We start from the raw sequence: 288,358 nt of genomic DNA, 5'->3' as shown, positions 1-288,358 counted from the left end.
GACATAGTAAGAATAATATGTTGTTTATTTCACAAAGTTGTGATAATAGATAAATGAAATACAGATTCCCCTTCACCCCAAATCATCCACAGTATGTGGCATACTATACAGAATATCTGGAAATTATTGTTATTCCATTGTCAGGGTTCCAAATATGATACCAGAAAACATGACTCCTTAGCAGAAGTAGAAATGTCACTCCTTGGCCTTCTCTTGCCTTTGTCCTCAAAGGTCAAAAAAATAACTTTGCCTACTTTCTCACCTTATAGTTTCCTATGAAGAGGATCCTGCCCCAAACCAGCAGTATGCAGAGATGTAGAGATTTATTCACATCGGAGCATGCTATTTTTGTCCAATCATATCTGTATATTTGTACATTCTTAATTGAACTTCAGCATAAAAATTGTTTTCCCTCAGTTTTGGGCCTTCATCTTAGTGTCTCTTGCTAATCTGGTTTAAGGGGAGTCAATCATGAATCTTGTGATGGATAAGAAAAAGATACTCTACATTTCCTCTGCATACCAAATGTCAGGGACTGATCTGGTATCAAACCTGCCAACATGAGGAGGTATGTTCTTGAAATTTCTCCCATCAATCTTATGTGTGTCACTTCTCCATATTGGTTGAACCAGATAGACTTCTTGGTTCTTTTCCTGTTAAATGCTAAGTATACATAGCATTTTTAAAAGAGTTATTTCTTTTTATTGCAAAGTCAGATATACAGAGAGGAAGATTTTTCATCCGGTTCATTCCCCAAGCAGCTGCAATGGCCAGAGTTGCACCAATCTGAAGCCAGGTGTCAGGAGCTTCTTCTGGGTCTCACACGCAGGTGCGGGGTCCCAAGGCTTTGGACTATTTTCCCAGGCCACAAGCAGGCAGCTGGAAGGGAAATGGGGTTGATGGGATTAGAACCAACACCCAAATCAGATCCTGGTGCATGCAAGGTGAGAACTTTCGTCTCTAGGCTATCTCGCCAGGCCCTACACATCACATTATTAGGAGTCAGTAGGGAAGAGGACTCTGTTCTACATAAATAAGAGATCACACCTAATCCACGGCGAAATCTTTAAATGTATTAATTTACTAATACCTTACTAAAAAATCCAAATTTCATCTTCAAGATTATAGCTGAGAGCTTCATTTCCTTCACTATAAGAAAAGTACTGCTCAGAATTAAATTTAAATTTCTTACCTTAAGTCTCCTATTTTCTCGTGCATACTTGAATAGCAAAAAGTTGGTAAAACGTGCTCAATATTCACCTATTATTTGTGAGAAGATAGTTCCTGAGGCAATCTTCTTATGAATAATAAGTACAAACTTCACACTTGCCATGGCAACTGACAATTCTATAGTTTAAAAAAAGATCATATGAGGGCCCAGCATGATAGCGTAGTGGTTAAGGTCCTTGCCTTGTATGCGCTGGGATCCCATATGGGAACCAGTTCTAATCCTAGTGGCCCTGCTTCCCATCCAACTCCCTGCCTGTGGCCTGGGAAAGCAGTCTAGAGGACGGCCCAAAGCCTTGTGACCCTGCACCCCTGTGGGAGGCCTTGCACCCCTGTGGGAGACCTGGAGGAAGTTCCTGGTTCCCAGCATTGGATTGGCTCAGCTCCAGCCGTTGCAGTTACTTGGGGAGTGAATCATCGGGCGGAAGATCTTCCTCTCTCTCTCCTCCCTGTATATCTGACTTTCCAATAAAAATAAATAAATCTTTTTTTAAAAAGGATCATATGAGATATCCAATGAACTGATGAAGACTTTCATGAGCATAACAGAGGTGTTTCACTTCTAAAGTTATGGGTGTTTAGAATCTATTTATAAGGAAAAGAGATTGTGTAACAGATTTGCAAATCAAAACCTGCTTTCAAGCTTAAATTATCATTTCTAAACTAAGTAGCTGAAAAATGAGACTATTAGTTAACACGGGTACATACATTATTCAAATGACATAGCTAACATTTTAAGCTTAAAATAAATGAAAATCAAATGTCTAATTGATATTCATTTATTCTTGTCACCACACAACCAGAACAGTGCAAGCTCGCTTTGTGTGGTATCATTCACATAAATGTTCCAACATCATTTAAAAAAATAAAACAATGCATAATATTAATTTTGTTTGTTTTCATTTTCCAGGACATGTCTGATAAATATTACTGAATGTGTTAAGTCTCAATTTGCTACTTTTATTGTAAATTCTGATGAAGGGAGTTAGCATGGCACTTAATAAAATCCATCAGATGATTGATTTCTAAAGTTAATATGATATTTATCTAGTAAAATGGAGTTACTTGAAAACATTCATAATATCTCTGATTGCTTACCAATCCCAATCCCTTGTGCAACATTAAAAAGCACAGCACTACTGAACTGCTAATCTCCATTTGTCTCTGTTGACATACTTACATTTATGAGGTTTAAACTGTAACTGAACTGAGAAGTAAGAAAAAAAGGAACATTAAAGGAAAACACTTTTTGTTCATCATCAAAAGTACATTTCCATATGAAAATATATTGTGGATAGTGTGAATGAGCTTTGTTATAAGACATGACAACGAGGAATAAAAGGAAACTAGAATGATGCCTGTGTTGGTGGACTGGAATCATGTTATCTGTGTCACATTTAGATTTAGAAATAGTTCAACAAAAGCATAAATACAGCTATGCACATAAGCACAGATTCGTTTCCATACAGGCATTTCCTAACCCTATCAACTGAAAGAACCTTGTGCCAATAATGAGAATGCTTAGCTTTTAAACATTAATTTACCATTGTCATCTTACAGTAAGAAGGAACCAAGGTTTTTGAAGCAATTGTGGATTCCAGAAATGAGATAAGCAAGGTACTAGTATGTTCTGGAGGGTAGGCTTTGTGGTGAAGTGAGTTATGCCGCCACTTTGATGCTTAATTCCATATCAGAGTGGTGGGTCTGTGTCCCAGCTCCTTCATTTTCAACTCAGTTTCCTGTTAATTACCTGGAATGACTTGGTTTCCTGCCATCTGTACGGGGAGACACATGTTCCTGGCTCTTGGTTTTGGCTTTGCCCAACCTTGGGATTGCAGGCATTTGGGCAGATAAACAGAGAATGGAAGATCTCATTCTCTGTTACTTTACCTTCAAATAAATAAATATATGTCTTCAGAAAAAATTCCTGAAATATCTTGTGATACAAGAAAAATAATACTAAAAAGTAAATAACACAGGCATAGCACGTTACCCTAATGGCTAAATCTTTACCTTGCAACCACTCGGATCCTGGCTTGTATCCTGGGTGCTTCACTTCCCATCCAGCTCCCTGCTTGCAGCCTGGGAAAGCAATAGAGGACGGCCCAAAGCCTTGGGGTCCTACACCGCTTGGAAAACACAGAAGAAGCTCCTGGCTCCTGGCTTCAGATTGGCTTAGCTCCAGCCATTGTGGTCATGTTGTTAGTTAACCAGCAGATGGAAGATCTTTCTGTATGTCTCTCCTTGTCTCTGTAAGTCTGAGTTTCCAATGGGGATAATTAAAGCTTTAAACAACAACAACAATAATGCAAAGAATAACTTGAAGAAATTAAACAGCCAAATCTTGGAAAATTTGAACAAGAAAGTAACACATATTAAATTTTAACATATTGTGCATCATGATATAAGTGATTAAATAAATAGAGGAGAAGGAATAGCTTTTGTTATAGTCAAATTTTAACTAATAAATACAGAAGGAATGATGAAAATAGAAAAATCAGTATTAGGAAAACACCATAGGAATAAACAAATTGTATATTGTAATAAATTAACAAATAAATAATAAATAAACAAATATAATAAATAAACAAATGGTTGCTAAAATTAAATATGAGGAAATATAGAACATTTGCATTGCTTCAAGACATCTTCTTATAAGACACTCATTAACCGTGAAAGAAAAGTAATTCCACAATGGATAAATCCAGAAGATATATCCTTGACCAAGTAATCAAAGTTAAAATTTTAACATAGATATCATGTACTAAGACATATCAATATACTATGCCTCTAGATATGCTGCTTTGAGAAGGTCACAATAATACTTTCCTTTTTTTTTTTTTTGCCAGAAATGCATAACTTGAACTTAATCAAGAAGAAGCGTCAGACAAACTCATATTAACTGACATTCTACAAAACAATTGTTTCACACTTTTCAAAATGTCAAGGTCTTAAAAGACAAACAAATACAGAGGAATGAATTAGATTTGCAGAAACTAACAAAGTATAATAAAATAAAACTAAGTCTGAATTCTGGGTTGTTTGCTGCATCACTAGCTGTATCAATTGCTGTAACCTCTTTCCCAAACATCTAGCCAACTGGGGTTTTTCCACTGTCCCATAGGTCTATATTCAAAGTGGCTTCAGTGTGGCTATAGTACATAGCTCCTGACATCTCCCCCTTTTTTCTATGTATCAACAAAAGCGGCGAAAAGAGAAAGTTTCGTAAGGCAAGATAAGTACTGCCTGTCTTAGGCTAATTCTGAGGGACCCTCAACTCTTACCCATCTCTGGGCAGCCCTGCCAGTCATCCAGGTTGGCGGGGTATCAGAAAGGTGCCCGTCATTGGCTAAAAGCTTATCCAGCAAAGGCTGTGCCTCATTATATTAGACGAGCCTCTTTGAAGACTGGAGCCACACAGTATGACGTGGCGGGGGTGGGGGTTATCACTTGGGGAATCCCGCCCGGGGCATGCGGGGTCCCTGTCTTAGGTTGATTGCCAGTCCTGTCAGATCTTACCCGTCTCTGGTCACCTATTAACACATCATGCTCAACCAAACTTGAGCGCTAGGATTTTCCACAGTCAGTACCATCATGGCTTGTCAAATGACGACTTGCTCCCAGGCCTGCTGTTTGTGCATGCGGTACAGGAAGAGCACTGTGACTACTAGCGCAGCAACCATCGAGGTTTCTAAGGCCATAATCCTGCTCCATTCCTTGAACATGCAAGCTGCCAGTTTAATGCCATTTAGAATAACTTCTCCTGACACGGGTGGAACTCGGGTCTCATTTACTTTAATTATACTGGTGGCTAACTGACTGGTGAAATTTAGGAAGTTGCTAGACCATTGTCCCTGGAGATATTGATTGACTTTTATCACTCTGGCCAAAACATTGTGGACTTTTACTGGGGTGACACATATATCATGGTATATTGGGGAGCAGCTGGCTAGTGAGATTTAGAAAGATATACTTAACAATGTACAAGTATTGTTAAAAATACTAACATTCAAGAATCTCATAGTGCTAAGATGTTACATGTATACAAGACAGTTTTATCAGGAACCGGAGACCCTAACTGCCTATTATCCCATCTGGCTCCTACATTTCCAAACAGAGAAATGTTACTGAAAAATATAAAAACCCTCAGTAGAAATCAATAAACTGACAGCTTGATCAGACCTACTGTCTTGCTGTCCATTCTTTGTGTCTCTTGTCCAGTCATTCTCTCCTAGGTGGTTGCGACCCCCATTGACTGTCCTGCTGGATGGGACAGCAGCTCAGCCTGACACAGTTGTTCCCCACTCATGGCACTCATTGATGGTTACTGCAGCCTAACTTGACCGACCCACAACCATTCTGGCTCTCACTGTTGTCTTGGCCTGACCCAGACTTATCCTCTAGTTTTACCACTCAGTCAGTGGGTAGCATTCTATGTTATTTAGCCCAGCCCAAGACTCCCACATGGGCAGGTGTCTTAGCCTGGCCCAGACATATCCTCTAGTTTTACCACTCTGTCTCAGCTCCTTTGCCTACCTACAAGTGTAGTGGTCCAGTCCATGGAAGACCGAAGAAGTCATTCCTTCCCTGTCAAGCATGCCCTAAGCAGCTTCCACTCAAATATATTCCCAGGGCCCCTTTCCCAGGCAATCTACAGCCTCCTGCCTGGGTGCTAGGATGGCATGTTCTGGACAGTCATTCTCTGTCTTAGAAAGAAAGAGAGAAAGAAAGAGAGAAAGAAAGAAAGAAAGAAAGAAAGAAAGAAAGAAAGAAAGAAAGAAAGAAAGAAAGAAAGAAAGAAAGAAAGAAAGAAAGAAAGAATATAGGTAACTATGTTAGCATACTAGTATAGTTAACAAATTTGGCATTAACCAGGCCCAGAGAACCTACTAGCTTTTGGATGCTTTTCTCTGAACAGTGTAACACTTGTGTAGGTACATGGCAACCTAGGCAGTTGCCTACAACTGGGAAACAATCATTTATTATTGGTCGTAGAACTAGTAGTGTGTCTAATGCTTTCAGAGATTGAATTTGAAGTCACCTTATACTCACAAGAATAATACAAATTTGATAACTTAAATAAAAAGAAATGACTTCTTGAAGATAAAAAATGCCAAAACTCACACAGAAAGAAATGGACGATCTGAATAGGTTTGTGTCTGTTAAATAATAATGAGTACTTTCTACCCCAGAAAGCATTTTTCCCTGATTAGTTCACTGGTGAATCCTATGAAATATTTATGAATCATATGAAATGAATTCTCTACAATCACTTTCAGAAAAGAGAATAAGAGGGAATGCTTCCTAACTCGTTTGAAGAAGCCAGCATCAATTTAATATGAAAACAAAGACATCACAAGAAATCTATAGAACCATATCTCTTTAAAACATGCATGTAAAAATCCTGAACAAAAATTAGCAAATAAAATCCAACAATGAATGGAAAGAATTATTCTGGAATTTAATTTTAAGTGTGAACTTGCCTACTGTAAGGCATATGTAGAAACCTGAAAACCCATTATCTTGAATGTGTCTAAGCAGCATTTTGAAAAGAGACTAATATGAGCAGACAAGATGATAAAGACCCACCTTTAATGTTGATGAACACCAACAATTAGTTGGGAATCTGAAAACAGTAAATAAAGAAGGCAAGTTGTTTCTCTTTCTTTGAGAGCTGAAACTTGTTTATCTGCCATAAACTCTGGGTTGAATGGCCTTTGGATTCCAGAACTTATGCTAGTGTGGGTTTTGCTGGTACTCAGGCTTTTAGCTTTGAACGTTATATCTTTGATTTTACTGGCATGAAGCCCTTCTGACTTGGATGAAGCCACACTGCCATCATTTCAGGGTTTCTAGTGTGCGTTCAGCCTATCAGGGAATGTCTTGGTCAGCATGATGGCATGAACTAATTCCACTGATGAATTTCCTTCTGTTTAGCTATGCATATATCCTATTGATTTCATTTCTTTACAGAATACTAATAATTACACATCACAGTCAGGTGGGATTTACCTAAAGTGTGCAAAGTTGGCTCAACATTTGAATATCAGTCAATGTAACCCACCACTTCAACATGCTAAACAAAAAGTGTTAAATATCAACATATACAGAAAAAAATCTTTGACAACAAAAGTTCTTGATAAAAACTCAATAAATAGAAAACAGAGAGGGATTTATCCAACTTAATAAAGGACATCAACAAAACTTATTTCTAGGGTGCTGGTTGTGCCTAGTGGGTTAAAGGTCAGTTAGGACACCATTGTTCTATACCATATTTCTGAGATAGGTGCAAGTATTTGGAGTAAAACCTCAGATGGGAACTTTGGCCCTGCATGTGTTCTCTGAATCAGAGATAAAGTAATAAAATTGTTTTCTTTAAACCTACTGTAACTGGTTGTTTGGTATAGTAGTTAAGATCTCACTTGGACACAATCATCTCATATAGGAGGACCTGTGTTTGTGTCCTATGCTTCCAATTCCGTATTGCTTCTAGTGAGCACCATGGGAAGCAACAGAAAGAGTTCAATTATGTGGTTCCTTACCACCCATGATGGAGACCCAGACTGAATGCCAAGCTCATGGCTCCAACCTGGCTCAGCATCAGCCACTACAGGCATTTAGGAAGTGAACCAGTAGATAGAAGATGTCTTTCTGTCTCACGGTCTCTCCCTGGTTTCCAATGGAATATTTAAAAAAAATTGATAACATACTCAATGAAGGGAAACAGATCAAGAACAAGAGAAGGATGCATATATTTGAAAAGAAGAAATAAAAATGTCACTGTTCACATGTAACATAACTATGTAGAAATGCTTTTTTAAGATTTATTTATTCATTTATTATTGAAAGGCATATTTACAGAGAGAAGGAGATGTAGAAAGATCTGCTATCCACTGGTTCACTTCCCCAGTAGCCGCAACAACTGAAACTGAGCTCATGCAAAGCCAACAGCTAGGAGCTTCTTTCAGTTATACTGTGTGGGTGCAGGAACCCAAGGCTTTTGGCCATCCCCCACTGCTTTCCTAGGCTACAAGCAGAGAGCTTGTTAGGAAATGAAACAGCAGGGACATGAACTGGCACATTTATGGGATGCCGGCACATGCAAGGCAAGAAGTTAGCCATTGAGTCATCATGCTGGCCGTGTAGAAACTCTTAAACTATCAATAAAGTAAATCTCTCAAACTCATAAGCAATTATAGCAAGATTTCAAGATACAATGTAATTGTATAAAATTCAACTATTTTTCTATGCAGCATCAGTAAACAAGTGGAATATGTAATGAAAACACATTATTATTTACATTGGTATCCCCTAAAATGGTAAACTTGGGATAAATCAAGCAAAATATATACAATGTCTGTTTGGGTAAAACTACAAACTTGGATTAAAGCTATCAAAGAACTAGATAAATGTAGACATATTTCATTTCCACACATAGCAGGCATGATATCATCAAGTTGCTAATTCTTCCAAAAGCAAATTATTTTTTGGCAAAAAGACTGATTTTAAAATTTTTGTGGGGAATCAAAGGATCCCTAACTGCCAACTCCTTATTGGAGAAGAGTGAAGAGAAAGAACTGACATTTGCCTTACCTCAGACATTGTAAAGCTACGCTAGTCAAGGCACTGCAGTGTGCATATTGTCTGAAAAGATACATAATTTGATTAGAACATTGAACATAGAAACAGACTCATTTAAAGATAGTCAACCGATCTCCAACATATGAGCAAAGAGAATAAACTGAAATAAAGAGAATCCTGGGTTGATGTTTCAGCATACCAGACTAAACTGCCACCTAAGATACAAGCATCCATATGGGCATCAGTTCATGTCCCAGATGATCCAATGTTGATCTATTTCCCCGCTAATAGTCTGGAACAAGCTATGGCGATACTCCAAGTGTTTGGGACCCTGCCACCCGCATAAGAGATAGCTGAATCTACTGGCCACTGGCTACAGCCTGGTTCAGCACTGGCTGCCGCGACCACCTGGGGAGACAATCAGTAGAAGGAAGAACTCTATCTCTCTGTCTCCCCCACATCTCTGTAATTTTGCCTCCCAAATAAATACATAGTTTATAAAAATAAACCCAAAATTAATTAATTAAGATAAGCTTTTCAGCAACCGGTGCTGTGGCATAAGAAGTTAAGCCATTGCCTGCTGTGTTGGCATCCGATATAGTCACTGGTTGGAGACCTGCTGCTCCCTTCTGATCTAGTTCCCTGCTAAAGCCCCTGAGAAAGCTGTGGACACCAGTCCAGGTGCTTGCACACTTGGACCTACTTGGGAGACCTTTCAGACTCCTTACTTCAGCCTCGCTTTTTGGGGCCATTTGGGAAGTGAACCAGTAGATGGAAGATCTCCCTTTCTGCTATCTCTCCATCTCTCTGCATTACTGTACTTTTCAAATAAACAAACACATATTTTTTAAAAAAGTATAATTTTTCCAATAATTACTGTAAGAATAGCTGGACACCTAACTTCCAAATGGAAAAAAAAGGAATCTAAACAAAAACCTTTAAGCTTTTCCCATAGATTAACACAAATTGGATTATAGATCTTAAGGTAATACACAAAACTATAAAATTCCTAAGAGACAACAATAAGTAAAACTTACATGAGCTTGACTATGTTGATAACTTTTGATACAACTAGGGCACACTTAGGAAGAAAAAAGAACTGATAAGCTAGACTTATTATAATTTAAAAAATATATGCTCTTTGGAGTCAAGATAAAGAGAATCAATGGACTTGGAGAGAATAATAGATAAAAGACTTACCTAAACTCATAAACACTAAAAGTTAACTGACAAGAAAATGAAAAACCCCATTTAAAATGGGCAAAAATCTTCAACAGACCCCCTAACCAAAGAAGAACCACAGATAGCAAGAAAATACACAAAAGGTTGTTCAATTATTAGGTTGAAAACTGGAAATATAATATTACAATATAATTACAAATCTAGAGATGATGATGCCAGTTCAGAAACCCATATTTTGTATTTGAAGACAATTTGATCCTGGGTTCTGGTTCCTTTCTCCAACCTGCTAATGGACACCATAGCAGGCAATAAGTGATGACTCAAGAGACCAGGTTTCTGCCCTCAATTCTGGATCCTGGCTGCTAGCCCCTTCAGCCCAAGCTTCACCATTGTGGGCATTTAGGAACTGAAATAGTCAGTGGGGGCTCTTAATCTCCTTGCTCAATTTCTGTCTCTCCACCTTTCAAATTACTGGCAAAAATAGCAAAGTAAATAAAAAAGAAAGGATGTCAAATAGAAATGAAACAGATGAATGACCAATGCATTGTAATCAGGAAAATATACACTGAAAACTCAGATATCATTTCACATCCCCAAGTAAAAACAAAATTGTGGTTTTTTCCCCAAAGATTTATTTTCACTGGAAAGGCAGTTTTACACAGAGAAGGAGAGACAGAGAGAATGATTTTCTATCTGCTGATTCACTCCCTAAATGCCCACAATGGTGAGAACTGAGATGATCTACAACCAGGAGCGAGGAGTTTATCCGGGGTCTCACACATGAGTGCAGGGTGTACAGCCCTTGAGTCATCCTCCACTGCTCCTGCAGGTCACAATCAGGGAACTAGATGGGAAGTGGAACAGCCAGAACATGAACTGATACCCAGATGGAATGTCAGCACTTGGAGGTGGAGGATTAGCCAGTTGAGTTATTGCACTGGCTCCCCAGAAAAAGGTTTTTAAAAGCCAGAACTTAACAATATTTGGTGTGGATGCTGAGAGAGGCAAAATTTCTATACAATGATGAAATGACAAATTGTCACAACTTCTTCAGAGAATAATTTCATTCATAACTTGCAAAAGTAAGATGGAAATAAACAAGCCTAGAAAAACAATGTATCAGAGCAAAAAAGTGTAGACATAAGATATTTTTATAGCATTGTAACATAATGTTCATCAGAAGATGAGTAAGCATATATTGATGTGTCATTCAAAGAACACTATACAATCAAATAAATGGACTACAATTACATGCGCTTTCTTGCACACATCTTAAGACCATAGAGTTAGTGAAAAAAGAACTTAGTAACTGAATGGTATTTAAAGTGTGATAATTGTTAAGCAAAGATAGAACAGGGTATGTTGTTTGTGGAAACCCAGTTTTGAGTAGAGTACAAGAACTTCAAAAAGAATAACTAAATTGGGCCAAGCGTGGTAGCCTAGTGGGTGAAGTCCCCCTCCTACATGTGCTGGGATACCATATGAGCGCCGGTTTGTATGCCGGCTGCTCCAGTTCCCATCCAGCTCCCTGTTTGTGGCCTGGGAATGCAGTCGAGGACAGCTGTATCTGCGTGAGAGATCAGGTAGAAGCTCCTAGCTCCTGGCACCTGGCCTCAGATTGGCTTAGCTCTGGCCATTGTGGTCACCTGGGGAGTGAATCATAGGATAGATGATCTTTCTCTCCGTCTCCCCTCCTCTCGGTAAATCTGCTTTCCAATAAAAATAAATAAATCTTAAAGAACAGAATAACTGGGTTAGGTAAATATACCCAGCACAGCTTTGAAATTCCATACAGTTTTATCTCATTTTGTAGTTAAAAGTAAGTAGAACAAGAGTTACATTTTATGCAATAGTCATTTAAATTTTCCATGTGTTTGAAATAGTTCTTAATTATGAAAAAAAATGTTAAATTAAATAAAAAATCTGATCGCCATGCAACCTGTCATTGGCAGAACAAGCTCTCCACATTTCGTAGCATGATTATGTAACATTTATAATGATCTAATGATTCCAACTGAAGGAAATAAAAATAGAAACTGAAGTTAGCACACAAATTTATAGGAAAAATACATAACCATGAATCTCCCAAACCATGGAAATGAAAGGACACTCTAAGGCATCATTTGTCAGTATTCAAAGTGCGATAAAACCTGACAGAAATTGAGTATGCTGAACACAAGATTTTATTTGGTCCTCCTATTCCAACTAGTTATTAGACAAAAATTTCACTCAGGAAGTGAAAAGACAAATTACGCAAAGATGCTGTGTGAAGGTGTCTGAACCATTATTGCAAATAAAGGGCTAGCCCTTCATCCTCAATTGAGAAGCTAAAAATCACACCTAGGTGACAGTCTGAATTAACATGCAATGGTCCTGTACCTTGTAATGGATTTTTGAAGTTCTCTGCAGAAAAGGCAATGACAGGTGGGGTAATTTGTCACTAGACCATCCATGGACTGAACAGCCCAAAAGGAAAAGGAAGAGTCAGTAATACTCCAACGAGAACTGCAATCAAGAAAAAGTCTTAAACTGTTTGATTCATTGCCCAATTTCTCTTATTCTTAAGCTATTATCCTTTTGCATAGATTGGTTTTTAAATATTCACAGCTTATAAAAGCTTTACAAATCCTTATGTGAATGTAAAGCTGCAAAGGCAGTGATGCTCTTAAATGTTATTGTCTCACCCAGCACACTCTCATGCTCCACAAAGTCAGACTTCAAAAGGAATAATACAAGTTTTTTTTTTTTTTCATTTTAGCGTAATTTCATTCAAGTTAGATTTGTTTCTACATTTTTAAAAAAGATTTATTTATTTTTATTGGAAAGTCAGATATACAGAGAGGAGAGACAGAAAGTTCTTCTGTCCACTAATTCACTCCCCAAGTAGCCGCAATGACAGGATCTGCGACAATTCAAAATCAGGAGCCAAGAGCTTCTTCTGGGTCTCCCACGCAGGTGCAGGGTCCCAAGGCTGTGGGCTGTCCTCGACTGCTTTTCCATGCCAAAGGCAGGGAGCTGGATGGGAAGTGGAGCAGCCAGGATTAGAACCAGCAACCATATGGGATCCTGGCAGGTGCAATGCAAGGACTTTAGCCACTAGGCTACCACATCGGCTCCATTAGATATTCTTAATAAATGATTTTTCATGCCAATAAAATGTAATATCTAGATTTTTAAAGTAACTTAACATTTTTTATTCGGGTATTTGGAAAGCATTTGAGGACAACCCAAGGCCTTGGGACCATGCACCCCCACAGGAGACCTGGAGGAGGCTCCTGGCTCCTGGCTTCAGATTTGCTCCTCTCCGGCCATTGTGGCCACTTGGGGAGTGAATCAATGGATGGAAGATCTTCTTCTCTGTATATCTGACTTTCCAATAAAAATAAATAAATGTTTAGAAATAAAGATTACCTTCAAGATAAATACTTTAGTTAAGTTTTTTAAAGTTTTATTTTATTTGAAAGAGTTACAGAGGGAGGGAGGGACATAGATCCTTGATCTGCTGGTTTATCCTCAAATGGCTGCAACAGCCAGGGTGGGGCCAGACTGAAGCCAGGAGGCAAGAGCTTCTTCTGGGTCTCCAACTCGGGTGCATGACTTAAGGATTCCCATTACTCCCAGGCACATTACCAAGGAGTTGGATCAAAATGGAACGAGCTGGGTCTCCAACCAGCAGCCCTATGTGATACCGGTGTTGCAGGTGGTGGCTTTATCCTCTACAGCACCTCTACACTAATTTTCAGATCCATTTTTGTATTTTTTTTTATCTTCACCTATGAATAAGCAGATTTTTGCAATGGGAAAATGGATAATATTGCAGACAACAAATAATGAACTACTTATTTAATTTTCTCAGTGACCGATTTGTTGGAATTTCTAATACAAGCTTAAAATATGAAAAAATGTGTATGTAAAAAAAAAATTCACAGGACAAGTGTTGGTTGGAGTCCCAACTCCTCTTGTAGTCTAGCTTCCTTATTGCACACAGCCTGAGAGATAGTAGATGCTGAACCGTGTGCGCAGGTCCCTCCCATCTACATGGCACACAAGAGTTCCAGCCTCCTGGTTCAACCTGTCCCAGCTCTTGCTATTGCAGATATTTAGGGAAGTGAACCAGTGGCTGGAGGATTTCTCTCTCGGTCCCTTCCTTCCAAATAAAATGAAACTAATTTTTAAAAATTTATGAGATGTCCTTATGCTTAAAATAATACAGCAGCTCTAGGATGGTATCATATGTTGATTATTGTCTTACTCCTTAATATTGATGTTTTGAATACTTGCGTCCTTTTTCATTTGCTTTTGCCCCTCACAACCTTGAATGATGAAGCAGTATAGTTATCCTGAAACTTTCTACATCATGCTGTCTTCTGATTCGGTTACATTCTTTAAGGAAAACAAACAAAACAAAACTTCATTGGTGCTGTCATTTTCTTTTCTTATCGTTGGTATCAGCAGGTGTTCCGTGGAAGCTCAGAGAGCAGGACAGAAATGCGCGTATTTTTCATATTTCACTAGTATGGAAACTGAGGCTTAGAAAGGTAGAGGGGCTTGACCAAAATCAAAACGGAAATCCCAAACCTCATGACTAGCATTGTCTACTTGACCATGCCCATGCTAGGATTTCGATATGTCTAAATTTTTTGAACAGCTTGCTATGGACACTGCAAAATTTTCAAGTTCCCATAATGAAATGTGGTTTAGAGAGGGTGAAAATGAATTGATTGGATATAATATAATAAAATACCCATTTGGGGTTAGTAATAACATTCTGTACAAGAAAACTAGTGGAGGAATTCCCAACTGATACCTGGTTTCAAAAAATTGCTAAAAAGGGTAATATTCATTTCCTATAGTATTCAAGTCCCTTGAGATCCATTTATACTTAATGAAATCTAGGAACAGAAATGAATATTGCTTCCTAACATGTGTATGTTGGAGGCAGCTACCTTGCTGCCTGCCAGGGGACCTTGGGATGGCCACGCCTCAAGCCTGGGAACACACAGTAGCTACCACGTACACGTGGGGAGCTGCTCCCAGATTTGCCGGAACCTCGATGGCTACCCCTTTTCTGGGTGAGTCCCGGGGGTCTGTGTAGCGAGTCTGGGCCTCCCCTACTGCTTGCCATGTGGCTTGAGCTGGGGGGAGGAGCCAGGAAGGGTGGGACTGGGGCCCAAGGACTTGAACCTCCGGCAGGCAGCTACCTTGCTGCCTGTCGGGGGGGCCTTGGGATGGCCACGCCTCAAGCCTGGGAACACACAGTAGCTACCACGTACACGTGGGGAGCTGCTCCAGGCTCCGCCTGCTGGCCACCCGGGCAGAGAGTTTTTGACTTTTGGTTCATTGACCTGCTGCCTGGGAGGCTCCCTCCTGAACCCACAGTGCTGGGGGCGTGAAGCACTGTGCTTGCTAGTAACCTGGTCTCTGAACACCTCAAAGTCTCTTTGGGGATCCCTTCAATCAAAATGGAGGAAACAGAATGCTGGCAATGAGGAAATCCCAAATGAACTTGAGGCTTGCACCTAATGGTCCTCAGAGCAACCACAGGCAGGTGCATGATTTACGGCTAGGAACAGGCCCAATTGGGAGGTAAGGGGACACCACAACTGGGATGAGGCTCCCACCAAGGAGTGTATGTGCTGGAATGGGGGCTGCGTTCTATCTAGGAAACAGTTGTAGTCACCCGAGGCACTAGTGTGGGCTGGGATTGGATGCACCAGGCCGGTTCAGATCCCAATACCATCTGGTGTTATGGAGAACCAGGGTAGATGTGGGACTGACTAGGCTGGGTCTCACTCCTCTTCTGAGCCATGTGTGAGCTGTACGTGGGTATGGACGAGCCATGGCTGGGCTGAAACATCCAACAACAAGAACCAGAATGGGGTGAAAGCCAGCCAGGAAAAACCACTGTTCCTGCTAGGACAGGAGGTGAACTGAGTAGGGTTGGCTCAAGAACCCCCTGGTATGCGCAAAATCTGGCATTGGGAGGGCTTCTGATGGAGGATCCTGGGCAACTCCTCTGGCAGGACACAGTCCCTGCAGGTAAGCGCAAGAAGCATGATAGGAAACAGCCCAGAATAGGCCATGGAAAGTTTCCCACTGGCATACATTCAGCATGGGTCAGGAGCAGACCAGGCTGAATCAGTTCATGTCAACCACTGGCAAATCCGATCGCCAGACCAGAGTGTGGGATGGGCCGGGTTTGGTTGCGACAAAACCAGTACACATTATGGAATGCCAGGGCGTGGTTGCCTGTACTGGATATGAATGCAGCACCCATCCAGCACACATGAGATCCAGGAAGGAAGGGGCAGAGCTGGCGGGGGGATTAAGGGGCTGGCCCCTCGCCGGTCAGCTACTCCCACTGGAGAGTGTTGGCTGGGATAGAGACAGACCCGACTAAGCAAGGCTGTAACACCTGTGCGCTGCATGTGGACTAGATCAGGGCCACAGCATCAGCTGGCAGAAGCTGGCACTGGGGACTAATTCTGTCTAGTCAAATCACAGGACCACCTAAAGAGTGCATAAACCGGGACAGAGAGACCTGGGAGGGAAAAGTGGGTTCCCCCTTCCTGGATCACTATTCCCGTGGGAGGGCATGAAAACTAGGACGGGGGCTGGGATGGCTAGATAGAGAGGCACTCAACAACATCTGTGAGGGCTGGATGGTTGAGTTGGTTAGATAGAACTAAGCTTTAATACCCATTGACAAGTACCAGAGCCAAATGGGATGGGGGACAGACTGGTCTTCTGCTACACATACTGGCAAACCAGAGTAGGGGGCGGGCTTGGTGGGGGTTATTGTGGGTCGCCCCGACTAGGCTGCAGCTCCCACTGGTTGATGTAAGGGCCGAACCAGACTGGACTGCAACACCCATTGTTTCCAGTGCAACTCGGGACTGAAAACAGAACCAACACAGCAATTGCAACCACCAGCTGATCGAGGTGATGGACTGTGCCGGGCCCTGTGCTTGCTAGAACATACAAAAAACTAATCTGGGAATACCTCAAAGTATCTTTGGAGATCTCCCCAATCGAACTGCTGGACTCAGAACTCTAACCAAGAAAACACAGAAGACAGAACGGGACAGTCATTCATCTCAGGTATATGTTGGCAGCAGATTATGGGGCAAACGGAGACTTTATGATGGACCATGTCAATCAGTGGATGACCTCATCGAGCGAAACTGGCAGCGATTCATAACTGGAGAGCTATTAACACCACTTGGGCACATATCTCAGAGCATGCCCCACATCCGGGACTTGGTGTGGGCGGGAAACCGGGTGGGGCTTCTCCCTCAATGTCCCCCTTTACCTCAGATGCATGATGGAAACAATATGGACATAATGGCATTACCCACTTTCCTATCCCCCTGAACCTTTTTTTCTTTTTTTTTCTTTTTCTTTTTTTTTTCTTTTCTTTTCTTCTTTTTCCTTTAACTGTAATTAACTATGTAAAGATTGTCAACAACAATACAATAAAAAGAAAAAAAATTATAAAAAAAAAGTGTATGTTGAAGCATTTTCTGTTCAGCAGGATTATATAACAGATGCCTTTCTTGTGGCTCTATGTCAACTAAGAAAAAGCAAATTCAGTTGTAATTTTGGTTAGTTAAGCCAGGTATGCTTGCCTGGATCTTCTTTGCCCGATCTCCTGAGATCCCTTTTCACATAACTCCTCTTAGTTCAGTGTAGTCTAGTAGCTTGGGCATACAGTTCAGTTTATTGTGGCACAGCAAGCTTCCAATAGAATCTTGCCAGTGCAGTTCACACAGTGGGTAGGCATATGTGTTCTGCATATTTGAAAAGGCATTTCTTCTTTGCCAGTGCAAAGGGTTTTTTTTTTTATTTTGAATTCATTTAAAGCCTCAAATGAGGTTACAAAGGTAAATGTCACAGAAGAAAAGTTAACAATGACAGTCACGGTTTTTAAAAAAACCACTTAGCAAGGAACTTTGCTGTTCTGTACTCTATGTATGCCTCCTGCTTTCAGGAAAGTGACTTAGAATAGCAGAATCTGATTACTTTTTATTTCTATTTTTACTGTTTATCAATAAAATGCATGAAGGATGTAAAATAACCCCCCATTTCATACTTTGCATATGTTGCATTTCTAAATTTTCCATCACTGTGTAATTCACACACCAGTGAAATGTTTTTCTAAAAATTATAGACATTTTTCCAAATAAGCGAAAGTATGACCTGCTTTTTTATTAAAAATTCAAATAATTGTAAAATATGCAAATTAGAATCAGCCCTATCACTGGAAGATGTCAACTGAGAACAATGCCTTCAGAATATTTCCTTATACACATGTCTAAATGTTTAGTTGCTTTAAAACAATATATACTTCAGTAGTAAAAGTTTTGCATATAAACATCTACACATTGCTGTATTTCCTTACCTGAGGGAGGCTGAAGAGACACCTTTTAATATGTATTGTCAGATGACCATGTGAAAATTTGAGCCAAAAAACGATTGAACCCTTTGAACAATTAAGATATCATCAGTTTATGATGGTTTTCCTGCTTCACAATAAAAACAAAAGAAGAAAATGTTTTTAACATTCTAATTAATAAAATGAACCCAAGAAGTGAGAGAATCAACAGTAGCAGTGTCCTTACTCAAATTTTTTTCTTTACAAGGCACTTTATAGGCACTGTTTGGACTCTTAAAGAACCATGGTCTTTCTACTTCCCACTTGCTGAATTCTTTATTTAGTGGAGGGTCAAGCTTATGATAACAAAATAAACTGAATGTTTGTAAAACTAAAAAGATGGAAGAAAAAAATGAGAAAGGGAGGTAGGTGTGTTGGCTGGAAGAATAGGGTCGGAGGTATCACCACAGTCATAAATATGCAATATAAGAAATTATTCCTTTTTGCATGAATAAGCATTTTCTTTAAATAATTTTAAAACAAGAAAGGAGCTAACCACAATTTGTTACCTACTTATAATAAAGCATTCGCTATGCTAAGTGCTTAATACAAGGTATTTCATTCCATCTTAAGTAACAACCATAGGAAACAGGAATATACTATTATATCTAGATTACCAATGGGGAAGTCAGGTTCCTGTAGGCAGGTTACATTGATCTCATACATCGTTAATTGATTTTGGTCCTAGGATGCGAAGGCAGATTTGTCTGACACTTTTGTTTATTGGTCAATCAAGTCTGAGATTCTGTGCCAGATTTCCAACTATTTTCCATGGTTTGACAACACCTAACTCAGCAACACCTATGCAAGGTACATCGGATCAGATATCTGGAAGAACTATCTTGTTCAATTTTTAAACGCTTTAAACAATTTTGTATCTCTACTTCTGAATAAAAAATGGACTCTGAATAAAACTGTTAAGTATATTTTTTTAAGATTTTATTTTTATTAGAAAGGCAGGTTTAGAGCGAAGGAGAGACAGAGAGAAAGATCTTCCACCCACTGGTACACTCCCCAAGTGGCCACAATGGCCAAAGCTGAGCCCATCCAAAGCTGGGAGCCAGGACCCAAAGCTCTACACCATTCTCTGGTGCTTTCCGAGGCCACAAGCAGAAAGCTAGATGCGAAGTGGAGCATTCAGGACATAAATGAGCATCTATATGGGATACCAGCGCATGCAAGGCAAGAACTTAGCCATTAGGTTATTGTACTGGGTCCACCAAAACTGTTAAATACACCTTGACACTAGAATGCTAGACTTTATACAATTGTCTAGACCTACAATGTCAGGATATACTTAAATAGTGTAATGATGGACTTGTGACTGTTGTTAAGGGACTAAACTATTGTTACACTTTAGGGGAAAACAGTGGGGGAAAGGGGATGCGGGAGGGTGCAAGGGGAAATCCGTGAACCTAAGGAACTATATCATGAGAACCAAATAATTTTTTAAAAATTGAAAAGAAATAGAATACTATTTTGTAACACTGCTATGTATTTCTCAATGCAAGAGTTACTCAAATTCTATAAAACTCAAAAAAAATTAAAATAAAACTTTTCAAATATGCTTAGGGAAAAGATTTTTCATTTGCATACTTTCACTTACATTTACAAAGAAACTTTAACTTACTAATGAGCTTGTACCTTGAGAAGTAAATGGCACAGAAAAAATTAAACAGAGAAAATGAGAGCTAAGAAAGCAATGGAATACATCAGGGAACACGTACTTAGGAACAATAGTGACAACTCCGAATGCATAACTTACATCCCACACACCCACATGGAAGGCAAAATCTTGAGTAAAGACTTAGTTGTCAATTACAATATCTGTTCTCACATTTGGTGTTAATGAAGCTGGAGCCGAAGAACAGGATGCGCATGTTTTTTGCTAGTGATACATGGGCGACTTGACTTGCTCCGGTTTTTAAATTCCTTTTGCTGACTACATATTTAGATTTTTCATTTAGATTTTAGTTATTATTTTTAAGTGACAATTGTCCACATCTACTCATTCCAGTATCATGTTAAAGTATTTTCCTATAAAACATATAAATGTTGAATGAAACATTTATTCCAAATCTGAGATGAGATATACCTTGCATTATGTGGAAGTCAGCAAGGTTATGTGTCTGCAACATCATAACCCCTCACAACCTGTGGAGAACATGCAGAAACGACTGTTTGCCATGACATTATCAGAACATAAGTAAACTAAAAATGATTCTGTGAGATTTTGTGCCACACTAAAGTGGCACTGAAAATTCTCAAATTTGAATTCAATAGATTATCAAACTTCCTATCTCTCTTTAATTCCCAATTTCCTAGTTTCCTTCAATATCTGGACATGCTTTTAAAGTGTATGCAGTGTCATAATTTTATGAAAGCCACAGGATGCAAATATTGCATTTTATTTCACATCATCAATATAAAAATTTAAAAATTCAAGTCAGAAAATAAGAAAATGGGGTGGATTTGTATTGCAGGGGTTTACTCAATGCTCAGGACTCACATCCCACATCAGAGCATTGGTTTGAGTCCCAGCACCTCCACCCTCAAGTCAATTTCCTACTGTTATATTCCAGGAGACACAAGATGCAGACCCAAGTGATTGAGCCACCAATACTCATGAGACATATGGAGTTCTGGTTCCTGACTTTTGCCTGACCAAACCCTAGCTGGTGCAAGTGCACCAGCAGGTGGAAGATCTCTCTGCTTTGTCTGTTTCTCTCTGCTGCTCTGCCTTCCAAGGTAATGAAATTCAGAAATACTAAAGAAAATATTAAAAGAAAAGGAAAGAAAGAAAAGAAGGAATGCAGAAAGAGAGAAGAAACTTGCAAAATCCTAGATGGTTTTGCTTTTGTTGTTTGTTTGTTTTCTTTCTGCTTCCGTTCATAAGTAAATACCCAAAGATAAAATTACAGCAATAGGGGCCCAGCACGGTGGCATAACGGCTAAAGTCCTTGCCTTGAAACATGCCAGGATCCCATAAGGGGCGCCGGTTCTGATAATCCCAGCAGCCCCACTTCCCATCTAGCTCCCTGCTTGTGGTCTAGGAAAGCAGTCAAAGATGGCCCAAATCTTTGGGTCCCTGCTAAGGACTGGCTCAGCTCCAGATATTGCAGCTGCTGGGGAAATGAATCATCGGACAGAAGATCTTCCTCTCTGTCTCTTCTCCTCCCTGTATATCTGCCTTTCCAATAAAAATAAATAAATCTTTTTTAAAAATTACAGCAATGGAAGTGATGCTGACATTCCCAACTAATCTGATAGATACTTGAAAAGCAAATTTTCATCCTTATAGCTCTGTGTGCTTTGTCCACACCTTGACTAAAGGTATCTCCTACAACTCAGACATTAGTGCATCCAGAGTGTTTTTCTTCTATTTGAGACCCAGCTGAAAGTGCGCAGCACATTTGCAAACTCATATAATACACACACACATACACAAACACACAGATAAGAAATCGCCTTCTCACAGAAAACTTCTAGAATCAACCCAATGCCTCCATTCTGTGTATTCAAAACACTAATCTCAACAGAGACACTTCCTATATAAAATCAATTATTTCAATCCCCTAAAGGAAATCTATGCAAATAAACGAATATTTGAACAATATACAATATGACATTATTTTTTACCTAAGGATTGGCACTTGTTCACATTATAAAAAAACATTATGACTTTATTATATCAGGTGAATTACAGTAAAATAAATGCCACAGATAAATCTGTTCAATGCAGTCTGCATTGGCCAGAAAGCATCCTTCAACTCTCTTCAATGTATTGGGAACGTGACCTTCCCCAGCTCTTAAGTGCTGCCTTTGAAGAAGACATGCCTCAGAAGCACAAATTCTGTCATTAGAAGGACATTCAAGAAGAAGGCAGCCTGAACTCTTGTAGCAGACCGTATTCACTAGCACTCTGAACCTGAAAGCTCTGGCAACTCAATTTAGACCATTTTTATTTATTTATCATTTAGGGAAAGAAAGAATAGACGGCCTTTGGGCTATTCTCCAATTACCCCAGTGGTAATGCAACTATGCATCGCTGTTGGGTAAAGGATGCACTGCCTGTTCTGCTTTCCACTTGGCGTTTTTGACAGTAGCATAGGTCTTCTCCCACAGAAATGCAGACCTGGAGGCATTTTCAAGACGAGCAGAAAGAAGCTTCTTAATATTCTCTCTACAACTGGATCCAACTGTCCTAATACCCTGGACATGAGGGCATACAGATTGGAAGCTGCTATTTACACAAAAAGCTATATAAAAATCCTACTGCATGACTGAAATGTAGAATGGAAAAATCACAGAAAAGCTACACACAAAATGATATGGTCGTTCCAGAGCATGGAAACTCTATCTGGCATTAATCTTCCAAACATGCTAAGTTTCAAAAAGGCAGAGGAGCAGAGGGGGAGGGGAGTTCAGGGGTGAATAGGTTGGGGAAGGGAGGAAGACTCAGTGTTCACCCCTCTGGGAGTAGCTATCATCTCTTGCAGAAAAGGAAAAAATATTCGAAATAACCTAAAATATACATTCAATGTTTTACGTATTTTAGAAAACATCATGTCAACGTATGGTCTAGGTAGGGAGCTATTAAAGAAAGGAGACTTTCAGGACTCTCTACGTGAGCAATGAACTGCAGGAACCCCAGCCCCTGTTCTTGCGAATTTAGGACATATACTTTCTCATGATGTACCTGGGCATCCTCCAATATACACAAGGTGTCATGACAGCCAGGTGTATGCTAAGCAACAGATAGGCACCATGAGACCTTCCCAGGTATCACCAGGTGCGCTGAACCTCACACTCACATATTCAATTAGGGCAGAATCCAGTACCCCATGAAAGAGGCAACCTGAACTTCGACAGGCACTGAAACAGACAGAAGCAGCAGTATCAGCCTGTTCCCCTTTCCTTTCATGAAAAGAATCTTCTCAAGCTCATTGCTAAATGTGTATTGTCTCTTTAATCCTCCTCTGTCTTGCATTTTACCTATATGTCTCCCTAGAATGAATTTCTCAAACTAAGTCACAGAATAAATCCAACTGGAGATACACACTCTTCATCCCCACGATGAAAGTTCCCATGCTACATGCATGTTAACGAAGAGAGTCAACAACAGTGTTTACGTAGCATGAAGCACTGCCCTAAATGTTTTTCGAGTATTAGACTCTCTTAATCCTCACAACAGCCTCATGAAGTAACTACCCTTATCATCGCTATTTGTGGGTAAGAACACTGAGAGGTGGGGTAAAGTCCCCCAAAACCACAGGGCTAGGGTTAGAGCTGCATTCGTAACCAGGCATCCTAGTCCTAGACTTCCTGCTGTTAATTCTCACATGATACAATCCCTTTCGGCTTCAGAAAATAATAATTTTTTTTCATTCAAATCATCAGCTGCTCAATCATTTGTTCCATCTCCAAATTTCTTCACTAGATTTATTTTAAAGATAAGCATATCTGATGCTTGCAATGAAAGAATCTTGACTGAGTTTGAACTGTAATACTGCAACAAGGTGGAGGAATCCACTATGGCGGGAGGGCCCGGGGAGGGGTTGGGGGAATCCCAGAGCCTAGAGACTGTGTCACATAATGCAATGTAATTAATGAAAAAAAAAGAAAGAAAGAAAACACATCAGGCTAGGCAAAAAAATAAAAAAAAGATAGGCATATCTGAATTATTGCTGTCTCTGGGAGTATTTTAATTCATTACTCTGTTTGTTCTTTATTTGTACTGAGCATTGACAGAGAAAGAAAGGGGAAATTCCTCTTGCTGTTCCACTCCCTAGATGCTGTGTGGCAAGCTGAAGCCACATGAGTGAACTCAAGTACTTGGGTATCATCTACTGCCTCCCAGGGTGTGCATTAAAGGAAGCCACATCATAAACAGAGACTCAAATCAAGCCATAGGATATGGGATGAGGCATCCTAAGAAGCAGCTTCAGCAACTGCTCCATAATGCCTACCCAGCACTGTACCAAGATGACTTTTTAAATAGAACATACTGTAAAAATCCCAGATAAATGCAAACAAATTTTGGGACAATATTTGATGTATTAATTAGCTATGCCAAAGCAGTTTTTATCACAACAAAAAGCATGTTTCAATGGCTTAGAGATTCTTTTATTTTTTAACTTAGTTGTTCATTTCTAATGTTGAGAGTTTATGATCTTTCCAGTTGATGTTACAGATGAAAAAAAAAATCTCAGAGTAGAGAAATGAATAGATGCTGTGATTCCAAAAGCAGGAAGAAAACTTAGCATTTCTTTTTGTATAGCAATTTAAGGAAAAATTCATATCAAACCCCAAGCACATGACTAGCTAAAGCAGGCAATCTGTTGTCTGGGTTAGAGTTTGCAGGAAAAAGCGTAAGTACAACCAATAAGCATATTATTGCTGACTCCAGGGATGGTCCCATACGCTCTAATTGGTGTCACTCTGTACTAATCAATACGCTAACAAGTACCTAATAGGCACTCCTGCAAATCCTGGGGAAAGAACTCACACCACCAAAAGCAAGGTATCCCTGAATATTCATACCCAAGTGCAAATGTTAATTCATGCAGTGCTTGCGTTAAACTGCTCTAATTATCTACTGAAGGAATCTATTAAAGTCTTGCTGTCAATCCTGCAGATTGGGTTCAGCAAAGTGAAACTGAATTGCGTGCCTTTCAGCTAATTACGAAATTTTGCCTGACATGTTCAAAGAATGGTCAAAAAAAAAAAATACGGACAGTATATGGACCTCCAGGCACTTTGCACTTTGCTGGTTGGCTTCTTGTCAGTCAAGAAAATACAGGGCACAGAAGCACAGCCCAGGAGATCCACCTCCTTTACTTAGGTTTGTTTCCGTCTCAAAAAATGGGAAATCTCTGGCAGTGTGTGCTTGGATTTACACTGTATAGCTTGAAACAATAATCGATAACTTTCAGACATTTTGAAATGGTCCTCAGAGGCTATGTTTAGAGTTGGAAAAGCAAGGTTTATAAAAGACTTTTCCTTTTGTAGGATTTTTTTCTTTTGTAGGATTCAGCCCTGCTGTCTTCTATACTACCTTTATCTTCAAAGTCTCTCCAGATTCCATCCACCTGCTAGCACATCAACTGTCGGTCTTGCTCAGGTTACCGTCATCTCTTGCCTGTGGTACTTCAATAGAATTGAAATTTGTGTCTGCTTCCCAATATGCCCTCCTTTAGTCTTATGCCTCCTCCACATTCAGGAGCTATAACACAAAGTTGACATAATCATGCCAAAATGCAAATTCCATGTGAAAATAAACTGATCACATAAGGATAAATACTGTACAATCCCACTTAAATGAGGTTTCTAAAGTTTTCAAACTCATCTCCAGTAGAATGGTGACAGCTGGGGAATGGGAAGCAGTTCAATGCACAAAGTGTTCTGCTTTGCAAGAAGAAAAAGTACTGGAGGCAATGGTGCAAACGTAATTGACACTATTGAACTACATACTAAAAAAGACTGAGACAGTAACACAGAAAAATTTTTCAAAAAACCATGTCAGATCTTATCTTTTCCTCTACTGAAACCCCTCCAAAGACTTCACATGTTTCCAGCACAATGTCTGTCCTCTGTCATGTCCTGCAGGGCAGAGCCTACAAGGGACTATGGCAGCTTCCTCAAATATGTGGCAGACCTCACTTCAGGACTCTCTCCTCACTCATTCAGTCCAAGCCAAGTGTCTTATCCACCGTTTGCTGAGTTCACCAAGCACCCATGATCCTGAAGCAGACCGCCCTCCAGAGACCAGCACCATCCATTGCTCTGTGTCACCTGTTAAGGATGACGTGACCCAGACTGTCTAAAGTCATACTTATAATTGGGTATTCTTCTCACTATTTGCTTTGCTTGCTCACATTTATCATCACTTGACCAATATTCTTCTCCTGGTACATCTCCTCCAATCAAAAATATATACCTCAAAAGATCAACAACATTTCATACCTGTTACAGTAACTGGAACATTGTAGATGCTCAATAAATTATTACTGAAATAATGATTGCATGAATAGAATACAATGCTTACAGAAATATCAGTTACGAAGGATTTTTAAAAGTTCATAGAAAATATGTTACAAAAAACTGTAGATTTCAAAAATACTTTGTATAAAAATAAGCTTATCTGTTAATTTGTTTTCCATAAGTCATTTTTAAGTCCTCTGATAGAAAAAGAATTAACTCTCATTATAGTTTTATCTTAATTCCTGACTTGAAATCCATAGGATGTTCAATGTAATTCAATACCATTTTTGCTAAAGCAGAAACATTATTCTAGAGACTAGGACATAAGGTAATATATGGAGTTTAAAATGTACTTTTCTCTAGATTTAGATATATTTTTTCATTCTTTTGAGATCATGATACTCAAAGGATATCACGTAATATGAGCAGGATTGCTTAGCAAAGGCATCCTAGAGCCTAGGTATTTTATGGTCTCACTTCTGCAAGTGAATTACACACTGTAAAACAGTCATAAATTACAAGTTGATTGCACACACATACACACACACAGTAAAATCCATGTATTGTCTAAAGTAACTTAATAACCTTAGCCTCCAATCTTGACTACTGATATGAATTGGTGCCAAGAGGCATGTAAGGATGAAGGAAAAAGCAATAGGAGAATAAATAAAAAAGAAAAGCATAGTTAAGAAAACTGAAACAAAAGGTAGGAACAAAATAACACTAAATCTGTAGCTAGGGAGATAAATCAAGGCCTCTTTAAATTGTAATGAAAAAATGCAGAAATACAATATTAGCAGTTAAATAAGGTCACCCTTAAGAGAATATTTGTAGCATATTTCCAACCTAGTGCAGGAGTAAAATTCATGAATAATATTAAAGGTATTGACATGATCCACTGTTCTCCTGAATAGTGTTTGCCTAATGTAATAAGATCTGGATTGCTTGAGCAAAATACAAATTTGGGGTTATAAGATTTAAACTTGCCTGCCCATGTTATTAAAAAGAACTTTTATGAATATTATAATTTAAATAAATATTATCATCTCATTCCACTTATGCTACAGATTAATCTGATTAGATTAACTCACAATATGATTTTCCTTAGCATGTACATTCGTATTAGACTTATCTTTCCCCATATGTTTTGGTATAGTTTCCCTTAAAATAAGCTCTTAAAATTTAAATTTAACTTAAAACAATTCCAACCTTCCTCTGAAAACTAGCCTGTGATGAAATGCTACTTTTCTTCTAAAAAAATGCCCTTTAATAAAATAAAATCTAATTAAAAATCATTCCTCTCTAAAGTTCTTCGAAAGTCACGTCTTAAAATTGTGATTCGCTCTCATTCCCTTCCAGCTCTTAAGAATGGACAGAAACACATTTGCAAAGGCAAAAAGAAATTCTTAAGATTTTCTTTCTTGCTTGCCTTATTTCACCTATCTTTCTGTCAGTGCAAACAATTAGGTAAAAATTGCATCAGGAAAAAAATGAGGAAAGAAACTCTTACATTCATATTGAACCCTTTCAGCAGTTGTGTTTCTCACAAATTCTGTTTTAGGAAACTGTATATTTATAACCTGGACCTTATCTGTAGAGAGCTAGTCCTGGGAGTAATTTCAATGTTATTATGAGAAGGCTTGATTAACTCTTTATCATCATCATCATTAACAGCTTTGCTCAATTAAGAAAAATGTTAGAGAAGGGTCAGGTTTTTACGACATACGCCCTCTTCCCCAAAATGCAGAGTCATATAAAGGGACTATAAAAATTGCATGGAAAATAGAATCAAAAGATATTTTTGCAAATTTAAAAAAAAATTCATGCATAGTTTTTAAAATAATGCTCATTTGCTATGCACTTTCTAAGAGCCTTTCGTGTGGGGCTTAGCTCTGCCTAGTTCCACTCCACTGTGATACAAGACATGTCCTCTGGCCCCTTTGCTTGCCTCCATGATGTCTTGCTTTGTTTTTGTCATTTTCTAAAAAGAATTTTTTAACTATCTGAAAAATAAAGCAGTCCTTATGAGATTCCCCAAATCACCAGATGATTGTTAGTCATATAAATTTGATATACTTCAGCTCTTTTTCTCCATCAAAGAGGAAAGTGTATAAGCTATTGAAATGGTAGTGGAATCAGAATGGTTTCATATTCCTTTTAAGCCAAGTGGATGAGGAAGGGCATGTAAACAAAACACATTATGTGCTCTTTGCTCCAGGTTCATATATTTGATTCAGTAAATAGTTTGAGTCTATTGGATACAATGTGTTGTGAGCTATGAAAGATAAGGAGACAAATTACCCTTTTCATGAGACTTTAAAAAATCTCAGAATTTACATTTTAGTTATATATACCACCTTATGTTACAAAATAGATACATACCACAGGTGAGTAATGTAGAGTGACAAATAAGTTAGAGCTATGTGAAAGCAATCTATTAGATATTTAGTCTGCCTAAAAGAAAACTTAGGGTAATTGCCCCCAAATTACAAATGCCTTGCCCTCTGTTCCTATCCTCTGCAATATGACCACCTCCTTTCTTCCAAACGTAAAATTAATTTTACTTACTCCTATAAATTTACACTAAGCTTGAATCTTGCTTTGGCAACAGGGAGCAGCAGGAGAGTCTGCACCAGTTCTGAAATTAGTCTCCCAAGCTGTTGATCGCTGTTGTCTGGCTTTGAACTTTCCAAGAGAGTATGAACAAGCCCGGCCAGCAAAGCTAAACTGTGAGATTTGTGTGGCCCAATCATCTTGATCACCCCAGCCAGCAACCAGTGTACAGTCAGACATGGGTGAGCTGATCCTACCACAGGAAGCCCTGATGTGTCAGACTTCTACAGGTGTGTGAGTGAGCATGGTGTCATCACAGTCCAATCCAGACTAGCGGACATAGGATGCACAGACTCATAATAACCTTATTCTTTTGAGTTCCAGAACCTGGTTTATTCTACAATATTTTTGTGGTGATAAATATATAGGATGGTAAATAAAACATTTGCAAATGAATGGAACACCATGGCCTTTTCTGGTATTCGTATATGCTTACATCTGTACATGTGAGCTTATTTATATTTTAACATTAAAAACAGAATAAATAAAATGTCAGGAAAAGAAATGTAGTAAAGAAAATCCTGCTTGTTGAACTTGGAGTGCATTTCACTAACTGAAATAAGATTGGCACAGAAAGACATACACTTTATGATATTATTTACATATAGAATCTAAAGTTTATCTCACTTCTAGAAGCAAATACTAGAATAGTGACTGTCAGGTCTGGGTATTGGAAGAAGTAAGATGTTTATCAAAGGGTATCAGATTTTAGTAATGAGTAAGACCAATTTTACAGCACAGGGGAAAACAAAGAAATGTAGCTCTATTAAAAACATGGAATTGTTTTTGCTTGGTTATCTGATGTGATCCAGGCAACAGAAAAAGTGCCTGGCACAAATTAGGTGCTCAAAAAATTGTTTAAAAAATACATGTATTTAGATAAATACTCATTTCAATGAGTAGGCATTTAAATGGATTCTAAAAAAAATCATAGAGTCATGGAACAAATCTGATGTACTGACATCCCAGATACTTTGTAAGGAGCTCTTAAACAGGAGTGTAAACAGCGAAAGTAGAAGGGTAAATCAACCTAGCCCTGCTAAATGGAAAAATTGCTTCCAAAATTTGTGTTGTCATGGTAGAATTTATCTTTCCATCTCAAAACATCAATGAAAATGTGACAGATTTTTCTAATTGTAGATCTTCACAGTCTAATGATGGAAATAAACTCATCAAGACAAAGGATCAGGAGAAAGATGTTTCAAGGAAGGGAAGAAGCAAATACAAAGACCCCTGAGACAGAAGAATGTGGGAAGTCCAGGAATTCGAAACAGTTGAATAGGAATCTAGAAAAATTTCAGAGGGGAAGTAAGGCAAGGCAAGAAATAAATGGGAACTAATTCAGAAAGGACCCTATTACCATGATCAATTTTCTGGTTCATTTTTTTAAAGATTTATTTATTTTTTTATTACAAAGTCAGATATACAGAGAGGAGAGACAGAGAGGAAGATCTTCCGTCCAATGATTTACTCCCCAAGTGACCGCAACAGCCGGTGCTTTGTTGATCCGAGGCTGGGAACCTGGAACCTCTTCCAGGTCTCCCACGCCAGTGCAGGGTCCCAAATCTTTGGGCCGTCCTCGACTGCTTTCCCAGGCCACAAGCAGGGAGCTGGATGGGAAGTGGAGCTGCCAGGATTAGAACCGGCGCCCATATGGGATCCCGGGGCGTTCAAGGTGAGGAGTTTAGCTGCTAGGCCACGCTCCCGGGCCCTTCTGGTTCATTGTTAAGCTATGAAAATCCACTGAAGAATTTAAGGTAGCAATATACTTAGAATAATACTTCTATTATTGCTTGGTTCATTCAACCAGGGTTGTTGAATGGAGAAGAGCAAAAATACTGTCAAAGGGAACATTCAACATCTACGTTGGTCACAGCAAGAACTGGTGTGAAGAAATCTCCAAAGCTGTGCAGCAGCACTGCAAATGTGTGTAAATGGATGGAGTGTGTATTTTCAAAAGCTAATATGAGGAAGTAAAGGAATCATGAATAAATTCTGACACTGAGAACTGAGGTTGGAATTGTCAATTATGATAGGAGGAAGGCAGGCTAGAGAGAAGATGGTATGTTCACTTTTTGACACGCTATGTTGGAGACCGTTTGAATTCTAACTTTAAGACGTACAAAGATAAGCCATCAATTTACCTAGCAGTTTGTCTAGTTCAGTATTGTGCCTGACCAACAACGGTAATTGCTCAATAATTCATTTGTGAGTGAATGAACTAAGGCAGTTCAGAAGAGAGCTCTGGGGTAGAATATAGAGGAAGGAATACTTTACACTGTGGGAATGAATTAGATTGCTAACTCTGTTTAAAATGTTTGCAGGCAATGCTGATCTGATCCTTAATAAGACTATTTCAGATGTTAAAAGTAAGCATTTGAAAGTTTTTATAGCACATTCTATGACGAATTTATGACTTTTTAGCATAGTATAAGAAAATAATATTCAAATTTGTATTTTTTGCCTTGTAATCTTTTGTTGTTGATGGTGTTGTTATTACTAAAAACAGTCATGGTGTTTTCTTCTTGCTTTTTTTTCCCTTTTATACAAGTTCGGGCTTGTGAAAGTTTGGGTATATTAAAAACAAGCAACAGGGGCCGACACCAAGGCATAGAACTTTAAACCTCTGTCTGCAGCACCAGCATCCCATATGGGTTCCAATCCAAGGCCCAGTTACTCCACTTTCAAATCCTGCTCCTTGCTAATGTCCCTGGGAAAAAACAAAAGAAAACAGAGGATGACCCAGACACTTGGGCCCCTACATTCAAGTGGGAAACCCAGAATAGTCTCTGACTCCTGGCTTTGGACCAGCACAGCTCCAGCAGTTGTGGCCATTTGGGAACCAGTGGGTGGATGGAAGATTCTTTCTCCCTCTTTCTCTCTCCCTCCCACTCTCTATTGTAACTCTGCCTTTCAAATAAAAATAAGTAAATCTTTTTAAAAACCCACATAAATCCAGAAACATGATTATGAGCAGTTTAAGCACTGAATTTGATCATTTGAGGAAAATGTTTATGAATCTCATTTTAGAGGCATTCTCACTTCCATGTTTTCTTCTGTGCTTTCCAAATCTAATTTTTCCAAGATATTAGTAAACAGAATTGTTTCATGAATTTTGTAAGTGTATTTAATCGGGTTGCAAAGTTATTTCTATAGCCTGGATAAAAGGTGTGTTTCTTTCATCTGAGTTAGGTAGCAGGAGCTATGTATGAGGCAAAATTGTAAGATGGTTCCCTGTTGATAGTCTCACATATCACTTGATAGTAAGACCTATGGCTTTCCTCTAGCCAATGTGGTATGACAAGAGTAATTGAATGTCATTTTTTATTAACAGCAATGACATATAGAAATTAGAAAGATGATACAGATCTTCTTGAAGAGTCACTCTCATAATAACACTGAAAAAGAAAATTACCGTTAGTCTTAAAGCTTTAAAAATAAAAGAACAATGAAGGTCTACCGATTTGCAGGAGACAAGAAAGTGGATCCTACTCCAGTTTAGCCCTCAGATGGGACCTCAGATTCAGTAACAACTTGTGTATAATCTGATTAGAATCCATGCAGAGAACTTGGAAAACCTGACCCAGAGAGAATGTGACACAATAAAGCTCATTTCTTCAAGCTGTTAAATTTGTGTTAAGCTGTCATCTACCATAGAAAACTAATATAATCAGGTGGTGGTTGATTAGATCAAGTTGAAGATGAATTGAGGGAAATGCTGCGTGGAGAAATGGTGATATTATTTCTACCATAAAAGGTGATAGGAAAAGAAAACTTTGGGGAGAATAAAATGTTTTGGAATAGAGTGAACTTAGGGCACTAAAACTAATAAAATACCTGAGTAACTTTGAATCTTTTAAAATTTATTTTTTATTTACATGAGGGGCAGAGAGAGGAGACAGAGAGTAAAATTCTGTCCATGGGTCCCTCTCCCAATGCCCACAGCAGCTGTGCCTGGCTCACACTAAAGCCAGGATTCAGAAACTCAGTCTGGGTCACCCACTTGAGCCATCACCTGCAGCCTTCAGGATGCACCATAGCATGGAACAAAAAATATGAAGCAGAGATAGACTCCAAGTCAGGAAGTCCAATATAGGGTGTGGAAACTCCAAGTAATGGCTTACTAGATCAAACATCTGTCCTTAATTATCCTTAAAGGAAAAGAGAAGAGGTATAGTTTATTATCAAATATACACACCACTTATTGTGAAACAAAATGCTATATAACAGAATAACATGGAGAGGCTGGAAAGAAAAGACATGAAGGAACAAAGAAATTATTTTTTAAAATCTTGGGAATAACAGGAACAATTTCATGAAGAAGAAAATTAGAAAGTAAGTCTAATAATATGTCAGAAAGAATAACAACTATGAAAGTTCAACATATTTTATAAGAAAATGAAAAATGATTATGCAGATATTTTGAAAGTGTAGTTTCAATAGAGTATAAACTGTCAAAATCATTATAAGGAATCGGGAGGGGGAATGTGTGATATAAACATTTAAATATTGATTCCAGAGAAATATTAAAAAAAACCTTGGAAATGTAAAAACCATTCGATGAAATTTGGATGAAAAGATCATAAGGTCAAGGGATGACTTTCAATCTGTTAGAAAAGAGATACAATAGAAAGATAATAGTAATGATAGTGGAGACAGAACTGATGAAGGCATTATTCCTAGGGCTCAAGTGGAAGTGCTAGCCATAGCAATATACAGCTTTTACTTTCTGACAGAGGAACACATAAAGAGAATACAAAAAAATATGTTCATACTTTCTAAATTCCCGACCTAGAAGGGAAGTTGTTCACTTCAAAATGAGAGGCAAAAATGGGACCAGGTACTGGAAGTGAGTGAAGGCTTGGAATGCCTCTTGTACAGACTGTTAGAGGATCAATAAGAGATTAATGAAAGGATTAAAAATCAATTAAAGTCAGGAAGCATGGATTGCTAATAGGCCAAGTCTGCAGAATTTTGCTAGAAATCTGTCGCTGATGCTGGGTGACAGCAGATTGGTGGCATGTAGAAAGCACAGCCTGTGCCACTAAGGATGAGACCTGCACAAGCTACTTATTCAAAAAGGATAGCCAGGAGACGGAGATTTGAACAACAGATGGCAAATGTACTTTCAGCCAGCCATGAAATCAGTGCAATTCTAAAATCTAACCATTAGAAAACAGAAAATACATGAACATGCTTTAATCACAGCCTCTTATAGCGCTGCCATTAATAGTAGACTGCATTAGACAAGTCCTTTTTAGTTCCAATTCCTCATATATTTCATTTTAAAATATGAGTAAGGAAGCATCATTTTTAACTGCTTTTAACAGATGCAGCATGGTATACCAGGAATTAGTATGTAGAGCTTTGCATCCTGACTCTGTAATTTACTAGTTGTGGTAAGAAAATGATTTCATCTCCCCATGCTTTAGGTTCTGCATTCCATCTGGAATAATAATCTCTAACTCCCAGTGTGAATGTGATAATTAAATGAGATAATTTATTTGACAATGCTTTCACCATGGCATTTATTCTGAGTATCTACATAGTGTTATTTAAATTTTTTAGAAAAAAAAACACTATAATTTTAAAAATTATTAAACCGTGTCCCAGAAGAAGCCAATAAAGAACATTAGAGGCACAGATGCTTGGCTCAACAGGTTAAGACACAACTTGCACTGCCAAAAACCCATATCAGTTCAAGTCCTGGCTGCCCCATTTCCATTCCAGCTCCATGCTGATGTACCTGGAGTAGCAGCAGAAGCTGGCCCAAGTACGTCCTTGCACAGGGCAAATGAGTCCCAGATGCAAATCCTGGCTTCTTGGCTTCAGCCTGGCCCAATCCTAGCCATTGTGGCCAGTTGGGGAATGAACAAGTCAATGAAAAATCAATCTCTCTTTGTCTCTAACTCTTTGTCTCTCCCTTTCCCCCACACTCTCCTTTCTCTTTCTTTTTGTCTCTTCCAATTTTTACTCTCTGCCTTTCAAATGAATGTATAAATCTTTTTTTTAAAGAGTATTGGAAAATAGAAAAGTTTAAAAAAAGAACTGTCAAAAATTCCTCATTTAAACCTTAATGACTTGATGCACAAATAGTTTATAGCCAGAAAAAAGAGATTTGAGACCACAAGTTCAATGCTTGTATTTTAAAGATGAGAATATTGAGGCCCAGAGACTCCAGCCATCTTTTCTAAGGGCACATAGCTAAATTTCAATAGCAAAAAAAAGCTAGAAATAAACGATTCTATCTCCAAGGATTTTCCATTCTCTAAATTAGAGAAGAACATTGCAATATTAGCAAACAACACTTACTGGATCTACAAACATACAAGCTACAAACTACCTTGGATGCAAAATCATTTGTTGTAACTCCACAACCATAAAGAAGCCAATCAAAAGTATACATTGAGATTCTCAAATAGACAGCTATTCTAAATAAAATGAGGGAAAAAAACCTTACATCTATGCCCATAACATAAAAGTGTACAAAAATAATTTCCTCCAGTAGTACGTTTTGCAAAAACTAATTTTTTTGCAGGAGAAAAACATCAACTTTTCAACTATCCCTTATACCAAGGAAACAGTGATAGCTGTAAATAGCCCACTTAAAGTAAATTCTAAAACATTCATTCCCCAGGGCCTTTGTGCCTCATCAGCAGGACCACATGATGTAAACTGGTCCCTTGAAAATTTCAGGAACAAACATTTTTGCAGATTGTTAATGGCCTCAAGCTTATCCCACCAACTCCACACTTAGTGGGCAATAGGGCAAGATCTTGACTCATTTTGAGATGATCAAGGAAAAGTGAAACAAGGAAGAGATAATGAAGTGACCTCAAAATAAAATTCCCATGAGATCCATGTGAATTTTAATTTGAAGATAATAATTTAGCAAGCAATAACTGCCATGTATTCTCTTGTAATGATTCAGACATTAGCCCTCTCCCTCACCCAAACCTTGTTCACACAGCTTAAAATAAGGAAAATTGTAGAAAGAACTCTGCCATCTTTTTTTTTTTTGAAGCAACAAAAGGCTGAGGACTGTTTGAGAAGTATGGCAAGTATTATTCTGGTCATAAGTCCACAGTTTGCCCTGCCTCACAAAGTATGTCTTCACTGTGTGTGCATTTGCAGATATGCTGAAGAAAAAGAGAGAACTGGGGTCAATGGGACAGAATTTCACATAATTTAATAAGCACTTCTTATCTCTGTACTATGTGCCAGGTATTTTAGGTCTTTGATTATTCGGGAATAAGCAAGAACGAGGCTCTACCATTCAGAATTTTCTAGTCTTGTGGGAGGCAAACATATAAACAGGTAATTTCAAGATGTTCTAGGAAAAACATAATGAGGATACTCTATGTAGCACACAAGCAAAGCAGAATGGGCAGCACATGGCCTCATCTCTGGCTCAGGCTTCCTGAAGAAGATGAATAATACGCTGGAGAGGATGTGTAAAGAGTGAGCAAGGTGGTGAAAGATGAGAAAGCATCCGGGGAAGAAGAAAGACCTAAGACATTAAACTGTATGGTGTGTGCTAGGACATACGAGCTGTTAGGTACTGTTAAATAATAAAGTTGAAAGCAAAGGGTAGGAAGAGCTAAGGATTGTAAGCAGGAACAGTTGAGGATTAAGGAGTGTTTAAGGGTATTTGGCACTGTGTTTAAGATGCAGCTTTGGAGACCTCCAAAGCTACATCTCTGACTATCTTTTTAGACCTTCATTTCCTTTGTCCCGTTTTCTAGCTTCCCTTCTCATACTTGAGTAATTTCTGCCTGATCTCACATTCCCTGTATAGAGATGGTCAGAGCCGTGGAAAGAAACCGTGATTGTAAACATGCGTTGTTGTTATAATATCATTTCTTTTTCACATATTCTAATTCCTTCCAAAAATAAAATTGCCATGAACAGGTTAGGACTTCTTGTCATTGAGTAGATATGAACAGGCTTTTCTAAATCATTGCTGATGTGCTACTCAGTAGATTAAATGCAAGCAAGGCTCCTTTCACTCCAACAATTCTCTGTTGTCCCCATTGTTCTCATAAAGCAGAGGTCCTCTGCTTATTAGGACCTGTGTTTGTCACTCTGTGTCTTGAGAAGCCTTCTCTATTGCGAAAGGTTATAGGATTCTTTCTGCATTCATTAATATCAAGCCCGAGGCTGTGCAGGCTCACTGCGGAAATTAAATTAGGTAGATTCATGAGATCTCAGGTCTTGTACGCTGTTTGCTGTTTCTTTAACCGTGCTTGAAATGAAAGGAGATATTTTTTATGCTGTTTAATTAAAGTGTTAAAGAAGTGGCAGTCTCCCCCACAGGCAAAACTCTTTCTGCAAATTCAGAGTATTTAGTGGCATTATCAGTTAAGAAACCTTCAGCTTCAATTAACAGAAACTTGACAAAAACTGGCTTAAAACTTTACTGCACATAAAGTCCAGAGGGAGAGCTCATCTGCGGTTAATTCTGCAGGTCAGCCGTGTCACTAAGGACTCAGTCGCTAATGTGCCGTTGCCAGCATGTCAGTTATCCATCCCTCATGGTTGTAACAGAGCCAGGCATCTTTTATAAATAGGACCGTATTTAGCATAGAAGAGGGACTTCCTTCCTGTGCGTTCCCTTTAACCCACGAGGATATCTTTTCCAAGAGCATAACAGCAGAACTCCTCCAACTTCTGTTCATCAGGACTGGATCATATACCCATGCGAGGCAGTCACTCTCAAGAGATGTATGGCACCAGACTTGAGACTTACCCTACCTCAGATCAGGACTCACTCCCTAGGGCAAAGCAGGAGCCCACTTCTGAAAACACAGCTCTGTGGAGACTTGTGACAAAACATGAGCTATAACAGCAAGTCAGGAGAAGGGAGAAACAGATTCCAGCATCATAGCACAGTGAGCTAAACTGCAGCCTACAATGCTGGCATCCCATATCAGTGAATCAATTCAGGTCCAATCAAGCTGCCTGTTAATGTGTCTGGGAAGGCAGCAGACGATGGCCCAAGTATTTGGGCCCCTGCTACCTACACAGCAGACTGGGATATATCTCCCAGCTCCTGCCAGCATCTGGAAGATACCTCTATCTCTCTCTGTGCCTTTCAGATACATCTGTTTTTCAAAAGAGAGAGAGAGAGAGAGAGAGAGAAACAAATGGCTGTTGAGGTTGCAACCAAATGGACCTTACTAAAATCCTAGTAAATACTGAAGAATACAATCCTTTGCATAATGAGCCTGCACCTATGCACCCCTGAGAATGAATGCCTTCGTATATGGTGTTTCTGAAAAACTTTGATGATTTCGCCCTAGCTCTGGCCCTGCTTGTGGACATTGCAGTAGATCAATAAATGCATTTATTTCATCTTAAGGTGTGTTATAAAATGTTATGTTCATAATAGCTCAGCTTATTATTGAAATTCTGACATTAGCAATTTATTAATTTGTTTAGAGTTATACCTTCTCTCTGTGATTTACAAGGGGTCTTGAAAAAGTTCACCAAAAATGTATGCTATAAAAAGCTAGACATAGATTTAATTTCTTACACAAAAAACTTGTTTTTAAAGTATATGTTGCCACAGATTTTTGAAGCATGTTCACACTTTTGTGCATTCAAATCCCCAATGAGAGAATTCATTATAGTAGCATATTCTTTCCTCATAATGGAAGATTCATTCTAGTACCAAAATACTAGGTGACTGTAGATGATGTCTGTTTTAGACTCAAGATACTTGAAAAAATTTCTCTGAGATCTCAATGAGAGAATATAACATGGAAAACACTTGGCAAAGTTTGGGAATAAATTCTGCATTTCAGCAAAGTGTCTTCAGATCACAATAATATTTCTATTAGCTTTGGTGGGTCATATTGTTAGAAAGGCATTTGGTAGGAAGATAGAATAAACCATCACATAATCTAGTGTTAAAATGACAAACATTTGCTGACCCTCTGTAGTCCTGATGCATCAGCTGGGTGATTCTGCTGACTGAGGCAGGCTGAGCTGATAAACGCTGGGCTCACTCTGTGTGTCTTCTCCAGGAGCCTTATGGTCAAAGTTATCTCATATAATGGGTCCTACAACACTCACCACCTAACAGATGAGTTCTGATTTCCCTGCATCAATTTTTCAGGAATTATGAACAAGAGATGAGCATCAAATTGAAAGGGCTTTTCAATGTCCTGCTTGTTATATGTTTGCTTATTTTCCTTTGGCCAAAGTAAATCATGGTATCAGACCCAGAACAAGTGCAGGGAGTCACTAATAAGGTACCAGTAGAAACTGTACGTGTGTAACATTATAAGGGTCCTTGTCTAAGTGCCCCGTAAGGTACCCGCAGGAATACAGAAATTATGCTGAGGTAAGTTCTTGACATAGATAAGCCAGAGGGAAACTGTTTTTTTTATTTATTATTTTTAATTCATTAATTACATTGTATTATGTGACACAGTTTCATAGGTACTTGGATTCTCCCCACCCCTCCCCAAACCCTCCCCCCATGGTGGATTCCTCCACCTTGTTGCATAACCACAGTTCAAGGGGAAACTGTTATGCAAAAAAAAAAAATGTGGGTCACTAACAGAAGTTTAAAAAACAAAAAGCAAAGCAAAAACAAAAACAATCCAAAAAGCTGTCACAATGGTATCTACTGTTGCTGTCCATCGAACTACTGGAAGGGACACCTGGACCATCCAAGCAGTTCTTCTTCTCTCTATGGATCTCCATTTGTCCAAGTGTAAGTATCAGCTTACTTAAATTACAGAACCAACCACCTTTATACCAGTTCCCTGCTCAGAAAGCAAAGCTCTGTACTTTGGCTTCTTTACATATTTGGCAGACAGAGAGGAGAGCTCAGTAAAGATAATATGAAAACTTGATCTTCTGAGTATTTCTATTTCTCACTAAAAATTAATACATTAGCATTCTGATTGATATACTTTAGTATTGTATGATGCTTTAATAGTACCAAAGACTTTCTTTACAAAATAAATCACAAATATTTTCCTATCATACTGTGACATGAAATAATGTTTGAGGAAAACTATTTATATTCATCACTACTTCTCTATATCCTGTTATTTATGGTGTTCATACAGAAGCATATATTGCCATAGTAGATATTGCCATAGTAGATATTGCTTATAATTTTAAAACTATATCTTAATGCTTTTTTATTACTTCTTTTTATTAATTTGAAAGGCAGAGGAATTGAGAAACACACAGAGAGTAAGTTCCCATCCACTTTACACTCCCCAAAAATCCACAGTAGCCAGGCCTGGGCTTGGTAGACACCAGGTGCTGGGAAGTCAATTGAGGACTTTCACAGGGGTGCAAAAGCCTCAAATAGCCTGGTTGGTGCTGCCTGCCAGAATGTGCAGCATCAAGAAGATAAAAGTAACAGCAGAGCCAAGACTCGAACATGGCACTCTGGTATGGGTTGTGACCATCTCAGGCATTTTCTTGATAGATGCTCCAAAGGTAGATTCCTAAGAACATTGCTTTTTCATTACAAACAGTTTCTTTCCATTATCAGCAATCATTGGCAAGTGCATTTTATTTTACACCCTTAAAATTATTCTGAAAAGAGATCTGTGGATTTGATAAGACTGGCGAAAGGATAATGGCTTTAAATAGATTAAAGCTCTAAGTTCTCATATGCCAGACTCACCTAGTCCAGTCTAATAAAAGACACTTACATAACTGTTATTATTATTGAAGTTACAAAGCCAAGTAAAAACCCAAGGAGAGGGGACTCTTTGCACTGGACTGTAATTTACATGCGCTACCATATTTTATGTTGAACTGAAAATACTGGAGGTGGTCATTAAAGTGATATTGTTGACCTGGGCGATCTCTAAATGCATTCAACTTTACATTTTATAATTTTATGACTCAGTCGTCCTCCTTAAATCCTTGCACAAAGGACTTCCACAGTTCTATACAAAAACTCATATTTAGCTTTTTATAGTTGGTTTGTGAACTACCACTCAGAAGCTCACCAACTTTTTTTGTCCTACCTCCCTTACTTCCAAGCTTAGAATGTTATATATCTTTTTTTAATATTTATTTATTTTTATTGGAAAGGCAGATATACAGAGAGGAAGATCTTCTGTCCACTGGTTCATTCCCCAAGTAGCAGCGACGGCTGGAGCCAGGCCAATCCGAAGTTAGGAGTCAGGAGCTTGCTCCAGATCTCCCATGCAAGGGCAGAGTCCCAAGGCCTTGGTCCCTCCTCTAATGCTTTCCCAGGCCACAAACAGGGAGCTGGATGGGAAGTGGAGCAGCTGCATACAAAGTGGCACTCATATGGCATCCAGGAGCATGCAAGGCAAGGATTTAGCCACTAAGCTTACTGTGCCCGGCCCAAGAATGTTTTATATATCGCTAAGTAGATGAAAAAGTAGAAGGAAGAATAACTTTTCATGGCACATCAAAAATCTGAAATTCAAATACAGATGCCGTAAATTATGCCTTATAGTAGCACTGACACATCAACTCAATGAGGTACTATCTACAGCTGCTTTACCGCTGCACTGTCACAGTTGGATGGTTGTGAGATCCAGTATATGGCCTGTAGACCCTGGATTATCTGCTGTCTGACCTTTTGGGAGGAAAGGTTGCCAATCCCTGATCAGGAGGAAAAAAAAGTGAGTTATCTAATGCTTTGCTTCTCCATTCCTTTTATTGTCTGCTGCTTTTACGGCATGTTTCCACCTAAATTTACTCAGACCTAAAATAAGTTCCTGTCCTTTCTACCTCTGCTGCTGTGTGGAGAGGTTTGACTACGTGTTCCACTTCACAAGTTGTGTGTCAGGGAAATCGTGCATATAATTCACACTTTAAGTGAGTTAATTATTTAAGTGCTCAATCTTTTAGTCGGTCTATCAGGCAGCATTGCAATGAGGACATGAATAAACATGAGGCCATTTCATTCTCCTCCCCCCATCATTCATTAGAAACATTTGAGAGCCTCATTACTTAGGAGCTTAAGCAGCCTTCATAGTAGGCTGATAAGATGCCAGACGCTACTGTCCCAGCTACATGAGTATCACCTAAATGAAAGGAATGAAATGCCTATCAGCTCAGTAGAAATTAACTGTGACTCAGCCTCTCAATGCTTTTCTCTAGCTCTTGAGGAAAATCTAATTCCATCGCTGTGATTTATTTAAATTGCTGGAAAAAAATGGTTAAGCGAATAAAGCACTTGGATGCAGAAAATGATGTGTCACTTGCATACCATGGAGTGCTTTCTATTCTACTGTCAGGAAATGAAAAAGGAATAAGAAAAAAAGGGCTGGTCTTTGAAAGAATTTTAAATCAGAACACTGCACGTGCTTCAACCCTCTCCTGATTAAGCCTGGGGTAATTTTTTCTATCTTATGGCATTAAGCTGCAAAAACTACCCTTGTGCTTTATGTTTATTGTGCAAAATGTTGTCCCCTTTAAACAGCTACAGCGTAAGTGCCTCTTGAATAACTTGCACTGAAAGGCACACCATAGACCACCATTCTTATCTGCCTGCTGGGTTTCCCTCTATTCAGATAATGCATACCTTACAGCAGTGTGGTGGGCAATGACCTTAGGAAAAGTCCCTTGGGCCCAGAAACATTGGGTGGCATTTTATGATCGTTTGTTTTTATGGCGTCTTGCAGTTTTTCTTGATCGCATCTGGTCCTGTTCATCTGAGGCTTATTAAAAAGACCATTGTATTTCATTAAAGGGAAAATCACTTGAGGAGGGTAATGAGGAAGGGGTTTTATGTTTCCATTTTTAAATAAAATGCCAAGATCTGTGAATTAAATGAGTGCTTTGTGAGTGATTGTAGTTTTCACACTTACTGTTAATGTTGCAAATCTCTAGAGTTGAGCCTATGTACCCAGTGCCAGTGTGGCATCTGCTTGTGAAGGTGGAACAGATTAATTTGTAGGCTCCGGATAGCTGCTTCGAGTTCCAAGGGCTGAGAGTGTAAGCCTGGTGAAGAGAAATGTTTGTTTCGGAAGGGAGGAAAAGGACAGCAGATTGGGGCAATGTGAACAGAAAAGCATTATGGAGACTTGTGTTACTGCTTCAATTAAAGTCTGCCTACCTCCTACAAAATAGTAGCACTTGGCAATGAAGTCCTTCCAATGGAAAATAATGAGTTTTTTCATCAAAAAGTAATACTTTGTAAAGGAAACCTTCAAAGCATAATGAAGGAGCCTGTGAAAAGTGCCAGAAAAATGGCAGCCTAAATGTCACCTTTGAGTGCTACTTAAGTTTATTTGTGGCAAAGGATATTTGCTGGCAAGATTTGAAGGGTTACTAAAACCTCAAATTATTTTTTTCTTTGTAGTAGTAGTTTTGCTGCTTTCTTTACTATCTATTTTTGGTGATGTTCTTCTTGCATTCATCTGCTGGTGCATTTTATTAAAAACACTAAAATACTTACATTCACATAAAAACTTCAAAAGGCATCTTTTGTGAGCATCAATCACAGCCTGGATTAGAATAGAATGATTTAAGTTCCAATATAAAATTTTAGACACATGGTCACTCAGTATGGTAGAATATTTGAAATCAGGACTGTTCCAAAAGATCAAAAATGTTTGGCTACTCTTAAGAAAAGTTAAATAAATAATCAATACGTTTATTCCTAAACAGTATAGGCTCATTGCTGGATAGGTGATCCAATAAGGACCAACTGAGTCCTTTCCTTAGATTTTAGTACGGACACTGAGGGTAAAGTGTTGGAGAGGCTAAACTGAGTTGTATTTACCAGACTGGTGTTCAGCTGCCTCACCTGCCAGCACAAGCAAGGTGCGAAGCAAGAGCAAGATTTGAGACCAAAACCCAAAAAGAAGAGGAGTCAAGCAATCCAAACATAGGGACCCGAGAAAGCTGGTGCCATTTCCTTTTCTCCTTTACCAGGTGGTGGATCAATAGTGTCCAGTGTTTGTGTTTGTGTTGTGTTTATAGCTTTTACTGCTTAAAAAGATCTGACAATATGTCAATAGGAAAGATAGTCTCTCATAAACAGTGCAAGGTCTAGCTATAATGAGAAATTGTTGAAACTGTATTTAATCAATTTCACAGCAACTATATACCAGGAGATGGCATAATTTCCCCTTTCATAGTTAAAATAAAGAGGATATTGAGCAGGAAGATGGATGATTAATGATACCTATCTTCAGAATAGCTCCATAGAATAATGTTAGACTTCAGGCCAGTTTATGGATGCTGTAGAATTCATACAAGATGAGGAGTTTGAAACTATAAATCAGAAAATAACTGGTATCATAATTCTTTTGAATATTGGAATTTTTGTAATTTTGCAATGAATATTATTTTAATATTCCATGGACAGCTCTCCACATAGATTAAAAAATCTTCTGGGATTTTCTCATCAACATTACACACACATATACACATGCATACACATATGAATATGGAGGCCACAAACAAAAAGTCAAAGCAGTATCTAGGTCTGAATAACTAAAACTTTTAAAATAATTATTTTAAGGTTGTACAACCTTGGATCTGATATATATACATGCTGGCAGCATATGCACTTCCTTCGCAGCATAGACCATAACTGAGCCTAGTTAGCAAGACAAATTAGTCAAAAAAAGGAAACTGCCAGATGGTGTACATTGTTAATAACACCCATCTGTGAATTACGAAGCTGATTTGAGGGTGTATTTGGTGCTTCTTTTCTTGGACAGCGAAGAAGCTAGAAACATCTTTGTAGAGATTCCTGTGTTGACTTCACAGGTAATTTCACATTATTCTCAGGCTGGGATTTTTGAGGAAAAGTTTCTTTTTCTCAACCGAAATGATATTGTGCTGTACCAAAGAAGCAAAATGCATCAACAGATCTTGGAGAAAATAATGAATTGCTTCCCCTTTTCAAAAAAGCAGAAAAATAAGACAGGCTTAGAGTATTCAGACATGAACTGATGATCCAGTATTCAAAGTCACTCAAAGAAGCCAACTCTAAATAAGCTTAGGTCAAACTAGGAAACAGAGAGGAAAGGTACAGGACCTTCAGCCCTGACAGAACTCAACTTTGACAACACTGAAAAAAACAGTCCTCAGGTCTTCAACATTTTAACAGAATGAAAGGATTCCTAGTCTTTCATAAGATTATGCTTTGAGTAGAAGAAACAAAGCGAAGGTGCAGACTTTAGATTCTCAATCCTCAGGTAAGAATGACATTTCAGCGTCTGTTATTCTAATGTCATGACATAGCTTGATTGTTCTGATGCCTCATAATTTGATTCTATACTCACCCAACACATTTTGATTCATTCCACACTATATAATTTTCGCATTATTTGAATTTCAATTTCTATAATAATAGTAATTTCAAAATTAATCAGTCAAGTCATTATGGATGGTCTTCCATGCACTACGTCAAAATCCATTAATTTGGTAATATTTGGTCAGTTTTTGATCTATAAAACAATGCTGCCATAGATTGGCTCCATGCAGAATACACAATAATAGTACTAACTTTAAAGATTTTGTTCACATGCTACATACAATTAATTTATTTTACAAGTCCTGGAATTGATATTCCAATATCTTCCTGAAAACCATGTCTTTAAATTAGACAATCTAACATCCATAGAATGATAGAGAATCGGAATTAGAAAGGATCAAATATCACATCAGATAGACCAGTTTTCTAACTTCAAAAAAGGGTAAACTGTTGTTCAGACTGGGTAATGATTCATTGAGGTACAGACTCGTTTGTGTCAGAGGCAACCAGAATCTGACTCCCAGAAGTCATCTTTCTTCCACTGAAAGATAAATGCACTATATACTCAGAAGCATATATTAGGGGAAATGTAAAAAAAAAAAAAAAAAAAAAAAAAAAGCGAGGACTGGTGTTGCAGTGTGACGGATAAAGCCACTGCCTAGGATGTTGCTGTTCCTGCTCCACTTCTGCACTTGTGATCTTGCTCCCTACTGATGCAGTGGGAAAAGCAGAAAATGATGGCCAAAGAGTCTGAACCTATGCCAGCCATGTGAGAGATCTAGCAGTTCCTGCCTGATTCCTGCCTTTGGGCAGACCCAATTCTGTCCCTGGCAGTCATGTGGGTAGGGATCCAGTAAGCCAAAGATCTCTTTCTCTGTTTCTGTGTTTCTCTCTGTCAATCTCTATTATCTCTACCACTCTCTCTGAAACTCTAACCTTCAAATAATTAAAAAAAAAAAAAGAAGCATGCCCCAAAAAGTTCAAGTGATTTAAAAATTGGAGAAAGTAAACCTTATTTAAGTTTCAATTTCTGTTTTACTATTATAAGCCTTAAAAACACTTCACTATTCAATAATATATTGTAAATGTTAAATATGTCTTTATTACAGAAAATTTGAAATTTCATATATGCCTGAAAATCAGTAAATGCTAATTATAATTCTACACAGAAATATCAATATTGGCATTTGGCACATTTCTTTCGAGAGCTCTTCTTCGAGGTAAACATTTGTTTGTGTTTTGTTCTCAGACTCTGTGTGGTGTTCAGCAAGGAAGAAGCAGTGGGTTTACCAACACAAATTCAGACCACAACCATGTTTTACCAACAATGTGACATGGGCTGTTATTAATATCACTTCTACTAATATGAGAAAAACAGCTCCTGCATTAAAATTTTTTGAAAAAAATTGAGAGGGGGAGGGAAAATAAGAAAACACTTCTAATATCCAGCTTACCGCCCCAATGACAGCAATGACCAAGGATGGGTCAAGCTGAAGGTAGAATTGAGGACACACAGAATCAAGACGGTGGAATAGGGTAAGGACACATTTAAACAGATGGAGAAATATTAGCCAGTGTGAAGCAGAGAGAGCACGTTCCAGGATAGGAAAAGACAGAACAGCAGCAGAAGGGTGCCTGGAGACTGACTGACTCAGGAAAGCAGCAGAGACAATGGTGTGGTGTTTCAGTGACTGATACTCCAGCAGCATTCAGCAAGTGGCGATCTGAATCACACCGGCAGTAAAAGGTACACCAACAACCAGGTGCAAAGGAACTTTCTCTGGGAGCTCAGAAGGTGAACCCAGACAAAGAACTGCCCGTCCCGCTGGTCTGTTTGATTTGACCAGGAGCAGACAGAGAGCGGCATATCCCATTCAGGCAGTGCAGGAACAGGGTGGCTTTCACAACCCAGTCCACCCCCTAGAACCATATCGGGCACTATTTTGTTTAAGGAGGCAAGGGCTATAGACAGTACTGTGCATGCACTGAGCTGGGAGTGAGTTGGGAGCTGGCTCAGTGAACTGCAACAATGTGAGATCCTACAGGTTCACCCAAGATAGGTCCCAGTAGCCCTCAGACTTGACAGCCAGCAGAACAAGAACTCTAGTAGAGGCACATCAGGTGCCATTTTGTACAGTGTGGAAAAACTTTTAGGACTGCAGGGACAACAGTGAGCTGTTCATGTGCTGAGCTCACAAGAACTCGCTGAGCTCAGTGCACTGCACTTGTCACACAGGAAAATAATACCAACTATAGCATTGTACGGGTCAAAATAGGTCTGTGTGGCCCTCAGACCTAACAGCCAACAGGTTCCAGCAAGATCACTACCAACAACAACCTAGCTATATACGACCTGGTGTCTCCCTAATCCTGGGACCTGCTCCAACCAGAAGTGGGAGAAAGGTTGTACAGCCAATGATGCAGCCTCAGAATGGTATCACAGGAGGTGGAGACTGGTGAGCCAGAAATGGGGCCATGGACCATAGTGGAAATCTAACATAAGAACCCAGACCTGGAACTCACTGGAGGGAGTGGTACAACAACTGATGCAAACAAGGAACTGTGTACCATTGCAATAAGTAAAATCGAACTGCAGACCTGAGAATGACACAACTTAGAACCTGACCCAAGGAGAAGAATATGATAACCAGAAGTACAATGACCAACAGCAAAAAAAGAGACAGAGGCACAATGAAAATTACTGAAGACTTCCCCGCAAAGGAGCAAAAGCCTTTGCCAACCTGAGAGTTAACTGAGGAAGACATTGAGAAAATGGGTCATACAGAATTCAAAACACTTGTTATAAAATTTCTTATCAGCAATGAGAAGCACATCAAGCAGGCATTCAAGGAATTCAAGGAATATGTCACACTGGAAATGAATTAAATGAAAGCTGATATATCAGAAATATTTTTACATACTCTTCTTCCCCTACTTGAATGAAATTTCCAATGAGAACAGGGAAATTGTTTTGTTTAATGATGTACTTCTGCCCCAAAACTATATCTCTCACAGAGCAGATGCTAGGAAAATATTTGTTACATTGAAGAAGCTTATCTTTTTTCACTATTATGAATACTTTTGTGGTATTTTCTTGGGTAATGTTCTGTAGCAACATCTGCTAATTTATTTCATGCTTCTTATCGTAAAATTGTTAAGTCAAGTGATGTGAACCACCTTTAAAGATTTTACTATTTATTGTCAAATAGTATTCCAGAAGGCTTTTAGTTCTTAGAGAAGATAAACAGCTATATAGAAAGAAGGAGAGGAGACACAAGTATAGCAACCAGCCTTTCCTCCTCCGTGTTTCTGGTGTTCTCAACATTGAGCCAATTCTCTTGCTAAGGAGTGAGAATTCATTAAATTTCTTTACCTAAATCCTGGATCTCGACCAGGACACACTTACCGGTAGAAGAGACAAATGTGTACTGAACATGACTCTTCCACGTAGTCCTTCTCAAGTAGATTGCCATATTCAAACAATTCCAATGATTAGAAATTTCACATCCCTGAAGCAGGTAATTATTTGGTCTTCTTTTAATTCAGCCTATTTTTGTTTCATGTAATAGATTCTATATTCATGTTTTGAAAACTTAATTAAAAATACCAACCTTGAGCCTACAGAGCTCACTAAATATCTGAATATGCTTCTCATTTGATGGAGTAATGGAATACTGCCCAAATTGAACTGACTTATCTGAATATGGCTTCATTTTTTTTCTATTCCTTCAACAGGTTGTTATTCAAAATCATACGCACTATCCTAGTAAATGTTTGAGTTGAATACGGCTTCCTCCTATATAGCATCTTTCTGCTAATGTCCACCAACTTTATTGATGACCACAACACCATATTGTTTCATTCAGTTTCCTACTTATGGTATTGCTCACTTGGTTATTTGGGCTCTCATTCACTTCCTCCTTTTCTCTGTATTTTATCCATCTTTTGAAGGAAATCCAGTTATCATCTCACAACAACAATTTGCTTATACCTAGATAGCTTTCCAAGCTCCATTGCAGTGACATGTTTATGAGAAATATTGTTCAAAAGGAAAATGAGATGAGGCATATTTTATGTGGAATGTATGCCATACACCATCAGCAAGAAATTTTTAGCATTTTCTGTCACAGAATTCTAAGTCGATTTTTAAGGATGCTGACAAAGGAAAACCAACACATGAAATAAGTTAGCAAAGAAATTTTAAACACAAAGGACAATGGAAATATTGAACATGAAAGCAGCAACATAAGGTGGTTTACAAATTTGGAAAAATTAGAATGTCAACATCAAGCATTCATCAATTACGTTTTAATGTTGTACCTGCATTGCAGATAGAAATTTTATGTTATACTCTTGTGTAAACATTTTAAGCAACCAGAATATATCTTTACTTCTTTCTGGTGGGGTAATGCTGAGAGAGTTATTTTAATTGCTTGTAATTTTTTTTTTCTGGCTGACAGAAAGACGTACTAATTCAATTGGGTAGTAACTATGGATAATATTCAGAGATCTCTTATATCCTATTTTCACTATACGAAATATCCATTGTAAGGTACAAATGCTAGAAAAGCAATCCCAGAATTAAAACAAATTGTTATTTATCTACTTTTGAAGAGGTATGTCTTTCTTTGCAAGAAAGACGTGATGAAGAATCTGTGAAATGACAAATATTATTTTTCATATTTTAAAATTATGATTTTGGACTTTTTCTTTTTCCCCAATTTTATGATCCTTGATCTCTTCCTAGCATTCAAACTTCCCACTCTTTTGGGAACCATCAGGAACCGGCAATATTACTCAATAATTAATTAAAATCTTACTAGTTAATTAAAATCAGCATGAGCTAATGATGGACATTATGCAGAATTCATACATTTATCTTAAGAGACTGTGGGAAGCTTTGGATAATTTCAGAAAATCTTATATGGTACCTTAAAAGGAGCATTACTGAAATGGGTGTATATTTGCCAAGTTCCCAGACACCATGTTCACAGACTGACAAAAGTAGTCTTAGGGTATAAAAGTTATCCTCTACTCATAAAAACACAGACATTAAAAATATTCTGTTCGGCGGAGACTCGCAAGATGGCCGACATAGGAGGAAGACTGTGAGAGAGCTCACAGGCAGAGAGGGCTAGAATGCGACAAAAGAGTAAGTGGAGCAGCATAGAACTACAGGGAGAAGAACGTGAAGTTCCCTGGACAGTGTGGAACCAAAAAAATCCACACAACTCGGAAGAGCAACCAGGGAAAAAACAAAAGAAAGAGCAGGGGAGACGACTTTCCGCTCCTGACCTGCTGAGTCACCTCTGAGTGCAGACACTGAAAGCCGCCGACCGATCCGGAGACCGACCCGCAGACGCAGTGGCCGTGAGGACCAGCGGTGATTGGGACCCTCTGGCATCTGCTCACCCTGGTCACCAGGACCCTGAATCACCGGGACCCGCCGGCATCCGCCCACCCTGGTCGCCAAGCCCCGCCGGGACCTGCCCCAGCCGCAGCCTCCAGGTTCCAGCCGCCTGCACCCGCCCCAGACCAGCAACGGACACAGCAGTCGCTGGGAGACACACCTGCGGCGAGAATTCCGACCAGAGGAAGAGGCAGACTGCAAGAACCTGAGGTTTGAGAGAGTTGGGTGGGGACAGTGGTGGGTTGGAGGCTTCGGGAGTTGGCCCCCCAGGGGCATGCACAAAGCCTGAACACAATTGGTGCTCCTCTCCCCGCCCCTCCCCCACCCCCAGACTCCTGCGTCTAGAGACACAGGGCGAGTGCCTTAAAATTGCCAAAACTGTATCTGGGAGAAAGGCAAAAGGCACATTGGATATTCCCCCGTGCCTTTGCGGTCTGGCACTCAGCTGGGCAGTGCTATACCACAGGAACCCAAGCACGCCATCTGGGCTGGGCAGTCCCGTGCTAGCGCTGGGGCGGTCGGTCCCCTGCAAGCGCTGGGGTGGGCGGGCCTGCACAGGAGGCGCTTCCAGAGAACACCTGGAACACCCCACGCCCTATAGTCCAGTGCTCCGAGCCCTGTGATCCCGCGCACAGGGGGTGCGCACAGAGAGTGCCTTCACTCCCCCACGCCCTGTGGTAGCATACCTGTAGGGGACGAGCTGAGAGTGCGCTTTGAATCCACTGGGCCCTGGAAGTGGCGCCCTGAGGTCCAGTGTTCTGGAGACGCACCAAAAGTGCCTTGAAAATTCCCACACCCTGCTACTCCACGCCTGCAGACTCCGATCTCTACAGGATAGTGCTTGGAGACCCCTCAGCACACTGGTGCCTAGGTCTCTCAAAAAAGAAACACTAACACAATGGGAAGAAATACCAGAAAAGGTAATGATCCAGATGAGAGTGCCAACACCCTACCAATACAGGATCAAAAGCCAATGTCTATTTCGGAGATGCGAGATGAAGACATAGAAGATCTACCAGACAAGGAATTCAAAAAAATAATGTTAAAATATGTCAGAGACAATGAGAAGAATTGGGAGGACTTCAAGGAATTCAAGAACCACATAGCCTCAGAAATACAACAAATGAAAAGTAAAATCCTTGACTTAGAGCACAAAATTGAGAGCCTAACCAACAGAACAAATACAGCAGAAGAGAGGATCTCTGAAACAGAAGACACACAAAACGAACATACCCAGTTCATGAAACAGCTGGAGACAAGTCTGAACAAAGCCAATAAGACCATACAAGAAATGAAAGACAACCTCAGAAAATCAAATATTAGGATTATTGGCCTTCCTGAAGGAGCGGAAAAAGAGTCAGGAATGCAAATGGTGCTCGACGAAATTATACAGGAAAACTTCCAAAACACTTGGAACATGAACCCAGCCCAAATCCAGGATGGTCAGAGGACTCCCAGCAGATATGACCCAAAGCGATCTTCACCCAGACATATGGTGCTCAAGTTCCACTCCAACGAAGACAAAGAAAGAATCCTAAGACAAGTACGAAGCAGAGAAAAGATCACATACCGGGGAAAACCAATCAGGATCACTGCTGACTTCTCTGAAGAGACTTTACAAGCAAGAAGAGAATGGACAAAGATCTTCCAAATCCTGAATCAGAACAACTGTCAACCAAGAATATTGTACCCAGCAAAGATCTCATTCGTATTTGAGAACGAAATCAAATACTTCCACAGCAAAGAGAAATTAGAAGAATATGCCAGCACAAAACCAGCTCTACAAAATCTCCTTAGAAATGCACTAAATCCAGAAAAAAAGGAGGTGAATCATAAGCAAAGATGGCAAACAGGAAGGTCTTCCCACTAAAGTCCACACAAGGAAGGGCAATTACACAGATATCAACACCCACAAAAACAAGTATGGCAGGGCAAAATCACAACCTCTCAATTTTAACTCTTAACACAAATGGCCTGAACTCACCAATCAAAAGGCATAGATTAACAGAATGGATTATCAAACAGCACCCAACTATCTGTTGCCTACAAGAGACACATCTAACCAGAAGAGATTCGAAGAAGCTGAAAGTGAAAGGTTGGAAACAAATATTTCATGCCAATGGACGAGAAAAAAAGGCTGGGGTAGCTGTCTTAATTTCAGATGATGTGGACTTCAATCTGACACACATCAAAAAGGACAGGGAAGGACATTATATATTGGTGAAGGGACTGATCCATCAGGAAGTAATTACCATTGTGAACATATATGCACCAAATTCAAACGCACCTAGCTACGTGAAGCAATTACTCACGGACTTAAGGGGAGACATAGATATGCACACAATAATAGTGGGTGATCTTAACACCCCACTAACAACTATAGACAGATCAACAAAACAAAAACTCAACAAAGAAACAACAGAGCTCATACAAACAATAGAACAACTGGACTTGGTTGACATCTACAGAATTTTTTACCCTAAGGCCACAGATTATACATTTTTTTCAGCAGTGCATGGCACCTTCTCCAGGATCGACCACATGATAGGACACAAAGCAAACCTAAATAACTTCAAAAAGATAGGAATCATACCATGTACCCTCTCAGACCACCACGGAATGAAGCTGGAAATCAGCAATTCAAAATGTCCCAGGAAATACAGAAACTCTTGGAGGTTGAACAATATGCTATTAAACGAACAATGGATCAGAGAAGAAATTAAAGATGAGATCAAAAAATTTATGGAAACCAATGAAAACTCTGACACAACATTCCAAAATTTGTGGGACACTGCCAAAGCAGTGCTACGGGGTAAACTCATCACAATTGGAGCTCATGTCAAGGCCCAAGAGAGGCGCCAAATACAAGAACTAAACACACACCTCCAGGAATTGGAAAAACAACAGCAGAAGAGCCCCACACACAATAGGAAACAAGAAATCATCAAAACAAGGGAGGAAATCAACCAGATAGAAATAAAAAAAACCATACACAAAATCAATGAATCAAAAAGCTGGTTTTTTGAGAAGATAAACAAGATAGACACCCCACTGGCCCGACTGACAAGGAAAAAACAAGAGAAGGCAAGAATTAACAGCATCAAAGATGAAAAAGGCAACATAACAACAGACACCGCATCCATTAAGGCCATAATTAGAAATTACTACAAAGCACTGTACTCCAACAAATCAGAAGATCACCAAGAAATGGAAAAGTTCTTAGACTTCTACCACCTGCCAAAACTTAGCCCAGAGGCAACAAACGACCTGAACAAACCCATAACTGAAGTAGAGATTGAATCAGTGATTAAAGACCTCCCAACAAAGAAAAGCCCAGGCCCAGACGGCTTCACTCCAGAATTCTACAAAACATTCCGAACAGAACTGACCCCAATCCTCTACAAACTCTTCAAAACAATAGAAGAAGAGGCAACCCTTCCAAACTCATTCTATGAAGCCAACATTACCTTAATCCCAAAACCAGACAGAGAACTAACAGAGAAGGAAAACTACAGACCTATCTCTTTGATGAACATTGATGCTAAGATTCTCAACAAAATCCTAGCCAACAGAATTCAAAAACACATCAGACAGATCGTTCATCCAGATCAAGTAGGATTCATCCCTGGAATGCAGGGATGGTTCAACATTCGCAAATCCATAAATGTGATACACCACATCCAAAAACTGAAAAACAAGAATCACATGATAGTATCAATAGATGCAGAAAAAGCTTTCGACAAAATCCAACACCACTTCCTACTAAAAACCCTAACCAAGGTAGGCATAGATGGAAAAATCCACAACATAATTAAAGCCATATATGAAAAACCCAACGCCAGCATCATACTGAATGGAGAAAAACTGGAACCCTTCCCACTGAGATCTGGAACAAGACAGGGATGTCCACTTTCTCCACTACTATTCAACATAGTCCTAGAGGTACTCGCTGAGGCCATAAGACAAGAAAAAGAAATCAGAGGAATCCAAATGGGAAACGAAGAAGTCAAACTCTCACTATATGCAGATGATATGATTCTTTATGTAGAAGAGCCAAGAGACTCAATACAGAGACTGCTAGAACTTGTACGAGAGTTTGGTAGAGTGGCAGGGTACAAAATTAATGAACAAAAATCAACAGCCATAGTGTATGCGAACAGCCCCAAGATGGAAAAGGACTTAACCAGCAAGATACCATTCAAAATAACAGAGAACAGTATGAAATATCTGGGAATAAATCTAACCAAAAATGTAGGAGACTTATTCGAAGAAAACTACAAACTACTTAAAAAAGAAATTGAACAAGACCTCAAAAGATGGAGTAACATCCCATGCTCCTGGATAGGTAAAATCAATATCATTAAAATGTCTATACTGCCAAAAGCAATATATACATTCAACGCAATCCCAATCAAATTGCCCAAAACATTCTTCATGGAACTGGAAACAATGATCCAAAGGTTCATCTGGAAGCACAAAAAACCACGGATAGCTAGAACCATCCTGAAGAACAGAAAGTTAGCAGGGGGAATCACAGTTCCGGACCTCTGGACATACTATAGGGCAGTGGTTATCAAAACAGCGTGGTACTGGCACAAAGATAGAGAGGAAGATCAATGGAGCAGAATAGAAACACCAGAAGGAAACCCACACAGATACAGCCAAATAATCTTTGACAAAAAGACAAACGACAATCCAGGCAAATGGGAAGGTCTGTTCAATAAATGCTGTTGGGACAACTGGTTGATAGCCTGCAGAAACAAAAAAATAGATCCACATCTCTCACCATACATTAAGATCAGATCTAAATGGATAACAGATCTAAACCTACATCCAGAAACCTTCAAACTGTTGGAAGAAAATGTTGGAAACACACTGGAACACTTAGGGGTAGGCCCTCACTTCCTAAAAAAGACTCCAAATGCAGTAGAAATCGAGACCAAAATAAACAATTGGGACCTCATCAAACTAAGAAGCTTCTGTACAGCTAGAGAAACAATCAACAAAGTAAAAAGGCAACCCACAGAATGGGAGAAGATCTTCGCACACGACATAGGTGATAGAGGGCTGATCTCCAGAATATACAAAGAGCTACAAAACAACCAAAATGTCAAAACAAACAAGCCACTCAAGAAATGGGCACGGGAAATGGGCAAACACTTCACAAAGGAACAAACCCAAATGGCAAATAAACATATGAAAAAATGCTCAAGTTCCCTGGCAATAAGGGAAATCCAAATTAAAACATCAATGAGGTACCACCTAACACCAGTAAGACTGGCCCACATGAATAAAAGCACCAACAACACTTGTTGGCGAGGTTGCGGGGAAAAGGGAACCCTACTCCACTGCTGGTGGGGCTGCAGGCTGGTACAGCCTCTATGGAAATCAGTATGGAGAATATTCAAACAACTCAAATTCAACATACCGTATGATCCAGCAATAGCACTCCTAGGAATATATCCAGAACACTTGTTTTATGAGAAACCAACATGCACTCCTATGCTCATAGCAGCACAATCAGTAATTGCAAAAACATGGAAGCAACCAAAATGCCCATCAACAGAGGATTGGATAAGAAAGCTATGGTTCATCTACTCCATGGAATACTACTCAGCTATTAAAAAAAACAAAATGCAGTTCTTTGTGGCCAAATGGGCCAAACTGGAAACCATAATGCTAAGGGAAATGAGCCAATCCCAAAAGGTTAAATACCACATGTTTGCCTTAATTTGATATGATGTTATGTATAACATGTTATGTTATGTATGTTATATGTTGTGTATAAACTAAAATTGAAATGTCAATGAGGTGGTCACAGAAGGTGGTTAAGAACTCGCATTTACTTTTACCATATTGGTTACTCATTACTATGTCAATTAATTCCATAATGATGTAAATTTGTGCTGATGGTATGTTGGAGCTTTCAATTGACTGGGATGATGCTCTGCTGGCTCTGTCTTCAGACCAGAGAGGGTATACCTAAGAAGCCATTGGACTTGACTGGACAATAAGATGCTGGACTCTATGTTTGGTATACGCTTGCAATGGGGGAATCTCAACTGAACTTGAGCTGTGGTTATGCAACAAGGTGGAGGAATCCACCATGGTGGGAGGGTTTGGGGAGGGGTGGGGAGAACCCAAGTATCTATGTAATTGTGTCACATAATACAATGTAATTACTGAAGTTAAATAATAAATATATAAAAAAAAAAAAATATTCTGTTCAGGAATGCCAAGGTGATGCTGCATGTACCGGATGTGACCGCAGCACCCAACACCACGCGTGAGAACCAGGAAGGGAGGGGGCAGAGCTGGCAGGGGAAATAAGGAAGGGTCCCCTTGCCAGACAGCTACTCCCACTGGAGAGCATGGGCTGGGATGGGGCAGACCAGATTAAGCAGGGCTACAACACCTGTGGGCCTCATGGACTAGATCAGGGAAAAGCCAGGCTGAGCTCATTATTCCTATTGGTGCAAGCATAAATTAGAGTGGGTGAGGGTTGTTTGGGCTTAGCCACAGCATCAGCTGGCAGAAGCTGGCACTGGGGGCTAATTCTGTAGAGTCAAAACACAGAACCACCTGAAGAGTGCATAATCCTGGAGTCAGAGAGACCTGGGAGAGAAATAGTGGGCTCCTCCCTCTTGGGTTACCACTCCCATGGGAGGGCACAAAAACTAGCACAGGGGCTGGGATGGCTAGACAGAGAGGCACTCAACAACATCTGTGAGGGCTGGATAGTTGAGCTGGTTGGATGGAACTAAGCTTCAATACCCATCGACATGTACGAGAGCCAAATGGGATGTGGCACAGACTGGACTAGTCTGCTACACATACTGGCAAACCAGGGTAGGGGGCGGGCCTGGTGGGGGTTATTGTGGGTCGCTCTGACTAGGCTGCAGCTCCCACTGGTTTATGTGAGGGCCAAGTATGTGCTGGGCAGAACCAGGCTGGACTGCAACACCCATTGGTTTCAGTGGAAGTCGGGGATGAAAGCAGAAACAACCCAGCAATTGCAACCACCAGCTGATCGGGGCGATGGACTGTGCCGGGCCCTGTGCTTGCCAGAACACACAAGAATCTGGTCTGGGAATACCTCAAAGTTTCTTTGGTGATCTCCCCAATCGAAATGCCGGACTCAGAACCCTACCACGAAAAGACAGAAGACAGAACAAGTCAATCAACCCCCTCAGCTATTTGTTGGCAGTGAAATACTGGGCAAATGGAGACTCTATGAGGGACTGTGTCAATCAGTGGATTCTTCAACGACCTCATCATGCTTGGAGTGGCGAGATTGGCAGCGATTCATAAATGTTGAACTATCAAAACCACCTGAGCAAGTATCTCAGAGCATGCCCCACATCCGGGACTTGGGGTGGGTGGGAAACTAGGTGGGGTTTCTCCCTCAATATCCCCCTTTACCTCAGATACAAGAAGGAAACAATATGGAAACAATAGTCTTACCCACTTCCCTATAGCCCTTGAACCTTTTTACCCCAGTTAACTATGTAAAGATTGTCAAAAATATATTTTTAAAAAGTATATTAAGTTTTACAAAAAAATTCTGTTTATCTACTCCCAAATCTAGAGATAAATGCCTTTGCTTGTTATCTAATTTTAAAATATTTATTTATTTTTATTTGAAAGTTAGATATACAGAGAGGGGAGAGATAGAGAGGAAGATCATCCATCTGCTGGTTCACTCCCCAAGTGACTGCAACAACTGGAGCTGAGCTAATCAGGAGCCAGGAGTCAGGAGCTTCTTCCAGTTCTCCCACGTGGGTGCAGGGTCTTTCAAGTTTAGCATTCTGCTATTTAAGTCTATCAGGGCATTGTAGTTATACGCAAAGGTTGAAAATCTAGTGTTATATTATTAAGGTACATTTAACTGTTTTATCGGGAGTCCTCCATTTATTTAGAAGTAGAGATGCATACCTAAACGTGCCTTCACTTTCTGGCATGCTAGTCTACATTATACAGTTCATGTATTAGAATATATTTATATACTTGTTCACCTATATATTTATATGTTTTGTATTGTTCTAATAATATATGTATGCATATACTTGTTCACCTATATATCTATATGTTTTGTATTGTGCATGAAGGTTGCCATATATCAGAGATGATATGGTGTTTGTCCTTTTGGGACTGGTTTATTTCACTGAGCATAGTGGTATCCATTTGGGGCCATTTTGTTGCAAGAGGTGAAACACAGTATGTTCCATACTTTTCAGTAAATATTTGCTCAGGTCTATTAAGCGTTCTCTTAGCTCGATGCAGATTAGTGAATAAAACTGACAAAGATTGTTACCATGACTTTCATTAAGGTAAGAGGCCATAAAATTATATTATATTGAATTATATTGTATGCTAATGGCAAATGAGGAAAATGGATAGTGTACAATATAGAGGGGCTCTAGAATTTGGGAGTGAAATAAAGGGTTGACTAAAAACTAGATATTAATTGAGTTAATGAAAAAAATAAGTCATAGGGCCCGGCGGCGTGGTCTAGCGGCTAAAGTCCTCGCCTTGAAAGCCCCGGGGTCCCATATGGGCGCCGGTTCTAATCCCGGCAGCTCCACTTCCCATCCAGCTCCCTGCTTGTGGCCTGGGAAAGCAGTTGAGGACGGCCCAATGCATTGGGACACTGCACCCACGTGGGAGACCCGGAAGAGGTTCCAGGTTCCCGGCTTCGGATCGGCGCGCACTGGCCCGTTGCGGCTCACTTGGGGAGTGAATCATCGGACGGAAGATCTTCCTCTCTGTCTCTCCTCCTCTGTGTATATCTGGCTGTAATAAAATGAATAAATCTTTAAAAAAAAAAAAAAAAAAAAAAAAAAAAGTCATAGGCCTGCATCTGGAATTTGGGAGAGACTCAAAAGTTATATGCATATTCGGGGAAAATAGCTAAAATATCCCTTGGAAGCAATGTCTTACACAACCTAAAACACTTCAACTCCAAAAGGCTTGAGCCTCAGCACTCGAGTGACAATGTCTGTTAGACTGGACACATTTGAAACAGCACACAAAGACCATGGTTTTGATATTCTATGTGTGTCACAAGCAGAGTTATCCGGGATCATCATAAATAATGTCCAGCCAAGAGATGGGTAGTGTATCTGGAAGAATCTGTGTCTCCAAAGGCATCCAATTTCTAGACAGCAGTAATCCCAAACACATTTCTATCTTCATTTCGTGCAGAGAAACCAGTTTTCAAAAGCAGAATGACTTACTAAGCATCTGTCTCATTTCAAAGACAGTGTCTTTTCCTTATGGGTCATCTCTTCTTCCAAGATCTCTTAAGCATGTGACTAGTGAATAACACTATTGGTAAAAAACCTGAATGAACAAAGGCATCGTTACTGACTTCCTTGTGGGATTCAAGATGGGACCAAACAACAAACCTAACATTTGTGCAATAGTTAGTGTTGTTCAATTTCTAACATCTTCAAGCAAGATTTCTTGAGTTTTACCTGGTACAATGCTTAATATGACCCCGAACCATTGTTCTCTCCAGAAGGTTCTGTATATATAAGGGATATGGCAAATAACAACACAGAGAATTTTCTGTAGACATCCAATGTCAAGACTTGCTTCATGAATTAGAGGGAAGGTGGAACCACATTCCTCAGAACAGCCTGAATGTTACCTAGCAGTGTTAGGTGTGAATTAGATCAAATGTTTCTCAGTTGGCTCTGTTGACAAGTCAGCAGAAGAAAACTAAATTCTAGGGGTGGACATTTGGTACAGCAGTCAGTTAAACCACTGCTTGGGATGCCAGCATCCTACATCAGAGCTCTGCTCTTAGTCATGGCTACTCTAATTCCAATCTAGTTTTTGCTAACTTGCTCCTTGGGAGGTAGGATCCCTAACACCCTTGTGGAGATCCAGACTGAGCCTTGGGATTTTGGATTTAGCCTAGCCCCGTCCTGGCTATTGCAAGCATTTGAGGAGTTACCCAGCAGATGCAATACATCTTTCTTTCTGTTTGTCTTCCAGTTAAAATCAAAATAAACATTTTTAAAAGAATAAAAGTAATATTTATTTTCCCATTGGAAAAAATTCATATAGGTCACAGTTGTGATTATTGTCTACTAGGTAATAACAGATAGTAAATAATCTAAAATCCTTACTTTTGCTTTATAAGTCTCTATTATTAAAATAAAATGCCAGAGAAATAGGGAGAAACTGAATACATGTTTCCACAGAATTTCTAAACTAATAGTTCTTAAACCAATTTTCGACTTGCACAGATAACTGTTGTTAGCATTTATAGACAAGAAGGTGGGAGAAACACAGGTAATAGCTAAAGAAATCATATTCTCATGAACAAAACTAATGGCTTAGAATGTCCACCCCAAAACAATGAGGCAACTATTATGCCATGGGACTGTTTGCTGATTTCCTGAATGGTCCAAAGAATGAGTGCCCATTTCCAGTTTTGAGCATAAGTACCCCAGGCCCTTTCCATCTGATATTAAATAAGTGTACATACCCTATAAAATGAATGCCAATGTCTAAAATAAGCAAATACAGCTTGTTAAATAAAACTTCAACCTCATCTTTCTCTTTTCTAAAAAAATTAATGTTTCAAATGATAAAACATAAACCCACTAAACACAGCTTCATGATTTGACACCCATCTTTTCTCCTGAGAGTAATTACTCAGGTTCTTTCAGAGAGAATGGTGACATTTTTGCTTTAAAAAGAACTCACTTTAATTTCATTTCCACCCACTCTGCATTTTAAATCGGGCAGTGTGCACTGTGGAATGCCTATCTATGTTCCTAATAGCCCAGGAAAGCCAGTTTGGGAAACAAAACAGCAAGGAAGGAAGCAGTTCTGAGCCCCTCTGAGAACGCTAGGGTGTACCAGGAAGGCAGAGAGGCCTCTCAGACCAACACATGTTTTTGACAGATGTCACATCACTGCTACCATTTCCCTTCTGCCAAGTTCAGCTCTTCTGTATTTAGGCATTTCTCAACTTTGAAGGTAAAAAGCAGAGACAATGTTTACTTCCCACACTGGTATCTCCAGCCAAGCTGGTTTCTGAATATGCAAATACTTTTCACAAGGGTATGCAAAAAAAAAACCATCTTCTTGGTCTTGTTAAAGATAGGAATTAAACCAGTGTTTTCTCAGGGTAGGCTGGCAGATAGATTTCAATTTACATAACATTTTGAACTAATTTAACCAAAATTCTCATGAAATATGTAGATGCTTTTGATTGTTACTTAGAAATACAGGTTTGTCTAGTTGGGGAGCAGAGAGAGCAGTAAATAAGTTTAAGAAAAAAAAAGTGTTCTAATGTCCAATGTAACTCACCAGCACGGCAGCCTGCTGGAATAATGCAGGGCTTCCTGTGCAAAGCACAGGACATGCCCAGAAATATCAGACTTACCATGAAATAGGCCCTTGAGATATGTAGCCTGCCAGTGTCACCAGACAACACTCTAGACAAGTTGGAAGCATTATTGCAGAACTTCCAAGCTGGGTCTGCTTGTGTGATGTGCAGAAGAAAGTCAATCACTGATACAGTGAAGAAAGAAGATACTTGTTGTAAAGTGCAGAAGGAGGGGAACAACTGTTGCTCAGTTTCCAATCTCCCTGAGGAGTTAGGGCTGAAAATCCTTATAGACTGAACCTGCAGCAGAGGAGTATGTAATCAGCTTGTGTTCTTTAGGGAGTTGATGGTGCCAGATGGGCTCCAGTTGATCTGGGAGATAAGTGAAGGTAGTAGCTACAATCTGCCTGGACCTGGAATTCCCCTTTACAAATCCCTCCAGGTAATACTGGCCAGTAAATTTCTTATCTATTGAAGTAAATGACTCCTTGAGTCTGGTGATTAGACTCATGAAGGAAAAGCTGTATCATTCTCTCAAGTCAGCAAGTTCGTTTTGATAAATGACAGGTAAAGAGACCTTGGGTGAAGGGAGACGGACAGGAGGCTGGGTCCTGCTTTTACGTGGTAAAGGTTCCATTTCAGAAGTGCTAGAAAACTTTGACATGAGATGTTGAGTGGAGAATGCATCATGCTCAAGAAAGAAAAATGATCCTTAATACAAGCCAGAATACATGATCAGTTGTTTGCACTTTTCTTGAAATAAGGCATGTATGTGCACTAAATTTGGAAAAGTGCTAAACCTTGACATATCATTCTCTAAAAGCACCTTCCTAGCGTGTTTGCTAAAATGAATTTCAACGGACGAAAGTCCAAAGCAAAGTTGATTGAGTATCAAAAGCAAAATGAACAAAAAGTGGTGTGTGTGTGTGTGTGTGTGCTTAGTATTAGAGGGCCAGAATCAATGCATTCCAAACCTACCCCCATCATCTCCTTCATAAACCCCAAAAGTCCACTAAAGTTTACTGTCACCAAAGTTGTAAAAGCTGTTAGCAATAAGTTTGAGAGAAGATCTAAATCTATCGCATTGAGGAAGATTAGGTCCATTGATTGGGCCCATTGCCAGCAATATTATATGAGTGTGCAAAAATGTTCAATTTTCCATAAAATGCTAATTTGTGGAAAGCAAACTTAGTGATCTATGTATGTATACATCTGTGTAAGTGTATATCTATGTATACATCTACCTACATATACATCTGTGTATACATCTATGTATGCACCCCTCCACACTGCATTTTTATGTGTGAGCTGGTCAAGAAATGTATTTCTTCAGTACTAACGGAAGGCTGCACAAATACTTAAAGGGCTAATTCACAGAGCATCCTTAACATGAGTCTCCTGCTTAGATACCTCAGCACTGAAACAGTACTAAATTGGAAGTTCAAGGATTCACGGTCTAGATTGAGCTCTGTCACTAATGCACTATGTGACATTTTCAGAATCTTAACTATTTTGTAAGAATTAAATTTCTTAACAGCAAAGCAAGAGATACAGTCACCTAAGTAACTATAATGTTCTGTGTGATCTTTGGTTTTTGCCTGCTTCAGTCAGCCATGAGTGGATTTAAGTGAGAAATATAAAGTCTTGGCAGCCTGCTATCAATGACCCCTTAAATCCTCAAGACTTTTGCCTCACTATTCTAAGAGCAACTCAGGATACATAACATCAACATCTTTCCTGAAGTTCCAAAATTTCAAAAACAATCTGTTTTCTGTTATTGTGATTCTCCTTTTCTTAATCCTTTCTGTAGTGGCTGATTCTACTGATCAATTGCTATCTCTTAAAATTAGCTTTCATTGACAGTTATGGAACTATCATATTTTCCATCTCAAACTAGTCCTACATGAGCCAGGTAAAACAGCCCAACTTGTTAATCCTCCCCGTGTAAGTGTGGGGATCTCATATGTGTGCCAATTCGTGTCCCGGCTGCTCCACTTCCCATCCAGCTCCCTGCTTATAGCCTGGGAAGGCAGTGGAGGATAGCCCAAAGCCTTGGGACCTTGCATCTGCATGACAGACCCAGGAGCTCCTGGCTTCAGATTGGTGCAGCTGTAGTTGTTAAAGTCACTCGGGAGTGAACCAGCAGATGGAAGATATTTCTGTTTCTCCTTCTCTCTGTAAATCTGATCTGCTTTTCCAATTATAAAAATATTAAAAATAAACTAGTGCTACAGAGTCATTTTCACTGCCACAACTAGGAAAAATTAAATGTTGTATTACTTGTACATACTCCCATGTCTCTGCAATCACCTCATTACTCTTTTCCTTATTCCTGAATTCTTTCTAGGCACATCTATGCTATTCAAGAACTAAAATTTCACTTATACAAGTAGGTGTTAGGGACAGTTTTTTTTCTTTTTTAAAAGATTTATTTATTTATTTTAAAGTCAGAGTTGCATAGGAAGAGAAAGAAAGGGAGATCTACCATCCATTGGTTCACACCCCAGATTGCTACAAGAGCCAGTGTTGGGCCAGGTTAAGTCAGGGACCAGGAGCTTCATCTTGGTCCCAATATGGGTAAAGAATAAAAGCATCTTCTGCTGTTTTTCTTGGGAAAATCACAGGAAATATGATCAGAAATGAAGCATCCAGAACACAAACAGGTGCTCAACTGAGATGACGCCATGGCAACTGGCGACTTCACCCACTATGGTACAATGTGAGACCCTAGAAGAGTGATTAAGACACTACTTGGCAGGCAATAGGATTTAGAATTTCACACCTCTATATAACTGCTTCTCCGAACAATCAAAACCTCTCAGGTAACACCTTTGGAAAATTCTTCCCCACATCTAAGTCTCCAAGGCGACATCAAAGGATGTCTCTATCCCCAGGTGATGGATGATGTAGTGTCACAGCAAGGAGTGGTGTATACCCCTCCCCACCACCCAGAAACACAGAAGGAAGAACTGAAACATTTATCTCACTACCTTGTCCCCACCCTGGCCCTCTCCACCCTAATCTGAGGCTCACTTGGGTCTGCAACCCTGTCATGTTTGTAATCAATATTTAAATTATAACATCATCTGGGAATCCCATCCCTGTACTGGAATGTGTGGTTGAAATCTGGGCTCTGCGTCCGCTTCTAACTTGCTGCTAATGAACACTGTGGAACACAGTATGTGTATGGTTTGAAACAGCTGGGTCCCTACTACTCACATGAGAGGTATGGACTTCTGGCTTTGACTTGGCCCAGCTCCAGTTCTTAAAGGCATTTGGTGAGTAAACCCAAAATTGCAAGTTGCCTGCTTGTCCATCTCCAGCTCTTTTTTTCTGTCTTTCAAATAGAATAATGAATGCTAAAGAGAAAAAGAATCCCCCAAATGAAAGTAATAAGTAAAAGCAATTTAAAATTCATTTATATGTGTCTTCCATTTATTTGCCTGATAGTCCAATCAGGAATCTCTAATTGCTTGGTGAAGTCTCACCACGTGTCCCCACCACCTCCAGCTCAGCATACCTGAAGTTGGCTATTTGTGTCCTCAGAGTAGCTCACTTTATTTTCCTTTTCCTTCAACAATAGCAGAAAGTTGTTACACTTCAACCAAGCTTATCCTATTGAATCAGCTAAATAACATGAGTTCTACTGTTTTCTTTACAAATAATAGAGTTGATGGAAATAGGTGAATCTGTGTTAAGAAGCTGACCAAATGACTTTTCTAGTCACAAATACATTAATACTAGAAAGGTAGTTAACATATAATGTAATAATTGTGGAATATAAAAAAGTTTTGAATGAGACAGTCGTCTTGTGATTTTATTGTTGTTTTTAGCCTTTGTTTATACTCCTGTGGAAGTGTAATCTTTCTAGTTTTTTCATTGTTGAATGTTGTGGTAAGTAGTGCCTTAAGCCTGTGCTGATACAGTGGTTTGAAATTATGTTTTGGCAAAAATTAAACTAAAAAGAAAAGAAGGAGGAGATTGAGAGACAGTGGGAGGGGGGGACAGTGATTATTAGATTTGTACCTATGAAATACACAAAATCGGTTCTCTTTATATTGATAAGTCAAATTTTAAAATCATAAAAAAATGTAAATAATTTCTCAATCAATTCATATAAGATTTTTTCATCAAAACACTTCAGATCAGGTCTTTGAATGTGTTGCCCAAAGACAAATAAATTTTTTTTTCCAGAGCAAGCTGGATCTAGGGATTGTAAGTCATAGGATAATAATTACTATGGTAGTAATAGTAAAAGAGCTATTTACTGGAAATCAAAATTCAGTACAATACTATTAGATATTATATGTATAAAATGGCAATAGAAACATGTACTTATCATGTAGTATATAATCCTAGTGTCCTTATTTTACATTCAGGAAAACTAAATGTTATTACCTTTAAAATTTTTTTCAGATTATCCTATTCCTGGGAATATACACAAAGGCAATTAACTTGGTATATGAAACAGGTATCTGTACACTCATGTTACAGTTACCTGTTCACAACAGTGACCAGCTCAGTTCACAGCAGTTAAGCTATGGAATCAACCCAGAAGTCCATCGATTACAGGGTGAAGGAAATGTGATATATGAAGAGTCCAAAGTGGCTGAATGTGGAAAAGATGTGCTGATTTTGAGGAAGGTTGTGGAGGGAAGGTGGAGGAACTGCATTACCAGGGAAAGGTTGGAGAGAAGTTTCCAAGTGAAAAACTGGATAGTGAGACACAATAGAAAGCAAGAACATGCAATTACACAATGGCATGTAAGAATACCAGCAGTAGCTCTGGTGGTCTGGCACTGGACAGTCACTAAGTGAGGTGGGGCCAGAACATCACAGCCAAGGTTGCTGACAATGTTGTCTGATGTAGAATTTTGTGGACAATACCGATTTTGAGCTTGAACTGTTAAACAAGCAGATGGAATATGTCTCTTTCTGTCCATGTCTGGCGCTCTCTCTCTCTCTCTCTCTCTCTAACTGTACCTTTCAAATGAATAATCTTTAAAAAATAGCAATAGTTTCATTTATTACAATTAACTAAGCAATGAAACAATGTACTTAATTCTTAAAAGTAATATCTTAATTAAGTTTCACAGATATTATACATTCTCTTTACAGACAATTAGAAGACAGCGCAGTAAATAAAATTCACTTGTAAGATGGGTGTTTTAATGCAACAGCTTAGATTGGGATGGATGCATATTATCCCATTTTGGAGTACTTAGTCTGAGGACTGGTTAAATCGAACTTACAATGCAGCTTCCTGCTAATGTGTCTGGTAGGCAGCAGATAATGGCAGAAGTGCCTGAATTCCTGTGACTTTTGTGAAAGACCCACATGAAGTTCCTGGCTCCTGGCAGTTATGAGCATTCAGTGTGTGAACTACACGGACCCATTGTGAGACAGAAACTATCTCATATTCCCCCATCTGGGGCCTTGTGCGTCTCTCCCTCTCAACAGATAATGGCAAGCATATAAATACCTAAAACAATGCCTGCAACATAGTGATGATTCAAAACTGTATTTAATTTCCTTAGAAATAATCTATTTTACTTCAGAGGTTGGGCAAAGTTTAGAAAGTTTGAGATCTATTTAATATCACAGATAAGACTAAACGTAAAAGTCACTCTAGATCACAACAATTTTCACATTTCCAAAACAAAATAAACTTTTTGTGGTAACTGATGCATTTATAAGGAATAAAACTTTTCTATAGTTTCTGAAAGCGCTACTTTAACAATCTGTTTTTTGACTCTCCTTGATGTACTGAAGTACAATTCCTGTTTCTATTTTAAGTCACTCTCCTCTGCTGCTCTGCCCTTGAATATTCCTTGCAGGTTTGAAGCATCCTCTAGAAGACAATTATGTATTGATCCACTGGCATTCCAACCTTATTACCAAGCCTATTTCCTTTTGAAATTTTCCCATACAGTATACATGCTTAAGCATGCCTGTTATATAAGGGATTCTCTATTTAATTTACATCTCTCAGTCCAATCTACAAACTTTGAAGGCAGCTTCACAATTCTTTCAATTCACGATGGAAAAACACTATCACAGTGTAAAATATGCATACATTATAACCAGACAGGGATATTAAAGAGACTATATTTTAAAATATAGGGATTACTGTACAAAGTAACTGCACATCCCCTAGAATTCTAGTGAGTTAAATTGGTGGCAAGTTACTCAAAGGCCAGCCCACCAAGATCTGGGACTCTTTACCCATTGTGGTAAGCAGATTTCCTTAGTAAGATTATTCTGATTTTGATGAAGAAAGTGAAAACAGGATGTGATCTGTGAAATGTACAGCTCTTAAGGCAAAAGGCCTTGTAATGAAATGCTTGAAGCTTAGATTTCAGTCCGCAGATAATAGGGAGTTACTGTAGCGTTTTGAAGCAGAATGACTTGACAGGTTTTTGTGGAACTGTACACTTGTAAGAATTTCTAGCAATATTGATTTGTATTGTATAATTTTTTTCGCAACACACAATCTTTTAGATGTATTAATAGAAGTATCAGCTATGGGACTAAGACATATATATAGTTTTACGTTTAAATATAAAGTGTAATGTTAACATAAGAACATGAGGAAGACAGCAGCTCTGTGAAAGAAGTTTTAAGGCATTGATCATAAGGTCAGGATGGATAAAGAAAGAAAACCAAGAGGGGAAAGAATAATCTTCAAGAGAACAAAGAAAAAAAAACCCCACAGGTGTCAAAAAATAGAATTATTACAAATTGGAAGTGACAGAGTGATAAAGATGAAAGAACAGGAAATGCCGAGTTTTCTTAACTGGAAAAACTCTATCTACGCTCTCCGATATAATAGTGAACAGCCACATGTGGCTATTCATATTTAAATTAATTAAAAATAATGTTTCCCTAGGGTTACACTTCAAGTAGGCAGGCTGTTGTACAGTCCATGTTGGATGGGATGACTAAAACGTTTCCATAACACAGAAACGCCCACTGAGAAGGGCAGTTCTTGATAATGCAGGTTCTAGCAAGCACCCAGCAATGTCAGTTACTGAAGGTAAATGCAACAAAAGCTGTGCCAGGAGAGGCAATTAAGGAACCAGGAAGGTAGGATCTTGAGTAGAGTTACCACAGAGACATTGAATTCACTCTGGAAGGTGGCAAAAAATCTGAATGGAGAAGGTATGAGAGATATACTAAGTCCCACCATGAGTATACGGGTATGATCAGAGAGGCGAGTTCAACAGTTTCGGGAGGTGTCATGTTTCCTTCCTGCCAGTGAATCCTAAGCCTTGTGTGCTTTATTGTAGTGTTCATTGTTCCTGAAACATGCCTGATTGTGTGACACAGTTGTGGTCCAGATTACACTGAACTTTCCTTCATTAGTAAAAGAAAAGAAAAATTGCTGCTCCTGAAATTTCAACCTGCTTGTGCCTACTCACTTCTGTGGAACCAAAAGGAAGGTACTGCATTTTGTGTGTAAAGATTAGGTGAAGGATTCCAGTCGGGCCCATTTGTCCACAAAGAACTGCATTTCGTTTTTTTTAATAGCTGAGTAGTATTCCATGGAGTAGATGAACCATAGCTTTCTTAGCCAGTCTTCCGCTGATGGGCATTTTGGCTGCTTCCAGGTTAGAGAAATGAACCAATCCCAAAAGGTTAAATACCACATGTTTGCCTTAATCTGAGATGAAAAGAGAACAACTTGGAAAATAGTACCTGTATATTGTAATATTAGTGCAATCTCTTATAACCTGTATCCAATGCAATAAGATAACGCGATATAATCTATAAACCAACAATTAATGTCAGAATACTTAAGATCTACATCGAAAAACTGTAAAACCTACTATACCCTCAATACGCTATGTTAACCTGTAATGGGGGGGAGTGCAGGGAAATCTTTCAGGACCATAAAAAGAGTGAGAAAAAAGTACAATATAGCCTATCCAGATCAAATCTGGTAATTCATAGATAACAGACTCAAAGCGGCACTAAACAACACTAAAACTACTATACCAATGCATGAGGGGGGAATCGGGTGCGATCTTGACAACCTCTTAACAGGAGGTCATGTGCGTGGAGCAGGGGAGCACTCCAGAGTGGAGCAGGTGGTAAGGAGGAAGCTTGGATCCCAACCACGAAGACTCCCAGACCTTCACCACAAACTACTAATACGAGCAACAAGGACTATATCCCAACTGCCAAGGAGGCCACAGGGAATTGGATGCCCTCGGAGGCCGAGTACTCTGAGGTCACCCACCCCCAACCGGAGCTTCCACAGGGGATGGAAGAAGTCCAAACACTACCGTGCAGAAACCAACGTCATCGGAAAGACAACCAGAAGCCCTGAGTGGTCTGCAGAAACAGAAGAACAATAAACGTCCTTCGGGACCAGGGAGGAGAGCTTTCTCTGGTCCGAGCCTGGCTCCACCTCTGGACCCCCCCTCCCTCGCAATGACCATCGGGATCGCTTCGAAAACCCCTCACAGCAAACAAACAATCATACAAACTAAAAAAAAAAAAAAACCTAAAATAAATAAACAACAGAAAGTAGAACTTGAAATCTGACAGGAAAGAGCTGGCATGGATTGGCTCATGCCTCGCTGGGTGGGTCACAAAGATTAGTTACTCCTCACCATGGTGTTGAGGATTTTCCTGCACACCCCCCCCCCCAAAAAAAAATGTTCTGCACCTAAAATGTTGACATATATCTTGTTAGAGTTACAAGCCAGTCTGGATTATCCTAAAATCTGCCAAGATCAGCAAAATTTTACTTCAACACAACAACTGGCTAAATACTAAGATGAAATGGACACGAAACAGCTGAATGGTGCCTTATGGCCATTTTAAGGTATAGAGCAGCCGGTCCTGTATATGAACTAAAATTGAAATGTCAATGAGCTAATCATAGGTTGTGGCTAGGACTTGTTTTCCTTTTTTTTTTTTTTTTTCTTTTTAATACACTGGTTACTCAAAACCATGTCAATTCCATAACATTGCAAATTGCTGTTGATTTTATATTGGGACTCTTAATTGACTGTGATGATATTCTGCCAGCTCAAACTTCAGACCAGAAAAGGTCTCCCCAAGAAACTGTTCAACCAATCTGGACAATAAGTAGCTGGACTCTATGCTTGGTATATGTTTGCAATGAAAGAATCTTGATTGAATTTGAACTGTAATACTGCATCAAGGTGGAGGAATCCACCGGGGGGAGGGGAGGGGGAGGGAGGGGGGGATTCCCAGAGCCTATGAAACTGTCACATAATGCAAAATAATTAACAATAAAAAAAAAAAAGATTAGGCGAATTAGGCAGCTGAAAATAAAGAACCCAAACACAGACAGTTACAGATTCATACGGAAGACTTAACGGAGATTACACATACTAGGATACATGACATAGCAATCTTTGATTACTGTTTGGTTTGGGTAGGTTTTTTGAATTAATTAAACACATTTATTACCATCTAGGACTACAGTGAAGTTTTTGTGATCAATTCGAGAGTGATGCCCATTATGTAAAATATGGGATAGCTTGTTGATGGCTACAGATTATCACATACAGCAATTTCCATTGGCTTCCTAGCTGTCATGGCCACCACTTTCCTTTTCTTGAGAGTTGGCAGCTGAAGTATTGGTCCATAGTGATCCTTCTGTACTGACATTAACTCATGAGTCCACACAAGTCCCCAGGCCTCTTATTCTCTTCCACTTACCCCAATGTTTATTATTATAGCACCCAAACCAGAGAAGATGTACTATTTTGGCAACGCTATGAATACTTTATATGGACGAGTAAATGAGGACTGTTTTTCTCCACAACTTAAATTTTATAAGCTTATATCCAGTTCCTCTTCTTCCACCTTTGCTAATCCCTCACAATTGTGTTCATTTTCATTAATATTTGCAATTTTATTGCCATTTGTTTTGATAAACTGGAAATAAGCTGGCTGCTATAGTCCTATTTCTTATTTTTCATTGGACCATACATTTTCATTCTGTTGATTCTGCTAGGTTGTATAGTTATTTGTGTATAATAGCCTCTTCCATAGCAATATGCAGCGGAAAATTCCTTTTGACAAGCCATAGCAAGCTTAATTGAGTCATGATATATGCCATTAAATAGTTTCCAATGAAGCAGACAATTCTTTTTCTAAAGCAGCATATGGCTTTGCTGAGTTTTAGAATGACCCTACAGTCTCATACGACTAAGGAAATTAATTTCTTCATTTGTTAAAAGTTACAGAAATGTATGGGATTAATATTTGACTTGGAAAATTAAATTTTAAGGAGGTATGCAGTCTAACAAGGCTTATTCATCCCTAGCTTTAGTAAAGACTATTAAAAATTTAGTTTGATTTGCAGGTCTTGTTTAAAATGTTTTGCTTTTCTGGTTTAGTCACTCCCAATGAGAAGCCCACATCAACTCTTTTGTATTGTATTTTAAATGTCACGGGTTAGTATTAATAGAAAATATTCTGTCAAGATAGTATTTCAGATTCTCTGCCACTGACTTTACACCCTGAAGTCATTCCAAATTCTGACATTATTTTCATGTTTTCAGGACAGTAGCTGCTTGAGGTTTCAACACCAATACCAGCTTATCAGCACACATTAATTAACTTGTGAACCTCTATCTGAATATTCTTCAGATGCTCATGGGATTTGGGCATATTAAAGTGCCAGAGTCAGCCTAAAGACTAACAGCAGTAATGGGCATCATACATACTTCCTCTTCAATGCAGTAATAGGAAAGAGAGAGGGAGACTGTAAAACACTGATTTGAGCCATATAAATGGCTGGAAAATAAATTGTGCTATCTGCTCTATTTGTCCCTAAAGCCAAATTTTCCTAAAATATAAGTAGTCCCATTCAATTGCATCTATGGATTTCATGGCATCTAATTCAATTGTTGCTACTGGTTCTAATTTTCTCTTCGTATTCCGGATGAGTTTCATTAGTCTCTGAAGAATCACTGATGCTTTGCTTAGAGGCGTAAAGCCCCTTCAGATCAGGGTCTATTAGATTTGTCATTATTTGGTCATATAGGAAGTGTTCAGGTAGCTACTAGCGTAGATTGAAGGAAAAAATATTTTCCACAATACTGCTAAGAGAGTAATGTGCAATCTTGAGTATAAGGCTATATGGTTATATGTAATGGAATAAAGAACTGTAGGGCACCTTGATACCAAAGCATGTTTGGGATCATGTATGAGATGGGAGCTTCTGCAGGTGGAGGATTAGCCAACTGAGCTACCGTACCAGACCTGCAACCTCCATTCCTTTTTTAATGACTTATTTAGTCAGATATACAGAGAGGAGGAGAAACAGAAAGGAAGATTTTTTTGTCCGTTGATTGATTTCCCAAGCGGCAGCAATGTCAGACCTGAGCCAATCCGAAGCCAGGAGCCTGGAGACTCTTCCTGGTCTCCCACACAGGTGCAGGGTCTCAAGGTTTTGGGCCGTCCTCAACTACTTTCCAAGGCCACAAGCAGGAAGCTGGATGGGAAGTGGGACCTCCACAATCACAACTGGTGAACATACGGGATCACGGCACATTCAAGTTGAGTTCAAGGTACATTCAAGATCCGCTAGGCTACTACACCTGGCCCTAACCTCAATTTTTATAACATCATTTAAAACAACTCAGTGCCACAAAAAGTAATATTTAATTACTTCTTTTTTTTTTTAACATTGCAAGGTACTTCTAAAATTCTGTTATTCAGCTCAGTATCTTCCAACACAAGGTGCCAAATTTAGAATATGCTCTGAAATATTTCAAAGGTTGTGTCCCAAGTACTGATTAACCCTTTGATTACATACAATGTTGAGAATACATACAACAATGAATAGGAGTAAAGAGTGTTGACAATGTTGAGAGTTCCTACAAACTATGCTCAGAACACATGGGAGGAGGGCCTGGGCTCTGGAGCCAGTTTTAATCTCAGCCCCCTCCTTTTACTTACAGAGCAGCCATGGCAAGCTATGAACAACACTGGGCTTGGGTGTTCTCATTCACAAAAGGGGGCTACAAAATTAAATTCTGAAATTATTTTAAAGGTTAAAAAAAGACAATAAATATGAAGAAATCAATCAAGTTGAGTGGTCAATACATGTTAACTGCTTTAATGCAACTATTGAAATAATAAACGTGTACAAACTACACATGCATTTATTTTTCAATAATTATAGAATGATCTGACACAATGCATTATAAGTATACACATTGTTTCATGATATTACAATACAAAAATAATCAAAGATAATAGTGAAAATTTATTGTGATTAACCTACATAGAAGAAACTTACTTTGTATAGCTACAATGTCAAAAATAGCAACAAATAGAAAAAAAAATCAGTAAGCATAAATTACATATAAAAAAGTATTTTTCTCTATATTAATAGAATGAGAGTATAGAAAAAACTGTCCTAGGTTATCCCAGTTATATGAGCCCAATTTACTTAAAAAATTAATGAATAGTCTACATAAAATTCATAGAACACAGTGAATAACTCAAAGCATTCAGTAAATACAATTTTTATAATCAGAATTTAAATTACAAAATCTAATTTCTAAACAGTCTTTCGAAATATGTTACAGAGTTTTCCTTAAAAGCTAGAAAAATACGCTTAGATCCAAGTGAAGCCATTTCTGCAAAAAACACATAAACACATGATCTCAACCTGAAGCAAAGCCCTAAGTCACAGGGAGAAATATATATAATATTCCCAGAATATATGTAAACAGAGGGAGACATTTAGTAAATGCTACTGGGTAAGGTAATAGCAGAATCCACCCTTATTAGGTTTCTCCTCCTATGCACAAATACGTAACATCATACCCTCATAAACCATCTTATAACAGAATGAAATAAAAGAAACCCTGTAGACAGCAACTGTAAGACAATCAGATTCTGCAATGTTCATTATGTCTACAGTACTGCAAAAAAAACTCTCCAAATATAGTTAATCATCCTGGTTTGGGCTCAAGAACTTGCTTTATAGCCTGCTGGATAGACTCCATTATTTTACAAGCTGAATGTCGAAAGCCAAGAATGTGCATGTGAATCTGCTATATTCAATCCTTCTCAACATAATTTACCCTTTCAATTTGTATTTGTGAATATTCACACACACAAAACGTGGGGGAACTAAAGCTGATGTCAATAGAGCCACTGACCTTTGCTTACGTAGAAGATGTTCTTAACAGAAAGCAACTTGGCAAATAAGAAACCCATTTTGCTAGAACTAGCAATGCTATTGCTAAGAAGTTAGTCACAGAATACCAATCAGTTCTTAACGATAAAAAAGGGAACAACTCTTAACCGAATCTGTAACTCTGCTAAGCAGAAAAATGCTAAGGGTATTGGCAATTGTGCATTCTTAAACATTCAAAGCCCCAAGACTGTGGAGAGAATGTATTTCTTAGCATTTTTATGTACTACACCTTGTATCCTTGATTAATTTAACTATAAAATGCCAAGTAAAAGACAGCAGATTTATTATATAAAACAAACACCATCTGCACCACCTGAATTCATTGCTACACATAGATTTCTAAGAAAATCCACCTGAAAAATACTTAAGCCTGCATTCCAGTGTACTAACTAAACAGGATTCCAAGCAAGAAAAATGGCTGTAAAATTATTTAAATATTAACATGTAAAGATTGCAGGATAATAAATATGATGATAATATATTAACATGTTTTAAAAATTCATGTCACCATTTGGCTGTATTCCATGTTTTCTTTAGTTTGGCTACATACATTGGGCCCCAGGCTTTGCCCTCATCTGGAATCACCAATAGCCCACATTCCTGGTCAGTGGGAGCAAATGTGAAGTCTTGGAAGCAAGTCCTTGCTATTCCTTTAAGGTCCATAGGCATAATGTTACTGTGGGAGTTTAGAATTTCATTGATTACATCTTGATTTTCCGCCCTGGAAAGTGTGCATGTAGAGTACACAAGTAACCCTCCGGGGCGTAAAGCCTTAATTGCAGACCTGCATGTAATCAGAGAAATGCAAAAGATTAGTTAGGTATATTAAAACCAAACCGTGGGTCTGAGGCAAAGATTGTATAGTTGAAACTAACTTTACTCTAACTCAGACTGCAAAAGTTTTGAATGTTTTCTAGCCTTATATATACCTCTCATTTATCCTAGAGTGAATGGGAAAACATTCAAAGCAAAAACAAAGCATGGTGACTTGATGACCCTTTGTTCTTTAAGGATGAGGTGAGTAGAACGTGGAATATTGAGTTCATCTTTGAATCAATGGGAATGGAAAGAAAAGGTATAAATTGAAAGCACAAATAAGAAATCAGATTTTATATTCACATATTTTATACAGTTTGCATTTAAGATTGATTAATTTAAAAGGTAGAGTGTTAAAGACAGAGAAAGGGTGAGAGAGAGAAAAAACAACAACAAAAGTTAACTATGAAAAAGTAGAAAATATACGAAACAAAACAAAAATAAAATCCAATAAAGGCTGGAAAATCAGCAATGCTATAACCTCAGTAAATAACAGAATGCTATGTAAAAAAAAAAAATTGTATCTCTTGGAAATGAAATATACGGCTACCAAAATAAAAAGTATTCTGTATCAGTTTGTTAAAAGCTAAAGTTGCAGGAAAATGCTCCAAAAAGTTAGAATAATATTTACTAAAAAAGAGACAAAGCAAATAAATATAGAATTCAATTAACAGAATAACTAGAGGAAGACATACAGAGAATTTGGGGAGATGGGATTGAATCGATATAATAATAGAATTTTCCAGAGATAAGAAGGCATATGAGTTATTTAAGCTTGCATTCAAGCTGGCAGACATGGAATATAACATGGAGATAAGTGTACCACAAAGCTGAATCCTGTCCACCCTCAATTCCTATGCCTAAGTTGCTCAGAGTGTAACTGTGTCTGGAACCAAGGTTTATATAAAGAGGTGACTAAGACACTAACAAAGCAGGAGAAAAACAGAGACAGGAAAAGTATTTAAGTGCTTATTTTGTGAAAAACAAAAGCTAACAGTTATTTCTGGTTATTTTAAAAAGGAGAAAAAAACAAAGACTGAAGTGTTTAAAAGGAAACTTTCCACCACTAACAGAACAAACAACGTGGGTCCAAGTAGACAGCACCAAATTTCAGAGCTGACGAGAGGAGGAAATGGGCAAGCACGAGCACATGGGGCGCAGGGTGGTGGGAAGAGGGCTGGCGGAAATATGGGCAGCCAACAATACCTAAAGTGGATAGTTTTTTAAAGTTAAGGATAAATAAGTTTTTTAGAATTTAGGGGGTAAACTCGAAAGGAAATTAAGAGCAGAAATAATCAGAAGCAACTGCCTCTGGAGGACAAGGCTGCGGGGAGGGAGGGAGGAAGGGAAAGTTCCTAATAACTAGAAGTGCATTTATATTTTTAATTTTATATCATGCATTTTAGTTCTACAATTGCATAAATTAAAGGGGAACACTTACAATATGATAAATATCAGGATTTCTTCCAATGAGATCACTTTACTTTTTTTTTTTTTTTTTACAATTTTGGCTCTTAATGGATGACTTCTCTAGAAAATGTATTCATGGATGTTTCAGATAATTTAAAATGTTGGTACACAGAATTCTAGACTTTCTATGTATTCAATGATTAAACACCCGCCACTTACAACTTACTTCAGAATTTGTTATTAGTCTCTAAGAAATCATTTTTATATGTAGCTTTCCCCCACTTATCACTGTGCTCCAGATACCGCCCTCAGGGACTGTTGCTTGAAGAGTCAAAATAAAGCTCAGGATGCCTGTATTTCCATGTTAGAGCACCTAGCTCTGAGTCTGAGCTCTGGCTCCCAGTTCCAGTTTCCAGTTAATGCAGACCTGGGGAGGTAGCATGTGATGACTGATGTAGTTAGGTACATGCAACTCACATGGAGACTCAGACTGAGCTCCTGGATTCCATATTTGGTCTGGCCCAGTCCCACCTATTGCAGGCATTTGAAGATTGAAGCATCAGATGTAAGCCCTGTTTCTCTTTCTGTCTTTTGCTTACCCTCTCTGTCTCTACATTTCCAAACTGAAGAATTACATATCTGATGGGGAAAAAAAAAAGGATTCACATCTAGATGCCTGAGATGAACTGCCAATGGGATAACACCCTATGATACGAACCCTATGATACGAACCCTATGATACGAACAATAATGATCATCCAAACATGTCCACATCCTAATCCCCAAAATCCAAGGATGGGGAGATCAGTTGGATTCTCAAAGTGGTGTTAATGCGGTGTTAATGTGGTGTTAATCTCTAGAAAACTAGAGAAGATGGGATGATGAAAGCTAAGGTTGGATGACAGGTTGCTGGCCAAACACTACGAGTCAAGGAACATGGGTTGCTTCTGGGAAGTAAAAAGAGAAGCAATTTTCCTCCAGAATCCCCAAGGAGAATATGGCTCTGCCAGGGCCCTGATTTTAGCCTCAAAGGACCCATTTTGGACTTCTGCCATTCAGAATGATAACATGTATCATTTTAAGCCACACAGTGGTAATGTATGACAGCAGCAAAACAACCAGTACACATCTGCTGTTGCCTTTCTGTTTTCATACCAGCACACTAAAGCAAGTGCAGTTTATTACAATTTTATAAACTTAAATTATACTTTCTATTTTTTTAAGATTCATTTATTTTTATTGGAAAGGCAGATATAGAGAGAAGAGGAGAGACAGAGAGGAAGATCTTCTGTCCAATGGTTCACTCCCCAAGTGGACACAATGGCCAGAGCTGCAACGATTTGAAGCCAGGAGCCAGGAGCTCTTTTGGGTCTCCCACATGGGTGCAGGATCCCAAGGCTTTTGGCTGTCCTCAACTGCTTTCTCAGGCCACAAGCAGGGATCTGGATGGGAAGTGGGGTTGGTGGGATTAGAACTGGCACCCATATAGGATTCTGGCGTTTTTAAGGCAAGGGCTTTAGCCATTATGCGATTGCGCTGGGTCCTAAAAATTATACTTTCTACTGACTACAGCAATAGGTAAACTGTTAGATCATACTGCAAGGAGTGTGTGTGTGTGTGTGTGTGTGTGTGTGTGTGTGTGCACATGCACAGGATTTATTTTGTTGCTACTTCTACAATTAGCAAAGCCAATTTTTTGTCCAGTAAGTATACTTTTTTTCTCATTAAAGCTACACAAAGCTATAGAGACGCCTAGAGAAATTTCATCATTTGCAAACAGTATGGTCCTGACATGATACAAATTTAATTTCTTTAATGCTGTCAGTGTTGGCTGATTCTTTGGCTTTGTTTTCCATCCAACATTCATAACTTATTATTCTAAAATTTGGTAAAACTTAACTTCCTGTATTAATTTCTAAACAAAGAAATTGTGTGTGGTAATATAAACTTTCTTTTAATAAACTGGTTAATTTTAAAACCCTGGGGAAAATGTTAAAAGTTCCTACGAATGATGATTGATAATTTGGTACTGATGATTGCTGTTTAAATATCAATTTGCACCTTTTGCTTGCTATAGAATTATGTTCAAAGATCAAGGAAAGCAGGAAGAAAATACGTGAAAAGCAAAACATCACTTGCAAAGATTATAGTAAGATTTCTTTATGCTGAGAATCATCTTATCCCATAAATGACATTTTCCTCATGAACTGAATCAGTTTATATTGTGGTATAATATTACTTGGTATAAAACTACTTCTGTAGTCAGAATTCATTAAAACACATACTTTTCATATTTAATACATAAATGGTTATGAGCACTCAAATTTAGTTAAGGAAACAACATTCAACAACTGTATAATCAGATTATTTCACTGATTTAAAGAGCAATACTGATCTGCATTTTGCAATAAAAATGACATTTTTACAACACACTATATGGATATGAACTTATTTCTAAAATATAAACACTTAAATACATATGCAGAACATGCTGACCAAATAGAGCATCAGCATAAATCATCTATTTCCCTAACAATTCACAAGTAGTTTTTTAATTTCATTTTATGACACAGTTCCATAGGTTCTGGGATTCCCCCAACTCCTCCCTAAGCCCTACCCCTGTATTGATTTCCTCCATATTATTACAGCAGTACAGAGCATAACCAGTCATAAGACCATCACTGCGGGCACAGACCATGCAGAGTCCAGCATCTTATTGTCCAGGTAAATTCAACAGTTTCTCCAAGCCCTCCCCCGACACAAATATTTTAAATAGAAAATTCATGCAAGTATTATCACAAATTTATATATCATAAACAAAGAACCATCTACATATTTTGAAGAGAGTGAGATTTGAAAAATGTTGTTTTAAAAGAGAAATGAAGATTCAATCAGAGAAAACTCTACCAAGAAACTTAAAATAAGGCTGACACTGGGGTACAGTAGATTAAGCCACCACTTCCAATGCCAGTATCCCATATCACAGGGCTGGTGAGACCCTAAATACTCTGCTTCCAATCTAGCTCTTTGCTGAGGTGCCTGGGAAGGCAGCAGAAGATGGCCCAAGTACTAGGTTCTTTGCCACCCATGTGGGAGGTCAGGATGGGGTTCTCGCTCCTGTTTTCGGCCTGGCTGAGACTTGGCTTTTGAAGCCAAGCTCTCTGTTGCTCTACCTTTCAAATAAATAAATGCTTGAAGCACACACATTTATACACATACACTCTCACACACACACACACACACTCACACACACACACACACACACACACAACGTCAAAATATTTACAGAGAAAAAGATACTTAGGAATTAGAGTTATCATGATAACAACAATAAACTCCAGAAAAACTGGTATTCACCACCTAAAAAGGCAGCACTGGAAACGGAATAAGACACGCTGCATGTGGTCTAGCAGAAGGAAGCGGTTCTCCATGCATGCATAAGCTTATGTGCAATGTAGTACTTTAAAAAATAACTTTAAAATAATAAAAAGAGAGGCAGCAAGGCAGAGACACAGAGACACAGAGAGTGAACTCTCACGTGCTGGCTCACTCTCTGAATGCCTGCAACAGATTGGGATAGGCCTGGGTCAGAGCCAGGTGCCAGGAACCACATCCCTGTCTCTCACATGGCTGGCAATGATCAAATTACTTGAGTCATCATCATGATGTCACAGTGTGGGAGATCGCCCCTGGATCTCTGCCTGCCTAGCCCATACGGGAGGCCATAGGCACATGGCACACTATGCCCTTGGCTAACACATCCAACATGGCCTGTTCACTGGGCATGCAACAAGAGCATGGGCGGCACCCCAGTCTCTCTTCCCTACTCAGCTAGGACTTCCTTTGTAAACAACTATAGGAAGTGAAATGCTACATTCATCCTGCTTTTCAGCAGGTAGAGTCTGTCCTGAGATACAACTTCCTATGCTTCCTGTGCTTCCTGACCTTTTGCTTCATTGGAGGGTCCAGAGAGACAGACATATCTGTTAGCCAGTCACAATGCTGTTGTTGGATGGAAGTACTGCCAGGACCGCCCTTCTGCCTGCCTGCCCCCTTCTCCTATATAAGCCTGTGACTTTGCTCAAATAAATGGACATTCTTCACCACCACTTTGTCTCCAGTGTTTCTGCTGCCAAAGAGCACTGTCACTACTCCCACTGTTGGTCTCAGGGCCTTCGAGACAGAGACTCCCCAGATCACAGGGTCTGGTAAGAAGTTGGGTTCAGGAACCAGAGGCAGGGATAGGACCCAGACACTTTGATGTGGGATACAGATATCACAAATGATAAAGCACATTAGAAGCCACACTGAATGCCCACTCCCAGTGTAAAAAATAAGAATCAGAGGAAAGGAAAACTAAGTAACTGAGCTATATTCATTTTGCCATAATACTATTCACTGCTAACCTTTTTCAGATAAACAGTGGCTCCTCAATGAGTAGAAGTTTCATGGTTTAACAAACCCCAAGTAATAAGATGTTGCTGTTTTTTTTTTCTTTTTTAAAAAATACTTAATTATACAGTTCCACAGGCTCAGGGATTTCCCCTTCCACCCTTTGTGTTCTTCACCCCCCCATACACCATTTTCTCCTATATTATTACAATAGTATAGTTCTGGAGCTGATGCAGTAGCCTTGTGTCTAAACTCCTCACCTTGCACGCCCCAGGATACCATATCGGTACTGATTCATATCCTGGATGCTACTCTTCCCTTCCAGCTCCCTGCTTGTGGCCTGGGAAAGCAATGGAGGACGGCCGAAAGCCTTGGGACCGTACACCCATGTAGGAGACCTAGAAGAAGCTCCTGGCTCCTTGCTTCAGATCTGCTCAGCTCCGGCTGTTGCAGCTACTTGGGGAGTGAACCAGCGGACATAAGATCTTTCTCTCTGTCTCTCCTTCTCTCTGTAAATCTGACTTTCCAATGAAAAGCAACAGTCACAAGTCCACCATAAGTAAGAACACTGGCATTGTTCACCATTTCACTATGAGTAATAACAGCAGCAAAGCTTTCCAATGATGCCTAAAAGAGGAAGTCAGAAACAGATGTTTTGTCTGACTACAGTAGAAATTTAAAAAATTATCTCATCAGATTAAGGAAAAGGCTGATCTAATATAAGAAGCAAATGGAAACTTATTAACACTATTGTGTTTTATGTGTTACTCAATACATAATGTACAACTATAATGCAATGCCGCGAAAGTACTTCTAAAGCAGGAAAATCGCCACATACTGGAACTCCTCTGCCACTTCCCCAAAGCAATATTCCCTCAGAATCTTCTCATATAGGCTGATCAGGCTTCAACTTCCAACCTGAAATATGATTCCACCTCACAAGACTAGTACACAAAGATATTCTACACAGCACAGCTCTCTTATATTCTACTGTGTAAAAAATAAATAAATAAATAAATTAGCTATAGCATTTACAGGCATCTAAGTAAGTCTGTGGCAGATTTCTCTGTTTCAAAATCAGACCAAACCTGATGGAATGCGATTTATTGTCAATATAGCTATTTATGTTTTGCTGAAAAAGTATCAATGTTTGATTACAAAATGATCTAGAACTTTCAGGGGGAGGGAGGAATGGCACTTAGCAAATATATACTGTATTATATTTAAAAGCCATATAACTGAATTGTGAAACACATGATTTCAAGTTTTGAAAATAACTTTGTCTTACATTTTAGATTCAAATGAGTTACACTGTAAAGAACTCATTTTCTAATTAGGGGTACATATAGCAGTACACAATAGCTTTCCAAGGAAAGCTTAATTTAATTACTTTTCACAAATTAGTACTTTACATGTTAATTGTAAACAGTGTCAGATAAGTGAACCTACAATTAGAGTTTTTATGCAGGAGTTCACCAGCGTTTCCTCATTCTAATATATAGTTGTCCCTTCGCACTTTCAAATCCTGCATCCAAGGATTCAACTGTGAATTCTAAACATCAAGGGAAAAAAAAACCACACCTGTATTCAACATGTATAAACTTTCTCTATTTCCTTCCTTCTCTCTCTCTCTCTCTCTCTCTCTCTCTCTCTCTCTCTCTCTCTCTTCCTCTCTCTCACTCTGTTTCTTTCAAGGCAGAGTGACAGAGACAGGGAGAGGAAATGAGAGAAAGGGATCTTTCATCTGTTGGTTAACTCTTAGTTAGTTAGTTAGTTAGTTAGCTCACTCTTTAAGAGGCCTCAAAGGACAAACTGGGTCAGGCCAAAGCCAGTAGCTGTCCCATTCAGATCTCTCACAAGGACGTAGGGACCCAAGTACTTGAGCCATCTTTTGAGCTTTCCCAGGTAGCTTTGGAAGCAGGGCAGCTAGGAATAACACCATCACTCCAAATGGATTATTGGTGTTACAGAAAGAGGCTTAACCCAATGTGATATAACATAATTTTCAAATTATTTTACTTGTAATTATTTCCTGAATAATACAGCACAACTATTCATATCACATTTTCATTTCACTGGGTATAAGTAATCTAGAAATGACTTAAAGTATACAGAAACATGAAAGGGAAGTCATAGCTTGTATGTAAATTCTATGCCATGTTATATAAGAGATTCTGGTATCTAAGGGGGTCCTGAAGGAAACTGATCCAAATGTATAAGGTGTGAAGGAAAAACTCAGTATATCAAGAGTTCCTTTCTTCTCCATCCAAAAAATGTTTAGTTGTATTTTCTTAAATACCATTTTGTCTAATCAAAATAAAGCTATTTTTCCACTGTTTATTTCCCAATGTTGAATGCTTTGCCATCATATCATGTTAATCCTCTGCCTGCAAGTACCAGCATCCCATATGGGTACCAGTTTATGCCCCAGTCGTTCTACTTCTAATCCAGCTCCCTACTCATGGTATGGGACAGCAGAGGATGACCACGTTCTGTCCTTGGCTCCCTGTACCCACGTGGGAGACGTGGAAAAAGCTCCTCGCAACTGGTTTCACACTGGCCTTGCTCAAGTCCAGTGAATGGAAGACCGACCTCTCTCTGTCTCTCCTTCTCTGTAAAAATCTTCCCTTCAAACAAAAATAAAATAAATCTTAAAACAAACAAGCAACAACAACAAAAACAACTGGACAACAAAGCCTCTAGAGCTACCTAAGTTTAACAGTGAGGTGAAGGATGTATTACTTTCCTAAGCTCCACAGCGAGATATTCATATTTCCAGACTAGGCCATTTAGTCTTCAGATTGTTAAGAAATGAACTACGGGGATGAAGGAAAATAAAACAAAAATGATTACCTCGCTTTAAAATAACATTATACTGAAACATATATATATGTGTGTATATATATGTGTGTGTGTATATATATATATATAAAACCTTGAGAACAACATAATTTCAATGAACTTGAAAACCAAACCAAAGTAACCAAAACAATAAAATGTCATGGAACTCTGACAGCAATCAAAGTTCCAAAGGGAGGAGACTTCAAAACTTCACCAAAATTAAAATCATGATGAAAAGTGCCCTATTTTTCCTTTGGCAAATTTCTGAGTCTCAAACAGAAAATGTTACTTTTATAAAGAGCTATCAAAACCACCTAACACATTTAAAAATTTTTTTTTCTGATCTATTCTGGTACTTGATTAGAAAATTTGGCATTCTACTGTAGGGTCAGTGTTAATTAAATCACTATTTTCTGCATTTAAGGACTGAGCTCAAACTGCAGGGGGGCAAAATCGCACACCAACAGTGCCATCTTTTGACCAAAACAGAAAGCTACTTATGTCATCCTTAAAATATGCTTGAAATCGGTCTCACAAAAATTTGTGCTGCAGAAGCAAAGGAATGATACAGATCTGTACTCTTGAAAAATTAAGATTACAGCCAGATAATGCAAAAATTAATATATTTCTTCTTCACCTTCACTCCTATGTGCCTTCTATCACCAGTTCAGAAGCAAGAAAAAAACAGTACCATTCTGTGGGATACAAAGGTGGGCAAAAGAAAAGTGAAATGAGACATATTTAAAGATCCCTTTAATGCCATAATGCTAGCAAGCTTTAGCCCCCTACTCTTAAAAAGCAGGACAAACATTCAGCACCATGGTTGAGAGAAAGCTTGGGACATGCACATTCCTTAGTGGAGTGCTTGGATTTGGTTTCAGCTCTACTTCCAATTCAAACTTTCTGCTTTTGTGCATTCTGACAGGCAGCAGGTGATGGCCCAGGTGCCTGGGACTCGGTCAGGATGGAATTCTGAGCCTCTGGCTCCACTCTGGTCCAGTCCCAGCTGTGGCAGACATTTGGGGAGTACTCAAATAGAGGGATAGGTCTGACTGTATCTGTCTTTTTGCCTTTCAAATATATATATATATATATATATATATATATATATATTTATATATATGTATATTTCAAATACAAATATATATATAGTTAGAAAATAAGATTGGCAGTTTATCAATCTTACAACTGGTGTGCTGTAATTATTTAGTATTCCAATAATATTTCAGAGCTCCTATGTGATGTTACAAGACTATGTACAACTTACATAGAAAAGAAGTATTAACAATCAATAACACAGTCATACGATCAATAATGTGAAGATGTATGAAAACTATTGCTAGTTGTTTGCAGTCTCACAGTTCAAATGCCACTTAAACTATGTTCAACCCTGAAAGGTAAAATACTTCCAAAGGACATTGAATACACCGCACATAGTCCTTGAAAATAATGAGAACAACATAGCATGACACATATACTATTTTTGTCATCTTAATTGTCTCAAATAGTCACTGAAGACAAAGAACACCTCTCACCTATAGAAACTAATAAACAGTAGGCTGTTCTGACACAAATGACCTGAGAATCAGGGCTACCTGTCCTACGGATCACACAAGTCGGACCTATGAAGGGCAGATTCACAGCACTTACAATGAAATAAAGGAAGCGAAGTATCTTGTGCTGAGAGACAACTTAACTCCTTTATCAGACTGGCTTTTAAAGGACAGCTTTGAAAAATTTTAACAACTTAAGACTCAGCATTTAGAAACTCAATTGTAGTTAACCGTTCATTAAAATTCCAAATAATGTGGAATAATTTGGCAATCACTGATAATAATTTGGCAAATAATTACAAATAATTACAAATAATTTAGAAGTTCATTTAACTATGCTTCTATTCGCATCACTAAAAAAATAAATAAACACAACTTTTTCTCAGGAGCGTGCTAGCAGATAAACAACCCGTCTGTATTAGAAGGCCTATTTTCAGCACTTACCTTACTATACAATCTGATTCTGTCATTCAACTCCATGAAACGTTCTCCTGCTAAGGCTTCTCGACATCAGTCCATCTTTCTGCATCACACATTTCTCCTAAGCAGAGGATTCTAACACACCCTCTCAGACTGTCTTCTCCCTTCTACGCCTAAGTATCAGTTCTTCAGAAAACCTTACGTTTGGTTTACCTTTTTGTATTTCACCCAGGTGTTTCACCTATGCCACCTCATTTAATCTTTCAATTAATTCCTGAAACATAAAGTTTTTTACTTTGCAGATCAAAAACTAAGGCAAAAGACTTAAAAACAAACAAAAAAAACTTGTATAAAGTCCCTTTGTTAGATGTTCAAACCAGGATTCATACACAGGCAGTGGATTCTCCAGGAGCTCCTGTTCTTAAACATGGTTCTCTTAGACACATCTTTTCCTTTCCAATCCAGAGTCAATCGCTGCCCCAAATCCTAATTCTCTAGTGAAAACCTCTTATAAGTGTGATCACGTGTATTCATTTCCTTCCATTCACCTAGTAAAAACATCTTTGTTACTTTTTGAGTATTTATAAAATCTCTAAAATAGGTTTTCTTGGTAAACCATTTTGTTGATTCTCTTCACACCCCCCAGTGCTATCTGACCATGGAATTTCCACCTTGTGGCAGATACTCCTCATTAATCATTAGTAGCTATTCTCAATACCTTCTTTAGTAATGGAAAATTTAATTGGATACAACTAAAGCTAATTTTCTAAACTTTTTTCAAATAAAGGTAGTCATGAGGCAGGCATTTAGCAGTGGTTAAATTGCTGCTTGGAATACCTGTATTTCATGTAATACAGCCTGTTTTGAATTCCTGCTACTTCTTTCCCCACTGAGCTTCCTGCAAATGTGTATCCTTGGAGGTAGCAGATGACAGTTTTCTTATCCAATGAGAAAATCCTAAAGCAAAAATGTTGATTCAGAATCATTTGCTGCAGCTATTAAGTTGCCACTTAGCATGCCTATATCTCATCTTAGAGCACCAGGTTAGATCCTGGGCCCTTTTACTTCCAATGCATCCCAGAGGAAACAGAAGGCGATGGTCCTAGCAGAGGATGGTACTTGTCATCCACACAAGGGATCTAGACTGAGTTTCAGGCTCCTGGCTTCAACCTGTTCCAGCCCTAGCTATTGAACCCATTTGGGGACTGAACTAGCAATGGCAGATTTCTCTCCATTAGTCATTTCATCCCTCTGCCTTTAAATGATACATTCTGAAAAAATAATTTCATGGTTAAATACAAAACAAAATAAAACAAAACAGAATAATGGCCACCTTTGGTGAGCAGTGTGAATAGACTGTTAAGGATGACTGGGACACTTTCTGCGATGATGGATTTTCTCTATCTTGGGAGGGTTGCCTACAAAATTGTTAAAATTCCTTCAAAAGTATGAGTGCCTTAGTGTACACTCAGTGTAGGGATTGCTAGGAGATTTACACATGTTCTCAAGACAGAGGAGTTTCCTCTCTGACTTTCTGGGTCCTACTGTGTTTTTCTCATCTCCCACTTCATGTGCTAACTGGTGGCCCTGCTTACTTCAATCCCAGTAGCAGAAGCAGGACTTACTTACATAGAATTATGCAGACTAACCAGTTCCCACAATTGAAAGAGACCTAGTTCTAATAATAAACACTTTTTATTACTGACACAAATTCCTCTCTGAACAAACTCTGATAGACAGCAACAAATGTGCCCATGAGAAGCAAAACAGACAAGTTTGTGTAATTTAACTATTAAGAGCTGAAATCCATTCTATCTTCCCTTTTTACATATTTAGCAGCTTCCAATACTTATACAAATCATCTTTGGCAAAAAACATGTTACTTTGATCCACTAATTTTTATTATCTTTCAAACTCACTTCAGAGTTCACAGTATCTGCAATCTTCATTAATTCCATATGGAATTTCTTCCAATGCTATTTTTATACTCAATAAATGAGTGCTCAATTTCATTAAAGATAAACTCATTTTAGGCTAATTTTGTACTTTTTTTAAAAAAAGATTTTGTTATTTATTTTTATTGGAAAGGAGGATATACAGAGAGGAGGAGAGACAGAGAGGAAGATCCTCTGTCCGATGGTTCACTCCCCAGGCGGCCACAACAGCTGGAGCTGAGCCAATCTGAAGCCAGAAGCCAGGAGCTCTTCCGGCTTTGGGCTGTCCCAAAGGCGTTGGGCCATCCTCAACTGCTTTCTCAGGCCACAAACAGGGAGCTGGATGGGAAGTGGAGCTGCCAGGATTAGAGCCGGCGCCCATATGGGATCCCGGCACGTGAAAGGCAAGGACTTTAACCACTATGCTATCGCTCTGGGCCCTAATTTCGTACTTTTTATGTCTGTTTCTTTAAACATGCTTTATTTATTTGAGAGAGAGAGAGAGAAATGGAGGGAGAGACATAAAGAGATATTCCATCTGCTGGTTCACTCCCCAGTTGCTTCAATGGCTAGAGAAAGGCCAGTGCTGGGCCAGGTTGAATCCAGGATGAATATGCTTCATCTGTATCTCCCACTGGAGGCAACGGGCCAAGAACTTTGGCCATCCCTCATCCCTGTTTACAGGCACATTAGCAGCAAGCTGGACCGAAAGTAGAGCAGCTAGGGCTTGAATCAGCTCCCATTGTGAGATTCCAGCACTTCAGGCAGTGGTTTTACTTCTGAAGTCACAACACTGACTATAGAAGCATATTTTTAAAATATATGTATTAAATGAATAAATGACTGTTGCCTTAATTAAGATGCCAGTCATAAAGAGAACTTTTCAATGTAAAACAAAGGAATATATTTAATTGCAACCAACAAGCAAATTTCTGACTAGGAAAGAACTCCAGCATAGCAGTAGTCTATGCTACGGAACAGATGGCAATGATAGAGGCCAGAGGCTTTATCTTAAATAAGGCATTTACTAACATGGGTCATAGAAAATAAACTCCTACAGAAAACAAAACAATCTGTTAATGAGGATACTAAGCAATTATGGTCTCATTTCTAATTAAGTTGATAACATTTAGTGAGTAAAGTTGACTATGGAAAACCATGATCATTATTTTAAAATGTAGATATGTGGTACCAAAATTGCCTATTATCCTTGAAATGTTGTTACTACTGTGGTACTAAAAGTGAAATCTAATAGGATGTTAGTGTGGAGGGAGTAGGTTGTCTGATTTTTTAAAAAGAAATGCGTCAATTAATGTTAAAAAATTTGACTTAATTTGAAGAATAGAGATATATTAATCAGTAAAAAGGCAACCTATCAACTGATAAAACCACGTGTCTTGCTAATTTTTATGAGCTCCATACAGCTTTTGTATTTGATCTGCCTTTTTTCTAGGTGTATGTCTCTTAATGCTAAACATTCCATTTTTCCACATCTTATTTTTCCCTTCCATTTCCTGAGTATTTGGGGGACTTTTATTTTTCTTTCCTATTCCATATCTTCATGTTACATTGCTGACTTTGAACGTTTCTGTCCAATCTTTCTGTTTTGCTCCCTTTCAGCAGTTTTCATTTCTTTCATCTTTTCCACTGCCGGTTTCTCATCATTTTACTCTGTTCGTATCAGTTTACTATTTTTTCCAGCAAACATAAGCAAGAAAGCAAGCAAAAAAAGTATCTCTAACACTGTTATATACTATGACCAAGGAAACCATTAAGGTGAAAAGTTGAAGCTAATATACAATTTATCAAATAAATGCAGATTTAAAATTAAGTTCCAGGTACTATAAGCATCCGAACAAGAGATATTTCTAGGTTGATAGCTACCCAGTGCTATCATCAGTTTTAAAAGTATTATTTTACAACCCTTGAGGGTACCTTTCACTGTGCTCACAGTAAGTAATCAAATTTCCAGATATCAAACTGTTTATTATCAAAGAAACTCTGCAAATTCAAGATAAGAAGCATGATCTGGCTTGCTATTTTCAGAGATGCTATACCCAGCAGCTATTCTTTTGTCAGCCTAAGAAACAAATACAATGCTGATAATTAGTTTTCGTCTTCCAGCAGTAAGTTTTTACCTTGAAGAAGGGATATTTTTGATATAATGCTTGTAGGACAGATTAATGACTTTAAACACTCCTGGAACAGCTTATAAATGACACATTTTAACATATTTATTTTCTGTTTTCACTTGAAGATCTTACATTTAGCACATATTCCCAGCAGTTCATTACTCCATTAACATGGATAGCAGGGGGGCAGTGATTAAAATCTTAGCAAAGACTAGTGATTAAAACCTCAGCAAAGAGTGAATATAAGGAATCCAGTTTTGTGTTGTTTAAATTAGCAAAGAATAACAGATCACATTGAACCTGTCTAACGGCAAGACAGACTCTTTGATCCACTGTCAAATCTAATCTTTTCATTCACACAATGAAAAAGAAACTAGAACTTTTCAAAACGACCAGAATTGACTTGATTTTTACATACATGGCATAGGTACTACTTAATGGACAAGGCTTATCCCTGACTTAAATAATTTTTAAAAGATGTATTCATTTTATTGGAAAGACAGAGTTAGAGAGAAAAATAGAGACAGAAAGATTTTCCATCCACTGGTTCATGCACCACATGGCTACAACAGCTGGAGCTAGACCCATCCGAAATTATGAGCTTGGAGCTTCCTGCAGATCTTCAACATGTGGGCAGGTCCCCAAGGCTTTGGGCCACCCTTTGGTTATTTCCCAGGCCATAAGCAGGGAGCTGGATCAAAAAAGTGAAGCAACTGGAGATAAACCGGAACCCATATGGAATGCTAGTGTTTGCATGTGGAAGATTAGCCAGTTGAGCCATCATGTCGAACTCAATTAGATGATACTTAAAATGTTACTTACACTTTTATTTTATTTGAAAATCAAAAAGACAAAAAAAATCACCCATTGGCTGGTTCAATATGCAAATGACTATAATAACCAAGACTGGTACAGACCAATGGGAGGCAGGAACTATCTGTAGAAAAAGAGCACCCTTGAGGCAGAGTCAGAAAAGAGTGGTTGTTAGATGAACTGCAGAAAATTCTTCCCTCTGGAAAAACCACAAAGTTTAAGGAAATACACAAGTTACTATTTCTTATATTTATATATTTGTATTTGAAAGATTTAAAGATAGAAGTAGAGACACGGTGAGAGAGATCTTCCTTCAAATAGCTGCAACAGCCAGAGCTGGGCTAGTCTGAAACAAGGAATCTAGAGCTTCCTCCCGGTCTTCTGCATTAGAGCAGGGACCCAAAGACTTGAGCCATCTTACACTGCCCTCCCAGGCAACCAAGCAGGGCACTGGATCTGAAGTGGTCAGGACTTGGGCCAGCATCCATTTGGAATGCCAGTACCACAGGTGCAAGCTTAACCTAGGATACCATGGTGTTGGCCCCCAGAAATACACAATTTATACCAAAATAGAGGGGAAGAGTGGCGGAATGGCACATAGGATAAGGGTATGGAAAATATTAGCTAATTAACAACCCATTCCACACTGGTAGACAGCGGTGTGGGTGCCAATCCAAACATGATCCCTACTATATCCATTAAGTGAAAGGTCACATCACAGATGTGGTAGGAGAGGGTAGTGGGGTAGAAGGAAATCTCATAAAAGATAATAGCCTCAGTGGGTTCCAAGCTCTGGGGTCCCTGCTCTGCAAGGGGAGTTTTTGTCACTTATTGCAAATAAACTTGCTTTCACTTTTGCAACCTCTTGCAATTCTGTCTTTATTTCTACACTGAGAAATGGAACTGTGGACCAGGGGAAGCAACTCCACACACCCAAGACACAACACAGTGGTGCCAAAACCAAGGAGTCATTTCTAGTTTTATCGCCACAGTCAGTATGCTTCCTTTGAAACAGATTCCAGGGTGGGATGGAGTGATCACCAATCATCTCTCCTCCTCTTTATACCAAAGGTCCGGGGAGCCCCTCACCACCAGAACTAGCAATGGGAGAAAAAATTCCTTCTTCGTTTTCCCCCAAGGAAACCTGGGACAAATCCTGGTCTCCCACGTAAGCGACAGCACCTGACTTCATGACCCATTATTTACTACCTCCCGTATGCATTAGCAAGAAATTGGACTCTGGCTCAGAACCTCCCACATGACATGCAGGCATCCCTGTGGCATCTAAACTGCCACGGTAAGCACCTGCCCTTGATTTAAACAGGTTTGTCACTGTTGTTGTTTTTCAAACTTGAAGTAAAAAGAAACTTTTTAGAACAACTCCGACAGTTAAGCAAGAAAAGATACCATGTGTACAGATAGATTTGGTGTGGTAGACTAAGGAGCTCTCCTGGCTATCTGTAATTGATCCCATAAGAAGGCTCCTGAAACTTCTAGAGAACCCTGAGGTCTTTACAAAACACAGTTTGAAAACGGCTATCCTAAATAACTTTTGAGCAGAAAACAATGGTTATCCCCTTCAGAGAGAAGTCGTTTGACTCCTGCAGTGGTCATATTATAAGAGAATTAAAGTTTACTTAGAGACATTTTAGTGACTTCATTTAGGTCAACAGCATGGTATGTTCAGACACCTGTAGTGAGTGACAGAATGAGATCAGGGGATAAGAAAACTTTTCTTGTAGAATAAAGAGACACAAGGACTCCTGATGGATAGGCTGGATTAATCTTGCTTTTTCAGCCTGAGGTCAAATTCTTTGGATCATAAAACAGTTGTTCCCTGCAGAAAGAAGATTCAGGGTGACAAAAAGAACACAGAACACCAACTGATAATTAAGAATGCTCAAGTAACAGAGAAAGCACTTCTCTGAAATAAAAAATAGGCAGGTCATCTTCTGCTATACTTAGTGGCTACTATTCAGAAATCTTGAAAAAAACAAAAAGATCAATTTTTTTTCTAAATAAAGTTATGTCTTCCAAGGTTCTAAATACTCACAGAATTTATACAGTATTGTTCAGTACATTTTAAATAGCCATTCATGCTTTTCAAGTTATTAAAGGGAAAATATTTACATTTTAAATTAACCTACAAATCATTCACATTTTGTAGGGTACAGTGCAATCATTTAACACTTCGTTATCATAAATAATGTTTTACAAATTGCATAAACTCTGGTGGGTTAATGAACACTTAAAGTGTCATTTTAAGGAACTTTATGTCTTAACTTTAACCCTTAATAATCATGAGCCCTCTGTGAAGTTTCCACAGCTCCCAAACAAGTTTTCCTTTTTCCATTAGCTCCTTTGCATCCATTCCCTGTGTGGAATTCAGGAATGTTTCTATAATGCGTGCAACTATGCCATTTTGCTACTGAAAGTATTTCAGTAGCTCCTCACAGTACATAAAACAGTTGTGTTAAGTGATGGAGTTATTCAAATTAAATAATACCCAAATATACAGATAATTGAATAAAAAAAAGCAGTACTGTCTGACTCAAGAGCAAGAAAAGATTGTATAGTGTGGTCTTTCACAGACAAGGTGCATAGATTGCATAGGTTTTGAAGATAGTACAAAACCACAGAAAAAAAAAACAAAAACTGTATACTAGTAAGTAATATGGCTTTAAAATACATGAACTACCAGCTGGCATTGTGGCATAACAGGCTAGGCCTCTACTTGCAATGCTGACATGCCATATGGATACTGTTTCAGTCCTGGCTGTCCCACTTCTGAGTCAACATCTTGGTAACACGTGTGGGAAGGTAGTGGAGCCTGGCCCAAGTCCTTGGGCCCCTAAAACCATGTGAGAGATCCAGCCTCTTGACCTCGGCCTGGTCCAGTCCCAATCCCAGCCACTCTGACCAACTGGGGGGTCAATCAGTAGATGGAAGCACTCTCTCTTTTCTTTGTCTCTCTCTCTCTTTTTCCATCTATCTCTAACTCTCCATAACTCTGTATTTCCAATAAAATAAGCCAGCATCTTAATACTAAACCATAAAAAAATACACAACAAAAAATTCCTAAAAAATAAAATCCTTGATGCACATAGATGCAAAATTCCTCAACAAAATGCTAGAAAATAGGAAATATCATTCACTTGTATCTGGAGGGATTTATTCCTGGTAAGAATATGCAAATCAATACATGTGACACTGACACATCATACACATAAGCTGCAGAATAAAAGCCTTATAATTATCTCAATACATGCAGAAGAGCATTTAATGAAAAACAAAATCCGTTTATGATTTAAAAAACACTTAACAAAATGGGCACAGAAAGAACATCCCTCAACAAAATCAAGGCAATATACGACAAGCCCACAGCCTATATCATGTTAAAGGTGGAAGAGTTGGAAGCATTTCTATATCTTATGAAATAAGATAAGGATGTCCATTTTCATGTCTGCTATTCAATATAGTTTTGAAAGTTTTAGCCAGAGCCATGAAGCAAGAAAAAACCAAAGAAGTTCAAATTGGAAAGGAGGAAGCCAAATTATTACTGCTAGCAGACAGCATGATTCTACATACCGGTGAACCAAATGACTCTACTGACAGACTACTAGAACTCATGAGAGCTTGACAAGAGCAGGCACAGTGGCTCAATGGGTTAATCCTCCATCTGCAAGCACCAGCATCCCATATGGGTACTGGCTTGTGTCCTGGCTTCTCCATTTCCCATCCAGCTCCCTGTCTATGGCCAGGAAAGAAGTGGAGGATGCTCCAAATCCTTGGTCCCTGAACCCAAGTGGGAGACCACCAACAAGAAGCTCCTTGTTCCTGGCTTAAGAATGCCCAGTTACAGCCATTATGGACACTTGGGGAATTAACCAGCAGATGGAAGATATTCCTCTGTATTGTACCTTCTCTCTTTAAATCTGCCCTTCCAGTAGAAATAAATAAATCTTTAAAAAATAGGAGAACTTGATAAAATTATAGGATATACAGTCAACATACAAAAATAAATAGCCTTGGTTGAAAAAAAAAAAAACCTTGTACAATTAGTTCCATTCACAATAGCTATAAAAAATACTGAAATAAATGAAATAACTCTACAATTAAAATTACAAAACACTGGCAAGGAATAGCAACCCCATAAATTAATCAACAAGTCTACAACCAACTAATCTTTGACAAACAAGCTAAAATTACATCCTGGAGAGAAGACAGTCTCTTCAACAAATGATGCAAAGAAAACTGGATGTGTGAATGTAGAAACAAAAAAGAAGACCCTTGCCTTACACTTTACATAAAAATCAACTCACAATAAATAAATAAATAAATAAATAAATAAACTCCTACTGGATCGAGGATCTCAATCTATGAATGGAAATGATTTAACTAGCAGAGAAAATACCAGGGAAACTCTGAAAGACACTGGCAGAGGCAAACACTAGAAACACAGTCACGAAAGAAAAAAGTAAACAGGGCCCAACGGCGTGGCCTAGCAGTAAAGTCCTAGCCTTGAACACGCCCAGGATCCCATATGGTCACCGGTTCTAATCCCAGTGGCCCTGCTTCCCATCCAGCTCCCTGCTTGTGGCCTGAGAAGGCAGTCGAGGACGGCCCAAAGCCTTGGGACCCTGCACCCATGTGGGAGACCTGCAGGAGGTTCCTGGTTCCCGGCTTTGGATTGGCACAGCACTGGCTGTTGCGCTCACTTGGGGAGTGAATCATCGGACGGAAGATCTTCCTCTCTGTCTCTCCTCCTCTCTGTATATCCGACTTTGTAATAAAAATAAATAAATAAATCTTTAAAAAAAAGAAAAAGAAAAAAGTAAACAAATGGGATTACATCAAGCTAAGAAGCTCTGCACTGTAAACAAACTACAAACAAACCAAAACAAACAAAACAAAAAACCCACAAAATGTGCAAGCAACCAACAGAATGAGGGAAAATATCTCCTAACTATGCAACTGATAAAGGAATAATATCAAGGATACATAAAGAATCCAAGAAAACAAACAATTCCGTTAAGAAATGGAAAAGAAGAAAGATGATCCTGACTGCCTTTTGCTACCCACATGAAACACCTGTGTGGATTTTCTGGCTTCCAGTTTTCGCCCGACCCAACTGTTGACACAATCTGGAGAGTGAACCAATGAATGAGCGTGTATGCTTACATGTATCATTTTGGGGGGGGATGAATCAGCTAGTTTAAGATTGCTCTTGTCTCTCCTTCTCCCAGTAACATTTATTTTTTTTTAAAGATTTTATTATTATTATTGGAAAGTCGGATATACAGAGAGGAGGAGAGACAGAGAGGAAGATCTTCCATCCGATGTTTCACTCCCCAAGTGAGCCACAACGGGCTGGTGCACGCCAATCCAAAGCCGGGAACCAGGAACCTCTTCCGGGTCTCCCATGCGGGTGCAGGGTCCCAATGCATTGGGCCGTCCTCCACTGCTTTCCCAGGCCACAAGCAGGGAGCTGGATGGGAAGTGGAGCTGCCGGGATTAGAACCGGCGCCCATATGGGATCCCGGGGCTTTGAAGGCGAGGACTTTAGCCGCTAGGTCACGCCGCCGGGCCCAGTAACATTTATTTTTAATAAATAGGGAAACCATTAAAAAAAAGAATTCATGGAAAATGCAGATTATTTAAACAAAACTACAGATACACATACAAAAAAGGAAATGGGCAAGAGAGGAAGCTGGTGCAGTGATTTAATAGGCTAATCTTCCACTTGCAAGTGCCAATAACCTATACAGGCATTTGTTCATTTCCTGGCTCCTCCACTTCCAATCCAGCTCACAGTTTATGACCTGGGAAAGCAGCAGATGATGACCCAAGTCCTTGATCCCTTGTACCTGTGTTTGAGACTTGAAGGAAGCTCTTGGCTCCTGACTTCACATAGACTTAGTAAATGTTTTAATGGCTAACCGATATGCTTTTATAACTATTTCTTGCAGTAATCACACTGTGTTGGAAGAGTTCTCTCAGGTTTTTCTAATTATCTGAATGAACAAAAGAAATAATGTACAATAATATAATGTAGCTACTTTAAATGCTAATAAGTAAAATTTTCATTATAAATAACCAGAAATGTTCTTTTCTTCCTCCTTCCCTCCCTCCTTCTTTCCCTCCACCCCTTATTTCCTTTCTTCCTTTCTTTTTCTTAAGTGGGGAGGATCCTGCCATGGCGACAAGTCAGCATGGCTGGGAGCAGAAGAGCTAGTAGCTGGAAGAAGGCTGAGGCAGGGGATTACTTCCTGTTTTACCTCTGTGTCCCAGAGGCCACTCACCTGAGCCTTCCAGGAACTCCTGCCCTTACCAGAGTGTGGAAGTGCACCCCTGAACCTGTCCATCGAATGCCCCAGAACCCCAGAACTCATACACTCTCAGCGGACTGAGAGTGCTTGCACGAAGCAAACTTCCTGTGCGGATTGTGGGCTGTCTAGCTGGCCAAGCATGGCTGGGGATGAGCGGGGCCTCCCTGTGCCTCCTTCTTCATTAGTCACTTTTAGCCAAGCTTATCACCTTCCAGAGTTAATGGGTTTGATCATCAGAATCTGTTCCTGAAAAACGTTTACTCCTTTGCCTTAAAATAAGTTATGAGAATTGTCTGCAGAATTTTGAAAATGAGAATCATTTTCTATATATTTTAGTATCTGCAGCTTAGTAAAGTTTCACATACAAGTAGATAAAAATATTGGGAAAATTAATAAACGCTAATAAACTCTTATCTTCAAGATGACGTTGATTACGTATTATCAATTTACATTTTGGATGCGTTTTTAAGAACAAAAATACAATACCTGCAAACTATAACTTAAAATATTTCCTTAACCTTTCACACCATCATTTTCCTTAACCTTTCACACCTTCCTTTAACAGAGATCATCTTGATCAGTAGTAAACTTCTATTTTAAGAAAAAGTGCATACTTCATACAGATAGAATTTTACTCTCATCTCTGAATTTTGCCACCGAATTTAAAGAAAGAAAGAAAAAAGAAAAAAAGTTGAAGGAGAAAGAGAAAGAGCAGGACTAAGACTAGAATTCCTAGTCCTAGTGGCAGCAATAGGTACAGTCATAGCAGTAATATTCCGTTTTGCTTTTCTGATTCCAAGTACATAAAGTATAAGATGACAGGTATGATGTAAATTGAAGTATTTTAATGATGAAAAAGGTATACACATAACACAAAACGTGGTCAAAACCGACCATTCTGATAAAACTGTTAAGTCACAGATTATTTTTCTATTACAACTTTCACATATGAATGATGAAGACACTTACTCCATAGTCAGTAGGTGTCTCTCTTTTTTAAGGTTTTTTTTTTTTTTTTTTTTTGCTTGCTTGCTTTTGTTTCTGACACAGTTTATTAGGCACTGGGATTTCCTGTCCCCCTCCCCAAAGTCCCTCCCCTCCCTACTGATTTCCCCTCCAGTTTAACAATGTGTGGGTGTCTCTTAACTCAGGTATAGAGTATCAGAGAATATGTCAGTGACTCTTAAAAATGTTCCTTTTAAAAACACAATTCTTTTTGTCAGGGCACCACTTCTTAAGAATTGTTATCCAAATGATTTATACAAATTTTCAAAATGCTGTCAAAAAATCTAACCTTCCTTTTTCAGTAGGTTCACAAACTGAATTTTACTTGTCAAGTAGTGTGAAAAGACAGATCAAAGGGGTCAGGATTTTATGATTGACTTTCCTCTAGGAAATGGATGACATATTACTGAAATAAGATGCCTATATTTTTATTATAAATCATACTCTTCATTTAGTTCTTCCCACCTAAAAACCACATAATCATCTCTTTTACAAAAATCAGAGCCACTTTCTCAAAAAACAACATACATCAATCCCAGCATGTTTTCCCACTCAATTATTCTTAATATATCTAAATATTAAAAAAAAGCAAAAGAGGGCCCAGCGGCGTGGCCTAGCGGCTAAAGTCCTCGCCTTCAAAGCCCCGGGATCCCATATGGGCGCCGGTTCTAATCCCGGCAGCTCCACTTCCCATCCAGCTCCCTGCTTGTGGCCTGGGAAAGCAGTCGAGGATGGCCCAATGCATTGGGACCCTGCACCCGCGTGGGAGACCAGGAAGAGGTTCCTGGTTCCCGGCATCAGATTGGCGTGCACTGACCCGTTGTGGCTCACTTGGGGAGTGAATCATCGGACGGAAGATCTTCCTCTCTGTCTCTCCTCCTCTCTGTATATCTGACTTTGTAATAAAAATAAAAATCTTTAAAAAAAAAAAAGCAAAAGAACCACTTTATATAGTATGTATGTAGTACGTAATAGAAATGACTGGCTCAAATTAGCATGACCCCTGCAAAAGCATGGCATGCAAACTCACAAAATGTTCTGTTTTTCTTTATATGAAACAAATGGTTGACTCAGAAATTATTTTGAAAAGTGATTATAAAGTTATATGATTCAATGGCTTTATATAAATAAGATTAGCTTACTTCAATTTCATCTTGAATCTTTGTCTCTCTTACCACCTTCTTTTTAAAATTATCTCATCTTTTAATTTTATATAAGAGTTTATTTATTTGAAAGGTAGAGCAGCAGAAACAGGAAGGAAAAAACAGAGAGAGATCATCCATCCAGTGGGGTCACTTCTCATATGGCAGCAATACCTACAGCTAAGCCAGGCACACTCAGAAGTCAGGCGCACATGCTGGTTTCCCACATGATGGCAGAGATCCAAGCATTTGGGATCTCTTTTCCTAGGCACAGGCGTCAGAGCAGAACTCAAACAGGCATACAGGCATTCAGGCATGGGATGTAGGTGTTGCAAGCAGCAGCCCAGTCAAATGCATCACAACATTGGCCTCTACTGTGTCTTAAAAAATAATAATAATAATAATACATTTTATCTATTGAAAGAGAGACTCAAGAGATCTCTCTTCTGCTCTATCATTCTCCAAATGCCTGTAACAGGCCAGAGCTAGGAGCCAGGAACTTAACGTGCGTTCAACTTAACGTGTGGTGACAGAGACTCATCTACTTTAGTCATGACCACTGCTTTCCAGGTGGGCATTAGCAATAACTAGACTGGAAAACAGAGCTAGTCCAGGCACTGCAATATACAATCCAGCCATCCAACTGGTAGCTTAACTGCTCTGCCAAATATCCACAACTCATTTTTGTCATCTGAAAAGTTTTGAAGACATACACTTGAAATAATTTTATATAATTTACATGTACAAACATTCATGAAAAATGAAATCCAAAGAAGTCACTTTGGCACAGAAATTTTGGGGATTCATACTAGGGTTCTTCAAAAAACGTTATGGAAAGGCACATTATGAAAAAAAAAAAAACTTCCATTTTCAGAACTTTTTTTGTAGCAAAATAAACTTTCTTTGAGAGGAAGAAGGGAGGGAAGGACGGAGAAAGTGAGGGAAAGAGAGAAAGGAGAGAAAGTGTGCAATCCTATGTGCTGGTTTATTCTCCAACACCCACCTAAGGCAGGAGCCAAGTACTCAAGCCAGGTCACCCATGTGGGTGGTGGGAACCAGATTACTGGAAACCTTAAAGCTGCATGCAGGGCCCGGTCTCCCAAGGGTTAACTTCACAGCTTAGCTTGTTTCTCAAAGGGTGACAGGATGGGCAATCTTGGCCTGATACAACTAGCCCCTGGCTTAACCGCAAGTTCCTGCTTCCTATTTGTGAAGTTATGTCCTCGAGGGATTGGATAAACACTGGGAGGAGCTCGAGGGATTTAGGGTGGCCACTTGAGGATTGGATAAACACTGGGAAGAGCTAGGTAGAGTATAAAAGGTAGCCTGGAGTTTCAATAAAGAATCGTTCGCATTCGGCATTCTCCTTACAAGCATGATCCACTGTGTGTTGTCTTTTTTTGTAACCCTAGTCCCTCTGCTTGGCTCGGGGTACGCGGCGGCGACACGGATGCTCCCATGGTGTGTACTGGAGGGACGTTGGTGACGGGTCAGAAGCAAGAGCCAGGAACTTACCTTAGCCACTCCGATACAAAACACATTTTCAACTACTAGGCTAACCAACCATCCAAACTAGTAACTGAACAAAACACATTTTCAACTACTAGGCTAACCAACCATCCGAACTAGTAACTGAATTCCATTTTCTATGACACTTAGAAGTAACTGTTATATTTTCATGCTTCATAACTTCAATAAAAGATTCAAATTTTTTTTTATTTCTGTGTGGATAAGTAAAAAAGTCCTTATTAATTTGTACCAGAAACTTACAGGATTTGTATTTCTACTCATAATAGTAACTATGTGTGCTTTTCTTCCTACATAAATTCATGATTACATAAAATTTCATATTAAAAGATTCAAAATATTTAAAAGAATGATACATACCTACTAATAATTCTTTTTAAAGGTTAGAGCAAAAAGTTTTCTATTAAGTATCAATTTTCATTCAAGTACAGCATTCATAAAAACGTGAAAGATTAACATCCAGTTACAGAATATTTGGTTGCACAGCCAGCACAATAGCTCAACTGGCTAATATTCTACTTGCAAGCACCAGCATCCTGTAGGGGCACTGGTTTGTGTCCTGTCAGCTCCACTCCTGATCCAGCTGCCTACTTATGGCCTGATCAGCTTAGCTCAGGACATTGTGGCCACTGTGGCCATTTGTGGAGTAAATCAGCAGATGGGACATCCTTCGCTCTCTGTAAATCTTCTCTCTGTAAATCTGTCTTTCCAATAAGAAAAAATAAATCTTAAAAAAAAAAAAAGAATATTTGGTTGTATAATAATCTTTTCAAAAGCTAACATTCTAGGGCCCAGCGGCACGGCCTAGCAGCTAAAGTCCTCGCCTTGAAAGCCCCGGGATCCCATATGGGCGCCGGTTCCAATCCCGGCAGCTCCACTTCCCATCCAGCTCCCTGCTTGTGGCCTGGGAAAGCAGTCGAGGATGGCCCAAGGCTTTGGGACCCTGCACCCGCGTGGGAGACCCGGAAGAGGTTCCTGGTTCCCGGCATCGGATTGGCGCGTACCAGCCCGTTGCGGCTCACTTGGGGAGTGAATTATTGGATGGAAGATCTTCCTCTCTGTCTCTCCTCCTCTCTGTATATCCGGCTTTCCAATAACAATAAAATCTTAAAAAAAAAAAAAAGTTAACATCCTAAACATTATAGAGACTATTTAATTAATACATTTAATTTCAGACAAGATAAATGAATATAAATACAGCATGGAGGAGATACTTTATATCTCTCAAAAACTTTTAATTTTTTGCCCCATGACTATCCTCACATTTTCTCCCTCCTGAGGACCATCTAATAATGTTCACAATATCAGACCAGGGGATGTTTGCTCCCATACTTTCTAATTGCTCTTTCCAAATGCAAATAAAGATCTGCTATCAGTCCTTCATAATTTGAAACTCATCAAATCAATGTACATTTGCATTTTAAATCTTTTTTGTGTCTTACTATAGAATAAAAGGGCTATCTTGTGTTAAAGAAAGGTAAAGTAGGGCCCGCGGCACTGTAGCCTAGCAGCTAAAGTCCTCGCTTTGAGTGCACCGGGATCCCATATGGGTGCCTGTTCCAATCCCCACAGCCCCACTTCCTATCCAGATCCCTGCTTCGTGGCCTGGGAAAGCAGTAGAGGATGGCCCAAAGCTTTGGGACCCTGTACCCATGTTGGGAAACCTAGAGGTAATTCCTGGCTCCTGGCTTTGGATTGACTGAGCTCCAGTTGTTGCAGCCACTTGGGGAGTGAACGAACCATCGGATGGAAGATCTTCCTCTCTGTCTCTCCTCCTCTCTGTATATCTGCCTTTCCAATAAAAATAAATAAATCTTTAAAAAGAGGAAAAAAGACCAGTAAAGTAGTAACTAAGGGGATTTTGAAGATAGGCCAAGAGACTTTTTTTAAGTGATACAGTGACATAATAGAGCTATCTGATGATAAGAGAGAGATTGCACCTCCAGTCCTCAGAATCTGAGAGCAAACAGGTGTGCCACAGGGCAGGAGCCCAAGGGAGTTAGAGGAAGAGAGCCAGAGGTCAAATGATGGCACAACCTAAGAGACAAGGAAGAGAGGGAAAGTAACTCTTCAAAATGGCTTTTCAAGTGGCTTTAAAGGAAAGGTTATGCAACAAGGGGCCCCTCAGGCTCCAGGTAATGATAGGTTAGTGTCCTTTGACTCACAGAAAGGTTTACATAAGTGGGGGAGGTGTGGCTTCCAAACTAGTGACCCTGAACTTGCAGCCTGCCTAGGACTGTATCAACATGGCATTTACTAAAAGGGTAAGAGCAAGAAGACATACAGTGGTGAGACTTCTGTTCCGATTTAGAGGAGGAGGGACTCACAGGGCACTAGAATATGAGTTTTATTTTGACTAGTTGAGTTTTATGTGTTCGGAAATCTCTACCAAGTAACTGAATATGTAGATTTAAGGTTAAGCAGACCAATTTGAGCTGAGATATACACTCCTGTTTGAGAAAGTCCTTCATAGCAGAAGTCACCAGATTGAGAAAAGGAGTAATACCAACAGACTAATGAAATAAAAAATGAGCCAATCACAAACAAATTAAGAAAAACAGGGAAGGCATAACCAAAGAAGAGTGTGTGGTGGAGATGGGAGTGCTGGGGGGCGGGAGGCCAAAGAAGAAGATCTTGAATGTCAAGGGAGAAGAATGTGAGAATCAACAAAGTGCAGCAGCCTTTTCAGAGAACAGTTCAGCATTGCCATAGAACTGATACTCGGTTCTACTTCTTGTTGCTTAAATCACAAAAAGGTTAATGTACCTGTTCAATTGGAAAACTTGTAAAACTTAAAAAAATAAAAAGCAGAAGGTAATAGGGTCAGGGAGAAGAGTAACAAGTGCCATGTCTGATGTCAACGTCGGCATGAAGAAGTCCCTGAGAAGCCAAAAAAGGTCAAGAAGATGGACCAGGAAGACAGTCCAGAATGGAGATTCTGGCTCCTGGCTTTAGCCTGGAACAAAGCCAGTTGTGGTGGTCATATCAAGGAATAAATCAGAGGGTTCTTTCTCTTTCTGATTTCAAATAAATAAATAAATTGCAAAATTAAAAAATTACCAAATATACTTTAAAAATAGATCAGGTAAAATCAGAAAAATATCTTTTTTTTTTTTTTTTTTACCAATTATGGAGTTCTTAGAAACTTTAATAAGAATGGATTTATAAGGATATGAAATAGGGCCGAGCATGGTAGCCTAGTAGTGGTTAAAGTCCTCGCTTTGCAAGTGCCAGGATCCTATATGGGTGCCAGTTCTAATCCCAGTGGCCCCATTTTCCATCCAGACCGCTGCATGCGGCCTGGGAAAGCAGTGGAGGATGGCCCAAAGCTTGGGGACCCTGCACCCACATGGATGATCCAGATGAAGCTGCTGGCTCCTGGATTCTGATCAGCGCCACCCGGTCATTAAGGTTACTTGGGGAATGAATCATCGGATGGAAGATCATCCTCTCTGTCTCTCCTCCTCTCTATATATCTGACTTTCCCATAAAAATAAATAAATCTTTTTTTTTTTTTTTAAAGAATATAGGGCCCGGCGTGGTAGCGTAGCATCTAAAGTCCTCGTCTTGAACGCACCGGGATCCCATATGGGTGCCAGTTCTAATCCTGGCAGCTCCACTTCCCATCCAGCTCCTTGCTTGAGGCCTGGGAAATCAGTGGAGGAAGACCCAAGGCCTTGGGACTCTGCACTTGTGTGGGAGACCTGGAAGAAGTTCCTGGTTCCTGGCTTCGAATCAGCAAAGCACCGGCCGTTGCACTCACTTGGGGAGTGAATCATTGGATGGAAGATCTTCCTCTCTGTCTCTCCTCCTCTCTGTATATCTGACTTTGTAATAAAAATAAAATAAATCTTAAAAAAATTAAAAGAGTATAGGAAATAAAAGATAAAATACAATGAATTAAAACAAATTAGGAGAAAAAGCAGTAGATGGAGTATAAAATACAGAGCCAGATCATGAACAGGAAAGAATTCCTTGGTAACGAGGCATAATCTGAAATAATAACAAGACTGTCCCCAAACATCTCTGTTTCGAAAAAAAACCATACAAATGCACCTTAAAGGGTTTGTGGAAAAGAGGAATTAAAATATAAGATTGTTAGTATAAAATATTTTGCAATCATGTTCAGATTGCTTCATAATAAAAACACTACACAAACATTTTGAAGACCCACTCCATCGCTTGGTAGCCAGGCCATTCTGGAAAATTCTTAGAAGGAAACTGAGTACTAACAATGAATAACAATTTCCTAAAAGGGTGACTCATCTACAACATTACCAAACAATACATCCTCTTCTTTAGCGACTTTTACAGAGGGATGGAAGGGGCTGCTCGGATTCTGTTAACACAAGGAAAACCACGATGAACCTGAGGCAGCAAAGCCAACAGCCAGCATGCTACATTTCACTGGGTGGGTATTACAACCTGAGGAGCAGAAGGGCAAGGTAGTTTTCAGAGTGCAGCTTTTGTTGAAATAATCACTGGCACGTACACAGGAAGCCCTTTATCTGGGGGCCTGCCATACTTTGTTTTTCCTATTTGAATAATATGGAAAGCCAAAAGACAGTTTGTATTGACAGTGCTCACCTCAAGAGTTCCATTTGTAGAACAGGCAAACTCCTTCTCTGACTTATCCTATAAGCAGCCTTTTGTGAATCCGAAGAGAACAACCAACTTCGATCATTTGAACACGGAGCATCAACTAACACCTGGAAAAGCAAATGTACAAACAAGGCAACTCTGAATGGAAAGTGCATTCTCAGGCACAACAGAGAAGCTATATATATAAATATGACAAAGAGCCAATAAAAAAAGACATTTCTTTGTAACTGAAAATACACTTTTAGAAAAAATACTTTTAGAAAATTCCTATGCATCTTTCAGCATTTCTTACTTTCTTTGGGATAGGTAGGGCATAGGAGGACTAGCATTTACTTACACCTACTAATTAGTTTTGATATTCTTGATGAATATAAAAAAATCCTTTATAGAGATTACCCATCTAGGACATCACCAAATGAGTATTTGTGAATTCTGAGCATTTATTTCAACAGCTAATACTTAAATTGGTTGACTGAAATGAGTTTTTAAAAAATTTAATATTCTAGGGCCCAACGGCGTGGCCTAGCGGCTAAAGTCCTTGCCTTGAACGCCCCGGGATCCCATATGGGCGCCAGTTCCAATCCCGGCAGCTCCACTTCCCATCCAGCTCCCTGCTTGTGGCCTGGGAAAGCAGTGGAGGACCGCCCAAAGCTTTGGGACCCTGCACCTGCGTGGGAGACCTGGAAGAGGTTCCTGGTTCCTGGCATCGGATTGGCGCGCACTGACCCGTTGCGGCTCACTTGGGGAGTGAAACATCGGACGGAAGATCTTCCTCTCTGTCTCTCCTCCTCTCTGTATATCCGGCTTTCCAATAATAATAAGTCTTAAAAAAAATTTAGTATTCCGATGTGAAATGTTACTGAATTGTACTAACCCCAATAACATCCAATGTTTCAGAGTTACCTTTCTGTTACCTGGAAATTACAAAACATTCTGTAATTCCTAATCCAACTGGCATTGCTTCTTTGGAACCATGCTTAAAATCCAATAACTGCCTCTATGGTCACTTTTTCAGAATTTCCCAGAGTACTGAGAAACAGTGTCAGGGCATGTCTGGCAGCAAACAGAAATCAACAGCAAAGCAACATAATTTCCCATCAATGATTGTGCGTCATGATACAATAAAAGTACCTTGTCAAACCTCTCAGGCTGAGCTTCTCCTATGTCTCTGCCATCCAACGCAGACACTTTAATTGCATTTATCACGGGCTGCGGGATGAAAGATTCTAATGTCTGCTTTAGCCATCTCAATCTCAGATTATCATATTCATTACAATGAAGATAACCTAAATATAACGAATGAGAAAGTGTTCAGTGAAGGCAATAGAACTGTTAAATTTCTACTTTGCAGGAAATAAATTTCAGAAGGAAGTAAATTCATCATAATTGTAAAAAAATAGAACTCAGGGGTAGGTGTTGTGATTATCTTTTATTTTTAAAAAATATATAGATAGATATATTTACATACTGTAGAAAACATTTCAACAGTTATGCCTACATGGCCTCGCATAAGTTCTCACATCTACTCAACCAAGTTTAATTTGAGGGGTGTAAGCCAGCAGAGAAGTATGGATTTTTCCAGATACTCAATACTGCCAACACCTCAGATATAGTTCTCATCCAGAAGCACATGCTCAAAGAGTAATTAATATGTTAAATACACAAGGAGTTTTTAAAAAGTTCATACTGTTGTATCCAAATCAGCTACAGACAAGAGCAGCACTTCCAGTGGAAATTTTAAACAACTGCAATTGACATCTTAAAGCATTTCTTTTCAGAATGGCAATGGAAATGAAGCATACCTTTACCAAAATGTTCCTGAAGACAAAGCATAATCAAAACAATGGCTACCAGGAGGTGGATGTGACTCAACCAAAGCACACACAGACTGGCCAGAAGCGAGTTCATGCTTGCTGAACTTCTCAAAGCCCAATGAATGATGACATCTGCTTATTCTAAGTGTGCTTGGAGTAAGCATGCGAAAGTGCTGGAAGCATGAGCTCATACTTTTTAACTCCACAAAATATTACCATTGTCTTCTACAAGGCTGAAGACATGAAGTTTTCCTTGCAGTCTGGAAAGGACATCCTGATATCTTACATGTAGAGGGTAGCATATTGCAGTCCTGGATTTATGTAAGTTAACCTCCTATTAGATGCCCTGCTCGGGTAGGCCTCTGGGTATGTCTTTTATTTCTACATTTTTATGAAGCAGTATAACCAACTTGAAACTTTGCATGGTACACATACATTGTCAAGTCACTCAATCTACGCTCCAAGTTTCTATTATCTTGTAGATTTTGAGAGACAGAGAGAGGTACAAACACAGCTTTTTCATTTGGTAGTTCAGTTTCCACATGTCCTCAACAGCCAGGGCTGGGGCAGGACAAACCCAAATCCCAACTCAACCAAGGTATCGCCCAAGGATAAAAGATCCAACGATTTGAGCCATCATGTGCTGCCGGCCAGGATGTGCACGATCTGAAAGCTGGAATCAGAAGTGCAGCCAGGACTCAGACTCAAGCACTCTGATATGAATGTGGGTGCTACAAACGGCAACCGCACCACTGCGCCCAATGCCCGCCACCTAATGTTTAGAAAGACGTGCTAAAGTCGGTCAAAGGTTTCAGCACCAAAAAGAAAGATTAATGTTATTTCCTGCACCTTCAGCTATTTTCTTCATATCCTGCACCTCTACATCTTTCTTTTTTCTTTCTCTATTGTATCAAATGTTCTCTTTTAATAAGTATATATTTAAAATATTAAGATACAGACAAAAATAAGTACATCTGATTATACCATAGTTCCTTCATGCTTTAAATAAAAAAATGTGTAGACTCTCGTATCCTCTCTTTCTAATCTTTTTTTTTTTTTCAAGAGGTATTCTTTTTTTTTTAAGATTTTTTTCTTTTCTTTTCTTTTTTTTTTTTTTTGAAAGTGGGTAATACCATTGTTTCCACACCAATATCATTTTTCCCTGTATTTGGGGTGAGGGAAAAAAACAAAGGGAAAAGCCCCACCCAACCTCTCACCCATCCCAGATCCCCAATGGGAGGCGCGCTCTGAGGGTCCTGCTCATACAGTTTTGATAGTTCATCAGTTCTGGATTGCTGCCAGTCTCTCAGTTCCAATCCCAATGAACCCTATTCAGAGTCCACTGGCTGACAGTCTCTTCATGGTTGGGGTTCTGAGATCAGCAGTTCATCTTTCATCCAATGCCTTGTGCATAGCATGTATACGACTCACTTTAGCAAGCGGCATAAAATGTTTTTTGGTTTTTTTGGTTTTTTTTTTTAAAGATTTATTGATTTTATTACAGCCAGATATACACAGAGGAGGAGAGACAGAGAGGAAGATCTTCCATCCGATGATTCACTCCCCAAGTGAGCCGCAACGGGCCTATGCGGGCCGATCCGAAACTGGGAACCTGGAACCTCTTCCGGGTCTCCCACGCGGGTGCAGGGTCCCAATGCATTGGGCCGTCCTCAACTGCTTTCCCAGGCCACAAGCAGGGAGCTGGATGGGAAGTGGAGCTGCCGGGATTAGAACCGGCGGCCATATGGGATCCCGGGGCTTTCAAGGCGAGGACTTTAGCCGCTAGGCCACGCCGCTGGGCCCAAGCGGCATAAAATGTTAACAATTATTTTAAAATATTAAATATTTAAATAACTAGAGCTGAAAATCATGGCAACACTAAACTATGCATTGGCAAAATTCTCAACTTAGCATTTTAAAATAGTCACAGTTGAAACACAACTACATGCTTTATTATTGTTTTGCTTAAAGGTTTATTTTACTGAAATGAAGTTAGGCTGTTTAAACACATCAAGACTTAAAATGCACAATGCCAAGTTGCGTAAATGAGGAGAATTCAAAGAGTTTATGGGAATTTTGATTTATCTTGTAGTTCCACCTATGAACTTTCTGCAGCTCCAGTGATTTTGTGTGTGTGTGTGTGTGTGTGTGTGTGTGTGTGTGTGAGAGAGAGAGAGAGAGAGAGAGAGAGAGAGAGAGAGAGAGAGAGAGAGAGAGAGAGACTGAAGAGTCCAGTTCTTTAGAATTCCTGGTTTACAAGGCACTTGTTTTGGATGATGCATAGTACTAGCCACTGCAAACACAAAGATAACTGAGAGTTTGTCCTGAGTATCTCTGAGAAACAGTAGAATAGAACCAACAGCTCTACAGTGAAATCCTTTTCAGACTGCAGCTGACTCTAACTTGACACAATTTAGTTAACTTCTCACAGTCCACTACCTTTTTTTTTAATGAAGACAAAAAATAATCACTTTGCGCTTTTCCAGAATTAAATGACAATGACGCACATATGTTTCAGTAATCCAACTGTTTCCTCAGAGTCCTAGGATTTCAGAAAGACTTGTACGTGAAGATACAACACAAGACATTAGAAGTAGAGATAACTAAAAAAAATCTTGAAAATCATAGATGCATGTGATGTGATTAACACTGCTTTTATAAACACAAAGTATTCCAAACTATTATTTTTATCATTACTACACAGAAAACACACCCAATACAGACCAGTTTAGACAAGGCATTCCACAGAGGTTGATTCATGAGGTAAAACTTGAAGGAGTTAGTGGGGAATAAAGGAAGAAAAAAGTAGAACATGCAAATCCCTGGAGATGGAAACAGTTACGGGACAGGGCAAAAGCCACTCACACACAAAAAGCACACTGTCTAATCTTCTCAACTATCAAAGGCTATACAGACCTTAAAAATTATTAGACAGCCAAGAGAATCTCATGCAGGAAGAGACATAACTTTCAGCAAGAAAGCTGACTCAATCACACTTTCCAGCTGGGTCTGCCTGCACTACTCACTCTATTTAGAAAAAGAAACGTGGGACTAGCACAGTGATGCATTGGGTTGAGTTGCTGACATGTTGGTATTCCATTTTGCAGTGCCAGTTCGAGTTCCGGCAACTTTGAACTCAGCTTCCAGAAAATGTGCGAGAGAATGTGGCAGGAAAGACCACAAGGACTTGGGCCCCTTCCACCCACAAGGGAAACCCGAATGGGGTTCTGGGATGCTGGATTAGGTTTAGTCCAGCCAAGACCACTGTAGCCATATGAGAGGTAAGCTGGTGGATGGAAATCCTTTTCTCTCACTTTATCACTCTGCCTTTCATATAGATAAAATAAATCTGGGGGTAAAAAGAACCAAACTTACTGGCCATTTTCTGTCTAAACAAAGACATTACAGAGTACAGGCTGAGAAAAAAAAAAATGTCAGTGTTATCACTGAGCTAGGAAACCAGCTGGACTGTCAGAAAAGTAGACTAATTTTTTAAAATCATCCTAAACATGAGATTTTTAATCATCTAAAGCTCTGACCTTCTTGGCCCAGAATAAAGCCCAGTTCTAATCCGAAGAAATCTGGTGTTAAAATGCACTTAGAGCAGCCATCACATTAAGTTTGCTTATAAAAGCTTTGATTAGCATTGCTTCTACATTCCAAATTCAAGCACTGTAGCTAACCTAATTTGAAATTTAAGCATCAGCATGAAGACATCTGTACTTCTTAGCAAACCATTATCATTAGTCCTACTTAGACAAAAAGCTACTTTCCTTGGAACATGCCTGTGGTTCACTGCCCTTGATGTATGAATAGGAAGATTTCTTCCCCACTTTAAACTCCCGGAATTTATCAGTTTGTCTTTGGGTTCCTCATCAAATTAACGTCCCTATCATAAATATGTAAAATATTTATAGCCTACTAATAAAGATAATTTAAAATTAGAATGTCCTCTCTTCAAGAAAGTATCCTAATTTGACATTCCTTTTCCATCTTTTATAATACTAAAACTTCTAAATCAAGAACTAATGGATATAAACCTTACAACAACCAATATAATGAGGAAGTAAAAACAAACACGAGCTCCTATTTATAATACATGAGCCCATAGAACTTCAGCTGAATATACAAAAATAACAAGGTAACCTTATAACATAATCTAGTTTGCTGTGATTTCTTACACTTCAATAATAGAGTTTTTAGCAGAGACTATAATATACAATATATTTCTTCTATGTGGTGACAACCACAAATGGATTTGCATGTCTCATTAAAATTTATGTGAATGGCCAACAAACTCATGGAAGAAAATGTTCAAGATCACTAACCCAGCAGGGAAATGCAAATAAAACAACAATGGTATTTCAACTCACGCCTGTAAGAATGGCTATCATCTACAACTCAAAAAGCGATAAATGCTGGCGAAGATATGAGAGGAAAGACAGCATGGAAAGCCCTCAGAAATCTGAAAATCTGAAAACCCAGGCTTCTCGCTCCCAGAATTAACCCAAAGGAAATGAAATCAGCATATGAAAGAGGTATCTGTATTTCCAGGTCAGAAGAGCTAAGACATAGAATCAATGTATCCATCAATGTATAACTGGATAAAGAAACAACAGATGACTGGAATATGCAAACATGTTATATATATACAAAGGAATATTACTCGGCTATATTAAAGAATGCAAAAATCTGTCTTTTGCAACAAAATTGATGTAACTGGAAACCATTGGGCTTACAAAAACAAACCAGTCACAAATGACAAATATCACCTCTGATTAGTGATAACTACTATACAAACTACAATAAAATGCAATATATATATATGCACATATGTATATTCACACACACACATATTCACACATGTCAGCAAAACTGACATTTTGGGATCTGATTATTGTTCAGAGTCCTTAGCTATAATCTTGAGGAATTCTCTGAAAATTTCTTCAACAAGAAATATTCTCAAAGAAATGAAAAATTATCAACCTTCAAATTGCAGTATGTACACCTACCTTACAGATACATAAAGATTTTCTAAGGATAAAAAGGGTAGGGTAGTTTCAGGCCACCTGCTTCCTAAAAGAGGTACCAAGTGAGGCTTCTCCTTTCCCACAGCACTTCACCAACTCTACAAATGAAAATCAAGCAACCAGCCATACAAAACATTGGTAAGGCAAGTTATGACAAAGTGGACAGACCTCCAGAACATCGAATAAAGGCTAGTTAGCACACAGGCCAAGAAAGTGAATGATCCAGTGCTGGCACGGTGGTGTAGCAAGCTAAGCCTCAGCCTGGGGTCCCAGCATTCAATGCGGGTATCAACCCAAGTCTCAGTTGCTGCACTTCCTACCCATCTTCCTCATAATGGCCAAAGACACCAGAAGAGAATGACTCAAGTGTTTGGGCCCCCACACCTACATGGGAGACCCAGATGAAGCTCCTGGCTCCAATGCAGCCATTTGGGCTGTGAACCAGAAGATGGGAGATTGTTCTGTCACTTTCCTTCTTTCTCTCTAACTTCGCCTTTCAAACAAATCAATCTTAAAAACAAAGCCCTAAATCCAAAAGAATGTGAGTAAGTCTATCCACTAGGCAAGGTTGCTGTTTACACTTAAAATGGTTTCAAATTCTTTCCATTTCCCCACATTGAAAAATGGAATGAAAATACTTAATATTGACATAATGCTTAATGAAAGTCCATATATGATATGGGGTTATAATTCAGAAAATTAAATAAAGAATGAAACTATTACAACACAGTCCTCTCTGTTTACATCTGCTTATCTGTGTGAACAACAGAGTTTGTATCTTCAAAGTTATCAAACAAAACTCAGAATCAACGACTTATTTAGCAATAACTGATATTTTCAGAGAGAAACATGAAACAGATTTAAAATGAGGGGAGTGGACTGGCATTTAGCATAGCAATTAAAATGTCATTTGGAACACTACTTCCCTTGTCAGAGTGGTTGGTTTGATCTGCTGTCCCTATTTCCAATTCAGCTTCCTGCTGACGCACACTCTGGAAAGCAGCCATGCTCTCTCCATACGTGGGCTGCTGTTGATGTGGATGCCTGGCAAACATTCCAGGCGAGACAAAAAGCAGAGGCCACCCTGTGCACATGCCAGGCTGTACATGGAGACATGGAAGACCTGACCCCAGAGGCTGATATTTTGTTGTCCCTTGGAATGTTGCCTACTTCTTTTCTTCCCACATGAGAGCTACTAATCTACCTTTGCTTAGAACTGTTACCGGCTACTCTGACCTTGTGGAAACTCAGCTAATCTGTGCTCTGTGCACCTGCTTTTCCATCATTTGCACTACGTTTCTATAAAAGCATAAAATCTCTCACTTTTTCTGTTTCGGCACGCCATCCTGTCAGATGATGGTCACCCTGCTACAATAATAAACATTCAGTTCTACACGATCTTTCATGTTCTCTGTTAATCCATCGCTGACACCCTGCGCCCACGTGAGGAACCAGGATGGAGTTCCTGACTTCTGTCTTCCGTCTGACCCAGATTTGGCTGCTGTTGCCACTTGGGGAATGAACCAGCTGATGGAAGACCTGCCTCTTTCTTTCTCTCTCTCAATCTAGTCCTTGTAAGTAAATGTATTTTTAAAAAATTGTTTATACATTGCATATCATTTTTGTAGTACTAATAATTTTAATAATAAATCATTACAAAAGAACTTAGTGCATTATCCAAATACTATTCTCTGGAGCACTCAAAATGTGGCCAGTCCAAATTGAAATGTATTTTCAATCTAAAAGAGTTTTCAAGACTTCTCAGAAAAAAAGGAATTTCAACTCATTATTAAGTTTTAATTACATATTGAAACAATATTTTCAATATACTGGGTCATAATGCATCATTCAGCTTCACCTTGGTTTGTAATGTACTATTCAACAATCTTAAATATGTACTTCATATTATATTTCTACTGGACATAACTGATTTAGAAATATGTGGTTCAGGCCTGGCATGATGGCTCAGTGACTATATCCTCATCCTGTAAGTCCCATATGGATGCCAGTTCATGTCCCAGCTGTTTCACTTCCCACCAAGCTTTCTGCTTATAGCTTGGAAAGGCAGTAGAGGATGGTCCAAGGCCTTGGGACTGCACCTGCATGCTGCATAGGAAATCTGAAAGAAGCTCCTGGCTTCAGATCAGTCCAGTTCCAGCTGTTGTGGCCATCTGGGGAGTGAACTAGTGGATAGAAGATCTTTCTCTCTAGTTCTCCTTCTCTGTGTGGATCGGATATACCTTTCCAATAAAAATAAATCTTAAAAAGAAGAAAAAGGAAAGAAAGAAGGAAGGAAGGAAAGAAAGAAAAAAGGGAGGGAGATAGAAAGGAAGGAAGAAAGAAAGGGAGAAAGAAAAAAGAGAGAGAGAAAGAAGAAAAGAAAAAAGAGAAAAAGTAAAAAGGAGGAAAGTTGTGGTTCAGGGTTACAAAAGCAAATGGCGGTAAGTGTTTTGCTAATGTGAGCCTTGTGTTGCCAAGCAGCATACTGAACCATTTGGGGTAGCAGCATCCCAATTACAGTGTCGGTTCAAGTCCTGGCAGCTGTAGGTTTGGGAATATGCCATCTAAGAGGGAGACCCAGATGTCATTCAGGGTTCCTGGCTCAGTCTGGCACAACTCCAGACATGGGAACCATTGGGGAAGTACCCCAATGGATAGAAGATCTTTCTCTCTCCGTATGTCACTTTGCCTTTTTGTTCTGTTGTAGAGAAGTATGGCCAGAATATAAGATTTTCACATACGAAACTAAATAACAAAATTTTAAGATCTCTCTTATGGGCTTATCAGCATTTATATTATTAGACAGATTCGTGTTTAAAAAATCCAATTTTGTTTCCAATTACCTAGTAGAATCAAGCAGCTTGAACAAGATGTTAGTTATACTTACTGATTTCTTCATTCTTCTCCATAGGCTCATGATTCTCAGGCTTCCTACATTTGCAAAGTCAATCTTTATTTCCTCACCAATACTTTGTAAGGTGATTTATAACATATGGACATTTAAAGGCTAAAACACACTACCTGGATAAGCACACTGTAGTAGCGCCACTGATTTCCCGCCAGGAGCAGCACACAAATCCAGAACCTTCTCCCCATCCTGTACTTCCAGAGCCAGTACTGGGAGAAGAGAAGCAGCATTTAAAAGATAGTATTTTTTCAGATTTCCAATTTGATGTCTTTCTGAAGGCATCCGGTCTGGAGTTCTGCTAAGGTAACACTTCATTGATTTAGGAGAATAGGGAAAAGATCCTTCAAAGAGCTTGTGATAGCCTTTCAAATGTAAATCCTTTTCCAGTTCAAAAGGGTAATTGAATCTGTTGAGCAGGACAGCATATTGCCAGCATGAGGGAGATATTAGGATATCCCTAGAAATGCAAAAAAGAGACAGGAATATTTATATAAACACATCAATACAGCTTTGTGTTACTGAATTAATGCAGTCCTAGTTTAACACTCCACACATCCATGATATTGAAAAACAGGATCAATGTTCCTGACTTTACCATTTTACATCATGAGGCTCTGATATAACTCAACCCAGCACTGTTATGATCCTGTCTTTCTTTCAAAAGTTTGCTATTTTATTCACTGTAGCTTTTTAAAATTTACTTTTAATCACTAAAATATTGCAGTATGATTACTGAATTTTCTTCAGTTCTGCAGAGAAGGGGTGCCTCACCACATCAGCCTCGTTTCTCCCTGCAGAACAGTTTGCCACAACATGTTACCTGAGTTTATATAACTCTTCATCTGCCAAAATGGATTCTTCTCTATCACTCTTTGTGCAGAAGAATTTCTAGATTACAGGCAAAATTTAAAAGCAGCAACTTTTAAAGATTTATTTATTTTTATTTGAAAGGAGGACTTTACAGAGAGAAGGAGCCATCTGCTGGTTCACTCCTGAAATGGCACAATGGCCAGAGCTGAGCTGATCTAACGCTGAGAGTCAGGTGCATCTTCGGGGTCCCCCGCGTGGTGGCAGAGGCCCAAGGACTTGGTCCATGTTCTGCTGCTTTCTCAGACCATAAACAGAAAGCTGGATGGGAAGTGCAGCAGCCAGGACAGGAAATGACACCCATAAGGGATGCTGGCATCACAAGGTATCCCATTGCACCAGCCTCACAGCAACTTTTTTTTTTTTTTTTTTTAAGGAAAATCTACTCTTTTTGAAAGGCAGAATTACAGGGAAATACAAAGGTCTTCTATCTGTTGGCTCATACCCCAAATGAGCCAGTCCAAAGCCAGGAACCAGTAGCTTCTTTTGGGTCTCCCATTTAGGTGCAAAGACCAAAGAACGTGGGTCATTTTCCACTGCTTTTTCCAGGTACATCAGTAGGGATCTGGATCAGAAGTGAAGCAGCCAGAACTTGAATCAGTACCCCACATGAGATGCCAGTTGCAAGCAGCGGCTTTACTTTCTATACAACACTGGATCCCAAATCAACAATTAACGTTGGAGGGAAAAGTATTACCAAAAGAGGGTGTTTGAAAGAACTGGTGATAATGTTTTCCTCTGATGAGGATATGAAATGTTTTCCGCAGTGAATTCTACAGTAATGGAGTTATGGAGTTAATGAGGCATTGAGTGCTCAGATGCTGCACATGCAAGGATGACTTAAAAATCATACACAGACGGTTCAGACTTCGCCTCCTACAGCTGTACTTGCCTAAATTTGTATTCAGTCCTACAGTTAGATCTCTTGACAATCACAAGCTCACATCAACTGACAGATGATGCAGCAGGAAATATTTAATTTATTTCCTAGCTGACCTTTCTAGCTGAGTTATTCAGGAGCCTCATTAACCATGGTCAATTAAATAAATTCCAGCTGCTACTCACCCTGGAGTTGCCTATGTGAGGAATGGCTGGATTGAAGTGTAACACCTGCGACTGTAGGTATGCTGTGTGAATTTCAATTTAGGGTGAACATGTGGGACTGCTTTCTCTTTTCAACGCCTCTCAGATGGACTGTGTCACAGGCACCTGGTTTTCCGGATTCGGCTATTTTTAGGATGAAAATAAAGGGACTCAGAAATTTTAATGTACATAAAAGCCTAAAAAAAAAAACTGGGCCATGCAGTTTTTGAAACAGGTCCTAGGTAGAACCAGCTGTTCACATTTCTAAGTGTTTCAGCCACATCAAAACTGCTGGTTCCCAGGGGTACCCTTTAGGAACTCCTTCAAAAATAAAAGGAAGAATGAAAAAAAAAATAAAAATAAAAATAAAAAATAAAAGGAAGATCTGTGAATACTAGTGTTGCAAAGCTTTAGGCAGAATATCCTAATGTTATTTGCTAAGTAGGGCAAAATGTATCCAGTGTTGTGAGTCATGAGTAAGAGAGGAATGCTCAGAAACATTTATACACACTGCAGTGGATTGGTTTACATAAGATGCCTACCGCCTAGCTAATAAAGGGCAGAACACATTGTTAGGACTTGCTAGATCATTGGGATCAAAGAGTTAATTTTTAAACCTGATAAGATGGGGAACAAACAGTTAACCTCAAATCTGATAATTTGGGAGCCAGCACGGAGGAGCTCAATAGACATCCTTCACCTGCAAGTGCTGGTATCCCATATAGGTACCAATGGGTTTGTGTCTCAACTGTTCCACTTCTGATCCAGCTCCCTGCTAATGGCCTGGGAAACCTGTGGAGGATGGCTCAAGCCCTTGGGAACCTGCAACCACTCAGTAGAGTTGGAGGAGGCTCTTGGCTCCTAGCTTTGGATCAGCTGAGCTCCGGTCATTGCAGCCATTTGGGCAGATGGAACATCTTTCTTGCTGTCTATCCTTTTCTCTGTAAATCTGCTTTTCAAAAAACAATAAATCTTTAAAAAAAAAAAACAACTGACAATTTTAATGCAAGATACTCAGTTGGGCCAGAACCAACTGACGCAAGTGCCTCTCCCTGGGGAAATCAAACCAAGAAGTTCATATATTGTAAATTGGGGGCCTTCCACTAATTCAAACTCTTCACAGTGGACCTCAGTCTCTGCAAATCTATGTGCCCCCTGACCCCAACAAAGAGCATGAACAGGCTTGTGGGGAGCGGGGTGCCAGAGCCTCCCCCAGGAATAGGAAGGCCTGTCGCAAGATGGCGGCTGGTCGAGGGCCAGGAGGTGGGGTTGGTCCTGCCAGTAGGTAAACAGGAAGTCACGGGGATAGGCTGAGGCCCTTGATGAGATTATGCCATTGCTGCTGGCCTATCAGGTAGCACCAAGTGGACCTACAGGGAGAAGTGATTGGTGGAGAACAGGGAGAAAAGCAGTGGAGAAGGATATAAAGGCAGCCTCTTTTTTGCAGTAAGACCTATGGGGGGAGAAAAGCAGTGAAGAAGGCTATACAGGCAGCCGCTTTTTGCAATAAGACCTATGGGGGAAAAAAGCAGCAGAGAAGGGTATGAAGGCAGCCGCTTTTTGCAGTAAGACCTACGGGGGAGAAAAGCAGTGGAGAAGGGTATAAAAGCAGCCACTTTTTGTAATAAGGGGTCCAGTTGCAGTTCCTGTTTTCCCAGACCCTCAAGAGTATGCCTCGTATGTAGTGTCGTTGCAGGTCAGCAGCACAGGCTGCTGCCCATTGCCCAGGGAGCTGAATGTCTTCTCAAACCCCTGATTGCTGTCCCAGCATGCTTCTTAACTTAACACCCTTTTCTGCCATTAACTCTCCTATTCTGTTTACAATAAAACTCTGTTGCCTCAGCTAGTTACCTCTTCGCCTTACTAAGCCATAAAGCCTGGAGAATCTAACACACTTTGTATCAGTTATTAGACGTTTATACTCTTCTAAAGTCTTGATTTTATGATAAGGGATAGACATAGGATAGGATAAAGATAGAGTTGTTTTGATTTTAGGATAGGGTCAACATTGTCTTTCCCTTAACAGAATGGATAGAATGAGGAGGTAGCAGTTGGATGTCCCAAGAACTTCCATCTTCCTGGTGAAGACAATTCAGGGCTGGAAAGGGAATCAGAAGGACAGGCTGTGTATGGGAGAATGTAACTATTAACAAGGCAGGAATTACTGACAGGAGCTTTGGAATAAACAGCCAAATATTAAGTCGGTTGCAGGTCCAATAACAGGAAGTTTTTGTAGCCCTCATTGTCGGTGTAGTTTTTTGAAACATACTGTGAGAACACTGTTGGCTTGATCTTACCATGGGTAAGACCCAGCAGCACATTCTGCATGAGCTAGTGTTGCTAAACTTGATGTGCTGAGATCCTCTACATAGAATCACCATGGAAGTGACAAGTGCCAACAAAGACTGATAGAAATGTCTCACTGTGGCCAAAAAAGTAACCCAAATCAAAGAGAGATAGTGGTTTTTAGTGTTGGATGTTCTTAGTCAAAGAACAGTCAGCCTCATTAGGTTGGCATTTAAAAAGGGAAGTGGATGGAAAAGACTGGATCATAGGAAGAGGCAAGAAGCAGAGAACGGACATGAACTTTAGAACTAATTGGTCAACTAAAGATAATTTGTTAAATATTCATGGATAGAGGTATAGTAACCCCAACTAGGACTACAGAAATATTAAAAGCATTAAATTTGCAGAGGATTAATATCTTTAACTGAAGATGAATGTCTCACCATTTATTCCTATTTCTTTCAGGCTTCTTAATAAAGGTTATACCTAATGTGTATTTCCTTTCAAGCAATTTTTTAAGAGGATTTTTCATTAAGAATACTTTAATTTTGCATAGTATGCAATGTGTTGGATTTTAAAGAATGAGTAGCAGAAAATGAGGACACATGCCCCTGGACAAAGGCAACAGCACATGTACAGGCACACAGGTATAAAGACAACTATGGTTGTGTGAGGAATTAACTGCCCAACGTGACTGAGGGCAGTAGATTATACAGACTACGTATAATATGCTAAGGTTTCTGCATATTAAAGTGATGAGAAGCCACTGAAAAGACTTTGGGGTGGGAAAGTTAAATCATATTTTAAAAATTGAGACAAATATACAGAAATAACTTACCAAAACAAAAGGCCTTAATTAGAATACATAAAATTGCTGCACATAGCCTCTACTAAGCTCTTTGAATGTCTTGCAAAAATTCCTTGAACCTTCACAAGTCTCCCTCTGCTTGGGATGACCTTTCCTTTCTTGCCTTCCTGCTCTCCCTTCAAGGGGCTACAACTCACCAAGGAAGCCTTTCTACCTAAAACCCAATCGACAGGAGCCACTTTCTTCTGACACTATTCATGCAAATTATTGATCGATGTTTACAATGTGCATTTTGCATGCTTACCTCCAAGAACCATTACATCACCTTGAAAGCCAATCATGACCCCCATTTTAGAGGTAAGAACTTGAGGTTTCCACTGATTTACCAACTTACCCAAGCCCCATCACTGAACCAGACATGTGATTCAAAAGCAAGCTGGTTTACAAATGTAATAGCAGTGACTCCCAAAGTGTGAAGCCCTGGGACTGTAGAGTACTAGTTGTACACATGGGCAGGAACGGAGAATTTCCATTCCAACCCTCTCGTAGTGCCTGTGCCCCTGAGCTCCCTTTAGCAAGCCCATCGACGCTAACAACAAGAAAAACTTGTCATATGTTGCCCACTGGACCCCTGTGACAGGTCCAATGCTTATGCTGAGGCTTCCTAGCTCTGAGAAAGCAAACCGGGTGTGTGTTAGTGTCTCAACCTCCGCTGCACCAACTCGCCACTGACTTCCATTGTCCCTCCACATCCACACAAACACCTCTGCAATCTCCCCTGGTAAGCTGTATCCCGGGGATAGAACGGGTGGGGTTACTCAAGTTCAAAGTCGGATCAGTGAGCAAATAGCCCTTTAAGTAGCACATAATGAAGAACAAGACTCAAGACAGTGGCAAGTATCACACTGCAGACTTCCTCCCAAGACTCATGATTATGCAGTCTGAAGCTGCTCCATTTACTGCTTCTAAAGTCCAAAGAAAGGCAAAGTGTAGCAGCAGAGGACACAGTTGGGATCCATAAAATCATTGACCTGAAAATATGACAGAGAATCCATTCACACTCTGGAAAAAAAGTGTATCTGAAGATACAGTTTAGGTGCATATTAAAATTTTGTCATATATTTAAGGTTGCTATTTCTGGTACACTGTAAAAATCAAAAACTTAAAATGCAAATTATACCACTTTTTAAAATTTCCCTGTGAAACCCAAATATTGGAATGATTCTGATATTCCTATCAATTTAAAAATTCACTAGTGGGGTATTTGGTCTTGGTAAGAGGATATTTGGGAATCCTGCATATTGGAAAGCCCCCCTGGGTTGGCTCCCAATCCTAGTTTCTTATCAGTGTGCACCCTGGGAGGCAGCAGGCCGTGCCTCAGGCAGCTGAGTCCTTGATATTCATGTGAGAATCTGAGAGGAAGATTCTGGCTTTTAGCTTCTGCATGGCCCAAAGTCAACTACTGGGAGAATCTGAGGAGCAAGGCAGTTCACGAGGGATCTGTGCCTCCCATTCTCTGCCTTTCTAGTAATCTTTAAAAACTCATAAATGATTCTTTCTAATAGGTAGAAAATGACTAATTATCTCTCTACCTTCACTCTACCTGATGTAATTTCATCCTAATACAGCTTTATAGCTGAAATCTTTAAAGGAGTAGCAGCTTATATTTTTACATCTACTAATTTGAACGGCAGACAGAAACAGTGATTTCAAGTCCTTGACTCAAACCCAGGCACTAGGACGGGAGATGCAGATGTTGCAAGAATTTTTTTTTAAAGATTTATTTTTTTATTGGAAAGACAGATATACAGAGAGTAGGAAAGATTTTCCACCTGCTGATTCATGCCCCAAGTGGCTGCAACCTCCAGAGCTGAGCAGATCCGAAGCCAGGAGACAGGAGTTTCCTTCGGGTCTCCCACGCGGGTGCAGGGTCCCAAGGCTTTGGGCCGTCCTCCACTGCTTTCCCAGGCCACAAGCAGGGAGATGGATGGGAGGTGGAGCTGCCAGGATCAGAACTGGCACTCATATGGGATCCCTTCAGTCTAAGGCTAGACTATTGCACTGAGCCGCAAGAAATTTCTTAGCCATTGCATCAAATACTTGCCCCCATTTTTTCTTTTAAATTATTATATTTTGGTGGGCTCCAGGATGGGGTGTCCTGCTCGGATCCCGACTCCAGCCACCATGTGCAAGTGGTGAGCTGTCCCCGGGCCTGCCTGGAATCGGGGGCTGCTTCCTTTCGGGGTGAGTACACCGAGGGGGGAAGTCTCCATGACTGGGTAGGTCTGGGGCCCACCCACCGCCCTCATTGGGCGGTGAATGGGATTGGGGAGGGGCGCAACCTTGGGCCTGAGGATTTAAACTTCCAGCAGCCGGGAGGCTATTGGTGGGCCCCAGGAAGGGGTATCCTGCTCGGATCCCGACTTCAGCCACCACATGCATGTGGTGAGCTGTCCCCGGACAGCCACTGCGCCATTTGGCGCCAGGCTCCGCCTGCTGGCCAACCAGCCAGGGAGCTCTGGGGTATTGGTTGTCTGAATCGCTGCTTAGGTAGCTCCAGGTTGATCCCACTGTGCTTCTGGCATCTGACTCAATCCTAAACATTCCCAATGGCAGTAACTCTTCCTTTGAAGAACTTGTAATCACATAACAATGCTGAGCAGTGAACACCAGTTCATGCAAAAGCTAAGGCTCGGGGCTTGTCCAGCAGGATATCCTTTTACCTGACATAATGATGGATCAGGAGACTGGTCACATTAGGCAGGGCCATAACATTAAGTAGCACTTGAGAACCATATCCAGTGGTATTTCTGTGTGGGATGTGTGGGCCACACCCTGTGGAAAGTCAAGCCCCACTGGTAAGCCCAAGAGTTTGGGTGGTTTTGGATTAAGCTAGGTGTGACCAAGGAGCCTGACATCAATCACAGGTAAAGGAATCCGCAGCAGTCTGGACGTGTCAAGGCAGCAGCACCCGAATGTGCATTCTGAATAGGGTGTGGGGTGGGCCGGGCTGCAACATTCACCAGCTCATATATGGCCAAATGGAAGGCCAGACTACGCCGGGCACTGGCCTAAAACCCATTGGCATGTATGAGAACTGGGTTTGGGAGTGGATCAAGTGGAGGAACTTGGGAAACTCTCCTGGGGAGTCACAGTTCCCGCTGGTAAACATGTGGTCCAGACCTGGGGGTTGGACAAGCTGGGCAAAGTAGCTCCAACAGTTGGCTAATGTGTAAATTGGTAATGGAACGGGATGTACAGGGCAGGACTAAGCAAACCTTAGCCTACAAGCGAAACTAGAAGCCAGGATGGAGCTAGGCTCTTGACCCTAATGGTTTACGTGAGTCAAGGACGCTAAGCCACAGTGTCTAAGGCAGAGGCCAGGACAAGTGAGGGACTGAGCCAAGCTGAGTCAGAGCAGCCACTGGCATGCACGTGATCTACTGCTGGGAACAGGCCCAGTAGAGGAGCTAAGGGGACACCCTAACTGGGTTGAGGTTCCCACCAAGGAGCGCGTGGGCTGGAATGGGGGCTGCTTTCTAACTAGGAAACAGATGTAGTCTCCTGTGGCACAAGTGTGGACTGGGATTGGATGCACCAGGCCAGTTCAGACCCCAACACGTCTGGTGTTCTGGAGAACCAGGATGGATGTGGGACTGATTTGGCTATGTCTCAACCCCCTACTGAGCCATGTGTGAGCTGTATGTGGGTATGGACGAGTCATGGCTGGGCTGAAACATCCAACAACAAGAACCAGAATGGGGTGAAAGCCAGCCAAGAAAAGCCACTATTCCTGCTAGGACAGGAGGTGAACTGAGTAGGGCTGGCTCATGGACCCCCTGGTATGTGCAAAATCTGGCATTGGGAGGGGTTCTGATGGAGGAGCCTGGGCAACTCCTCTGGCAGGATACAATCCCTGCAAGTAAGCACAAGAAGCATGATAGGCAACAGCCAAAAATAGGCTATGGAAAGTTTCCCACTGGCATACATTTGGCATGGGTCGGGGTCAGACCAGGCTGAATCAGTGCATGTCATCCATCCACTAGCAAATCCGGACACCAGAACAGAGTGTGGATCGAGCCAGGTTTGGTCACGACAAAACCCAGTGCACAATATGGAATGCCAGGGTGAGGTTGCCTGTCCTGGATGTGACCGCAGCACCCAACCAGCATGTGTGAGAACCAGGAAGGGAGGGGGCAGAGCCGGCAGGGGGAATAAGGAAGGGTCCCCTTGCCAGACAGCTACTCCCACTGGAGAGCGTGGGCCGGGATGGGGCAAACCAGATTAAGCAGGGCTACAACACCTGTGGGCCTCGTGGACTAGATCAGGGAAAAGCCAGGCTGAGCTCATTATTCCTACTGGTGCAAGCACAAATTAGAGTGGGTGAGGGTTGTTTGGGCTTAGCCACAGCATCAGCTGGCAGAAGCTGGCACTGGGGGCTAATTCTGTCAAGTCAAAACACAGAACCACCTGAAGAGTGCATAATCCTGGAGTCAGAGAGACCTGGGAGGGAAATAGTGGGCTCCTCCCTCTTGGGTTACCACTCCCACGGGAGGGCACGAAAACTAGCACAGGGGCTGGGATGGCTAGACAGAGAGGCACTCAACAACATCCGTGAGGGCTGGATAGTTGAGCTGGTTAGATGGAACTAAGCTTTAATACCCATTGACAAGTACGAGAGAGAAATGGGATGTGGCACAGACTGGACTAGTCTGCTACACATACTGGCAAACCAGGGTAGGGGGCGGGCCTGGTGGGGGTTATTGTGGGTTGCTCTGACTAGGCTGCAGCTCCCACTGGTTTATGTGAGGGCCAAGTATGTGCTGGGCAGAACCAGGCTGGACTGCAACACCCATTGGTTTCAGTGGAAGTCGGGACTGAAAACAGAACCAACCCAGCAATTGCAACCACCAGCTGATCGTGGAGATGGACTGTGCCAGGCCCTGTGCTTGCTAGAACATACAAGAATCTGGTCTGGGAATACCTCAAAGTTTCTTTGGTGATCTCCCCAATCGAAATGCCGGACTCAGAACCCTAGCCAAGAAAAGACAGAAGAAAGAACAAATCAATCAACCCCCTCAGCTATATGTTGGCAGTGAAATACTGGGCAAATACAGACTCTATTAATCAGTGGATTCTTCAACGACCTCACTGAGCTGGGAGTGGCGAAAATGGCAGTGATTCATAAATGGTGAACTATTAAAACCACTTGAGCAAGTATCTCAGAGCATGCCCCACATCCGGGACTTGGGGAGGGTGGGAAACTGGGTGGGGTTTCTCCCTCAATATCCCCCTTTACCTCAGATACAAGAAGGAAACAATATGGACATAATAGTATTATCCACTTCCCTATAGTCCCTGAACCTTTTTACCATAATTAACTATGTAAAGATTGTCAACAATATAATTTAAAAAAATGTCTTGCATTGTTTATACAGAGCATTTCCCACAGAAGGAATAGTATGTTGTATTTGATTAGAACTTCATGTGGCATGAAGTCAGAATTTTGGAAAGTCATATTAACTACTTAGCTCTGCTCATGGTTCTTGTGTTGCTTCTGCAACGCCTGTTTTGTTACTACAACACCTAGTCTGAATCTGCATTTAAGAAGATTCCACATAGAGCTGCATGCATCTGATAATTCAATGGTCTGATATTTTTCATGAAAAAAATTGTTTTGTTACATTCCTTTCATTTCTGTATAGAATTACTCTATATAATGATATAAAAAATGATCAAAAAATTATTATATTTTTCTGCATGTATGCATAAGCACGCACATGCATTCCCCCTCCCACACACCCCCGTGGACTTAAGTCTTTAAGGTTAAAAGAGTAATTTTTGTGCAGGTTGGTGAGAGGGTGAAAGGGAGGATGGAAGGTAAAGTTTCTGAGCCTATGGAACTGAATCACGAAACATAAAAATTAAAGAGTTGGGGGTGAACCAGGGCAGGCGGGGGTCTGCCGGCTTCCTCCTCGGCCCCACACGGGCACCAGTTCATGCCCTGGCAGCCCCGCTTCCCATCCAGCTCCCTGCTTGTGGCTGGGAAAGCAGTCGAGGACGGCTCAAAACGCCTTGGGACCTTGTACCTGTGCGGGAGACCCAGAGGAGGAGGCTCCTGGCATCTGACTGGTATCACTGCAGCCACTCACTTGTGGAGTGATCCAGTGGATGGATGATCTTTCTCTTTTTCTCTCCTTTTGTGACTCTGAATTTCCATTAAAAATAAATCTTAAAAAATATATATACACAGTCCAGGTGTAAATATTTTTGTTGTCTGTCTTCTATAATGTAAACATGTTTTCAAAGTTCATAATGATTCCCAGTTAATCCCCCTGAGGACAGGAGACATATACACCATAGTCCATCTTATCCTCAGTGCCCAGTTATAAACATAATACAAATGGAGAATAAACAGCCGACTGCCCCAAGTCTTAAGGGACAAGTTTTAGAATCCTCTCTTATGCTAGGACTGTTTACAAATTAGTTAATTATGACAATACTATATTCAAGAATTATAGCAGTGAATGGACAAAGTAAATGGAAATAACAAAGGATAGAACTAATTAAGGCATGAGGGAAGCCTTCATGAAAGATAGCATAATAATGCTAACACATGTCAAGAACTTACTATATGTTAAATAATGATACATGTAATCTTATATTCCCAAATGACAGTATTAAGTAGAGACTACTTTTTCCCATTTAACAGAAGAGGGCAGTGAAGTGCACAGATTCTAAGTAACTTACCTAGGTCCTAAGTTACAACATGAAGGCAGAATTTGAACATAAACTCCTAATCACTGTACAGTAAGAAAAGGAACAAAAGAAAAGAGCGTCATGGAGAAGGAACAGCATGAAACAGCCTCCAGCTGGCTAACATCTCTGGTCTAGACGTAATGCTGCAGTCATAGAAGCAGCTGATTGTTCCCCAGGGCTGACATAAGCAACATGGTAGCACTCAGGAAGCAGCAGGACTGGCGGGTAAGACACATCCTCAAGGCTCTTCCAATGTTAAGTTGTGTATGCTTCAGCAAGTTACTTCATCTCCTGGTACCTCAGCTTTCCTATCAGCAAATGGAACTAATACTTATTGCAGAGACTTCTGCAAAGGACTGCTAATTGAGGTGTCACTGGAACATTGCCAGGCACAATGAAAGTGGTTGTCAACAAAATTAAGCACTTACGTAGTAAAATTCCTAGACCGCAGCAGAAGCAGTGCATCAGGGGAAAAAAAAGGCCTAACTACATATTATCAGGAAAGGAAATGGAGACCTAAATCAATATACGTGAGCAGCAATAGCATTTGGTAGGTATTCAGAGCTTGATGAGGGCAGGTGGTAATGTACAGTAGCAGATAGCCAGGGAATCCCCAAGATCATCCACATTCCAATATCAACCATGAGTTAAGGGTCCCCAAGACGACCTTCAGGCTTAATTATCTACTGGCTGGAAACACAGAACACACTGACAACTGTCATACCAAGTTATAGTTAGGATTTATTACAAGATAAGCATAGATTATAATCTGTCATGGGAAAACACTCACATTACACAGTCACATAAGCTTAGTGCATTAAACTTCCACTTGCTGTTGCAGCATAATCATGGACAAAATTAGTTTTTCTCAGCAAGGACGTGTGGCAATATGCATGAGAGTTTTGCCAACCATGGACACGCACCAAATCCTTGGCGTTTCTGTGGAGGTGTGTTTGGATACACATGATGGATTGTCCATGCTTTGGTTATAAATCTCTAGTCTAAGGGTTGAGCCAGTAATCTGTAGTCCACAGCTTTCAACATGAATCCTAGTAGGACTATTACCTGAGGTCCCAGGTAAACAAAAGCGCCCTTATCAGGAAAAAGTAGATCACCTCCAAGCAGCTGAGAGTAAATGCTAGACCTATTCTAAAGTAAGGCTCATTCTTTATCACTAACATAGTGAAAGTGTAGATAAGAAAGAAGGAAGCTTTCAAATGAAGTAAAATACGCGAAATAGGAAAGGTAACACAGGTTTGAAAATGGGACATATTATTATGCTATTAAATTTGCTAGCATGACCAACTTGTAAGAAGGGAACTGAATCCTGGGCAGGATGATACAGCTTGAGATGACAGCACATTCACGGAATTCTGGAGTCATTATCTGAGAATACGCAAACAACAGGGAGAGCAGAAACTGAAATACTAAATGCCAATCATGAAGACTGCTTTGAGAGTAACGCAGCAAGAAAGGGTATTATTGAACAACAAAACGAGGAGCCCGCATTGTGGTACAGGGGGATGAACAAGTGCATGTGATGCTGACATCCCAAACCAGGATGGAAGCCCCTGCACTCACACGGGAAACTGGGCAGGGATTCTGCTCTCCTGGTTTGGGCTCCACTGTGACCATCTGGGGAGTGAACCAGCAAATGAAAAAGCTCTGTCATTCTTTAAGTAAATAGCAGTATTTTTCTTGAATATAATAGTATTCTTGAAAGTAACAGTAAATTAAGTACTAAATCTCCCCCCTTACGGAAATTAGAAATATTCAATAAATTGCTTCCTTGGCAGATTAAAAAAAAAAAAAATCACTTGTTTTCTTAGAAATAAATAAGCTCGGGCCCGGCGGCGTGGCCTAGCGGCTAAAGTCCTCGCCTTGAACGCCCCGGGATCCCATATGGGCGCCGGTTCTAATCCCGGCAGCTCCACTTCCCATCCAGCTCCCTGCTTGTGGCCTGGGAAAGCAGTCGAGGACGGCCCAATGCATTGGGACCCTGCACCCGCATGGGAGACCTGGAAGAGGTTCCTGGTTCCCGGCATCGGATTGGCGCGCATCGGCCCGCTGCGGCTCACTTGGGGAGTGAATCATCGGACGGAAGATCTTCCTCTCTGTCTCTCCTCCTCTCTGTATATCTGGCTGTAATAAAATGAATAAATCTTTAAAAAAAAAAAAGAAATAAGCTCAAGGAGCACAATGTCATGAAGCTATAGAAAAGATACTTTTTTTTAAAATTTATTCATTTTATTACAAAGTCAGATATACACACTTAAACCTGTCCTTTGCAAAGCTATGTTTTATTTAGTGGCTCAATAGGCAAATCCTCTGCCTTACAGCACCAGCATCCCATAGGTTCTTATTCTGGCCTCTCCACTTTCCATCCAGTTCCTGCTTGTGGCCTGAGAAAGCAATAGAGGACAGCCCAAAGCATTCAGACCCCACATCTATGTGGGAGTTCCAAACAGGCTCCTGCCTCCTGGCTTTTGATCGTCTCAACTCCAGCCTTTGCAGCCTTTGGGGAGTGAATCAGCAGATAGAAGAGCTTTCTGTCTCCCCTTCTTTCTGTAAATCTACCTTGCTAATAAAAAAGTAAATTAAAATTTAAAAATTTATTTAAGCAGTTTATTAATGGGTTCTGAGCATCATGGGAAATGCATAATTACAGCATGCTCCTGATCAAGTCTCATGTAACGTGACTATTAAAGAAATTCAATGTGGTTCATAGGCACAATTCTGAATACTTCCTACCACCTGCCTTCCCTCCTCCTTTTTTTAAAACTTAGTTTATTTGAAAGCCAGAATTAGAAAGAGTGATCTTCCATCCACTGGTTCCCTGGCCACAAGAGCTGAAGGTGTGGCTGGGCCAGGAATGTTCTCCGGCTCTGCGACAGGGCTGGCCGAAGCCCAAGCACCTGAGCCATTGCGCACTGCTTTTCCCAGGTACAATGGCAGGGAGCTGGATGGCAAGTGAGGCAGCTACAACTCACAGGCACCCAGATGGGCTATCACTAAACAGGCCCCACAACACCAGCCCTTCTGTCTCTCTCATTTCCTAACAAAATAGTTTCTTAAGTTGATCCACAAAGAGATGGAGCAAGTCAAATTCTGAGGTTACTGCCTCAAATTTATGTGTGTGCGTGCACATAATGTGTTTAATATAGCAAGACACAGATACAATAGTTAGATAAAATGACCAGAATGTGTGACTTTGGCTAAAATAAGGCAGTGTTGACATTAAAGACTGGTTGCATTGTTTTTGTTTTTTTTTTTTCTGAATTTCAAGTTTGAAGTTTGTATTATTGTTAACTATGTGATTTCTGCTTTTGTCCAAGGTCGGGCTTTTCTCTGATACAGAGGATAAGGTCCTCTTGCCTCCACAGTGCTCACGAGTCAAGAGCTCACCAGCTGTAATTACATCCTTCTCATCACACGCTCAAGCTGCAGCTGGTCTTGCTCAGTGTATTTCAGGGGACAGTATCATATACTACACCAGGCACTCCACGTGAAGCTTCCATACTGTAACACTCTGACCCACAGCAATACTCCAGCACAAAAATCAAACTTTCCTTAATGAGGCTTATGAATGAAACATTCCTCGTATGTTTTATAATATAGCTGAAGAGTTTATGTTCAAAATCCAGCTAGTCAGACAAAACAAGAGTAAACTATGATTGAGAGTGACATCAGCTAAGAAACAGCAGTGTTGCCATTCAGAATGTATTGTGTCATATTTACTGAAGCTCAAGACTAGGTAAATATGCCAAAAGGTTTTATGATTTTCAATTACTGTATAATTTATTGGTCAAACTGGTAGGCATTCTTATTGCAAGGATGAAAGCTACTGCTTCAGACAAAAGCCTAACGATTTTTGCTTCCTATCTCTCCCCTTTACATCTTAGGATTCAATGTGTTGCCTCTTAGTTCTGCCCTTCCACACACTCAACGCCAAAGGCCAGCCAGACTTCCTTTGACTGTTCTACCCCAAAGGTTGCTTTGTTGTACCACAAGTAGAAAGAGATGAATCACACTGACCTTACTTTATTCCAGGCTTCTCCAAGTTCTTTGGAATACTGCTTTTCAAAATGATCCAACACAATTTTGCAAATCTGTTTTGCAAGCTTCCCCTCTGTCTGTGCTTTCAGCTATGATGATAAGAAAAAGATGCTGACACACTGGTATTGTTACAAATTTATTGATTTTCAACATTAGCAGTCTGTCTGAAAGGAAAGTTCTTTGGGACAAATTACTGCCTTTTGCAATGGGAGCAACATCTCACATGTAACATAATTACATCACAGCACTGTACTTATGAAAAAGTGGGGTTTCTCCTAATGATTATTTCCAAACGTCAAGGTTAAAGCAGATTCTAGCGACCCTAAGAAAACAAAATGACGCTTTTAAAAAGTCACAGCTGACCTTTAACTTCAGGTGACATGAGCCTCTGCACTACATTTGCCACTTTTTAAACATAAAGAACTCCAACATAGTTTATGCAGGAAAAATCTCGTGAGTTCGCCTTGAAGCCTGCCTGCCCTGCATCACTCACGCCAGAGGCCGAGTGAGGGTCAGCTCCGAGCGGGCACTGCCCACTGCCCTGAGGAGTCAGCGCGCCTAGGGCTGCAGGCAGCGTAGGGTTGCAGGCAGCGAGGGACGGCGGGTGTGGACTGATGGAGGAGGCAGCGAGGGACAGCGGGTGTGGGCGGGTGGACAGGGCAGCGAGGGGCGGGTGGACAGGGCAGCGAGGGGCGGGTGGACAGGGCAGTGAGGGGCGGGTGCGGGCGGGCGGACAGGGCAGCGAGGGACGGCGGGTGCGGGCGGGCGGACAGGGCAGCGAGGGACGGCGGGTGCGGGCGGGCGGACAGGGCAGCGAGGGACGGCGGGTGCGGGCGGGTGGACAGGGCAGCGAGGGACGGCGGGTGTGGGTGGGTGGACAGGGCAGCGAGGGACGGCGGGTGTGGGCGGGCGGACAGGGCAGCGAGGGACGGCGGGTGTGGGCGTGCGAGTGGACGGGGCAGCGAGGGGACGGCGGGTGTGGGCGGGTGGACGGGGCAGCGAGGGACGGCGGGTGTGGGCGTGCGAGTGGACAGGGCAGCGAGGGACGGCGGGTGTGGGCGGGTGGACGGGGCAGCGAGGGACGGCGGGTGTGGGTGCGTGAGCGGGCGCACGGGGTAACGCCACACGCGGGCGACACTGCGCCCACCCTCGGCTCCTCCCTTGACGCCGCGCAGCCTGAAGGACTGCCCTGTCAGGCTTCGACGCCAGCCGCGCCCTGGGCCTCACCCGGGTCGTCAACATCCCGCCAGCGGCCTCCACGCACGACGGCGACGCGGCTCGGCCTCCAAAGCCGCCACACTTCCGGGATCCTTCTCTCGCCTTTTTTCTGTTCTCGCGAGCTCTTACTGGAGTTTCGAGATCTCGCCCAGTGAGCTGAGATCCCGCGAGACACACAAGCGCCGTGACAGTTCCAGCACGCAGGTGTTTCCCCAGCCACGTTGGCTGTAGGGGGAGGGCGCTGAAGCGAGGGCGTGGCCCGGGCCGGGGCGGGGCCACGGCAGGTGGGCGGAGCTTAGGCGACCCGGGCTCCAAGGGTCCAGCTTTGAATTGTGTGAGCGGATGCAATAAAGTAATGCTTGTTGTTTTATAGTCTCTAGAACGTTCTCAGAAGCCAGTTGATCTGACTGTGCCAAAAATGATAAGCCCTTATACCCCAGGTATTTAACATTCACGAAATAACGTGACAGAGAAAAATCATTTGGGGTAAACAGTGAGGAAATGAGGAGGAAGACAGGAGGCAATCCTACACCTGTAACACTGTATTGAAAAGTTAAACCGTGCCATTTCCTAAGGGTAGCGAAAGGGACATTTTTTTCCTGTAAATGGTGTTACTACCTGGTTAACTTGAAACACACTTGTAAAGCGTTTGGCAGAGACTAGGAAGCAGTGACTGCCCAGTGTGAGCTGCTGTTGTTAGACTAGCATGATATGATACTGATTTTCAGGTCTGATTCACTGCCCATTGGCCCCAATGGCTAGAGTTCCGCCGGTCCAAAGATGGGAGCCAGAAGCTTCTGCCAGGTCCCATTCGGTTGTAAGGGCCCAAGCATTTCAGCCATCCTCTGCTGCTTTCCCAGGCACATTAGCAGGGAGTTGGACTGGAAGTGGAACCAGCTTGGATTTGAACCAGTGCCTAAGTGGCATGGCGGCATTGCAGGTAGAGATTTAACCAGATATGCCACACGGCTGGCCCTGGCAATTTGTAATTCATGTCTTAAAAAGAGCAAATAATTTTTCCAATGTTCCATTTAATTTTAACCTGATTTCTTTCATTAAACTCATTTCTCTGCTCCAATTTTTCTAAAAAACAAAAATATAACAAGGCTTTCTGTTAATCTGTCATCACCAAGGTAAAGGATTATTGCTGTTTTGATAACCACACCACACCATACCACAAATAATCTAAGTTTTGAAATAAGATCTGAAATGTACATATATATATTCATACATAAGCAGTATTAGTATCTGAGACTCAAAGTAGTATGTCACTTAAAGGAAAGTTTAGCTATTAAATCCAAGAATAATGAAGTTTATAGGCAACCCCTTCATTTGTATACGCAGTTTCACTGCCGAGAAGTCTTTGCCACCTGGAAGCATTTGATTCCTTTAGTTGGAATGGGAGAAACTGAGTGGCAGGAACAGCATGGTGCAATAAAACAAGGATCAATTCAAACTGTTGGCACAGTAAGAGAATATTTGGCAAAATGTCAGTTGCAAACATACTGGTAATTTGTAGTGGGGAGCTGTTCCAGGATATTCGTAGGGATTTTTACGTTCAAAATGAATTCAAAAGGTCGCTTCATGCTAAAATGGCAGAAAACATGCATTTAAATAATGGATGTAAATTTCTAATTTGCTCTTCCCTGCATAAAACTATAAATATGGTTCAAAAATTTGATAAAACAAGACAGAAACTGTCAGCATTTTGCAACATTTCTTTCTAATGTACTTTCAAGGCATAGTTTGATACTTGCTGTTAATTACATGCTACATCATAGACGTGGTATGTACATATCCATTTATGAAGACATACAGCATTATCTTTTAAAATAAAACATACCTTAGTTTTAACATGACACACATCACATCATTCAGAATCAAAAATTAACTTTTAAAAATCACAACATTCAGGGCCCGGCGGCATGGCCTAGTGGCTAAAGTCCTCGCCTTGAAAGCCGCGGGATCCCATATGGGCACCGGTTCTAATCCCGGCAGCTCCACTTCCCATCCAGCTCCCTGCTTGTGGCCTGGGAAAGCAGTTGAGGACGGCCCAATGCATTGGGGCCCTGCACCCGCGTGGGAGACCTGGAAGAGGTTCCAGGTTCCTTGCTTCAAATCGGCACGCATCGGCCCGTTGCGGCTCACTTGGGGAGTGAATCATCGGACGGAAGATCTTCCTCTCTGTCTCTCCTCCTCTCTGTATATCTGGCTGTAATAAAAAAAAATGAATAAATCTTTAAAAAAAAATGACAACATTCTTTGCCACATACACAAAAACTTGTAAAACTTTCATATAAAATGATGAAAATTGCACTATTTTAATATGTTCATTTACATTGCTACAACTTATATTTTTTGTTTTATGCTTTAATTTATTATTTTTAAATCATTAATTACATTGTATTATGTGACACAGTTTCATAGGTACTTGGATTCTCTCCACCCCTCCCCAAACCCTCCCACCATGGTGGATTCCTCCACCTTGTTGCATAACCACAGTTCAAGTTCAGTTGAGATTCCCCCATTGCAAGCATATACCAAACATAGAGTCCAGCATCTTATTGTCCAGTCAAGTTCAACGGCTTCTTAGGTATACCCTCTCTGGTCTGAAGACAGAGCCAGCAGAGTATCATCCCGATCAATTAAAAGCTCCAACATACCATCAGCAAAAATTTACATCATTATGGAATTAATTGACATAGTAATGAGTAACCAATATGTTAAAAGTAAATGCGAGTTCTTAACCACCTTCTGTGACCACCTCATTGACATTTCAATTTTAGTTAAACATTTTAACTATTTTAAAAATTTTAGTTTAAACATATGAAAAAATGCTCAAGTTCCCTGGCAATAAGGGAAATCCAAATTAAAACATCAATGAGGTACCACCTAACGCCAGTAAGACTGGCCCACATGAATAAAAGCACCAACAACACTTGTTGGCGAGGTTGTGGGGAAAAGGGAACCCTACACTGCTGGTGGGGCTGCAGGCTGGTACAGCCTCTATGGAAATCAGTATGGAGAATATTCAAACAACTCAAATTCAACATACCGTATGATCCAGCAATAGCACTCCTAGGAATATATCCAGAACAATTGTTTTATGAGAAACCAACATGCACTCCTATGTTCATAGCAGCACAATCAGTAATTGCAAAAACATGGAAACAGCCAAAATGCCCATCAACAAAGGATTGGATACAAAAGCTATGGTTCATCTACTCCATGGAATACTACTCAGCTATTAAAAAAAACAAAATGCAGTTCTTTGTGGCCAAATGGGCCAAACTGGAAACCATAATGCTAAGGGAAATGAGCCAATCCCAAAAGGTTAGATAACACATGTTTGCCTTAATTTAAGATGATATGATGTTATGTATAACATGTTATGTTATGTATGTTATTTGTTGTGTACAACTGTTATATTTTAAGGGCTGTTATTATACAAAGAAACCATTTAAATTCGCCAAATGAAAAGAGAAACAATATACTAATATAAATTATTTTATTACATGAAAATGCCATACAGAATGATTAAGAATAAAAGTGCAGCATATAACAAAATAACCATTTAATTATTAAAATCCATCTGGAATTATAAAATACCTTAAAAGTATATTCATGTTTTAATAATAGAAATTATTTTAATGAGCTATATAAAATTATTTTGTATTTAATTTGAAAAGCATTTTTATTTTCATTAAAAGCAGTCAGCAATCACTGTAATCTACAGTAAATAACGGTAGGAAACAGATTTCAAACACATTTAACTCTCAAACTAGATGAGTATTAAAAAATGACAAAAGTATGAATTTAGTGTCAAAATATGTAAATGTTACAAAAGAAACTAAAACAATATATAACTATCCCACTAAAACCCATTTCTTACATCCCATCTTACTGTGGTAGTTTTCCTCACATTTCACTTACTTATCCAATTTAGGTTGCTATGACATTTATATATACACGAGAATGCTTTTATTTAGTGTGCCATTTAGGTCCCATGTGAAAACTCCAGGAATCTGTACAATGTGGACTGTAGTGACAAGTAACCTGATTAATAAAATTCAGTGAATTAAAAAATGTGAATAAAATTATGCTCTATAACAAAACTTTAAAAGTAGTCGTGTTAAACTGTGTGACACACTCAGCAAAATCATCATCAAACACTAGGTAGGTCTGTTGTCAGTGTAAGGTGCCACTTGTATCAGACTTAGTAAAGGGAAGTAAGAGCTGTCTTACTGTATTCTTAAATATACTTTTAATTCAATTCAACGTTGTAAATCTAACACTCAAAATACACATCTAACAGTTTATTTAAATGACAAATGAACAGAGAACTTTACAAATGCCAATCTCACTGAAAGTGTTACCATTTTAACTTGAAAATTTTAGAAATCTAAAGTAAGTTTGAACCAACATTTGTATTTTGAACACTGGTGCCCAAGTCAGTCTTTAGACCTACAGTGGCTGTTCTAGTCTTTTTGTTTTTAATTGCAAGATGGGAGTGAGTAAACAAAGCACTGTAGATTCTGACAGGAAGCCCAATGGTCTGTGATCAGGACTAACCCTTAAGACAAGGGTTTATTGGGACTTTTAGTAGTACACAGAGCTATTAAAATCAAAACATTTAAATAAAAAGGGTATTTTAAATCCGTTTCCTTTATTGAGATCATCACAAGAGAAAACAAAATGACAGTAACAAAACTGAACTTTCTTCTTGAGTATTTATTCCAAATTACATAATTTGGCAGAATAAAAACCTCAGAATCTGCTTTATAAAAAAAGTATCATTTTAAAGATGATGTAAAATTTTGATGTACGCTTTAGAAACCATATCATTATAAAACATACTTAAAGCCATATAAATATATCCTTTTTGTAGGAGTACTTTTCATGGTCTGACAAATAACTTAACTGTTTTCCACACACAATTTAAAGAAATCATCTAAGAAAAGTGCACATTCAGTAAAATAATAAAATTTCTAACCAAGCTTTAGAAAAATATAAAAATAGTTTAAAATTTGGCTAATAATCTCCCAATTCTCTTATGCATCCTATAAAAATGTTTAATATGTAGAAATAAAGAGTATTAAACAAATAGTAAAGAAGGTATGCAGAGTCCATTGGCTCTATTTCTGAAGAGATTTTCCTTCAGGAATATGCCCAAGAGTGAGAAGATGCCAACCAAAAGGTCAATATTCAATCTTGTTAATATGGTCCAAACGCTCAGAGCAATCTACAGATCATTCTGTTTCCTTTCTCTTTTAAACCACGAAGAATGTAGAGCAGTCAAACATCAAGTCAGATCCCGGAAACCAACATGGTTATCTCGCGCCAATCATTAACCCTCAGAGGTTTTCTTTGAGAAAGGAGGAAGTCTCAGGACATCTTGCCGGAATTATGAGAGCTAATCCATAGGACGAGGTTATGAGATCACGTCATGCGCATCACTGTTAGGTCTCTGTCGCACAGACACAGGAGGCAGTGGCTTCCCATAGAAATCTACATTGAAAAAGGGAAACCAAACACACAGTAGTTAAGGGGAAATCAAGCTTTCTGAAATAATTAATTATTTTTACAACCAGTGCTTTTAAAAAAAATAAGGTATCTTGGGGAAATTTAAAAAAAAAATTTTTAACTTGAGCAAACTGAAAATACAACTGGTAAAGTACATTCTTAACAGTAGATTATATATTAATACCTACTTTAGTAAAAAGTCAACTTACATTTACTATGGCTTGTTTCTAATTACACATTCATATTACACTAGAACAAATATAAAACATTAAAAACCAGGGCTAGCACCATAATGCCTTAGGTTAAGCCTCTGCCTATGATGCTGGCATCCCTTACTGGAACCAATTCAATTCCTAGCTGCTCCACTTCCAACCCAGCTCCCTGCTAATGTGCCTGGGGAGGCAGCAGAAGACAGCCTAACTCCTTGGGTCCCTGCACTCCTGTGAGAGACCTGGAAGAAGCTCCTGACTCCAGCTTCAGATCATTCCGCTTGTAGTCATTCGGAGAGTGAACCAATTTTTCACTACTTCTCCTTCTATCTCTATAAATTTGCCTCTCAAATAAAACAATAAATGTTAGAAATATATGTTAAAAAGCTAAGGAACCTGTTCCTAAAGTTTGGATAAATCATCTGTATTCCCATGAGCTTATTCAGTGGCTTTTATAACAAAGTATTTTAAGAAAACAAAATGAATGAAAGAGAACAGTGTTCTAGGAAATTGGAATCATTTAAACTAATGCTTCACTATAGTTCAGTAAATCAGGGTGTATTTTATGCCACAAAAATATCCTATTTTGTCCTTCAAAGTAAATGTCTACTTCATAATCATAACAAATTTGGCTATAAATTTAAAAGTAAATATAACCTGTCACCTGATAATTACTTACTGGTCTACTACCTAGAAATTACTATAAAAGCACAGATGCACACAATCATTTATAATTAAAGAGGTATTATAGAAAAAGTATTTTCAAACCAATTCAAACCAAAAACTTCATTACAAGGATAATTTAACAAACCCTCATGCAGTGATACAACAAAGTTAAATATATGGGTTTCAAAGCTGAACAGACCAAAGTTTAAATCCTGCTGCCACTCACTAGCTGTACAGTTTTGTGATTAGAAAAAGGGGGGAGGGGTGGATATTTCTACCCACCTCCTACGATTATCTGAGAGAATGAAAGAGATAAACAGATGCTAGTGCCATGGTGTAGCAGATAAAACTACCACTTACTCAGAAATACATCTCCGGGGAAAACAAACAGAAAGCAAACAGACAAAAATAATTAAGACTGACTTAAAAATATTGGAAACCAGGGCAGCATTGTAGCCTAGTGGGTAAAGCCACTACATAAGACACCAGCATTCCATATGAGTGCCAGTTCATGCCTTGCTGCCCCACTTCTCATCCAGCTCCCTGCTAATGGCCTGGGGAAGCCACGGATGACAGCCCAGGTGCTATGGCCCCGACCACTGACGGAGCAGAGCCGATGAAGCAGCTGTCTCCTGGCTTAGACCAATGTAGCCTTTCAGGAAGGAGACAAGTGAACGGAAGATCTCTCTGTCTCTCCCTCTTTCTATGTCCTTCAAAAATAAACAGATCTTTTTAAAGGAAGTACATAAAAAGCTAAAAATCCTAGAAAACTGCCATATACTTGCTAGTTATTACTGCTATAAATAACATGGAAACAGATGACTATTTGGATAAATTTAAAGTATGCCTTTTTTAATCTCGAGTTCAAAATTAGTGAAAATATTAATACATAGCAGAACTCAAAACCCACAGTGAAATGTTTTCTAATTGGTTTTTACTTCTAGAATTTAAAGAAAACTTTCTAAAATGAATTTAGTGTCAAAATATGTAAATATTAAAGTAAATCAAATGGACAAATAATGTTTCTTTGAAATCTATTTCCATGGCGAGTTTATCTCTTTACCACAAAACTGAATAGTTTTTTTCTTACAAACTAGGTTTCTTAGTGCCTTAGCTGAATTTAGTGCCCAACTAAATGACAATAATAACTGTCACCTCATTTAGACATTGGCTCCTAAGTTTGCTGTGTTTTTTTTTAAGACTTATTTATTTTTATTGGAAAGGCAGATATACAGAGAGAAGGAGACACAGAAAGAAAGATCTTGCATCCACTGTTTCACTTCCCAAGTGGCAGCAATGCCCAGAGCTGAGCTAATCCAAAGGCAGGAGCCAGGAGCTACTCCTGGGTCTCCCATATGGCGCAATGTCCCAACGTTTTGAGCCATCTCTACTGCTTTCCAAAGCCACAAGCAGGGAGCTCGGAAAGAAGTAGAGTATCCGGGACAAAAGCCAGTGCCCATATTAGATCCCGGACAAATGCAAGGTGAGGACTTTAGCCACTAGGCTCCCGTGCTGGGCCCCACCGTCCTGTTTTTAAAATGAAAGTTGAAGAGCAATGAGACTATCAAATGCAAAATTTTATCTTCATAATCTTATGAATTGAAAAAAAACATAGCTTGAATTTAGTATTTCTAACTGAAACCTTTTATCTCACAATATATAACACTTAACACATAACAAAGTACAGATAAGAGTACTCATGAAGTGAATATAAAATCAATTTTTAACTCTCTTCTCACACATTATTAACTGTTACCTGTTAGACTGATCAAGCGTGGCAGACAATAAAGGTAATCAGATAAATAGAATCAAACCTCTACTAAAGTAAATATTTATAGACAAAGGATAAATGAGAATCTGCCTTAAAAACTCTCCAACAATGGCATTGGCATCACGGCACAGTGGATTAAGCCACTGCCTATGACACACCATCCCAAAAAGTTCAATCCCAGCATCTCCACTTCCAATGCACATCCTTTCCAAGATGCCTGTGAATGTAGTAATGGCCCGAGTATTAACTCTCTTAGCCACGTGGGAGATTCATAAGGAGTTGCAGGCTCCTGGTTCTGGCTGTGCCCAGCTCGGACTGCTGCTGCCACCTGGTAGCAAAGCAGGCGATGGTGGATGCTCTCTGTCTCTTGCTCTCTGTAACTCTGCCTTTCAAATAAATTTATAAAAACATTACCAACCAACTTTGGCAAATTGTTTTTCATCACAGTATATATTTTAACCACTAAGCAAACTGCAGTTGAATTTTAATTATCAACTCCAGTTTGCCACTTATTTGTTGTCTATTTGCTTTTGTCAATGTGCTTTCAGATATAAAGGGAAAATGTGTGTAATGGGCTAAATTATACTTTTCCTCTCATCTTCAAGTCACACTTCCACCCATCAAATATTAGTTCTTCAAACTGCTAGGATACTCCTTGCCTAATTTTTTACATTCTTCATTCTAATTTCCATTCCTTTCTTTGACTACTCGAACAATCTCTTAACTGGGAAGTCTACCTCATGGATATCCGCCCTCAAATCTATATTTTATATTGTGAAAAAAAATTATTCCTAAGCATAGATCTTACAATAACATTTCTCTGCTAAAAATGAACAGTGTTTCTTGTCCGGTTAGCCTAACACATAATCCGCCCCACCCCCTTTAAAAAAAATCAGAGTGAGAGCAAGATAGAAGGATCCTTCATCTGCTGGTTGATCTGTAAATGGCCACAGGAGCCAGGAGCCAGGGGCTTCATCCAGGTGTCCCACATGAGTGGCTAGAGCCCAAAGATTTGGGCCATCCTCCACAGCTTTTTCAAGACCACTAGTTGGACTGTAAGAGAAGCAACCGGGACACTAGCTGGTGCCCATAGGGCATACCAGTGTTGCAAGCAGTGGTTTACCCGCTTTGACACAAGATTAGTCCTCACAGTTCCATTTAAATTATTTCTAATGTTTACTTTTTTCTTATACAGTCAACCCTAAGCTTCACTCACAGGTAACTTCATGCTAGTCTCCAAATAAATCGTGTTCTTTTCTATCCCTTTACCTTTGAGTAATCTATCTAACCTTAAATAATAATCTATTTAAGCCTTCTGTTTTGTATCTCAGCCCAATCTTTTTATTTCTTTTAAATAGTTATTTATTTTAACTGGGAAGTCAGACTTACAGAGGGAAGGAGAGACAAAGAGAAAGATTCTCCATCCACTAGTTCACTCCCTAAGAGACTTCAATCCCCAGAGCAGAGCCAATCCAAAGCCACGCACCAGGAGCCTCTTCCGGGTCTCCCACACAGGTGCAGGGTCCCAAGGCCTTATGCCATCCTTCACTGCTTTTCCAGGCCACAAGCAGGGAGATGGATAGGAAGTGGAGCAGCCAGTACATGAACTGGTGTCTATATGGGATCCCAGTGCATTCAAGGTAAGGATTCAGCCACTAGGACATTGCACCGGGCCCTTACACAATTCTTTAAAGATCCACCCCATTCTTTGAAGATCCAATTTTAATGCTACTTCCCCTGACTCTTCATACAGTTTTGGCACTTACTGTCAATTATACTACAGTAAGCTAAAGAATTATCTTCTCTACTATCTGAAGATCTCAATTGAGGCAGAATATATGTCTTATTGATCTCGATATTACCAATGTTTTAGTTGATATAAAACAATTGTTTGCTGAATGACAAATTTACTAAAAATACCTAGCATAGTAAAAATTTGTTTTTCTGTAAATGTGTGTGTGTGTGTACAGTAGTATTATCTAGTTTGTTTTCTAATGCAGTGAATTTTTAGGTTGATAACACATTCTAATGTATACAAGTTCACTCACAGCCATATAATAAAATACTAATTAACTCTATTATAGTCAATAAAAATGTTCCTGTAAAATCAGTAAACTAGATATGTGACTCAACTACCTTCATTATTTCAGTAAGTATGGTATAGTCCAATGATTTTTCCTGTAAAACAAAATCTTTAATTTTCATGAATGACTATAAAGAATATTATATTATAAAAGATCTACAGTATGAAAAAGAATATAAATAGCACATTTAGACTAACATACTTTTTGAATAAAAATCATTTATCTTTTATATAGTGATATATTTCTCAAGCGAACTTCTGATCGTTTTCTAGTAAATTATCTCCATTGGAAATCAAGCTATAGATTAGGAAATACAGAGCCATTAAAGCATACTGGATGCTGTTATTGGGCAATTTATTTGCCTACACTTGAATGTCAAAATCTGACAGACTATAGTCTATATTCATTTCTCTTTTTTGAGGGGGAGATTTATTTGTTTTTATTTATTTAAATGGCAGAATAAAAGATAGACAAAAACAGAAGGAGAGAGAGAGAAGGAAGGAGAGGAAGAGTGATCTTTCATGTGCTAGGCCACTCTCCAATGGCCGCAACAGTTAGGTCTGTGTCAGGCAAAAACCAGGAACCCAGAATTCCATCTGTGTCTCTTGTTTGGGTTGAGGAGGCCAAAGTACTTGTACATCATCCAATCCTTTCCCAGTGCATTAGCAGGAAGCTATATCGGAAGCAGAGCAGCCAGCAGTTGAACTGGCACTCTGATATAGGATGTGGGCGCATTACTCTACTGCACCACAATGCTGGCCCCAGATAATATTAATTTCACTCAATGAAAACATTTTTTTAATAAACAGAATTTGTTTAATACTCAATAAAGCATCTGATAATTTTCTATTTAGCTAAAGCTTTTTTAGTTTACTGATTTTATCTATGATTTTACCTTTACTGTGCTTTAACACTTAACAGCTTATACCTTTAGTAGAGAAAGAAAAATGTGGCATTCTCATTAAGCACACTAAACATATACAAGACAGTGCAGATTTTAAAACTAGTTAAGGACAAGTATAATAGCTCATATTTCAAATCTTTTTTTCAAACATTTGTATAAACATAAGCTAGTATTAGTTTTACCCCTATATTTTAAGGTTAAATATCATATGCAAAGTGCACTTTAAAATCAAAACTTGTATCAAAAAAATAATAATAATAAAGTTGTATAATAAAAAAAAGATGGCTATGGATTTGAAAGGCTTCCAAAAGTAAAAACAATTCCGCTGAAGTTAGGAGGTAAAGAAAAATGGATATAACATGGACAGGTGATATGTGAGAGCTGATCATTTGCATTACCATTATGACGTGTTTCACCAAGAGGCTCAAGTTTTGGAAGTCTAGTGACTTTGGGGGTTCCCCAGCCAACTAAAGAAAAAGAAAAACATTTTAAAACTGTTAAATAATGTCTTCAAGCTTGTTGAAGGGGTCCCTTCCTTCACAGGAAGTATACATGACATTAAATGTAACACAAATATACCAAATGATACAGCAGCAAATAGCTAAAAACTCCTTCTACTTAAAAGTGTAAGGGCTATTTATAGCTGCTTTAAGTTTCTATTCACCTTTAATGTAAAATATAAGCATTCTCAATATTATCATTCCAACCCTTAGCAAAAATTAAGTCTTAAGTGGAACAAAATCTTCAAAAAAAAGTTAATGGAAACATCCAGATGTTAAGAATATATTTACTCAATCACCAGATATTAATTAAGCATTCATCATTGGTGAGGTACTATGCTCAGAGCCAAAAAGGTATGATTACTGGAGAGGTATGCTCTAGCGTTTTACAAGCTTTATTCCACTACTACTCCTATCAACGTAAGAGGTGAATACGTATGTTGGACGTACATAGGTAAGTTCTTAAATTTAGAGTTTCAGATATTAACTTGCAACATGAGACATAGAATTCCAAAAAATTCTAAAAAAATAATAAAGCTTGCATTAGCAGTTTTTTCCTTAAACTTAAATTTCTTCTAGTAATAGGGGTACTGATATTTCAAATACAATTTGATTACATTCTAGAAGTACTGGATAAGGTTTTATTAATAGTGTTTAGTTATATTTTATTTTCATAAAACATTTATTAAAAATTAATTATTTGTGCGAATAAATATTGAACAAAGTAGAATAAAAGATTATTTTCACAAACTCACAAGATAACAAATGCAGAGAATAAAGTGCCACACAATTTCTATTTCTTTGCATTTAATGTTCCTAAGTTTAGTGTGGAGCTCAGTTGACTCACCAGGAAGAGGAGGTGGCGGTGGAGTTGGACTCTTCGTTGCTGAATCATCTGTATTCACTGGTTCTACTCGATGACTCCTTTTCATTCTTAGTTTCTTAGTCTTCTTTTTATTGTTATCTGTGGAAATATAAAGAAGGAACTTTGTATCTTTAGGGAGAAGTGATCTTCCATAACAAAAAACAAATAATAACATTGAATTATTGAGACTCTATTGTACAGACATCTCCTATTTACTTTTGGAAATTTTATCAATAATCAAATGCAGATTTGTTCAGTGAGACAGATTTTTAAAAATAATTCTCACCAAATCAATGAATTATTGGTAAATATGCTAAAAACAACAAGCAAGTTTATACTTGAAACTTGTTTTGAGGAGATTTATTTATTTGAAAGTTAGAGAACCGCAGAGAGATCTTCTGTCAACTGGTCATTCCCCAGTTATCAGCAACAGCCAACGCTGGGCCAGGCAGAGGGCAAACACCACACATTCCCTCCAGGTTTCCCATGCAATTTGGTGGTTACCCAAGGAAGTGCCTGAGTTGTCCTTTGCTATCCCCACACACATTACCAGGGAGTCAGACTGGAAACAGAGCAGCAAGAATTTGAACTGGCACTCAGATATGGGATGCTACAATCACAAGCAGTGGTTTAACCCTCTATGTCAAAATACCAACTCCCACTTGACAGTTCCAAAGCAACTTTTATTTAGTTCAAATGGCATTATAAGCAAATACAATTTATCTATCTGCAGGCCTTCCGCAAAATTTAGAATGGCCTAGGGAAGGAAAAGAGTGTTTTTCCAGTGGGATAAGTAGCATGTAGTTCTACACATAAATTGTTCCAAAATTATTTGAAATGTGAAAAAGGACCACAATTATATCTAAACATATTTCTCATGAAAATAACCCTAAAACAAAGAATTTTTGTTATCTATATCTGTATCTATAAACCAAAAATGACATTAATAGACGAAGCAGAATGAAATTTATGCTCTTTCCATATCTAGAAATAGATTAGGGGGGGAGGCTGGTGTTGTAGCATAGTGGTTTAAGCCACGCCATACAAAGGTATGCCAGTTTGAGACCCAACTGCCCCCCTTTGACCCAGCTCCCTGGGAAGGCAGCAGAACATGACTCAAGTGCCTATGCCCCTGCCACTCATGTGGGAGACTTGGATGAAGTTCCTAGCTCTGCCTTCAGCCAGACCCAGGCGTGGCTGTCAGGCTCATCCAGGCAGTGAACCAGCAAATGGAACATCTCTCTCTTACTCTACTTTTCAAGTAAATAAAAATAAATCTTCAAAAAAAATATGCTTCTAGTAAATTAGTGCCATCTGAGACATTTCAATCCAGACCAAAGCTAAGAACTGTCAGCTTTACAGGTGGGACTACATAAAGCAAGCTCCAAAAATGTACCTACTTCATAAAGGGCAATGTCATGGAAGAGCAGAGGGTGTGGAGCAGGTCACAAGTTCTGGACTGGGGTTCTGGCCTTGATGCTCACAAGACACATTCATCTTAAAAAAGGTTATTCAACTTCTCCAAATTCAATACCAAATGATATTGTCATTTATATAAGGGAACTTATGATTATTATTATTATTATTATCATCATCATCTCAGGCAAAGAAACAGAGATATCTCTCACCCACCACGCCAGGCCAATGCCAGGAGCATGGAACTCAATCCAGTTCTCCAACATGGGTGGCAGACACCTAACCATGTGTGCCACCACCTGCTGACTGCCTCTAAGGTATGCATTAACAGGAGACAGAATCAAGGTGGGAGCCTAGACTCCACCCACACATCCTATTTGGGTAGCAGACACCCACGTACTTGGAGCCATCACCTGCTGCTGCTCCCCATTGTAAGCAATAGCAATGAGGCTGAATTGGAAACAAATAGGCCTCCTCAACTCTAATAAGGCATTCCTATACGGAATTCAAAAATACCAAGAGGCATCTTATAACTGGCAAAACTGCTACCCATTCCCCTCCCCTTATCTGCTGACAGTTAAAAACAGGTATGAATCTGGCTGCCTGGCAAAATGTGCACCTTCTACATCTTAATATTTTGTACTCAGCAAGATAATTAATGTTACTAATGAGTACCTTAACTATTTAATTTATTTTCTATTAATCTACGATACTATGTAAAAATAAAATTCTTACATACAGTGAATCTATATCATTAACTAGGAAGAGGAAGAAAAAAACAGTTATTGTGCATTTCCCATGAGGAAGACACTGTGCAAGGAATTGGAGGTCACCACAGATGATGGGTGAAAAAGATGCTCTCATTACTACACAAAAGATGAAAACTCAACGATGGTATATAACTTAAGATTATTTAGTACGGGGAGGAGAACAATTTTTTTTTTCTGCCAAGGATAATTTAGACATTTATAACACTATTTGATGACCATTATGAAATTATCAAAGTAAAAATTAGCCTTCTATATAGGTTTACTGAATTTCAAGTCCTACCTCCCACTGCTTTGGCAAGACCAGACTGAATGATTTCACAAGCCTTACACAGTCCACGGGTAGGACTTCTCCCCGATTTCCACCAGAAGGGAGTTAGGATTCTGTCACAGTTTGTTTTATTCTAAACATAGTCTATCTACGACAACAAAAAATATGAAACTTCTTTTTCAGTCACATAACCAGTTAGAAATAGGAAAGCGATTATTAGTTGAAGATTCTGTATGATATTAAAGGGGCCAGGCAGTTAAAGCCTAGTTAGGGATAAGGTACTAGTATCCCACATCCTAGCACCTGGGTTTTATTTCCAGTTATGGTTGCTAAGTGCAGCTTCCTGGTAACATACACTCTTGGAACAATGATGATGCCTCAAGCAGTTATGTTCCCGCCACTCTTGCAAGTGACCTGGATAGACAGTATTTCTGACTTGCAGCTTTGTTCCTGATCTAACCCTGAATATCATAGGGATTTGGTGGACAAAGCTCTCTTTATCTTTGTTTCACCTTCTTCCTGTTTCACAAACAAACAGATAAAGCTGAAAAATAAAGTGACAGTGGCTGACAAAATATTAAAAAAATAATAATAATAATTCTGGGGCCAGGACTGTGGTGTGGCGAAGTTAAAGTGCTGCCTGCAAATCAGCAACCCATTCAGGTACCAATTTGAGTCCCTCTGCTCCTCTTCGAGTCCAGCTCCAGGCAGACCTGGAAAAAGCAATAAAAGCCACAGAGGTCGGACTTCTGTCACTCATGGGGAAACCCAGAAGTGCATGGCTTTGGCTGTGCCCAGCCCTGGCTGTGCTGCCACCCGGGCAGGGAACCAGTGAGCAGATGGATCATCTCTTTCTCCCTGTCTCTCCCTCTCTCTCTAACTCTTTAAGATAAAGACACAAACTTAAAAAAAAAAATCCACTGATTATGTTAGCACACTATATGTATATATAGCTAGTCTATACAGGAAATGCTGCTGACTGTAGCATTATGAGGCTTTAACAAACACACTTACAGAAGCTAAATACATTTTGAAAATTTCTGTAGGCTTATATTCTATATCACACATTTATGAAAATAAAATTAGCTAATGAACAGCTAGAGCTGTTGAGAAAATCTGATATATATGTATTTGTAGACTAAATATTGCAGAATTTTGTATAAAATATGATAAATGAAGCACAACTAAGTTTTATATACACATGAAACAATTATTTTTATCACCTGATTCTGAAGACTGCTGGTCTGTCTCATCCTCATTCGCCAACTGCTGTGTCAATGCCTCTTTATAATTTTCTGCTATTCCAAACTCGTTTTTTTGGCTGTTGTCACTGATTCGGCTCTGTGTCTCTATTTGTTCATGGTCCATCTGAAGTTTCAGGGAACAGCCATCATTGCTTTTCTCCAGCTCCTGCTTCTTCTTTTCCTTTTCAAGTTTTTTTTCATTCTAATATAAAAAACAACATAAACTGTTTTCATTAAAATGGTTATATCCAAGGTAGTTCTAACTTTAGAACATTCTGTGAAAAATTCTATTGAAAAAAAATTTTCAGTTATTTCTTGAATGTAACATTAAAACATGCTAATTGCCAAATATTTTGTAAATACAGCAAGTATAGACAGAAAAACAAACATTAGCAGTAATTATACAACCTAGAGATGAATAGTATTCAGCACACAATCCCTAGGAGGAGCTTATCTCTGCATAGCCCCCACATGCATGCATACGCCACCCACAAATACCCATAAGGGCATGACATCTTCCTATGTACACGTATTTATTTGTTAGTTGCTAAAACACAAAAATATGAAGTTTTAATTCAAGAACACATATTTCTAGGGCACATATGTGGAATGGCTGATGAAACAACTGTTTGCAATGCTGGCAATCTGTATTATTTTTTAAAATTAAATTCCTAACAGAACAGCTGAATCAGTGTGTAAACACCTAAATTCACAAATTTCCTTTCAGAGAAATAGAATCAATTTATATCCCCTTGCCAATGGTTCAGAGAGAGATATTTCTTTCTTTTTCAATGGTGCATATCATTATCAACCTTTAACATTTGTGCTTAACTAGTTTTCTTTTTGCTGCTATAAGGTTGAGCTTTATGTAATTAATAGTGTTAATAATATTTTATTATCAACAAGGATGAAGTATTACACTTATTACCATTAGGAGTTTTTAAATGTACAAAAAGCGTCATTGACTGGTTCGTTCTCCAGATGCCTACAGTATGTGGAGCTGGGCTGGACTGAAGCTAGGATCAGAAACTGAATTCAACCACTTGAACCAAACCACTGCCTCACTGGGGGTGCATGAGAAGGAAATGAGAGTCAGGAGCTAGAAGTGAGTCAGGAATTCTCACTTAGTAGGAAATGTGGGCATCCCAACAGGTGCCTTACCCACTAGAATAAATGCCTGCCTCCTTTGTTATTATTTTTCTTTTTCTTTAGGGAACTGTATGTGGTAACCCTATACCTGCTTTCCCATTAGTTTTATTATTTTCATAGTAATTTGCAATGTTCTTTTTCTGTTCTGTGTGTCACCAGAACTAGTTACATAATCACATAGCATTGTATGTCTCATTTTTTTTATTAGACTTTGTTTTTGCCTTTGTGAAACACTTTTTTTTTTAAGAATATTACTGTTCAGGCCTGGCGCAATAGCCTAGTGGCTAAAGTCCTCGCCTTGCAATGACTGGGATGCCAAATGATTGCCAGTTCATGTCCTGGCTGCTCCACTTCCCACACAGCTCCCTGCCTGTGGCCTGGGAAAGCACTAGAGGATAGCCCAAAGCCTTAGGATTCTGCATCCACGTGGGAGGCCCAGAAGAAGCTCCTGGCTCCTGGCTTGAGATTGGCTCCACTCTGGCCATTGCGGCCACTTCAGAAGTGAATCAGCAGATGGAAAATCTTTCTATCTCTCCTTCTCTCTTTGTATCTGCCTTTCCAATAAAATTAATCCTAAAAATAAAGTCTTACTGTTAAGATTTATGCATTTTTCAATTCATGGTTTGTGCCTGTGGTCTTCCTTGGAAAAATTCTTTTTCCTCCAAGCATATATTAACATTTATATCATCCACTAGTGTTTTTATTGGTTCATAATTTAAGTAACTGAAGTCTTTAATACTTGTGGAATTTGTCTTCTTATACAATGTTCATTTTCTTAAACAAATTACTATAGAGATGCTCTTGATTCTTTTTTTCAGACCTCAAATGTTACTTTTATTTAATACTAAATATTTACACATAATTTGGTTTGTTACTCTTTGTTCTTGTTTGTTGTGATCACAACTTAATAACTTCCCATTTTTATTATCTGCAGCAAAATCAAAAGAATATTATATTCTTCTGCACAATGTCATCTTATTAAAGGAATTTTTTAAAGAAAGAATAATTATACTTTCTCCATGCTACTAATTAAGTTAGCAACTTCCTATACATACATGGTATGCTATGCTATACACCAGTACTGTTCATTTCTTTACATCATAAAAAACACAATGCTGTAAGTAGTACTACCACTATCTATGTAACTTGTTAACTCATGGAACTATCAAATAATTAGTTTAATTACAAAATGAGCTTTATTATGCACATGTAGTAAACTGTTTCTAACTGAAAAGTAACATTTTCTTTTCTTTTCTAATCAGTGTGTACACTTTTAAGTGTGAAAAGCAGAGAGGCAAAGAAAATCAGAGGATTTATTGGCTCACTCCCTGAATGACCACAGAGGCTGGAGGCAGAACCTCAAAACACAGTCCAGGTCTCTCACACGGGAAACAGGAACTCAACTGCTTCCAGCAGCCTGCCTTGCCCCAGGGGTCTGCACGAGCAGGAAACCGGAGCCAGGGTTCAGAGCAGGGTATTAAGCCCAGGACCCCAGTACAGGACACGGATATATTAATTTGCATTTCAATTACTAGGTTAAACACCCATCCCTCTGTTACCATTTTTCTAAAAACATAAAGCAAAATTAGACTAGCATTGTATTTGATAAGATGGACAAAAAACAGTAAGTCATGCTGCAAATATGACTTTATTATAACTCAGAAAATCATGTATCTAGGGAAATACAATGGATTTAACAAAATATTTTAATATAATTAACCTTCTGGATCTAACCAATTTAATGCCAATGTTTTTTATTATATTTTTCAGAATAAAGTAATTTCAAAACTAGCCAATCATCCTCTTACCTGTGGAGCTGCCTCCCTCCTCAGCAGCAGCCCCATAGAGGAACAAGCATTCACCTTTCCAGTTGAGCACCTGTGTGGAAGGAGGCAGTGGCAGGGGGAAAGGAATGGAGCACACATGGGTAGCACCAGCACGGCAGTCTGCACAAGAAGCTCCGAGTGCATGGAGGAGGCTGAGAAAGCACTAATATCAGAGGAGGCAGGGCCACCACCAACTCTGGCCAGCAGCAGAAAACGAAAACACAGACAGACACACACTCTGAACCTGTAAATTAATGTTGGTGACAATTCTGACTAAAACAAAAGAGAAAAATTTACAATTTCAAGTCTTAATTAAACCAGGAAAATAGAAAGCTGTTCACTACTTTAATACATTATACGTATATAAATACTACTGCAAGTGGTAGGTGTTTGGTCAAGCAGTTAAGACACTGACAAGGACATCATCACCTAACATCAGGGTGCTTGAATCCAGGATCTAGGCTGGCTCCTGAGTTCAGCTCCCATCAATGCATACTTAGGAAGGCAGCAGTGATAACTCAAGTCATTCAATTTTTGCTACCAAACTGTGATACCTGGATTGAATTTCAAAGTCTTGGCTTCAGCACTTACCAATTCCCAGCCTAGCAACAGACATTGTGGGTATTTGGAGTGAAATAATAGATGAGAGCTTTCTATGTCTCTCTGCTTCTAAAATAAATCAATCAATCTAAGCAAATGAATCAATGAGTATTATTGTGATGAGATAGAAGCAGCAATTTAGGGACAAAGACAATATAAGCAAAAGTATGTTACTACTATATGAAACATATGATAAAATATATTTTAAATAGTTACTATGCTGATACTTTGGTTGGGAAATACCAAAATAGTAGAATATGGAAAAGATTCACTGATTTGGACCAGGGAAGGTAAGTGAAGAAAAGAGGGAAAAGCGCACTTCCAGAGGAGAATTGGAGAGAAGTTTGTAGTGCAAATTCTGTGGAACTAAGAGATGCTGTGGGCCAGTGTGGACACTACAAACACACAGCTCTGAGTAGGGACACAACTCTCACCTCCTGTTGCCAGAGGCTGGAAGAGATTCCAGTGAGATGAGAGCAGATTATCACCAGATATTACTTGAGGGAAAACCTTGCAGACCACACTGACTTTTGAGTCCATCCAGGAGCCCTACAGAGGTAGGGTTCCCATCTAATCCCACAATGGAAAAGCATATTTCTTTCTTCTGATCCGCATACAAAGGCACCTGGTGACCAGCAAGGAGAGAGTGCCATTTTAACACCAGCAGAGGCTGTGGCAGCTCTCATGCATGTGCGACCAGGGAATTTTATCAGACCAATAAATGTGCCACTGACTTTAGGTCTGCTCTGATGTGTTGCAGGGGACTGGAGGGTCCACTCAGAACTCTGAGGTGTCCTCATCTTCCAATCCTATCAGACTAATGGGAAGAACAATCAGGAGCAACCAGAGGCAGCTGGCTCTGAAAACAAGCCTGCTCTCATAGCTCAGGTGTGGGTTTTCAGGGCTGAAAGTAGATCCTCTTTATCCGGTGACTCAAGGAGCCTTACATGCTAAGACACTGAGGATTCTGTGTCCACAGGACAGGGTATAGGTAAAGATGGGTCTCCACGCAGTCACTGACTTCTGAGGCTTGGAGACCCTGACTGCCTGAAGTGGTTATTGTAGAGGGTTCTGCACTCACAGTGAGAACCACAGAGATCCTCTGTGTCGTTCATATGCCTGTGTAGGTGGTGTTGAACCCACAGTGGGCCTACCCACAGCACTGATCAGCTTGGAAGAAGGAAGAAGGAGAGATTGTGATTAAGTCACCACATGTAATCATCCCCTCCCTGCTGCCAGCAATATAAATCTGCCATGCCCAACTTGGGTGTCACCCTAGATACCTGCTCCACTGTTGAGCAAAGAACAATTCCCTAGCCCCACCCAGCATACACCTTTGGATATCCACTGAAGGAGCAAACACTCCACAGAGCCACTGAAGCACAGTTCAAAGATTAAAGCAAGCAGAGAAAAACAAATGTGTACTGACAAATACCTAAAAATAAATGCATAAATATGACATAAAAACAAGGGAGATGATATGAATCCTCAAAAGGAACACAACAGTACTGCAATATTAGAACCTGAAGATGAAGAGTTTGAAGAAATGAGTGGAAACTAAGAAGAATGAGCACAAGAAACAACTCATGACAAAGAATTCCATACAATTCACAGATGGGAGTATTTGCTGAGATTCAGATATGAAACAGAAATCAAAATGAAATACCAGAGATGCAGAATTCAATATGCCAAATAGAAAATACAGATGAAAGCCTCAAGAATAGACTTGGTGAAGCAGAAGACATAATAAGTAAAACATGAAATAAACCCTTGGAAATATCTCAGACAGACAAAAACCAAAAGAAAACATTTAGAAAAACTAAAAAGAATGTTTGAGATTTATGGAACACTATCAGTTGACCAAAACCATGTGTTTTAGGAATTCCTGATGTGCGTAAAGACAGAATGAATTAGATGGCCTACTCAGCAAAATAATAGCAGAAAACTTACCTAATTTAGAAAAAGAAATGTACATCCAAGTATAAGAACCACATAGGATTCTGACAGAGAAGAACAACATTAACAAAAATTGGTCAAGCTTTCAATAATGAAATACAAGGAAAAGAATGTAAAACATGCAAGACAGAAAGGCCAGATTACCTTCAGAAGTTCCCCCAGTAAGACTAACAGCTGATTTCTCATCAGAAACCCTACAGGAAAAAAGAAAATGCAGACATGGTCCAAGTCCTATAAGAATGAAACTGCCAACCCAAAATACTATACCTAGCAAAGCTCTCACTGACACTCAAGGTAAATAAAGACCTCAAATAAACAGAAACTGATTTTGTCAACACTTGTCCAGTCTTATAAATTAATCTTAAGAATGTGCAACACACAGAAAAAGAAAATAATAGTCAACATTATGAAAGAAACTTTATGGAAAAAAGGGGGGAAATCTAGGTAATACATAAAGGAAACCCAAAGCACAAAATATGAATACTTATGAAAAAATAATAGGGCCATATTATCACATATTAATAATATCCAAGAATTTAAATTGATTAAATTATTTAATTAAAGGATACAGATTGGCTGAATGTATTAAAAAATGAGACCCTTCTATTTGCTTACAAGAAAAAAGATCACCAAAAAATATACATACATTTCTGAAGGTGAAGTGATGTAAAAAGGTATTCCATACTAATGGAGAGAAAAGATGAGCGAGGGTAGCCACCTATCAGACAAATCAGTAGACTTTAACAGAAAAATTGCTACAAGGGATAAAGAAAGGCACTATGCAATGATTCAGCAATAAATTCAACAAGAATATGTGATTATAATGAATGTACCTAATTACTCAAAACAATGTACCCGGTTATTTAAAAACAATTGCTAAAGGTTCTACAGGGCACATAGTCCAATACAAGAGTATTGAGAACTTTCAAATCCTTATTTGAAAGCTAAACTAGATGGAAAATCAATGAAGGAACACCATAATCTACACTATGGACCAAACAGACCTAACTGGGATCTACAGAACATTTCATCTCACAGTTGCAGAATATACATTGTTTTCATCAGTATATGGTGCTTTCTCTAGGACAGATATATGATAAGTCAAAAAGCAAAATCTCAGCAAATTAGAAAAATCCAAAATCAAACCATGTATCTTTTCTGACCACAATGGAGTAAATCTGGAAATCAACAACGTAAGAAACTCTAGAAAATATGCAAACACATGGAGATTGAAAAAAATACATTACTGAGTGAATAGTGGATCATACAAGAAATCAAAGAGAAATCAGAAATTCCTAGAAGATGACAGTACAACATTGCAACTTATGGGGAGCATGAAAAGCAGTGTTAAGCACTAATTTTACATCAGTTAAATCCTACATCAAAAAATTGGAAAGGCATCGAATAGTCTACCAATGCATCTGAAAAGCTAGAAAAAAAAAATCCAAAATTACTAAGAAAGGGAGAATTAAAATTAGAAAAGAAACAAAGAAAACTGAAATGAAAATGATGTAAAATATGACCAGTGAAATAAAGAGCTTTTCTTTTTCTAAAGAATAAACAAAATTGATACACCACTGGTCCAGCTAACCAACAATTAGAGGGAAAAGCCCCAAATTAATAAACTCAAAAATGAGAAAGGAGATGCAACAATGGACACCATGGATAACTGAAAAATCATTAGGAATTACTACATGTCAATAAATTGGAAAATCCAGAAGAAATGCATAAACTTCTGGATACATAAAATTTACCAAAATTGTATGATGAAGACATAGAAAAACCTAAATAGACCAGTAGCCAAGACGGAGGCAGAATCAGGAATAAAGATCCCTCAAACAAAGAAAAGGTTGGAACTGCTGATTTCTACCAGACTTTTAAGTTATTTGCTTCTTAAATTATTCAACATGAGTGAAAGGGAGAAAATCCTCTATAACTCATTACATGAAGCCAGCATCACCTTCACTCAAAAATCAGGAAAAGATACAAAAGAACTACAGATAATGAACATGATGAACATAGATTCTCAACAAAATCCTAGCTAATCGAATTGAATAACACACCAGACAGATTATTCACTTGGAACCAAGTGGAATTTATTGTTGGTATGCAGGGTTAATTCAACATATGCAAATTAATAAATGTGATATATCACATTAACAAAATTGAAGAATAAAAGCATATGATTAAATCAATATGAGGCACAGAAAGCATTTGATAAAATACAACATCCTTTCATGATAATAACCTTAATCAAATTGAATACAGAAGGAACCTTCCTCAACACAATCAATGCAATATGTGATAAACCAACAGCCAGCATCACAATGAATGGAGGAAAGCTGGAAGCATTTCCACTAAGATCAGAAATGTCAGACAGGAACGCCACTTTGAGCAATGTTATTCAATACAGATTTGAAAGTTTTAGCCAAGGCCATTAGGCAAGAAAAAGAAATCAAACGGATAGAAAATGAAAACACATCAAATTATCCTTTTTTCTAGATGACATGATCCTAACCAAACAACACCACTAAGAGACTGCTGGAACAGGTAAGTGTTTGGTGAAGTTGCAGAAAATAAAATCAACACACAAAAATCTTTAGCTTTGCATACACAGATAATACCATGGCTGAGAAAAAACCTGTGAGATAAATGCCATTCACAACAGGCATCAAAATACCTAAAAACCTTGGACCAAATTTAATAAAGGTTATGAAAAATCTGAACAAAAAATTACAAAAACATTCAAAGATCATAAACGTCAACACCACCAAAATGTCTACACCATGCAAAGCAATTCAGAACACCAAAAATATCTTCTCAAATCTACAAAAAAAAAAAAAACCGCTAAATTTCATATGGAAACATGAGATCCTGAATACCTGAAGAAATCTTAAACAACAAAAACAAAGCTGGAGGCAACAAAATACCAGCCTTAATGACATAATAACAGGTAGTTATAATCAAAACAGCCTGGTATTGGCACAAAAAAAGACACAAATATCAACAGAATGGAAAAGAAACTCCAGAAATTAATCCACACATTCACAGCCTACTAATCATTAACAGATGAGCTGAAATCAATGCCTGGAGAAAAGACCATCTCTTCAACAAACAGTATTGGTAAATTGGATCTGTGTGTGCCAAAATATGAGGGAAGATCCCTATATTACTCCTTAGAAAAAAATCAAGTTGGATCAAGGATCTAAATCTATGGCATGATTCCATTAGATTATTAGAAGAACACATCAAGAAAAATGTGCAAGGCATTGTTACTGGCAGAGAATTCTTGGAAAAGTCCCAGAGACAACAACAATAAAGGTAAAAATATACAAATGACTCATTACATCAAGCTAAGTAGCTTATATACTAAAAAAGAAAAACTCACCAAAAAGTGAAAAGGCAACTGATAGAATGGAGGAAAATATTTGCAAATCATAAAACTAATAGTATTAATATCTAAAATCTGTAAAGAACTCCAAAAAAAAAAAAAAAAAAAAAAACAACAACAACCCAGGTAAGCAGCAGGCAAAGGACAAGAGCAGGCAATTTCATCAAAGGATGAAATACAAATGGCCAACAGACACATGAAAAAATGCTCAGTATCACTAGCCATCAGGAAATCACAAATGAAAGCCAAGATGATGTTTCAGTATGAGAATAGCTGAATAGAGAATAGTTATCATCCAAAAACCAACAAATTCTGGCGAGAATATGGGGGAAAAGGCATGTTGATTCACTGTTGGTGGGAATATAAACTAGTATAACCATTAATGGAAGACAGTTACAAGAGTCTACAGATATTTAAAAAGAGATACACTATGTGGCCCAGCTCTCCCACTCCTGGGAATTTACCCAGACAAAATCAAGTCAGCATGAGGGTTATTTGTGTCATCACATTTACCGCACTTCAATTCACAAGAGTTAAGATATGGAATCCATCCAGATGTCCACCAAGAAAAGACTGCACAAAATAAATGTGGCATATATTCACTACGGCATATCATGTTTCTATGTGATATGTGGCAGCTAGTACAGCACTCAAAACATGTACAGGAAGGAAATGATCATTTGAGGGTATGATTGCTATTTTTGGCCTGTGTTTTTACTACTGTAGAGTTGTGGTTGCCCTACATTTTAGTTGCTGACTATTACAATTAGTGGTTAGTTAAGCCTGAGAATACAGAGTGGATTAAAATCATGTCTTTTGTAAACATTGATGGAGACAAGTGAAAGGAAGGAGGAGCATTGGGGGCAGCAGGGGAGTGAGGGAAATGTGGCTATCTACTGGACCTGTACCTATGAAATACATTATTCCCTACATTAAAGATTTTAAAAAATTAAAGAAAATTGCTACATTAAACTTTTATTTTAATCCTCATTTTTTTCTGAAATCATATTTCTCTTTTTACACCAGCCCAAAGGATAAATTTGAAGAAAAAAAAAAAAACAAAAACGGCAGTAAAATGTTCATCAGTCTTTCAACTTTTGATTTGTTTTATAAGCAATGTCTCTGGAGAACAATTTCTCCCTATCCCATTTCCCAGCTTTCTATTTCACTTCCCATATTCCATCTTTGTGCCTCAATATACAGAAATTAGATGTGTCAATATTCATACCTCAATGATCACAGAAGCTATCGGTTGGAAAGGATTAACCATAACTGGTTCTGGGTCCAACTCAGCCACTCCACAGGTTCCACCAAGTTCCGCCTGTTCTCCTTCTCTTTGTTCCCTATTATTTAAGGGGAGAAAATGGAACTCATTAAAAAAAGACTGAAATATATTTATGAAAACTTACAATTGTATAAAGCTATTACATTCGATAATAGACATATTTAAACATTATTAGTAATTTAAACATTTATTTTTGTTTTTTTTTTAAAAGATTTATTCATTTTATTACAGCCAGATATACACAGAGGAGAGACAGAGAGGAAGATCTTCCGTCCGATGATTCACTCCCCAAGTGAGCCGCAACGGGCCGGTGCGCGCCGATCCGAAGCCGGGAACCTGGAACCTCTTCCGGGTATCCCACGCGGGTGCAGGGTCCCAATGCATTGAGCCGTCCTCAACTGCTTTCCCAGGCCACAAGCAGGGAGCTGGATGGGAAGTGGAGCCGCCGGGATTAGAACCGGCGCCCATATGGGATCCCTGGGCTTTCAAGGCGAGGACTTTAGCCGCTAGGCCACGCTGCCGGGCCCAGTAATTTAAACATTTAATTACTGAGCAATTCAGAAATGCTTAGATAACCTACTCATTTAAAGATAAGTCATTTGAAATTTAAACTACAGAGAGGTTGACAAAAATTATATTTCCTATGACTGACTTTCAGTGTGCAATGGCATAAATGGACAAATATATGTTCTCTCTACTATAAGGCAAAAGATACAAGATCGATATACAGCTAAGCATGTATGTACATACATTTATCTAGAGGAACTGTAAAATGGAGGCAAGTATACCGTGAACAGGAGACACATTTAGTATACATCTCAACTTCTAAATAAAAGAAGAACTCCCAATGGAACTGCTAAATATATCCTGTCAATATAATGCTGGACTTTATACCACTGTCTATACCTACAATGTCAGGATACACTTAAATAGCAGAATGATGGACTTGTGACTGCTGTTGGACTACACTACCACAATAATACAGGGGAGAACAGTGGGGGATGGAATTTTAGAGGGTGGAAGGGGAAATCCCTGAGCCTAAGGAACTGTATCATGAAAAATATTTTGAAAAAAGAAAGAAATTAACCAGGACTTTTCCTGTCAAAAAAAATTATACATATATATATATAGTAGAATGCATATCAATAAATTCATTTACATAAAAAATACTGACTTGACAAAAGTAAATTGTTTTCATACGATTATAACTCTTCAAATGCATCAAGACACAAAATTAATGTATTTACCTTTCTTCCCGCAATTTCCGCACTCTCTCAGCCCTTTCCCGCTTTTCTTGTTCCTCAAGAGCACGCTGTTCTAGTGTGTCTTTCTGGATGCGTTCATTTAAGGCATCAAAGTCTCTTGCAATAATATGTAGCAACCAATAGAGGCCTTTTTTAATGGACTTGTCAATTTTTTTCCCATATCCTAATACTGCTGAGCAAGGTTCCTAAAACAAAAATATTTGACAAAAGATGAAAATTTGCAATTCTCCAACAAATGTATCTGTAAACTGTTAAGCTTAATCATTAAGTCAAAACTAACCCATTAAAAAAAAAAAACCCTAACCCATCTAAAGTCATGATGGTACATATACACCTGTACAGTTATCACAAATATTGATACTTCATAGAAATTCAAATATTTCACAGGCAGTAGCTGTGAGTTATGGAAACTGAAATATTTCACAGGCCATATCTGTAAACTAGGAGAGACATAAGAAGTTGATAGTACTAGTTACAATTTATAACTTGTTGCAATCAAAGTTGAACTGCTGGAATAAAAATGCTCCACTTATTAAAAATAACAGGAAGTTTTAATTTTATACCAAACGATTCGTAGTGGGCATGCATAAAATATAGACAACCTAATGACCGGTTTATGATACAGCATAAATGACTGAATCCATATTACTCAGGATTGCATGGCAACTCTCCTGACAAAATTTTTAAAAACTCATTACAAATCTCATACATTTAAAATTCATATTTATACAATTGCTTTCCCATTTTGCAAAATTAATAGCATGATGTGCTAAAATAGTTTACAGGTCACATCAGCAATATCATAAAGAAAAAATTCCTAGAAATACAAAAAGAGTTGAAGGAATCAGAAACAAGGAAATAGAAAACAAAATGTGATACTATTAAATAATATCAAGAAAAAGAGTGAGAAACTGATTTTTTAACAGAATGCTAACTTTTAAAAAAAAATTTTAAAGACCTATTTTTATGGAAAGGCACATATACAGAGAAGAGCCAGAGAGGAATATCTTCCACCTGATAATTCACTCCCCAAGTGGCCACAATGGCTGGAGCTGAGCCAATCTGAAACCAGGAGTCCCAAGACTGTTCCGGGTCTTCCATGCAGGTGCAGGAGCTGGATGGGAAGCAGGGCTGTGGGGATTAGAACTGGTGCCCATATGGGATCCAGGTGCATGCAAGGTGAGGACATTAGCCGCTAGACTACTGTGCTTTCAATAGAACCTTTCTAATTGTCTATTACCTTTATAAAAAGTATGTTACACAAAACATATTTCAAAAGGCCACACACAAAAACTTACTATTTGACATAGGCACTTGTGCTCATTGACTAACTTTTCCAGAGACAGACATTCAATCACATCAGCTTCTCCCAAAGCGCCTTCCTTGTCTTGTTTGTTTGCCAACCTAAAGAGACAAATGAAGTAATTTTGTAACATACATTGGTGGCAACTCAAAAATATTTTGATCATTGGGACAGGCAAAAGCTAAGCATTTTGAGAACAATTCTGTTAAAGCATTCTGCCTGTGAGGCAGCAGTTGGTCCAAGATTAAGTCTGAGAGATTAGTCAGTAAACCAGAAACCCAAAGGTATTTAGTTGATATGAAATAAGGTTCCCCAAATGCGTAAAACCTCCGGGACAAGCAATGAGTTGTTTATCTCTAAGAGGAGCCTTCTGACCTGCCCCTTTCCAAAAGTCCTTGGTAGCTGTATCTTTGGTTTCTCATTACAAGTTGCCCCCTCTTCAAACCCTGGTTCATACTGTACAGTAGACATCAATCATGTTCTTCTAATTCCAGTCTTAAGTCTATGACTTACAGCATACACTAGCATTTCAAAAGTATGATAGTATCAACATCATCATTTCCTTTATTTATTATTGCTAAAATAGAGTTACAAGAACTGACTTATATGAGGGAAATCAGATAAGAAGAAATGACAAGAAAGCGTAAGTGGGGGCAGATGCTGTGACACAGTGGGCTATGTCACTGCTTGAGATGCCGGTGTCTTTGGTTGCCAGTTTGAACCCTGGCTGTTCTGCTTTTGGCCTACTTCCCTAATAAAACACCTGGGAAAAAGTAGCTGATGGCTCAAGAACCTGAGGTCCTGATAGCCCCATGGGAGACCAGCATGAGGCTCCTGGCTCTTGGCTTCAGACTGGCTCAGCCATGGTTATTACAGCCATTAACCAGTTCACTGTCACATGGGAGATTGTCTTACAAAAAAGAACAGAACAAAAGCATAAGCAATAGATCAAAAGGCCCCCCCCCCAAAAAAAAGATTCCACAAACAGAAAAAGGTTACTTCTCATAGCTCACACTCCTACATTATTTACCTTCTTAAACTCAGAATCATAATGTAAATGGCCTCACTGAACATTATTATCATTTTAAACTACAAGTTGCATCATATTTTAAAGGTTCAATATTCACTTTAAGCTTGTAATACATAAGCTCATTTACAAGTTCAATGTGTTAACATGTCCACAAGATATCCTCGGACTCGAATTTCCTGGGACTTGAAGTCATCTCTAATACACTTAGCATAGCATTGGCCATAAAACAAAAATATACTCAATTAGAGGTAAACTAAACAACTAAAATAAATTCTAAAGAAAAAACAATAACTTATTAGAATATGCTACTATATGGCACAGATCACAAGTTGAGTTAACAATGCACTTTGGGTCTATGTCATTTTGTATCCATGGGCTCAACCAAATTTAGATCAAAATATTTTAAAAAAGAAAAAAAAGAATCTGCTCTGAAAATGTAGACTAATTTTCTTATCATTATTCCTAAACAGCACAGTATAAAATCATTTATACAGCATCTACACTGTAAATGAAAATCATCTAGAGATTCATGGTGGGGGTTATATATGGGAGCGTGCAAATATTACATTGCTGAATATAAAACACTGGAGTTTGTCTAAGGTTCTAGCATACCTGAGGTCTCCTAGAACCAATGTCCATTCCAGAAATACCGAGGGACAAGTGTACTGTCTTGGTCAAAGTTTCAAACACTCTGAGACAAAGACAGATACAAATTCTATCTATTTGAAAGGCAGATAGACACAGAGACAGACAGAAAAACAGAGATGCCCCATTTGTTGGTTGATTCTTCAAGTGCCTGCAAAGCTGGGGTGGCAACAGGCCCAAGTAAGGAGCTGGAAATTCAATCCAGGTCTCCCACATTGAGTGGCAGGGACCATGTTATCTGAGGCTTCCCAGGGTGCGCATGAAAGCCAGCATGAGAAGAGGGGCTGGAACTTAAACTCAAGTACCATGATACAGGATGCAGGAGTCACAGGAGGTGGAAAACATCACCATTATACCACTATTACTAACAAAATTAACAGTAATATTACTCAGTTCATTACATATTTTCCAACACCATACTACATGCCTGTCTTGTTCAAATTCAGATCCCAACCAGATACACATCACTATCACTCTAAAATATTTCCAGATCTATATCAGACATCTTCCCTAAATCCCAACATCATCACTTTTCTCCCCAAGATGTTTATAAAACAAATCATCTTTAGAATTTCTCATGCTTGAGATTTGTCTAAAATCTTCCTCATGAGGTCATCTGGCATATATGCCCTGTACTGACTACCTCCGGAAGTAAGCACATAAACTGGAGCCTTTCAGGTTGATATCTTTTGGTAAGCAGGCTTGGTAGTTGGTGTTGGTACTTTGGGGGTATATATTTTAAATGAAAGATGGAATTGCAAACACCACAATCTGGGTACTATAGATATTCACTGCTACTGTATCTAGACCCTCTCAGTGTGAAAACCTAAAGTCGATTTTTTAAAATGAATTCATATGGATTTTTAAAATTTCACATCAAACATTACCAAGGTTTTTTGAGCTTCTTAAATCTCCTTTTAACAGGCTGAAAGTCAGTTCCTAATGACCTATCCATTTGCTTTACCTTCTTATATATCACATTGAATATAATAATGCCAATACTGTCACTAAAAGTATTAAATATTAAGATTTCTTCAGTTATATCTGTCTCTAAGATAAACCCTATCAGAGATACACAACCAAAATACCCAGTTGCAAAAATTACTTGAAATAATCTTTTGTGTGGTTTTGATATTAAACAGATACACAAGCAGGCTATTCTCTTCAGGGTGCTTCTGCTTCTGTAAAGATCATCCATAAAATGCCACTTTTACCAAATTTGAAATCCACACTATAAAAACAAGGTCATTATGAAATGGGCCTTTTTCCTTCCTTTGTCACTCCTTCATTAGGTACTGATTTTCATTCATTTTTACTTCATATTCCTGCTGTTTTGAAACTGGTTGTTGTCTCCTCTTGAAATCCTGGAAACATCGAAAGCCCCAGGTGTGCTTCCTTGTTCTTTTCGGAAAATTCCTCCAATCTTTAAGCAATAGGTTCCTTACCATAAAGCTGGTTGTTAAATCACTGTTTAAGATGCTTCTGCAGGCTTTACCATAAGCTGGACTAAATGAATCTCAAACTCATCAAGGCTGACCAGTCAGGCCTCACATACACAAAAAGGAGGCTTATAACCTACAGCTGTGGCCTGCCACAACAGAACCAGAATTCAACGCTTTCTGCCACAACAGAAACAAATACTGGAGCATAAGTGGAAGGAGAAGAACCAGGTAACTTTAGAAAGAACTGGATAATTCTTGTAATCAGACAAGAGAGTACAACATCCACTTGATCCTTCCTCATATTAATCAATATATAACCCAGCAGCAGCCATGGGCCAGCGAATTATAATTTGCCACACTGATGTGTCCATACCTCAGCTTCTCTTACCTGACTCCATAAAATTTTCCCGGGATCTCCAGTTAGGAAAACAGATTTGGTTTTGGGGTTTTACCTGTCATCATCCTGATTCACCACACAGATAAAGCTTTTCTTTTCCTGTAGCACTTGTGTCACAGTTTGATTTTGCTTTGCATCACATTGTAAGCCTACCTTACTCAATAACAACTTCACACTGGAAACAAACTGTCCGGGGCAAACGCTATTTTAAACGCCACAACTTGGACACTGTGGATAGTCAGTGCTATTGACTGTATGTGGGTATGTGCAGCTGCAACTAAATGGTCATGCATGTGTATTAACACACATCTACTTTTTCTTCTTTAAAAGTCAGCCTATCTGTACACTCAGCTGTTCAGGTAACAACCATCACAATAAAGCCTAGTGTGTTGTCGTGATGGTTGTTACCTTAACAGCTGAAACTTCCCGTAATAACAATCAAGAAATCTTTATTGCTTTCTATAATTGCAAACTGCTTCATTGTTTGGATGTTCTGTCATTTATTAGCCAATCCTAAACAACTTCCGTGTTTCCAGTTTCTGTTTTTAAAAAGATGAGAACTAGACCAGTCTACTGTACATAATTGCAAGCATGGGAACCAGGGCAGGGGCCAGGCCTGGTGGGAGTTAACGTGGGTTGCTCCGACTGGGCTGCAGCTCCCACTGGTTTTCATCAGAGCTGAGTGTGTGGTGGGCAGGATCAGTCTGGACTGCAACACCCATTGGTTTGTGTAGAATACGGGGCTGGAGACAGAACTGATCCCAGCAATTGCAACTACCAGCTTGTACATATGCTGATTGGGGCAACAAACTGTGCTAGAACCTGTACTGAAAAGCACATACCAGAATCAGGTCTGTGATAACCTCAGATGAAGTTTCTGTGGGGATCCCCACAACTGAATCGCTGGACTCAGAACCCCAATCATGGTGAGAATTGCAGGTTCCATGGTCTGATGGTAGAGCGCATGTGTCAGAGCTGGGCCTCCTCAGTGGCTTAGATAGAGCAGTGGACAGCATATCCTGGTGCACATGCAGGATATTGCAGTACACTGGAGCCTGAGGAAGACACCTGGTACCATAACAGAGGATGGAGGACAGAACAAATTGATCAACAACTCCAGCCACATGTTGGCAGTGAATATCTGGGCAAACGGAGGCTCAAATGTGAACAATATCAACCAGTGGATTCTGGAGAGATTTCATCCTGCTTGGAGTGGTGAGACTGGCAGTAATTCAGAACTGCTGAACTGTCAAAACCTTTTGAGCATGACCCTAGGAGCATGCCCCACATTGGTGACGCCGGGAAGGCTGGGAGGCTGGTTGTGGCTTCTCCCCTTATTTCCTGCCTTCTCCCAGATACAGGAAGGAAAAAGAGATAGTGTGGAAATAATGGTCTCATCCATTTTCCTGTAGCCCTTGATCTTTGTATCCTAATCAACTATGTAAAAATCATCAAAAATAAAATAGGTGTGTTAAGGAGTCATTTCGTATTTGAGAGATTCCAAGAAATCGAACTTACAAGTCAAGGAATAAATGAAAATGCAATTTTGACAGATATTAAAAACAATCTGCTTCCTACTGCACTAAAATAATAACAACGCAAAGACAATAATTAAGAAGAGCTCAGAAATTTTGGAGTAGAACAAAAAGTTTCATTTTTATTTTTGCTGTAATGCCTTCTCGGAAAAATTAATTTTGAATTATTACACTGGCATATAAAACCAGCTTAACATATACTGTTGTACCACTTTACTTCATTCATATTGGAAACTACAGAGGATGCTTTGACAATAGGATGCTGGACTCTGCTGTTTTCCAAGCCAGCAATGATGAACATGTGACTGTTTATGAAGAGCTATGCTATAGTAATAATATAGGGGAATTTGGTGGGCGGGAGGGGACTTGAGGAGAGGGTAGGGGAATCCCAGGGCCTATGGAGCTGCATCATAGGATAATAATTTTAAAAGAAGTTAAAATAAAAAATATTAAAAATAATAATAAATAAAAAAGAAGACACTTTAAAATAAAAACAGCAGGCATAGTATAAAGAAAAGTAAAATAGAAGGTTTACAATGCAAGCCCTCTTTTGGCAGTTCTACTTGTGAAATTCTATGATTATCGGAGCCAAGCTCTTATAGGCTTTCCTAAAATAGATTAGAAATCCCTCATTTTAAATTAAAAAAGCAAAAAAGTTTAACATGCAACTTCTTTTTTTTTCCTATTTGATTCTAAATTGTTCTGATGTCCAAAGAAAAGAAAATAACTTTATGCAAATACAAACCCACTTTTTGGAGTAATTTATTTTATATACATAATGTAGGAGTGAATTTACAGAACCTGTGCCAAATATTCTCTGTAGGCAGTTTAACAAGGACTTCCTGTTACCAACTAACTCCATGAAAATGATCTTCCCTTCCTCTAAGAACAGGCGTCCAACAGGCAGAACCGGATTCTCCAGGTGTGAAGTAAGCAATCTACTCTCATTTTATATTAACAGAAAAAGTACAACTTTATCTCTAACGTATTTGACTTCAGTATTTGGCTTTCAATTAACTATATAAAAACCAACCAGAAATTAGCCTGGGACTTGAAAGACAGGCACTTAATTTCATCAAAACATTACTTGAGATGATTTCAGAACGTGCCTCAAAAGCTGAACTCCATCATCGCAGGTGAGAAAACAAAAGGAACCAGAGAGAAAGGTAAATAAATCACTTCTATTTTGTATTGTTTAATGTAAGATACCCACTAACAAAAGTCTGTTTATATGGTGATATTTAAAAAGTGCTCAACAGTCAAGAAAGTAACTTGCTTTATTCAGATTTGGACAGGGCTATTGGCAGCTGATTTATTCATAAATGCTACTGACATACCGAATTAAATGTAGAATGGTTAAAACTAGACACTACAATGAAAAAAAAAAACTTTGGATGAAATAATTTTTAAGGTTTTCAAAACATAGGTTTTCATTTTGGAACCATTAGAAAGTCTGATCTTACAGAAACAACTCAAATTCTTTCATATGCAGAGTAAAAATTAATCATGCTCTGCTTTCTTTAAACAATTCGTACATATTTAACTTTGAATGCAGTCAGATGCTCAAATTTCACATGTATGTTTTACTTTCAATTTAGATAAATTTCTAAGGGTTTAATTAATTTCTTCACAATTCTTGATTCTTCTGAAATTAATTGGAGAAAATCAGAAAGAAATCTTGGAGAAAAAAGGAACATCTTAAAATGTCAACATACTCAGTTTTAGCCAATTTTATTAAAAGTACTTAAATTCACAATTTAACATAAGTATTTTTCAAGATGTCAAATTAATGTAATGTTTAGGTCTGTATCATCTAAAGGAAACGTGTAGATGAGTCAGATACCTACAAAGTTAGCTTATAATTGTTACCATGTTTAAATTTAATAAAATCCAACCTCAGATCATGATAATAACTTTCCAAACTTTTTAACACTAAACAAAAGAAAAAAGCATCTAACTACTATTAGAAAAATATCAGATTATTCAAATTTAGAGAACATACATAATATGCAAAAAAAACTTAGCAAACACCATTATACCCTAATTAAATAACTAGAGAGGTGTCTATTCTAATAAGAATCTCTTCTTTTTAAACTATAGAAATACTGCAAAAATATCTTCACATACAAAAACAAAAGAATTCTCTTATTTTAAAAATAAGGTAACAAAGATATATTTCTCCAAACTCTTTTTTAAATGAATCCATATTAGGTATAGAATGAAAGTTTAATTTTTTCAAAAAAAAGCTATGTAACAATGAACATTTATCCTGGGGCATATTTTAGAGCACAAGACAGTTTTTACATATTTTTTGGTTTCCAGGAATTTTTACTGTAATATGATGGTAAATACTTACTTTGATTGACACAAATTTATTAACCTATTTCCCAGAAGGAATTGCCCAAGTTTATCATAATATGTACCAATAAATATTCAAACTTCCTGTTTTTTAATCATGCTTAGCTCAAAGACAGATATTGCCAACAGAATTCACAATTACTTTGTAGAGCAGTAAAATAAACATGAAAAAAGATGATTTATATTTTAATAGAATTTTTCCAATATTAAGAAAATAAATTTAAGGTATATCATCAGTTTCACCTCGCAGAAGAAGTTAGGTGATTTTGTTCATTATGAACTTCATATTTTATGCCTATATAAATTCTGGCTCTTGTAACTCATACATTTTAATATGCTTATTTGTCTCACTTTGCCTAATATCCTAATTTATGAAGATAGAAGATCAGGAGACTAACTCATTAACCGTTCGACATCCTTATAATCATGTGTACATAACTACTAGAAAATGCAATTAAATACACCATGAGAGTGCATCTGAGTACCTACTTTAAGTCAATTTCAGCAGGAATAAGCAAGGATTAGGGAAACAGTCCCAATTACGTTAATTCCGCAAACACAATCTGCTATCACTTAGGCAAGATGCAGAGATATAGATTCCTCCCTCTTTCTTTAAATCTATACAAAGGCTGTATATAATCTTAAGTGTAAGAGGACAAATTTCAACACTATATAACATTTTAACCTAAGGAGACGAAACTTCCCAAGTGCCAGAAATGAAGAAGGAATGCACACGTAGCTAGAACAAATAGTGGGGCTAAAGCCAACTCTATTATACTGACAGAAGTAAGTACTCTGCCTTAGAGGTCGGTGTTTAGGGTCTGCGGCACATAGGGAACTAAAATCAAGTTTTTAAAAAGTAATAAACCAAGAAAAACAGAACATTATCTATATACAAAGACAGAAAAAACTGTGTCCAGCATTACAGCATAAAGCTAAGTATCCATCAAGCTACAAAAATAATGAGAAAAATTAAGCCTAGATTTATACTACATGTGTACAATGTAGTATCAATCTTGAGTTCTAAGCAGTAAAACATCACAAAAATAGCCTCAGAATATATCCACAATTTGTCAGGGTACTCCAAGAATTCCTGTAAAATAGAATGTTCTAATATACATTAGTGGAAGAGTTTAATTATTGTACTTGCCCAGAAATGACACTGTGGCGTGTGGGCTAAAATGCAGCAATACGAGCATCTCACAACACAGTGCCAATTCAAATCCCAGAGACACTGCTTCCAACCCAGTTTCCTGTTGTGCCAGGGAAGGCAGCGCATGATGGTCCAAGTCAGAAGGCCTCTCTGCACCTTCATGAAAGACCTAGATGGCGTTCCTGGGCTCCATGCTCTTGTCCTGGCTTCAGACCAGCCCACTCTACCTAGTTGCTGTATCCATTTAGAGAATGAATCGGTAGTTCACTGTTACGAACGCTGTTATGTCTCTCTCTCTTCCCCTCCCTCCCTCTCTCTCTCTCTCTCTGTTGCTCTGCCTTTAAAATAAACAAAACCTAAACATGATACTTAAAGTAAATGAAACCTTAAAAGAAATACACTTGCCAACCTCCAGTAGAATAGCCTCAGCAATCTATTAGTGAGAAACAAGAAACAACCTAACACTTTTAAAGGATCTTTAACAAAAATATTTTTAAATGTCAAAAAAGAATAAATGAAGATCTAGCATTCATAAACTACGATGAGTACACCACAGACATATTGACTTTATATAAACATCATATGTACACAATGATATATAGCACTCAAAGGAAATCTGATTCAATTTCCAAGTTTTTCCTTTAACATCAGTATCATGGAAATTCAGAAGATTGTTTTTGCCAGTATATTCATTCAAATTAATGAACATAAACTGAAAGCTAATATTTTTTTAAAGAATTCCTTAAAGTACCTTTCATTTGGATATAAAAATGTAGCACTGCCTCAGAAAATTGTTCTTTGAAGACAAGGTCCAGGAAAAGGTGTCACAGTCAAGTTCCCTGGTTTCCAAAATCTGTGACAGTGACATTCATTTTCCTAAAGGTGCTTTACAAAGGTATGTTGTATTACAATATCACTTTGAAATATTTTTAACTTACTGAACTCTAACGCTTCAGAAAAACTTTTATTACATTGATAATTTATTCCTATTAAGAAAAAAGGTCCATCTCATCATAAAAAAAAAAGTTAGCATTAGTTGTTTGAGAATCTGTTCCTAGCCACGCAATCAAAGCAGAAAGTTCAAAACATTACAGTTCTTGAGAACTGTGAAACTTAAAGACTGGTAAATACTACTTTTTCACTATATAAGCACAAACATAGTTTAATTTTATAAACACAAATAAGATTTTGTTTTGATATTGTTTTCTCTCACACACAGCTCTGATTACTTTCCCCATAATGTCAGGAGTTCAAGTCAGTTTAAAACATGTACACACAACAAATCTGCTATAGACATTGAAGGCTTCGGAATTTTAGTCAGAAGCTACTGCAAGAAGAGGAAACAAAGTTCTAGGTATAAATAAGAAAGATGAACACTTCACACCCTATCTATCCTCTTTCAGATTATGATTGAATTGAAGTAAATAAAAATCCCAGTGTCCCAGTATCAAGATTCAAAATTATACTTAAAATTAAGTAAATTCGATCTACTTATTTGAGAGAGAAACTGCCTGCAAAAGCTAGGGTCACGCCAGGCTGAAGCTGGGAACTGAGAGCTGTGGAAGAGGAATGTCTGAGCCACCACTATTCTCCTACCCACCACGGTCTGCCTGCGTTCCCAGCAGCTAAAGCTGCAAAGTCAGAGCCTGCGGTCAACAGAAGGCGTCTCACAGGCCCCTTGACCACTAGTCTAGATACCTGTTTAAGAATTCAAAATTTGTTAAGAGACTTTCTGAAATGTACCTCTGTGATATCAGAACTTAAATCTTTTTTTAGTGCTGCAAAGAGTTTAATTTGGTCAAATTATGATAAAGATTCTAATAAAGTTGCAAATAACAGAAGTATTTTTATCTAATTTATATATTATCTAGTGGAATCTTCCTTTAGGATGAAAACCATAAAACAATATTTGATAGAAATCAAACTCATTTATAGTATTTTTGCATTTCACTAGGATAATCTACTTCTGCTCATTATAGAACAGGGTACTGAATATATTTACAATCAGATAAAATATGTAAAAGTAAGCTCTGCCACCTTTTAATTGTGCACCCTCTGGCAAGTAATTTCAAACTAATACATAAAGGACTACATACATATATTATATATATACTAATACAAACACATGTATGTGTGTGCTACATATGTATATTAATATACATGAACTGTATAAGAAGACTAGCATACTGGGAACCAAAGGTGCTAGGCAGTATTGCACCTCAGGGAAAAAAGTAGGGCTCACAAATTTTTAAATACACCTCCAAAATATGATTCTAGGTTTTCCTACTTTTGCCTGTACTTGTCATGTCTTCATAAATCTAAATGCCAGAGGGCATGGCCCGGTAGCCTAGTGGCTAAATACTTGCCTTGCATGCGCCGAAATCCCATATGGGTGCTGGTTCATCTCCTGGATGCTCTACTTTACATCTAGCTGCCTGCTTTTGTTCTGGGAAAGAAGTAGAGGATGGCCCAAAGCCTGCTCCCACTGAGAGATCTGGAAAAAGCTCCAGGCTCCCAGTTTTGGATTAGCTCTGGTTGTTGCAGCCACTTGGGGAGTGAACCAAAGGACAGAAAATCTTTCCCTATGTCTCTCCTCTGTAAATCTGACTTTCCAGTAAAAATAAATCTTTTAAGATTTATATATATTTATTTATATTATATAATATATATTATATGTATATATATTATATGTATATATATATATATATATATATATATAGAGAGAGAGAGAGAGAGAGAGAGAGAGAGAGAGGAGAGAGAGACAAAGAGGAAGATTTACTGTCTGATGATTCACTCCCCATGTGACCGCAATGGCCAGAGCTGCACCAATCTAAAGCCAGGAACTAGGAGTTATTCCGGGTCTCCCACACAGGTGCAGGATCCCAAGGCTTTGCACCATCCTTGACTGCTTTCTCCAGCAACAAGCAGGGAGCTGGATGGGAAGTGGTGCCACTGGGATTAGAACCAGCGCCCATATGGGATCCTAAACATTCAAGGCAAGGACTTGAGCTGTTAGGCCACCACGCCAGGCCCAAATAAATCTTTTTTTTTTTTTTTTTTTAATTAAAATACCAGAAAACTAACTGGTAACGTCCTCTAAGGGACTATACCATTGTGATAATATTGGAAAAATAGCAGGAGGGGAAAATGAGAAGGGGGAAAGGGAGGAAGATGAACCCCTATATCTATAAAAAGGCATTGCAGAAAACAGTAAAACGTGTTAAAATAAAAAAGAAAGATGAAGAAAATATAAAAGCTAAAGATGTTTTCAATCAGATTTGAAAGAAACCCAAACTTATAAATATATGGATTTCTAGACTAAAAAGATTCACTAAATGGAGAGCAAATACATTTTAAAAGGATGCCTCGGGTCACAGGACTGTGAATTGAAGAGAAGGAACAAATATAACGGCTAAGAGTTTAATGAAAGAAAATGCTAAAAAACAAAACAACAACAACAACAAAAAAAAACAGGAAGGTGTTTAGAGCAAGTTAAATCCACATTTTTCATTGCACAAATTAAATGTAGTATGTAGGGGCCAGCACTGTCAGTACAACTACCGCCAGCCACACTGGCACCCCATTTGGGCACTGGCTGCTGTCCTGTTCCTATCCAACTGAAAAGCGGAGCAAGACAGCCCAACTCCTTGGGCCTCTGCATCCATTCGGGAGACCAGAAGAAGTTTCTGGCATCTGGCAGCTAGCTCAAGATTGTTCCAGCCCTGGCCATTAGGGGAGCTGAACCCGCTGATGAAGATCTTCCTCTCTCCTCCTCCCCTTCATCCTCCCCTTTTCCTCCTCTCTTTGTAACGCTGCCTTACAATAAATAAAAGTGTCTTTTTTGTTTTTAAGGTACTGTCTAAAAACTAAAAACACATAAGCTTAAAATAACTGGATTAGGGGAAAGAGAACTGAAATTGGGATGTGATACAAGTTGGGAGGCATCAGTTAAGAAGGTACTTCCAACAGTTCTTGGGAAAATGGAATTAAAAATAATTTTATTTGCATACAAAAAGTTTGAGATCCATGCTACCGATATCATCAAAAAGTTCGTGGAAATGTGTGTTATGAAACTACTTTGCATGCAATTAAACATTTTTTCATTCCAAAAACCTCTAAATTCCATCTTCTGTGAGATTCTGAAAATAGTCTAACATACAATGCTATCTGTCTTGAAGTGACTTGACATCTTAAATTGTTCCTATATATATATAATTTAAGGAAACTAAAAGTTCGATGTAAAAACTAACAAAAATGTTTACTGTTATATAGCAAAAAAGTAAGATATCTTAAAATACTTTGAAAAGGAATTATTTTCAGCACTAATAATACTACTAGAAAGAGTACCTAGATAACAACAATGATAAACCATGCTAAAGTGAATAAAGAAGCGAGCTGCTGAAGACAATTATTCCTGTAATTACCTCTATACTGGAAAGAGAATGACTCTATCAGAGCTCTATACTGAATGATGGGTAGTAACTACTTTCACAAAACCGTCATTTGAGAAAAGGTTTTAGTTTTTTAAAAAGACATATTTACTTACTTAAAAGGCAGAATTACAGAGACAGGGAAAGACAGAGCAAGAGAGATAGACCTTTCATCCACTTTTAAGTGGTCTCAATCTCTGGGGCTGGGACAGACCCAAGCCAGGAACTCCACCTGCTTCTGCCACGTGGATGACAGGACTGCACAAACTCAAGCCATCCTCTGCTGCTTTCTGAGGCACATCAGCAAGGAGCTAGATCGGAAGCAGAGCAGCCTGTGCTCAAACTCCTGCCCATATGGCATGGCATTTGGCGAGTACATGAGAAAACAGGAGCTCTATTTCTCTAGTAACTTAAAATCAAAGGCATACAGACTATGCCAGTTATATAACATACATTCTGTGATATTTACTTTGTTTAACTTCATAAAGAGTGTGGTATATTTTATACTATCCAATATATCTTATTTATTGTCTTGGGGCAAAGAACCTTGCCAACTCTTAACTTTCCCAAAAGAAAAATGAGAAAATTAATTAGTTAACCCAAAGGACTGATTTCAGATTCAAATTCACCTCTGCTTTGGGCAAGAGCAGAGGATTACCACTCACCGCCACTGGTTTTGGTTAGTTGAGGAGTTGTAAGCGAATGATTTCACATGTACAGTATTTATGCCTATTTCTACCTTCCCATTCTGCTGACTTTCACATTCACCAGCTCTCCAAGTGACCAGCATGGAGAACAGAGCCCTTTGAAAGCTCATCATGGACATGAAACTAAATGTTAAACCTCTTAAATGGCAAATTGAACTGTTTCACAAATCCAAGAATATTTCTAATTGGTATTTCATACAAATGAAAATTTTTACTAATTATAATCAGGTATAACTAATTAATCATACATAGCATATTATTCACAAGCTAAATTGCTTAGCACGATTTAGAGATAAAAATATAACGAGAATAGAAACAGTAACATGCTGATGTAGTACAACATATTTGCTCCATTTTGCTTATTTCCTAGTTATATGGAAAAAGAATAAAAATGCATTTTTAGAAGGCATGTCCATTAAGTAGATCAATAACTACTCTCTCCGTGTGTGTGTGTGTATAGATATATATAAGATTTCCTTATTTATATGAAAGGCAGAACTACAGAGGAAGAAACAGAAATATTCCAACTATTGGCTCACTCTCCAATAGAACAAAAACAGGATAAAGCCAGGAGCGTGGGATTCTTGCCAGATCTCCCACAAAGGTGACAGGGCCTCAGCACTTAAGCCATCTTCTGCCACTTTTCCAGGCTTATTAATAAGGAGTGTATCAAAAGTGGAACAGCTAAGATCAAAATAGCACTCACATAGGATGCCAGTGTGACAGGTGGTGACCTAATGTGCTACACCACAACACTGGCCCCAATAACTATTGTCTTATATGGGTCCACTATCTTAATATTCAAATTTGGCAGTCCTTTTTATGTTACTTTCTTAGGCTCCCCCCACATACATCTGTTTAAACCTTTATTATTTTTTTCCATTGGAAAGGCAGATACACAGAGAGAAGAGACAAAGATCTTAGTCCACTGGTTTACTTCCCAAGTGGCTGCAACAGCTGGAGCTGAGCCAATACAAAGCCAGGAGCCAGGAGCTTCCTCCGGTCGCCAATACAGGTGCAGGGTCCCAAAGCTTTGAGCTGTCCTTGATTGCTTTCCCCGGCCACAGGCAGGGAGCAGGATGGGAAGGGGAGCATCTAAGACATGAACCTGTGCCAACATGGGATCCCGGCACTTGCAAGGCGAGGACTTCAGGCACTAGGCTACCACTCTGGGCCTCTTAGGTTCCTTTTCATCTTTTTAATTTTTTTTTTTTTTTTTTTTGGAAAGGCAGATATTCAGAGAAGAGGAGAGAGGGAGGAATATCTTCCATTCAGTGGTTTACTCCCCAAGTGGCAGCAATGGCCGGAGCTGAGCCAATCCGAAGCCAGGAGACTGGAGACTCTTCTGAGTCTCCTGAATGAGTGCAAGGTCCCAAGGCCCCGGGCTGTCCTCAACTGCCTAACCAGGCACAAGCAGGGAGTTGATGAGAAGCAGGGCCACCAGGATTACGACCAGTGCCCACATGGGATTTCGGCTGGTGCAAGGCAAGGACTCCAGCCGCTAGGCTACCGTGCCAGACCCAACACTTAGGTTCCTTTTAACCAAACTTACTTTTGGAAGATTTAGTATGATACTATTTCTTCCCCTCATTTTGAAAAATCATCAACTTCAGTTAGTTCTTCCAAAGGATAAAAAGTTGTTCCTTCCACATAAAATAGACTTTTGAGAGTAAGATGATCAAGGGAGAGGGGAAAGGTAGAGAGGTGGCAGCAGGGAACTCTTTCCAATTCACAAGTCCATTACATGTCTAAATTATCCCAAGGGAACTTTTTGTTTTCATTTTTAGTACACAACATCAGTGATAAAGACTATGAGCTACTAGAATACTTAAAATATTTATACTCTAAGTACATTATCAAAAACCTGCTTTTAAAATGCTCAGCGTAACTACAAATTAAATTTTCTGAGCAAACTTTTAATATCTGTAAAGTGCTTTTTCTGTCAAAAACAGATTTCAAGGTCTTATCCCTTGTGATCGGGTTTCTTTCCAAACCACTTAAATAACCTAATTGCTTATTTTCAGGACTCACCCTAGATAATCTCTTTATAGTACCTAGCACCCCTGAAAAAGGCTTTATAGCATACTAAAGAGTTCTTAAGAGTTCTTTATAGCATACTAAAGAGTTCTCCATTCTATCAAAATTCAAAACTTAACTTATCATTAACACATTAGTTACAGTACTTAAACTAAAACCTCAATTTCATAATCTCTAAAAGACAGATCATGATAGGGTAAACTAACAGCTAAAGTCCTCGCCTTGCATGCACAGGCATTCCATCTGGGTGCCAATTCGTGTCCTAGATGTTATACTTCCCTTCCAGCTCCCTGCTTGTGGCTTGGGAAGGCAGCGGAGCACCTCCTAAAACCTTGGGACCCTGCACCTGCACAGGAGGCCTTAGAGGATGCTCCTGGTTCCTGGATTCGGATTGGCTCAGCTCTGGCCATTACAGCCACTTGGGAAGTTAATCAGCAGACGGAAGATCTTTCTCTCTGTCTCTCCTTTTCTCTGTAAATCTGACTTTCCAATAAAAATAAATAATAAATCTTAAAAAAAAGAGCGATCATGATATTCAGAGTTGGGAGAAGAGAGAAACAAATCGGAAAAAAGAAAATGATGAAGAAAAAAACAAAAAAGAGAAAAACCAGGAATTGGCAGGTCCTGTAGTACAGTGGTTTGACGTGCTGCTTGTGGTGCCAGCATCTCAGAGAAGTGCCAATTTGAGTCTTGGCTGCTCCACTTCAAACCCAGAAGATGATGGTCCAAGTATTTGGGCCCTGTCATCCATCTGGAAGACCCAGATGAAGTTCCAGGGTCTTGCATTTAGATTGGTCCACACCTGGCTGTTGTAGCCATGTGGCGAGTGAGCCAGCAGAGGGAAGATCTGGGTGGGCACTGAAGAAGTGAACTACAGAAAGGAGATTCATTCTCTCTCTCCCCTCTTCCTTTCTCTTTTTCTGCTTGCCCCCTCTTCTGCCTGTACAATAAACAAAATAATATTCTAATCATGAAAGACATTGCTAAGTTCTCTCCTAGAATCATGAATTAAATTGTGTATATTTACCAAAATTAGTATATTTTTATCATTACAAAGACCAAATTAACCAAGATCAGTACCTCTAAAATAAAATAGTTTCAGAGTCTAAAAATCAGTCCTACGGGACAATACTCTGCCAGCTCTGCTTTCAGACCCGAGATGGTCACCCCAAGAATCTGCTGAATCTATCTGGACAGTAAGAGGTTGGGCTCTATGCATGGTACCTGCTTGCAATGAAACAATCATGACTTGAGTTGAACTGTAACACTGCAACAAGGTGGAGGAATCCATCATGGGGGGAGAGCAGGGGGAAGGGTTGGGTGAACCCCAGAGCCTATAAAACTGTGTCATAAAATGAAATTTTTAAAAATCAGTCCTAAAAATTGAAGGCATGGTCAAAAACACCCTTTATCATGGGTGGGTGCTTGGCATAACAATTAACATACTTCTCAGAATGCCTTCATCTCTTATCAAAGTATCTGGTTTGAGTTCTTTGCTTCTAATTCAGCTTCTTGGAAAGGTGCACCCTGGAAAGTAACAGATGATAGTTCAAGTACTTGGGTCCCTGCCACTTACATGAGAGGCTAAGATTAAGCTCCAGGACCCTAGCTTCAGCGTGACCCAACCCTGGCTATTACCAGCATTTACAAGTAAACCATAATAAGAAAGATTATTTTTTCTGCTGTCTGCCTTTCCTCTGCATTTCAAATAAAATATACCCTTCCCCCCCCCGAAAAAAAACCTTTATCTAGTAACTGCCATGAGAAAGACCACAATCACAATATTGAAGAACTAATTTTTTGGCAATTACATCTCTAACACTAATTTCTTACCCAATGCACTCAACTAAATAACACTCATGTAACCCTATTATCCAAAGTAATTTACAGATTATATTACTTAATTTTCCCTATTTCAGCAATCTTTATGAGAAAAATTTTATCAATGTTTCTAACTTTTAACCTCCTAATGGAAAAATGCACAATCTTTGTGCTGCAAGATAGCTATATCAAGCCGTACGCTATCAGGAAACATAACAAATTACTCTTTGTTCAGCACCACCACTTTTTGTTTCTTAGGGAGAAAGGAAAGATGAAAGATCGACTCCAAGAACTAAAGCAGAGAACAAAAGAAATTGAACTTTCTAAAGAGAACCATGTACCAACAGCAGAAGCAGAAGAACAAGGAGTATTTCCACAGCAAGCTGTTATTTATGAAAGAGAGCCTATAGCTGAGAGACAACTATACGAAATCCAAAAACTACAAGACAGTATTAATGATTTAACAGATGACGTTCAAAGATTTGGACAGCAACAGAAAAGTCTTGTGGCTTCAATGAGGAGGTTTAGTCTACTTAAGAGAGAGTCTAGCATCACAAGAGAGATAAAAATGCAAGCAGAACACATTAACAGGGGCTTGGATGCTTTGGTCAAAGAGGTCAGGAAGTCAGAGGCTGAAAACGGTCCATCCTCTGTGGTCACAAGGATACTTCAATCTCAGCATGCTGCAATGTTCCGCCATTTTCAACAAACCATGCTTGTATACAATGACACAATAACAGCAAAGCAAGAGAAGTGCAAGACATTTATTTTCCGTCAGCTTGAAGTTGCTGGAAAGGAGGTGCCTGAAGAAGAAGTTAATGACATGCTTCAACAAGGAAAATGGGAAGTTTTTAGTGAAAGCATACTCACTGAAATCAATATCACTAAAGCCCAACTCTCAGAGATTGAACAGAGACACAAGGAACTTGTTAATTTGGAGAACCAAATAAAGGACTTAAGGGATCTTTTCATTCATATATCTCTTTTAGTAGAAGAACAAGGAGAAAGCATCAACAATATCGAAATGATGGTGAACAGTACAAAAGAATACATTAGCAACACTAGAGAAAAATTTGGACTAGCTGTAAAATACAAAAAAAGAAATCCTTGCAGGGTATTGTGTTGTTGGTGCTGTCCATGCTGTGACTCAAAATAAAGGAACTGTTTCACTTTGTGTCCCAGCTTTCAGGGAAAGGATGGACCATCTCAGGGATTTTTTTTTCTTCATTTCACAGAGCCATTCATAAACTGTTCATCATTGTTATACTGTAACTCTTCAACCTTTACCCACTTCAAATGCAGAAAACTTCCAAAATTTATTCTTTTGAGAATATTTAGGCAGTTGACAGTTAAATTATAGAAGACCTCAAAGGGTGCTATAATTTGTTAAAAAAAAAAAAAGTCAGGCAATGTAGAACCTGCATCAAATCTTTGATCCTCAAGCAGATAAAATCTCAATGGTCAATAGATACTGGTAAAACACAAATTGAATCAGTAACTAGAACATAAGTCTAGCTTAAGGCCTAAAAAGGTGAGTAGAGGCACCAATTGCTTGGGTTTTAAATGTTTATTTTGTTTACTTAAAAGACAATGTAAATGAGAGAAAGGCGCACGGCGTGGGGGGGGGGGGGGGAGGACGGACTGAGAGAGAGAGAGAGATGGATTGAAAAAGATCAGCCATCGGCTGGTTCATTCCCTAAACTGCCATGATGGGTAAGGATAGGCCAGGCCAAAGCCAGCAGCCAGGAATAACACTCAAGTCTCCCACATGAGTGATGGGGTCAAAGTACCCGGACCCAATTCCACTGTCTGTCTAGCCTCATTAGCAAATAGCTGGATTGGAATCATAGCAGTTAGGACTCAAACCAGTGCCAACTCCAGGCATTATTTGAATGTGAGTCTATATAGGATGCTGTAATCTAGAGTACAGGGCCTGACTGTGCTCTACAAAGGCACTGTAAAGTCAACTATATCCTGTTTTGCCACGATTTTGTGATGATACCAGACCCTAACTATAAGTTAGGGACAAGCTTGAACTCACAAAGCGGAGATTTTGAAATTCATACTTTACTGGAGAAAAACAGATAAATGTAAACACTAGATAATGTTAAGTTCTGGGCGGAGACTTAAAATAAGGATGAAATAGAGACTATGAGAAGGGATTTTTATGTTGGGTACTCAGCGATGGCCACATCAAAGGAATTATGAGTATTTGGTGAAGACCCGAATGATAAGGACAAGGGATGATATATCACAGGCAGGAGACAAAAATTAGTACAAAGGCCACAAGAAAGCGGAGACATACTCTGTTGAAATGAAAATGACAGCAGAGATGCAGCATATCAAGAACAAAACAATGAGGTAAGAGAGGATGTTAAGTTCACCAACAGTTAGACTTAACGCTTTGTAAGTCATGAAATTAAGTCTGAAGTCCACAGCAAGTATAACACAAAGGTCTCAGACCTTCAGGTTGGAAGATATAACATCATAACTTACACCAGGCTAAGATCACTTTGTCTGCTTTGGATACCTGAATCAATAGTACAGGAAATAAAAAAGCTAATGCAGTGGTAAAGGGTTAATATGTGATGAAGGCTAAAATGGCAGGGAGATGGTTACAGGGGTGTAGCAGTTACTAATTTCCAATAATTCTACAGTAAACAAAGTATGAAGAAGTTACTATTATCATATTAATAAGAATAATTAAGCACTTAAGGTCAACTAACCTGTTCCAAGTCACAGAAACTGTATAGGAAAGAGACTCTGGAACTCCCTCAGCCTCATTCCAGAAACAGTTCTTACATACTATCACAGTAACACTAAAATTAGATTAATATGTATTAATCTTAAGAGGTAGATTCTACAAGATGCTTAGCAGTTGGTGATACCATTTACTGAAACTGAAAAGACGGATCCATGTGTCAGAGTTAGTGGTGAGAAAGCAGTCAAGCATTCATTTTAGCCAAGAGAATCTGAAATAACTACAAGACATACATGTACACATCTCTACATTAGCTATAGTAGTTAGGAGTTCTTGGGATGTCAGGACAAGAAATATGGGTTTGGTTGATCTGAATTAATACATGCTACGTAAAGGCTGGGTGAGTTTTAGGATGATAACCCGAAAAGGTATGTAGATGAATAAATGGCAAGTACAATCAAGTAATCTAAAAGTTAGGATTAAAGCAGAACAGTAAGTAAAAGAGACAGAATGGAAAGGAAGAAAGGTAGAAAACCAAAAACATTATACTTAAATACAACAGAATTTTAAAGAAAAAAATAAAACTGGAGGGCACCAAAAACACAGTTACAATGGATTTGACAACATGGAAACAAGGGCTGACTCCAACAAGAGCAGTCTCAAGGAATTTTAAGAAGGAAAACACAAGCAGAACATGTTAAGAGTCACATAAAGAAATACAGCAGCCACTACAGATAGTTCTTCGAAATAGTTTGAATAGAGCACCATAAAGAAGAATCCATAACTTTTTAAGAAGTATATGAATTTAATATATATCAAAAACTTAAAAATAAGAAATCTAAGAGCATGTTCTGCCAGTGAGAATGAACTTACTGTAAGAGACTCCTGATGTAAGAAATGGAATGAGGTAAGTGTGGAGGTACAGTGCGCTAAGCTACCACTTGGAATGCCTACATTCTGTGTCAGAGTCTGAGATGATGGAGTCATGCCTCCACTTCTGATCCAGCTTCCTGACAGAACATGTGGAAAGCCGTCTGCTTCCAACAAATGAAACTACACATTTTTCCCCTTCAAGATTTACTCATATATTTAAAGTAAGACTATTCACAGAGAATGAGATCATCCAACTGCTGGTTCATTCCCCAGATGGATGCAATGGCCAGAGTTAAGCCAGGCCAAACCCACAAGCCAGGAGCTGCGTCCGACACTCCCACATGGATAGCAGGGGCCCAAACAATTGAGCCATTTTCTACTGCTTTCCACGCCATCAGAAGTGGAACAGCCAGGACACAAACCAGCATCCATATGTGATGCCAGCATCACAGGCGGCAGGAAAAATGAGAACCCTGTGTGACTGTCACCTTAAAATAACATGAGTAAAGAATATATTAACTGAGAACACAACAGGATGGAGATGGGGAAAGAGCAGTCATTTAGGGAGAAGAGTACGAAATACTATGAGAAAGGTAACGGGATAAAAGTTGGTCAACAGGGCCTACCTGAAACAGGTGGACATGTAAATAAGGTGAGACAGTGGCCTTGGGTTTTCAGCCAATGTTTGCTGCTTAGGCGGTAGCACAAAAGGTGCAGACAGTGGTTCACACCAAGTCAGTGGCTTCTCAAGGCATGTACAATGGAAGGAAAAATGGATCAGGAAAGTTTGGATAAATTTGAAGGAATAGATTTATATATGTAATAAACATAATATATCACACTCTGAAATTTAATTTAAAAAATATAAAGAAAGTAACTGAGCCTTTTACTGTTGTCCAGTATCACTGATGAAAAATGTTTTACTTGCTTTTCATTTTCAAACATTTAAGGAATATTAAAAATAAGTATCTCCATAACTAACTAGACATTTCTCACTCTCAAACATTTCACTAATTTGAGCCAATAATCATATAGGTCATCCACAGACAATCCCAGAAGCATAACACTCCAGCTTCTCTGTTAAAAGACTTTCTCTGTTAATTCTCTAGTCACAGCTCTTAATATGAAAGAATGGCTCCATATAGGTAGTTTTATTGTGAACATCCATTTGTGAAGTTTTGTAAAATTCGGTCAAAAGTTAAATTGGACAATACAACTGTACAGAAACGGGGATAGTATCTAATGAGAAAGTGATATCATTCCAATAGTTCAAATGTGCCAACATAACTAGAATTATTATTGTCCTGGGAGGAAATCTTAGCCTGTGCAGTTGCCAGTTATTCTGGTTTATTCAGGAGATTCAACTGTAAGAAGGAGAGGAATTATTACTTAGGCCAACTTTCAAGACCACACTAGGGAGGGGAGCTACAGAAAGACCCTAAGCCTTGCTATAACGTTAATGTAAGCTGCTGAAAGAATAAATGGGTTAAAACTTCCTAGCCCAATTTATTTGTTAGGTAATTGACAATGTCTTATGTTTGCTGTATTATGTAATTACTATTATTTATGCCTTCTACTGTATCACTCCCCAAATGCCCATGATGAGCAGTGCAGAGGAAATCTGGAGAGAGAGGAACCTACTTCATGTCACCCACATGGGTGGCAGCAATCAATTACTGGAGACATCACTCGCTGCTTTTCAGGAGGCTGTGAATGGAACCCAGAGACTCTGGTATGGGACACAGGTCCACTAGGTTAAATGCCTGTTCTGCCTTCTGTTACTAATGAAATATTTCTATGATGAACACTCAGTTTACAACAGGGAAACACTCTTAGCGTTAGTGCTATTTATATTGCTGCAAAAGTAATTTATTTTCTCTCCTAGAAAGGCATTCTTTATCAAGACTAGTTGAAAGTTTTGAATTTTTTTCAATTGACATGTTTCTTTATTTAAACATCATTTTTAAAAAATCACAGAATTATTCACCTACATATAAGCAAACCATAAAATGTGTAATAAAATTAGTAACAGAACTGAAGATTCATATGGACAAATAGTATACTGAGTTCATCACAAGCCCAGAACACAATTTTGTCAGCATCCAAAAGGGAAGGGGTAGCAATAATCACATTATGGTTCCTTTTATCTGTCTACATTATTCTCAAACCAAAAGAACACCTCAAAACAGAGAGAAACCTATTTTGTCAACTCATTCCCTTTTCTCTTCCTCAAACAGTACCTTACGCTTTTATCAAATCTTCATTCTCCCCAAAGATTCCATTCATACACTGATCAACACCATAAAGATTTGCAATCTTTCCACTCATCTTCAGCCTCAGAGACACTTGTGAACACCATCTAAGTCAAGAACAGTTTGCCTTATCCCTACAAGATGTGTGTGGCGTCTGCTTTTATGCCAATACCTTTCCAATTCTTGACATAGCACACATAAATTGGGTGTATCAGACAGCAGTGGTTCTTATGTAAAGGTCTCTGAGCCAGGTCAGGCTTTCCCAAGGTCTCCCACATGGGTGGCAGGGGCTCAAGCACTTGGGCCATCTGCCATTGCTCTCCCAGGCAAAGCTCCTAGGACTTGATCCAGCACTCCAACGTGGGATGCCAGAATCACAGGCAGTGGCTTAATCCAATGCACCATTATGATAGCCCCTAAAATGTCTACGTATTTAGGCTGAGCAACAGAAAGATATCTTCCAGGCAGTAGTTCACTCCCTAGATTCGCATAATAGTCAGTGGTTGGTCAAGCCTGAGTCAGGAGCCAGAAACTATATCTGGGTCTCCCACGTGGGTGGCATGGACTCAGTGCTTGAGCCATCATCTGCTGCCTCCAAGATACAATAGCAGGAAGCTGGAGCAGAAGCAGTAGCAGAGGCAGAACTTCACCCTAGGCACTCCAAAACGGGATGCAGGTGCATTAAGCAATGGCTTAATCCTCTATGCCAAAATGCTCCTTGGTTTATTAGCTTTAGAACTTATTTCTGGCAGTTAATATAGCATTTGTTAATATCATAATATTTTAGTTAAAATCATGTAATACAAGTAGTAAAAAACTGAAAAATTACTCTTTGGGAGAACAGATGGAGTGTTGTACCTGGATTCTAAGGGCCACTGTAAATTTGGTTTCGAGTCTAACAAGTCATTCTGCTTTTTAAAAACATAATAGCTAAATGCTTCTCCTCTAAAAACAGCAGTTGTAAAACATTATAATTCTGTATTTGTGCTCAGCTCTAAATATTAATATGAACCAGAAAGTAGGTTACTAAACATATCAAGAAACCATTTGAATAAAAAGTAATTTGCAAAATTAATGCTGTGCAAATGTCTCCTCTGCTATCATGTTAACCCGTTCATCTAGAAACTTTATTTGCCCTCATATTACCTACAAATATTAACTTTAGTTTATCCTTCTTATTTATTTATTAAAAGACAGGGTTAGACAGAGAGAACGTGGGCTTATCCTTGGCTATCCTGCCCTGAACAGGCCAAATGAATCCAAACACCAGGAACTTCACTTGGGCCTACCACATGAATGGCAGGGGCCCAAGTACTTGGCCTCTCTTTTGGTGCTTCCCTAGGTTCGCTAATAGGCAGCTGGATTGCAGGTGGAATGGCCAGGACTCAACCTGGTGCCCATACAGAATGCTGGCATCACAGGCTATGGCTTTACCTGCTACACCACATGAGGCCCAAAGTAGCCATTTCTAACTTAATAAACAAAAAAGAAGAAATCCTTGCAGTTTCCTACTACTTTTACCCAGATCCCACACCTCTAGCCATAGCTTCCAGCAGCTTGCCTTATTGAAATATCTCACAAAATTGGCTGCCTCAGATTTGCCAGAAACAAATTTCTTGGTCTGAATCTGTACTGCAGAAGTTTTTGGCGATACTGGCCTGGCAGAGGTATATCGGGGTGATAAGATGTCCTCCTCTTGCATCTTGAAGCGCATCCTGATCCTGGCTCTTAGTGTCCCTGAACATGATGCTGAAATGGCCAAATTTTATTCCATCCTTATACAAGTCATTGTCTGTACCCCACATCTCTTTGTGAAGACTGTAACTTCTTCAGATTTAAGTGTTTTGCAGTCATTTTGCGCAAACAGATATTGGTGGAGTAAGCTTATGACCTTCAGCCCAAATCTACACTGTTGTATTTATATTGGCACTACATGCCTTATTCTGTTAGTAAAGGCACTCTCTTCGAGACTACTGCCCAGTTAGTCTTAATGCATCTTGAATACAAGATGATGATGCAATTTCAGATTTCTTCAGGAAACAGCACATCAAATGAATGTTTCAACATCCCTTAGGCTATAGAATGAACCTTCAGGACCAGCACAGTAACTTATCATGCTAATTCTCCTGCAGTGCAGCATCCTATACAGGCAATGGTTCGAGTTATGGCTGCCCTATCTCCAATCCAGCTTTCTTTTACCCTGGGAAAGCATCGGAGAATGGCTCATGTCCTTAGGTTCCTCACCCACATGAGATGCCTGGAAGAAACTTCTGGCTCCCAGCTTTGGATTAACCCAGCTCTGGTGGTTGCAACCAGTTGGAGAGTGATCCAGAAGATGGAAGATTCACTGTCTCTCCCACTGTTTCTCTCTCTCTAACTATGATTTTCAAGTAAAAAACAAATCTTTAAAAACAAATGCTATAAAATTAAAAAAATAGACAAAAACAGAATGAACCTCGAGTAACTAATGCCTAGCTATACACACTAAAGCCCAAGCTTACCATTACAGTTCTCACAGGCGCCCCTCAATTCATGAACTTATGGAATGCTTTGAATGACTGATACCTGCAAAGGGTCTCAAAAATTCTTTAGGTAGCAAGCGATCTCTTTCACGCATGTCAGTACAGCACATGCTATTGTTGGAATTCCACTTAGTGAAGATGAGGCCAGAGTCTACATAGTCTATAATCTCTTTAAAACTCTTGCATGAACATCATCTCATATGCATAAGCAGGAAGAGCTAATGAAATGCTCTTATTTGGTGATTTGGTTGCAGTTTCTGATGTTTGTGATGCCCTAACTACAAAAATTATCTCCAGAGAAATATATCACAGTATATCATAAGACCAATACTTGAAAAACGTACTTCCTAAAAATAAAAATGAAAATAAAAATTGCTGCATCCTCAGATAGGCTAGTCTCACAAACCACATGAAAATGAAGTTTGAATGTTTTGGGTCTTTGTAAAACAGCGTCAACAGGCCACTGCCTAGCAGTGTTGTTACCAAGCTTCAACTATTCCAAGTATCTGGGCAATGAATCAAGATCTCTCTCTGTGAATATCTTTCCTAAATTCCCTTGCTATAACTTTCAAATAGATGAAAATAAATAAGCATTAAAAAAAAAAAGAGGAGCAAGCATTGTGACAGAGCAGGTTAAGCCAGCCACTGCCTGTGACACCAGCATCCCATAGTTTAAGCACCAAGTTGAGTCCCAGCTGCTACACCTCATGGGATACAGGGATTCATCTCCCTGCTAATGTGCCTGAGAAGACATAGGAAAAATGATCCAATTCCTTTGGTCCCTGCCACCTACCTGGCAGACTGGGATTGAACCCAGGCTCCTGGCTTCAGCCTGGCCCAGGCCTGACTGCAGCCATTTTTGAGGAGTAAACTAGCAAATAGATCTCCTTCATTCCTCTCTGCCTTTCAATTAAATATTTTTGAAAATAAAAGAAGTAAATATTCCTTCACAATTGAGAATCACTAAAATCTCTGAAAACTTTTCATCTAACAACATGAAAGACTGGGTTATTTTTCTAAATCTTTAGTAATCAATCATAACAATGAAGGAAAAGAACAGAAAGGCAAGGCCAAAGGTCAATTAACTCCAGGCCAAAGGGAACATTTGTAGAAACACATTTATTATGTCTCATATTTACAGCACCATCTAGTGTTTGCCATGCATAAATGCTGTGAGGATCAAAGTCCTTTGTTACTTAGTTACTAATAAAATGCTCAAGTACCTGGCAAAATAATGATTATGCTTTTAACAACACAGATCATATGTTCAATATGTAAATGGAGAAGTAAAAACTGAGGAATCATCATGACATTAGGAAAAACATATAAACAAGAACATTCTTCCAAAAAAAGCACAGTCAAAAATCTAAGTCAAAATAGGAAGCAATTGAAAAGTATTCTAAAAATTTGCTAATTTTGCTCAAAAGGAAAAATCAATAAAAACAAATCATCAATAAAACAAGTTTATATTTGAACAACCTTGAGCCCTAATTATAAAACTTTTCCATTGCATAGCCTTAGCTCTTTACCCTAGGCACAGTATTACAACCCTCAAAATATTAACAAGTCCCAGATATCTGCATACATTTTGTAATCCTGGGACATGACTACCTGCACTCATTGACTACTTTGTCACAGGTCAATTCCTTTATAAGCTATTGCTAGTGTCTATGTTAGCAATGAGGATAAGGTTACTTACACCAACACAGGCTTTCCTGATATCCTGGGATGTCTTAGGACTTCTGACATTGTCTCCTTTGTCTCTTCCATTCTTTCTTCATCACTGGAATCCACAACAAATATTACCCCATAGGACTCAGCATAGTAATTCTTCCAGATGCCCCGAATTCGTTTTCCACCTCCCAAGTCAAATATGGTGACGTCAAACTTCCCTTGCTTAAGGTTAATTTTGGAAAATCCAACAGTAGGAGCTACATCTTCAGGATGCTCTGTTTGATACAACACAAAGGAAAAGAAACAATCTTCAGCATTAAATTAACAACATTCATTTTCAAGGTGCACAATGAATTATTATTTGCTATACCTAAGTACTTAGTAAAATTTTTTTCAATTTTTTTTTTATTTGAAAGGCAAGAGTTACAGAGTGAAAGAATACACACACACACACACAGAGAGAGAAAGAGAAACAGAGAGAGGAATCATCCTCCCATTGGTTCATTCATCAGATGGCTGCAGTGGTAGAAGCTGAGCCAACCTAATGCCAGGAACCTCCTCTAGCTCTCCCATGTGGGTACTAAGGCACAAGAAATAGAGTCACCCTCCACTGCTCTCCCATGCCATTAGCAGAATTAGAAGCTGAACAGCTGCCAGTGCCACAAGTAGAGGCTTGACCTACTATGCATGGGGCCAGTTCTGTTCCAGTTTCCCACCAATACCCGGCAGGCAGCTGCTCATGGCCCAAGGACTAAGATGCCTGGAATGCAAAGGGGAGACCTAGATAGATTTTTGGGCTCCTAGATGTCACAATCATTTGGGAAGTAAGCCTGTGATGAAAATCTCTCTTTTGTTATCAGTCTTTCAAAAAAAATAATTAGAAAACAGAAATTTTATTTTATGAAAACAAATTATATGAAAAAATGTCTCTAAAAAAGTAGATTTTCTAATAAGTAAGAACAGCATAAAGGAAAATACTAAGGATTAATTTGGGATTTTTTTTATATAGGGCTAGGCATGCGGACGAGAACCTCTGCTCCATCGGCCACTCTTGGCTGATGGGTGGGGGCACAGCCTGGCCTGATTGCTTAAAAAGCAGCCGGTGCTATCTTGGCTTGCTCTACGTATGTGGACGGGAACTGCTGTGCCATCAGCCACTATTCGCTGATGGGAGGGGGAGCGCAACTGGGCCCAACTGCTTAAAAAGCAGCTGGCACCATCTTGGCTAGGGCAGCCAGAACACCTGTCAGCACTGGGCTTTACCTGCTGGCCGCCCGTCAATGAGCTCTGGATACCTGGGGGTGAGGAACTACTGCCCAAGAACATCCATAGATAAGGCCAAAGTAGGTGGACTCCCAACCACAGGGCCCTGTACATGCAGGTTAAGTGAGGAGACTGATAGCTGGTGGTTTGAAGTGGAGAGGCTGGAAGATCTGCATGGGTCATGCACCAGCCCACATGGGAGTCCTGAGATGGGCAAGTTAGCACAGAACATCACTGACTACCACATGCCAGTCCACAAGAAAGCTAGAGTTGGGGGTTCCAGACTGAGTGCTGGAACAGGATATGGGTCAAATTAGGCACAACCATGACACTAACAAACACGCAAGAGAACCAGGTCCAGGGATAGATTCTGCAGCAGATAAATAGGCCTAATCCTATGGAAATACAAGTCCTACTAGTCAACTTAAGAGATGGGGTGGTGATGGGCTTAACTAGGTGTGATCATAGAATCTTCCAATATTCATGGGTACTGGGGCGGAGAATAGGCTAGGCAGATCCAGGCTGCAGCACCCATATGTGTGTCCTAATACAGGATGTGGGGCAGGCTGGGCCGCAACATTCACCAGCCCAAAGGCCAAGATGGAGGAACAGGCTATGGTAGGCAAGGGCTAGCACATACTGCATGTGTGAGATCTGGGTCTGGGAGTGCACCGAGGGAGGAACTTGGGAAACCACCATAGTGGGTATAGCTCCCAGTGGTGAGCATGGGGTCCAGACCTGGGGGTTGGGCAAGCTGGGCAAGGTAGGTCCATCTGTTGGCAATTTTGTGTGGGTTGGCTTTGGAAGGGAGTACACCAGGCAGGGCCGAGCAAACCTTAGCTCAACGGCAAGTGCAAAAACCAGGCTGGAACGCAGGTCATCCTGGGTTGGGCTGTCACATCTACTAGTCTGCATGAGCCAGGATGGGAGCAAACTGAGGACGGCCAGGTGCCAGCACATACCCACAACAGTTGGGACTGGGGACAGCCCAGGTCAGGCCAGGCTACAGCATTCAAAGGCAAAGGCCAAGACAGGTGAGCAACTATGCCAAGCTGAGTCAAAGCAACCACAGGCATGCACGAGATCTGTGGCTGGGAAAAGGCCTGGGTAAAGAGCTAAGAGGATGCCCTGGTTGGGTTGGGGTTCCCATGGGTGAGTGCAAGGGCCAGAGTAGGGGCTGCTATCTGGTCTGAACATGGGTGCAGTGTCCCTTGGCACAAGTGTGGATTGGGTCTGGAGTGTACCAGAATGGCCCAGACCATAGCACCCACTGGTGCTTGTGAGGACCACAGTGAGTATAGGACAAGCTAGGATAGGTCTCTGCCCCTACTTAGCCATGTGTGAGCTGTGTCTGGGTGTGGGCCAGGCTTGCCTGGACTATAATACCCAACAGTAAAAATCAGGATGGGTGAGGGCCTGTCAGGAAAGGCCATTATTCCTGCTAAGACAGGAGGAAGACTAGGTAGGGATGGACCATGGATCCACCGGTGTGAGATCTGGCATTGGGAGAGGTTCTGATAGAGGAGCCTGGGGAACTTTTCTGTTGGGACACAGTCCCTGCAGGTGAGAGCAAGAACCAACCATGATAGGAAGCAGCCCAGACCAGGCCATACATCTGGCTCAGGTCGGGGGCTAACCAGGCTGGGCCAGTTCATATCACCCACTGGTGAACCTAAATACCAGAATGGAGTGTGAGTCAGGCCAGGTTGGGCCACAACACAAGCCAGTTCACATGAGGGCCAGGACTGGGGATCAGCTGGGTTGGGCTAGGCAGTAGCCCCCAACAGCATAAGTTGAATTGGAGTGGGCTGGGTCCAGCCAGGATAGAACACCCACTGGCAAATGCCGAGGTGAGGTGGAATATGCTAGAGTGGGCTGCAGTGCCCAACCAGCACACATGCAACCTGAGGTGGAAGGAGTGAACCTTGCAGGAGGGCTGCATGGAGCTCCCCTTCTTGATCACATCCCACTGGAGAACGTGATAGCTGGGATGGGGGCAGACAAGGCCAGGCAGGGCTACAACACCTGCTGGCCTCATGTGAGCTGGATCAGGGGAAAGCCAAGCTGAGTTGACTGATCCTACTGGTGTATGTAGGATTGGGTTGGTTGGGCTTTGGGTTGGCAGAGGCTGGCATGGGGGAAAATTCTGTCAAGTCAAACTGCAGAACCAACTGAAGAATGTAAGCTCCAGGAGTGAGAATGGGCCCATTAAGGAAACAATGGGCACCTTCCTCTTGGTTTGCCGCTCTGATTGGCAAGCATGAGAACCAGAATGGGGCAGGCATGGCTAGACAAAGAATGGCACCCATCAGCACATGTGTAGGCTGGATAGTGGGACTGGTTGGGTTGAACTGGGCTTCAGTGCCTTCTGACACACATGAGATCTGAATGGGATGTGGGACAGACTGTACCAGTCTGCTGTACATACTGGCAAGCACGGGAACCAGGGCAGGGGGAGGGTTCTCGTGGGGGTTATTGCAGGTCGCTCCAACTAGGCCACAGCTCCCTCTGGTGTGAATGAGGGCTGAGTGTGCAGTGGACAGATCAGGCTGTGCTCCAACATTCATTAGTTTGTACAGAAGACAGTGCTGGAGATAGATCTGATCCAATAATTACAACTACGAGTGTGTGCAGCAGTCTGTGCTAGAACCTGTACTGACACGCACACACAAGAATCAGGTCTGGGATAACACCTGGGATGACACCTGGTGCCTTAACAGAGGATGGGTACATAATTGATCAACTGCCTCAGCCAAGTGCTGGCAGTGAATATCTGGGCAAATGTAGACTCTAAGGTGAACAATGTCAACCAATGGATCTGGTGAGATTTCATCGTGCTTGGAAATGCGAAATCAGCAGTAATTCAGAACTGCTGAACTATCAAAACCTCCTGAGTAGGACCCTTGCAGTTTGCTCCACATCAGGGACCCTGGAATGGCATTGGGTGGCTGTCCTCCATTCCAGGATATGGAGGCAGTTGGGAGGCTGGGTGTGGCTTCTTCCCTTGTATCCCCCTTTCCCCCAGATAGAGGGAGGGGAAAAAAAAAGAGAATGTGAAAGTGGTGGTCTCATCCACTTTCCTGTAGCCCTGGACCCGTTGCACCATAATCAACCATGTAAAAATCATCAAAAATAAAAATTTTTAAAATTCACGTAACTAGAATCTTAGAAAAAGATTCAAAGTAAGAAATCAGTTACTGGAGTAGGCTAAAGAACAAATATAGTGTGAAGAATATAAACATAACAGAGGAAAACTCACAGTTGAAGATGTTCTTAGTTTATTATGTGATACAGTGAGCATTCTCTAGACTTAGAAAAAAGAAATGATCGGGCCCGGCGGCATGGTGGCCTAGCGACTAAAGTCCTCGCCTTCAACGCCCTGGGATCCCATATGGGCGCCAGTTCTAATCCCGGCAGCTCCACTTCCCATCCAGCTCCCTGCTTGTGGCCTGGGAAAGCAGTCAAGGACGGCCTAATGCATTGGGACTCTGCACCCGCGTGGGAGACCCGGAAGAGGTTCCTGGTTCCCGGCATCGGATTGGCGCGCACCGGCCCGTTGCAGCTCACTTGGGGAGTGAATCATCGGACAGAAGATCTTCCTCTCTGTCTCTCCTCCTCTCTGTATATATGATTTTGTAATAAAAATAAATCTTTAAAAAAAAAAGAAAGAAAAAAAAGAAATGATGGCCACACGGATAAGAAACAGACATACACAGCCTAATGAAAAGAGGATGTTTCAAGCATAGACAACAAATCAGAGATGGATGTCTGCTCTCTTCAATGAGGCGGCAAGCAGCTTCAAAATGGTGTCATGGCCTGAACGACAATCTGCCTTGTCATCTATTGTCTTGTGATCTTTGAGTTACAAATGAATTTTATCTTTTTAAATAACTAAAAAACTAAAATGAATAACTAATACAATTATATGAAGTTAAACTTTCCACGATCATAAATAAAATCTCATTGGAATATGGCCATGCTCATTTGGTTTACATATTATCTATGTATGCTTTCACTACAATGCCAGAGATACACTGCTGGGAAATAAAACATACAGCTACATAATCTAAAATACTTACTATCTGTCCCTTTACAGAATAAGCTTGCTGAGTACAGTGAGTGCTCTGACAGGAAATAACCAAGAGGACAGCACAAGTAGTACCAAAACAAACAAAACTTTAGGAAAACCCACAGGCAACTTACAGCTACTGTCACATAGAATTTGAGCTAACAAAATGTTTTTCTCCACCAGTGAGTTTTACAAGACGTTCATAAACAACTATTCAGCGTGCATGTTAATTGAGAGCATCTGTGTTAAGGAACAAATATGTGTTAGGCTTTTCTTCTAATTCACATATTTAAGATTTTCAATGTACAATGAACTCACACAATGCTATACTGTGTACAAAGCACTAAATACATCCAGTGAGGTGTAATACTTATCATGTAAAGCCCCTTACTAACAGAGGTCCTATCTGTATTGTAACTAAAAATTACTTGTCTTACTGAAAAAAGTACAAATAATTATTCTGATTGACTATAATTTTACTCTTTTTCACCTAGGCATAGTCACAATAGGTACTTGCTGATAAATTAAATATTAGATGGGTATTCTTAAAGGAAATGACATTACTAGCTTTTAATTTATTTTTTTTCACTCCTGTTGTGGTAGAACATAGATGAAATTACTTCCTGTCAATGAAAGACCCCTTGGAGCTGCTGTTCCTCTCTATCTACTCCAACCCGAAACATGACGATAGACCAGAACTACTATTAAGCCATGGCTTAGTCCCCACATTGGTTGCAAGTATATTAAGATTGAAAATAATCAAGGACAAAGCATCCATACTCAATTAATATGCAATATGGTTATGTAAAACATATAATCAAACAATTCAGAATAATTCAACAGAATTCAAAATACGCAGACATATTTTTAGCTTACCTCCTTGGATTCCTTTTGCTGTTGCCGTTTTACCAGCATTATCAAGTCCAACCATCACAAGTGTCACCTTTCTTAAAAATAACAGAAATTTGAAAATCAATTCATTTAGTATAACAAAAATAAAACAAACGGCTATGTTTAAGCAACATTGAAGGAGCATCTACCATGTACAAGACAATCTGCTGGATGCCAGGGGAAACTAAACAAAATAGAGGTTGGAAAGTAAAATTCATAACAAAAACACCTTAAATACATCATTCTTTTGCTTCTTAAACACATAGAGTAAAACTACACATATCCAAGGGCTAGAGAAGAAACAAGCCAAGGAAGAAAAGAGGAGAAAACAAAAAAGCACCAACTTTGAAATATTCATAGTGATTAGATTTCTTCCTGAATTCCAGAAATTATCACAGACCTGTTGATTTATACAAGTATATAAGAAAATAAAACAGGCGCAGGTGTGTGTCCTGGCTGCTCCATTTCCCATCCAGCTCCCTACTTGTGGCTGAGATAGCAGAGGAAGATGGCTCAAAATCTTGGGATGTTGCACCGGCATGGGAGACCTGAAGGAGGCTTCTGGCCCCTGGCTTCAGATGGGCTCAGCTCTGGCCACTTTGGCCACTTGGGGAGTAAACCAGCAGATGGCAGATCTTTCTGTCTCTCCTTCTCTCTGTTTATCTGGCTTTCCAATAAAAATGAATAAAAATCTTACAAATAAAGAAGTAAACGCAGCTCCTACAATAAAAAGTATAGAATGTTTCCAATGTCAGCTAAACCCCAGGCAGCCAAAATTAAATAAGTTGAATAAGTTGTTCAAATTTACACTAACGATCAGTTGTAGAGAATTAGAACTTCCACACCCATCTCTCAGAACACCCTAAATCTTGGATAATTTATAAAGAACAAACCCACTATACTGGTCATTTAATTGGACACCTCAGTACACCACTAAAGCTCATTTCTGTTCTGGTTTTAACCTTTGTACATTGTAAGAGGCGAGAAACTATTACCACCATGGATTTGGGAATGAGAACTGCTCTGGGAACACAAAGCCAAAGCTTCACCCAAGGTTAAGGCCACAGTTCTATGGGACAGAGCAACTGTCTTCCAACTACAGTTATTCCTTATGAACAATCATTTTAAGTAGTTAAAAACAGAACGCACATGTTCTTTAATGTTTCTAGAACTGGATCTCTTGGAAATAGAGCACTTTGTAAAAAAAAATTCCAGATGTATCCAAACAGTTCACATAACAAGGAGAACCTAGAAGTGAAGGTATGAGGCCAACTGTAGACCACAAGCTGAAAAAGCACATTCCTTACAAAAGTCAAACTGCTCATTCATAAACAAAGAACCATGGCCCATCTTCTACACAGGTTGATTATTAAAACAACCATCATCACAACAAAACAAATAGAAACACACAACTCCCCTTTCTGTAACCAAAGGACAGAAACATAACTCCTGAATTCTATGATACTCAAAGATAGTTTTACTTGGAAAGGATAGAGAGGATTCCTCTCTATTAAGCTTACATTTTAGTGACAAAAGATGTGCTCTAAAAATATAATAAACAAGTCACGTGTAAGTTATATGGTAATATTAAAGATGCCTACTCAATATAAATAAAAGAAAGGCTGGAGCAGATTAAATGGGACCAGGAGTTAGGGTGTGAGATGAAAACATTTTATAAAGGGTAATTCGGGCAGGTTTAGTTACAAAGGTTAAAGCTTAGCAAGCCCTTAAGGAGTTAGTCACACGCATAGGATGCAAGAGAGAAGAGATGATGTAAAAACAGATCATGAGCATTCCACGCCGGAGCACCAGGTTGGGGTGGCTCTGTTTCCAGTCCAGATCCCTGCTACAGAGTCAGAGAAGGAAGTGGAAGATGGTCCAACTACATGAACCCCTGCCAGCCATGAGGGAGACGACATGGAGTTCTGAGCTGCTGGTTGTTGTAAAACATCTGGGAAATGAACTAATGCATCAAAGATGGCTCTCTTTATGTTGCTCATGCCCCTTCAAATAAACTTTTTTAAAAGTTCATCTCTCATGGGTATCAGTCTCATGGATGAAGTTCATCTCTCAGGGATAAAACCAGGAATCTGGGTTCAATAAGTAGTGATGAAGACCATGAGAACAGATGAAACAGCTCAGGGAGTTCATAGGAGGGAGACAAGCCAAGTGATAGAAGAAAATAGACCTCTAAGAACCACTGAATTGTAACCAGGGAATAAACGAGAAAAAAAAAGGACAAAAGCATTGGAAACAGTATTCAGAAAGGCTAAATGAACAACACGGAGGCAGGCATTTGAGGTAGAGGTTAAACTGCCACTTGGGATGGCCGCAGTCCATATCACAAAGTCTGCCCCAAGTTCCAGCTCCACATCTTCCAATCCACCATCCTGACAACACCCAGTGCCTACCACCCACCAAAGAGACCCAGGGTTCTAGGCTCCTGACATCAGTCTGGGTAGCTGCTTTCTCTCTTTCTCAATAAAATGAAAATTAGTGTAAAGTAGTCTTTTTTTTTTTCAGAAGGAAATGAACGATATCATACACTGCAAAATCTCTAAAAGTAGCTTTCTGATAACTACTGCAAACTATACATCTCAGACTTAATTTGGCTTCAATTTCTCTCTATATTGCAATAACCAAGGCTCTAAATTATACAGCAAGTCTTGATCATTCACAGCTATTCAGCATCACCGTCTCTGCAAGAAGCAGATTTACATCTCAAGGATTCAGTGCTAAGAAGTTAGTCCACAGCAGTTTCCACCAGGAAGTATAACTATAATGGTCTGTAAAAGTAATAGTAATGATTTCAACCATTTTGCTTATCCTAAAATTTACTTGTATTTTAAACACACAGCAAATCAACCAGGCAGTCTGACTTATTTCCATAAAGGCATCACTAAAAACACTAAAAATAAATAAGTCTGCAAAACTACAAAAAGCAGCAAGCTCTAAATTTAAACAAAAATGACATATTGCAAACATCTGTATGATACATGTGTGAAAGTGAAAAAATTACAAAGAAACCATTATTTTCTGACACATTATTTAGCTTATACAGCAGACACCAATATTACATCAAAATCATTATCTAAATTGGTCATTAGTAAACAGAGAACCAAAACTGAGATCAGTTTCTGGCTCTGAAGTTAAATCCTTCTAGTAGTTTTTTCATCTTTCAAAACAGAAATTATGAGGATGTTTCTAGGTCCCATTTTTATCCTCAAATGCAACAACTCTTACTACGCGTAAATAAGCATTAGGAGAATAAAAAGTACAATGACACAGTTCAGCATACAGCACATTAGATAATCCTTGCTAATCTGTATGTACACCTTAATTAGCTAATTAAGAATTCAGCAATTTCTATAAATAGCCCAGATTTACAGTTACGTTTATTTAGACCACAAAAGCTTGTATAAGACCACGATTCCTGCAATAAAACTATTCCTCCGGTATAAAAAACTCCACAACAGAGGTAACACACAACTGTACAGTACATACATTAAGCTAGTAGACACTGATGCATAGCCAGCCCTGAACGACAGCACTCGGGGCGACCTCTGGGGCTCTTGTAGACTTGTTCATAGTGAACAGTTTACTAATATAATAGTTTTAATTTACTAATAAAACAGATTGTGATGCTGAAAAACACTGATTCGCAAGACGTTATCCAGACAAGTGCTTACTTCTGGGGAGAGATGGGGAGAGATTGATAAGACAGCAGAAAGCTGTATGGATTTGTTACCTATTTCTTAAGGCAGCTGAAATATGATGATTGAAGGTTAATATTCACAAGTCCCAGCTAGAAACACATGGGTACTTGTTATAGCTTTTGATAACAAGAAATATATCTTTCAATTGCTTAAACAATGGAATATCAAAAAACACCTGGAAAATGAAGTTAAAAGTTTTAGTTTTTTGCTATATGCATTTTTACACAAATGTTATTTAAAAGAGTTACAGGGGAAGACACAGAGATCTTTCATCTGCTACTTCATTCCCAAATGGCCACAACAGCCAGAGTTGTAGCTAAAAACATCTAAAAATCATCTTTTGGCTCTTGTTTATTGTATCATTAAATTTTATATACACAATTTCATAACCTGATGCTACTATGTATAAACAGAAGCTCATACTACGAACACAATACAGGAGAGTGAAGAACTGTTATGTGTTCCACACGTCTCATCAGACCTTGTGTTTTATATACAGGATAAAAGCTGATCCCCACACACAAAACAACTTACAAAAAAGAGATCTAAATGACAAAAATTAAAATCACAAAATAGGGCCCAGCATGGTAGCCTAGCAGCTAAAGTCCTGGCCTTGAACGCGCCAGGATCCAATATGGGCGCGGGTTCTGGTCCCAGTAGCCTGGGAAAGCAGTTGAGGATGGTATAAGGCCTTGGGACCCTTCATCCGTGTGGGACACTTGGCTCCACATTGGCTCAGCTCCAGCCTTTGCAGCCACTTGGTGAGTGAATGATTGGATGGAAGATCTTCCTCTCTGTCTCTCCTCCTCTCTATGTATCTTTTCAATAAAAGCAAATAAATCTTTTTTAAAAATGGCAAAATACCACAGGGAAGTAAAGAATATAATCTTGGAATGTTGATGAGCTTGCTTCTTTTTTTTGGTGACTTACTTAATTTTTTATTTTCTTTTTAATACTGCTTACATGGTTGAAAGGGATGCATGGGCTTCTTATCAGGGTGAGGAGGTTCAAGTACTGAAGAAAGTGGTTGAAATTGTAAGTTAGATTTTTGTTTTTTTACTTTTCCTGTGTGCACAGGAGAGGAAACGGTGGTGGGTTGGAGGGCACACCTTGCGTCAAACTACATTAGCATCCGGGGATGGGGCATGGTCATTGGGCAATGCCCCAGAGATCCCACTGTGGGGAGAGTGTTCCAAGAGTGTTACTTGAGTGGTTTTGATAGTTTCGAAAAGCTGGTTTTGTTGCTCCAGGGCTGAGAAAATCTTTCCAAGGTCTATTGATTAGCAAAGTCCAGATTATTGTATCCACAGACCAGGAACATGTTGCAAATCTTGGCAAGCAGAACTGTCCAACATGTCCTGTTTTCCATCCTCACAAGGCAAATAACATCTCCTGCTACCTAGATGACCTAGCCAAATGGTCCCCACGTATATCCAGACATACTGATCACTGACTGCACAGGCATCAGCAACTGAGGAAGTCCAGTACTAATACATGCATTCCAAGGTCAGACCTCAAATCCTTTGATTTTCTCAGTGGGCAGGGTTTGAGTCTAGTCAGGGAGTCCACCAAGAAACTTCACCTGGGTGACCCAGACTTGACTCAAGTGTTCACTAGCCAGTGCAGGTCAGTGCAATCTGTCACCAGCACCAGCCAGCACACAAACTGGTGGATGCAGCTGTGTGGTCAGTTCTCCCTCAGCATCATACTTCACACAAACCAACAGGTGCTGTGGCCAACCACAGGCCCGGTTGTCACCCAAAGGCAGGTAAGAATAACTACCCCCCAGGCCCATCCCCAACTCTGATTTTGCATATGTCAGTCTCTGCTGCAATCTAGCCAAGCCTACCACTTAGCCCACCCGGCTCTCATGCACACCAGTGGATGACACAACTTAGCTCAGCTCACCCTGCCTCCAGACCCAGCCCTGAAGTATGCTGACAGGTGCCACCCACCACCTTCTCCAGCTTGGCCCACATTCAGTCCTGGTTCTTCTGCTCACCAGCGATAGGTACAGCATAGCAAGGGAGTGCCCACAATTCCCCTGCCAGGCATGTTCTCAGACCTGGGACTTGCATCTGCCAGGGGGTACTGCAGTACAGCCTGATATGACGTCCACCCAGTCCCAGCACTTGCCAGCTGGTGCTGAGCCTGCAATGGCCGAACTGCACACATTCTGGCGCTTGTGATGAACTTTCTAAACATTACAGAGAGAGAGATGTCATGTGAAAAAAAAGATGTCTACAACTCAAAAACCACCAAAACACCCTCAAAATTATGTACAAGAAAAGTATCTGCAACGTTTGCCATAGACAAAAAGCTGCTATCAACACTTAAAATTGGGCCTGCGAGGTAACCTAGAGCTAACGTCCTCACCTTGCATGAACTAGGAGACCGTATAGGCGCGTTTGTGTCCTGGCGACTCCACTTCCCATCCAGTTCCCTGCCTCTATTATTTTATTATTCCTTCAGAGTTTTCCAGACATATAAGATATTCTATGCCCAAATAGGAATGGTGATCACCTTGGTGCTGCTGGGGCTGAGATTATAGGTGAATGGCTGAACTGTGCTTTCCATGTTCCACAATAAGCATACGTCAACTGTAAAGGCTGTTTAGCCTCAAAACATCCTGGGGGCCACAACCGCCAGAGCTAAGCCTGTCTGAAGCCAGGTGCCAAAAGTTTCTTCCGAGACTCCCATGTGGGTGCAGGGTTCCAAGGCTTTGGGCTGGCCTTGACTGCTTTCCCAGGCCACAAGCAGGGAGCTGGATGGGAAGTGGGACCACCAGGATTTGAACCGGTGCCCATGTGGGATCCCAGTGCATGCAAGGCTAGGATTTTAGCCACTAGGCTACCATGCCAGGTCCATCACAACAATTTTAAACACTGACTTATATTATAGTAAAATTGCTGGCATCTTAGCTTGGGGGCTATCTTTAAATAAACTAAACATTGCTGAAGCACAATGCTACAGTCTATTAACTGAGAAGTCTGAGAAGTCTGGTGACAAGCAGGCAAGTATCATTCACAGTGCTCATGTGCTGAAAAGAAGGAATGGATCTCACTCCAGTAAATTTCTTTTTACTCCTCAAAACAGTACATAATTTAAAACTAATCAATTGAATGTTTCTAGAAATTTCTGCTTAATATTTTCGAAACATACTCAAGGGGGGGATGAATCATCGGACGGAAGATCTTCCTCTGTCTCTCCTCCTCTCTGTATATCTGACTTTCCCAATAAAAATACATAAATCTTTAGCAAAAAAAATCATTATTAGCTATTATTTTTTAGTTACTGTGTTTAATATACAAATTAAATCTTGTAATTTTGTATTTATATATTGGAAAAAAACATAGCATTTGGCACTACCCACAGCTTCCGGTATCCACTGGGGCTCTTGGAATGTATCCCCTGCAGATAACGAAGGACTGCTGTATTAAGCAGCAGAAGCCAAAGCCTTGGTAATATGAAAAACTCCAAAGCACAAGCAGATGTCTAGGATTATTCTCAGCTTCTGATATGGACAACATATAAGTAGAAGTAATTCACTAATAAACAACAGAAGTAAAAACGTCAAATAGTACACAATATGAGATGATGTGAGCTCAACTTTGGATGTGTTGAGATTAGAAGACTCTACAACTTTGGCCAGCCCAAGGTCAGGAGCTTTAACTCCATCTGAGTCTCCCACAGAGGTAGCAGGCACCCAACACTTGGGCTATCTTTCACTGCCTTCCTGGGTGTATTAGCATGGAGCTGAATTGGTAGTGGAGCAGGCAGGACTTGAACCCCTGCTTCTATGGGATACTGGCATGACAGGATACAGTTTAATCTATTACACCATAACAATAGCCCGCAACAAATTCACATTCTAAAGAAATACAAGTGAAGCTATGAAGATAGAAGAGATTCTGGATATCTGACAGTAAAACTGAGAAATACATTTCCAGATAAAAGTTTAAATTTATGGTTGACTCTCATGAAGCTCTCTCTCATCTAGGATTTCAGCTACATGTTGACCTGTATATTTTAGGATGGTTAAATGTCACAATTAAAGAAAACAACAACAACAAAAATAAAACAACACAGGACAACATTGTAAGAATTAACATTGAAAAGGAAAAATGAACCCTTCTTTTACTAAAACAAGAAAGGGAAAAAGGCATGTGCATTCATACTAACAAAAATAAAATAGTGCAGGTCACTGTTGTGACCCAGCAGGTTGGGTTGTCGCTTGTGACAATGGCCTTTCATAGCAGCACTGGTTCAAATTCTAGATGCATGGGAGCCCTGGATGGAGTACCTGGCTGTTGGCTTCATCCAGGCCCAGTCCCAGTAATTGTAGCCATTTGGGGAGTGAACACGGAATGGAAGGTTTCTTTCTGTCTATATATAACTCTGCCTTTGAAATATACTGAATAGGGCCCAGCGGCATGGCCTAGAAGCTAAAGTCCTTGCCTTGAAAGCCCCGGGATCCCATATGGGTGCCAGTTCTAATCCCAGCAGCTCCACTTCCCATCCAGCTCCTTGCTTGTGGCCTGGAAAAGCAGTTGAGGATGGCCCAAGGATTTGGGACCCTGCAACCGTGTGGGAGACCCGGAAGAGGTTCCTGGTTCCCGGCTTCAGATCCGCGCAGCACTGGTCGTTGTGGCTCACTTGGAGTGAATCATTGGACGGAAGATCTTCCTCTCTGTCCTCTCTGTGTATCTGACTTTGTAATAAAAATAAATCTTTAAAAAAAAGAGAAATATAATGAATAAATCAGAAAAAAATAGAATATATCACTAATATGTATTAACCACCTAGGATCACAAATGAATGACAGTTGTTAGCAAAGCATCAAATACTTAAATACATTCTCTCTTCCAAAATGTTGCAAAAGAGAGTAGCATTTGACAAACTTCTGGGAGTCACACTCAAACCAAATTGAGAAACCTAGCAAACACCATCTTAAATGACAGAACTGAACATCACCAATGATAAGACACACCCATATAATGCTTCTCTTGCACTATGAAGAACATGTCACCTCTGACATTTTTCTCAAGAATACAACACCTTAGTCAAATCAGAAGAAAACAGACAAGCAAACTGATAGGTATCTACAAAACAACCGATAGGCATTCTTCAGTCAAGTTTAAGACAGACAAGGAAAAGAAGAAATTGTCATACACTAGGAGAGATAGCACAGACATACCAAATGAGACACACGATCAGAGATTAGATGCTGGATGGAACAAAAGGACATTGTGAGAAAATTGGTTAGCTCAGAATAAAGTCTACAGCTGAAACAGTATTATACAAAGAGTAATTTCATAATTTTGATGACTATACTATGGTCTCAAAAAGTGAAAAAAGGCAACAAAGCATTTTTTCTTTTTTGATCAGAGATGCAGCAAAGTGAATTAAGCTGCAACCTGTAATGTTGCATCCTATCATATCACAGTGGTGATTCAAGCCCCAGCTGCTCACTTTTGACCCAATTTCCTGCTAATGCAATGGAAAGGAAGAGGATGATGGTTCAACCACTTGGGCCCCTGTCATCCATGTGGGAAACTCAAGAGTTTCCATCTACTAGCTTCAGTCTGGCCCAGCCTTGGCAACTGTGGCCACATGAGGAGTAAAACAGTAGATGGAAGATCTCTCTCTCTGGTGCTCTGCTCTCAAATAAAACAGAACACTAACCACTATACCTCACTGCTCCAACTGGAACAAGCCATTTCTCTGACAGTCTAGTAGTATATTCTATTCAAGATCAAGTTGCATAGCTCAAACGCCTAGGTTTCATGTTCTGACTGGTAGCTAACAACAGCAGGCACGGTTTGAACACTGCCTGGGTCCCTGACATGCTTATCTTCCTGGTCCCGAATCCAACCGAGAGATGCTTTAACACTTGGTTTCTGACTGCTGCCTTACCCTTACCCCAAGTATCTACATTCTGACCCCAATCTATAGAAGAGTATGCTCACCGGAAGTGAATCTGTGTGAGAACAGCTGAGTAAATAAGCAGTACAGAATAGATACGTCAGAATGGAAAGTCAGAGCATCCATTAATACTCACCATCACCTCTGTTACATTTGCAAACACGTCTTCACAAAACATGAGGGCCAATCTCAATACACAACAGCATAACCTAAAACTCTTACAAAGCTATGCAAAATATAAATTTAATGCTCAAAAAGATTTTTTTCTAAAAAAATATAGATCATAAAAGCGCAAAATCAGCTTTCTTGACTCTGATTTACTTCAGAATAACAAATGGACTTGCCTGCAAGACTGCTGGACTGCCTAGTGAACACCATAGATGTGCATGATACTCATGTAAAAAGAAAATACACTCGGGTGCAAAGTTGACTTTCAATTCACTTTACTAACTAATCCAACTTGAAAATTAATACTAAACTCTACTTTTTTAAAATCATGCCAGAGACATTTCACTGAGATGCGAAGGTGATGACATACACTGGAAATTCCTGCTCTGAATGACAAATTTTGAGTATTTTTACTTGGAAGGCCTATGCGGTATTGCCTTCATAAAAATCAAACATATTTTCTTAAAGCAAAGAGAGAACCACAAAAAGCCATCTACCATGAACGCTTTTCAAGTCTTAATGAGAGTTCAGGACCAGACCAAAACATGATGAAAACAAAATCAAAGGAAATCAACCCCTGCACCCAGAAACTCACCTCTGCCTCATGAGAGGCATTCGTATCACTGCCGTGCAAGCCCTGATAAGAGTTAACGATGGGGAAATCCTTTAACAAAAACTTGTTTCCCCAAACATTATTTTGTGTAAGGGTAATTTTCTGCAACTATCCTTTTTAAGACAGTTTATCCACACGGCACTACAAACTATATTTGAAGTGCTGTGATTTTAAAACCTTGCTGGGTTTCATCCTAGGCCTAATTCAAAGAACTATAACAAGGTTAACATTATGTATAGGAAGTTACTAGCTCAAGTCTCCTTAAAGGTTGGATTTCTTTTAAAATGTTCACTACTCCTTCCCAACACAGATATTGGCACATGGCATTTTCTTAAGTGTTTGTTTCTAACCCTTTGTGGTTCACTCAACAAAGTATTAACACAGTTGGCATTCCAGAATAAAATGCTCAGAAGCTGATCCTTTCTATGGAAGTCTATATATGAAATCTGAAGCTACATTACGGAAAGCACCCTCCACTTACTGAATGCAACACTGCAAAGACAGAGATATTATCACCGCCTTTAATATATGTGGGAGGTGGAGCCAAAAGTGGTTGAATCATGTAATTGTTAAGTAGCAGAGCCAGATTTCAAAGCCTAGGTACTTTAACACAAGGGAGAAAGAGAATATAAATTTGGGGTGTGTGGATATTACAAAAATGTATTCCACAAGTGACTATCATAGAAGGTTTAGAGAAAAATTCATCACTAAGAGTTTCCCAATCACATAGCTGCATATACTCCACAACTTTTAAAGAAATCCAAACCTAATTAAAATATAAAAACGACGAGCACTGTAGATGAGAACTTACACCTCTCAGTCGGCCTCCCGGGACAAGTCAAAAGGGGACCCCAGAAGCATCACCCAAAGTTCGGACAGAGGCGGGGGCCCGTCCGGCCCTGAGAGCATCCCCAGCCACTCCAGCCTACCTGATGGGCTCTCGCCACCGTTTGTACCAGCCGCAGCAATTGGCCATCAGACTGAACATCCCAGGCCGCTCCTCCCGCCACCTCCCATGCGAGCCCAGGGCGGGGATGGGCTCCTAGCTACCGAGCGCCAGTCCCGGGGCCTCCGCCTCTGCCAGGCGCCCCTGGGGCGAAAAGGCCCTGAGCAAGGGGCTCCACGTCTAGCCAACCGCCCCGACCCGCGAGCGGACAGCCACGGTCCTCCTCGCTCAGGGACAGCAGCACTCCAGGAGCAAACACACCCCGTCTCGACTAGCGGGACCTGGCCGGAGAAAAGCCCCGCGTCGACGTGCTGACGTTCCTCCGAGGCGCGGAAGGCCCCCAAGCACCGCCCACAGGGAAAAGTTCCAATCATTGGTTGGGTCTCCGCGATGGGGACCTCTGAATGGCTGAAAGGGCCTTTTCCCCGCCCCTTTCCAGGATGGGGCGTGTCCCAGGAGGAGGCGGAACTCGGAGGGGAAGAGGGTGTGCGTAACCAAGCAACTGGAGCGTCCAGGTAGAAACTGAGGGTCGGCTCTTAAGAAAGGCTTTTTACTTATCATAAATGTGTTGTTGGCTGAGGATGCTGTTCTGGTTTTGTCTCAATCAGTCCTACCTGAGATCTAGGCACCTTAGCTCTTATGGTACACGGGACTTGGTTTTGTTTTGTTTTGTTTCAGGCAGTAGGCATGGGGACTCTCTGGGATCCTGGGCGGGCTCCGCCTACACAACTACACAAATAAGATACTGACACAATTATAAGCTATGAGCATGAGAAAAACTCACTTGCCAAATTGTCTTAATTCAGAAGAGCCTGATATTTTAACCTCTAGTTACTCTTTGACATGTAAAACGTGAAATGGGATTATTTGATACTTGTTGTAGGAGTGTAATGATTGCAAAAATATATCTTTCTTATAGGAAATGTGAAAAAAAAAAAGATTGAATTACCACCCCAAGGGCCCGGCATAGTAACCTAGTAGTTCGAGTCCTTTCCTTGAACATGCCAGAATCCCATATGGGCGCCGGTTCTAATCCCAGCAGCCCCACTTCCCATCCAGCTCTCTGCTGTGGCCTTGGAAAATAGTGGAGGACAGTCCAAAGCCTTGGGACACCTGCGTGGGAGACCCTAAAGAGGCTCCGGGGTCCTGGCTTTGGTTTTGGATTATCTTAGTTCCGGCCGTTTCAACTACTTGGGGAGTGTACCAGCAGATGGAAGATCTTTCTCTCTGTATCTCCTTCTCTCTGTGTATCTGACTTTCCGATAAAAATAAATAAATCTTCTTTTTAAAAATTACTACCCGAAAATAACCAGTGTGAACTTTTTCATTGGTGTTCATTCCAGGATTTTTAGAAACATGAATTGCTGGCTGTTGATTTCTGCAAGCTGGAGATTGCTATCTAATGCTTAATTGTTTAATATTGTACTTTTTAAAACAGCTCGTTAATATGTAAACTTGTACTGTAATCTTCAGAGAGGAAAATGACAAGTACATTCCTATAGGAAAAAAAACCAAAACACTCCTGATATGCAGGTGCCTATGTAGCCACTCACTTTCTAGTCATCTGTTTTCATAGCCTGCTATAAGGAGAGCAGTGAGAATCCCAGTGTCATCGAGGGAAAACAATGGCTTGGGACTAAGATAGGTGTGGATTTTAAATTGTTCTTTGCCCTTAATGAATTTATGTGACTAATTCAAGCATGTATATAGAATATATGTGTACATAAGCACATTTATGAAACTATCTACTGTCTCTAAACCACTATCCCTTCTGTAAGATGAAAGCAAAAGTGCATGGACAGGGTCACTAGTGCCGTACTTTAAAATGCTATAAATGAGGAAATAAGAGAAATAAAGCTGAGGTGGCTCTCTAGTAAGTAGGAGATTTTGTAGTTAGTGTAAGCTATCCTGTAAACATGTAAGGCACATCTTCCTGCAGTCTCAGTGGGAGGGAATAGGTCGGCCAGGCAGCATAAAGCCATCGTCCTCCCTTCCATTTACCTACCATTCCTGTTCAGTCTCACAACTGTTTCTCTTAGTGATTTCCAAGCCCTCAAATGTTCTATTGTTGATTTTCATTATATTATCTCTTTACTATGATAAAGTTTCTATCCTATCAAACTAAGAACATTTACTGTGCTATGCATCTTCCTTCTACATCAGCTTTCTTGAGTTGCATTTACTACAGTTAGCTCTTCTAAAACGCTTGCCCTGCCTTGGCCCATGACAGTTATGGATTCTTGTTTCCTTATCTCCTTAGCCAGTCTTCCTCTGGCTTCCTAAACATAGTTGCTAACCTCTTCCTTTAATTCCTACTTTCCTTTTCAACTACATGTTGCTTTGGAGAATTTAATATTCTGTCTTACCATATGCAGCTTCCTTCATCATTTCTGGAGTCATATTCATTTTTCAAAAAAAAAATGTGAGTGTGCTTAGTACTGCCTCCATTTCATTGCTTCCATAGTTCAGGTGGCAATACAGTTCTAGTGCCAATATAGTCAGTCACTTAGCTAAATCTGGTGACCCTGTTACTCAACATCATTAAAGACACAAATGCTGTTAGCCATTTCTAGTTCTTACAGCTACATGAGATGACGACTCCCACCCTCCTCCCACCCTCCTGAGGTCTGGAATGCCATGTGACTTGGTTTGTCCAATGCAATATGAATAATATGTTGTTTCTGGGTGAAACCATTTAACAGCTAGCTAGCAATTCTTCATGTTCTCCCTTTCATTGTGATGGTAATTTTGGAAGCCTGTGTAGACTTTGAAGTTCAAAGAGCGTGGAAGGATGAGCCAACATATTGAAGGCAAATAATAAACAAAAAGGCATGTAAATTTGTGGTAACTTTAGCACAACATAATGCAGTTTATTCTGAATGACAGCTTTGATGCTATTATTCTAGAATTATCTCATAATCAATATTGATATTTTGGGTGATTATGTCAATGTAATCCTTGGAACAGCCAGACCTAGAAAGTTAGAAAAATTTTATCCTGTACTAAGTGAATAATAATTCTCCAACTCAAGTTTTTTCAGAAAAGGTGATTTGAGTATTGATCAATTTCTATCCAGCTGAATCACATAAAACTCTAGAGCCAGAAAAGATTCTTGAAATATGATTACCCTATTAAATTTGAGACACATGGGCCTGGTGTAATGGCTAAATCCTTGCCTTGCATCTGCTGGGATCCCATATGGCCACCAGTTCATGTCCTGGCTGCTCCACTTCAATAACATTTCAAAAACAGCTATGACTTCTCATGAAGGACACCCATTGTAAAACTAGAAGGGAAATCAATGGGGTCGAGCAAGAAACTTTGGGGAGGGTCACAGGTAACCCCAAGCCTATGGAACTGTACCATAAAACAAGACAAAATATTTTTAAATGTAAAAAAAGTGATGATAAACAAATTACCTGATACTTCATTTTCCCAGGTGGAGTAAAGTAATACTAAATATTTATTGAGTATTGCTATTTATATATTATTTGAAAGTCAAATTTACAAAGATACAGAGGTAGAGATTCCCTGTCTGTTGGTTCACTCCAAGGGACTTAGAATGGCTAGGGCTGAACCAGACTAAAGTCCAAAAGCACCATCCAGGTCCCACAGGGTGGCAGGGTCCCAGTGTCTGAGACCTCCTCCCCTGCTTTTCCCAGATCATTAGTAGGAATCTGCATCAGAAGTGGAGAAGCCAGAACACAGGCCCAGACACAGACCAATGCCTAAGGGAATGTTTGTGGTGAAGGTGCCACTTTATCCACCATGTCATAATGCCCTCCCCTCTCCATATGCTCTCTTAACATACTTCCATTAGCACTATGAAAACTTAAATTATTCCCATTAAACATATAATACCATGGGGGCCAAGAGAGGTCACAGAGTTGAATTTGTATTTATTTATTGGAATGGTGGGAGAAGAGATACAAATTTGGTTATTTGAGAAAAGATCTTCCAGCTCCAGTGTGGTACAAATGAGCACATCAGCAGTGGCCAGTTGGAAGCCAGGAGCTCAATCCAGGCTTCCCAGGTGGGTGGCAAAGAATCAGTGTGTTTGAGTTATCACCTGTGCCCCTCAGGGTGCAAACTCCCAGGCAGCTGGGATGCCAGGACAGCCAGTACCTGAACCCAAATCCACAGATATGGGATGCTAGCATCTAAAGAAAGCAGTTACAGCGAAAGTGAGAGCTAGTGAGAGAGGCATCTTAAATCTGTTGACTCACTGCTGTGAACTAACAGATGTTTGAATTCCTACAGTTATGGCATCCGCCCTGCAGGCCAAACACAAATGGCTCTAATGGAAACCAGGAGCCAGAAACTACCTAGGTCTCACACATGGGTGGCAGAGGCCCAAATACTTAAGGCCATCTTCTGGAGTCCTTTCCCAGGACTCCACAGGGCTCACAGGATGCTGGTATGGCAAGTGTCAACCCACTGAGCCATGATGCTGAGCCAGGATGCTGGCATCATAAGCACTTCAAAAGCCAGCCCCAAGGAGTTAAGTTGCACCACAATGTAGTGGCACAGTACACACTGCCACTTGAATTCAGGTGCTTTCACTGCAAAGGCTGCCTTAAACATATTTAACATTTGTATGATGCTCATTCCAAAAGCTAGAGAAGCAATATGCAAAGCCCCAAATAATTTCATGAAGGTAACAATTTTAGATATCACCAAAATTGTTTCGAGTGTTTTTACACCATAAATCCAAAACTAAGACAAAAATTTAAATGCTCATAAACATCCCCCATTTTTCCATTCCTTCTCTTCTGTAGTCTGTTCCCAAGGGCCTCACTTGTTTCCAAGTTTTGGTTCACATCCTCACCCTGCAACCCAGTGTAAACCTGGAGCTCCCTCCTCAGGACTCTCAGAACTCTTTCGGTCCTGCAGCTCTGGTGGCCAAGAGTTGCACTGCCTGTCCTTTCCCTGTAAAAGCAAAGGCAGGAATTGGGGGCGAGAGATGATGCGTGCTCTGCTGTGTTTACAAGGCTTACAATGTTCCCTGAGCCCTCCCCCTCGCCGTCCCGAAAGCTTCCAGGAAATGTCCTAGCTCCCGCTTCCCTTCTCGGGCCCCCGCCCCCGGCGGTTCCTCCCCGGCGCCGGCGCGCCGCAGTCAGCTCAGAGCAGTGCCAGGGCTCGCAGCTGCGCGGCGCGCCGAGCGCTCGGGTCCCGCGGCAGGCTCCGGCTCCCCGCCCGCGCCTCTGCCGCTCTGCAATGAGGGTTCTCGGGGGGCATTGTGGGGCGCTGCTGGTGTGTCTCGCCCTAGTGCTTCCTGTCTCAGAGGCAAACTGTGAGTAACCCATAGCGTCTTGCCTTCCTCCTTCCCCAGCACTACGTGCCCTGCATGGCAGGATTTTCTTCTCACGGGCTGCAGCGCCCTCCGAACTTTCCCCTACGTTTTCCCAACAGCCACCCAGTCAGCCTTGGATTCTGGATCCAGGAGCCTTCGGGGTCATTTGTTCTTTGCTCTGTAGTTGAGACTTCAGTGTTGCCTGCAGGGCATAAGCCATAACTTTAGAAATTCGAACACCCACCGGTTCACTCGCATCAGCCCGAGGTCTCCAACGCAGGGCAAGGACAAGCACATTGCAGAGGAGAAAAAGAACGCTGCTTCACCTCAGAGTTAGAACTAGCGCCAGCCCTGAGCCTGCACCCCTGCGGCAACCAAGCTCCCTTTTGCAATTTCTGGACTTTGAGCTTGGTTTGCTTTTCTCACTCACAGCGACACTTGAAATGTTTTAGGATGGCTGAAGGTTTGCCTAGCAGATGTCATTTCATAACCTTGCAATCTGAAACTGTTAAATACTGTTCTTTCTCAGGTCTTTCTGTACTGCGGGATTTTGATAGCGCGTGCTGATGGCTTGAATTCTTCTTACTTTGTGTGTTTTTATGTTACCATGTCCAGATCCAAGGAAAGATAGTATTTTCTCTGAAATATTTGAGGAATTGTACATTTTAATCATCAGTCAATTTATTTGCTTCCTAAAGTATGAGCATGTTCATTGGCCAAAAATGCATTTTTATGCTGTTTCAATTCTCAGGAATTAACCTGGGAGACATTACTCTTACCAATAATTTTAACTCCGAAGTAAACGTTTCAAAAATAGAAGTTTCAGGAGGATTAAATACAAATTACTGATATTCCATTAGTTTTATTAGTGACAAAGGCAAATTAATTTTTAAAAATTTTATCTTAAGACTTTTTTTTTTAAATCTATAGGAGCATTCACTACAGCTGTAGAATTTCTTAAAGCGTTGCCGTTAAGCCCATTTGTTCACTGCTAGCACTAATCCATTAACTAGCACATTAGGAACATCAAATCCTGGAATATTTGCTTCCTGACCATCCTTCAGCAGAGGACAAAGAGGCAAAGTGATTTGATCCCCTACTCTTTGCCATCAGTGGGATTTGCTAGTGTTTCATTTTGTATGTGCTTTATATACATACATATGTTTGTATAAAATACATGGAGAATTATGCATTACATAGACATAATTGCTATAAAATTAGTAATTCATACAGAAAATATTTGATTCTTTAATGCCTTTGCCTAAAGATACTGGTAACTGAATTGGATTAAAATTCATGTCTGATTTAATAAATAATATTCCACCTGTATTTCATCAGAGTTTGAGAAGTAATTGGAACTCTCAACCATTATGTCATCTATGGAAATATACTTGCAGGATTTTTTTTCAATAAAGTATTATAATTTGCAGATTTGTTTGAGAGAATTTTTAGAAGTCAGCTGGTGCAACTTTAAAAATAGAGAAGTTATTCTGAGGTATTAAATGCCTTTTTAGATATTCCACAGAGATGCACACATACACAATGGAGACTTCAAAATATTTGTGGAAAGTGAAATTAAAATTAGGGTTTTTTTGCAGAAGAAAATTTGAAATCCATGCATAAACTTGCACCAAGAAAAACATTTTAGTTCCATTTTTCACAAGTGGTTTTAAAGTCCCTTCATGTGTGACGGTGGGGATCAAGAAAGAGCAAGGGTGAGAAAGATCTGCATATTTTCAGTATATAATGTGTACATTAAGGGGCCTAGAGTTAAGGGAAATCGAAGGAGAAGATGCATTCTGGCTGTGCCAATCTGGCCTTATCCACACTGCCATTCCTGGGTGAATTGCAACCTACCCTAAATATTACCCTTTTATTTTCATTCCTTTTTCATGCTGTTTCAAGAATTGAAGACAGTTTGACATATATGGATAGCAGCATATTCTGTGCCTTATTTTATGATTAATTTGAGAAAACTGCAATATTTTCCATAATAGGCCTTTTCTGTCCACCAAGGTTAACATCTTCTTTGTAACTTAACAGGCCTATGCAAATAAATGTCAAAGCCTGATAAGGAACATATAAATATTTTTAACTGTAAGCAGTAGTCATGAACTCTTGCTAACTAAGCAAGGAAGGAAGAGAGAAGGGAAAGAGGATAGAAAAATTAAATCGATTTAAAGGAAAGCTCCTGAATGGGGCATCTTAAATAACCATATATAGACAAGGCAGTAACTTTAAACCATTTTGTTTTGTTTTGCTTTGTTTTTGAGTTGGAGGATAGAGAGAGAAAGCCAGCCTCTGGTTGAGTCCCAAATGCCTGCAACATCCGGGACAGGCCAGACCAGACTGGAGACAGGAACTGTGAAATCAATCCAGGTTGCCCACGTGTGTGGCAGAAATCCCATTACATGAACCATCATCTGCTCCCTTCCCTCCCACCCCATACACATTAACAGCAAACTGGATTGCAAACAGAGAACCTAGGGCTCAAACCAGGTACTCCGACATGAGAATAGCCCATGCAGCATCATAACCATTTTGGTATGTGCTGAGTTTGACTTGAGCGTTTTGGTTATCTGCAATGCAGTGAGAATCTATGTAGCTGTACTTTGGAAGCCTTCATCAGATGGGCTCATTCTAATTGCCAACATGCTCTGTGGGTCTCTGTTTGCAAAAATGATTTCTCGAAGAGCCTCATCATTTGGCTTTACTTAGCTCTGGAGTTCTGTGATTGGTGGCTCACTGGGATCACACAGAATACCAGTTCCTACACAGGAATGGTTGCTAGGAAGAAAAGGCTGTACATCCCAATAATTGGCAGTATACCATACACACCTCTCCCTTTCCCCCACAAACACCATTTGAGAATACTTGTATGTAACTATGCCGTTAACTGCTGCACAGCTGGAAACTGTCTTGAACACGCTGTGGTCATCCCACCTGGAGAGGAAGAATTGAGACGAAAATTTCTTATATTCTGTTACCAGGTGATGGCTGTTATTTCTCCTCTGCTGTGCTGGGATCTCTGGGTAAAATGATGCAGTGCAGTGTGGCAGCATATCCTACAGCTCCAAAAATAGACAAGCAGGAGAGTCAGGGGTTTTAGGGATCTTCTGTGTCTCTCTTGGTATAAAGTTTGTGTTACTATTCATGATTCCTTCACTACCCATTTTGTTTGCCCTCAGGAACTGTTCATGATCCTGTTTGCCCAGTGAGATGAACCATCCCCTTGTTTAGGAAGAATCTGTGCCCTTGTTCCCTCTGATGAATGAATGGTGCATCCACTGCTCCACTTGTTTCTGCTATGTAGACAGTAGTTGGTTAGTAGTTGGCATCCTGGAATCTGGGACGAGCTTCAGTCCTTCTTACCTTGATGTGTTGCATGGCAATAACTTTATGTTGCCTTGAAGGTTGTCATCATTTCAGCCTAATTGTATTATTGTGTTTTAACAATAAGTGACTTCAATTGGCTGCCTGGCAGTCTCATATTCAAATTCTGTGGAGAATATATTAAACAGCTTTGTAAATTCATTCCTGCTTAATTTCTGGATTTCTAAATAAGTGGAACCCAGTTGTAAGAAAAACACATGGAAAAAATCAGACCGCCAAACTATTAGTTTCTAGGACTAACAACAAAGTGTCAAACACTAGATATATGTGAAACAGGAAAAAACTGTTGCTACAACTCTGGGGTGGAGGTGTCGGGTACGGGGTGTGGGAGAATCTGCTTCGTTCTTTTTTCCTGGCTTCCATAGTCTCACATTTTCCATGGATGACAGTCTTCCTGTATCCTCAACATTATCTTCCCTGTATGTCCAATTGTCTCCCCTTTTAAGAACACTATCTTATTGGACTAGGTCCTACCCTAAGGGTCTCATCTTAATTTTGACATCTGACAAGACTGCTTCTAAATAAAGGTGCATTCATAAATATTGGTGGGTTAGGCCTTCATCTTTTTAGGGGACGCTTTTCACCATTCAAGTTGTTAAGCGTATAGTGATCGATATCTCTTCTTTTTCTACCTACATTCTTGACTTGTAGTGTTCTTGCCTTAGGAAAACAGCCCTACGGAGTTTTGGGCACTTTAAACCAATGCTTGGAACATGTGCATCCCATGTGAGAAATGGTTCAAGTCTTATCTTCACCTTTGGTATAACTTTGCACTAATATGCCTGAGAAGGCAGCAGATGATGGCTTAAGTACCTGGGCTCCTGCCATCCATGTGGGTGACTCGGTGAAATTCCTGCAACCTGGCATGAACTTATTCCAGACCCAAATACTGTAAACATTTACAGAGTAAGCCAACAGAGATGCTCTCTGCTCCTCCTCTACCACCACTTGCTTCCCTTTCTGTCTTTCAAATAAGTAAAGATAGAGAGCAAAGCAACTATATACTGGTGATGGCTGCTGGGAATAATGCACCTTATTCTTTTTAACCATATTTTGGAAGACAGTATCGTGTCCCAAAAGACAGCAGTGGAGTCCTCAATCATGTCAGTTCATCCTTCCGTAAGACTAGTGTCTTCCAGGTATTAGGGTATACATTAAGATCAATGAAAACCCAGGTAATCATCCCCAAAATGTACTTCCTTAAGTGTGATGTGATTTCCTCACAGGTTCTCTTTTCGGGGCTAGCATAAAGCACTGAGTTCTATCTGTAGTGATGCAGCCAAAAAAAAAATTAAATCTAAGAAAAGAATAAATATTTCTGCGTCTGAGTACCAATTGTGATAGAAGAGCCCTAATCAACCAACTATTCACCAGGTACCTGTTGAGCCTTTGCAATTTCCAGTGGCTCAAGGAACAGCAATTCTGTTAACAAATTGGTGGTTTATTTTAGCAGTGAGAGCTTGGTGAGCCACAAGGAGGAAAAGGCTACTTTTTTTTTTCCTAATTTTGAACAGACATTAGACCACACAACATGTAGCGACAGCCTGGTGGCCATATGTAGCCCATAGTCATGTTTGTGCAGCCCTTGTGGCATTTAAATAATCAGAAAAGTTTATGTAAAACTTTAGTTGTATAGATTTTATTGAAAAACAAGAAAGTTCTGTCAGCATTAGCTCATATTCCAACACAGGAAGATTGAGCCATCTTTCCCTGTAGATGCAATGTAGATCTCCAGTAGGCCACCGTTGACCTAGTATCTCCTGTTGTCTTTTATCAATTTTTTTCTTTCATTTATGTTATCCATCTGACACTTTTAAGATTCTTGGGTTTGTGACACCTGCACTAGAATATCTTGAGAAGAAACAACTGATGAACATTAAGTAGGTCATTCTGAATCATTTATTATCTTTTTTTCTTTTTTCTCTTTGTTTTTACTTAAGATTTATTTATTCATTTAAAAGACAGAGTTACAGAGGGAAAGACAGAGAGAGCGAGCTACCCACCGGTTTCCTCCCCAAGTGGCTATCATGGTCAGAGCTCTTGCCAGTGCAATGCTGGCACCAGAGGTAGTAGCTTCACCCACTGAGCCACAACATGACCTCTTGACCCCTTTGTTACTAAGAGCTTACCTGATACATATGCCCAGAAGTAGGATGGGTCAGATGATATATGTACTTGTAGGGTTTTTGTTGTTGTTGTTTAGATTTATGTATTTATTTCAAATACTGAGTTAGTGGAAGAGAAAGGGGCAGAGGGTGGAGAAAAAGAGAAAAAAATAAACTTTCATGCCCTGGTTCACTTCCCAGTTGGCCACAAAAGCTGGGGCTGGATCAGGCTGAAGCCAGGAGCCAGGAGCATCATCTGGGTCTCGAGTGTGGTAGCAGGGTTCCAAACATTTGTGTCATCTTCCACTGCTTTTCAGAGGCCATCAGCAAGGGGCTAGATAGGAAGCAGCGCAGCCAAGATTTGAATTGGCTCTTATGGGATGCTAACATGCAGGTGACAACTTCACTGGCTATGCCACAATGCTGGCCCTGAGTTTTAGTATTTTGAGGACTCTGCATTATAGTCACCATAATTTATATTCCCTCCAACCCTGTATAACAGTTTCATTTTCTTACATGCTTACCAGCATTTGTTACTTGTCTTTTAAAAAATTGTGTATTTGTAAAACAGAGAAAAAGAGGGAGACAGAAATGCAGATTTTTGCCAGTATCCCACAACAACTGAAAACTGGACTAAGCTGAATTCAGGAACTTGGTTTGGTCCCCTGCATGGACAGCTGGGACTCAGATGCTTCGTAGCCTCCCAGTGTGCGCATCAACAGGAAGCTAGAAACAAGAGTTGAGCAGGAACATGAACCCAGGTACTCCATTCTCGAAAGTGAATATCCCTGTGTCAGGCTCAGACATCTCAACCACTATACTAAAAGCCCACAGTTCAATAATAGACATTCTCATTGGTGCAAGATAATCTCTTATTGTATAATTCTAATGGCTGTGATGCTGAATTTTTTTTTAAATGTGTTGACATTTGGGATTTCTTTTTTGAGAAGTTTATATTCATTTCATTGCCCCATTTAAGTTGGGTTTTCTTGTTATTGAATGTTTTAGTTTTTTATGTACCCTGAATATTTTTCCTTTCTCAAGTGAATAGAGTGCAACAATGTTCTCTCATTCTGTATGTTGTTTCTACATTCTGTTAATTATTTCATATCCTTTGCAGAAGCTCAGGTTTTCTTGTTTGTACCAGCATTGTGACATATCATATTTTTCTACTATGTAGAACACCAGCATCCTATATGGGCTCCAGTTGGACTCCTGGTTGTTCCACTTTGGATCTAGCTCCCTGCTAATGGCCTGGGAAAGCAGTACAAGATGGCGCAGGTCATACTGAGGCCCCTTTACCTAACTGGGAGACCTGGAAGAAGTGGGTACAGGGTCTCAAGGCTTCGGGCTGTCTTCCACAGCTTTCCCAAGCCTTAAGCAGGGGGCTGGATGGGAAGTGGAACAGCTGAGACATGAACCAGCATTTGAGAGGGGAGGATTAACTGAGCTATCCCACCAGGCCCCTAAAATTTTAATTATCTCATTTGTTTATTTTTGTTTGTTGCCTTTGCTTTTGGGATTTTATCAAACAAAGCAGTAACTATGCCAAGGCCTTAAAATATTTTCCTTTGTTTTCTTTTAATAGCTTCATGGTTTCAGGTCTTTCAATTTTTAGTTTATTTTTTTTGAAGGTGACTTCTCAGCATTATTTATTCAAGAAACTGTCCTTTCTGCAATGTTGTTTTAGGCTCCTTTGTCAAGAATCAATGAATGCATTTGTTTCTGGCGTGTTTACTGTGTTCCATTACAGTATGTCTGTTTTTAGGCCAGTAGCCCATTGTTAGAGTACTGCTGTAGTTTTCTGTAACATGTGATGCCACCATCTTTATGTAATGTGTGTGTGTTTGTGTTGCTGTTTTGATGTACTATGTTTTTTTGGCTATTCTACGTCTTTTGTGGTTTCATGTGACTTTTGGTTTGTTTTCTTACTCTGTGGAGAGTGTCATCTATATTTTAATGCAAATATCTTTGAATTTTTAAATACCTTTGGGTAGGATTGACATATTTAACAATACTATTTCTACTAATCCATGAAATTGGGAGATCCTTTTTTTTGTCTCTTTGGTTTCTTTCATCATTATTCTAAAAATTCTCATTGTAGAGGTTTTCCACATCCTTGGTTAAATGTATTCCTAGAGTTTTGTTTTGGGTTATGGTAGCAGTTATGAACTGGGCTGCTTTTTGATTCCTAGTGGATTCAGTATTAGTGTATAAATATGCTTCTTATTTTTGTATGTTAATGTTGTATGCTACAATTTTTTTAAAAGATGTGTTTACTTTAATTGGAAAGCCAGATATACAGAGAGGAGGAGAGACAGAGAGGAAGATCTTCTGTCTGATGATTCACTCCAAGTGATTGCAACAGCAGAGCTGAGCCGATCCGAAGCCAGGAACTTCTTCTGGGTCTCCCACACGGCTGCAGGGTCCCAAGGCATTGGGCCATCCTCGACTGCTTTCTCAGGCCACGAGCAGGTTGCTGGATGGGAAATAAGGCTGCCAGAACTAGAACTGGCACCCGTGTGGGATCCCTGGTGTGTTAGGTGAGGACTTTAGCAGCTAGGCTACTGCACTGGGCCTGTATCCTACAATTTTACTTAATTCATTTATCAATTCCAATGATCTTTTGGTGGACTCTTTAGGGTTGTCCATAGAGTCATATGATCTGAAAACAGGGATAATGTGACTTTCTTTTTTCCTATTTGTATCTGTTTCTTAACTGTTATCTGGCTAAAACTCCAGTATTCTTTTGAATAAGAAAAGTGAGGATAGACATCTTCTTGCAATTCTAGAAAAGAATTAAGAAGTTAATAGCATTCAGTGTGGCATTATCTGACAGAAAAATGGAATTAAACATGTAAAAATTGATTTTGTTATCAATGTTTTTCTGATGCAAAGCAATTAGTAGTATATTTTTTACTTTGTGGAAAATGTACATCATTTATGCATTGTTTCAATTTTTGGAATAAAAATGAGATCAATTTAAATTTAATTTTCCTGTCAACTTTTTAAAAACATCGTTTCGTTCATTAGAAAGGCAGAGAAGTAGAGCGCTCTCAGCCATTAGTTCATTCTCAAGTGCCATGCAGAGATAGGACCAGGACCCAGAAACATAATCTAGATCTCCTATATGCACGGCGAGGGCCCAGCTACTTCAGCCATTGCCTGCTGTCTCTCAGGATACACACTGGCAGGCAGCTGGAACTGGGAGATGTAACCGTGTTAAAACCCAGGCATTCCATTGTAGGATTCAGGAGTCTGTTCTAACAGACCAAACATCTATTGTCTGGCTAACTTTTTATTATTGTTTGGAAGAGATGCAGGGTGGGTTAAACAACTCCAAGTGGCAGGTAGCTCATCTACATGGACTTTGAGGCCACACAGGATGACAGCAGGACACAGGATCACGATGAGCAAGGCAACAAGGTTTTGAGTGGTAGATTATCTATAAAATTATTGGATGGGAGTGAATGATAGGTAACAATGCTAGACTGGGCTAGATGGCAGATAGCAATGACAAAGCAGGCTGGAAAGTGACAAAACCAGTTGAAAGCCTCTTGAAAGAAAAGATTCTCTTTTTCAAAAAAATAAAAAAAACAAAGGTTTGGATGTGACAGGGCAGAGCTGTGATAATGCAAACTCAGCTTTATCTGCAATATAAGGAGAGCAGATGAGCAACCACATGTCCTCAGTGCTGGGAGGGGTCTCACCATTCTTGGAATAGACAGATTACTAAAAAGGAGGGGTATTTCCTTTGCACATTCAGCCAACACACAAGAATACTCTAATATGTGGCTGCTGAAGCATTCTTGAAAATCAACAAGCACACTCCCCATTAGGAGATAAAGACCTCCTGTGCACTGCTGGACTCTCTCTCTCTCTCTCTCTCTCCTTTGGCATGTTTAACAATTTGGGGTCAAAAAAGGGTATAGAATCAATCTGTGATTCACTGTTTAAAAGCTCACAACCTCTGGAACTAAGCCAGACCCCACAGGAAATTGGCTCAGTCACAGAGCCAGAACTCAAGCCCAGGCTCTGTTGTATGGAATGTGGGCATCCCAGGAGACATCTTAAGGACTCCTTCTACCAACTTCTTGAAGTACCTTCATTTATAGCCTTTACTCTGTTAATGTGTAATCCTGCAGTACCCAATTAGTTAAGTTTAATGATGAATGGAGTTGAATCTTAGGTGAATGATTTTTTTTCTGCATCCATTGGTATGGTACTATTCTTTTTTTAAAAAAATTCTTCATTCTGCTGTTTATATGCATTCATTGAGTTGAGCCATCCTTACAACCCTGGGATATATCTCACTCATTTAGGGTGAATGATCTTTTGCATGCACCATTTGATTCAATTAAGGTAGAATTTTGTTGAGGATTTTTTACATGTGTTCATCAGGAATATTGCTGTATTTATGTTTTGGATATGTTGTCTGAGTTTGGTAGGTTGATAATGCTCACCTTGTGGAGTGAGTTAGAAGGATTTCCCCTGTTTCATTTTTTGGAAATAATTTGAGAATAACTTGTGTTAGTTCAGACTAACTGGTGTTTAGTAGAGCTTAGCAATTAAGAGATTTGGTCCTGGACTTTTCTGTTTCAGAGACATTTTATTATTAATTTAATCTCATTACTCATTATTTGTCCTTTCAGGTTTTCTTTAATGTCATTATTTAATTTTAGTAGTTTGTACGTATCTGAAAATGTGTCCTGTTCCTCAAGCTGTTCCAGTCTGTTGGCATATAGGTTTCCATAACAGTCTCTAATGTAATCTTTGTATTTCTTTCATATATCTTTTTCATCTCTTGTTAAGTCTAGCTAAATTTTTGTTAATTTTGTTTATCTTTCAGAAAGGCAACTCTTTGTTTCATTGATCCTTTGTATTCTTAGTGTCTGTTTCGTTGATTTCCACTCTGATCTTTGTGAATTCTTTCCTTCTGCTAACCTAGGTTTGGTTTGTTCTCGCTTTCTTTAATTCTGGTTCTCAACTGCATTTGGCAGTTTTTGGATTTCTTATGGCAAATAGATCAGAGAATACCAAATAGTAGAACATGCCTCACACACAAGAAGTTCAACATTTATTCTTCCACCTTAGTGACTGGCAAGGCATACAAATGTTTCTCTCTTGGGCAGAAATATTCCAATGTGACCAAATTGTTGCTAAAACTAGTTCAATACTGTAAAGCCTATGAAAGGAATGAGAGTTTAGGCCTGTAGTTGCATGGTTTTAGGATAGAGATAGAGGGGAAGAGGAAGCTATCATCCACTGGCTTACTCCCCAGATTTCCACAATGATCAAGGTGCTGAAGCTGAGATCCAAAAATCAGCCTATGTCTTTGAAATAGGTATCAGGGATCCATATACTTTAGCTCTCACCACTGCCTCATTGCTATGTTAACATGCAAGCTGGAATTGGTATCTATTGTTGCCCAAACTCAAGCATTCCATTTATAAATATGAGTTCAAATATCTGCCATAGGATATTTTGTTCTGCATTGGGAAAAGTAGGACAAATGTTTACAATTTGAAAGCTAGAAATACAAGAACGCAAAGCTGTTACAGGATGCTGCTTCTTCAAGGGCATCTCCCTTCTGCTTAATTCAGGCGGTTTTGGATCAGTCAGCATACATGATTGGTAGTGAAGGGGAGGCCCTGACTCTTGCATCGTGTCTAAAGTATGGCATCCATTTGCCCACCCAGGATGTGTTTTGTTTTGGTAAATGTAGAGACAGGGAGTTACAGAGACTTTCCATTTGCTGGTTTACTCCCCAAATGACTGCAGTATTCAGGGCTGGTCAGGAGACCACAACTCAGTCTGCCATGTGAGAGTCAGAAACCCATCCATGTACTTAAGTCATCATCAACTGCCTTCCGTGGTGCGCATTAGCAGGAAGCCGCATTTGTAAGCATAGCTGGGCCAATATGGGGTGTGGATGTCCTAAAGAGGGTCTTAGGCACTGTGCTAAACGCCAGCCCTACCCAGGCAGCTTTGATGTGAAACACTCAAGGAAGAACTTTGTGAGTTGTCCTGTGTGTCTCATCCTAGTCAGATCTCTGCCTAGTAGTCTTAGTGGCTTAGCGAAAGAAATGCTTCTCTCTCTTTTTAAAGATTTGTTTTATTTGAAAGACAGAGATCCAGGTGGATGAGGAGGAGAACGTGAGCGATCCATCCACAAGGTCACTCTTCAAGTGGTCACAATGACCAATGCTGGTCCAGACCAAAGCCAGGAGCCAGGAGCTTTTTCTGGGTCTCCCTTCCTGGATGCAGGGACACAAGCACTTGAGACATCTTCTACTGCTTTCCCATCTGCTTTCCCATATGCATTAGCAGGGAGCTGGATCAGAAGCGGAGCAGCCAGGAAGGACTCAAACTGTTGCCCATATCTGATGCCAGAGTCACAGGTAGTTAATTTAGATTCTAAGCCACAACACCAGCACCATGTCCATTTCTTACTCACATAAATCTCTTGGCCTTTAATGTCTTTGGAGAAAAAACAGCCAACCAACCAACCGAAAGTAGTAGAAGAAGTATGCTTGCTCTTAACTGTCTTAGCATAGAAATGACAGAACTCACTTCTGCTTATAGTTCAAATAGTTCCAGCCCAGTGAAAAATTCTTTAGTGTAAATAGCCATACGTCTTTTTCCAGCCACTTCTTTTGCCCCTAGTGTTTTTTCAGAATGGATTTATTCCTGCATCTAATTTGACTAAAAACAAGGATTAGATTTCTTAAAATTCTAGTGACATGAAAAGTTTAGTGAAAGCTAACACAGAAAACCAATAATGACCATAAGAACCTAAGTTTAAAAGTTTAAATATTTATGGTTATCTTTGGATAAATGATTATATGGCTAGAGTTTGACTTCTTATTTATTTTTTTGAAATATAATGAGTTAAATATTACAAACTATATATTATGAAGAACCCTGTATTCAGGAATTAATATTACATTGTTCTATAAACTGGTATAGAGATAGAATCTTCCCAACTTGAGGGGAAATAAAATGACAGTTTACCTGAGTAGATCCTGAGTATTTCTGGAGATGAATAAGGCGATTGAAAGCAGTTGTCACTGGGTCTAGACAGGGACTGTAATTCTTAGTTCTCTTATCCATTTTTTGGAATGGATTTAAGGATTTATGTATTTTTATTGGAAAGTCGGATATATAGAAAGGGGGAGAGAGAGTGGAAGATCATCCGTCCACTGGTTCACTCCCCAAGTGGCCACAATGGCTGGAGCTGAGCCAATCTGAAGCCAGGAATCAGGAGCCTCTTTCGGTTCTCCCATGCAGGTGCAGGGTCCCAAGGCTTTGGGCCGTCTTCGACTGCTTTCCCAGGCTGCAAGCAGGGAGCTGGATGGGAAGCGGGGCTGCTGGGATCAGAACTGGCACCCATATGGGATCCTGATGCTTGCAAGGTGAAGACTTTGGCCGCTAGGCTATCGCCCTGGACCCTGGAATGGATTTTAAGAAGACACATTCAAGAACACTAATGCCTTTTAAGTCTTATAAAAATGGTAAAATTATGGCTTCCTGTGTTTATGTGATATTTTTTCTCTTTGAGAGTGACACATTTGGTATTTTCCCAGTGAGTTTCACACCTTCTGTGATACAGCTTCCCAGCTTTAAATCAGTGTCCCCGTACCTAGGCTGTTTGGGAAGCTGCTGTTCCCTCCTCTTCTCCCTATTCCATTTTGACTTCTGGAAGGAAGAGGAGTGTTTTTTTCTCTTCTCACCCTCCCACTATTACTGAGAATGTTAATGATGGTCTCATTATTATACCAGTTATTCACATTTTAACTCTGTTAGTCCTCTTTTTTCAACATTTGAATAGCGTGGAAAATTTCTTCTGTTTGCAATTCACTTTCATCTGTAAGCATTGCAGCTTTCCCCTCTTCTACATATGTGATATTTTACTGCTTTATTTTGAAGACCTCTGCTTTTCCTTAAATGTCAGTTTCCTGAAGTCCCATTTTATTTTTTACTCTGAAATTTTATTTTGTTTTTTATTATTATTTTGTTTTATGACAGTTTAATCAGCACTGGAGTTTCCCCTCCTCTTCCCCCAGTTCCCACCCCTCCCCACTGATTTCCCCTCTAGTTTTACGATGGGTGTCTGTTTACAATGGGTGACCATTTTAATTTAATTGATAAACATTATATACATGTATTTGTGGTGTACAATGTGCTGTGTTGATACATGTGTATATTGTTGAAAGATATCAGACTAGTGAGAGTATGGCTCATGTCACATGCTTGTGATTTATTGTGATGAGAATATATAAAATACTGCCTTAGTTATTTTGAAATATGCAGTATCTTGTTATGCAACTGGCTTCTGTTTAGATTTCATGTTCTCCTTGGGCGGTTTTACCTGGCTTTCTGGTCCTATCTATTTTGCTAGCATTCAAAACAATTTATATAATACAAGTGTTGTCCACTTTTCTGTCAGTATAAATGAATACATGAAAGTTGCTCATTTATAAAGTAAACTTATTTTTTCACAATTCTGGAGGTGAAACAGCAGAGAGGAAGGCTGTAGCATCCGCTGAGGCTCTTAATGCTTCCTGGTAACTCGGGGAAGGCATCCTGTGGCAAGGCGGAGCACGCGTGCTAGCCCAGGTTTCATTCTCCTCTTTTCAAGCTGCTGATGCTGTCACAGTGCTTTATGCTCATGACTCATCTAATCCTAATTCTCTTCTCCAAAGCCTCACATCCACATACCCTTAGTGTAGGACTTTGGGGGTTAAACTGCCATCATACGAATTGTTGGGCGTCACATTCAAACTGGTAGCACCAAGTTTAATGCAATATAACTTGAAAATACAGTAGTTTTCTAAAAAGATGCATCCGTAGCACCAAAAAGCAGAAACCAATGGAACATTTTGCTCAACTTGTATTCTCCCAAACTTCCTTACGTGCATATATATACACACTTAGAAGTTGATATATAAGTATAAGAAAGGGATTTTGTCCTGCCTATTGCCTTAACTTTATGTGTCACCTAAAAATATGCTGATTGTTATCCTAACACTAAGTTAAAATTACATCACCCTAGGTGTTCACTAGATTTACCTCCAGATCATAGGCTTGGACAGATTGTTTCTAGTGTTTTGCTTGTATCAGTAAAGTTTTGATGAGTATGCACACACACCAATACACATGCACACCCTTCCATGCTCATTTTTAAAGATGATTTCCTAAAAATAGAATTGTTGGGCCTCGTGTGGTTAGCCTAGTGGCTGGGGTCCTCGCTTTGCATGCGTCAGGATCCCATGTGGTCATCGGTTTGAGTCCCAGCTGCTCTTGTTCCCTTTCAGCTCCCTGCTTGTGTCCTGGGAAAGTAGGTGAGGATGGACTTGAGAGCCTGCACCCACGTGGGAAGCCCGGAGGAAGCTCCTTGTTACTGGCTTTGGATCGGGTCAGCTACAGCAGGTGTGGCCACTTGGAGAGTAAACCAGTAGATGGAAGATCTTTCCAATAAAAACAAAAAAATAGAGTTTTTGGGTCCAGTACAATGACTTAGTGGCAATTGGCTAAAATCCTCACCTTGTATGCACCAGGATTCTATATGAGCACCAGTTTGTGTCCCTGCTGCTCCACTTCCCATCCAACTCCCTGAAATATGAATGAAGAATCAACTTCATTCTTTTTCTCCAACTCCATCTCAGTTTACGTGTAACATTTTCTCTATAGTGTTTTACCTAACGTTTTCTAAAAACTGTCTGAATATTTTTCACCTTTCATCTGGACTGAGCATTTATATGCCTATGCTTTGGAGATTTGTCTTTATGCTTACTTAAATACTTTTGGGGGCGGGGTATGGGCATCTAGCCTAGTGGTTAAGTCTCCCACTTGCCATGCCAGAATGTCTGGGTTCAAGTTCTACCTCTGCTCCCAAATTTTCTTACAAATATGCACTATTTTAGGTAGCAGGTAACGTCTCAAGTAACTGGCTTCTTTGTACCCTCATTGGAAACCTGGATTGCATTTCTTGCTCCCAGCTTCACCCAGCACACCTCTGTTGCATTTAAGGCATGAACCAGATAATAGGAACTCTTTTTTCTGCCCCTCTGTTTTCTTCTTCTCTCCTCTCTTAGTTTTTTAAAAATTTTGTTATTTGAGAAACAAAGTTTTTTTTTGTTTGAGTGGAAGAATTACAGAAAGAGTAGGAGATATAGAAAGACATCTTTCTTCTGCTGGGTCACTCCCCAAATGGCTGCAAAATTTCAATTTTATTCTTATTATTGTAAGATCTATTTTATCTCTGAAATTTGTTATATTGGTGTAGATATTTTGACTATCTCATCTTTTTTCAATTTTTCTATTATTTGTCAATGGCTAATGTAACAAAGGGTTTCCTATATTGAAGTATTTCTTCGAAGAATTTTTTAAATGAAAGATTTTATTTATGTATTTGACAGGCACACACACAGAGGAATGGATAGGGAGGGAGTGAAAGAAAGAGAAAGGAGAGACAGATACATATTCCATCTGCTGGTTCACTCACCATATGCCTCCCCACAGCTGGGCCCCGTGATGAATCATTTCTGATCTTTAGCTCTCATGTTAGTAGACAATATTCAGTGTGCTGCATTCTGTATTTCAGTCCATCCATTAACTTCCTTATTTCTGTATATTTTATTTCTCTGATTTTTGTTTTCCATTGCAATCAATTTGTTTTAAACATGCCAGCTCCCAGAATCTTACTAAGTTAAACACTAATAAAATATTCTCTTCTGTGTGTTTGCTTACCTCTGACTTCTTCTGAGTCAGTTTTTATTCATATAATTCTTGCTGTGAACTTTATGTAAATGTATAGTGATCTTGAACTGTTCGCTCATTTATTATGAAAAAGTTCTAAATTGATTAAATAAACCAGCTAGCTGACATGTGGTTCTTATGTGGTTGTTTGGGTCTGTTTCTATAACATGGCTTGGGACATGTTATATAAGGGACAGCCAGCCTTCTCTTTACAGTTCCATGTGAAAATCCAGCAAGGATCATTGTCAAAGTTAGGAGGGAAACTTATTTACAAATAACTCTTTCATTACTTTGCCAACTTTCTCCTTCATTGTAACTGAGTTGAGGTTTGGAAGCACTGAAAGTTCTCTTCTTCATCACCCCAGATCCACTTTCTCAAGCAATATCATCTCCATCATTAGGAAGTAGTTTTCTAATATTAGAAGTAGTTTTCTAATATTAGAAGATGAACTAACCTTCCATTTAAGGGATATAAAATAAAATGATAATACATCAAGACAATAAGTTTTGCCAGGCAAGACTTAACAACATTTTGTCAAGAATCTGTCTATATTTATGTGTTAAGCTGCTTTATAATTTTATTTTGTATGTTGCTTCTATCATTTTTGGTATTTGAGGTATAATAATAAAATATGTTACATAATAATAAAAAAGGAAGTAGTTTTCAAATTTTATTTTAAATTTAAAATCATGGTTTTTTCTGTAAATAGAAGAGGGAGGGAAGGAGAACATTAATGGCTTTGTTATTCAAAACAGAGATGTGTATTCATTGGGTGGTGTCTGTTACTTGATTCTGGAGCTTCCCTGGTGCTAGATTTTATGCATGTATATATGTGTGTGTATGTATGCGTGTATAACGCAGAGACAGAAGTTTGAGAGATCTTCTGTCTACTGTCAATTTTCAAAATGGCCATAATACCTGGGCTGGGCCAAGTGGAAGCCAGGAGCCAGGAACTCAGTCCAGCTCTCCTGAGTGAGTGGCAAAGACCCAAATCCATTTTCTGCTTTTGTAGCTTTTATTTATTTGTTTGAAAGGCAGAATTGCAGAGAGGATAAAAGGAAGATTTGCTATCCCCTGTTACCCTCTCCAACGGCTTCAATGGCCTGCGCTGGACCAGGCTGGTTTGAGCATCTTTGGCTGCTTTGCCAGGCACAGTAGCAGAAAGTTGGATTGGAATTGGATTATCTAGATTCTAACCCACACCCATGTGGGATCCATGTACCCCATATGGTAGCTTCACCTATTGTACCTCGTTGTCAGTCCTGGACCCAGTTACTTGAGCTTCTCTGCTGTCTTCCAGTGTGGGTACTGGCAGGAAACTGGTACCAACGACAGGGCTGGAACTTGAACCCAGACAACCGTGTGTGGGATGCAGGAGTTCTTTGTGACATTTTGAAGTAACAAAATTGTATGTCTAAACTTGCTTACTTTTCAGCTCATTCATTTTGACACTTAGTAGGCCCTGTTTGTATGAAGAGTATTATTACCTCATTATCTCTGGGAAATATTCCGATTCCTGATCTATGGTGATATAATCTTTAAGTAGTTTCTAGTGTCATTCTCCCCTCTGCTTAAGGGAAAAATATGTTCAAAATCTTCCTCCTTCCATTTCCTTTTCCTGTTTCCGTTGTAAGATCTGCATCGTTTCTGCTAGTGCTCCAGATCTTGATTCCTGTTTTTGCTAAGGTGGCCTATTAGAGATCAATACGATGTGAGGCACAGGCCTATCAGATGGTTGAGTTACAACTTAACCGTCTCTTCAGTAGAGGCGTCTTCGTTTTTACATTTTTTCGTTTTCCAAATCCACAAGTTCTAGTTCTTGTTTACTTAATTGCTTGTTCTATTCATCTCTGTTCTGTAAGTAGTTAGAACTCACACCCGATGTTTAATACTTCACTTAGAAAAAAATCTCATCTGCTAAGTGTCCAGTTCCATCACTCACAAGCTTGGCCTTCCACAGAGCATAATTAAGCCTGATTTTTTTTTTTTGGCCATTTCACAAGAAGGACCTTTGTTGCACTTTACAATTTGTTCCTCATTTCTATCTGAGACCATACCAGAATGACCTGTTAAAAAATGACTATGTTTCTACCAACATTCTGTTCGCGGTTATTTATGTATGTACTTTTGAGTAGGCAGAGGCTCTGTAGTTCTACATTTCTTTCTGGGTCCTTATCAGAACTGCTTTTAATATCTGAATTGCTACCAACATTCCCTTTCACTTCAATCTGCTCTCATTTTTTTCCAGCCTATGCTCACCAGCAGGATTCAAAACCACTTACACATTACCTCGCATCTCAGTGCAAAAACCTGCATTCATCTATCTGCACTACAGTAATAAAATACCACAGAGTATATGGTTTAAACCATAGACCTTTGTTTTATCACAGTTATGTGGACTAGGAAATCCAGCATCAATGTTCCAGCAATTCAGTTTCCGCAGAGAGCTTTCTGCTTGGCTTTTGGAGAGCAATCTGGTCTTCATTGGAGCGTGCGTGTGGTGACAGGTATAGGGAGTGGCAAGAAAGCAGAGTAAGAGAAAAAACTTTCTGTCTCTTCTTACAAATACTTTAATCCTATTTTACTTCATCTCCACCCTAATGACTGTTTCAACATATGAATTTTACGGAGACAACTGCAGTTGGGCCATAACATCTTTATGAAACAGAATGCAAATGCTTAGATTGTTTTGCTTAACATGGAAAGAGATTGGTAAGTTTTTCACTTTGTGGCTGCAGCCAGGTTTTTATTTTTAAGGTAGACTTGAGTTTCTTCATGTTAATACATATTTGCAGATCTTTATAATTTTCTCTTTATTTTAGCAAGTTATTTTATTCTGTTGTTTTTCAGTGCATATCTAAGTCTTTTGTTTATTCAACATGGAAATACTCTAACTCAATTACTTTAAAAAATAAATATTACCCTAGGAGAGAAAAGGGAAATTATTGTGATATGAGTCCTTCTAAGCCTGTAAGCACACTTCCCACTTGCTTATCTCGGGGATCTGGGGATCCCACCACAAGTGGCATTATGCAAAATTAGGCTAGTGCTTTCACTGTGGTTTTCAAAATGTCCGGGAATCCTTTCAGCAATACAGACACAGACACGGGCCAGTGTTCTGGTAACACTGATGACATCTAAACAAACTAGGTCAAATCCAAGAGCAACAAAACGCGTTCTGTGCAGTAACCATTTGATACATGAGGTCAAATCAGTTGCTTTGGTGTCTTAATGGATAGGAAGCCGAGGAAGACAAGGGAGCCGGACTGTGTGAACATCTTCCTGCATGTTTTGAAAGAGACCTGCTGCAGCTTCCAGAAGTAGTGAGCAACACAGCAATCGAAGAAATCAAACGCATTGTAGAATTCTTCTTGTTGGTGGCTGAACTGTGGGTCTCTTCAAATGAAATATAGTCCCTTTATCATTTATCAAGTGCAAACAAATCAAATCAAAGAACTGGGCAATGTAATGTCCTCTGGATATTGTTTTGGAAAGAATAACCATTCTGTACAATTTTCTTTATATCTGAAACAAAAGTTTCAATCTTGTGCAGACAGTGGAAGCATGACTTCTTTGTATTTGTTTTTACAGAACAGGATTGTTAATTATGTTTATAATTAAACCTTGGCATAAAGAGAGGTCTATTTTACTCTCTTGTGGCTAAACAGTTCAAGCATTTTTTTTCCTGCTGCTTTACTGATTTGTTCCACAATAGAGGTAAGTGGTCACTTTAAAGAAATGTTACCAGTGGCTTTCCCAATTTGTCATAAATCCTCTAATCCAAATGTACTATATTCAGCTTTATGCATGCAACATGTAATTCACATATTATGTGTTCTTTTTCCTCTTTTTCCTTTCTGAATTTAAATCCTCAAACTGTCAGAATTTTTTACTCTATTATTTAAAAGCATGGATTTTATTTTTATTGGAAAGTCAGATTTACACAGAGAAGAGGAGAGAAAGATCTTCCATCTGCTGGTTTACTCCCCAAGTAGCCGCAACGGTTGGAGCTGATCCAGTCTGAAGTCAGGAGCCCAGAGCCTCTTCCTATGCGATCTCCCCCGTGGGTGCAGGGTCCCAAGACTTTGGACCGTACTCAGCTGCTTTCCTAGACTACAAGCTTGGAGCTGGAAGGGAAGTAGAGCAGCTGGGATATGAACTAGTGCCCATATGGGATCCTGGGGCTTGCAAGGCGAGGACGTTAGCCATGAGGCTATCATGTCAGGCCCTGAATTATGTTTCATCAGCTTATTTGTTGTTCAGTCCTTAGATTTCAATTATAGTTAACCTTTATTAAATACTCTTCGATCACTTTCTGTCAACACAATAGGAGAAACAATTGCTCAGCAATATGATGCTCACTTTTAAATAAAAAGTACTCCTGCTTAAATAAAAATCTTAAAGAAGCAAAACCTGTATAGAGATGTAACATTTTATTCAGAAAGCTAGCACAAGATTTTCTGAAAGTTAACTGATAACAATGTAGACTGATGAATGCTGTTTAGAAGCCTGGTTGAGGGTGGATGTTAGATTAGCAGTTAAGAAGCCCCTTGGCCCACACTGGGATGGCAGGGTTTGATTCCTGCATGCAGCTCCTGACTCTGGTTTACCATGCAGGCTCTAGGAGCAGGCAATGGTGATGGTTCATGCCTGCCACCCAAACAAGGCTCAGTGCTGTCCCAGCATCTTGTCTTGCAGCTTCTTTGGGCAGTGAACCACTAAATGAGACCCCAGCCTCTTCTCCCATATGTAGAAGTTTTAAATAAAGAAAGAAAATAAGGAGCTGTCCTTGGGTGTTTTTGTTCTTTCCTGCAGCCTTCACAGGATTTCATTACTCCACCCATCTGCCAATGAGTTGTGATAGAAATTATAAAGAAAATAAAAGGAAATATCTTACTCCTTAATTATATGTAATCATTTTAACAAAAATTTTTAATATACAGCCATAAATTTCCCATCATTACTAACCAAAAGTTTCTTTATTATGTGTGAATTGTTTTTTTTCTCCAGCTTTGCTTAGAGGAAACATCCCATTTCAAAATCTCAGTGAGTCAGGATTAAGTCTCAGAATATTATCTATTGTTCTATTTGTACAATGAAAGCCATTTTTCCTCAATCCGTCCAGCACTGAAGCACAAAGATAAAAACACCCTGCCAGCACAAATGCTAGCCAAAGATTGTTTTCTCAGACACATTCTTTCAGAGGTCACTTTTCATTCCTGGAATGCCTGATAGAAAGGGCAATAAGAGACAGAGGCAGAATTAACAGGGATGCCCATGTGGAGGGGTCCAAATGGAAGAGCTTCAGAAGATGAGCTGTCCTAAAACTTGAACCCTCCTCTAGCTGCCCCCCTCCCATGTCTGCCTCTCAGATTTGGGGAACCGACACACCTGCTGTGCTGCCCTTCCTGAACAGAACAGTGAACAAGTGGGAAAGGAGACCTCAGCAAAGACATTACCCTTCCCCAAGGTGCAACTGGATCGAGTGCTGAGAAATCTGCTTGTGAGCAGTGGCAATGCCAACTCCACTATTCTTACTACAGATGCTTTTATGAAACCGTTAAAGATACACTGCATTTTTGTTTACAAGGCCATCAGATTTATACTCAGAAAGTAACCCCGCATGAAGGAAGTAAAGGCTGTGAAGGTGATTCCAGGGATTGGAGGGGTTCCATTTTACATTTGAGCAATGGCATGTTATCACCATATGTGAAATTGCCCCACCTGTGAAGTTGCTGTTTGATAAAAGGGGTGAGTCAGATTTTTAAGCATCGGGTAGATGTTTAAAGTATAGCCTATAACAAGTATAACATCCATTATAATTCTTATCGAGAAAGACATAGGTCAACATAATCTGACCTTTTGAATCTCAACGTAGCACTTTTCAAACAGCATTGTTGGGTTTTAGCAAGGACTTTGAGTTACTTCTTAATCCAAAGAAAGGAAACACCTCATGGTAATAAATACAAAATCAAGTGAGTTGTGAACTTGAAAAATTAACTCAGCTTTAACCTATCCATGTACAAAATGAAAAGTTATGATCTACTTAGCACTGTTGTGTTTAGGATTAAAAGGAGATAATGTACAACAGCTTTTATGTGCTTATGTTTCATGCTTTATTATGACAAATAATGTAACTTTAGACATTTATGCAGAACAGGGTGGATATTTTTTGGCAGAAGAACTTTGGACATGCTAGTATAAGCACTTCTAACCACATAAAAGGATAATTGTTAGTGGAAAATTTTATGAAAAGATAAGTTTAATTCAATAAAAAACATTTTGATATCCATTATAGTTTCTACATTACATGCATTTTTCATGACTTTTTTGATGAACCCTAAAAACATGATCATGTTCCAAAAATTTTTAGGCCAAAGTAAACTTGTTTTCTAGTAATTTTTCTCTTTTTTAAATTCTTATTTTTGTTTTATAGTCTTGTGGGTATAGGGCTTTCCACTTTCCTGCCTCCCCTCCTTCCTCATTCTCCCGTGTTTTACAGTAAAATAGTTCTTTAGCGGTAGACCTGACTCCAGCACTCTGCTGTTTATGTGTGTTGTGACAGTCTAGGTCTAAGCAATGATGGAGTTTTATTCGGGGCATACTTTTCAGGAGTAGAGATGCATAGTGTTCTTTGATTCCGGGTACTCTGGTCTCCATTACACCGTTCATTTATGAGATTACAAGTATATATTTGTTTACCTATTGATCTTTGTTTTCTATTTTGTATGAAGGTTGTCTTCCATCAGAGAGAATATATGATATTTGTCCTATTTGGATTCACTTATTTCACTGAGCATAATGGTCCGAAGTTGGTACCAGGATGTTGCAAATGGTAGAATTTCATTCTTTTAAATGGCTAAGTAATATTCCAGAGTAGATGTATCATTTCTTTACCCAATCCTCTTTCAATGGACAGCTGGGTTATCTTCGTGTCTTTGCTATTGTGGATAGTGCAGCTATGAATATAAGGATGCAGGTTGCTTTCTCCTATGTAGGTATCACTTTTTATAAATGTATTTCCCAGAAGTGGGATAGCTGGGCCATACAGTTGATGAAATTTGTGTTATTTGAGTACTCTGCATGTTGATTTCTGTAGTGTCTGCAGAAGTCTACAATCCCAGCAGCAGTGGCACATGGTTCTTTTTTCTCCTGCATCCTCTCCAGTGAGTGCTACTAGTAATTAGCACTTCTCACTGGAGATGTGTGGGACTTCAATGTGCTTTTTCTTTGTATTTTCTTTATTGCTAGGGAACTTAAACATTTTTTTAAATATGTCTATTAGCCATTTGAATTTGTTCCCTTGAACAATGCTTGCTCATTTTCTTTGCCCATTTCTTAACTGCTTTGTCTGTTTTACTGTTGTGTTTCTGGAGCTCTTTATGCATCCTGGATATTAGTTCCTTAACTTTGCACACTAAAGATTTTTTTCTCATTCTGTTGGTTGCCTCTTCACTTTACAGACTGTTTGCTCTGCTGTACAGAAGCCTGTTAGTTTGATGTAGTTCTATTTATTTAGTTCGGTCTTGACTGCCTGTGTCTTTGGTGAATTTTCTAGGAAGTCTTTACCTGTGCTTATATTTTGTAGAGTACATGCAATCTAGAAGATTACTTGGAAGCACACTGTCATGTGGATGGTTAACTTCATAAATGATAGTAAAATTTTATTTCAAATGTCAGACTTACCTCTTGCTCTACCACAAAATTTTTGAAACAATTAAGCATATAATATCACTGGCAGACAACAGTTATCTCTCAATAGTTCTGTGAGAACATTCCAGGATACCTCACAGATACCAAAATCAGAAATCTCTTGTATAAAATGCTATAATTATTGCTATAACCTTGTACATCATCTCATATACTTCAAATCATCTCTAATTTCCAATACCTATGACAATGTACATGCTCTGTAAATAGTTGTTACACTATAGCATTAAGAGAAAAAAGACAAAAGAAATGTGTACATGGTCAGTACAGATGCAAACATCTGACTGTACAGTAAACCTCAGCAAAAAGAGCATCCAAGAATATTTCAATCTAAGGTTGGCTGGATCCATAAACTTGGAGCCTTTGGATATGGGCATCCCAGACACAAGATACCAACTTGGCACGGATGGAAGAGCGCTGGAGTAAAAGAATGAGATTCAGTTCCCAACTTAAAGTGATTTGACCTAGAGTTGTTTGACTTTACCATGGCACAAAGGCGTATACTTTTTTTAAAGATTCATTTAATTTATATTTATTGGAAATTTAGATATACAGAGGAGGAAGAGAGAGAGAGGAAGATCTTCCATCCATTAACTCCCCAAAAGCTGCAGTCGCCAGAGCTGCGCCAATCTGAAGACAGGAGCCTGGAGCCGCCTCTGGGTCTCCCACACAAGTGCAGGGTCCTAAGGCTTTGGGCCATCTCCGACTGCTTTCCCAGACCACAAACAGGGATCTGGATGGGAAGCAGAATCTCCGGGATTAGAACTGGTGCCTATATGGGATCCCGGCGCTTGCAAGGCAAGGACTTTAGCCGCTAGGATACCACGCCGGGCCCAAGGGGTATACTTTCAAAAATGTACTTTGAATTTTAGATATGGGATAGGATACTCTTGCAGCTGGCTATGCTGCAGCAGCTCCCAGTTTGCTGCATGATTAGGAGGAAAACCACTGTGATATACTAGAGCATGCCATGTTCCCAAGCAGAAACATTAGTAGGTTTGGTATGAGAATTTTCAAGTTAACAATATGCATTGTATTTGAATTTCATTTGCATAGCTTTCTAGCCCTGTGGCCTTGGGCAAATCATGTAACCTCTTTCAACTTCAATTTCTTACATAGAAAAATGGGAATAATTCTTTCTTGTTGTTTATATTTTACTTATGCAAAGATCAAATGAAATAGCATGTACTTTGAAAACTGTTAAATATCATGTAATTTAAAGTCTTATTGGACTGGACTGTGTGAAATAAAGTAAACAAATTTGGTGCAGCATGTTTGGGCAATTCAATTGTTACAGTTAGCTTCAATATTCCTTTAGGTTAGAGGTCATGAATTTTTCCTTTGCTACATTTGTCTTAAAAATAGAATTAATGAAATTTCCTGTGTTCTGGGAAGCCTCAGATAATAGTGGATGTTTTTCAGATTTGAGCATTGTCGATGACCTTGTACTAGAGTCTTGTTGTTTATTAACTGTATAATTTAGAACGAGTATATTGCATTTCTTTACTTCAGTGTTATCAGATCTAAAGTAACAGGAACTAATCAATTTCCTTTTATATATTTAATTGGAAAATTTTTAAAACTACACCTTCAATCTTCTTAAGTGATTGAGAACCTCCCTGTTCACTGACCTGAATGTGACTGATCTGTGTCCTTTATGGAGACACCAAAGGAAAGTGATCTTCTGAACAAGCAACATTAAGCTGTTCCAAACCTATTCTGTAGGAAATGTCAGTAAGTAAATGTTTATGGCAGTTATTGTTAATTTTTGTACATGAACTTGACTTGCTTGTTTTGAGTCAGTGCATTCATAATTCATTGAAAGTTTTGATTTTTCCCAGAAAGAATTACACAAAACTTCGTAGGTCAGGCCCAAGTTTTTGCTATGTTATATAGCACAAATTACTTCAAATAACTTAGATGATTTCCATTAAGTCTTTTTCGCTGTTGACAAACCTGACATTTGTTAATCAGTAGCATTTTCACAGGGTCCATGAGCTGTGTATACAAATGTGGCTTCATCCTTAAAGAGACGTGATAAATACAATGAGATAGTCTATAGGTTCAACCTCAAATTCTACCTTGATTTACCCTTCGCAAATAAAGTTTCATTTTGGCAAGTAAGAGGAAAAAAAGTTATGCTACTTTCTACATTTTTCATTTCTAAAAAATCTAAGTATAAGCTTTTCAAGATTCTAAGTGCAAGACTATTTTCTGTTTTTTAAGAAAAGTTATTGAAGGCCCGCATGGTAGCCTAGTGGCTAAAGTCCTCGCCTTGCACATACTGGGTCCCATGTTAGCACTGGTTCTAATCCCAGCAGCCCTGCTTCCCATCCAGCTTCCTGCTTGTTGCCTAGGAAAGCAGTCAAGGACAGCCCAAAGCCTTAGGACCCTTCACCTGTGTGGGAGACCTGGAAGAAGCTTCTGGCTCCAGACTTTGAATTGACTCAATTTTGGCCATTGCGGCACTTGAGTGAACCAGTAGATGGAGCATCTTCCTCTCTGTCTCTCCTCCTCTCTGTATATCTGACTTTGTAATGAAAAATAAATAAGTCTTTAAAAAAAATGTTACCTGCTATAACTGTACAATTAGCAAAAGTCCGAGTCAGGAGCAGACCTAGCACACGTGCCCTATGGTCCTAGCCTGTGTTTAACTGCTAGGCCACACATCTCCTGGTCATCCTTTTTAAAAAGATTTATCATCATTATTTTATTAGAAAGTCAGATACACAGAGGAGAGACAGAGGGGAAGATCTTCCATTCGCTGGTTCACTCCTCAAGTGGCCAGAACAACCAGAACTGAGCCAATCCGGAGCCAGGAGTTTCTTCTGGGTCTTTCACGTGGATACAGGGTCCCAAAGATTTGGGCCATCCTCGATTTCTTTCCCAGGCCCCAGGCTGGGAGCTGAATGGGAATTGTGGCCGCTGGGATTAGAACTGGGGCCCATATGGGATCTCGGGTATGAAAGACGAGGACTTTAGTCGCTAGGCTATTGTGCTGAGCCCCATCCTTTTTTTTTTTTAACAGCAACACGTTACTCCAAATTGATCGGTATTAAACTTACGTTTTTCTTTTCCTTCCTGAAGGATACATAGAATATTTTGATTTTGTTGATCTAGGAACCATTTTCCTTAATATTTTATTTGTAATGGTTAAGTAATTTTGTATGTAATCTTACATACAGTGATATTTTGGTTGGCATGTTGCTTTTGATTTACAAAAATTACTTACAAATTCTGGATATAATTTATTCCATGTAATTCAGGTCTTTTTATTGTTTTTGTTTGCTTGTTTTTAATTTGGGAGGCAATTAGAGAAAAGCAGAAATAGAGATCTTAAATCTCTCATCTGGTTCACTCCCCAGATGGCTGAAATAGATGGAACTTCTTGGCCAGGTCAAGAGCCAGGAGCTTCCTCCATGTATCTTGGACCAAGCATTTGGCCATCTTACTGCTTTCCCAGATGCAGTAGCAGGGAGATGAATTGGAAGTGGAGCAGCTAGGACTTGAACTGGCATTTACATGGTTGCTGGCATCGCAGGTTACCAGTTTCTTTCCTGTTTGCATTTTGTGCTTTGCACATGGTCTCCACCTCTCCAAGTGTTCTTGTGTTTTGTTCATATATATAATCAAATGTTTTAGTCGGTAAAATACCTTGAAAATAGCTTATTTTATTCTACACCCATAGTTCTTTTCAGAGATGACAAAAGTTCTCCATTGAATTTATGAAAGTATGTTTACTCTTGCTTTAAAGATAATATGAGGGCCTGGTGCGATAGTCTAATGGTTAAAGTTCTCGCCTTGAACGCGCCGGGATCCCATATGGGCGCTGGTTCTAATCCCAGCACCTCCGCTTCCCATCCAGCTCCCTGCTTGTGGCCTGGGAAAGCAGTCAAGGACGGCCCAGAGCACTGGGGCCCTGGACCCACCTGGGAGACCCGGAAGAAGTTCCTGGCTCCTGGCTTCGGATCGACGTAGCACCGGCCGTTGCGGGCACTTGGGGAGTGAATCATCGGATGGAAGATCTTCCTCTCTGTCTCTCCTCCTCTATGTACATCTGCCTTTCCAATAAAAATAAATAAATATTAAAAAATAAATAAAGATAATATGAGTATGACTTGTGGCACAGTTAACTGTGTTTTCATTTCCAGCGTGGTAAAGCAAACTTTCATGCATGTGCTGAAAAATATTTTAACTTTTATGTTTAATAAAAATAAGTGTTACGTGAAAGACTAAATAAAAAGGCATACTCATATAAATATTTTTCCCCTCAGTTTTAACAAAGCAACATGCTTCACAATTCCTGGTTAGAAAACGTCGTGCAAATTCTATGCTTGAAGAAACCAAAAAGGGTAATCTTGAAAGAGAATGCATTGAAGAATTGTGCAACAAAGAAGAAGCCAGGGAGGTTTTTGAAAATGACCCTGAAACGGTAAGAATTTGTAGAAACTATCAAGTTCACAAATTTGGACAAGTAATCACAGACTGAATGTTTCTAGTTAGGTTTTTTTTTTTGCATTCCATTTTAAAGTTAATGGTTTTACATGTCCTTTTCCACACATAAACATTTCCATTTCAGGAGTAACTTCAAAGGAAATTGGGCTCATGAGAAAGACACCACAATGTGCTTTGACCAAACTATAACTCATTCACACTTCATTATCAACAAATAGAGTTACAAATATTGCCTTCCAATTGGAATTTGCTTACATTCGGGATAGAAGGGAGAACGTTAAGTATGGTGTGTCTTTGTTCCTGTTTATTACCATGCTTCCTTAAATTTTTCATTGACATTAATTTTAACCAAGCTTTAGAAAGCAGGGACATCTAATGCTGAGTTTGTAACTAGCAGGTTTTCAGTGGATGCTAAAGGAAGAGCTCTTTACACATTTCTTTGTACACCAAGTGTACCTTCATTTAGTCTATCAACACTTGAGAAGGTTGCTGAGCTCCCTTTATACAGCAGTAGCTTCCAATATTAATTTAAGCCTTTACTGTGTAACATTTTCTAGCTTAATTTGGGAAAATGTAGTCCCAAAGATCCTAGCAACTATCACATGGTACAGAAGAATCCTCGCTCTTCAGTCCCCTAATTTTCCTAGGGGAGGGGCCAGTGTTCTCAAACATTATATGGGTAGCAGCAGGAAAGGTAGGCTGTCTAACCATGAGTTTCAACAGGACTTTTGAAAATTCCCGAGATGAAAGCTAGAGGAAAATGAAGATTGGGAACCTTGTTCAAAATGCTGCTCTATCTTTCCATGGCTCCCAGGACCATGGGAATGGATAAAAGATAAAAAGCAGATACTTTTTTTCTAAAACATTTATCCAAGGCAAGAAGACCAACTTGGGTGGGGCACAAGTATTCTTTTTTTTAGCTGTACCAGTTCAAACTTGCATATTCTTCAAAATTGTTAAAATGTTTCTCAATTTTGTTGTTGCATTTTTGCATATTAATAATTGACAAGAGAAAAATTATATTTTTGCATCACTCATAATACTTGAATGTTTACTTGTAACTTTGTAGATACCCTAACCACATTCCCAGGCTTTATCCTGTGGTTTAAGTCCTCCACTTTTCCTAAAATACTTGTCTCACTCATCTTTTGAATCCTATTTGCTGGGTTTTTATCCTTCTGTATTTTCTCCTGCAGAACACAACATGTTGTCTTCTTGGCAACTTCTCGGTAGGATGAAAATATTCTTTACTTACTGACTTGGAGCATTGAATATGCTTTTGGTTATTTTTGTAGATTTTGGTTTCTTATAACTTGTTTTTGTTCTAATGTTACACATTATGTATATTTTATGTCGTAAGAATGCTTTTGTGGGCCATCTTGGGAAATTTAAAAAATCTTTTTGATAATGGACATTTTAGTCAAATTACTGATTCACAGGCAAACTTTCAATACAGGACCAATAAGTAAGATATTACATGTGAGATCCTACAAAATAAATGTTCAACTTAATTCAAATTATGTCACTGATATTCAACATCGAATCTGGTATAGGGAATTTATGATATAAAAATGCATTTTTATATATCTAAATGTTATGGAAAAATTAGCATTTTTATCTTAAATAGAAATTGTTTATAAATTTGAAGATTTTAAAACTTAATTTAGTTGGCCTGTTTAGTTGACCTGTTAAATTTAATTGTTTGTATGGCTTAGTTTTTTGTCATGATTTCTTGTAATGACAATATATGATTTGTTTGAATATTATAACACTTTATGAAATTAACTTAATTGTAATGAAATTGAAGCTTGCTAATATGTTTTCTTTCTTCTAGGATTATTTTTATCCAAAATATTTAGGTAAGTTTAAAGAACAACTACATAATCTTCTGTTTCAAATATTTATTTATTCATTTAAAAAGTGGCTAAGAGGAGAGGGAGCAAGAGAGTGATTAATCTTTCATCTGTCGTTTCACATGCTCCTCAAATTACAACAATGCTTTGGGCTGGGCCAGGCTGAATCCAGGAGCCTGAAACTCCATCCGGGTCTCCCAGCGTGGGTGACAAGGGGCCTAAGAGCTCAATCCTGTGCTGCTTTCCCTGGTGCGTTAGCAGGAAGCTGCATTTGAATTGCAGCAGCTGGGACTCTGACTGGGGCTCGGTGTGGAATGCTGGCACCACAGGCTTCCCTTGCTGTGCCACACTTATATGATCTTAAAATGTTGACAAAGTTATATGTCACCAAGTATAATTCTCTGCCCATATTTTCCATCCAATATAATTTTACTGTACTTGGAAGTGAGATTCTTTGTTTAGCAATTCTGTTTTTTAATTCAAATACATTTAGAAGTATTTGTAATGCTCTTCATTCTTGTGTCTATTTTATAAGGACATGTTGCTGATGTTCAGTTGTATTTAGGTGTTTAAAGATTGGAAGTTATAAAATTTCATGGTTTTCTTTTCATGAAAGGCAAATGCTCTAAGACCATTAGATATTCCATCATAAATAATTATTAGATTTTTAGAAGTTAGTTTCTATTACTCTGCATAATCCATCTTTATTTTACTTCTGAATATAACTCTCAAAAGAACAGTGTTTCCACACTCAAATGGATTACAAAATTTCAATGAAATATCAAAGGCAAAAGGCTCCATCTTGCTTTACTTTTAGATCAGATAGTTGGTCTTACTGTTGGCCTGAGAGTTGTTAACAATTCCAAACAATTTCAGTGGACTGTAATTCATGAAACTGCCTCTCAGTAGGTTCTATGTAGGTCAGAACAGACAAGGGCATTCCTTGCTCCCTTCAGAGTCAGAGTATTCTTCATTTATGCCTCTTTCTATCCCCTTATAGTCTACTTGAAATATAAAGTAAATCTTTGAAAAATATGCAGAAATGAGTCTGCTATGCATTAACAACTATGCAGTTTAGAATAGCTAATAAAATTTTATGTAACATTGTTTAAGGAATTATTTATGTATTTGTTGGCAACATTATGGAGAGAGAAGAGAAGGAGAGGAAGAGAGTGAGTGAAAGATCTGTTCAGAGGTTCACTCTCCAGATGGCTACAGCAGCTCAAGCTGGACCTTACAAACAGAAAAAGCAGCTGTAAAAAGCACGAGAGTGAGCTTGTGTCTTTTAAGGATCTTGAAATCTAACAAAGTTGTTCATTCTTGTTAAAAGTTTTTAAATTTATATTTGAAAATGCCTATTTACAGAGAAAAGGAGATACAGAGAGAAAGATTTCCATCCGCTAGTTCACTCCCCAAATGGATGCATTGTCCAGAACTCAGCCAATCTGAAGCCAGGAGCCAGGAGCTTCTTCTTGGTCTCCCAATGCAGTTGCAGGGTCCCAGTGCTTTGAGCCATCCTTTACTACTTTTCCAGGCCCCAAGTAGGGTGCTGGAAAAGTGAAGCAGCTGGGACAAAAACTGCTGCTCATACAGGATCCCATTACTTGGAGATGAGAATTAACCAACTGAACCATTGCACTGGGCCCGATTATAGTTTTATGTTTGTGGAACAGTCTGGGCCAGAGAGCTCAACTATAATGTATAATATTGTAGTATACCCGGTTTTCTAGATTCAGCACAGTGGTATATCTCTTTAGACATCTGCAAGATCTCAAAAATCATTCCACCTCCATAAACCATAGCTTTCTCATTTGCTATGTGGATAGAAATTACTTTCAAAGAGGCCAGTGTTGTAGCGTGGTGGCGAAAACCACCAGCTGCAATGCTGTCCTAGCTGCTGTACTTCTGATCAAGCTCCCTGCTAATGGCCAGAAAAAAAAAGCAGAAGGTGACCCAAGTGCTCGTGTTCCTGCCACCTACATGCTGAAGCCAGAAGAAACTCCAAATCCCTTACTTCAGCCTGGCACAGCCCTGGCCATTGTGGCCATCTTGGGAGTGAACCAGTGGATGGCAAGTATCTGTTTTACTGTTTGACTGTAACTCAGACTTTCAAGTGAGAAATATAACTTGAAGAAATTCATAGCAGTAAATAAAAATAAGGCAATATGTTAAACGCTCTTAGTAAAATACGTCATGTTAGCTTTCTTCATTTTTTTCTTCTCTTATTTCTGTCCCTGTTCTAGATATAAAAAATCAAAGAATGCCTTTTCAAATTCCAAAGGGAAAAAGAAAAGGAAAGGAAGGGGAAAGGGAGAGAAGGGAAGAAAAAAGTCACAGAAGTAAGATTCGGGCTGTACTCAAACCTACATTTTCTTAGCTGTTTCTTGTTAAATTTAACTTTTCAGTTTAATTGCACACTAAAACAATGTTTTCTAATTTTCCGAGGTCTTGGAATGTCAAGTATATGTATGAAAATATATTTCTTTTCTAGTGTACAAGTGTAAAAGTTTTTTTATAAATTTGCTAATTTACTTGAAAGGCAGCATTACAGGAAGAATTTTCCATCCATTGATTTACTTTCCAAAAGGCAGCAATGCCTGGATCTCCCTCTGGCTCTTCCCATGGCTGGACAGGACTCGGGTATATGAGCTATCATACACTGCCGCTCAGGCGCACTAACAGGCAGCTCGGTTGGAAGCAGAACAGCCAGGACTTGCAAATTAGCCCTCATAGGAATGTTGGTGTCCCGAGCTACTCTTTACCAACTGTGCCACAGTGAAAACTGCACATGTAGTATGATTTAATGCTATGAAACAAATTACTTTTAATTATGGTTAGTTTGATTTATAAATAGAGAATATTCAGTATAACAATGTTTTAACATTTCATTAGAAATGAAAGAAAAAATGCCCTGCTTAAACTAAACTTTGCTGTCTTTTGTTGTGAATATTTTACAGGCCAAGAGGAGAGATTAGAAGAAACAAACTTATATATTTGTCCCTGGTAATAACAGTTTTACTAATTAACACAGCCTATCCTCAGAGCTAATAGTGAGATAATGTTACTCAAGAAATTGGGTTACTGTAGCCCATGTTTGTTTGGACAAGTTTTGGGCTGAAGACTTGCAGGTTTCATAAATCATTTCCGTCAGTTCACAGTAAGAAGAGAGAGAAACCTAAGCATAGAGCAAAGGCTCACTTGACTTGTGTGGGAGGAAATTGAAACAGAGTGCTGAGGCAGCAGTAAGAGGGCCAATTGGAGGATTTGAACAATGACCTAAGCTCTCAAATAAGAAAACAAACATCCCAGTAGAGCAAACACTCAATAAAAATAAGCAACAATACAGACAAAACTAAGTTAAATGGAAGGACAAAAGAGGCGTAAAAAAATACCAAGTTCCTAAGCTAGACTGGTTTCTGGTGAGGGTAGTCAAGGGAAACAAAGGCAAAAGAGGATTTGCAATAGGCAAAACAGGTTGTGATGAGGGTATATTGTAAATTCATGTAAATTTTTGAAAGATTTGTTTTATTGGAAAGTTAGGTGTATAGAGGAGGAAGACAAAGGAAGATCTTCCATCCATTGATTCACTTCCCAAGTGGCCGCAATGGCCGGAGCTGTGCCGATCTGAAGTCAGGAGCCCAGAGCCTCGTCTGGGTCTCCCACGCAGACACAGGGTCCCAAGGCCTTGGGTCATCCACTGATTGTTTTCCCAGGCCACAAACAGGGAGCTGGATGGGAAGCAGAATCTCCGGGATTAGAACTGGTGCCCATATGGGATTCCGGGCAAGTGCCAGTAAGGACTCCAGCTGCTTAACTACTGTGCCAGGCACAACACACACAGGTTTTAAGATAATTATGGGGCACACGTTGTGGCAGAGCAGGTTAGCCTATGGCTTGGGACATCCATATTCCATATCAGAGTACAGATCTCTGCTCATGTGGTTGGGAAGCAGCAGATCACGGCTTAAGTGTTTGAGTCCCCGACAACCACATGGTAAACCTGAATTGGAGTGTTTTGGCTCCTGACTTCAGTGTGGCTCAGCCCTTGCTGTGGAAGGCTCAGGGTCAGTTACCAGTACCTGGACAATCTCTCTCTGTATGTCACTATGTATTTCAGACAAATAAGTCTTTCAAAAGTAATCATAAAACAGCTATGTGAAATACATATTTTTAAACAAATGAGTATGTTCCTAGAACAAGATCAGTTTCACAGAAAACATGGTTATACAGTAAATGCTAAGTAAAGAAAAACCATTGTCTAAGTTCTCCCTGTTTTCTCCCATATCCAGAACTATCACATTTTACAAATGATTTATGCAAAGTTTAATGCTTTGTCATAAAATTGTCTTAGGAGGACCTGGCACAATGGCCTAGTGGTTAAATCCTTGCATTGCATGCTTTGGGATCCTATACGGGCACTAATTTGTGTCCCAGCTGCTCCCTGCTTGTGGCCTGAGAAGGCAGTGGAGGATGTTCCAAAGCCTTGGGACCCTGCACCCGTGTGGGAGACCTGGAAGAGGATCTGGAGTCCCAACTTCGGAGCAGCACAGCTCTGGCAGTTGTGGTCACTTGGGGAGTGAACCAGCGGAGCATCTTTCTCTCTGTTTCCCCTTCTGTTATTCTGCCTTTCTAATAAAAATAAAGTGAATCTTAAATACTACAGCAGCAAGAATTCAAACCAGTGTTCACATGGAATGCTGGCATTGCAGGCAAAAGCTTGACATGTTAAAAAAAAAAGTCTTAGGAAATTGAAGAGGGGAAAAGAGTGAAAAGAAGGCAAACAAGGTGGCAAGTATATGTATGTGGATATTATAATTTGCAATTGATATAATATACCACTAAAAGTACTAACAGTAGATAAAAGGCTAGAACAAGAGACTCATAATCCTACATTTACCATGTAAATATTCAGTTCTCTTTATACAAGTGATAACCAAATGGAAAAAGAAATGGTCTGGGCCATTTATAACAGCAAATTTTTAAAGATTTTTATTGCAATATCAGATATACAGAGATGGAGAGAGAGAAGAGCCTCCATCTGATGATTATACTATTGTAACAATATGGTGAAAATCAGTTGGAGTTGTGGGGATTTGGGGAGTGGGAATCTCAGACTCCATGGAATTGTATCATAAAATTCAAAATGCAAGATAAAAATAAAAATTAAGAAGACAAAGCATCTATGGATGAAAAAGTTAAAACCCAACGACTTAGAAGATGAACTGAAATAAGACATTTCATGGTCTTGAATTGGGGAACAAACAGAATGATCTTGTTTCTTCTTCCTCTTTAAGGAATTCAGTAAATCAGTTTAAGGTATAAATCAAAAGGTAGAATCTATATCCTTTTTTACCCACCCCCTTGAATCAGAGTACACCGGGACCTCTTTGGTCAATAGAATGTTGTGGAAGTGGATCAGTGCCTCTAACCTGGCCTGGCAGCTTCTGCTTTCTCCTGCTTGGAAACTGCCTTGAAAGAAGTGCCTCCCGGGCCCGGCACACTAGCCTAGCAGCTAAAGTCCTTTCCCTTGATCATGCCAAAATTCCATATGGGCACCTGTTTGTGTCCTGGCAGCCCTGCTTCCCAGCCAGCTCCTAGTGGCCTGGGAAAGCAGTCGAGGACAGCCCAAAGCCTTGGGACCCGGCACCAGCCTTGGAGACCTGGAAGAAGCTTCCGGCATCGAACTGGCTCAACTCTTACTGTTGCAGCCACTTGGGGAGTGAATCATTGGACAGAATTTTTTCCTCTCCTTTTTCTGTATCTGACTTTACCAAAAAAAAAAAAAAAAAAGCCACCACAGCCTTCCAGGAGAGATACAGGTACGTATAGAGGCCCTGCAGCAGCATGGGCCATACAGCCAGAAAGATGTCAAAGTGTGTACTCTCAGACATGCGAGAGACAAGCCTTTTTGGAGGTATATCTTCAGTCCCTGTCGCCGACCAGCAGCGACACTACCTACGAGGCACACTTGAGGGTCTGGGGAAAGCCGAAACCTCAACCGGACCCCTTACTGCCAAAAGTGGCTGCTTGTATACTTTCTCCGCTGCTTTTCCCTGAAGGTCTTAGCTTTCCTCTGCTTTTTTCCCGTTCTTGTCCTCATAGGCCTTATTGCTTTTGTATCCCTCTGCTGCTTTTCCCTGTCCCCACTCCTTAGCTTTTACACTGTTCTCCACCAATCACTTCTCCCCTTGATCCACTTGGCGTTACCTGATAGGCCAGTAGCAATGACATAATTGCAGTGGGGCATCAGCCTATCCCTGTGACTTCCTGTTTGCCTGCTGGTGAGACCAACCCCGCCTCCTGGCCCTGGGCCAGCCGCCATCTTGAGACAGCACTCCCTATTCTGGGGAACAGCTTCGGCACCCCGCTCCCTGCATCTCCCCCTTTTATTTTTTGCTGGGAATGATGAGCTCAGGGGTTGATTTTAGCCACCTTCAGGGCCACGGAGTGTTCAAGATCACCAGGTAAGGTTCTTTCCAGCAAGGTTCCAGGGTTTGTGGGTAACTTCCAAGCTCAGGACCCTGAACTAGCTGCCTAATTTCCTTAGAGACTTCCCAACCACAATTCTAAGGGTTGCTAGGGGCGCAGAATCGTATCTCCTGTTGCTACTTCCTGCTGATTACGAGCTTCCTAGGTCCTGCCTTTTGGGGGTTCAGGAGTTTCTTCCTGTCTCATCTAGTTCACAGGTGCATCTTATGAGCAGTCACTACCAATGGCTATGCTGCCTCGGAAACAAACCACCGCCCCTTACAGCTGAAATCTGCCTCGAAGGCAAAAATAAAGTTTTTAAATGTACCCTGTACACTTACGCCAGCGCAGACTGGGAATTCCCCATGCAGGCCACCAGTTGTCACCACCCAGCAGCAACACTAACAAGGCGCTCTTGAGGGTCTGGGAAAAGCCAGAACTGCAACCAGACCCCTGATTGCCAAAAGCAGCTGTGTTTATCCTTTTCGCTCCGCTGCCTTTATCCCTGTTGGTCTTAGCTTTTCTCCCTGCTTCTCCAGCCCTCTCTCCGCTACTTTTCTTCCCCGTTCCTCTCCTCGTATGCCTGTATTGCTTTTGTACCCTTTCTGCCGCTTTTCCCCATTCTTCTCCCTGTCCTTCTCATCCCTTACACCTTAGCTTTTCCACCCCTCTCTGCTGCCCCATTCTTGTTCCATCCGTGTTTTTCTTCTCCCCGTCTTTCTCCTCCTGTCCCGTACGCCTTAGCTTTTCTACCCCTCTCTGCTGCCCGGTTCGTCCGTCCTTCTCCTCCTGTCCCGTACGCCTTAGCTTTTCTACCCCGCTCTGCTGCCCCGTTCTTCTCGTTCCGTCCTTTTCCCCATCTTTCTCCTCCTGTCCCGTACGCCTTAGCTTTTCTACCCCTCTCTGCTGGCCCGTTCTTCTTGTTCAGTCCGTCCTTCTCCACGTCTTTCTCCTCCAGTTGCGTACGCCTTAGCTTTTCTGCCCCTCTCTGCTGCCCCGTTCTTCTTGTTCTGTCCGTCCTTCTCCACGTCTTTCTCCTCCAGTTGCCTACGCCTTAGCTTTTCTGCCCCTCTCTGCTGCCCCGTTCTTCTTGTTCTGTCCGTCCTTCTCCACGTCTTTCTCCTCCAGTTGCGTACGCCTTAGCTTTTCTACCCCTCTCTGCTGCCCCGTTCTTGTTCCGTGCTCTTCTCCCCGTCTTTCTCCTCCTGTCCCGTACGCCTTAGCTTTTCTACCCCTCTCTGCTGCCCCGTTCTTCTTGTTCTGTCCGTCCTTCTCCACGTCTTTCTCCTCCAGTTGCGTACGCCTTAGCTTTTCTACCCCTCTCTGCTGCCCCGTTCTTGTTCCGTGCTCTTCTCCCCGTCTTTCTCCTCCTGTCCCGTACGCCTTAGCTTTTCTACCCCTCTCTGCTGCCCCGTTCATCTCGTTCCGTCCGTCTTTCTCCTCCCCGCATTTCTCCTCATCATCCCCCTCCTTAGCTTTTGCCAGCTGCTTTTATACCGTTCTCCACCAATCACTTCTCCCCTTGGTCCACTTGGCGTTACCTGATAGGCCAGTAGCAATGACATAATCGCAGTGGGGCATCAGCCTATCCCTGTGACTTCCTGTTTACCTGCTGGTGAGACCAACCCCGCCTCCTGGCCCTGGGCCAGCCGCCATCCTGTGACAGCCTTTCCTATTCTGGGGAACAACTTCGGCACCCCACTCCCCACAAGTCCCAGCCAGTTTAATGGCTGTGCATGCAGCAGAGACAAATAGTCCATCCAAACGGTTTCTTAGTAATAGGGCCACAAGTCATGAGAAATGTGGAATGATTTTTTTAAGATATTAATTTTCATTTGGGGGATTGTTAGTAAGTAAAAGACAAAGTACTAATTTTAAAGTAAAACAATGTGGCAATCTTTTATGCCTATTAAAAATCTGCTTGTGTCACTAACTGACACCTATGCATTTTAAAGCCTTCAAGTGTTTTATCTCTGCGAACAGTATTCTTCAGGTTGCTGTATCTAATTTCACAGGATTGTTTTGCAGAACAAAAGGAATGAAGAAAACCTGCTTTGTTCTATCGAGGAATTATGCAATCATTATTCTATTAGTCTCTGGCATTGTTAGAATTGGAAATGGCCTACAGCAACCAGAAACACTAGGTCATTCAAATGACTGAATTATATGCACTTTCTAAATCAAGTTCTGGTGGTAGGATTAAGTATGCATCACACCCCTGCTCCACAACATAGCTTTCAATGGCTACAAATATCCCTGTCAATCTAAGTTCTGCCCCACTTCTAGCTTTAAATTTCCTCTTCAGCTGAAAGAAAAAAAAAAGCCTGCTTGCAGTTTTACAAACTTTTCGAAAATTGTTAGATTTGTTACGGTGTGTGAGCAAGATCACACCAGACGTGTCTAAGGTTTTATTAAGGAGACTTTATTAACCAACCTTGGTGATAAAATAACAGATCACAAGTCCAATCAAAGCAGTATACAGGGACCATGCTCGGGATTACCTGTCCTGGATCAGCCAAGAGTCAAGGTGCCAGAGTAATGGGAACACCTGTCCTGGATCAGCCAAGAGTCAAGGTGCCAGAGTAACTGGAACACCTGATCCCCCCCTTCACAGGCTTTTTAAAGAGGCTTGTGAGGGGAGTGGTTACACAACAATGCAATGCCATCTACTCTCAGTTGTTAGGTATTCACTCCTGCCCACCTATGACTCACCTAAGTGTTGTGAGTTAAGGAGTTAATTGGCGTTCATTGGGATGGGCTGGAACAGAAACTGGGCTTGTAGCTAAAAAGACTAATTGGACTCATCTGCATCCAACATCCGAATTAGGAGGTGGGGGAAAGAGTATACAAGGAGAGGTGAAGGAGCAGTCACTGGCTGCACTCCATAACACATTGACCTTTTTACTTGTGAATCTTGTAAACCCTGGAGCATCAGCATTCTACCTCTTGAGATCATTTCTACCATGACTTCAAATAACGTAAGTGTGTTCTCTAAAAAGATTGCATTTGTTGTTATTTACAGCTTGTCTTGGCTCATTCCGTACCAAATTATTTGTTGCTGCCCGCCAGTCAACTAATGCTTACCCTGACCTCAGGAGCTGTGTCAATGGTAAGTAACTTCTGGCACTGAAATTATAAACAAAACATAATGAGCTGTGAAGTCCGCTCATGTCAACATAAACTAATGAATACAAATCAACAAATGAGCCCATGGAGGGTGCTGTGTCCAGTAAGGAGGGATTTCCAAACTGCATTTGAAATAGTGTTTTTCAGTTGTAAATGCTACTCTTTCACTCAAAGTGGGTTTTTCATTTAATGGCTTTTAAAGTCAACAGTGTCATTGTTTCATAGATTTTAGTCACTGACCACAGGATTTTTATTACCAACAGCTTTTTTTAGACTGGTTGCATAATCATGAACTACAATCAGATAATACAAAATTATTCTGATTTTGGCATCAATAGCATAAATGAGGAAATAGTCATGTGAATCAAATTAGCTTTCTTATTCTCAAGTTCACAGAGAGCCTAATGATGGTTCTGGTGGATTATTTTTCTATAATTTACCTGTTTTCCAGCTGAGGGTTAGAAAAAAACGTAAAACTGAAAGGTGTAAATTGGGGTAATTATTTAATGAATATTTATTCTGGAACACTGGCATTATCCAAATACTCATTTGTCTACATTTTGCCCAAATGATTGTAATTATCTGTAAGTAAAACTGTTAGCTTGAACATATTTATACTATTTTTTCTCTTTTAAATGGCCAAAAGACAAGAAAGTAATAGTTCTGGTATCAATTTCCTGTTTGTCTATTTTCTGTAGTTGTACTAATATTCATTTTATTATCAATTTTCAAACACTTGATTACTTATCAGAAAATTTAAATTTGTTTATTTGATAACTAGAAAAAACAGAGGAAGGTAAAAATATAAAGAGAGTTCTTTGCCAAGATTTCATTCCCCAGTGAAATCCTGCGTTGGGCAGGAGCCAAACTCATGAGCCAGGAATGCTCTCCAGGTCTCCCAGGTCAGTAGCATGAAACCAGTGTTTTAGCCAGTCCTGCTAATGTCTGTATTAGACTAAATTCTGGAATCTGGAGCAAACTTGAATATCAAGCCCAAGTAGTCTGATGGGGGGTCACAGGTGTCTTAAGTGCTAAGGTAAATGGCCATCCCAAGAAGCCTTTTTAAAAAATTGTGGAATTGCTCATGTGTTAGCTAGAATATGTACTTGTTTGTAAAACAGCATAAATTCCTTCTGGCTCCTTAAGCAAAGGATAATATATTGGGAGCATGGGAAGAACTTCCACGGTAGATTAAGAAGCCTTGAGAAGCCTTGAGAAGCAGCAATGTGCAGAAACGAAGGGGTCATTTTAGTGTCTAGTAAAGGGAGAGAAGCCACAAATACATAAAGAAGCAAACAGGTGTTGAACTTTATGAAGAAAATAAACAGGGCACTGAAGTTGAGGTTCATGCTTTCCATGGTAATAATATTTCTTCTAAAATCTGTTTTATTTTATGTTATAGTCAGCTCTCTTGATTGATGTTTTCATGATTTGTTTTTCTACCCATTAACTTAACATATACACTTGTAGGTTCCTGTTGAGTGTTGCTATTTAATCCAATTTGAGAATTCCTAGCTTATAATTGTAGAGTTTCACTATAGATAATTTTATCTAATGCAAACATGGATGTGACACGGCTTAAATTTATAAATCTCTTTGCTCCTTGCTTTTCCCTTTTTCCCTGTAATCATAAGCGTTAAGTGAATCCCTTTTTTAGGGGACAAAGAGTTGGCTTCATTTTATTACATTATTGGCTTACTATTTATACCTCTTAAAGTTCGTTTGTACTTTTTCCTAGAATGGACAATATGCATTTTAATATTTTGATAATCTACATTCAAGTAATAATATACTACACATATAAAACTTAGAATGATAGAGTTTAGTTTCTTTTTATTTTTTTTGTTCTGTTTCTGGCCTTACATTTTAATATTACACATTGACAAGTTACTCTTTATACTGAACAAAACAAATAATACTACCTTTCAGTAATAGCAGAAAAAGATTGTGATACTTTAAGTTAAGATGAAGTAATTGTATTAGATATCCCTTTTGCATTAACTATGTAGAAATCTCATCAAATATCTATGAAAGAACATTTTTTTATAAATTGAACAACAGATCACAAAGTACTGTCATTGTAAGAAAAGGGGAATAGGGCCCGGCGGCGTGGCCTAGCGGCTAAAGTCCTCACCTTGAAAGCCCCAGGATCCCATATGGGCGCCGGTTCTAATCCTGGCAGCTCCACCTCCCATCCAGCTCTCTGCTTGTGGCCTGGGAAAGCAGTCGAGGACAGCCCAATGCATTGGGACACTGCACCCGCGTGGGAGACCTGGAAGAGGTTCCTGGCTCCTGGCATCGGATCGGTGCACACCGGCCCGTTGCGGCTCACTTGGGGAGTGAAACATTGGATGGAAGATCTTCCTCTCTGTCTCTCCTCCTCTCTGTATATCCAGCTTTCCAATAATAATAAAAATCTTCAAAAAAAAAGAAAGCAAAGGGAAATAAGCAGAAATTTTATTTTCTTGGGTTATAGATTTTGTTGTATTCTTCCAAACTGTTTGCATTTCTTCTGATACTCAGCTAAATTACTCAGAATAAATTGAAACAAATATTTTCAAACCTGAGTTTAAGTTATCTTAGAGTGTAATAGGGTAGCCATTGATCTAAAATGAATTTTGCCCCAGTAAGAAAGCTATATGTTTTGGGGTATTCTACCTAATGGCCTTTGTGAAATATCTTTGCTCTTGCTTGTCTAAAATGAACTGTTTAACCTTTTGGGAGTTTTTGAAGTTGTTCTAAACAGAACACTATCCAATCAAGGGCCCTCAAAGATTTTTCTACAGATCTCAGCAGTTTCTCTTGCTCTTTTTAAAATCTTTTTCTCTCATTTCTCCTTTCTTTTACAGTATTCTGACTGAGTAATTCTAGTTTGGTCTTTCCAACATTCACATTTTAAAGCCAGGGCGACCATTCAGCTCTATTTGAGTTCCCTATACCGTTGCATGGAAACTGTTTCCAGGCAATAAGAGGGTGCAAATTTACAGCTTACCTTGTTTATTTCTTTTCTCTCAAGAATAATTTTATTCTGCAACCTATTCGATATTTTAAAACCTTTATTTAGTAGATTTTGAGTTTTAATTATTTAAGGCAAGAAGACAAATGTGATTTCTGTGATTTTATTTTAGCTCAAAATGTAAGTTGTAATCTTTTTCTATTAATCATGAGAATAATATTGTTTATTTTGCCTGCCTAATTGGATTGTTTAGGAATCAAAAAGGTATCTAAATTTGTTTTAAAATGTTTACATATTTGCAATGTAGAAGCAGTGTGCTTTTACAAAAAAAGTTTTGCCTGACATATTTTTATGAGGAAGAACTATTTGGAGGAAGAAGTTGTAATTTTTCTTCTTTGACACTAGGCTTTATGAAGAGAATTTCTATTAAAAGTCACATAATTTTGTTTCACTGTAAAATGATACAGCTATTCCAGACCAATGCAATCCCCTGCCATGCAGTGAAGAGGGGTACCTTAGCTGCAAAGATGGACAAGCTGCATTCACATGCATTTGCAAACCAGGCTGGCAAGGAGAGAAGTGTGAATCAGGTATGTGTATAAACCCACCTGGCTCATCGGAACTGGAAAAGTTCACTGAAGGGTATGTTACGTTAAAAACAATTTATTTGAACTGTGTGGCCAGTGGCCTTCAGAACAATGTGCTCAAGTGTTATTGTGATTACTGCAATATATATCTCACCCGTGACTCACCATCTGTGAGAAAGACAAATTGCTGTGGTAGTGGTAAGAAGCACAAAGTGAACCTGAAAGAAACAGATGGAAGATAGCCTCAGAGGCAGGTTGACCTAAAAGCGACTGCCTTCCAACCAGCAGACATACCTCCTACTCCATTCTCTGCTCTTCCTCCTGCAAGGGTGACGACCTCAACTTCCCTCAGTCTCCCAGCTCTTTCTTGTACAATACCAGCACCCCACATGGGAGGCCCTCTTATGACATGACTGATGGGCCTTCTTCCTGAGATGCTACTGGTGGGACTTGCTCCTGGAACCACCTATGAGAGGTCACATGCCAATGAAATGAGTGCCCCAGTAGTGAGATCTCTTCCCCATCTCGGATGATGCCAACTCATTTCAGCCAAACAGACAGTCCTGGAGGGGAGGACCTCTTTGTGGCAGCTCTGTATCATGTGTTCTGTTTCACCAAGAGATCAGGATGTCATGACTCCGTATGCTTTCTTACAGCATGACAAAACTTGGTGTTCCCTTTTCCTATCAGAGATTGGCTTTGGAGGGAAGAAGTAGGATTTTTTTTAAAAAATGCAGTTTTCATTGGTAGTGTGAAATGTAAAAATAAAATGATCAACTCTTCTAGCTAATAATAATTTTATTTTTCCTATTTTAGATATAAATGAATGCAAAGATCCCTCAAACGTAAATGGAGGTTGCAGCCAGATTTGTGATAATACTCCTGGAAGTTACCAGTGTTCCTGTAAAAGTGGTTTTGTTATGCTTTCAAATGGGAAAGACTGTAAAGGTAAGAGAAAGAAGGTGAAGTAAGAATGTATTTAGTGTTTGAGAACAAAATTCAGGCAGAGGAAGTTCTTGGAAGAACAAAGTGCTTATAGCAAACAAATATTTTTATCCACCTTTAAGCTTTGCAATACCTTGGTCTTTCTTTTTAGTTGACTGGAGGCAGGGTATTTGGCAACCACTTTTTTTTGTCTGTGTGCAGAGCATGTGTGCATATTTCCATGGTGAATTCCATTTTAAAGTGAGGTTTTAGTGCAAGTCTTTGCGTGCTTCCAGCTTCGCAAAGTCATTGTTTATCCTTTGTTTTCAGACACTATGTTACCATTTCCTTTAATATGATAAACATCTATTTAAAGAAATCTGCCACTGTTTTTGGTAACCAACTCATGTTTTAGCTTTTCTTCTCAGAAATACCTTTCTGAATTCCAAAATAAACCCTTCTGTTGCATTCCCATTTCCTGTTGTGGTTTTGGGGAAATGAAGACAACCCAGTTTTCTTGCCCTTTATAAATTTAAAACTATCCTTGATTGTAACTCTTCCTTCTTGTTAGGATTAAAATAATTCTTGTCAGTTTGACATTTTCATTTTAGTACTCTGTTTTGTTTCGCTGTTGCACAATTTTTTTTACCTTTTTCTCTGTATACTTTTTTTTTCTACTTGACTGCTCTATCTTCAGATTTGTGTTAGGTATATGGGTAATTAAAAATTAAAAATGAAATTTCATAGCCAAGAATTGAAATACTGCCTTGAGAAAATGGAACCAGTTAATAGAAGTTTTTTTCCCACACATTCTTCTTTTTGTTTAGTTATTGGGTTAAAAAAATCAAGTACATAAAATGTAATTTTTTAACCCTTTAAATCTGTTCTGGTATATCTCTAAATTGGGTTCATATTTGGGAATAGTCTTCCCTTTCTGTACTGCAGTTTGTAGCGTAGGATAGTTTACTGTATTTTAAGGACAGTTTAATGACTCTAAAGCATACGGAATCAACTTGCAGTTTCTTTTAAACCATTATCCAATTTTTGTTAATATATATTTCTTATGTATTTGTTTGAAGGTATGCTTGAGTTTAGATATTTCAAATAATGGTGTCATTAGAATACCAACTATACAAGACCATCAAAAGTCTAAAATACTATGTACAATCCATAAACAGATATTACCCACTCACACTTCTTTTTTTTTTTAAGATTTATTTATTTTATTGAAAAATCAGATATACAGGGAGGAGGAGAGACAGAGAGGAAAATCTTCCATCCACTGATTCACTCCCCAAATGGCCGCAACGGCCAAGCCAGATCCAGGAGCCTCTTCTGCATTTCCCATGCTGGTGCAGAGTCCCAAGCCTTTGGGCCGTCCGTGACTGCTTTCCCAGGCCACAGGCAGGGAGCTGGATGGGAAGCGTGGCTGCCAGGACATGAACCAGCACCCATATGGGGTCCTGGCATGAACAAGGAAAGGACTTTAGCTGCTAGGCTACTGTGCTGCATCTACCACTCACACTTCTATATTTAAGTACTCGAATAGTCTGACTTTCTGAAAAACTCATGACTGTTCTCTACCAGAACGTAGTTAGCCCTTCCCCACTGAATTATCACACACACGTATACAAATGATTGTGCAAGCATCTCATAAATAAGAAAGTCCCTGGTGACCAGAAACTGTATTTTTCATTTGTATATGCTTTTATGCATCATACTTAAGTGATAGAATACAGAACTGTTAGAAGAACATGATGATCCCAACGGAATCTTTGCCAAAATGTGGATATGTTTAGGATTAAGTTACCCAAAATTTTCTAAAAATGAAAACTAGAACTTGTCATCAGACATTAGGTGTCACTGTAGAGTCAGGAAATGAGGGAGCGTGAATGTACTCTCCAAGTAAGTCTGCACTCAAAGAACTTCAGTTATGGCCTTATTTTGAAAGTATTGATTCCATAACTTTAAGACAATGAAATATTTTAAGTTAATTAGGGGTTGATACATTTGACATGCAGAAAAATCCCCTTATCATAAAGGAGATTGTTTTTGTCCCAGTTTTTTGACTTATGTCATACATTTTGCCAATTAGTCTGAGAGGATCAAATTATCAATTTTTTTAGAATCCAAATACATTTCTTTCATCTGAATTTATCTTTGTCCAGAAAGTGGAGATGAGAGATCACTAACAAGAATATCATTTTGAACTGTTTCTGTCACTTGTCTTGTTTTCCTCAAAGTGCTTACCTAGTAACTGGCTATATGGTTTTTCTGCTACTCTGTTATGTAATAAATGCTTTTGAAGTTATTGAAGCTTACATTAGTTTGATTACAGCTTAGCAAATACTGTGAGATTGCTTAATGCCATGAAAAATTTGAGCCTATACTGGATACTTTAGGCAACAATAATGATGTAAAAAATAGGTATCTATTTCCAAAAAATAGTTAAAACAAAACCTAGCTCATTTTTTTAAAGTTTATGATAATATTGAGTGAATCTATTTTGAAGAGTATATTTCAGGAATGCATATTTACTAATATATTTAGTAATAAAATTTATTTTCCTACCATAGCCTGATAGATAACAAACTAACTTAATTTCACCTCTCCATCAAGGAACATGGCAAACATCACTGAATTTGTACAGACAAATCATACTTATTGAATTGCAATGTGATGACAGATTTACCATTTTGTTGTTCCAAAGCCATTCTGTTGTCTCATATATATTAAACTGGATCCAAGAAGCACAAATCAGGGATTCTTTGGAATGGGAATTTTTTCTGAATATATTGATTTTACTTGTAGATGTGGATGAATGCTCTGTGAAGCCAGACATTTGTGGCACAGCTGTGTGCAAAAACACCCCTGGAGACTTTGAATGTGAATGCTCTGAAGGCTACAGATTCAATCCCACATCAAAGGCTTGTGAAGGTAGGACAGTGGCGGTGTCATTACTGGTGGTGGAGAGGGTAGGTTTGAAGCCCGAGCTCACATTTAATAACACTGGCTTAGTTTAACCTCAGCAGTCAGATTTTCTGATCCATGAGATTGTTTGGTTAGCTAAGTAATCATTGGCTTCCTTCCAAAGTGAAAGTATGTGAGACCTATGGTCCTTAGGTTCATTGTTATGTATTTCCAATTGGCCATTTAAGCAGTTATATGAATTGAAGATCTCCACATGTGCTAAAAACAAGATAAAGCTATTATCACATAATTTAAATAGTATTCAGAGACATCAGGAAAGAAAAATGCATCTACACAAAGGAAAGATACAAACTGAAAAATCTTGTGAATGAAATAATAAGCCTGGTTTAAAAGCCTTAGATTCTAAGTGTTCCAAGGATTTTCTGTGTTTATAAAGGAAAACACTTTATTCTGAAATGGAAAACTGCATAGTTCTGTTATCTTTTTAAAATCGTAGTCAAGCTTTAGAAATTTAAGACCTACTGATCCGTGATGTCACCGTCTTTGGGTTGGCCGTATTGCCTTGGAGGCCCTGCTGCTTTCTTGGGGTGCAGTGGCGATGGCGTTTTGGTGCTCACATAGCTATGAAAAGTGTTTTGATTTTGTTTTTTATTATAACTATGTATATGTTTACAGTTTGTGTACGATTCGTCATATTAATTAGTTTTTTTGTTGTGACAAAAATCTATAATATTCAATGTGACCTTTAAGTGTTAGACTCAGTGGCATTGCTTATACTGTTGCACCACTGTCTTTTTTCAAAACTTTTTCATCAACCCAAACAAAAACTGGGTCATCATTAAACAATACGTTTTCTATTACTTACTTCTATCTAGGTGATCCTTTTTATACTTCCAATCTTTCTCTCAGTCTCTGTGAACTTGATTATCTCTGCATAGTCACCAAAAGTAATCCCCTACACACCGTTTTTTCTCTCCTATTATTCCAGAGAGAAATTACTGTAGCAAACCTAGACATTTGCAGGTTTATCATTAGCAGACTTCTAAAGTTCTATTAAGTGAATGGCAGATTTATAAAATATTATGGCTATACACGTATACATGTACAAATATACTATATTCAACTTTATTATTTTTAATTGACCAGCCAGTGTTCAAAATCTGTTTTTAAGCATTTTATGAGAAGATATAACAGCATTTATCAATTTGGGGTTTTTCTAAGATCATACAATGATTCTGATGAAAAAGGTTCATCATCTCAATGTTAAAGGATGGAAAATAAAAGATCTAGATGTTAAAGGACCTAGAAATTGAAAGTTAAGGATCTACGTGTAAAATTTAGGCTCGAAAGTGGATTTATGCATATTGCTATTCTATTTTAAGAATGATTTTTCTCAAAATACTGATGAAGACAGATACTATAAAAAAATTCCATGTGATCTGGTGCTGAGGTACAGCCAGTGAAGGTGTACCCCATTCTGTTCTTGGGAAGGCAGCTGAGGATGGTCCATGTGCTTGGGCCCCTGCTACCTATGTGGGGAATTCAGATGAATTGCAGGCTCCTAGTTGCAGCCTGGCTCAGCTCTAGTGATTGTGGGCATGTAGAGGGTGAACCAGAGCATAGAAGATTCCTCCAGCCACCACCAACCATCACTCTGCCTTTCAAAAAAAAAATCTTGTTAAAAAGAATCTTTATTTTTTTTAATTATTATGGGCAATAACATACTTACTTTTAAAATAACTTAAAATAAAGATCTGTCATTAAATTTGTCAGCACTATGAATTATTGCATTATGGGATTCAAACATTCTTGATGTGGTCATTTCATCCCCTTATGCATTAGTCTTTAATGAGTCTTATCTTCCTTTTCTCTCTCTCCATATCTTCTGTTTTCCCCTTTCACATTTCCCCTCTCCCTTTCTTTGAAGTATTTGGAAATAATTATAGGAGGATTTACATAACCGGAAACACAGCAGAAACTATCAGTCTTTTTTCTTCTAGTTAGCTAATCAGCCAATTTTTATGATTGTTACGCTATTAATTGCTGAAAGTTATAAATTGAATTTGTTATTTCAAGTGTGCTAATAAAATTAAATGAATCATATTTAACGTTGCATGCCAAATGTTTAAATGTGACTCTATATCATAGGAATTTCTTCTGTGGGGATCTGTTATTACTGATTATCTGGTATCTAAATCCGAAAACTCCTCTGCTGATTCAGCGAAACACTTAAGAGAAATTAAGGTTACATTTTCTTCTTTACCCCAGATGTAGATGAATGCTCTGAGAACATGTGTGCTCAGCTGTGTGTTAATTACCCTGGAGGCTACTCTTGCTATTGTGATGGAAAAAAAGGATTCAGACTTGCTCAAGATAAGAAAAGTTGTGAGGTAAACATTCTACAATGCTAAACTCATCTCTGTCCTCAAAGAGAGATCCAGGTATTTATTTTCACATGGCTGAGTAAGTGAGGAAAGTGCAGATGTTCTGCTGTAATTGCCGTAGTTCTAAGCAGGTTATGAGTCACAATCTCTTTACTAATTATGCTCATGTAAGCTGTAAACATTGAGGATAATTATTGGCTGGGGATTAAAAACAAGAGAAGGCTATGGGGGTCACAGCTTAGACAGCCCTCATCTACAGCTTGTACATTTACAAAAGGCAAAGTATGTGTACTTATTGAAGAAATCAAGAATGGCTCAGTTTAATCTTCCTCTGACACAGCAATCACCATAGGAACATTAAGGAAGCAATTTTGCAATGTCTGCTTCTCTGTCCACCTCATACAAGTTGGGTCACACCTCACACACATTAGGACTTGTAGGTGTTCAGAGACATCCAGGTGAAAACACTTCGTTGGAGTGCCGGGTTCAGTGGGGTGAAGTGTATCAGACTTCACAGAGGACCTTGTTCAACCGTGTCTCACAAGCTTTGCTTTTAGTTATTCAGATTTGTACAGAGTTGTCCCAAGATTTGAATGTTATTGGGGGGAGATTCTAATTTTTTCCTCATTGAAATAAACAAGCCAACATCTGAAACTATTTTGGTGGGGTGGGACAGAGTAAGTATCGCGTGTTAATGATTCTTCCCAATTCTTACGTTTATTTACTTATTTATTTTTAAAGATTTATTTTTATTACAAAGTCAGATATACAGAGAGGAGGAGAGACAGAGAGGAAGATCTTCCATCCGATGAGTCACTCCCCAAGTGAGCCGCAACGGGCTGGTGCGCGCCAATCCAAAGCCGGGTACCTGGAACCTCTTCCGGGTCTCCCACGCGGGTGCAGTGTCCCAATGCATTAGGCCCTCCTCGACTGCTTTCCCAGGCCACAAGCAGAGAGCTGGATGGGAAGTGGAGCTGCCAGGATTAGAACTGGCGCCCATATGGGATCCTGGGGCGTTCAAGGCGAGGACTTCAGCCGCTAGGCCACGCCGCTGGGCCCACGTTTATTTTTAACAAGTGAAATTTATGTGCAGTCCATAGCACAGATTCTGAAATGATTACTTATAGATAGACAAATAACATTTGTTTCTGTCACCAAGGGAGAGCTGTATTTGTCCAGAAAAAGATATTATAATTCCATATTATCCTTCATAAAGGGAGATAAGCTAGTTGCCACGTGTACTAGCTTTGGTGCTACTGAAATGAAATGCTGTCCCGTTTGAATGCCTTGGGTTGTAATTTAGTTCCTAAGCGTTGCTGCAGTGTTTCTTGCCTTCAACTACATTTATTAGATTTATTAGGAGGAACTAAATGTTATTTCTGTATGCAATTCCTATATACACTGTGCTCGCTTCGGCAGCACATATACTAAAATTGGAACGATACAGAGAAGATTAGCATGGCCCCTGCGCAAGGATGACACGCAATTCCTATGTACACAGTTCCTCTCAAATATCCTGATATGTCCAAGATTTACTTCTAAAACCGCTCTTTATTTTTTAATTTCATTTTTATTTATCTGAAAGGTAGAGTAACAGAGAGCAAGAGAAACAGAGAAAAGAGATCTTCCATCCACTGGTTCTTTCCCAAATGCCCGGAACAGCCAACGCTGGGCCAGGGTGGACCAGGGGCCTGGAGTTCATCGCACGTCTCCAGGGACGTGGCAGTGACCCTGCTCTTTGAGCTTCCACCGACCACCTCTCAGGTGTGGCGGTGGAGAGGTGACTTGATGCCAAGCCCTCTGATCTGGCAAGTGTGCACCCCAACAAGGGTTTGCCCTGATCTGCCGTGATATTTTTCCTGCTTTACTTGTTAATTTTTGTTTTCATTACTAGAAAATAAAAATAATCAATACCACATGTGATTACTCTAAATCATGTTTTTGAAAATTCCTTGGAAACGAAGATGATAAATTTATTCCCATTAGGTTTTTTTAGTGCTCTACTTTCTATCTAGAGAGTACAGCATTGCATGAGAAATCTTTAGCAGGTGAATGAGTGAAGATCTCCGTTGGTACATTTACTTTTTCATCAGTTTGACGTCAAATGAAACTAGATTTCAGATGTAATGCATGGAAGACATCATACCTCATAACTAACTAGCGTATATGTGCTGGTACTTGAAGAGAAAGGTGTTTATTTAGGACAGAGATTTGAAAAAAAAAACTATTAAACACAAAAACCTAAAGCCACACATACTGAACAAGACTTTTTAATAAGTCTAGTCTTGAAAGTCATGCTGATGCACTAAATAAGGAATTCAAGGGATCACTTTGTTATTTCCAAAGATATTCTTTTTTTGTGAGTGTACCACAGGTGTATATTAAGGACCAGAGAAACAATATGCAATTTGACAGATACTAAACAAACAACTTACTCATTCCGCTTGTTTTTTGTTGTTTTGTTTTTCCAGACTGTTCCAGTCTGCCTTCACTTGGACCTTGACAAAAATTATCACTTACTTTACTTGGCAGAGCAATTTGTAGGGGTCGTTTTATATTTAAAATTTCGTTTGCCAGAAATCACCAGGTGAGGTACCAAACTCATTCATAATTTCTGGAGGTTAATAAGGTTCTGAACAAAAGTCACTGAAGTGTTTTAAAAACAATGTACAAAATTGTCATTCATCTCTGATAATTAAGGTATGTTATCAGTCAGATAATTTGGAGAACAACAAAGTCAATTTTCTCCTTCACTTATGTAGTTGTCATGCTAGCACCTTTTTGGATCATTCTGGGTTTGCCTTCACTGACCATCACTTTACCTTAAGCTAACATTATTCCTTCTCTAGTGAATACACATTTTCCCAGAAGACGGGAGGGTAGATACCATATATTTGTGACATTATGATTGTGCCTTATATACGGTATAACAATAAATAGTAAGACTATAGTAAAAATAATTTTAAAACATCATTATAATTATTAACATTCATAAGGCTACTTAAACAGTATGTTAAAAGGATTAAGTGTTTTGATTGCCTATCTGAATGCTTTATCTGTAGTCACTTTGATTTTAGGGGGAAAGCACTTAAATTTTTGATTCATGATTCTACTTCAATCATCAAATTTTCTCAAAATTTTACATGTACAAACTGGAAAAGAAACAAATTTTATTGGAATAGTGGGAAAAATATGAGTTTGACTATTTTTATTTATTTTTAAAATATTTGTTAATTTCAAAGACAGAGAGGGAGAGAGAATATGATCTTTCATCAGCTGGTTCATTCCCCACATGACCACAAGGGCCATGTCCTAGCACAACCAAAGCCGACAGCCTGGAATTTCATCTCAGTCTCTCGGGAACGTGGGCCATCTTCTGCTGCTTTCCCAGGCACACTAGCAAGGAGTAGCCAGAACTCAGATGGTGCTCATGTGGGATGCTGGTGTCATTTGTGGTGGCTGAATAAGCAAACGATGCCACATTGCTAGTCCCTAGATTGTTAAAGCATATACTTAAAAATATTTTAATTACATAAGCATTCATATTTAGAATTTACTTTGTTACATATGTGATTTGATATCCATTAAATAACTCATTTGACTTCATAGAAATCTGATCATTTAGGAAGATTGAAGGGACTGGCATGGTGCCTGCCAGAACCAGCATCCCATATCGGTACTAGTTCTAGTCCCCAGTGCTCCACTTCCAATCCAGCTCTCTGCTTGTGGCCTGGGAAAGCAGTAGAGGATGATTCAGGTTGTGGAGTCCTTGCAACCAACATGAGCGACCCCGGGGAGGCTCCTGTCTCTGGATGGGCTCATCTTTGACCATTATGGGCTCATTGTTGAGCCATTTGGGGAGTGAACCAGCAGATGAAGATCTTTCTCATTCTCTCTTTCTTTCTGTAGAATCTACCTTTCAAATGAAATTAAGTCTGTCTTTAAAAATAACCATAATGAAAATTATTCTGAGATTCACCTCTGTAATTGGCGTTCTTTAATGTCTTTCGACCAATCTCCAGTTTTCCCCCTCTCACGTCTCAGTCAGATCGTATCTCTAGTGATTTCAGGGATAAACCTTTCTTGCTATGGAAATAATGAGAATGAGAAAGAACAAAGTGTATTATGGTATGAAAACCTTCAGACACTCTGAGAAGTATTCATTTCTCACTGACAGTTCACAATAGTTTATTCCCTACCTTTAGATCATAATTGGCCAAAGTCTATTTTTTTCCAGTGTTTGTATTTATTTTTAGTTCCACTTTTATTGACGTACAGCAGAAGTGCTGAAATACACGTGTATAGTAGTTGTACCACTTGGTGAGATTTTATAGAACTCCACCTAAGCCAACACTAAGAAGAGACAGTGCTTTCCTTCTTTGCAAATCCCTTTGCATCTTTTTCCATAATCAAATACTTCTACTATTCAAATGTTAACAAATTCACTTTTGTCTCCTGTTGTTTTTAAAAGAGAATGAATCGCTCCCCAATGCAATGAATCAGTATGCTGATGATGGATTCCAGAAACAAAATATTCAGAACATGACTCTTTGAAATGCCATTTTAACATGATTTTACAAAGAAAAGGAAATTATATCCATAATAGGATCAACTTCTGGAAGATCCTGAGCAGGGGGAGATTTAGGTTTTGGCAAAATAAGACACACTTCATGTCAGCCAAGTGCTCCCATGGTGAGGAAGCAAGAAGGAAGGCCTTTTTTTCAAGTGAAAGAGCCCTTTTTTATTTAAACTATATTCAGTACATCTATATTGCCATCCATCTGGCACACTTTGCGCTGTGTTTTACATCTTCAAAATGTTTCCCTGGAATTGTGAAGTAAGCATTTTGTTCTATCACCTTTTCTTCATGCCTGTTTATGAAAGATCTATGCTGCATTGTAAAGCGTGCTGTTATTATTTTGCATTCATGCAGTGGGATAAGCATGTAGAATTACCTCTTTCCTTGTTTTGCAGTTATCTGAAGTCTTTATTCTTTAACTTATTTTATTTGAACTTAACTCAGATGACGAATTGCCATACAAAAATCTTTGTCCTGTTTGTCTTTTAAAAATCATTTGACCTACTGGCCCGTTGGTAGTTTTAAGGCTGATTCTTATTTACTATTCTGATGTCAGTGAATCAACACATGCTATTAAAAATCCCTTATCCCTAAAAATTTTCTTTCCTGTAATAACACACATGTCTAGAGTTTTAACAACGATGAATATTGCAGTTGTTCAGATACTTGAAAACACATGTTTAGACTATACTAAGCTTTCCTTCCATATAGTCTATCACAATGATTTATGCAGTAAAAATTTTGGGAGAGCTTTCTGAAATCAAACTCACAGATACATCGTGCAGTTTTTGATGTTACCTTCCTTACCACACATAAAAGCTTAATTATGTTTGCAGTCATCCAGATGCTATCTGATAGATCTCTATGAATGATTCCTTCCTGACACAGATGAAATCATAGGGGAAATATGCCTTTTGATGGAAAAACCAATCATGAAATTGTAACATCTTTTATTAATCATTTATGGATACAGCCAAAAAAATTTTGTTGTCAGAATAAATAGTACATAAAAGACTCAGAGAGACATTGTGCCTAATATTTATACATGTGTTTGAATTCCAGTATTTGGAAGATTTCCTCAGAACATGCCAGAAAAATGAGAAATTACCAAAGCATCTGTTCTCTGGGGAAAGTAAGCAAGAATAAGCAAGAGAATATAATTAATTGCTTATTAATCATACATGAAGTCAGAGATAACACATGAGCAGGCCAATGCTGCTCTTTTATTTGTTTTTTTTAATTCCAGGAAGCAAAATAATTAATCTTTCTGTGTATTAATGTTTGTCACTACAAGAAGAAAGAATAATATGCTTACTTTCCACATTTCTCACCATTAACTGTGTTTGCCCAATGTTTAGATTCTCAGCTGAATTTGATTTCCGGACGTATGATTCAGAAGGTGTAATACTATATGCAGAATCTCTTGATCACTCAGCTTGGTTCCTGATTGCACTTCGCCAAGGAAAGATTGAAATTCAATTTAAGAATGAATATACAGCCAAAATAACAACTGGAGGCCAAGTTATTAATGATGGACTCTGGAATATGGTATATTTTATAGACTTCATAAAGATATTACCACTATGTTACAGCTTATATAAAATTTTTGTTCATTTTTATACTTATATATTAATGAGTTTAACCTTTTAAAAGATTTGTTTTTTTTTTTTTAATGGAAAGACAGATTTACAGAGTGAAGGAGAGACAGAGATAGATCTCCCATCTGCAGGTTTAATTCCCTAGTTGCCCCAACGGCCAGAACTGAGCCCATCCAAAGCCAGGAGCCAGGAGCTTCTTCTGCGTATTCCCTGGGTGTACAGGGTCCCAAGGCCTTGGATCATCCTCTACTGCTTTCCCAGGCCACAAACAGGGAGCTGGATGGAAAGTAGAACAGTCAGAGACAAACTAATACCGATATGGGATCCTGGCACATGCAAGGTGGGGATGTAGCCACTGAGCCATTGTAACAGACCCTGGAGTTATACTTTTTAAAGAGATTTATTTATATGAAAGGCAGAGAGAGAGAGAGAGGAAGGAAGAAAGGAAGGAAAGGAAATCTGATTTATTGTACAAATAGCTGCAAACAACTAGGGGTGGTTGGTCAGATAAAACACAGGAAAGCAATGATTTTATCTGAATCTTCCACATTAGTGTAGAAGCTCAAGAAATTGGACATCCTCCAACTTCTTCCTGGGCGCGTTAGCAGAAAACTGGATGGGAAGTAGAGCAGCCAGAATAAAAAGTGGCACCGCCATATGGGATGCCAAGGTTGGAAGTGGTAGCTTAACTTGCTGTGTCACAGAGCTAGCCCTCCTCTGCCAAAAATGGATCTGGATTTATTTGATGTCATGTGAAATTTATTCTGTATACTGTAAATTCTTAAAATGAGAGGAGACAGAATACATTCACTAAATATTTTTAGGGTTTCATATGAATAAATCATTTTTAGTTATTTGCTTGAACAATTCTACCTTTTTATCTTTTTAGTAACTGTGATGTTTTCTTTAGGTGAACAATGGGGTGCCTTTTAAAATTCAGGATTATTAGCAAGAGTAGCAGTTAATACAAAGACATCAGTGATCAAAGAAAACTGCCCTCAGTTATTGCAAATATTTTTAAAACGAAAGAGAACTACACATAATAAATCAAAAAGGTGTCTCAATTTTGAATGTAAACATATGGACAAGTAACCCATCTTATACAAGCAGAATATATTAGCAGATATCTCTGAGAGGGCTTAGAAACTAAAACATTTTGTATGATTCCAGCATTTTTTATATAATCCAACTTTTTAATAATCTAAAATGAAGGAACAGCATTTGATCTAGCAGTTCAGAATCTTTTCTGGGTTATCTGCAACACATATTGGAGTGTTTGTTTTCAAGATCCAACTCTGCTGGCTGTTCCAACCACATGTCACTGCACATCCTAGGATGCAGCTAGTGATGGCCTGAGTAATTGGATCCTTGCCATCCACCTGCAAGAGCAGAGTGATTTCTAGCCTCATGGCTTTGGCCAGACCTAACTCTGATTCTGGCAAACATTCAGGATACAAACTAGCAGGTGGAAGATCGCTCTCTGTCTTTGTGTCTTTTAAATAAACTAAGTAAATTGTTTGAAAGTTTGTGGAAAAATGGAATTAGAACATGTTTATTTTTCACAAAATGAAGAATGAAGCTTGATTCAACTTAATTAAAATGAAATAGTAGTCATAATTGTTATTGCTAGTAATTGAGTTTTTCTTCCATATATGCATATGAGCTCATTTCAGCAGAGAACAGCTTCATCTTAGAATATATGCCCAGAAGAAACGTGTTTGAGGTCTACAGGTGCTGATGAGAGATCTCTGTTGAGAAACCGTGTGGAGCCATCACTATAATGTTTCCTTTCATCCTTTATCCACTTGTGTAAATTGAGTAAACTTTCAGTAAGCACATTCAAAGTTCTAAATTCCCAAGCACAAAGTGAAAAAACTGTAACAAGAAATTTTCCCTGCTTTTAGTGTGTCAGTTTCTTAACGCAGGCTGCTTAATGTAATGTGATGCATGTGACATAGGTTACACTAGAGGTGTGAACAAAGGAGAGTGGGGCACAAGTGTGATTCATTTTAATAGTGATTTCCCTTAGTTTCTATTAAACTTACCTTTACTTGTTTCCTTTACTTCTTACTTTACTTATTTTACTCATGCTCAATCACACATGTGTGAAAAAAACAGCATTTAAAACATACCTGAGATACAGTGGCTTGCTTTATTTTAAAGTTTTATGGCATGTGGAGTACAGCCTTGGAATAGTGTATAATTAAATGCTTACATTTAACAGAATAATACTGATTTTTATACTTTATAATATGGCATGTATTTTATTTTAAATCCAATACCATCAACTTATAATACATTTTTAGCACATTGTAATTTGATATTCCAAGTGGATGGGAATAAATTGGAAATTACACCAAAGTGATTATTTTATTGGAATAGTAACAGGATTTTTTAACTCCAGTGTTTCAAGTGACATATAGACTGATGATTTGGTAATTTTTCTCTTTTTAATTACAGGTGTCCGTGGAAGAGTTAGAGCACAGTGTTAGTATCAAAATAGCTAAGGAACCTGTGATGAATATAAACAAACCTGGAAGTCTTTTTAAGCCTACAAATGGATTTCTGGAAACCAAAGTATATTTTGCAGGATTACCTCGGAAAGTGGAAAACGCTCTCATCAGGCCGGTAATGAGCCAAGCTTGTACAAGTGTATCATTCTCCATGGGTGAATTCCATTTGTCTGTAATAGGTTTGAAAATGTGTTTCTCTGAAAGTCAGTAGCAGTTACTTTGTTAAACACGCCAACTGTGACAATTTGAATTGAACATGGAAAAATAACATTAGTGACCCTTGAAATTATGTTAAGGAAATAAGAAAATGAATATAGAATTTTTATGCCCATTTAGGTCTCCATTGCTATTCAGGGAGAAGTGATTTCTTTAAAATTCTGAAGTATCTATTCAGTGTTAATGTAATAGTACATATTCAGCGGATATACAATAAATAGATATGTTTGAGTTTAAAATTATTTACAGAAGCTAGTCAAAGGAATTTTTCAAATTTATTAAGTCTTAAAAATGGGGTTAAATATAGCATATATGGTGGACTTTATTATTTAAAAAATCTGTAAGGAAAGCATAGTCATGAATTAAAATTTGATATTACATGATTTTCTAGATATTTTCTGGACACTAATTGTCCTTAGACATTTTTAAAATTGTATCTGAAATTTTAGGCCTGCCAGATAAACTTTTCTGGTTTAACATAGCTATATACAATCCTTATATCTTTCTTTCACTCTTGGAAATTTGTGGTTAGTTCAACTTTTAAAAGGTTACTGTTTTATGATTTTCCATATGAATTAGCCCGTGTCACATGAGTATGCCTCTTCTCTGAAACTGACAAGACGTTTTAAACATGAAGCAAGTATTTCAAGAACAACCAAACATTTATGAACTGGTTGTTCTTTGAGTTATATCTGACTAGATGTTGTGGTGAAGGCCTCAACTTATGGAAAGTTTTGCTCTTGAAGACATTTTGAGTTTGATTTGTAAGATATTTGTATATTTTTAATGAAACTAGGGAAAAGCAGAAAACAACGTAGAGCCAGAGCCATGGCCAGAAGTATATATAGAACCTGAAAGGAGAAAATTACTGCTTGATGGCATAGAAGAGACAGGGAAGATTGGGGTGCTGAAACTCATTAGGGTTCTGTTAGAAATGTATGATGGCATCAACTTGTATTTACCGAGAAAGATTGTCCATCTGAAGAGCATGTTCAGAAGCCGAATTTAGGTTCAATTCAAAATAAGTCAAACATTTTAAAATATCATCCAAAGAAGGATTATCTCTCTGCATAAAACTCATACTAATAATCAATTAAGTTACTCATCAGTCTTACTTATTTAAACTGTACATCATGACCTACGTTTTAAATTGCTAGATTAATCCTCGTCTAGATGGATGCATTAGAGGCTGGGATTTGATGAATCAGGGAGCCTCAGGAGTCAAGGAAATTATTCAGCAAAAGCAAAAAAAGCATTGCCTTGTCAATGTGGAGAAGGGCTCCTACTATGCTGGCTCTGGAGTTGCTCAGTTTCATATAGATTACAGTAAGTGATTTCTCCCTCTCTTCTCTCATTCATGAATATATTTCTTTGACGGCAAAAAATCAGTCCTTCAGAAAACACTGAGTGTGTACTATGTGCCAAACACACTTTTATGTTTATTCCTGCTGTCAGATCCTTTCTATGAATGTTTCCATTATATTAGAAAAGAAATATGAAGAGTGTTGAATGGGCTTTGTTAAAATGATTGATTCTGAATAAATTCAGTTGGTTTATTTTAAAGTTTACTGATTTCTCTGTTGTATTAAGGTTACCAATTAGTGCTTTGGGGGGATTCATCTTCATTTCTCGTGTTTCCATTTGATCTGTGTTCTTCAGATTACTACCTCTGTTGGGAAATTTCTTGTCAAGGGGCAGGCATTTGGCCTAGAGTTAGGATGCTTATATACCTACATCCTGCAACTTGAAGCCTGAACCTTGTAGACAGGAATTTCCCATGTGTTTATAGTTCATAGGGCTGCTATACTTGCACAAACCCCTGCAGGGGTCAACGATTTGTTAAAAGCTTTACTGAGATTATTTTTTACCAAATTGTGTGTCATCTTATGTCTGCCCTGGGTAAAGGAATGCTCTCATCTTGTCTCGCCTTGAAAACCCTTGTCAGTTTTGTTTGTTTGTTTTCTGGTTAGTTGGTGGCTGTGTAACAGACAGCTCTTTGATAGTAAAATAAAAAAGTTGTGTTTATGCAGTTAATTTGGCTTTTATCATGGTAGAGCCCAAACGGATTCTTTAATCTTTGTTATATTACTTCACTTAAATGAGTATATATCATTAATTTGTGAAGTGATTTTGAGGACTCCAATGACTTTGAAAACATGTCGATTCAACAAATATTTATATATTGACTGCTGTGGAGAGCAAAGACATGTTAATAGAGACATGTACCTCCTCAACTGTGCGCTTTAGTGGAGTGGTCAACTTTCATCATGTAAATATTAAGGATTATGATAGAGAAGCAAAGAACAAGAGTTTCCATTCTGATTTCAGAAGCAACAGTTGACTTCAGAATATTTCCCTACTGTCATGTTATCCAACTCTTTTATGTATTTGGATCATAATTTTCTTTCTTGCCATGTGAGGAAATAAAACATTACAGTAAACCTCCTGTTAGATGTGTGGTTTAAAATCTAACCACTAGGTACTTTGGACCTGCCTAAATATGCAAAGTAGAAGGAAGAAATTTGAAAGAGCAAACAAGGCAATCCAGAATTTCCTTCTGGGAAGAATAAAAGGATATGGCTCTGTGTGTTTCTTGTCTGCATTTATTTATTTATTCTGATCTGCCTAGATGATATAGGTCTTTGAGAAAGGGAACTGAAATTTACATATATATATATATATGTATGTATTTATACTTTAAATATTATTGAATCTATTTTATAGTTTATTAAGATAACTGAATATTAATTAGATTATAATGATTGTTTCTGGTGTACTTAGGAGTTTGTTGATCTCACTTATGATTTTTTTATTTCATATGCAGATAACATATCCTATGCTGAAGGATGGCAAGTCAATGTGACCTTGAATATCCGCCCATCTATAGGCACTGGTGTTATGTTTGCCTTGGTTTCTGGTAACACAGTGCCCTTTGCCTTGTCCTTGGTGGACTCTACCTCTGAAACTTTTCAGGTAACTACTCTAAACCTGTAATGAGCCTTGTTTTCCTTTATTGTCATTTTTGTTTTCAAAATCAATCTAATCATAATGGTTACCTCAAAGGGTTAGTTTAAAGATTTATGACATGATTCGTGAAAAGCACCTGCTACTATCCCCCAGCGCATCAGGAAGGACCAAAAATGACCATTATGATTGCATTATGGTTGGCTTTTAGTTAAGGTCTTAACTAAAAGTTCAGAGGAGGAGGGATTGAAAACCTAATGCATTTTTAGCCAAGTTGCAGCAGACTCCCACACAGGCCGAATGGCACCAACACAGAGTACATACAGATCTACCCTTATTCAGAATCCTCGCAGCAGCGTGGGAATTAGTCTGTGCTAACAAAAGAGAAGTGGGACTGATAACAACTCACCCAGATTATTCAGTGTTTAATTATAATGTGTGTGCTTTCTTGGATTCATAATCTTTCCTCCCGGGAGCAAATTAGGAAATGAGAGAGACAACTAATGTTGATCCACTTGGCTTCCTTCCAGCAACTCCTCTTTGAACTTATGAGGAAAAAACGGGAAAGTCTTGGATAAAAGGAAACATAAGAGTTATCAGAATATCTGGATAATTCAGACCTTTACTACAAGCTAATAGTTCTTCTTCCCACGTGTCATCCACAGTGGATTTCATCAAGTTACAACAAAGCTTATGTTTCAGCAAGAGTTGACTTGAATGCTCTCAGTAACTTTTAGAGAGACATACACTTGAATGACACATACAGCGATGTAAAAAGACTATTTGCAGCTTGAAGAATGATTGGGAGTAAGGGAAGGTTCTAGTGGTTATCTTAAAGTACCAATGAGTATACATATACTCTGTAGATATACAATTTATACATTTACTGCATTTGAATTTCAGTTTTTATTTGCCTGCTTTTTTGTTCGTTCATTTGTTTTTGAATTCCTATCTTCAACATTACATTTAGATACTGAAGGAGGTTTATTTATGCCATGACTCTGATTTTTATTCTACCCCCTCTTTATCTTCTTGGCTGTGAAGTATAGACTTCTAACAACATGGATATCTTGGATTCCTAAGTAAAATTTCAAAATGCTACTGTATTGCCTGGGAGCATTGCAACACCTCTCTAGTTTTAATTATTTTTTTTCTTTCACCTTTTACTTTTTTACTTTGCTTAATCGCATATGGGCTATTTGCATACAGCGATGTCAACAGATTGGTATTTCATGCATATCATCACTTTGAAAATTCAGCAGACAGACTACGTTTTCTTTTTTGAGAATTTTCTCATGCATGCTCTGAATTACTGTGGGAGATCCTTTCTCAAAGCTGTCCTGAGTCTGTTGGATTATTTCTATGACACAAATAAACCTCTCCTCTTTCTGGTGTGTGCATAGTGAAGCACTGTAAATTCTTTTTTTTATTAATTATATTGCATTATGTGACACAATTTCATAGGCTCTGGAATTGCCCCAAACCCTCCCCGTACCCTCTCCCCATGGTGTATTCCTCCACCTTGTTGCAGTATTATAGTTCAATTTCAGTCAATATTCTTTCTTTGCAAACATATACCAAGCATAGAGTCCAGCATCTTATTGTCCAGATAAATTCAATATTTTCTTGGGGACACCATCCCTGGTCTGCAGGTAGAGCTGGCAGAATATCATGCTGATCAATTAAAAGCCCCAACATAACATCAACAGCAATTTACAACATTATGGAGTTAATTGACATGGTATTGAGTAACCAATATGTTAAAAAAAATGCAAGTTCTTAACCACATCCTGTGACTACTTCATTGACATTTCAATTTTGGTTTATATACAGAACCGGCTTCTATACACCTTAAAATGGCTGTGGGGTACTATTCAGCTGTCTCGTGTCTGTTTTCATTTTAGTCTTTAGCAGTTTATACTGTTAATGCATAATTTTTACTGAATTTGGCAGACTTCAGGATAGTCTAAACTGGCTTATAACTCTAACAAGGCATATGTCAACAGTTGACGCACAGAACATTTTTAGCAGGGGTGTGCAGAGAAATCTTCAATACCCTAGTGAGGAGTAACTAATCTTTGTGTCCTACCTAGTAAGGTATCTGTGAATCCATGCTGACCATTTCCTGTCTGGTTCTAAGCTTTCCTTGTTGTTCTCTATTTATTCTAATTTTGTTTGTTTGCTTTTTTTGGTGGTGGTGGGGCCCTCTGGAGCGACTCTGATGGTCATTGCAGGAGAGGGTGGGGATCCAAAGCTGGAACTAAGTAAGGGCCAGAGAAAGCTCCTCTCCCTAGTCCCGAAGGAAGTTTACCGTTCTTCTGTGTCTGCCGACCGCTCCTGGCTGTTGTTCCATAGCACTGCACATTCTTAAGGCTTTGCTCTAGCAACTAGTAACTCAACTCCTTTATTTCATATTTAAGTTTTGAAATTAAAAGACTCGTAAACAGAAGCTAGAGATAGAAGGATACAGCTTAAATCACTGCTTCAGGTCCCTGTTTTACTAAAACCAACCATGTCGGTTTATTGAGTTTCAGAGGCCAGTTTACATATTCATTTTAGCTTAGCCTACAATTTGCAAAAGCTAAAGTGTATTGTAAAAGGAGAATTATTACAATTAATATTTTTTCGTGCCCCTTGAGGGCTTTATCATACGTTTTGTTCCCCATGAAGATTCAGTTTTTCCAGGGGAGGCATTGTGCTGTAGCAGTTAAGCGGCTGCTTGGGATGCCTGCATACTATTATCAGAGTGTTGAGGTTCTAGTCCTGCCTCTGCTTCCAATGCAGTCGCAGTCAGTGCACGCTCCGGGAGGCAGCAGGTGGGAGCTGCCACTCCTGAAGTCAGGTGCTCAGTTCTCAGCCTGCCGTGTGGGATGTCCAGATGGGGTTCAGGCTTTGACGTGGCCTGACCTGCTGTGGGGGTCTCGTCAAGGCCTCAGTGTACAGAGGATATCTCTGCCTTGCCCCTAGCCTCTTCTTGCTTGCTATGTTTTTCCCTCTGTTGCTCTGTCTTTTAAATAAATAATAAACCTTTTTTAAAAGGATTTTTTTAACCAATTTTTATTGGAAAGTCAGATATACGGAGAGAAGGAAAGACAGAGAGGGAGATCTTCTGTCCGCTGGTTCACTCCCCAAATGGCCGCAACGGCAGAGCTGTGTTGATCCGAAGCCAGGAGCCAGGAACTTCTTCAGGGTCTCCCACACGGCTGCAGGGTCCCAAGGCTTTGGGCCGTCCTTGACTGCTTTCCCAGGCCACAGGCAGGGAGCTGGATGGGAAGAGGAGCAGCCAGGACATGAACTGGCTCCCATATGGGATCCCAGGCATGCAAGGCAAGGATTTAGCCACTAGGCTAATGTGCTGGGCCCAAAAAATGAACAGGTTTTATTTAGCTGCTTTTTTTTCAATTTAAAAAATTAGAAAATTCTCCTAAAAGGCATTGCTCTTGTTACTTATATTTTGTCTTTGCTCTTCAGGATGTTCTGGTGTCTGTGGAAAATGTTGTAGTATACAGGATTGAGGCGCTCAGTCTGTGTTCCAGTCAGCAATCACAGCTGGAATTCAGAGTCAACAGAAACCACCTGGACGTGTCCACTCCACTTACGAAAGATGCCATCCACTCGGAAGACCTTCAGAGACAACTTGCTGTTCTGGACAGAGCAATGAAAGGAACAGTGACCACTTATCTGGGTGGCCTTCCAGGTAATGTTGTTTTTTTTTTCCTTTAGTTTTACAGCACTATTGTAACCAAATATATCCTTTTAGCAAAGGTATTAGAAGAGAAGACACAATTCCAATCCCATTATTCTTTTTCTGGAAGCTAACTATCGTTAAACAAACAAACAAAAAACTTTAAAATATCCACATAAAGGGCCCAGCGCGGTAGCCTAGTGGCTGAAGTCCTCGAGTTATACATGCCAGGATCCCATGTGGGCTCCAGTTCCTGTCCTGGCAGCCACGCTTTCCATCCAGCTCCCTGCTTGTGCCCTGGCAAAGAAATCGAAGATGGCCCAAAGCCTTGGGATTCTGCACCTGCATGGGAGACCCAAACGAGTCTCTGGGCTCCTGGCTTCAGATTGGCTCAGCTCCAGCCTTTGCAGCCGCTTGGGGAGTGAGTCATCAGACAAAAGATCCTCCTCTGTCTCTCCTCCTCTCTGTATATCTGACTTTGCAATAAAAATAAAATAAACCTTAAAAGAAATATAACCACATAAAAATCATATCTAAATGGGGGTACCATGTTATATTTTAATGCATGTCTATTATGCAATGTCAAATGATGAAATAGGTGTATTTCATCAAGCATTTAATATTTACTAATTTTGAAAACTGATTTATTTAGTTTTTAAATTTAGTTTACTAATTGAAAGAATGATGCACAGAAAGAAGGAAATCTTCCACCTGCTGGTTTACTCCCCAGATGACAACAGTCAGGGCAGGTCCGAGACAAAGCCAGAAACAAGCTCTGCCCGGCCCTTCCTGTGCGTGGAAGGGATCCACGTGCTCGAGCCGGTCCCTGCTGCCTCTCCACGCACATTCACGTCGGCTGGATCAGAAGCAGAGCAGCCGGACTCCAGCGGGGAACTCTGGTGTAGGACACCAGCACCTCAAATGGCAGTTGAACCTGCTGCACCAACACAATGCTAACACTTAGTGTGTGTGTTTCCTTGTTGTGTTTGCAAAGAGATGTACATTGTATTACCTCCGGTTCCTTCAGTCTGACTGACTTCTCTTCCCCTCTCCTCATTTCAGCCTCAGTCATGGCCATTCTGTGTTGTGTTTTCTTTACTTTGCCTTTTTGCTTCTCTACACGAGGAAGGAGATGTGATGGTTGTCTTCTGTGGCTCCATTATTTTACATTTGTTCGGGAAACTGTTCTTTCTCCAGTTTATGGCCTCGGTACCTTGGTAAAAAATCAGTTGGCCGTGTTTATAGATTCCATAATCTACAGATGATTTCCCGGTTCTACATTCTGTTCAGTTGGCCCGTGGTCGGTTTTTATGCTAACACCATGCTGCTTTAATCAATAAGACTTCGTAGAGTGTAAGTCTTTCAAGTTAGATATTAGGATTTCTGCAGCCCATTTTCCCCTCAGACTTGCTGTGATTATTCTGAGGCTTTTGTGATTTGATTTGAATTTCAGATTGTTTTTTCTAATTCTGTGAAAGAATGTTATTGGTATTTTGCTAGCTTTTGTATTCAAAGTGTATATTGCTTTAGATAAAATGGACTTCTTAGCAATAATGATTTTTTGCATTTTAACAACTAAGGAATATCTGTTAGATTTTTGTAGCTTTGATGACTTCCTTCAGCAGTGTTATCATTTTCATCAGAGAGATCTTCACTTCTTTGTTTAAATTTATTACTGAATATTTACTTGTTGTAGTTGTTACAAATGGAGTTTATATGCTTTTCAGAAAAAGCCTTATGGTTGAAAAAACATGCAAAATTATTTTGCATATTCATTTTTATATCCTGTGAGTTTACTGACATTATTTTTTTGAATTCCAACAGTTTTTCATTCTGTGGAGGGCTTAGGTTTTTCCAAGTGTAAGTCATATCATTTGTAAACGTGGATTTTTGACTTCCTCCTTTCCAATTTCATTATCCTTTATTTCCCCTCCCTAATTGCTTTTGCTTGTTGCTCCAATTCAGCTTATTGCTGAATTGAATAAAAGTGGTCAAAGTGGACATCTTTGTTCCATGTCTAAGGGAATGGACATGCTTTCAGTTCTTCCGCATTCAGTATACATTGGTTGTGGGTTTGTCATATATAGAGGCCTTAATAATTTGGGGGTATGTTCTTTTACATATCTAATACCCTAAGAGTTTGTTTTATTATAAAAGGATGTTGAATAATATCAATTTTTTCTATACATTAAGATGACCATATGGTTTTGTTCTTCATTCTTATAATGTGATTTATGTTTATTGCTTTGTGACTTTGAACCACCCTTGCCTAGTTGAGATAAATCCTACTAATCATGATGTATGATCCTTTTGACACACTGATGGATTCAGTTTTCAAGTATTTTGAGAATTTTGCATCTACATTGATCTGTAGTCTTTGTTTTTCATTGGTTTTGGTATCACAGTAATGCTGATATCATCAAAAGAATTTGGCAGTATTTCATTCTCAAGATTTTGGAATGGTTTCAGAAGAATAGTTGAAACCTTTCTCTTTAAGTGCTTTGAAGGATTCAGCTGTAAAGCCGTCAGTTCCTGAAGAGAGACAATGACTGCCTCGGTCGTGTTCCTTGTTCTCAGTTTATTTTGAAGGTTTTCTGAATCATGGTTTTCCTGTTTTGTGGTGTGTGGTTTTTAATAGTTTCTTAGGATCCTTTGTATTATCAGTTGTAATGCATTTCACCTCTATTTTTGTTTTCTGTGTGTTTATTAAAAATGTTATCTCTTTCTGATTGTTAGTCTGGCTAAGGATTTCTCTGTTCTGTTAATCTTTTCAATAAACCAAGTGTCCATTTTGTGGAGCTTTAGATATTTTGTTTTTATTTTCAGTTTTTTATTTTTACTTTACTCCTTGTTATTTCTCACCTTTTGCTTTTTTTTTTTCCCCTCCGGTTTGCTCTTTTCTAAGTTGTTGAGATGCATCATTGCATTCCTTATTTAAAATATTTGTATTTTTAAGTGTATACGGTAATCACTATAAACTTTATTTTAGTACTGCTTTTGTTGTACTGGTTTTAAGATTTTTTTTAATTTCATTTTTTAATATCCCAAATCATTGATTGATCATTGAGAGAAATTATTCACATAATTTTATTTTTAATTTTTGAATAATACTTTGGTCATTCAGAGAAGTTATTCAGTTATTGATTTCTAGTCTTTTGTGGCTGGAGAAGACACATGGTACAACTTCTTTTCTCTCTCTTTTTTAATCAACTGAAACTTGATCTGTGGCTTATTATATAGTTTATCCTGAAAACTATGCTGTCTATTGATAAAAAGGTGTATTTCATAGCTGTTGTATGAAATGTTCTGTAAATGCCCAGTAGGTTTGTTTGCTGTATAGTAGGGTTCAAGTCTGATATCATTGTGTTATTTTCATTCAAGTCCATCTCTTCTGGCCTGCAGAATTCCTCGGAGAAGGCTGTTGTTTCTCTCACTGTCTTTAGGATTCTGTTTTCCTTCACGTTTGACAATTTGACCACACTTTGTCTTGGAAAAGGTCTTTTCAAGTGTGCTTATGACTTTTTGAGCTTCTGCTATATGGATGTCTAGATTTTTTTTCAATGATTTTCCCATTATTTTGATTCTTCATGGCTTTCCCCTTTGCTGTATTTCAGGTATTCCTTTAATACCAATATTGGTTTGCTTAATACTATCCTTTGTATCTTATAGGCTTTCTTAATTTTATATTATTCTTTCCTCTGTAGTTTGGTCTGATTAGTTTATTCCAGAAGTTATGTTTGAGATCAGAAACTCCTCTACTTGGCTGTTTTGTAGATGAAGATCTCAGTTATATTTTTATTTCATGAATTGCATTTTAACAGTGCAGCATTTCTGATTGATTACCTTAACTATTCTATCCTTTATTGGATCTCTCACTGATATCACACATTGTCATCCTCATTTCTTCTATTCTCTTACAACTCATTGAGTTTCCTTAGAATTATTACTTTGAGTTTCTTTTTAAAAAAGATTTATTTTATTTTTATTGCAAAGTCAGATATACAGAGAGAAGAAGAGACAGAGAGGAAGATCTTCCATTTGCTGATTCACTCCCCAAGTAGCTGCAATGGTTGGAGCTGAGCTAATTTGAAGCCAGGAGCAAGGAGCTTCTTCCTGGTCTCCCACGCAGGTGCAGGGCCCCAAGGCTTTGGGCCATCCTCGACTTCTTTGCCAGGCCACAAGCAGGGAGCTGGATGGGAAACGTGTCCACTGGGACACAAACCAGCGACCGTATAGGATCTTGGCGCATGCAAGGCTAAGACGTTAGTCACTAGGCTTCTGAACTGGGCCCTGCTTTGAATTTCTTTGTAGGCATTTTGTAGATGGCCTTAAATCAGGATCTCTTTCTGGAGAAGTATTGTGCTTTTTTGTAGGTATCACACTTTCTTCTACATGTTTCCTGTGTCTCTATGTTTACATCTACATATTTGGTATTATAGTTTCTTCTTCTTAACAGAGTGGCTTTTGTTGTAGGTACCCTTTTTAGTTTGTATGGAATGTGGGGTGTCTGCTGTGTAATTGCTTTAGCTTGGTCTAAGTGAGTCCAAATGGAACTTCTCAGTGATTTTTTTCCAGCTATAGTCAGTGTCAGCAGTACCTATGAATGCCAAAATGTCTAGTCTGCAGTCAGGTCGTGTAGTAGAATGACTTGAGGTAGGTGGGGACATTCAAAAGATAGTGTAGTCAGTCCCTAGAGAGCTGTGTGTCAATCACAATGCAGTTTGTGCTAGCGGTAGGTATGATCCTGGTGCTATGAAACACAGAGGGGACTAGTCCCTTGTTCTATCAGGAACCTGAGGGATACTGGGTCCAAAAGCTGTGACCCTTAATCTGTGCACATAAATGAGAACTTCCCTAGATTCCACTGGACTTTTACAGATGGTACTGGGGTTACTGCGCTAGAAACCTCAGGCCCAGCCCTGGGGAGTATGCAGGGGGACCACAATGTGGGATTGTGCATTGGCAGTGTGGGTTAGCATTAAAGGAATACTGGCAAGATTTCACCACCTCCCCTTGGGTAGGTTCTGGTTCCCTGGAGGAATGCAGTACAAACTGTCAAAGTCCTACAGGGCTGTGAGAGTCCCATGGGAAAAGCATAGGTTATGCGCCAGAGATTGAATGCTGATTTCCATGGGCCTGCAGCAGTAGAATCAGTATTGATCCTTCTTCATGGTCCCATAGGAGAGGAAACATGTTTCCAGGATTTTGAGAGCCAATAGCTACAGCCCCAGAGGTGTGGGATGCAATAGAGACCCTACCAAAACCCCATGTTTCACGTAACAGGTTATAATGCAGATTGCACACTGGCAGGCATGGGTCTAGTGTATAGGAGTTGATTTAAGATTCTCCCCAGTCCCCATGGGGTGACCTCTGAAGTTACTGCAGAATGTTTTCTACATTACCAGTTTTAGAACCAAAGGCTTCTGAGAGTACCTTACTCACACCCCACAGGTTGATTATACACGGAATTGAGCATTGGCAGTAAAAGTCTGGATCAGTAATACCCAAATCAGCCCTTCCCTGAGAACTCACAGGTGACCAGAGATGTCCCTGGTTTTACAGAGCCATCACTGATTCAGAACTGTAGGATCTAGTGGGGTCTTAAATCTCTCCAGCTGAAGCCAGGTGACTATGGAATGTAGTTCCAACAGTTATAATCCTAAAAGCTACAGGATTCAGAGGGTAGCTTATCCAGGCCCCACATGATAATCACAGCTTATATATTAAAAATAATTAACTTTTCCATTAGGGTTAAAAATTAGTTGGAAATGAAAAATTTAAATAACTCCTTTAATTGTAAGCAAATAAGATGGCAAACATTTAGACTAATAGGTACTTCTCTGTTTTTACAGATGTTCCCTTCAATGTCACACCAGTGAATGCCTTCTATAATGGGTGCATGGAAGTGAATATTAATGGTGTACAGTTGGACCTGGATGAAGCCATTTCTAAGCATAATGATATTAGAGCTCACTCGTGTCCATCAGTTTGGAATGATACAACCAATTCTTAAAGAATCCGTTCTCTTCTGATAGTGTCCTTTTCCTTCTGTGTAATTATATTGTAACGCTGACAGTTTTTACTTATGATGTGCAGTCTTTGGTTATTTTATGGTATTTTTACCTTCCTGGTACTTTTATAAGTTTTTTTTTCCTTGAGAAAAAATTCTGTTGTGTTACAAATTGCATTTAAAGGTCTTATTTCTTATTTCTATGGCTGTTTAGACATTAAATAATGAAATATTTTTAATTGGATATTTTTCTGAAAATGGCATTGCTTCATTGTTTGCAGAAGTAAAATGTAATGTTGCCAATATGAACAAGTATTTAAGTATTTTTCTCAAAAGCAAAGAAGTAAACCAAAATGAAATTCATGCCATTAATACATATGCTGCCCAAGTGAGCATAAAATTTGTTATTAAATATTATTCACCCTAGCAGATTCTGCTTTTGTTTGTTTTGTTTTTCTCAATGAAGACAGAAGAGATGATGGCCAAATAACTACGAATTAAACAGAAGGCCTTAAATTTTTTTAAAAAATAGTTTCTTGGTGAGATCAGTTTAAGCTTGCTCATATTTCTCTTACCTGGTTTTACATTTGAACCAGTATCTTTGGCTGAATTTGAAAAAAAAATTGGGATACATTTTCGTGAGAGAAACACAGGGATCCTGCCACTTCGAAATTGGATTCCATGAAGAAAATTTATTAGATTATGTTGAAAGGAGTGTGAAAACCAGGATGGGTGCATCGTTTAAGTTTGGCTGTGTGGGTCACCCAAGCTCTGGATTGGAAAAAGCAGAATTTACTGATGACAATGGGAATAAAGAAATATGAAAGTACATGGCTTTCCTTAAATACAATATACAATTATGAGAGAAAGGTACTAGTATGTGATTGTTAAACAATAAAATGAATTATCGAACTAGAACAAAATTTTGATAATAGGGTAGCCACATAAGGATATAGTTAATATTCTGTCTCAGTAAACAAAGAAGTAAGCAGGTAAGATTGTCAATATTTGCTGATAATATGTTACAAATGACTATATTGTTATTTCTGAACCAACCATTTACAGCAGATATGTGTCAAATGGTTTTACTGATAATGCTAGGAAATATTTTTCACTATAGGTATTTTACATCACAAAAAGCATAATAAACTGGTGTATATTTTTAAAATGTATATGAGTAGTTTTATTATTTTGTCAACTCTTTTGAATGATACATACAATTGCATAATATACGTGCACTCATTTTTTTGTTTGAACATGGGAAATAATTAAGAATAAATTTAGCCAAAGAAGGGTCAGATTTATTCACCAAAAATAGAAAATATTACTGAAAAAAATTAGGGTACCTAAATAAGTTGAAAGACATATGTTCATGGATTAAAAAACTGTTGTAGGGCCCGGCAGTGTGGCCTCGCCTTGAATGCCCTGGGATCCCTTATAGGCACTGGTTCTAATCCCAGCAGCTCCACTTCCCATCCAGCTCCCTGCCTGTGGCCTGGGAAAGCAGTCGAGGATGACCCAAAGCCCTAGGATCCTGCATCCGTGTGGGAGACTTGGAAGAGGTTCCAGGTTCCTGGCTTTGGATCGGCACAGCACTGGCCGTTGCGCTCACTTGGGGAGTAGATCATCAGACGGAATCTCTTTCTGTCTCTCCTCCTCTCTGTATATCTGACTTTCCAATAAAAATAAATAAATCCTAAAAACAAAAAGACTGTTGTTAAAACAGCAGTCATTTTCCCAATTGTCTATCAAAATATCAGTTGTATTTCCAGTAGTTATGCAAAATTGACCGTATAACTTGCTTAGAAATATAAGGGCCCCGAAATAGCAGTAATGGTTTTGAAAACCAAAGCCACGGGCTAGCCATGGCTAATCCAACAGTGAACAGTAAATTCTCATGACTTTTTAAATATCCACAAATGTATAAACACAGAAGGACTGCTGTGAACTTAAAGAATGAGTGTAAAAATAGAGACGAAAGAGTAGCAATGTGTGTGTATGTACACACTTGTGTGTGAAAAAGAATAAAGTACAAGAAGGAAAAGAGAATGTGGGAGAAGAAAAGAAAAAAATGAAGATATTCAGTGAAAGATTTCAAAATAATGAGAGGAAAGAGTAGATTCAAAGACTAGAAAAAGATCACCAGTTAAAAGAATGAGGTTGTGAGCCCGGCGGCGTGGCCTACTTGCTAAAGTCCTCGCCTTGAACGCCCCGGGATCCCATATGGGCGTCGGTTCTAATCCAGCTCCCTGCTTGTGGCCTGGGAAAGCAGTCGAGGAAGGCCCAAAGCTTTGGGACCCTGCACCCACGTGGGAGACCTGGAAGAGGTTCCTGGTTCCCGGCTTCGGATTGGCGCTTACCGGCCCGTTGCGGCTCACTTGGGGAGTGAATCATCGGATGGAAGATCTTCCTCTCTGTCTCTCCTCCTCTCTGTGTATCTGACTTTGTAATAAAATAAATAAATCTTTAAAAAAATGATGTAATAAAGGGGAAAATTAAATATCTATTTGCTTGTAAACTCATAAATAGAAATAAATAATAGCAGATTGAGGCCCATAAAGAAAAAATTGTAGGTTGAGACAGTGAAGAAGAAATTGAAATTAAAAGTAAAAAAACTGAATACCAGTTTTATGATGCAGGTAGGTTAAGCAGTCACTTGCAAACTGGTTTACCATATCAGCACAGGTTGATGTCCATGTCCACGTTTTTTTTTTTTTAATTTTATTTTCAATATTTTATTTAGGTTTATTTAAAAAGTGAGAAGATCATAGATACTAGTAGGGCTTATCTTGGGGTACAATGTTTTGGGAAGAGAGAGAAAGGAGGGAAATATTTCTACCTTCCATTCTATGTGATGGGAAGAAAGAAATTGGCCCTCCATATTGCCAATTTTTATATGATCTTGCAAACAGGAGTGTTTTAAGGATACCACCCTAGGTGCCTGGCGAGGGGAAGCATGTCCTGGGAAAGAGGTCACTTGATTGATAGATAGGTGGTTGGGATTTACAAAGAACAAGGAGAGCGTGGCTTGCTGCTTCTGTCCCTAACCTAAGTCCTTTGCCTGTCTCATTTCGTTACCTTCTCCTCAAAGATTTGCAACTCTTAATGAAAGAGTTGCTAAAGAGTGAAGATTCATCACATCTTCTGTAGTTACTTTCTGCTGATTTAGGTGAATGGAGGTTGCATATCCTGGATTCAAAATGTATCTATCTCATCTAATAAATCCTTCTCATAAGCTGGAGAAATTCCATTCAGTGCAGATCGCCATATTCCCCATATCTTCATTATTACTTTGAGATGTTGTCAGTGTCTTTGCACAAAAGTCAATAACATAGATGATCTAATTATATAATGCTTATGCCACACCAATTACACACACAGAGATCTGGTCTTTTAGAACTGAGATCCTGATATGTCTAAGGCCAACATTAAGGATAGGCCACTGCCAATGCCAGAAGCAATTAGTGGACCTCCTCTGACAATGGGCACAGCATCCTGGCCCAGGGAGGCCTTTTAGGCCTGCCTGCCTGGCCCACACCCCGGTTTCAGCTCTCTCAAGTAGTGGTAGCTGCAGCAACCTGGCCCATAAAGGCCCATGGTGCTGGCCCTCAAGCCTCCCTACTCAACCCACCCAACACTGTGTATCATACACACACACACATGTTGTATGGCATGGGGAGACCCAGGGCTACAACTCTGTCACATCAGAAACCTTCAGTGCCTCCCAATCTGGCCTTAAGAACTAGGCAATGGTGGCTGAAGCCCACTCACTGCCAACCCTTTTGCAGATTTAACATTAAATGGGCAACTATTCTGGCATACTGGTATAGCTAACATAAAGATGGCATGAATCAGACCCAGAATGTCAGCCAGCCATTGGCTGTTTTTCTCCCAGCAGGGTAACACTTGGCTAGGTACAAGACAATCTAGGAAGTTGCTTACAGCTGGGGCCATTTTCAATTCTTTTCTGGCTTCCTGCTAGTGTATATGTAAAGGTTGTGGAAGATGGCCCAAATATTTGGGTCCCTGACATCTAAGTGGGAATCCAGCACCCACTTCCATTGGAGCCTGCAGAGGACACCTGGTACCAGTGCAGAAGAAATTGATCAATTACCCTAGCAAAGTGTTGGCTGTGAATATCTGGGCAAATGGGACTCGAAGGCAGACTATGTCAGCCAATGGCTGCTGGAGGGATTTCATCATGCATGGAGTGGCAAGATTGGCAGCCCTGGTCCTCATATTTACTTGTGGGAGTGGAAAACCAAGTGAGAGGTGTCCACGATTGCCCTACTTGGTCCACTCCCACTCCTAGATCTTGCATTCTCCAGGTGGTTCTGCAGTTTAGCTTGACAGAATTTGCCCCCAGTACCAGCACTTGCCAGCTGATGCTGCAGCAAAGCCAAACCAACCCACACCCACTCTGGCTTACGCATGCACAAGTGGGTACAGTTAGCCCAGGCTGGCTTACCCCCCCAACCTAGCTCACATGAAGGCAAACAGGTCTTGTAGCCCTGCCTTTTCTGGTCTGCACCTGATCCCAGGTTTCATGCTCACGGTGGGGGTAGTGGTCCAACTGGGGAGTCCACCTCAGTCCTCTTACCAGATCTGAACTCCCAATCCTGGGGCTCACATGTGCTGGTTGGGTGCTGTGACCCAGTCTGGCATGGCATGCTTCACCTCAATTTGAAAGTGGGTGTTGTAGCCTGGCCTGACCCACCCCCAGTTCCAGGTC

At 39.3% G+C, this 288,358-nt stretch overlaps 4 protein-coding genes and 1 non-coding gene across 6 annotated transcripts; 3 read left to right on the top strand and 2 right to left on the bottom strand.

Annotated features, from left to right (window-relative positions):
• Positions 1-75,465: 75,465 nt before the first annotated feature.
• NSUN3 (NOP2/Sun RNA methyltransferase 3) lies at positions 75,466-133,156 on the bottom strand. Its single transcript, XM_012930193.3, has 6 exons — positions 132,961-133,156; positions 131,713-131,822; positions 115,988-116,331; positions 107,254-107,408; positions 106,108-106,229; positions 75,466-75,990 (listed from the first exon to the last, which is right to left on the bottom strand). Exons 1-6 carry the CDS (start codon positions 132,973-132,975, stop codon positions 75,711-75,713), a joined length of 1,026 nt encoding a protein of 341 aa, XP_012785647.3. The 5' UTR covers positions 132,976-133,156; the 3' UTR covers positions 75,466-75,710.
• Positions 133,157-137,662: 4,506 nt separating this feature from the next.
• Positions 137,663-207,437, bottom strand: ARL13B (ADP ribosylation factor like GTPase 13B). 2 transcript variants are annotated; one of them, XM_004596562.2, is made up of 10 exons: positions 207,098-207,437; positions 195,732-195,802; positions 189,549-189,798; positions 161,942-162,047; positions 160,626-160,828; positions 159,322-159,436; positions 149,151-149,373; positions 145,456-145,572; positions 144,507-144,575; positions 137,663-138,459 (listed from the first exon to the last, which is right to left on the bottom strand). In XM_004596562.2, the coding sequence occupies exons 1-10, from the start codon at positions 207,154-207,156 to the stop codon at positions 138,383-138,385; spliced, it is 1,290 nt and encodes a 429-aa protein (XP_004596619.2). In that variant the 5' UTR covers positions 207,157-207,437; the 3' UTR covers positions 137,663-138,382. The 2 variants fall into 2 exon arrangements, with proteins under 2 accessions (XP_004596619.2, XP_058517757.1); XM_058661774.1 differs by lacking the exon at positions 144,507-144,575.
• STX19 (syntaxin 19) lies at positions 179,773-180,657 on the top strand. Its single transcript, XM_004596560.2, has one exon. The coding sequence runs from the start codon at positions 179,773-179,775 to the stop codon at positions 180,655-180,657; it is 885 nt and encodes a 294-aa protein (XP_004596617.2).
• A 4,750-nt stretch (positions 207,438-212,187) lies between the features above and the next one.
• Positions 212,188-283,700, top strand: PROS1 (protein S). Its single transcript, XM_058661773.1, has 15 exons — positions 212,188-212,407; positions 240,652-240,809; positions 242,667-242,691; positions 252,176-252,262; positions 255,703-255,825; positions 256,639-256,770; positions 259,558-259,683; positions 261,946-262,067; positions 264,533-264,648; positions 267,999-268,188; positions 270,699-270,866; positions 272,125-272,293; positions 273,792-273,940; positions 277,403-277,628; positions 283,469-283,700. Exons 1-15 carry the CDS (start codon positions 212,332-212,334, stop codon positions 283,627-283,629), a joined length of 2,028 nt encoding a protein of 675 aa, XP_058517756.1. The 5' UTR covers positions 212,188-212,331; the 3' UTR covers positions 283,630-283,700.
• Positions 263,465-263,567, top strand: LOC131479953 (U6 spliceosomal RNA). Its single transcript, XR_009245201.1, has one exon. It is a non-coding gene; the product is annotated as a U6 spliceosomal RNA (small nuclear RNA).
• Positions 283,701-288,358: the final 4,658 nt, after the last annotated feature.

The sequence above is a fragment of the Ochotona princeps genome, chromosome 3 (genome assembly GCF_030435755.1).
Source record: "Ochotona princeps isolate mOchPri1 chromosome 3, mOchPri1.hap1, whole genome shotgun sequence".
In the NCBI taxonomy this organism is placed as follows: domain Eukaryota; kingdom Metazoa; phylum Chordata; class Mammalia; order Lagomorpha; family Ochotonidae; genus Ochotona; species Ochotona princeps.
This window is presented reverse-complemented; position numbering and strand designations above follow the sequence as displayed.

Excerpts from the sequence above, each read along its gene's own strand:
- NSUN3 (XM_012930193.3), bottom strand. Across the intron at positions 107,409-115,987 it reads ACTACAGTGTGCTTATCCAG|GTTATCTTCATTGTAATGAA; the intron begins GTAGTGTGTTTT and ends CGTTATATTTAG. Across the intron at positions 75,991-106,107 it reads CTACAAATGGAACTCTTGAG|GTCTGCAATTAAGGCTTTAC; the intron begins GTGAGCACTGTC and ends GATTACATGCAG.
- ARL13B (XM_004596562.2), bottom strand. The coding sequence starts at position 207,156 with ATGTTCAGTCTGATGGCCAATTGCTGCGGCTGGTACAAACGGTGGCGA. Across the intron at positions 149,374-159,321 it reads TAGCTTCTGTGATCATTGAG|AATGAAAAAAAACTTGAAAA; the intron begins GTATGAATATTG and ends TTTTTATATTAG. Across the intron at positions 138,460-144,506 it reads TGGTGAAACACGTCATAATG|ATTTCTATGGGAAGCCACTG; the intron begins GTAATGCAAATG and ends TTTTCAATGTAG.
- STX19 (XM_004596560.2), top strand. The coding sequence starts at position 179,773 with ATGAAAGATCGACTCCAAGAACTAAAGCAGAGAACAAAAGAAATTGAA.
- PROS1 (XM_058661773.1), top strand. The coding sequence starts at position 212,332 with ATGAGGGTTCTCGGGGGGCATTGTGGGGCGCTGCTGGTGTGTCTCGCC. Across the intron at positions 212,408-240,651 it reads TCCTGTCTCAGAGGCAAACT|TTTTAACAAAGCAACATGCT; the intron begins GTGAGTAACCCA and ends TTTTCCCCTCAG. Across the intron at positions 273,941-277,402 it reads CTACCTCTGAAACTTTTCAG|GATGTTCTGGTGTCTGTGGA; the intron begins GTAACTACTCTA and ends TTTGCTCTTCAG.